The sequence below is a fragment of the Anthonomus grandis genome, chromosome 4, assembly GCF_022605725.1.
Source record: "Anthonomus grandis grandis chromosome 4, icAntGran1.3, whole genome shotgun sequence".
NCBI classification, from domain to species: Eukaryota; Metazoa; Arthropoda; class Insecta; order Coleoptera; family Curculionidae; genus Anthonomus; species Anthonomus grandis.
In genome coordinates this window covers 35,894,060-36,182,417 of record NC_065549.1, presented here as the reverse complement: position 1 = coordinate 36,182,417, position 288,358 = coordinate 35,894,060, and the positions used below count along the sequence as shown (strand labels likewise).

General features: G+C 32.0%; 1 protein-coding gene across 1 annotated transcript; it reads left to right on the top strand.

Annotated features, from left to right (window-relative positions):
• Nucleotides 1–53,201: 53,201 nt before the first annotated feature.
• On the top strand, nt 53,202–232,679 carry LOC126735610 (runt-related transcription factor 3-like). The gene is made up of 5 exons (XM_050439672.1): nt 53,202–53,355; nt 83,180–84,388; nt 147,190–147,390; nt 225,022–225,204; nt 231,933–232,679. The coding sequence occupies exons 2-5, from the start codon at nt 84,022–84,024 to the stop codon at nt 232,595–232,597; spliced, it is 1,416 nt and encodes a 471-aa protein (XP_050295629.1). The 5' UTR covers nt 53,202–53,355; nt 83,180–84,021; the 3' UTR covers nt 232,598–232,679.
• The last annotated feature ends 55,679 nt before the right edge of the window (nt 232,680–288,358 follow it).

Genomic DNA, 288,358 nt, shown 5'->3' with positions numbered 1-288,358 from the left:
AAGTTTTGTGAATGGTTACTTGTTTACAGGATATATGGAACGACGCGACGTGCTTTAAAGATATTGGGTAAGATACCAAAATTGCGATTATGATTAGCTAAAAGTTTGTGGGTGAAATTGCATAAGTGATATTTTTATCTATTTTCCATATGAAGGTATCTCAAATAGGTAATTTGTTGATATATATAATTATGGTTTTTCAGGTCCAAAATCAAATGAGTATAAGCATTCTCTATAACTTGTACGATATTTTTATAAAGCATGTTAAGGCAAGAATATAAAAAGTTATAGTTAAAGCGTTAAAGAACAACTGAATTTATTAATATTTTCCTAAATATAAAATTTAAAAAAAGCCTATTTATAGAAAGAATTTTTAACCTAGGAAATTAATGCCCTTCACTTTGATTCGCTCTACGTACTCGATAAATCATATTTGAGAACCAACACAAACATTCATATTGCGAGACAGATCGACAAAATGCAGCTTTGTATTATGTATGTAGATGTTCATGTTTGATTTTACCAGCTCAATAGCATTTTTATTTCCAAATGCTATTAAGTTCGATTTTTTTAATTTAGATTAAAATAATGTTCACGAGATAACTCGCATATTAGCTGAAACTCAGGGCATTTCGGTTAACGTTCGAATCTTTTTGTTTGACTTGATTTTCTTAATAATTTTTGATATAAGTAGGCAATTATGTTGTATTATTAGGCATAAAAGGAACTTATTCGAAAATATGCAAACAATATACTTTACCTGTGCGAGAGAGATGCAAAGGCAGAGTAAGAAAAAACACCGCCAAAAATGTGTGCGAACAGTACGACTACAGATGAGAAGCAAATTAGCAGTGCAACTAAACGCACGTGTATATCATAAAGCTGCAAAACCTCTCTTACTTTCCTTTTGTGCCTTACTGGGTAAGTCGAGTACATATACATTTACAATTTATTAATTTAATATACATTCTATATTTACGATTTAAAATAATTTACTATTGCAATTTTACGTAATCTTTCTATAGACGAACGGTTTGGATCAGGGGATGACGGGGTAAGCGGGCTTGGCCTATAAAATTACGTCCATCATGAAACAATGCCTTTTTTCTACTCCCTAAGGTAACTTAGGATCTTATATTGATCTGAATTTCTTTAATTTAGTTCGGGTTCTATAAAACAAAGTTTTAAAAATGTTCTTTAATGTTCAAAGATTAAGTGGCATCAGAGAAATTATACAATAATCCAAAAGAATTATCGTTATCTTAAGCAAATAACATGTATAAATATCTTATAAAGAAAATGAGTGAATTGGAGATCAAATGTTTGACCTAAAGGCATCGTCTAATAGGAAACTCGGAGTACAATACGAGACCCAGCTATCAACTGAAACAGCAACGCAGTACCCCATCTATTTTGACACTCAAAAATGTAGGCTTCGGCTCTAAATATTATAAGCTATATTCTTCAGTAAAAATATAATTTTATTTGTTGTTCCCTTATTAAAAAGTATTTTGTCCAGGCATAAACCAATTTTCAAGGTACTCTGCACTGAGAACCTTAGAGACCATAGTGTCATTACCGAACAAAGTGATTTGCGTTAGGCTCCACAAGAGCTAATCCATTAATATAAATTATAAAGAAAATAAGAGCTAAGACTAACCCCTGAGAGCAACCGATGTTGAGTTTACACCCCCAGCAAACTTGACAACCTGTGTGCACTCTCAAGGTACAACTTTAAGAATAAGATACTAATATCTGAAAAGTTGTTTTCTTTAAGATTTGTTAATGTTATTAACTGTTATGGCAGGTAATAGGCAGTAGTTTTGACTGATACCCAAAGTATACTAGGTTTGTCCTACTATCAAGGGATGCAATCCAAAAGCATCCCTAATCTGTAGAGATTAATTTTAACATTAACCCATACCTGAAGCATTTATACTGTACAGATTATAATCTATGTTAGAGAATAGTATATGATTGATCTTAGGCTCATAGCTCAACCCTACAATACAAATTATTAATATACATAACATACAGTCTCACTAGTAGTTTCAATATATTATAAGCTCTATCAATCATGCTCTGATAGTGGTCGGTAAAGATCAACTAGTTATCCAAGTAGATACCCAGATCTTTCACCACCAATTTTTACATTATTTCTGTAAGTAAAAATTACTTATGAACATTCATTCCAAGTATACTGCTTGCATAACTTCCTAAGGTATCTACATTATTCGGCAGAAGCTTACGTCCTTTTGTTATGTCATTGAATATTAAAAACAGTACAACAACAACTTTTGTGAAGTTCTCGAGAAGTTTGACTAGTTTGACTAGAGGCAATTGATTATCTAAGAATGATTTTAAATATTAAACGATAAAAAAGAACCACTAAAATTAAGTTATTCAAGTTTTAATATTAATACATTTTGACTTATCAGTTCGCATATAGTAAGAAAAGATTCGTAGCACTCGATATTTATAAAGCCACTCTGAAAATCAACAATAACAATTTTAAAGCTAAATCTAGGGATGATAACTATTTTTTCCATGTTGTACTCAACATTCAGATTAACCGACATTATCTATAATTTTGCAAAATATAACAGATATTTCCAATTTTAAAGATGAAAGAAACATACAGATATTTCCACTTTTTGTAAATATACCCTGTTTAAGAGATTAAATATATTAAACACAAATATTTATGTCCTTTTAATACTATTTGGGTAGAAAAGCTATAAATTCTAATAGATGTTCTTAATTTATTAAATTTAAATCTGTGATTTTAACCTGTATTCCCTTTAAAAAATAATGACTTTCATTTCACACACTCCGCGCAGTATAAAAACTTCCTAATGGAAGATTAAATAATTCAAACGTGATTTTTCTTGAGTTTTTTAAAAGGGCCTCCACTTTTAATAGACGTTGATGGGGGTTGAGAGGGTTGAGAGCAGTGGTGTGAGGGAAAAGGGAATTTGAATTAAGTCTTCCACTAAAAAGCTATATGTGTTCGGGAGTAGCGAAAATTTTTGCCGATTTATTATTTATAGTGTCATTATTAAGGTGAATAAGTCAAAAGCAAATTTTGTAAAGGCTTTGAAATTTGTAATTTAAATTACAAACGAATTATTTAGTTTACTATTCTATAATACAGGGACCATTCATTGATAATATTTCACAAGGCATAACTTCCAGAGTTTTTTTTTCGATAAAAGTAATTGTTTTCTCAAAAAAATGAACTTCAATGTTTTATTTTACTTGCATAACCAAAATGGATATGATACACTTGTTTAAATACATTTTGTTATTTATTTCTAAATCTTTTATTGCATTAGGAAAGAATTTTTAATTTTTAATTGCTGGAAAAAACTTGTTTGTATAGGGAATTTGCTTCTTGTTTGTTTTGTACAATCAAAGGTTCTAATGAATGGATTTGCTTTAAAAAATGTAAGCTATCATTTTTTGCCAGCTTACAGCTTCACCCTTTAAGATCTCTTAAGACCCATCATGTTACTATCCACATAAAATTTCCAATTTATGAATTTATCATGCGACATCCCGTGGGTAATATAGGGCTTTTTCTTCTTGTGCTACGAGTCCGTTGGCCAATTAACTTTTCTCACTTGTTGCCGCTCTGTTTTTATGGCTAGATACATAGAATCACATTCCATTTCACTATGAGTGATAACCATAAACTTTAAATCTATGGTTTGCCAATTAGGTAAATCTTGTATTGCAGTCAAGCACATTCTTGTTGTACATTTATTTAGGGTTTTGACTGTCACAACTGTCGCTAAGGCACGAAATATGCTTGATTTTAGTAAAAAGGTACTGTAAATATCTGTATAAACATATTGCTATTTCACAACTTGCTCTTGCCGTCAATTTCAGTCCAGACACACGCAACAATTACCTTGATGTGAAGCCACACAAGCCCAGAAATGAGGTTTATAAAATAGGACATTATTTATTGAATCAGTTGTTACTAGCAAAACTTGCTGAGATCAAAATTAAAAAGTTTTGGCCGGCTACTGCGTTCTGGATATGTTCCTTATCGTTTCTTTTCTCTTGTCATGCTTGATGTTTTGCTAACTGATGACTGGTATTTTTCTTCCAATTTATCTATTTTTACACTGGTTTTTGAAGTAAAACAAGTATGATCTTTTTTGGGATGGTGAAATCCTAAACTATATTCTTTGTTAAAAATCTTTTGATATATAGGTGGCTCAGCCATAACTTCAATCTTACATTTCGTATATTAAATTTATATTAAAGGAAGGATCCAGATCTACTTTGTTTTTAGTTTTTTTAAAAGGGCCTTCACTTTAAATGAGCGTTGATGGGGGTTGAGACCAATGGTGTGAGGGAAAAGGGAATTTGAATTAAATCTTCCACTAAAAAGCTATATGTGTTCGGGAGTAGCAAAAATGTTTGCTGATTTATTATTTATAGTGGCATTATTAAGGTGAAGTTAAAAGCAAATTTTGTAAAGGCTTTGAAATTTGTAATTTAAATTACAAATAAATTATTTAGTGTACTATTCTATTATACGGGGGCCATCGATAATATTTCACAAAGCATAATTTCTTTAATAACTTAAAATGTTTTATTCTACTTGCATAACCAAAATGGATGTGATACACAGTTTAAATAATTATAATAAAAAATTTTAATTGTAATTAAACAAATTCAAAATGATTTTATTTGCTAAAGATAAATGTCTATTTGACGAAGCAAATATCCTTAGCAAATTTCTACCAGAAATCGGTAATAATATTCAAGAAAACAGACACAATTACATAATGCAAAAAAGCACACACAAAGAGTAAATTTTTAGAACAAAGTTTAAAAATAAAAAATGGATCCATAATAAGCGGTAAAATTAATTAATAAAGAATAATCAAAAGAACAAAAGTATACATAAATAAACAATATATAAACAGCATTAAATGAAAAATATTGAAAAAAAATTATTACAGTAAAATTTATTTAAAATATACAAAGCTGCTATAACAAGAAAACTGCAAACACTATCAATAATAATTTTTTCATATATGATTGTTGTTTTAATCAAGGTAGAGTGCAGTACTGTATATATACTATATGGTAGTACAAGTTACATTCGATAGATTTTGTGAAGAATATTTCGGTTTATTTTCAAAATTGGAAAAATTTATGGCATTAAAAATATCAAAACTAAACAATAACACCGTCACAATAAAAAACAAAATTAAAATTTGATAAAATGTACGGATTATACTGACTGAATAAAGACTGACATGGCCTTAGTTGAAAATCAGAGAAAACATCAATACTTGCTCGGAGATTGGAATTAGGCATAGTAAATTTGTTTAAGGGTATTTAGGGAAAGCTTTTTTCGTCGTAACAATGCGCAAAAAATATTTACACCAAGGAATTTTCAGCAAGCTACTTTTTGGAGAGACATTTTGTTATATTTTACAAGTAGAGAATCTTAAGGCATAGTTTAAAAAATGTTACTGGCTTAGTTATAATAGCATTCAGCTTTAGAGCATGATTTCACATTACTCCTGGATTTTTTCTACTACCTAAGAACTCCGCTAAGATTATCGAAGTATCATCAGTTTATTGGCTGACAAATATCCTGAAAAACAAACATTCAATAAATAAGCAATACAAAATCAAAATCTTCTGTCTTCTAAACAAAATTTTTACAGTGAACTTTGCTTTTTGCTTCACAAATGTATCTAATAACACGCTTCTGAAAAATAAAAAGGGGTTATATAACCTTTTTTATCTTAGTCTCGACTCAATTAGGGCAAAATATACAGTTTTTGCCAATGAGTATCAAAGTTCAAAAACTGATATTTTCTGCAAAGCAAGCAGAAGCAATATCTTTAAAAATCGGATCTCGTCAACTAGAGCTTGAAGATTTAGTACCAATACGTGTAAAATAAGATACGTCTTTATCACTACCGTTGCTTTGGAAAATTATGTTATAGCGATCACTGAATTATTGTTATCTAAAAATGCAGAGCTAGTTTATGGTTACAGTATACCAACTATAAACTAGACAGAACATACTGTGCAAAAAACTACTGGTTTATACAGGGTGTTCCCTTTCAAATGATACAGTATATACAGAAGCCATAAAGAAGTAGTTTGAGATAGAAAGCTGATGGTCGGAACAGCGCCGTTTCCAAAATACAGGGTATTGAAATTTTTCAAATAAATCGCCTTTTTTCCTCTGTATTAAAAACCCTTATAGCGATGTGAATGAAATTTTTAGGTTTTCAATAATAGATGGTGAGGCAACTTTTTGAGGAATTTCAGGGGATTTAACCTGTCCAGGGACGGAATTGCAGCACATGTATGTTATTTTTTTTATAAAAAAAAGATACGCTACTGTTTTGAAAAAAAAAACAGTGGATCTTTTTCGCAATATTTTATTATATATAGCAATATTTTATTATATATGCAAAGGATTTGTTTCATATATATATATGAAACAAATCCTTTGCATTTTTGCGCTCCGATGCACCGTTTTCGTGCAAAAAAATAAAATCCATACAAGGATCCTTGAAAACTTTTTTGTCAGAACGAAAATTTTAATATCATTACAATAAAAAATAAATAATTCAACTAGACAATAAACAATTTAAATTTAAAAAAAAACAACCTAAAAAGAACAATTTAAACAATAAACAATAAAAAATAATTTGAACATTTTCTGCACCTGTTGACCCAAGATACAGGGTGTCTCACGACGAATAGACGCGATCGATATCTCGGAAACTAATTTTTCAAAAATTGTGAAAATTTGGCAACATGGCAAAGTCAATGGGGGCTACACAACTAAAATATTTTGACAGTTGTGACATTTCCGGTTATACCGGAAGTAGGTGTCAACTTCGTTATTTTAAATGGAACACCCTGTATATTTTTACATTTTTTGCTTTTATGTGAAATTCTAAGTATATTTTGTGTATAATGTCCTATACCTAAGTGTAACCGTTTTTGACATATTTTTAATTTCATCTGAAAAACTATGTTTATAAGCCCTAACATAATTACCGATTACTCCCTTTTAGTAGCCTTTATTTATTGCTTAGTTTTGGTTTTATTTTAGAGGAAGGACCACTTTAAAAGACTATTTTAATATTTGGCTAAAAAAAAGATACAGGGTGGTCAAAAACTAGCATTAAAAATTAAAATGAAAAAATCATTAAAAGTCAATTTTTTTAAATGGAAACCCCCTATTTTTATAATTTTTTCATAAAGATAATTAAAAATAAGGATAACTTTGTATAAGGTTATCTAGTCCAAAAATTGATAGTTTCCGAAGTATTTGCAGTTTAAATTTGGCCTAATATTAAAAGCCGTATAGTAACCCGACTCAAGGATTGTTGATTAGTTGGGCATAACGGTTGTCATAGTAACCGCTAGAAGCGGCAGTAAGACAATGGATTATATGCATTAAATTTATAAGTTACTTGCTATTTAAGTTTTCTTCGTAAAAGTGTAATTTAATTAAAAAGTGTACATTTCTGTTATAATCCATTATCTTACTGCCGCTTCTAGCGGTTACTATGATAACCGTCATGCCCAACTAATCAACAATCCTTGAGTCGTGTTACTATACGGCTTTTAATATTAGGCCAAATTTAAACTGCCAATACTTCGGAAACTATCAATTTTTGGACTAGATAACCTTATACAAAGTTATCCTTATTTTTAATTATCTTTATGAAAAAATTATAAAAATAGGGGGTTTCCATTTAAAAAAATTGACTTTTAATGATTTTTTCATTTTAATTTTTAATGCTAGTTTTTGACCACCCTGTATCTTTTTTTTAGCCAAATATTAAAATAGTCTTTTAAAGTGGTCCTTCCTCTAAAATAAAACCAAAACTAAGCAATAAATAAAGGCTACTAAAAGGGAGTAATCGGTAATTATGTTAGGGCTTATAAACATAGTTTTTCACATGAAATTAAAAATATGTCAAAAACGGTTACACTTAGGTATAGGACATTATACACAAAATATACTTAGAATTTCACGTAAAAGCAAAAAATGTAAAAATATACAAGGTGTTCCATTTAAAATAACGAAGTTGACACCTACTTCCGGTATAACCGGAAATGTCACAACTGTCAAAATATTTTAGTTGTGTAGCCCCCATCGACTGTGCCATGCTGCCAAATTTTCAAAATTTTTGAAAAACTAGTTTCCGAGATATCGATCGCGTCTATTCGTCGTGAGACACCCTGTATATGCGATGAAAGACCCCTTGATCATTCAGAATGTCCTCAGTTACCACAACTAGGTCTTCTCTGTTGGTTACAGGTGTTGCGTAGATAAGCGGCGCCCTAGACAAAAACTCTAGAGGTGTCAGATCAGGTGACCTTGCTGGCCAAAGGACTGGACCACCTCTACCAATCGAATCGTACGGGCGAAATGCGCTGGACAGCCACCGTGCTGGAACCAGAGTTCTCTCTGATCTCTAATATTGTGTCTGAGAACATTATACCATACCCAATTGATTATTTGTAATTAGGTATGGTATCTCGACCTTCTGCAAAAATTGCTATATACCGTAAAAATATGATAGTAGATATGCACCGACATAACAAAAACATGTACATTGTACATATACTTTGTTATTATTATTATTATTATTATTATTATTATTATTATTATTATTATTTATTTTATGGAGATTTCCATAAAAACTGCCTAAAATTTTCGGGAAATAAAAAAAAGTAACAAAATAAAAATAATAAAATAAAGAACTCTGGTATGGATTTTATTTTTTTGCACCAAAACGGTGTGTCAGAACCGCAAAAATGTAAGGGCTGTGTTTTGTTAGAAATAAAAGAATAATTTTGTTTTTCAAAAAAACAGTTGCGTATTTGTTTTCTTATAAAAAATTTAACGTGCATGTGCTGCAAGTCCGTCCCTGGACAAGTCAAGTTACTTGCAATTCCTCGAAAAATTGGTTCACCACCTATCATTTAAAACCTAAAAAATTCATTTAAATCGCTTAAAGCGTTTTTAATACAGCGGGGAAAAAACTAATTTTCTGAAAAATTTCAACACCCTGAATTTTGGAAATGAGGCACTTCCGACCATCGATGTCTTATCTCAAACTACTTTTTTATGGTTTTTGTATATACTGTAGAATTTTTGACTACTCGAAAGGGGACACCCTGTATACATATTTTGCGTGATTTAGGGTGTTGTGTCAAAATTAATAAATAGAAGTTTAGTACAAGTACCCCACCCTAAAAATGAGCTTGTCGATCGATATTTCTGGCGTAGTTGTTATGGAATTAAATTGCATGCAAAAGGTCTTGGGTTCAAATCAGCTCAATGTAATTTTTTTATGTTGGGTCAGAAGGGAAATTTGGTTTTATACTTGTAAAACTTAATATGTCTTATATTAAAATATTTAAATTAATAAATTTATTCCACATTAAATAATTATGTATATAGGCCTATATTTAGAATATTTTTATTACTTTAATGTAAAACATTAAAATAATTAAATAGTTATTTGTGGCTTTTTTAAACGATAAATGATAGTACTAGATAATAATCTAGTAAATTATCAAAGGCCTCTAAATAATAATAAGATTGTAAACTCAAAAAATAAATCAAAAACAGCTTGAAATATCTTTAATAGAGTGTCCAATAAATTAAAATCTCAAACTAATATAACAATTAAGTCTGATATTACAACAATAAGTAACCCCTCCGAAATTGTACATATTTTCAGTTAACAGTTTAGTTTTGTTATTTTTTAGTTTGTCTACAAAAAACAGCCTAAACTCTACAAGCACAAACCAACTTTTCCACAATATTTCTAAATCCAACAAATGACTCTGCCTAACAATATCTCATGTGGTGTTGATGAGATTCCTATAAAGATTCTTAAATATGTTGCTGGTTTTATCTGTATACCATTAAGCCACATCATAAATGAAATTTTCTATACTGGTGTTTTCCCGAATAAACTTAAAAAAGGGAAAATTATCCCAGTTTATAAAAAGGGTGACCCCAATAATGCAGAAAACTATAGACCTGTATCTTTATTATCATCCTTTTCCAAAATAATTGAGAGGGCCTTATACAATAGAATTTTCAATTTTTTTAAATTTCATAATATTTTATCAGAAAGTCAGTATGGTTTTGTGCCACTTAAATCAACGGACTTAGCAACTTATGGGGCAATAGACCATATCATTAAACTTATAGATAACAACTATAAAGTTATAAATAAGAAAATCTCATCCATTTTTCACAAAGAGACCGACGTATACAACAGACGAAAAACAATGAAAAACACAAAGTCACGGTCTCACAACATTTACTTAAAGCTACACGTGTTTCGCTCTATTCAGAGCATCATCAGGCCTTAAAAAGCCACTAACGTTGGCAAAACAGTGACAACTATAAAGTTGTCTTTATTTTGATCTGTCAAAAGCATTTGATATGATAAATCATGGGCTGTTGCTGGATAGGCTTAGTTCGGTTGGTTTGAGAGGTACCTGCCTATCCCTGTTAGACAGTTACCTGAGAGAAAGAAAGCAGATGGTAAGTATCACCCAGAATGGGAATAGCAGAGAGCAGGGTGTTCCTCAGGGATCTATTTTGGAAAACCCAATATTTAGGGATGCACACAAGGATGTAGCTAACTGTTACCAAATGGCTATAGTATTTAGGTATATTTTACCAGATGGAAGACCGGTTGAAAGTTTTTGAAACTTTGTCAACCCACCTGACTATAATGCAGTTAATCTCTCAGAATGTATCAAAACTCATTTAGTACAAGTGTTAGATAAACCAGAGAAACTTATATAGCGTAAAGTTATGATGGCGCCAGGGTAATGAGTGGTCGTGTTGGAGGTGTTCAAGCCTTTATTCAACGTGATTATATTTATGTTTTTTTTTCACTGCTATGCGCACTAGCCTAACTTACTAGCCAAAATCAAGAAGTGCGCGTATTTTTTTTTATTTTCTTTAAATTTAAGTGATATTTCAAATTTTTTCGCTCATTCTCCATAACGAGTTGTAGTTTTAGATGAAATTGTCGGTACAAGAATTCCTAGATCGTCTGCTACAAGATGGAATTTTAAAAGCAGATCGATAAATACTGTATACGAATATCGCGAAATGTTAATAGAGTGTATGGAAAAAATAGATGCCACTTCAAAACAGACTCGTACTATAAATCAAGCTGCTGGTATTGGCCGTATGTTAAAGGACTCTAAGTTTGTGTTCTGGCTGACTGTATTTCATAGAATACTGCCACATGCTGATATTTTATATAATCAGTTACCAAAAACGGCGACTGACCCAGTGCAAATTCACACAGCCATAAAGTGTTTTGAAACCTGCATGCAAAAAGAGAGAAACAGTTGAAAACGAGATTTCTGATGATACAACTACTACTATGACTCAAACTAAAAAGCGACGTACAAAGGAAGACCCTTATATTAGCAGAACCGTAGCAGCCAAGGACATGTGTGATAATTACAATAATTATTAGTTATAATAATTACACACGTAAGAGATAGATCTTTTACAAATAATTTAAATGCAGCTGTTCTTTATTTCCTATGACAAATTTCCACAATTTGAGATGCATTTTCCTTTGCAATGTTTGGAAAATGTAGTAGAAGCATATTCGTTTTTAGATAAAGTTCGCCTATAAACTGAATTGGCATTAATTTACCGAAGAACTGATTTCAGAAGTATAAAGAGTGCTATTAGTTTGCTGCTGTTTTTTATAGAAAATAATCTTCAAAACATATTTTCTGCTACCTTTACACTTGTGCAAATAATAATTACCATACCAATGACTACAGCCTAAGGTGAACGATGCTTTTCAACACTGAAGAGAATAAAAACTTTTTTTGCGAAGTTCTATGAATGAAGAGAGATTGCCAGCCCTAGCAATGCTATCTATTAAAAAAAAGTTTATAGAGAATATTTCAAACCTTAATGAGGCTGTTATTGATAAATTTTCTGAAAGTAAAAATAGAAGAATGGACTTTAATGGAATGGAAGCGTTTAAGCACTGTACTCATTATTGTGTTTTTTTAAAAATGTATATTTTCCTGTAAAGTTAAAAAATAAAAAAATCCTTACTTGATGATTTTCTTAGTTTTTTTTTCTTTTACGATGCCTAAAAGATTTTTTTATTGTAGAAAAAATATATATAATTTATACCTTTTTGTCAACCCCCTTTAGCATAACCCACGAGCCGCCACTGTTTGGGACCACTTCTATTTATATATATGTGAATGGACTCTCGGGGGATCTGTCGGAGGGACATGTCTGCCAGTATGCAGATGACACATCAGTTATACTGTCAAGTGGGCTCCGTGGCTGGTCTATCGGATCAGGAATGGTGAATAAATTGGTGTATGGGTAACTTACTGAAACTTAATACGGATAAAACTGCAATCATACACTTTAATAAATGCCGATAGTGAAATCCTTTAAATTTCTCAGGATGCATGTTGATCCATTGCTCAATTGGAGTCAGCATTGCAAGACAGTAATTTCCAGACTAAACAGTAACTGTGCTCTGATCCGCAGCCTCAAATACAATTTATTCACTGATTCCATTAAATTGTACTTTGTGTCTTGCATTCAGTCAATATTGAATTATGGAATTTTATTTTGAGGGTCGTCTGTTGAGGCTATGGGTGTCTTTAGGGTACGGAAACGTATCATTAGACATGTTTTTAGTGTTTCAGCAAGAACTAGCTGTAGGCCATATTTTAAAAAACTGGGGGTTTTAGCTGCTCCATCTTTGTGTATTTTTTGGCATTGGTCATGTTTGTCAAAAAGCAGCCAGATCTTTTTCAGAGAAATGATCAACACTATTCAGAGACAATTATTATTAGCAATGATTACGAGGGGTCGTAGTGACTTACGCATTCCTCTACATCATTGTTACTCAAGCTTTTTTCGTGACGGAATCCTTTTAAAAAACTAAATTTTTAAAGGAACCCTAAACTCTAAACTAAAAGCAAAAGCAGTTATATGTGAATTGTTTATTAATAATCATACAAAAAAAAGATAGTTACAGTAAGTGGTGAGTTAGTAGGCAAATGATAACACTAAGTTCATTTAATGCGAGGCACTTTTATTCCTCATCAACTGGGTAATGTCTGATAGAAGAAAGTTGAATTCTCGTGTCTGGTTCGGCATACAGTCTATTGCGGTATTTTGTTTTTGTAGCTGTATATGCTGAAAATCCCGTTTTACACAAATACGTTGTTGGGAACGGCAGAAGAACATTTAAAGCTTCTGTGGCAAGTTGTGGATATTCATCACGAACCCTGCACCAAAAATCATTTAGTAAAATTGTTTTGAACAATGATTCCATGCTTGTATCCGATGTCATCTCTAGAAGTGATTTATAGATCATATTTGACATATTTTCAGGCTTCTGCAATTTAGATGAAAAAGGGTTTTGAATTCATGAGTTTATTTTCAGTTTTGTATTCTGTTTTTCAGGAAAGTAAGATTCAAAAGTCCCATATCATCGAGATATTGCACCAATTCAACAAATATTTCATTTTGAAATATTTCTGTATCACTAAGACTATGATAGCCAAAGAACTCACTTAGCAATAAAAAGCTTTCGATTTCTCTCTTACCAAAACAAGTAATCCAAAAATGTAATTTTCTTTTAAAGGCAGTTATTTTGTTGTTAGCATTGAAAACTATTATCTGTTTTCCTTGTAGTGACAGGTTTAATTCGTTAAGTTTTCCAAACATCTCTGCTAAAAATGCTAGTCTAAATAACCAGCTTTTATCGGACAAACGGTCTTTTAAATAAAAAGGAAAATCTGTAAGAAAAGCTTCTAATTCTGTTCTTAGTTCAAAAAGCCTTGTCAAAGTTTTATCCCGAGACAACCATCTCACTTCAGTATAGGGCAATAGTATTTTCTGAGCGCTACCATTATCTTCACATAATATTGAGAACAATCGGGATTGTAGTGGACGTTAATTGGCAAAATTAATTATTTTTACTGACTCATCAAGAACCAATTTTAGATTTGGTGGCATTTTCTTAACCGCGAGTGATTGTCTATGCAGGATGCAGTGGCTGGAACTACAATTTGGCGCTTTCATTTTTATTCGTGATATTGCTCCTGCTATTCTACCTGTCATTGCCTTGGCTCCATCGGTACAAATATCAATGCAATCATTCCAATCGAGTTGGTTTTCTTCAAAAAATATGTTAAAATCGTGTTAAAAATTTCTCCTCCGGTTGTGTTAGTTGGCAGCGATGAGCACATAAGCAAGTCTCCTTCGAGTGAATGTTTATATGGATATCGCACAATTACTAGCAAGATGGCCAGTCCAGCAACATCAGTCGACTCATCCATTTGCATGACGAATTTATTATTTTGAAGCCGTGAAACCAGTTCTTGTTTTATGTTTGCTGCGATATCCCCAATTCGACGCGTAACTGTTTCGTTCGAAAGTGGCACTGTAGAAAGATGCTTTACAGATTTTTCGTCGAGCATACATTTTATTATGTCTTCCACACATGGTTTTATTAGCTTAGCAGCGATAGTGTGCGCTTCTCCTGCTTGGGCAATGCGGTAACTAACCAAATACGATGCCTCCGCCTTTTCATTCACAGTCCGAGTCGCATACGTCATAGTTTTTTGGCTTCTTAATAATTGTTATTTTTTACGTAGAAAAAATTCTTTACTTTTGTTTTTGAAGTCGGGATGTACAGTTTCTAAATGTCGGCGCATCTTAACAGGTATCCACCATCGAAATATTAGGAAGGAGTTTGCTGCACAACATACAAAGAGGTGAGCCGTTGGAATCAACAAATCCGAGATTAATGTATGATTCGTCATACTTTCGGTTTTTCACCTTCAGTGTGTCATTAGATGTTTTACTACTTGAATTTGAAACCATAAAACTAGAACTTGACGCCGTCATACCACCTTGATTTGAATTTGACGCATCATCCAAGCGAACCACATTTTTTGCAAAACCTTTAAGCCAGCGCTCCATTCTTCTTTAACACTAATTTGATTTGGTCAATTTTATGACAAATAGTATCTCTTGATGCATGAAATACAAGATTTTACAACCACTATGAACAACAACAAGACAAGCGAACATAAAATACTGAGCGCGGTGTGAGTAAATTTTGCGTTACGTTGCTTGATTAATAAATTCTCCGCGCCAAACAATCCTCCTTTATATTATACCAGCATCGAATCATCTCGAATTCCTTAGAAACTTCGGAGAGCCAGACGATTTTCTCCGAAGTACGCGTCGACGCACGAGTACGAGAAACAGCGCGACGAACAGAGGTCATTCGATTGCTTATAGTCCGGGGACGAATGGTGGCGTACGATTAACGCTGTAACATTTCGATGTAATAGGTCGTGCGTTTACTTAATAATACATATATTAAATTTTCGTATATGTACCAGTAAGACCTATAAGTAAGCGTTTCGTTTTGGTTGTTTATTTTTATCTTAGGTAACTTTATTCTTATAGGGTCCACCTTAATACATGCATTCATTTATTATGACTGCTGGCGGAGCCCTACGGGAGCTTCTGCGGAGCCCCGGTGCTCTGCGAAGCACACTTTGAGTGACGCTGCTTTACATCATTCAGCTTTTTTTGAAAGAGGGCGTAAGTTTAGTGCGATAAAAGCCTACTGCTCTTTGGCATGGTGCATTAGAGAAATAAACAGTGTCAAAATGTTTGGGGAGGAAACAATGAAATTTCTTCAAGAAAAATGTCTCTACAGTTTTAATATATCTTAGATATTACGGTAAGGGAATGCATTGGTATTAGTACCATTAGTTGTATTTTTTCTTTTATTTCTATTGATAAATAAATCTTTTTCTTTAACTATTAAGTATTTGGTTGATGAATCTGAACTGTGTGTTTGTATTTTAATTTTTTTAGCATATTTTAAATTTTATTACTCAATTTTAATTATGTTAAGTGTGAAAGTAAGCATTATATATTTTTTTAAATCTTCTTTATGATTTAAAATTATATCACACTTTGTGATTAGAGATCATTTTGTTGGCAATAAAGGATATTATTATTATTATTATTATTATTATTATTATTATTATTAATATTATTATTAATATAAACCTTTATTACATGAACAACAAATTTAGTACTTATATAAATCAATTAAGCAGGTTTACTATTTTTAGTTTCATAAAGTATAACTTATCTAACTCTCGGCTAGATATTTAAGTATTAAAAATATTTCAATGTTTAATCTATATATTTTAATTCTTTAAACCCTATTCACTGTGTCAAATGTAGTTTTTTCACGCTTTAATTGGTCCACAACTCTAGCCGTATCAAAAATTGAATGGCGTTCGTTAATCGCACTTTAACTTTTAATTTCGCCCAAACGTGATCTCTCATATACAAGGAAAACGTATCTAAACATATGAAACCAAACTGTTTCCCAATAGACAGATAGAAAAAGTCGACAAATCAATTCCCAGGCTGGCGACATCACACCGCGCAGTACTTCTTTTTTATTGTTTTGTTAGCTGGATCGCACAGCGGAGTCGAGCTGGTATTGACAGGACGACAAGCAGGAAAACCTAAAACATATTAATAGCGCTCAAACGAAAAAAGAAACAAGGGTTATAGGCCAATTCGTAAAAAGCTTGGCGATAGTTATGTTATTAATAAATAGTAAATATGCGAGTTATAAAACAATTGTAATAAATACTGATAAATATTCATGCTTAGAACTTGTACTTATTTGTCACTGTTATTTTCTATTAAAACTAAATTGCGTGGATTAAATTCGATTAGATTAAATATTTTATTTCCAATAAAGTAAAGAATATACAATATTTGTACGAGCTTAACAACTAAATGAAGTATTGACACACATTTTTTGTTTTAAGTTAGAAAATTCATTTATACTATAGGCTTCTTAATTTATTAATATTATTTTTATTTATTTTTGAAACTGTTTTAAATGTTTAAGATTTTAATTTTTTATAGTAACTTACCACAAATTTTAAGACACATGTGTGATAAATGATTGTCAATGTTAACCTATGTCTAGGATAATCAGGTTCTATAGTTTTAGTTGAATGTGATTAAATAATATAATTTTTTTTCTTTGTTTTTTAAACAAAATCTGTAACAGTCGTGTAAATTTAAACTATATTTTCTTAGAAATCCTTTTTTTTTAAACAGTACTACGACTTGACACAAATTCAGTTTACCGGGTCCATTTAAAAGTTTGATTAATGTATATACCTAAAAATTTCGTTTAATCGGAGATTGATATAATTTTATGTTTGCTGGCCATTCTAGTCTACTTCTATTTATGCCAAAAATTAAAATGTTAGTTTTTTTCTTATTTAAGATTAATTTATTTTGTTTAAGCCAAGTTTGAATTACTGTAAAAAAGTTTGAAATTTTTCTCTCATTTCATGGAATGTAGACCCAAGCACGAACTTAATAAATATACCTAGACTGCCAATTAAATGAAAAGTAAATGACCACTACTAGGGAGACGCCATTTTGCGTGATTGTGTCCTTTCGATGTTGGTTACTCTGACAAATTTCAGTTGTGCCAATTGTAGGGAAATAAAACAATTAAAGTTATTGAGAGGTTATGTTTAGAAATACAAAATAGATACATACATTCAGTTATATACATTTAGTTAAGAATAGATATTTGTGTTAGATTTGTGAATTTTTTGTACTTTAAGAATTTTGTTAAAATTTATGAAAGAAGGTAATCCTAAAATGAGACAAAGTTTCAATTAACTTGGGATAGATGCATGCACTTTAAAATATTTGTTTGATTATTCTGATAATCTTATATCTTATAAATCTAAACTTTAATTTGAATCTTATAATTCCCAATACCGTGAAAATGATGATCTTAATTACATTTTTGATTGTATTTACTTAACAAATTTAGTTAAAAACACTTTTATTTTCTTTCTATTACTATTACGACTTTTACTTTCCTTATAGGTACAGTGTTTCGACATTAATAGGTACAACCATCTATAAGAATCAAAATATAGATGATTTTATGAGGGTTTGTAATTAGCAAGGCTTTATATAGTAAAAATAAATAAAGGGTTTATATAGTAAAATATATTATTCTATCATAAACACAAACAGACAATTCACCATAATTGGGGTTTTGATAAACAGTGAACCAAATCCGTTCAAGGATGGTGATACATTATCCATGTAATAAATAAGGAGGAATCTATATCACCTGTGCAGACGATAAACCCAAGTGTCGTCTATAAATCGCCAAAAACTAGGCAATCCGCTATACTCACATGTCAAACGTCAGCGTCGTTAAACGTTAACTTCATTACCGTTATTTAATATATTTTTTGTTGGCAACACTAAAAATATTCAGAGTGACCAACATCAAAAGGACACAACCACTATAAAAATGGTGATAATTTTTGGGTATCGTGGCCATATGCATTAGCAGTCCAGGTATATTTATTAAGTTCGTGGACCCAAGTAACAATTTGTAATCACTTAAGTTGAGATTACACTTATTTTCACTAGTTGCAACGTTGTTTTCAGTGCAAAATTTAGTCGGTTTTGCAACGACGTTTATTTTCGACCAAACTTCGATGTATTTACTGCACCTGTGTCGCAACTATTGTAGAACTCTGCTGTTTTTACAACGTTGTAGCGTTTGTATTTTTTTGTTTGCTCTTATAATGTAATAATTTAATATTGTATGAATAGTCCTCCTAAATGGCGCTACATGTTCTTCGCCTTGTATGTTAAACAATTTACTGGAATCGGATTGTTGTTCTCTCTCTCTCTGACTAACGTGATTTTTCAATCTGTCTGTCTTTGAAAACTTCTTGTCGAACTTGCATTGTCTTATTCATTTAATGTAACACAACGTTTCGGTTGGTAAGTATCTCCAACCATTATCAAGTGTAAACTGACAGCAAACTACTATTCTATATGCTTATATACTAGATGTGTGCAGCGATGTGGAAGGGAAAGTCATCCGTGAAAAGAGTTGGGGGGGGAGGACACGCCTCTCTCTAGATCCTACACTGTCCTGAGAGTAGAGGCTTCCAGATGTTGGGTATATCGACGCTTGGCTGGCTGAAGATCCTCTGATTCTGTGAAATGAAAGCTGCCTCTACGAACTTCCTCTTCCGCCAGTGCTGTTCCTTGTGCAGAATCTTGGCTTCTGACCAATAGATATTATGTCCATTATGCCACGCGTGCTCTGCTATTCCGGATTTGGAAACCTCTCCTCTTTGGGTCCTAATATTCCAGTTCTAATATTGTACTTGCTGGCAATGCGTCGGATTTGTTCCGATGTACCCCTAATGTAAGGTATGGGTAGAAGTCTGGTTGTCGTGGTGGCCTCGTCTCTGATTTGATTTGGACGCATCCTTTGGATGGTCCTACTTATTAGCTTCTTTAGATATCCATTCTGTTGTAGGTCTTTGTAGATGGTATCCACTTCAGTCTTGAGATCCTCGTCGCTTCTACAGATGGTTCGAGCTCTATTGTAGAGTGATCTTATGATGCCTACTTTGGTGGTTGCAGGATGGTTGGACTCATAGTGAAGATACTGGCCCGTGTGTGTTGGTTTTCTATAAACTGAAGTTCGTAGATTTCCGCCGACCTTTTTAATAAGGACATCTAGGAAAGGTAGAGCTCCGAGTCCTTCTCTGTCTCCATCGTGAACTTGATTGTTGGTCTGAAGCTGTTGAGGTAAAGCAGAAACTCCTGAAGTGCTTTTTTCTCTTTGTCCCAGATGATGAAGGTGTCGTCCACATATCGAAGCCAGAGCTTGGGTTTGCAATGGGAGGCATCTATTGCATGTTCCTCGAACCATTCCATGAAGATGTTTGCTATTACTGGGGAAAGAGATGAACCCATCGAAAGTCCTTCGTCTTGGGCGTAGAATCTATCCTTGACCTAAAAGTAAGAATTACGAAGACAGATCTCCAAAAGTTCCATCACCCCGTCCAGAGGCAGTGTGGTCTGAGTTGAGAAAGCTGCATCCTTGCTTAGTTTGTCTCGGATGATGTTAAGAGACTCTCCTATGGGTACATTGGTGTAGAGACTTTTGACATCAAAACTCACCAATCTGTCATTGGTCTCGACTTCGATCCCTCCAAGAAGGTCTACAAAGTGGGCAGAGTTTCGCACGAAAGACGCTGCATTTCCCTGGATCGGTCTAATGATCTCCAAAAGGAATTTCGAGAGTTCTGATGTCGGCGAATTGTTAGAGCTCGTGATGGGCCGCAGAGGCATTTGCTCCTTATGAATCTTGGGTAGTCCATATAGGTGTGGAGGTTTGCTATAATGTGGTGTCAGCCTAAAGCGTACCGCATCCGACAATGTTGAGGAGTACTTTTTAAATGCTCTGTAAATTCGACCTTCTATGGTTGTTGAACAGCACTGGCGGAACAGGAAGTTCGTAGAGGCTGCTTTCATTTCACAGAATCAGAGGATCTTCAGCCACCGAAGCGTCGATATACCCAACATCTGGAAGCCTCTACTCTCAGGACAGTGTAGGATCTAGAGAGAGGCGTGTCCCCCCCCAACTCTTTTCACGGATGACTTTCCCTTCCTCATCGCTGCACGCATCTAGTATATAAGCCTATAGAATAGTAGTTTGCTGTCAGTTTACACTTGATAACGGTTGGAGATACTTACCAACCGAAACGTCGTGTTACATTAAATAAGTAAGACAATAAAGTTCGACAAGATGTTTTCACTGTACCATTGTCTACCACCTTCAAAAACAGACTGTCTGTCTTTGTTATTGGTCACGTACGCTTTGCTTAAGGATCAACTTTTACGTAGTGGCATTTTCGATACCGGGAACCGGGCTGTTGTTGCCATTGTTCTTCCTGTAATTTGAATACTTTATCTTTTGAGATTAGATTGATTTTAGTACTCAGTGCAACTTAAAGCTATTGTATTGTCAATTCTTGTGAAACTGGGCCTGCGTGGGATTATCCATCGAAGAGCTACCCAGAAATTGCGTTTCCGCTTCCTTTCCAAATGATGTGGGTCTTCGGCTTAACAAGTTCAATTGCTCGAGGTTGGGATTCGACCTCATAGTTAACTCACGAGCCACGTAATGTGAAAGATTACTTTATTACACTTTATAAAAGACCCTCCAACATCTTGAGGGTTTTATGCCGGGTCATAAACCAAGTCTTAATTGAGATCTTAGTTTTAAGGGCCATCCCAAGACCATCCCGAGTCATCTCAGGTGCTGTTCCCTTTTGCCATCATGAATTAAAGCTTTATCAGGATTCCTTGCCTCTTCATAACGTTACTGATTGGACCTTAGTCAGTTGCTGTCCTTAAATCTGCACAGTGGGTTACCAGGTCAAACCAGATAAAAGGAATGTATAAGCAATGTTACGATTTCTGATTTGTATTGTTTATACTTATTTGTTATAATTTATACTGTTTGATGGCTCTCTAATTTATTAATTTTTGTCTAGTGCCTAAAGCTCTTTCTTGGAAATTTGCACTTTGATGTATATTGCATATCTACTGAAATAATATTTTAATTTCACTATCCTGATCTTCATACCAGATTATACATATGTAAGCAACCGCACTGAAATATTTTTTATTTTTATTTCATTAAGTACATGTTGTACAGTATACTATGAGGTAGGTTACTGACTTTGGCCAAAGGGTAGTTACATACTAGCATGTTATTGATTTTTTTTATGTTTATAACTTTGGTGAATAGAATTTGATTTCAGGGGTTGTACTTTTAACAAAAAACTGTCTTATAATTTTTGCAACAATGATTTATTTAAGTGAAAAGTTACACAACATTGAAGAACATTGACCAGTAATTGCTTATTTTTATAATATAGTAGTATTATAAATTAAGGCTTGTTTTGTGTTTTACTATGTGTTGTATTTCTTAACATCCTTTTTGTTTATGTGAGAACCAATTTGCCAGTTAAAGGTTCTTATAACTGCTCTTTAAATAACCCCATTAAATTGGATGGCGCTCACAATTTAAAAGGTAAGCATCTCTAAAATAATTTATGCCAACCCACAACCAATTAATGTTCTCCAGACTGATAAGCTGCCGTTAGCATATGTGCCACTTTATTAAAGAATTTCAACATAGGTCAAATTTTATAAAATATCGAAATTCAAATAAAAAAAGAGGCTACAACGTATTTTTTTATTATAAATGGTAGCAGTAGTAATTTACACGTTAAACAACGACGTGCAGACGTGTACAATTTTTCGAATCAAAAACCCAGTAAGAACAACGTTACCTGATCATTAGCGAATGGGTACATTGCCTGATCGTCTGTGTTGGGTATTTCTCGCTGAAAAGACTCCCTCGTCTTTTGACACGTTAAGAATTTTAGGAGGAAAATGAAAAACGAAGGTAGATAAGATAAGAGGAAGAAAAAATATTAAATTCAACATTACCTACTTGGAGGAGTAGGGTTTTCCTGAATCCCGAACATCCAAGGGGAGTGCAACACTTAATGTTACACCACGTAGAACCGCGTAATTGATTCTACTCTTGACTTAAAAGGACCACAACCATAGGTTGATTTTTATCCCAGGAAGGGCAAAAGTTACATTAAAACAGACATAAGAGTTACTTCTATACATCCATTTAACAATGTAAAAAAGAATTCGTTTTTTTCACATCACTACTTCAAATGCATAATACTTCAAACCTATTTACTCAACACTAAGGGTACAGCAAACTTCTAATACTAAAATTACTACCACTTTTAACAACACTTGGAGTACAGAGAAAAACTGCTAGTAAAAAAGCCAATATTTAACTTTTACCATTTTTAGGAATTCCGGGAAATATTTTTTATACAGAGATCGAGCGCATCGACAGTGTGAGAGATGAACAGCTACTAAAGACTTCCTTCGCGCCTGGAGCTGCTTACGTAATCGTTAAGCACGATTCGTACTCATTAGTGAATAGCGTATTTGGTGCAAATATTTCATTGTGATTTTGACAGTGTTGTGGTTTTCACAACACTACTGAATCTAGGCTTTTATTTTTATAATTAATTTTTTGCTTGGAATTATTGGGATTTATTATTTTCATTTTGCTTTAAAAAATTAAACGATAAAAATAAGGGTTTTTCTATGTCGAAAATAAATATATAGGGTGACTCCAAAAAAAAGATATGACGTCATCGATATTTTTTTTTAAATGGGAGCCATCATTTTTTTAATGCAGAATCAGAAACAACGCATTTTTTTACAAAGGATATGGTACAAATGAATAGTAGTTACAAAAGCAATTTTCAACGAAAAATTATGATAAAATGTAAAATTAAAGAAAAACCTATTTAAATTAAATATTCGAATTGAGCACCGTTAACAACCTGACAATAATCAAGGCGATTTAAAAATTCTTTTTGAACGTTGTCAATGGCATTTGGAGTAATATTTCCAATTTTCATGCGTATTTGTTCTTTTATTAATTCTTCGAAACTCGCTCGCTTAGTGATAGAGATACACTTTACTTTTTAAGTATCCCCATAAAAAGTAATCGAGGGGAGTTAAATCTGGCGATCTGGGTGGCCATTTAATGAGCCATCGTCCAACGATTTGGAAAAACTTCATCTAGATAATTGCGAACGGTGCTCCATCTTGTTGAAAAAAATATCACGTTGGTGCATGTCGGGCTCTTCCAAAACCAAATACAAAGTTATCAGAGCGGGGATAAGATCATTTTGAAGGAAGTCCAAATACCTCTCATTAGTAAGAGTGTCATCAAAAAAATAAGATCCTAAAACTCTTCCTTCCGCTATACCGCACCACACATTGACCTTTTGAAGGTATTGTGTGTGTCACATTCTGTGAACCAATGAGGGTTTTCGTTCGCCGAGTATCGACAATTCTGTCTGTTCACATGGCCATTTAGAGTAAACGTTGCTTCGTCAGAAAATATTATCTGTTTTACATAATTATTGTTATCATTACATAATTGCTGTATTTGCTGACAAAATTAATTTCCAGTAAAGTGAGAATATTTTATAAGCATAGAACTTTTCTTTTTTCAATACTCCACAGTAGATCGGGATAAATTAACATTAGAAGCCGTGCCTGTGATTGTGGCTTTGGAATTATCTTGGACCGTTAACAGAACGTTAGGCTCATCTTCTTCAGTTATTGAACCCTGACCAGCTTTTTGAGTATGCCCGAATTCACAAAATTTTGCTTCATCTCTGCCTACCATGCTTTGGGTAATAGGCGACCGATCAGGATGAGCTGCATTAAACAACTGAACCACCTCCTTTTGAGTACGCGATGTATCTCCGAAACCAATCATGCACAAGATTTTGATTCTTTCACGTTCGGTTAATTTTATCATATTTTATACAATAACAGTAGGTAATATAGTGTAGTTACTAATAAAACGCAGGATCACACTTTTTTCGCCTCTCAAAAAGAATAAACACCACTTGCCAATGTAAAAATACTCCAAATAGTTAGCACCAAAACACATTCACTTTTTCCTATGTACGGGTAAGTGGGAAGCAAATCCGAGAACCATGCTTATTCTCTATAAAATTATTCTACAGAATAAAAGTATATATATTGTATATATTCTGGATAGATATTTAGCTAAATCTAAAGAAACTAGACAGGGTGCAAATATAGGCATCAGACTTGCATTGGGATTATGACTATGACATCCACCTCAACAAACATTTTACTAAGTGATTCATGAGAGCGGGCATCTCTCATGACAATAATATAGTTAAATTAACTCAGAAGAATATGGTTCATATAAGAACCCAGGAGCAAAATCTATCATTAATTATTACGAAGTCTTTTCTGGAAAAAATCTCCAACCATAAAAAAAGCCTTTTACCTCATATCAACAAAATAAGACCGAGCCGAACAATACCTTATTTTCTCCAGCGCAGACGTCCAAATGAAGGAGGTAACACCGGAGGAAAAGAAGCCAACAAAACAGGAAGTTTATAAACACTGCAAAAACCAAATGAGGTCAATACCCACTTTTCCTGTACACATACGGATCAGTTGGATAAGACCGAGTTCATTGTGGTGTGCAGGGTAGTAATAAAGAAAGAATACCAAACAGGCACCTAATTTGCTTAGTTGAACGATAAGCTATCTACAGAGCCATAGAGATATTCGAAAATTCAGGATACCAAGCAGTTATAATATTTTCTCTCTTCAGAAATGCTCTCCACAAAATTGGCCGAAGAGAAATAGTGGCGGATAGTGAGGACTTGACCCTAAACCCTGACAGTCAGAAGAAGAATAGTAAAAAATCAACAGATCACACATGAATTCCCAATCACACCGGCATTTATCGTAACGAAAAGACAAATCAGCTGGCCAACAAGGCAAGACAAATGGAAGTTAATCGCCTTCTCCTTTAACACAACTGAAAAATTCCCTTCCATCAGCATGGAAAAAGATCTAACGAAATTGGAAAAGAACAGTTTCAAGACCGAGGTAAGGGAGATTACGCAAAAGATCTCAGTAGTCTGTGAATGTGTACCACTGTACGGACCCTGACAACAACAACTAAAAAACCAAAATACCAACATTTAATTTAGATAGGTATTTCTTTAATTTTACATTTTATCATAATTTTTCGTTCAAAATTGCTTTTGTAACCACTATTCATTTGTAGCATATTCTTTGTAAAAAAATGCGTTGTTTCTGATCCTGCATTAAAAAATGATGGCTCCCATTTAAAAAATATATCGATGACTCATTTTTTTTTGAGTCACCCTGTATATTTAATTTCCACGTAGAAAACCCCTAAACCCAAGATTAAAATCGACTGGTTCGAGCATCTTTTTCAGAAATGGTCCATTTCATTTTTGTTGAATTTATCAGCTATTTTACGGATATACTATATAAAGAGAAGTGTAGTGTAGTTAATGAAATATTGAGAATAATTTAGCGTTTATTATCTGAGCATGGGCTAACTTTGAATCCAGCAAGATCTAATATTATGTTATTTATAAGTAAAGAGAGAACTCATTATAAGAAATAATAATACTATTATAAAATAATTAAAGTCATACTAAATCCCTTTCTCACATCAGTCATCATTACAAACTATCTAGTCCTGCTTTTATAACAATAACTATCGTAGATATATAAGAAGCTTGATTGAAAAGCTTAAAGTTTAAATTCTCTACACCTTATAGATAATAATTCTTCTGTTAATAATAATATAGTTTTATTTAAATTTATGTCCATGGTTTATCTTTACAGCTCCAGATACCTTATTTCATGTCTTAAGGCGCCAGTGTTAAATGGTGCCACAGGTAACCATTCCGAAACAAAAGCGAGAAAAATTACGAAAGGAAGGTACGAGTCCTATCAAAACTATATCAAAATACATAAATATATTTCGTTATAGTCACAAGAGAAAAAATGTTACACAAGTGCTGCCATCTAGCGATCGATGTATTAAGTACAGCATATACCAGAAATCGGTTCTAATATAGTTATTATATTATACGAGAACGTTTTTGGTCGAACGCACATGTTGGTGTTTGGTTATAATTTTGGCTGTATATGATTTTAGAAGGTAAGTTGTCTGTTTATTCCTAATACATTTTTAGCATGTGTGGTCATACTTAGTAAACGTTTAGGCATCTTCTAATGTAAATTAAATTATGATGGACTGATTCTTTGTTTTTGTTATGACAAGTTCTTGCAAATGACGCACTGCGGGGGAATTGTGCGCGGTACTGCGCACTGACTTAGATAAACTTTAATTTTGGTTAAATGTTAATAAACAGATGTAATAATTGATTTGTCATTTTTTATTATCAAAGAATATTTGAAATTATGCGCACAATTCCCCACCCTCTGCGTACAATTACTCCATAGGGTAGGGAATTGTGCGCTTTGCACTTTTTTGTTTTTTTGTTGTGGTACTTGATACGACAAAACATAAACAAATATTTCTTTTTACATAATAAAAGTATAATATATGCTCTTAATTTTCTATAAGTATCAGTATAATCAGATCAATGGTCTAATCATGAAAGCACATCTTGCTTAGGTGCGCACAATTCCCCCACTCTCCCTTATTCTGAATAGGCTTTACCAAAAAAAAGTTTAACTTTAATTTTAGGATTGAAATATCTTATGTGTGTAAAATCAATTGTCCCTTATTTTTCGTACAAGTGTGTTATATCCCTAAAAAAACATGTTCACAACCCAACTCCTTTATTACATGTTTACCCACTGTTTGTCAAGGTGGGATGCAATCAAGTTTGCGAAAATATTTACCGACTTCGCACAGTTGACTTTAACTCTCGATAGATTCGACGTTTTCGTTGCACGCTACGCCATAACGCCCTTGATTGTTGTTTTTCTTTCTTTTTAGAATTGCATGTGGCACGACCATTCCGTACATGATCGGTCGCTGTTTGCTGTGCATTGACGATGTCTACAAGGGGGGAAGCATTGTTATTCTGTTTTGAAATTGGATTATTTATCAGTTCATACCTATATATTGGATGTCACTTCACCAAAAAATTGTTTTGATTTGTGCAAGTTGACAATCGTGAAATGGGTGTTTTTAGAACGTATAGTATGACGTCTGAGGCAATTAGAGTGAGGCAAGTGCGAAGGTACTACCTCTATTTATAATGGTATGCCACAGCCCCATAAAACTTGATTAGCCAAAATGGAATTTTGGACGACGGTCATCTTAGGGTGACTTAAAATTAGAAAAATTTGACGGTAGTGATGTTAGTGACACTTTTGACAGTTTTGACGTTAACTTTTTTATTTAATAAGGGCTGTCTATTTACCGGAATTCAAATGAAGGTCAACTTCACTTTTTTGCATAGAAACCTCTATTTTTTTTAATAGTTTTTTAATAGTATCTGATTTAGCGTTAAAAAATATGTAACTTTCATCTGACACTTTTTTACATACGACCTCTCCTTTTCAAGATATTAATTTTTGATTCTTTTACGAATTTTTTCCTTGACAATGACATTTGCCCTTGTAGGTAGTATCTGATGATCTATCAAAAGGAGTGAAAGTATCTTATGATAGAATTTTATTGTCAACAGATTCGAAAACTTGAAAATAAAACGTACACAGTTCAAATAAAAGAAATTGAAACAAAAAAAGTCAGAAAATTATTTCAATAAATGTTTAAAGTGTTGACCTTCCACTTGTATACATTTATCGACTCGCTTTCTAAACGATGGATGAACAGAGTGCTGCATCTGTGGAGTTATCTGCCTGCAAACCTCCGTGATTCGCAGCTTCATATTTTCGAGAGTCGTTGATGGATCGCGATATACGATCTCCTTCAAATAACCTCAAAGAAAAAAATCTAAGGGCATCAAATCAGATGACCATGGCCAGTGGACTGCTCTACCGCGACCTATCCATCGTCCATTGAAGTTACGATCCAACACTTGGCGCGCAACGCGTGAATAATGTGCAGGACAACCATCATGCTGGTACCACATATTTAGTCTCACTTCAAAACACATATCTTCCAAAAATACTGGTAGAATCTCCAGCAAAAAATTACGGTATTTTTGGCCTGTAAGAACACCATCAATAAAATAAGGTCCTATGACTCTATCATTAATGATGCCACACCAGACATTCACAGACCATGGCGGCTGATGTTCTATCGCTGGAAACTACCTGGGATTTTCAACTGCCCAATAATGCATGTGATGTGACGATTAACTACACCATAGTTTGTAAATGAAGCTTCATCGGTGAATAAGACGCGCAGAAAGAAATTGTTATTTTCATGCAACTGTTTTTGGAGCCCATTCATAAAACAACACTCGATTTTAGAAATCATTCCCGTAAAGCTCTTGATGTAACGACAAGTGATACGGATGAAACTTGTGGCGTTTCAAAATTCTCAGGACACTTATTTTGGAGATTCAAGAAGCAGAAGAAATTGATTGTGAGCTGACTCCAGGATTATGGGCAACTGCATCTAAGACGGCAATTTCATTATTTTGACTGGTAATGCTTCTCTTTCGTGATCAATTTATCGTTCTCACACTTCCATCTTCTATAAAGTGGTTCACTACACGATCAAATGATGCTCGCGATGGAAGTCGCCATTGAGGATGTCGCATGGTATACAGTTCAATGGCTCTATTAATATTCCGTTCAGATTCACCATAGATAAGGACTATTTCAATTTTTTTATTTATTGTTAGGCATTCCATAGTCACTCAACAAAATAGTTAAATACTTGATAACTAAACGATTACTGTGAACCAAAATAATTTCTCATTTACTTTATTCATAAGTATTTGTTTACAATTGCCTGAAATACCTGGGATAAACACGTGAGATCTGTTTTGAGTGAGAAAATTTTCACATCATAATAACTTGCATTGATCATTGATCAACAATGACTTGTCACAACAATATTGAAGAATTGCTGAACCAAAGCTATTCCTGTTTCTCATGTCATTGTCAATAAAAAAATTCGTAAAAGAATTAAGAATTAATATCTTGAAAAGGAGAGGTCGCATGTAAAAAAGTGTTAGATGAATGTTACTTATTTTTTAACGCTAAATCAGAAATTATTCAAAAAATAGAGGTTTTTATGCAAAAAAGTGAAGTTGACCTTCATTTGACCTTGAATACGTCCACTCCAGGTCAAACCGATGACGTTATTTTATGGCCCCCTGGAAACCATTCAAACTTCATATGAAACATTTTCTGAATACATGTTTAGTTTTCGAGATATTGCGATGTCTCAACTTAAATGGAACACCCTGTATACGTATTCATTAATTATTCCTTAGTTTACCATCAATACTTTTGGATTTGCTCCAATATTTAAATAAATTTTCTGGATAAATATTCTTTTCTCTTAGAGAATAGAAAAGGCATTCTTACTAATGTTGGTCTTTCAAAAGATAGCTTAACTCATGAACAGGAAATTGTTGTTTTACAAACGCAGTGTATAATGTCCATCAATTCACCATGAGCAAGTTATCCAAATTGAGGTTACTTCTGAAAAATGAAAGAGCTTCTCTAATGTCTCTTTTTAATGATGGAAAGTATCAGTTTATAGAAGAAAATCTTAATGAAGTAACTAAAGAATTCATTAGCTCTTAATTGCTATAAAAAATCCAGTCAAAGAATTTAAGGGTTTAAAAGCTTTAGGCGGAGGTTGTAAAATATCTTATAATTAACTGCATTAAAGATTTGCATTTAATTAGGATAAAGGTCTGTGCAACTCTTTGTGATCTAGGTAGTACTAAAATAGCCACTATAAAAGAGTTAACTGTTGAGTACACCGAAAACAAGCCAACTCTAAATCACATTGTTGTTAATGGGCAATTGATTATTATAAAATTTAATGTTGTGTAACAACTAGCTTAACATTACATATTCCATTAACATAGTGTCTTTTATTGTTCTGTTTTTTATTATTTCATGAACAACTTGCCAGCTTTTACATCTTCCATTTTGACCCGAACCAATGCAGACTATACGAGCAATTAATTAGTGTACATGGTCTATTTATAGGATATTTATATTAATTATTGTTGATTTTTAGAGTATATATTGTATATACTTTAAAGTATATATAGTATATAAATGCCCCAAAAATATTTATGTTTAAGAAAAGGCTCAGAATTTTCCTGGTCAAGAAAAGCTGGTACTTACTCTCTCCATGAATTTTTTACTAAAATTTCCAGCAACAAATGTTTGTATTTGTAGGCAATTTTCTGGAACTAGATAATTAGTTGTATTTGTAAATTGGAACTTTAAATAATTTATATGTATATAAGACATAGGTATATTGATGTAAGATTTTTTAATAATATTTGTATTTTTTCTTTCTTGCACTGTGAATATGACTTTTCTTCAGTTAGAGAACATTATGTATGTATATGTGCTTTGTACTGAGGTCATATAAATACTCTACTTTTTATATAAATTTATTTTTATAGTGATTGTTGAGATATATTGAAATATCCTTTGTTTTTCTGCATTAGTATAATAATTATATTTTTTGTTATTTGCTATTTTATATGTTAATTTTTAGAAAAATTTAGGTTTTATTTAATATATTAATATTTTATTTTATATTATTAAACTAGATTTCACTTAATACTTGTTTTATGTTTAACTAAAGAAACTTTTTTTTATATTTTTAAATATCATATAATTAGCTTTCCAATTGCAGTTCTTATCATATTGATATGTAGGATATTATAATTTAAATAGAATTTTGGATTATTCATACTCTTTGTTCTATTTAGACGTTTAGACAAATTTACTATTTTCAACCTTTTTTTTATTATTGAACTAATTATTTATTTATTACAGTTTTTTGTACACAAACAGAACTTGTCCCAGACTGTTATTATTATATTCCAATTTGTATTATAAATTAACAATGTTAATTTATAATACAAATTGTACTAGAATACTTAAAATTTTGTATTTTTATTTTCCAGATTATTAGAAATAATATTTTTTGTGTACACAAAATCTTACAGTGGTGTTTTATTTTTATACCTGTAATTTAAACAGACATTATTACTGAAGAAATATTATTTTTTGTATATGACATAGTACATCAATATTTTTAATAGTACGAAGGTTTTTTAATTCCTTTGGTTTCAAAAGTTAAATTTGCAGGTATATAATACATATTTGCCCAATTTAGAAAACTACATTCAATTGCACAGTGGTGTTCTTTTAGTTAAAATAGATTTGTATATAGGAAATTTATTTCTTTTTATGCAAATTCTTGTTATATTTTTTGAAGCATAAGAAATATAAAAAGGAAATGTGAAAGAACAAGTATTGATGATAATCTGTTTTAATCGAGTGGAGTACCTGCAGGTTGTGATATTTAGTCGTTTTCTTAAGTTGGGCCCGTCTTAGAATTCAAATTTCCCGCGCTATATCAAATTTGGTACCGGATTTTTCGACGCCTTTTTTCAAATCTGATTGGTTAGAAGGGTTATCAACAGTTATGGCTTACAAATGTCAAAATTAGTTTGAATTACTGCATCTTCAGTAGAGGGCCAAAATTTCTTCGCATTAACACGGCAACCCACACTTCTCTATATATGTTCTGTGGTGTGCCATTTCAGTAAAGATGAAGCAGTGAACCGTAGAACAGCGCATATTTACAGACGATTCGCATATCCGAAATGAAGAATAAGAAATCACTACGCAGCGGCTTTTTCGTACTCACTTTATTATTGGTAGCACAACTTAAGATGGATAAAGAATTTAAGAACAACAGACATTGTCATGAAAAAAAAGCGTCCCAGAAAAACAGTAAAAACTCCTCTAAAAACGTAGAGCGACTGAGAAAAGCGGTTAGAAAATTTTTGCTTAAGGACCTAAAATTTTACCCTTACAAATTATAGAATGTCCAGTAATCAAAGGAAAGATATTTTGAGAATCTTGAGGATTTCGCTACAAGAATGCAAATTATTTTGGAGGATAATTTCGGTCAGTGTCTTTTAATGAGCGACAAAGCTCATTTTCACTTAGATGGAGCAGTTTTTAAACAGAATTATAGGTAGTAGACTTCTGAAAACCCACGAAATATCCATGAATGTCCTCTACATACTGAAAAAGTTACATGGTGTGCTATTGGTTCAACTGGCAATATTGATCCATAATTCTTCGAAGATGCCCTACCATTACCCATCATTCTAATCACTACGTTCATATGATCCTAAATTTTTTAGTTCCAGAATTACGCAGACAAGAAATAAACTCAAGGAATATGTGGTTTCAGTAAGATGGTAGAATATACTGCCAACGATTCAATAAATATTTCATTGTCTTGCCATGGCGTGGCCTACAATCCCCTGACTTAAGTCCTATCGAGTTCGTTTGGGATATGTTTAAGAGGCATGTTTTAAATCAAGGAATAATATTCCAGATAGAGAAAGAGGTGCTGAATGAAATATAGACAATTAAATTAGGAGGATGATAAACAGTTATCGAGCTGTTATTAACAACAGGGATAATTGTTTTGTTGCTGCTCCGCTGCTGGATCACCAAATTCTGTAGTGTCTCTGCTGCTGGGAACAGCAAGGGTTAATTGTGGACTGTATTTTTTTTATAGTTGAATTAAACAAACAAGTCCATCGTGAACCACTTCTTTATTTAAGAAATGCACTTAATGTGTAAAGAAAGTGGAGGGCTTATTTTACGACGTTAGTTAGTCGCTGACAACAACGTGACTTTTTTTTCTGTCTGTCAAAAACAATTCAGGTGTTTTAATTAACGTAAACCTTAACATGCCCCTCACCTTGAAAGAATAAAAATACTTTCAATGAAAACTAGAGAAATACAAATCACTAAACATAAAAAACATGACTTAACCTAAGTAAAAAATGAAATACGCAGGTTAGTTGAAATAAATAAAGTAAAAATGAAAATGAACTTAATAATTATTAATAACAGACTTACTAAATTAGAACTATTCTAAACAATGTCAACTTTGCTAAATGTCAATTGTCACTAATTGGAAGCGGACACAGTTTGGTAACAGTGCATCTAATGTTACCCGATATAGTTTTCACGGATACAATGCGCACACCATCATTCCCTGGATAGAGGGTATTAACGCGACCTAATTTCCACTTAAACGGTGGCAAGTGATTGTCTTTGATAAGAACCATAGTCCCTAATTGAATGTTCGGTTGGTTCTTCTTCCATTTAAGTCTAGTTTGCAAATTACAAATATATTCTTTGGTCCAGCGCGACCAGAATTGTTGTCTTAGAAGTTCTAATTGCTCAAAATTAGATAATCTATTGATAGCAGTATTCTGTAAATCAGGGTGAATAACAGATTGAAGTGATCGCCCAATTAAAAAATGTGCTGGGGTGAGCACTTGCAAATCATTTGGATCTGTCGAGAGTGGCGTTAAAGGTCGTGAATTTAGAATAGCTTCTATCTGGGTAATTACTGTGTAAAGACCTTCGAAAGTCAATATTGTATTAAATAAAATCCTTTTTAAGTGATGTTTTGCCGCTTTAACACCGTCTTCCCACAAACCACCATGATGAGGAGAATATGCTGCAATAAAATGCCATGAAACTTCAAAAGATGATTCTAGATTTTCCTTAAGTGTGGGTGAATTGCTTTTTAGGAAGGTACCTAGTTCCTTCAAATAATTGCATGCACCTACAAAATTAGTACCATTGTCAGAATAAACATTCAATGGTTTACCACGTCTTGCAATAAATCTCTGAAAAGCTTCAAGAAAGGCCCACGTGCTTAACTCAGTAACCAGCTCCAAATGGATCGCTTTTGTTGTTAAACAAATGAAGAGTGCTAAATAACATTTGCTGATCTTGCAACCACGTCCCTTTCGATCCTTTATTTGAAAAGGTCCAGCATAGTCAATGCCAACATCAGAGAACGGAATTCGAGGACTGACTCGGGAACTTGGAAGATTACCCATGATAGGGTTAGGTGAAGTGGGATTGAAACGAAAACAAATGAGGCACTCTTTGATAATTCGCTTTGCTAAATTCTTACCAGATATAGGCCAGTAATTATCTCTGATGTGTTCAAGCAATAATTGAGAGCCGCAATGTATAAGCACTTTGTGTTCATGCTGAAGAATCAACTTGGTTAGGTGATGCTTGGGACATAACACTGCTGGATGTTTCTTATGAAATGAGTACGATGAGTTCTTTAGTCTTCCACCAACTCGGATAATTCCTTCTTTAATAAAAGGAGTGAGACTGAGTAGCCTACTTTTATTTGACACTACCCCAAATTTTAACAGTTGTTGATAGTCTTTAAAAAATGACTCACGCTGTGATAGTTTGACTAACATGTCTTTAGCATTGCGAAGTTCAGATATTGTCAAATGGCTAAAATGCCTATTGAATTTTTTAATTCGGCAATTAAAAATGAACCTAAGGCAAAATGCCATAATTCGAGTAATACGAGTGAAAGTTGAAAATTTGTGGAAAGGAAATAAATTTTGATTTTCGATTTCCACAAATGTTTGGGTTGTTTTGCGAAGATCTGGCAATTCTGTAACAGCTATTGGTTTGTGCATGTGAATATCTAAGGGCCAATTGATAGATGGCTCACGAAGCCACAATGGACCATGAAACCACATATCTGAATTAATAATATCGTTGGGTAGCATTCCTCTTGTTAGAATGTCTGCAGGGTTCTGATCCGTAGAGACATATCTCCATGAGTCAATTGGAGTAATTTGTTGTATAGTGGAAACGCGATTTCCCACAAAAACCTGTAGAGTGTTGGGTGAACATCTTAACCACGCAAGGGCTACAGTTGAGTCACACCAAAAATAGACTTCACTGAATTGTAAAGTTAAAGAAGATTTGACCTTAATATAGAGTTGTGCCAAAAGTAAAGTGCCACATAATTCCAATCTTGGAATGCTTAAAGATTTGAGTGGCGCTACCCTAGTTTTGGATGTAAGAAGTTCGACATGAACTTTATTATATTCGTCCACAGTTCGAATATAGATACATGCTCCATATGCACTATTTGATGCATCCGAAAATCCATGGAGTTGAACAGTAACTGGATTTTTTACTGAAATACATCTTGAAATTTGTAATTTATTTAAATTAAACAGTTGCGATCTGAAATGTAACCACTTCTTGGCTATGTCAACCGGAACTGGTTCGTCCCATGGAAGTTTTAGTGTCCATAAAATCTGTAGAAGTATTTTCGCTTTAATGACAACTGGACTTAAGAGACCAAGGGGATCAAAAATCTTTGCCACTTCGGACAAAATAAGTCGTTTTGAGAATTGCCCAACTTTTGAGGGGATATCGATATGAAATGAAAGGTTATCTGTTTCACAAGACCAAAACATGCCCAAGGTTTTGTTTGTTTCTGAAGACCCGAAGAAATGATCAGGAGTACAACTTCCATGTGCAAGGTTTGATAAAAGATCTTTGCTGTTGGACTTCCATTTTCGTAAGTCAAAACATGCTGACTTTAAAATTGAGGAAATTTCGAGGCATAATCGAGTTGCATCTTCCACTGAGTCTGCTCCTGCGAGCAAATCATCAACGTAGAAATTCTTACTTATGATTTTTGATGCCTGAGGGTATGATGAGATGTGATCTAATGCTAACTGCTTAAGACACCGTGTGGCTAAGAAAGGGGCACTAGCCGTACCATATGTAACAGTGTTTAAAGCGAAAACCTTTAGATCATCCTTTGGATCACTTCGCCATAAAATTAATTGTAAAGGGCGAAACTCTTGCTTTACCTGTATTTGCCTATACATCTTGCAAACATCTGCTGAAAAAACGATTTGATGCTGTCGAAATCTTAAGATTATAGAAACTAAATCGTCCTGAACTACTGGCCCAACCATTTGAATTGAATTGTAAGATAAACCAGTAGTGCTTGGAAACGAACTATTGAAGACGACTCTGAGCTTGGTAGTTTGACTTTTCTCACGTAGCACACCGTGATGGGGAGAAAAATAACAAATTTGATCATTAGAAGGTATAAATGGTGACATATGATTTAAACTTTGATACTCGGACATAAATTCCTGATACATTTGCTTCAACTTCGGATTTTTATGTAATTTTCTCTCTAAGGATAAAAATTGTTGTGTTGCTTGAACCTTTGTATCACCCAAGACTTCTAAAGACTTCTTTAGTGGTATCCCTACAATGAATCTGCTATCTGAATCTCTCTCAACATTTTCGATAAAATGTTTCTCTGCTAAGAGTTCTTCTTCTGAAAGGATTGGCGATGAGGTTGAAACCTCTTCAATTTCCCAAAACTTTTGCAACTGATTTTGAATATCTAAGGTTTTTGAGAAATGACAAAGGGTATTCTTTGATGAGTTAGGAATGCCTATGGGACCTGACACCAATCAACCCAATTTGCTATTCTACAGAATAGGCTTATTGGGGCCTAAAGTAATGCGTTCCGCAGAAATAATATCCCAAAATACTTGAGCTCCAATAAGTAAGTCAACGTGATTGGGCTCAAAGAATGCTGGATCAGCTAAATGATAGTTAGTTGGAATATCTAGACATTCTGGATTGAAATATGTGTTAGGTAAATCACCTGTGATTTCTGGAATGACTAAACAATCTAATGAAACATTGAAGTTGTTATAACAAGACTTGAATTTGACTCGACATGATTTGTTAATATTAGACACTGAATGCCCAATTCCTAGGATTGAGGAATTAATTTTGTATTGTGTTATGCCTAATTTATTCACAAAATCTTGGGATACAAAATTAGACATTGAAGCATTGTCTAGGAGGGCTCTGCATGAATGCCCTTTACCATGAATATCGAAAACTTCCACCACTGCTGTAGCTAGTAAGATTTGACTCATAGTTGAATTATATAAGGCAACTTGACCTTGAGTAGTTTCTTCACTTGAAACAAGGTGGCCATCTTCAACTGGAATTAAAGGTTGCTGTTTATGAAGTAATGAATTATGCCGTTGTTTACAATGTCTACAATGACCATACCGACATTTATCTAGTTTGTGGCCACTGCGCAAACAATTAACACATAATTTTTGTGATTTAATTGTAGACCATCTCTGATCTACTGAAAGAGCAGTAAATTTAGGACAATGATAGATTGCATGCTGTTGTTTACAATAAAAACAACATAAGTTAGAACTCTGATGAGTTGACGGTTGATTGACAATGAAGGTTTTGCGTGGTTTACCCTTATGCATTGCTACCTTATCTAAGAAATCTGCACGAGATGACAGGAAATCATATAATTCTGCCAAAGAGGGCAGTTCTTCAGCGAAGCCTGATTGTTCCCATTCCCGAATTGACTCAACATCTAGCTTACTGGTTACTAAATATATGATTAATGGATCCCAAGAGTTCGTTATAACACCTAAATTGTTAAGAGAGCGCATATTTTTCGAAATAATGTCTAGTCCATTGCGAAATGAATTGGCAGAATCCGGTCTTATATCATAAATATTGAATAAGGCTTTAATGTGATTATGCACTATTAATCTTTTGTTTTCAAATCTTTGACAAAGAATGTCCCATGCTAAATCATAGTTTTCATTTGTGATGTTAATAGCCTGAATTGATTGTGCTGCCGCACCCTCTAGTGTAGCCTTTAAATATTGAAATTTCTCGATTGGCTCAAGGCAATTATTTTTGTGAACTAGAGAAGTGTATAAATCCCTGAATTCTAGCCACTTATCATATTGGCCAGAAAACTTAGGCAATTCAATGACAGGCAATTTTGTGTTTTGCCTTTTAACAGAGACCTGACGTTGTAAGGATGTAATATAGGGTGATAAAGAATGAATGGATTCATCGTGTATAACTTGCTGATCACTTGAAGTTGTTTTAATTGAAAGAAATTGTTTAATATCAGCAATTGTTTTAAAATATAAAGTTTCAAAATCATTTAGGTCCTGTTCAGTGAAATTATCAGGATCTAAACCTTCGAGTTCAAAATGAATCTCTGAAAACTCTGTGAGCAATTTTGTTTCTATTTCTTTCAACCTCAATTCAATTTCAAGAATTGTTGATGGATTAGCACTTTCCTTTGAAGAATTAAAATAGTTTAATAAACGTGATAATTTTGAATTAATCATACCCTTCTTTCTTACTAGATTTTGAATTCGGGGTAGTGTTTCATCTTCATCTAACTCGTTTCCACCCTTTGCTCCTTTTCTTGGTGCCATTATGAAAAACTCGACAAGGTTTGTTTTAGTTTAAAAAATGTGCTCAATTTCCCAAAGAAATATAAGAGGTGTGAAAAATGAGCAGCCCTTGAGGATCCAAATGAATTACAAAGATCTGTATTTTGTACTCTGACACAAATTTGCTAATATGACAGAATTGCATTATTAGAACTTCTTTACAAATTCTAATTGTATATGCTAAGATTTAGCCTATATGCGATAAGATAAATATAATGTAAATATGAATGTAGCTGATTGAAACTATGTACATTAAATTCTAAAATAACACTTCATTATGAATAAATGTGAATTCTGGAATGCAGTAGTGGGTATGAACGACGACGATGATTATGACGACACTTGATTACGTAATATATGAATTGAAATGCGAAGTATTAATGCCTCTTTTAACACTAATTACTGACTATTGTTCAATACATTAATGCGGGCGAAGCCACTCAGCTTGAACTGCAATCCGATATTACAGGAGCACTTCTTTTCCCGTGATTGACCAAGTGATGAATAAAGGCTTACCTCCAATCCCTGGTTTTGTTTAAAAAAGATACTTATAGGTAAATTGTCCCTTTGTCTTGCAAATTGTTGGTTGACGTTGTAGAGGCGGCCTTAGTATTTGTCTTCACCTGTTGTGGCTACTGACCTCCCAAATTGTACTTGTATCGCCGGAAAATCTTGAAATCCGCTCGATGCGACCAAAAAAATGTTTTGTTGCTGCTCCGCTGCTGGATCACCAAATTGTGTAGTGTCTCTGCTGCTGGGAACAGCAAGGGTTAATTGTGGACTGTATTTTTTTTATAGTTGAATTAAACAAACAAGTCCATCGTGAACCACTTCTTTATTTAAGAAATGCACTTAATGTGTAAAGAAAGTGGAGGGCTTATTTTACGACGTTAGTTAGTCGTTGACAACAACGTGACTTTTTTTTCTGTCTGTAATAAAACAATTCAGGTGTTTTAATTAACGTAAACCTTAACAATAATCATACATTTGATTAACAAGGACTTTTTGTTTTCTATTACCTTTCTTTTATTTTGAATTTTATTTTTTAAATTAGGATGTTTCCATTCTCTTATTTTTTTCTAATATATAGTTCTAAAAATGTAAAATATATGTTTTTCATTTTTTAAATTAGGTTAAAAAATAAATAAATCACTGCCTTTCAAAATTTGAGATGCTCCGATGGCTCGATGGCGTCACAATACACAACTCCTTTGACCTCGAGAAAGGCATCCAAGAAATTGAATAAATTTGTCAGTTTTGAACAAAAATATATTTTTTTTAATTTAAAATATTTAGTTAAAAATTATTAAATAATGTCGAAATTACACGTATTTTCTGATATAAGAAATTTCTAATAATCGTACTTTTAGTTTCGCGGCATACTTCGATAAATGTTTGTGTTTTTAGTAAATCCATGTTCAAGAATATCCTTAAAATACATTTGCACGTGTTGATTAATATTTTTCAGTCTTTGTCCTCAAGACCATTTTGATGTCTATGTATCAAATTCTTAAAAACAGATCTATCCACAAATCTAGAAGTTTTTTCAAATGGGATAGTCTAGGGCTAAAGAAAGGTAAACATGCTCATCAAACTCTGTACGATGGCCTTAAAGGAGTTATTCTGGCCGTATAATCTTTCGATTCTACTTTAACAACATACAATTAGAAACTTAGAAACTATATTAATCTAATGTACTTCATCCTGAACATTGAATATTTGATCCATAGAAGTCTGTTAGAATTGTGGACAAAACCGGATCACTTGGTGACAAAAAAACGTAAAAGAGTAAGTATGAAATAAAAATGTTGAAGTTGCAGACTATAGAGAAAAACAGAGAATAAAGTTTCAGGTGTATCCCGACGCCAGCGTTCACCGAATTTTAACATCACATAAGCTTTGACCCTACAAATATCAGTTGATTCAGGAAATGAACGAAGATGACTTTGATCGCAAAGTAGAGTTTTGTAAAAATATGAATGGAAAAATTTAACAATTATGACTTGTCATTATGTAATATTTGCTTTTCTGACAAAGCCTCGTTTTTCCTAAATGGACAAACTGTCACAACTGCAGGTAATAAAGCGACAGGAATTTCATTTTACAGGACCCTAATTTAATCCGTATAACACATATCCAGCGTTCTTTAAAACTAAACGTGTGGGCGAAAATTCTAGGCGATCATATTGTTGAATCTTTTTTCATACAAGGTAGTTTAAATGGGAAAATGTATTTAATTTTAATTGAGAACGCCATCAATTCCCAGATCACAGAGATTTTAGAAAATAACTCGGATGAAGTCAATGACCAGCTAGTCTTTCAACAAAATAGAGTCCTCACTACGCTCGTCCTGTAAGAGATTTTCTAGATATTAATTTCCCTGGTCGATGGATTGGAAGGAGAGGCCCAATAGACTGGCCAGCACGATCGCCTGATTTAACACCGTTTGACTTCTTTCTTTGGGAACACCTAAAATCAGTTGATACAATACAGCCTGAATTACTTGAGGACTTAAGACGACGAATCGTAGTGGAATGCCGTCAGGTAACACCTTCAAAGGGTTATATCACTGCATGGAAGTAAACGGAGAGGATTTCGAACAATTTATAAAATAAATTATTCTTTGTACAAAACATTATTAACTACATTCAGTACTATTAGAAATTACGAAAAGTTTCTTGCTTTTATCTCAACTTATCATTAGACTCAAAGTTTAAAGCGACTAATTTTTGTGAATAGTTATTTTAATTAAAAAAAAAAAGCTAATCTATTTGACAAGCTATCAATTCAATAGGAATAACAGTTCAGGAATCAAAACTTGACAGTTGCACTCAAGGTCAAAAGACCGTTAAGACAGGGTATCAGTCGACGTCCATTTCCATTTAACATTTTGGGGGTGATTCTTACCCCCGCTCAGGAAAACAAAAATCGACGGATCCAAGTATTTTTTTTTTGGAGGGGACAGTTATCACCAAGAATCACTAAATATTACTACATACTGAACTTTTTGGTGTTTCATTTCATCTAATCCATAGGCTATAAAAAAGCCTTTAAATACATGTTATAGTGTTAGTCTAAAGAAATCATTGAATTTCACAGAAAAGACCCAATTAACACTCGTATCCTAAAATATTCAAAAGTATATACAACACTGAATAGCTTTAAGGATTTCTGAAACTTATCACAGCAATGTGTATTTTATACTTTTAAAAAAGAAATTACTAAGAAACACAAAACACCCAGTTCTTTAATGATGTATTCTTTCTCCTTTGGCAATTGTATTGACCTATAACTACCTTGGTATGCAATTAGCTGTAGGCAATATACTAGGCATTGTATTTTTTAGGATAAAAAGTATTAGAGATTATGAAATTTTACAATGAATTTAATTTAAGGTTTTCCCGGCAATCAATTTTAAATATTAAAACAATTTCAGAAATATCAAAGACTTTAATCTTTTCGTATTTCTAAACCCGTAAGCGGAATGAAGCGGAAAAGAAGCTAATAACCGCCAAACAAAATACGTCGCCGGGCAGATTTGATTTTGGCGATAATACCCAGAAGGGAGTCGCGCGCTATCATAAAAGACGTCACTTTTCAATTTATTTACCCTTAAATTTGCTTTTGGACTCCCCTACATCTCTCTCGGTGTGAGATTCGTGTTGTGAACAGCTCCCTGAAGACTTGTCAGGATTAAATGTCGTATGTAAAATATGTGTGGCAGGATTTTGGTATTTTTTGTGACTTAAAACATATATCAATAAAAAAATATCATATACAATATATATTAAAGGTGATATATAAACTATTATACTTAATAATCTCTTATCTGATTCAATTCTGTTGTCCTCATATAATTTCTTACATTACACACATTATTAAATTCTGCATTAAAATAGGCTATTTTCCGCTATATTGGAGATACCTATGTAATTCCTTATACCAAAAATTGATGAACCAACTAACTTTAATCATTTATGCTTTATAAGTATTCTCGCAGCAATGTTGAAAATTAAAAAAAAGATCCTGAAAAGCAAATAAGAACATATACATATATAGGTTTAAAATAATCCCCTCTAAACGATCCGGTTTTCGGATCCTAGTTACAGCTGCTTCTCCGCAATGCCAATTGTTAATAATGATTTGATTAGGTCGATTGATAATGAAAAAACAAGTGTTCTAATTCTTTTGGACTATAAAAAGCTTTTGACATGATTAATCACTCTATTCTTGTAATAATTTTGCATTACATTAGTTTTGTCATGAGATCTGCACAACTTATTAAAACGTGCCTTACAAATGAAACACAGAAGGTTATGTATGGGATAAGGCTTTCTGACCGTCTTGAGGCTATCACTGGCATACCACAGTGAAGTATACTAGCTTTACTGCTTTACATAATTTATACCTTATTTGAAGAATGTTTTTTTAATTTCAATTTTACCTTATTGAAGCTTTATTAAAAGTCTTCAATTTTACAATTATCATTTGAACGTTGATAATATCCAGCTGTATTATTCTTTTAATATTAATAAAGTCGATATTGCTAACGAGGATATAAATCTTGTCCTTCAAACAACATTGAGTCATCATTTGAAGATTAACCTTTCAAAATTAAACTTTGGTGGCAATGTGCAAATACCTTGTGTAACACATACCAAAGGTTTGAGATTTGAAATTAATAATGACTTGCAGTTTCGGAAACATATTACTTCAAAGCTAAAGAAGGCTTTCATGCCTTCGACTCATATATTCCAGTAATGATTTTCTGCAGCAGGATATTAAATTATTAATTTGCGATTCTTTAGTTCTAACTCATTTAAGTCATTGTCTGCATAGTCTTAAATCTAAAATAATTCAAAAAGTACAAAATTCATGTTTACGTTTAATTTATATCATCTGTAGACAGGAACACATTTTACCTTTATAAAATAAATCTCATTGGCCTAGCATGTACAACCCAAGAAAACTTCACATAAATGCATTTGGGTTCTAAAAACAAAAATTACAAAAGATATTAAAAAAAAATAGAATTCAGAATAGATGCCCGCAGTTACCCTCTGTGTTTAAATAATAAAGTGTCCATACCCAGACATGAAAACAAATATTCAAAAGGTCTTTTTCTGATATTACCAAAAAAAACTATAAAGTCGTTTTCACGAAAATTTTTGAGTACTTCACTGGCTAATTTTAAGAAAGAACATAATATTAGCGGCAAAATCAGGTTGTTACAAACTCTTGCCTTCATTTATTGTTTGTTCAAGAAAATATATTATTTTTTAAAAACTTTGTCAAAAATCTGAAACTTATAATCTAAATAAACCCCAAATACCAGATTTAACCAAATAAATCGAATAGCAAAAATGTTATAAAACTTAATAATTGTCAAAATAATTTATTTGTATCCTAAATTTAAGAATTACAAATATTCAATATCATAAAACTGACTTAATATCCAAATACATATTTTAAATTAAATAGATGAATATGATCCATCGTGTATCTATTTGACTGTAGTTTACCGAACAGAAAATAAAAATTTGAGGCACAGGGTGAACTTTGACATTTAATTGAAATGTTAAATAAAAGGTATTTTTTAAGTCTTCAAAACTTGCGTAATTCTCCTGGCTATAAAAGACCACATCTTTTATAGCCAAGAAGAAAATTTTAATTGTACATACATAAGCAGCTTATTATATATAGTCTTTATTAACCTAATTGAAAATATAGATCCTCCAAGTATAACTCTTAAAAAGATATAGAATTTAAAAAAATTGGAACTGACCTTCTTGGGAAAAGTTCATTATTATTCGCTCTATACGGCTTGATTATATGGCATTTAAAAAATCAATAATATTAAGATAAAGGAGTGAAGTTCAGACGATTGCGCTTTTCTAAGAAATTCACAAAATTCAATCCAAATATATTTAAGAGTTCACAACCCTGGTATAGAACTATATTTACTGATCACAAACTCTTTTATCTTTTTCTTAAAACCTGACAAACTACAATTCTGAAGTTTATTATGCAGCAAACTGTTATATAGTTTTGAAGCAAGAAACGAAAAGCTACGTCGAAACATAGCTGTACGATGCTTTGGTATATTTAAAAGGGTATTTTGACGTGTGATACGTTCATGAGTGGAGAATCTAAAAGTTAAACGATTTCTACGATTCTCAGGCGCTCTACTAGAGATGATTCTATGAAGAAAGCATGCGAAATGTACCATCTCTCGATCCTGCATTGACCACTTCAGTGCAGGTAACTTGTATCTGACGTGATCACGGGTCCTTAAATTGTAAATAAAACGTATACATGAACTCAGCAAGCGTTGTAATCTTTTTTTTTTTGATGTTACATCCAGGGCTGGGCCATACACAAAATTACAATAAGCAGTATGAGAGAGAACCAATGTTTCACACAAAACCTTTCTCAACGACAGTTCGAGTATATCTTTACTTTTGTACAGATTCCACGATGACATATACGACCTTTGAAAGACCCTTGTTAATTGGCTGCGAAATTGTAACTTATAATCAATTATAATGCCGAGATTCTTACATTTTCTCACGATCGGGATTGGAGTTTGGGATACATGAAGAGCCAAATTATTTCTTGCATGATCAGGACCAATGTATATTACGACCGCCTTCGGCGGATTCAGTCGCAACCCAATATTTTTAGAATATTGAGCTACTGACTCTAAACACTCATTCAATCGAAAAATAGCTTCGTTCGCATTTGCTTAAGAAAAACTGGTATATGTTTGGGTGTCATCCGCGTATCGTTGAATTATACAATTATTAAAAATAGAATCCATATCACACGTATAAATAACAAACAGCAAGGGTCCCAAAATCCATCTGTGTGGCACGCCTTTAGTCAAAGGCTTCAAAGATGGTTCCCCATCCTCAAAACGCACTGACTGAGTTCTACCTAATAGGTAGCTCTCAAAAAAACAAATGGACAAAAGAAAAAATCCCAAAGAACTCAATTTAGCGCACATAAGTTTGTGATCTATCGTGTCAAAAGCCTTGCTGTAATTAATGCATTCTTCGTTCCCAATAAATGCGACATTTGTTATTCTCCACTACAGTTTCACTGTCACCGGGAGCACAATGGAGCATTGATCTGTCGTCTATACCATAGAAATGTCACAGATGATAATAAAGCACCCGAAGTGCCGCATTGTGCCGGTGTATGAATTTAGATACGGCATGCCCTGGATAAGCTGACAGTAGATGCCTAATCGTTTCAGGATGCTGACGACACGATCGGCAACTAGTGTTGGCAACGTCAGAAAATTGACTACGGTAGATTAAGATGTTAATTACTCAATCCTGGCGGGTAAGTAAAAAGCCCTTAGTCTCTCTTACTTTTAGACCGGCAGATTTTAAAAAAGCAAATATGAGTCTTCTGGATAAATCCAGATTTTAAAGGTTTCTGTAAAACATTCTGTGCTGCAGCTTTTTGAGATGCTCCTCAAAGAGTCTGTAACAGTTTAAAATTACTGTTACAAAGTTTCGCACTTTCATTAATCAAAAACGTGTCGTCTATTAGGTTTTGTCTGAATAAACATAGATTATTTAAACAACTTGAAATAGACACTAGAGTTCTAAGCTTTTATAGTTTATTCAACTCTTTCTGCCCTGATTGTTGAATCTGAGGCTTCTTGAAATATTCCATTGGTTCATGGTTATTGTTTTTCCTATTTCTTGCAGTGTCCGATTGCTAAAAGTGTATTATGCTACTCTGTGTATTATGAGTTTTCTTGTCAGTTTACCATACCACAGGATAGTTCCTAGAGGCATTTTTAAGAATATTTTCATTATTTATTCACTTGATTGCGGTGTCTTGTTTGTTATTATCTTTCAAAATGTTTGTGAGGCTAAGGCAAGAGGTTTCTTTATCTCTTCTTCTCTTCGTACTGCGCTGGGTTCTGGATACTGAATCCAGAAGTCTAGAGAGCTCTTTTTTTTGCCTGCTCTGCTCCCTTTCAAGTCGCCACGTGGAGATATTTCCAGGAGACTTTCTATTTAGTGATAGTATGTGTTCCAAACCCTTGCTATGTAGGGTGGGGTGAGGCTGTTATATTTTGCGGCACAGTCATATTGAAGTTACTTCTCCAGAAAGCTACTCGTTTTATGAATAACCGGTCTCTTTATGCTCCAAAGTTTCAAGATTTCAGACAAACTTCACTATTAAATATGGTGGTTATATACCATTCCCCTCGTGTTTTCCGTCAACTCAAGAACTCTGGATTAATAGGAATCTTCGCTTACAGCGTCTAGTTGCAGCAATGATTTTTCCCACTGGCTAGTGGAATTCGATTTCCACATCACGCTTTTTCCCGCCATTAAAGAGCTAACCAAGCCGCGAGACGAACATCACGATTGTTAAAACCAAATCCGACAAGGGTTAATGTTTGACAACCGTGGCGCATATTTTGGGTTCATTTACCCATTAGCCTAGTTGCAATACGGCGAATTTTATAAAAATCCTTTGGGTATTTTACATACGCGCTTGACGGCGACAATTACTTGATTGTTAGCTATAATTTTATTGATTTAAGGGTGAGTCTTACTAAATTATATTATTATTCTTAGAATCTAATCAGTACACTTGTTAGACTGCCGTTTCCAAATATATCATTAGTTTTATTCCGCATTATTTCGCTAGGCGCACAATAATGTAGAGGCCTTTAGAATTTCGGTCTTAAGCGCATGCTTATTGCCTTGAACTTAGAATTTGTCTTTTTAACCGAGGTTTCTTGCACTCACGTGTTGGAAAATTTCTTTTCCTCCAAATTCTCACCAATAAAAGATGCTCTAGAAATTCAAGACCAAGTGTTGTGACTCTCCTTAAGGACCACGCGTGTTCTCTACAAGAGTTTTACAATAAGGAGTAACGTTGTTTTAGGGCGTGCCGAAATTTAGTATGCAGATTTCATTTGATTTTATAAGCAGCTTTCTTAGTTTTCCTCTAAATCCTTCATTGGGATAGTTATTAAGTCACCATGTGTAATTTTATTTTAAAGTTCACCTCCTTACACTTTTTCAACCTATTTGGATTTTCTTATGCCTAGTCAAACAACGCTAAGCCTAGTCAAGATTGCAAAAATCAACAAAGCTGTGTAAATTTGTGCCGCACGTGCAACATTTTTTTTTGTTTGCATGATATATAATGGGATTATATTATATATACAGGGTGTCCCGAAATTACATCGCAATATTTTACCAGCCGCTTCTTTGTCTAAAAATAAGACAAAAACTTCATATACAGGAATCTTGACAATTGAATCGTTTTCATGTTACAGGGTGTTTTATAATTCCTATTGAAGATGGGTTTTTGTTAATGTTTTCGAAACGCCTGGTCGTTATTTTTCGAAATTTTTATCGTATACTACTGTTATTGTTACTATCTGATTTTATAACATTTTATACTAAAATGTATAAGGGTCGTTTAAAATTAGTAATAAAACTTTTCTTCTTATTACTTTTGAGTTATTTTAATAGTAAAATTAAAAAGAACCAACATTTTTACATAAAAGGGTGCTCTTGTCTTATTTCGTTAAACGCCTCCGGTTTCAAGAAAAATAATTATTAACTTTTAAGTAAATCATGGCTTGGTATTGAAAAGGTAACTATGTATAAAATAAAAAATAGTAATTGGCAGTGCTTGTAACTTATGTAAAAATGAAAGTTTTCGAAGAGCTCGTGGATAGAGGCCACAAGTAAATCATAATTTGGAAAACGTCTTAAACTATTTCGAAGAAAATCATGGAACAAGCATCAGAACAGTATCACGAGCCACACTTATCCCCCATTCAATAGTAATTAAAAAAAAATACTACCGACATAGGTAATAATAAAAATTTAAAAATATTTTTTTTGATAGCAAGAATGGTAAGAATCAAAGGCTTACATCCCTATCATTACCAGAAAGTTCAAGAGTTAGTACCAGACGATTTTGCACTAAGGGTCCAATTTTGTAAATGGATAATTAACAACCAAAACTTCTTGACTGACTTTACTAGGAATGGTCCGTTTAATATGCATAATATGCATGTTTGGGCAGATGATAATCCAGGAGCGATACGGCGTATCAACTTTCAGAGGATGTTTTCAATAAATTTGTGGGCGGGATTAATCAGGGACCAACTTATTGGCCCGATAGAGTAACCCAACCGTCTTACCTCTGAAAGCTATTTAAATAATCTAGAAGATAATCTTGGGCAGCTTTTAGACGACGTTCCTCTTAACATACAGAATTTAATATTTCAGCACGACGGAGCGCCTGCTCATTTTGGACGTAATGTTCATCAGTGGATGGATTTCCATTCTGCTGAAAGTTGAATTGGTCGAGGTGGTCCTATAAATCTCCAGATCTAACTTCAGTAGATTACTATTTATGGGGTGAAAAATACCCGTGAAGAATTAATTCAGAGGATTAATTTGGCGGTTAATGAGATAAATGGAAATTCATTTTCTATTTTAAAGGCTACTCGCGCAATAAGGCATAGGGTAAGTGTATGTCTCCAATAAAATGACAATCACTGCGAAGATTTGCTATAAATTTGTTTGGTATTTTCATTTTTTTTTTCTTAGCTAATAAGTTAATTCTTTTAATTTTTCTCAATTACTTACACATTATTTACAATTTTGAAATAAAATTTTAAACAAAGAAAACAGTTTTTGATCTTAAAATTAAGTATTTGTACTAGTCTTATGTCATGTTTTTACCTGATGATTTGTAACATACCTTTTAATTTTATTAAACGTAATCAAAAATACGAAAGTAGCTAGAAAAAAAGTTTAGACATTTTTAACCTTGCTGAATATTAATTTTAATCGACCCGGTATATATTTTAACATAAAATGTTATAAAATCAGTTAGTAACAATAACACTAATATATGATAAAAATTTCAAAAAATAACAACTAGGCGTTTCGAAAATTATAACAAAAAACCACCTTCAATAGGAATTATAAAACACCCTGTAACATGAAAACGAGTCCCATATATAAAGTTTTTGTCTTATGTTTAGACAAAGATGCGCCTGGTAAAATATTGCGATGTAATTTCGGGACACCTTGTATATTGCCATGAATTAGAGGAACACACACATGCTCAAGCTCCAGTCACCACAACCATGAGTGAACCATCAGTACTCAGTAGCAACAGTCCGTAGCCACCGATAGCTCCCATCAATGAACCTCTAGCAGCAAATCGTCAATAGACCTATAGCAAGTTTTTAGCAACGCAATATCATTTGTACGACCCAGTCACATGGTAACGGTTAACTCCGTTGAAGAACATCTGACCAAGTAAGATCTAACCTTTATGATTTAAACTCCAAGGAGCCCATTGAAACTCATTTTCTGGTTATCAGTTAATGTAAGTTAATGTTTCTTTTGCCGTAATTCTAAGAACTTTGAAATTTTTTGTAGATCCGACATTCTTCTAAACTTCAATTTCACATTTTAGACTTTTATTATTAAACTGCTATTATTTCTCAATAAGTGCCTTTTACTGATGACCCTACTTGACTAACTACGAATGAAGATGAAGGTATTAACAACTTGCCTCGAGTTTCATGCAGCGGCTTAGAACCTAATCTGACTATTGAGCTAGCGTTAAAACCATTTCTATCTAAGTCGTGTTGCAGTAACTCTAATTTTGTATTGCTTATCTCTAAAAAGTATGTCGACCTATACAAAACTGCAAAATTTCAATTTTTTATGACCTGTAGTTTCCATGACATGTAATTATTTTATATTAGAACATTTTAAATCACTTGGGTTGACTGAACAATACCGTAAAATTGTACATTATTGTGAATAGGTTATAGAACTACATAATTTTAAAAGTATTGTTTTATGTAAACATTTTTTTTCGTAAGGAATTTCATAAAGTTGTAAAAAATGTGGCATTTCATATTCGTTTAAACAGTCGAAGTAGTAAATTTTAACATTGGTAAAAAATTTGTCTTAAATGTACATTTTTATATTTTAATTGATCATTATAAGTCAAATAATCAGATTTAAGTACTTTATTTAAATTTAAACGCAATGCCCTATTTAACTGAAAAGCACAAGATTGAAATCTTAATGATGATTGAATAAGGAGATAGAACAAGAACCCTAAAGGGGACTATGGACTTATTCAAAAACATGTATCCTCATTTATTACCGATATCGCGAGTTACAGTTAGCAAAATTGAAAATCAGTTTCAGGAAAATGGCCATGTTAGAAGAACAAATTTTTTATCGTCAGTCTGCGCTGAATAAAATTTTAAAATTTATAATTCTGTTCAAGAAAATCCTAACATTTCCACTAGACAAGTAGAGGGCGAATTGGAAGTGAGCTAGTCTTCAGTAGTAAGGGTTCTAAACGCACAGCAATTTCATCCCTTTAAGCTGACAATTCTCCAGGACCTCAATAAAGAGGATGCAGATAGAAGGAGCGAGTTTTGCTATTGCAGAATAATACTGTACAGAACAGAGAATATTCTTTTTATGCTGAATGGAGAAGTAAATCGACAACACTGCCGTTATTGGGCACAGGAATGAATTTCCTGGATGAGACAAGGCAACATTTAGAGAAAGTAAATGTTTAAGCAAAAATTGTAGGCCAGCAAGTTATAGTCCCAATTTTCTTTGAAGAAAATCTAAATGGAGCAAAATATTTACAGTTTTTACAAAAAGAACTAATTCAAAGTTTAGCTGCTCTTATTTCAACAATATTCGAAACTATCTATATATTATATTTCCAGAGAGATGGATTGGGAGAAGAGGACCTTTTGAATGGCCACCAAGATCTCCTAATCTAACTCCTTTAGATTTTTTCCTATGGGGATATTTGAAATCCAAAGTTTATGTGTCCAAGCCCGCTATCCAAGAACACTAAGGGGTTGAAAACCAGAATAAGGTATACATGTAGATTAATTTCTTCAGAAGCTATAAGAAACGTTCAAAATGAATTTCAAGTACGGCTTGGGCATTGCCAAATAGTAAATGGGCTACATTTTGAACATTTATAAAAGGAAAAGATTATGAGTAAATTTTTGTTTTTCTTGAAAACAAGGTGTTTTAATTATCTTGAAAAACGTAAGTCATCAAAAATCTGAAATTTTTCAGTTTTGTATAATCGATATGGTTTTTAGAAATAAGCAAGTAAAGCCATTTAAAAAAAAATCATCGATAACATTATAATATGTATTTCAATCTTGGCACACACTGTATATTATTAATTTCTACATAAATCGTTAAATATGTTTAAAACATTTAACATTTTACAATTACAAAGATTTGTTAAGCAACTTTTTAAGTAAAACAGACTTTATAATTTACCTTAAATAAAAACGTTTTATTTTCATTATCTGAAAAACGGTTAACCACATAAACTTGAAATTTTGCGGTTATGTGTAACTTGATACGCTCTTTAAAAATACGCAATAAAAAATAAGGGTTACTATTTAAGAAAATCGTCGATGATATTATATCTTATTTTTGGAACACACTGTATAAATCTATTTTTAACATAAAAAGAGCGTAACTAAATACTAATTGACAGATTCGAGGATTTTTTTTGAGGAAAAAAAGTATATGAATTACTGAATTTTTAAAGTTATAGATTCACATTGTATACACGCTGATACAAATTTTGTATTTTTTCTTTTTGAGCTGATACGGTGTATATAACTAACTTCCATCTGAACCACTCATGTCTCTATAATATTTTAAATAGACGTGACATAAAAAGAAAATTCAAAATAAGATTTTTGCTACTTTCATAAAAAAAAACAAATAATGTCCTAAGTAGTCTATATTTTTAAAGCAATTAGAAAAATAACTACAAAATATTTTAACTTATTTTTAATATAAACAATCCATTTATTAATATTAATTAAATATACACAAACATCCTAAAAACAAAACACCTTTCTCAGAAAATTTATTATAAGCCGTCCCTGTACAAACGCGCATCTCCCAGCCCGGAATTGTCCGTAAATATATCATCAAAACACCTTTACATTACCCAAGTATGCGAGGAATTAGAGCGGGACCAAGAAAGACCAAGAAAACCAAGGAAAAAGGATGCAGCTAGAAAGATTCTTTTAAGAAAGTCGTAACAGAGACGGGCTATACTTTCTTACACATGCCAAAGCGAGACAGTAAGCCGTAAAAAAGACGAAAAGACGTTTATAAGTGTTGCGCGCTTGCGTCCCCCGGCTCGGTAAACCTCTAAGAAACGACCTCGGTTTGGGGCTAAAAATCCGCCGTCTTTCCTGGTTGGCGGCGGCGATGGCGGCGGTGGCGGTAGACCTCAACATGCCCCGCCTACCGACCCCCTTTTTCACCCACTCTACGACCCCCCCGGACTACTTTTATACTCTTTCTTAAGGTCGGAAAATTTTCCTTCAGAAAAGAACGCGTATCGGCCGTGAGAAGAGTTTTTCTTGTTGCGATTTCAGTGAAACTCTGTTATAGGCGACAAACCATTAAATGATCGTTTTTTCTTTTTAATTGATATTATTTCAGTTAGAGTGTTTTAAAGTTACTAGTCCGTTGGGTGTTTTGTGGTATTGAAAGGGTTGGATGAAAAGTAGGTATTTGTGGTTCAAAGTGCCAGTTGCATTTAAGTAGAATATTCATATGTGTTTTAAGTAAAATGCTTAAAGTGATTTTAAGACTTTGTCTTAAAACTACATTTACTAAAAGTTAATATTATTATCTTATTAAAAAAAATAGAAACAAAATATTACATTAAGTTTGCATACATAAAAACTAAAATATTGTTGTGATAAAATGAGAGGTAAGGAGTAAATTTAACTCGAGCGTACATTATATAAATGATAACTGATTTTGAAATTATTTTTATTTTCAACAAAAATTGTTATAATGTAACTTGATGTAGTTTTTTACTGGAATATTTATCTAGTATTATGGTCTTTTTAAATTAGACTAAACTTTTTTAGTTTTTAGACTCTAAAAGTTCTTTTACCATTTCGCATAGATTATATAGACCACATCTTATACCTATATAATGACTCCAATAGAACTTATTCAGATGAAAAAGTCATGGGTATCTTTCAAGATGCCGAGAATATAGGGCTGTTCTTTTAATAATTCATATTAATCCCTTTTGAGTTTTAATCTTCTCCCGAAGATGCAAACATCGTTAGCAAAATACGTGTCGAGAGCAAAAAAAAAACTTTGGTTAGTGGTAAAACTGTTTTGTGATTTTAATTATTCAGTCATCAAGTAAATATTAAGCAATAAATTATTTATATTTCAAAATACTTTTGGTAATTTATTGATAAAGCCAGAAATCAAAAATGAAACATCATGAAAGGTGTTCCATTCATAGGCTGATCTAAAATATGACTGTCCTGAGAGTGTGGCAAATGCTTTTGTAGAATACTCTTCATCAGCTTACCCAATTTCGTTACAGGGTCCAAATCTTAATTTAAAGAAATGTGGAAAATTTCATGTACAAACATAACTGATGTCGCAGGAATTAAAACTTTAAAATCAAAAAACCTAACTAACAAAGTAACAAAGTTGCGTCAAAGTGGAAAGAACCAATCTACCTAAAGAAATATAAAAAATAATATTATATTTTTAAAAAGTCAACCTAGTTGACCTACCTATTATCATTTTGTCAAAACTAACTACAGGCGCAATAAGGATCAGCTTGATGTCATTTATTACTACGGGTTTTCATACATTAGATGATTAATTCCCGCTGAATAAAGTTATATGATTGGGATTCTACTTTGAAGCTATTCTTTTTTCACAATTTAGACACGAGTAGTGAACTTGCTTTAAGGAATTTACCACTACATCAGGTGTATCTTAACGCAGCAAAGTCCACATGCCTATTTTAAGAGAATTTTATGCTTTGATGGTTGTGTGAAGCTTCAGTTTGATTTGGTCAAAGTACTGGAGAGGTTTAAGTATTTATTTTGAATCACTTTGGATGTATTTAATAAAAAATGATTATTCTGTCTTATACTAAAGCCTCATATGCCAAATAAGTACATATCTAACGAAAAGTAAGAATTTGGATGAGTGTTATTTCGGCCTCACATAAAACGTAATAAACGTTTGTACCTGGAAATAGTAAAAGAAAATAATATTCAAAAGTTTTTGTAGAATATTCTTCAGAAGCTTATCAAATTTCAATACAAAGTTCAAATTTAAAGTTGAATAAATGTGGAAAAATTCAAATATTCTTTGATGACATAAGAACGTATCTGACAATTTCAAAATTTCACAGGAGCGAAAAAACAAAATAACCAAAAATCAAGTTGTTATAGCGTTACTACAAAAATTTCAATAGACTTAAAATTTTGGCACAATAATTAAAAGTGTTTAGGGATTCAAATAACATAAATGGATTTTTGAAATAGTTTTCTAGTTTTGAATTATTTGAAAAAAATATCAGATATGTCGTACATCATAAGCACAGACATTGATTACGAAGGTGATTTTTAAAACAAAATTTGCACTATCTTTGGAAAAATAGTTTATTGCTACATTAAGTTGCAAAATTAAACAAAAAAACGTAAACGTAAAACTACAACAGTAAATTAAGTATTGTTAAATAGGCAAAAAATAGGTAGCTCATTTATCAGAGTTCTGGTGAAGTAAGTTCTTATAATATTCTTGAAATTCTATGACTGGTGTAGTTCCACTACATAACGACACAAGATCGTTGTAATTTTAAAGACTAATTTCATTAGATTCTTTGTTTAATTTGTCAAGTTTATATCTGTTTATAATATACGCTCAAGGCAAATCGAATCAAAGTCCAACTAATGATGACTGTTAAAAAAAAATTAATAGGGATGATTTTTTAACCATGATTTCCATTACATTAGTCTATTTTATTTTATTGCCATTTTCGATGTCTCTTAGAGTCAAGACGCGTAGATCTTTAGATAAAGCCTTAAAGTCGTAGAAGTCTACACATTTCATACTAATTACCTTGTATGGCTGTTTTGTAGGTGCTAAACGTATCACTGGTTGTAACTGTGATGGTATAAAAATATCTCCAGCACTAGATAAAGCTGATGGAATTGCACTCTGTGCAGAATCACCCTCGCTTTGACCTTGGTTGATCTCAATCTTGAATTTGTATTTTGTGTATAACAACCATCAGCGAATAAATCAATGACTGTTACATTCTGGTTTTGTCTGTATTCTTCTAGAAACTTAAAAAAACAAAACACAATTTCTGGGAAATCGCGCTGACTGATTAATTCCACATAAAACAGTGCTTTTTGTTAGCTAAATTAGAGATTGTCAATTTAAAATTGGAAAGTCGACTCTTATAGAATATTGAGCAAATAAATTGAATGGTAGCTTAAATAAATCGGAGTTTTCTACTTAAAAACTCAAAGTAAACACCTTAACGAAACGTGTTGCCAATATTTTAAGGTTATGTAATATGCCGACTCGTTTAATGATACGCCGCGCCGCTCCGTCTATTAGGAACTATTAATTTAGCGTATATGACAAAGCGACGCGACGTATCTGTTCTTACGTCTGTATATAATATATCAAAAATAAATTTGTCAGATAAGTCAAAACTTACCATAAATAGAGATACGCCTGTTTGTCAAGTGAAAAGTACACTAAAATTATATAACATAAAGGCTTAACTCAATTTTTCGCTTTTTAACACTTACGTCGCGTCGGTATGTGGTAAAGGGGATGAGTTGACGTCTCCGAAAGATTCAAAAATTTAAAACCAAAACTAAAAGTATATTAGCTGGAATTTCAGCTTTTATAAAGGTTGGCTGCATATCAAGCTAGATCCCTGGCTTACTCGTTCAACTTAACAAAGTTTGAACGAGTATTGTACGAACAATTGAATATCTATTAATTCATCGAATCGAATAATTCAACTGTACGAACAGTTGAATATCTCCCATATTCAACTGCATCAACCTATACTATACCAACTAATATGCAGTCATCAAATATATTATCATTAGGTCAAAATTTATGTCAGGAAATAAGGATCAGCCTAATGATATACCGACAAGACTACGGTTTTTGTTAAATTTCGTATTCTCTTCAACGATGAAGCTGGTTTTGGACATGATAGTTTAATAAACCTTCATAATACTCCACATAATTGGTGTGACGAAAACCCTCATGTAGTTATAGAACTACATTTTCAGAATAGTATTTCCCTTAATGTGTGGGCCGGTCGGTGGTACTGTCGACGATCATTTAATAGGGTCACATTTTTTCATGCAAAGGCTAAATGATGACGTCTACTTAAACTTTCTAAGCTCTTCAAATAAGGCATAAAATGTGGCTGCTACAAGACGGCGCTTCACCCCATTTTAATGGAGCAGTGAGAGAACCTTTATATCAAAATTTACCTGAAAGATGGATTGGACGCGGCGGGTTTGTGCAATGGCCTCCCAGATCGCCAGATCTAAACGCTATGAATTTTTTCTTTTGGGGTTATTTAAAATCTCTCATTTACAAGGTTCCTATAAATAATCGTGAAGAGCTAAGACAACGGATTACTCTAGGATTCATTGGAGCTTCCAAAGAAGAATTAATTTGTGTATTGATATTTAAAGGGTAACATTTCGAATATTTTTTATGAAAGTATTACTTTAAAATTAAATTAGATGTGTTGTCGTAAATAGTTATATTATTAAACAATGACGCCACAAGAGCACCTTTTTAAAAGATATTTTGATGCTCTTTACTAGTTTGACGTCGAAGTAATTTTCCTGAGGTGAAGGATACCTTAAGCCTTTTATCATTGACGACTAGCATCAAGTTATAAAAAAGTTATTAAAAAATAAGGTAAAAAAATTAACACCCTGTATCTTCCTTAATTTTGAGTTTTCAAAAAAAAAATTATAGTTTATTATAACTAGTTAATTAGTCAAACTTAACTATATATTAAATATAGTTAAGTTTGTTGCATTATTTTTTCATGTAGAATCGCTCACCAAAATCGTGACGCGTAATTTCCGAACACTCTGTATATAACACTAATTGTTAATACTTCTCTAAAATCATGCAAATTCTCTAATTCTTTTAAATTGGCTGACATGATTGCTATTCCTAAGGGTAATAATCCAACTGAACCTTGCAATTATTGGCCAGTGAGTATTCTTCCATCCTTATCTAAGATTCTTGATAAATTATATCCCATTAAAAAAAAAATCGCATATTGAGCAAACAGGTTTAATACTGGTTATTCAGCCAGGTTTCCAAACTGGCCATAGCACCACTCCTGCTTTGTTGCATATAATGAAATTCTTTGAGCTACGGATAAAGGTCATTTAGCGTTGATAATTTTAGACCATATTAAAGCATTCGATACTCTAGATAGAATTATTCTTTGTCTAGCTTAAATATTTTAGATTCATAATGTTGTCCAACTTATGTAAAATTACCTAACGGGGAGATGCCAAAGAGCTGTATTGGATCGTGTGTCTATGTATTGGATAAAAAGTTGTGTCTATTTATTTGTAATGTCTATTTATTTGCATGTCCAGAAAGGTGTTTCTTAGAGGTCAATCTTGGATCTTTATATACACGTGACTTTTATAGATACTGAGAAAATTATAATGCTCATTAATATCCGGATGACACTCAAAGTTATTTTTTATTTTCTAACTAAGTTGTAATCTTTTAATCATTTCGGAATTATCCAGAGTTCACAAGCTTGTTCATAATAATCCTATATCTTAGCTACTGTCATTTGTATCTCAGCCCCCTGATAATATCGAAATTAAAGTTAAAGACATAATTTTGGCTATTTTTGTAATATGATGTAATATAATTGTTACTTAAAAACTCATTATTATTTCTGTTTAAAGTTTCCTAATAATACTATGGCATCAATTCTTTTAGCTGCTTTTTAGTATTTTCCTTTTAAATTTGTTTTTTTTTATAATTAAGGTGGTATACAAAACTTATATGAAATTACTGTAAAATTTGTATTAACTTCTATTTTTAGAAGGTTGAATTAATAGAAAATTCAAAAATTATAAATCCTAATAATTCATGTTGCTTCCTTCAGTCCTTATGAAAACTTCAAAATATTATATTAGTATTAAAGTTTGATTAGAGGCATCTTACTCAACTTTAGTTATATTTTTCATTTTTCCAATATGGCTTAAATAATTGTGAAATCTGTCTCGGATTTTCCTGAGAAAACTATTCCCCTTTATTTGAGTTGTCTTTATCTAAGTAAATAAAAAATCATCAAATGGAGTTGAAACCCAAATACAAATTGTGTCTCCTTTATATTTTGCTATAGATTTAAAATCTATCTCATCTGCGTCGACCTCTAAGAACCCAAGTTATGTAGTCATTCTGGTCTCATCTGATTTTTTTAATTATTTTATTAATAAATATGGAATGATTCCATATATGTATGGTAAAATGTACGGTATGTAAAATAATTAAACTACTTTACATACACCAATATAGGTCTGTAAATTTTATCATTTTAAAAATACACAAGAATACAAAATTAAACCTTAAGGTGTTAGTTCTTAAGGTTTAATTTTGTCTAATAATTATCTAATTTTGTTTAATAAACTCCCTCGTGAAGGAAATATAAATTTTAAAACTTTTTTTTATATATTTTTTTGTTTGAAGTTAAGTAGAAATATTAAATTTTGTATAAAAACGTGGCTAAAAATATTTAAGATACAGGTTTTCTTCAAATTCAAAACAATTTAATTTATTTACATTATCGTTTATTTATTTCACATTTTATTTAAGTTAGGTTAACAAGGTAAACATACATTTAATAAATTAAATTTTTTCATAAATTCTTATAATAATAATTAAAAAGCATCACATTTTCCTATTAAATAAATTATAAAATATATTAAAGTACTTTTCTAAAACCTTTTTTAGAAAAGAATATAAATTCGGAAAAATGCCAGAAATTTATTGCATTAATAATAATTAATGACTCGACTTATGAGACAAAATTATTAATCATATAAGTAATGTATATAAAAAATCAGACTAGGACTTCAAATTAAATAAGAAGAATAGAAACATATCTGCATCCATAAATATTATATTTCAGTCATAAAATAAAAAAGTATGATTAACGTGTAGGTTGCAAATTTTAAAAAGATGTCCATACTATATTTAGCATTTTTCATTTTAATGAGATAAAGCAGTATATTCAGTAGCAATGTTTAATAAAAGATCAGTCCTAAACAAATAGAAAAAGAAATGAATCATAAATCAGCTGATTTTTAGCCTCCCCTCGTTTAACACAGCTAACTGGGGCAAAACGTGCAACGATTGTCAAATAATGTTTTAAGTCACCCTCGCTTTTGGTTTTCATGTACGCGAGCTGTTGGGTATAGGGGTGTCATTTTAAAGGGGTATAAGAGAAATCATATGTAGCAACTTCTTGATAATTTGTCTTTTTAATAAAGAAGTTTTAATATTAAATGATATGGAGGCAAACAAAGTTACTAATTAGAGAAGTGATGATGATCGTAAAATTGACGTGAAAAAGTAATAGTTTCAGATTTCAGAAAGTAAAAGTTATTTTTGAATTTTGATTGTCGAGGAACTGGCGATTTATACTGAATTCTTTAAAATAAAAAAGGGTATTTATCTTTTACTTTATTCTAACCAGGCACAATCATTCAACCATATTCCAAAAAAAAATATTTTTTTTAAACTGAATTCACCACAACTGACTGACTCCAAACTTACAAAATTGCTAAAAAAATAATTATTTTAATGACTTTCGCGTTCTCTTACTTTGTCCTCTTTAGTTAAATAGCTTCACTTTTGGAACATAAATTATAAAAAATTTAATTACCTTTTTTTTAGTTCTATATATTTTTCTGTACGACGGTTTAGCCAACAAATCAAATTAAAAAAAATTTGTATTTCCCAAAAAACGTTAAGTATCCCCCAAAGTTTCCTTTCCAACCTTTCCCAGTAGATCAATAACACTTGATTTTTTAAGCTTACAGGCCTCTTCCGATTCCCAAATTAACTTTAATATAAATGCTATTTTAACTTTACCAACTCGCAATAAAAAGAAATTTTGAACCCATATTTCAGATGCATTAAGATATGGAATTTACAAAATAAAATATAAAAAAACTATTCTCTGAGACCGTTCAAAATATTATTTTTTATCTTAAAATAAACAATAGCAAAAATATATAATAAATTTTAAACACAATCCGTTTATTCTAGCGAAAGAATGTTGCTCTAGGGACTTACCTCTCCTTTTAAGATCACCTGCAGAATTTGTAATGCACAGTATTGGGTGGAATGCATAAAAAGTAGTAGATGCTAATGCTTCGCTAAAAAGTATTTACTTTGTAGCATTTGTTTTTACATAAAAGTATTTACTTCGCCTATGAACTTATCTACTACTTAACCTACTACTTAAGAGAAAAGTATCTACTAGTGTCGCAGTAAGCGCGTGTCAAAGTTATCAAAATTGACAAGACACTTGTCAAAACTCGTTTTTCTATTAGTGCGTCTATTAGTATTAAGTGTGTTCGTATAATTCGGTTCGGATTCAAACTTTTTAAAAGTTCAGTGATTATAATACTGGTTTAACTATGAGTGATTCTTCAGATTCCGATGCAGCAAAAGAGCTAGGACAAAATAAAAATGAACACGTATTATTTGTTACTCTATTTGGAAGTTATCAAATTTTATTTGATAAAAAGATGACACCAAAAATTAACAACTGGTTTTAATAAAATCTAGAATCTAGGAAAGAAACCTAGACACAAAACAAATTTTGAAAATGTTTAATAACATGAAAACAAAAGTTAAGAAAATAGTTGACTTGAAAAAAACTGGAAATAAAAAATTGTACTGACGGAATTGCAAAAAAAATTCTACGACTTATGGAATGTAGGAGAAAACCCAGTTCTACACAGAGTACCAGGTGCATGTCAGGCCGGTGTAAGCAATGAGATTGACGTTTCCTTCCAAAACAGTGAAGATGACTTCCTCAGTTCTAAATCTGGCTCCAAACCAGTTAAAGTCATGACACCTAAAGGTTCTAAAGCAGCTGATAAGGAGGAGACATTTATTCAACTACAAAAGACCTGTCTACGAAAATAAATTGAAACAGCCGAAGCCCAAATTTCTGCTTCTCGAGCTCAACAGTCTTTAGCCGAAGCTCAGGAACGGGCCGCGTTTGCATTGGTAAATTTTGCCAAAGCTGGTGGGCAGTTAGTTGACCATTTAATTAGGCGGGACATGTTGGATTATTAACAGGAATATAAAATCTACGTATGAACAAATAATTTAAATATAATATGAGGTGTAGTATCCATTAATTTCTTTTATAGTTTGATATTTTGTCACAAACTTAAAATTAAAATAATTAGTTTATTTAGTTGTTACTTTTTTATACTTAGTTTATTATTGAACATTTCACAAGTTACCTATTTAGTATATAATTATCATAATAATAATAATAACTTAAATTATTAGGTATGTTAGTTATCATTACGAAATAAAAACTCAGCGACTTCATTTATGCGCTGTGTACCTTGATTTCGAATTTGTGCTTAATTACCCTCTGGCATTAGTTCATTGGGATGCTGAACTTCCATCTCAATTCGATCAAAATCATGGTATGGATCTTGTAGATATTTAGCTATATTGTGAAGTACAAATGCACTCACAATATGTTCCGGAATGTTTTCAGTTTTTAGGCGAAAAGTATACTGGAGCATTGGAAAACGCCGTTTTAACTGACCAAAGTTCCTTTGCATGGATTAAATTATAATTTTCTTGCATTGGTGTAGTTGGATTTTTATATGGTGTTAATAACCACGGGGCAACACCATATCCTTCATTACCTAATAAAGCTGCTTCGTGCACATTATTATACATAATTCCATGTACTATAGAGTTTCGCCAAATTCGTCTATCGTGTACGGAGCCTGGCAAAGATGCATCCACACTTGTAAAAATTTCTCGGGCATTACAAGTAGCTTGAACATTTATTGAGCATATCCCTTTTCTGTTCACGTATTCGTCACCGTGAATAGATGGTTTTGTTATTTTGACATGGGTCAATAACACCTATAACCCTGGGCATTCGCTCACCACGTGCTCTCTCATTAATAGCAACTCTAAGCAATTCGTTAGTGTTGGGGAATTTTATCCAATTGTTTCTTTTTGAATAAATTGTTTTAGATACCGTGGCTAAGATTCTGGAAACAGTGCTTTGATTGATGTCTAGATCAACACCAACTCTTCCTCTGCTTCATTAGTGTAGTATAAACTTTAGAAATGTAGTACATACTTGAAGCATTAACATATACTACTTTTTATGCATTCCACCCATTGACTAATAATTCATAGGTTACTATTATAACAAATACTAAAAATAAACTTTTTCTTTTATATCATTCATTGTGAACTAGAGTTCTATTTTATAAACGAATGTCTTTAATTAATCTTGTAAAAAATATTAAAGGTCTCTGATAAAATGTCTCCTCAAAAATGTTCTATGACACAAAACACTAATGGTTATTTAAATACAGTACTATATATGACATGGTGCCCCAACACTAATTAAATTAATTATTTGTCCCAGATTCCTAAAATTCTAAAACTAAAAAATTCACGTTTAAAGCATATGTAAATACTTAATAAAAATTCTGTATATAACAGTAACTCTCATTATACGATAATAATAAATCACCTTAGATCTGGACGTAACGGAGTCCAGACTTTCCACGATTTTCAAGGAAACGTACATATTTTATTTGCTAAATAAGGTCAACTTTTGTTGGTCATAAGAAATTCATTTGCAATCAACCATTACCATCACTTAATCCTATCATTCAGCGTATTTGCCAATTTATATTTATCGGTAAACTATAAGCAAACCAAAGCAAATCTCGTTCAATTAACAAATTTATAAGTCTTCCTTAGTCCGCCGATCTTATTCGTATCGAAACGGGATGATCTCCCAATAAGGTGAATTATTTGCCTAAAATCTGCTCACACAAATTAAGCAGTTAGTTTAACTTTATTGCTAGAATTTTGCAATTAGACTAATGATATACCATGTATTCTCATGCATAATATTCCTTATATACATTTAACTTTTATTCTTCCTTTCTAGTTATTTAAGAATTCTCTTTCAAATCAGTCTAAGTATACACTGTACAGATCACTGATTGATTCTATTTTATTCCGATGTCAAAATTTCAAAGCGACTCTTCCACGACGGTCGCGTTTGTTAGCGATTCTTAATCATCTTGAATTTAGTTACATCTAAGGATATTCAGTCGATAACGTTGGCGTCGCATATATATTATATTGGCTAGGCTTTTTCATTTGTCGTTTATGGCGCATATTCGACATATTTTTAAATGGAACTGCTGTTTAAATTGTCTCTTGCTCAATAAGAATGGGTTTTGCGTATATCGGAGCATTTTTTAAATAAGTCGTTGTGCACGTCTATTCTCTTTAACGTCTAATTCCCACGAATGAAGTAAATTTGCATAGAGTAATGCCATTATTTGCAACTAAGTTTAATAAGTACTTACAAGACACTGTAAAATAAGAAATATTAATTTATAACACAATACCTGATTTATGAATAACACAAGAAAGGAATACAAAACTAAAATTTAGGGTTACCTCTAAATATACCTAAAAAAATTCACTTTTACCCACAAAACACAAACAATAATAATAGACATCTGATTAATTTCATTCCATAAATGTCCATAGTTTAGCCGAAATCCGCAAGATTCGCAAAATCACATTTCGAAATCGCCATATTTATTTCAACCTGTTTTCGCTCGAAATATCAATTAGAATCAGGTCCCAGGTCTGGCTAACTCAGGCCACCGAACATAAACTAGAATAGAAGGATCACTCTAAGCGCCGCCCAAAATGTTGCCTTTCTCACTCGCTTTCTGATGCTACTCTTTTTTGCTGCCCGGTGGCGACTGCGTTATACAGGGGCGTCTTCAATATTAGAACTATAATAGCGTTGTGCGGAAATTTTGTACTTTAAAAATGCCGGCGATATGTTGCGTAGATAGCTGCAGGAGTAAAAGGGGATATACATTTTTTTAAAAATAAAAATGGATTAGTTTACCGAAAAAAATACACGCTTTTCTTTAGTATTTCTTAAATATCTCGGAAAATTGAGATCCTACAAAAAAATTCAAAAAGTGTCAGCGATTTAGAGTACATATTTTTTTTAAATCGTGATTTTAATCTAAAAAAATGCAAAATTTTTGGTAATATTCTGTTATTAGTGGTGGTTTTTAATAGTGAAAGCTATTCGATTTATTATTAGTTGCATTGCAATCATTTGAATGATATAAATTTTAGCCACTTATACCGTCTAACCATACTTAAAACTGCATTTTTTTCGTCATTAAGGGTGGTTTTTAAGGGTTTAAGTTTCAAAATTTTGATGTGTACTATAATCCCCAATGTAAAACTATATTTATTTTACATATTTGATGAATTCTAGGTTGTAAAACACCTATTTTCGTTTTATTTGAATTTTAGTGCTTTGTTCTTTCATCCCCTATTTAAAAAGCAAATAATTAGGCATTTAATAAGTTTTTTTTATTTAACTGCCTTTTTATATTTCACTGTTACCGAGTTCCATATGCTGAGTGTTGTTATCACATTATTATGTAAATTTTATTAAATATTCAAAAAAAATGGGTATATTAACGAAGTTATTATTAATTAAGTGTATGTAATATTAGGTAGGTAGTTTCTTGGTCAGTTAAGAAAAGAGCATGAAAGGAACGTAAAGCTAAGATTTAATTGTGTACATTCTAATAAACTTAATTTTAAAGCTATCTACCAAGTGTTTTTTTTATTACAGTTATTTGTTCAAAAGAGATACTTAATAATATTCTTTCAATTTCATTTTAACAATAATACAAAGTGCCTTTAATTTCAAAAAAATCCATATATTACACGCTGCCCGCCGCGATGTACGAAAATATTCCTTATTAAAAATGTTTCAAACACCCCCCGTATCGTAAAGGATTGCCGTCGAAAATAATAATGATTTACGACCGCGTAAAAAAAGTCGGCACTGTTTAGAAGTCCCTACTTCAAACGGCCGCAAGAGAGTGAACCTATTGTCTTGTTCTTTATACTGTGCTCAGGCCTAGGGTTCATCAATCTATTAACTTGTAATAAAGTATTAAGGTCACAAGTTAAGGCAAGGTTTAAACGTAGAAAAGATAAAGTGTCGAGGATGTACGATTGCAGCTTCAGATCCATGCCGAGCTACGTAGCATCCAGTGTTTATTATGCAAAAATTTTATTCACCTCTTAGCGCAAGTGAGAAATCTAGTCGTCTTATAAACCAATGTCTTTAATTAATCTTGTAAAAAATATTATAGGTTTCTTATAAAATGTCTCCTCAAAAATATTCTATGACACAAAACACTAATGGTTATTTAAATGCAGTACTATATATGACATGGTGCCCCAACACTAATTAATTTAATTTTTTGACCCAGATTCCTGAAATTCAAAAACTAAAAAACTCACCTTTAAGGCATATGCAAATACTTAATAAATATTCTATATATAACAGTAACTTTCATTATACGATAATGATATATCATCTTAGATCTGGACGTAATGGAGTCCAGACTTTCCATGACTTTCAAGGAAACGTACATATTAGTCATAAGAAACTTATTTGCAATCTATTAACCTAATCCTATTATTCAGCGCATTTGTTAATTTATATTTGTCGGTAAACTATAAGCAAACCAAAGCAAATATCGTTCAATCAACAAATTTATAAGTCTTCCTTTCGTTCGTTGATCTTATTCGTATCGAAACGAAATCAACTCACGATAAGGTGAATTATTTGGCTAAACTCTGCTCACACAAATTAAACAGGTATTTTAACTTTATTGCTAGAATTTTGCAATTAGACTAATGATATACCATGTTTTCTCATGCATAATATTCCTTACATACATTTAACTTTTATTCTTTCTTTCTAGTTATTTAAGAATTCTCGTTCAAATCAGTCTAAGTATACACTGTACAGAGCACTGATTCTATTTCATTCCGATGTCAAAATTTCAAAGCGACTCTTCCGCGACGGTCGCGTTTGTTAGCGATTCTTAATCATTTTGAATTTAGTTACATCAGATAATGTTGGCATCGCATATATATTATATTGGCTACGCTTTTTCATTTGTCGTTTATGGCTTATATTCGACATATTTTTAAATGGAACTGCTGTTTAAATTGTCTCTTGTTCAATAAGAATGGGTTTTGCGTATATCGGAGCATTTTTTTAATAAGTCGTTGTGCACGTCTATTCTCTTCAACCTCTAATTCCCACGAATGAAGTATATTTGCATAAAGTAATGCCATTATTTGCAACTAAGTTTAATAAGTACTTACAAGACACTGTAAAATAAGAAATATTAATTTATAACACAATACCTGATTTATGAATAACACAAGAAAGGAATACAAGACTAAAATTTATGGTTACCTCTAAATATACTTAAAAAAATTCACTTTTACCCACAAAACACAAACAATAATGATAGACAACTGACTATAGTTTAGCCGAAATCCGCAAGGTTCGCAAAGTCACATTTCGAAATCGTCATATTTATTTCGACCTGTTTTCGCTCGCAATATCAATTCGAATCAGGCCTCAGGTCAGGCTAACTCAAGCCTAGGGTTTATCAATGCAGTGTCCTGTATTTATTACGCAAAAATTTTATTCTCCTCTCAATGCAGGTCAGAAATCGGTGAAGCAATATCGTTTTTTCTTTAATATGACTTATGCAATAGAAAGTCATTACTTTGTCAATGATTTTCTGTTACATGTTAATGCACACGTCATATAATTTATTTTTTTTAGCCGATACATCAGTTGAAGGAACTGGTAATGACTTCAAGCCATAATTGCCTTACAAACAGCCGATCTTCTTCTTATTTTTTTATATTTTCACTAATTTTTCTGCAGCTTAAATACGTATATTTTTACAAGAACTACCATTCAAAGAAACACGATAGTTAAATAAATGTTTGTTTTTGGTTTACACCAGGTGTAAGTATGGTATATTGTTTATAATTTAATAAAGTTTATAAAACACGTTTTATAAACAAATGTTCTCACCATCAACAAAACGTTGAATATGTAGTTATAGAAAACCAGTATAAAACCTTTATTTTAATAGTTAAATATTTGTTTATATATAATTTATAATGAAGGTATCTATTTAAGCTTAAATTATTATGTATTATACCGGGTGTTCAGGAACTCTAGCGACAAACTTTATAGAGTGATTCTTCAACAAAAATTAAGAAATATTATTTATATAAATGTGGTCTAAACGTTTTACTTCGGATCTATAAGATGTTAACATTTTAAAAAAAGGTTTTTTTTTAAATAACTTTACTGCCAATGTAGATATTTTTTTCATTGTAGTTTTAAGCATCAGAGTGGCGCCCATAAGATATTTATCGTAAATATTTTTAAATAAAAAAAGTACGCTAGTGCATTTTTCTAAAATAAGTTTTATTTTTTAAATCCTTGTTTAGTGTTGAGCAAAATTGTATTTTTCAGTTTTTTTTATTTGGTAATATTTTTGTGTTTCATATATGTTAAATGCATTTCCTACTTTTTTTCTAGATTTCCCTGTGTGAATAATGATATTCCATTATTACACTATAATATATATATGTGTATAAAAACTATATCGTATGCTACACAGTGGCACATATATCGCGGTCATTTCGTCAAATATTTGAGATGTAGTAATTAAGTTTAAAAACTAGATATGTGAATCCCTTGTCAATTTTTTTAAATGTTGAAATTTTCTCCCTTTGGTAAAGATAAAAGTATATGATATACATATATTTTATAGTTTAATAAATATACCTTGATCACATACGGTTGATAAATATACCAATAGCTTTAATTTAAAAACAATATTTTTAAATCTAGATAATGAAATTTTGTCTAGAACAAAAAAAATTCAATTCGTTCAACACTTATTAACTTGTCTTAAAAAACTAAATTTCCACTTATTTGCGATAAAAAATGGCACAGCTACTGCAACTTTCATAGCAATACACCTTGTTTTTGAGAAATCAATAGGGTTTTTTGACGTTTAACTCGAAAACCTTAAGGTTATGTGAGAAAAGTATAGGCATACAAACTATATATTTTTTATTACCTATAGTTTTCTTAAAAAGTATTTTTCTCTTAGACAATTATTTTCTGCTAAAAAAACATGTTTTTCATTAATTTAACCATTTTCTCCTCCCTCACCCGCCCCACACAACTTACCAGTAAGAAACGGCTGGTTTTGTCGTTAATATCTGATCTATTATATTTATGTATATTAATAAATATTTAATACAAAAACAGTGCTATTAGATTGAATATTATGAGCGAAAAACAGTGATTTTTCAAAAGAATTTTTTACGGGGGGGTGGGGAGATAAGAGTTGTATTGGAAAAAAAGTTTTTGCAGGAAATATATATGCAATATTTAATTTAATAACAGTATTTATTTAAATTTGATATTATTTTATATATAAATATTTAGTATAAAAAGATCGTCGTTTAAAATAGCAAAACTAGATATGTAAATTCCGTGTCAATATTTTTAAATACCGAAATTTTCTCCCTTTTGTAAACAGAATAGTAGATGATATACGTATATCTCACAGTTTAATAAATATATCTTGATCATATAGGGTTGATAAATAAAATCAAAAATTTACTAAAAAATCATTAAATCAATATATATTTAATAACAATAATGTATGAAGTATTGCTTTAGATTGCGCAATAAAATAAAACCAAGCTAAATTTAACAAAATCGCATATTGTAACTCTTTTTTTATAGTTTCTATCTGTATAATATTCTTTTCACTATATAAATACCCATGCGTCTAACATCCAAACTTAGTTCTAGTTTCACGAAATACAACGTTTCTTACCCTTCGGATTTTAACAGTAAGGGGGACGCCTATACTGGGGATAAAGGCGACATAAAAAAGCTAATTACGCATTAGAGAAACACTTGGTGCGACACTTGTCTTAGACACGAGAAGGGGAAGTGTGCCTTTGATGTGATTAATGTAGGAGTTCTTCATGATATCGTAATATGGAAAAGGTTTAATATATCATTTTGGATAGTTTGTAAATAATAAAAGGCACTTAAGTTTATTAAGGATTAAATCCATTCGTCTGTAAGGAATATCTCTTTTATACTACCTTGTTCAATTGATAATTACCGGTAGAGAATTTTTAAATCGTTGATACTTTGATTGAACGATGTACCACAAAAAAATTGAAGCAAGTTTTAAAGTATGTCCTATTGGGGCCAAAGGAAAATGCCACTATGGAAACAAGTCACAACTTTTCAGAATTACATCGATGCCAAAAATACTCCAAAATGTACGAAAGACCCGTCTAGGCTGAAGCTGTTGATCGAGGCATTCGGTATGTAAAGGGCCTGCTTGGCCAACTATGGTGACTGGAAATTTATGCAATTTCACTCCTGTTATCAATGCAACAATCCCTTGGTTTCTGGTTGAAAGATTCTTATGCCATTTTATATGAATAGCATCCTTAATACATAAAATGTATTTTATTTTAATCCGTAGACATATACGTAGACGTATACGTAAACGTATAATGTAATAACTTCTATTCTTCTTCGTATTGAAACTAAGGCTTTTGATGTAGATAACCTTAATATATCTCTAATTTATTTGTATTGTTCTTTCATTAATCTGTATCTTTCACATATTATTAATAAATGTATATTAAATAAATATTCTCACAAGTTTTAGAAGAATGCTAATGTTTTTCCGCTTTTTAGGGTAATACTTCGCACCGATTTTGAATATTTACGAAGTATAAGTATTTTATCAACATTCAAAAATATTATAAAGAATTATTGTCTCTCAAATACGCAATATCTTGGATTCTAATGGCATTTTACCACCAAAGTATCCTATATTTTGAAAGAACTATAGCTGTGACGACATTATTAAATTAAATTATTACTCTAGCTTTACTACATTATATAAACCTTTTCGATTTTTTTAAACCATAAAATACTAAAATCTGTCTTATACTATATCGGTTCTTCTAACAATGCCCTTGAACTAATAAATTCTTTTCTAAGCGATCGATTATAACGAGTTAAAATAGAGAATATTATTTTCTTAAGCCTTTAGAAGTAAAGAGTGAAGTGCCATAAGGTAGCACATTGGATTCACTGCTTTTTACAATATTCACATCGAGATATTACTTATAACTAAAATATTGTTCTTATTACTTATACTCAGATAATACCCAGGTATATCTATTTTTTAATCTAGAAAATTATAAAGTAGCTAAAACTCTAATGAACGAGGACTTGGAACATATATGAAAAATATATTCCAGTCACTCTCTAAACCTTAATACTTGCAAGTCAACTATCATCTTTATTCGAAATAAAATTAAATTTTTAGTTTTAAACAATAATATCACTGTCAATACTGAAGCGATACTAACTGCCATTTATATATAGACACACAGACGCAGCGACTTCAAAAACTTACTGTTGAAGGGTTGATATCCTGGAAGCTCATATTGATGGACCTTTTTTTATTAATACAAAAAGTTTTTAATACTAAAAATTACTTGGATTTTCTGCAAATCGCCATCAACTATAGAATAACGGAGGTATTTAAATAAAATAATAATCTGAACTGATGTTTGAATAAGACGGGATACCACCACATTATGCTGCTGTCGCTCGTCATTTTTTGAACGACGTATTTCCTGGACGATGAATTGGTCGTAGAGGTACCGCAGAATGACCTGCTAGATGTTCTGATCTTACCGCTTTAGATTTTTTTACAAGTCATCTAAAAACCAAAGTCTTTGCCACAAAGTCTGACCTCTTGAGGATTTTCGAAATAATTTATTTTTCAAGATTTTCAGGGTGGACTGTTTTGTCTCGGATACCCTGTATCACACATTTAGTACTTTGTGTGCCGTTCGATACGAGCGATAATATATTTTAATGTATGTATATTGAAGCGATAGCTTGGGTTGGGTTTGTAATTTGGGTTTTTAATTTTTTTTTGAGGCAAAGTATTATATCTTTTATCAGCGAGTTGAAGAAAACTTATTATTATTTATTAACACACTTTTAAATTTTATATTTGGTTTGGTTATTTTTTAAATATCAAATTTAGCAAACTTATAGTTGAAACATCATTGGTCAACACATTTCTGCTCGAATTACATTGAGAATTCATTATGACTCACTTTGAACATTGTTGTTGGAATAACACATACATTTCGTCAGAAATTTTGGATATTTTAGGAATGACTAAATACGACTTGAAACTGCTCTCAATACTATCATAATAAGCTGAAGTAATAATTAATTTCTCATATTCTTTTAAAAAAATAAGTAAAATCCCGCCACATAAATAGTAAGATGTAAAAATGATTACGTTCCCATTTCATTAGAGGTTGATCATGCGAATGAAGATAATTAATCAATGTTAATCAATACGTGCCTACAATTTATAAGGAGTTGAGTACTTTTCAATAGTCCGATTGTTTATTTCAAATTAGCCTTCATTTCTTTTAAAGAGATTAATCAGTTCTTTAGCTTAGACAGTATAAGCTTATAAGCGTCACTAAACTAAATAAATAATCCCATATGAAACAGGCGTTTGATAGAGTATAGCTGTCTAACATTTTATATATATTAAAAAAAAATTGTAATCAGTTAGAAATCTCTATGCTGGTATAACGATAAGACTAAAAACCAACTATTGAATAATAAATTAAATACTGATATTAAAAGAAAAGTTAAAGGGTGTTAACCTTGCGCTTATTCCTTTGAACTTAAAACAGTTTTATGGACTAAATTAAATTTGATCTGATGACTGTGAACTGATAATGGAATAAATAATAAAAGAATTAATATCGTATCATACATAGGTAATTCAACAATTCTGGAAGGAAGGAAAGTGGTAATATATAAGAAATTATAACCATATGCATAGTGATAGCAAAATTCGAATATATCAAGTATCTGTTGGACTGGCGCTAACCTGTGTCAAGCGTTGTAGAAACAGCCTTAGGAACATTGAAAGAAAGACCCGTGGACATAGAACTTAGCGACATTAAAGCAGTAAGTTATATGTCGAGAATTGACATACTGATTGATTCACAAGGCCCAAGGCCAAAAATTATGAAAATTGAAAGTAGTCGTTTATTTCTTTTTTATTGAGACTTTTTATTACAAGAAAACTTTAAGTTTGATCGAAAGTCTCGAACATCTATTTAAATTAAAAATAGTATCAAAACTAATGAACTTACAAAGTAAGCTAGCTGAACATAGTATTCTTTAAGAAAAGCACCATATTTCACATCATCGAGCTGAACAAAACTTACCACTATTAAATCTTACACTTGGTTCGCTTATTTGTTTTTTAACATTGGAACACATTTCTGCTCAAAAGTTCATTGAAAATTCATTATCAATTTACGTTGAACATAGGTGTTGAAATAGATAAAAACTTCTATTTTCACCAGCCATTTCATCATATATTTTGGATTTTTTAGAAATGACTGAATATGATTTCAAAATCCCTTCAATACTATCATATTAAGCTAACGTAATAAATGATTTCTCATAATATTTTGAAAATTTAAGTAAAATCCCACCACATGAACAGCAACGTGTATAAATGATTACGTTCCTAATCATTAGAGGTTGTTCATAAGAAGAGACATAATTATTTAATATTCATCACATCATTTGCGCTTATAATTATTGAGGATTATGACAAAGAATAACGTAAGTTTTGAGTGGAGGACTTTTCAATAGTCCGATTGTTTATTTCAAGTTAGTCTTCATTTCTTTTATAGAGATTAATCAGTAACAGGCGTTTGATAGAGTATAGCTCTCTTACATTTTATATATATTAAAAAAAAACAAATGTTGTAATCAGTTAGAAATCTCAATACAGGTACAACTGTAAAATAAAAGTCCCATGTTACTTGGTTTAATGACTTTGTAATAATAATAATTCTATTCTTACATTCGGTTTGATTGAAATATAATTTTTAACAGTTCAGCCATAAACTGGTGTCATCGTATTCAATATCCTGAGAATGTTATTACTACATTTATTATAATGCTTACTAAACTATTTTACGGTGAATGTACTTAATAAAATAGAATAATTGCTAATAAATATGTTGAAGTTTAATGATGAATGATGATAAAATAACTTTAGTTTGTTTAATAGTCTTTTTTGTCCACAATGACCTAGTAAGGGATCAGTATAAAATTTCTCAATTAATTTAGCTTGCTCATCTTTTTCACTTATTGTTTTGGGTGGAGAAAAAAGTATTATTGTCAAATTTTTAAGAAAGTTTTGCCCTTTATTCTTAAATTCATTAATGGTGCACCTTGCACCATTATCCACTATTTAATCATTTAAACTAAGTTTCATATTTTTAAAATTGCAGTCATAAGCCACTTTTTCTAGCTTAGACATCAATTGCGCTAACGCAAAATTATTATTAATGACTGGAATATTAATATTTTCTATAATTTTATTTCTCTAATAAATCAACATTCTTATATTTCTATTTTCGAGCTCAAATTTTAACAAGGGGATTTTTAGGACATCAAGATTATTTAACGTTTCATAAATGTTTGGTTCTGGTGCTAAATTTGAGTTGGTAGTCTTATCACATTTTTTTTTATTTTTAATTTTAATTAGAAGTTTAGGATTTTTATGAAATTTATTTTAACAATTTCATTATTTTTAAAGTTATTTTTGCGATTAGACTGTTTTTAAAGTATGCCTTTATTATAGTGTTTTAATATGTTTAAATGCAACATGAAGAATTAAATTTAAAATTGCCAGTAATTAAAACTCAAGTTGCAAAAGAATCGAAACGAGTGCTAAAGTCAAAGTCAAAGTCAAAGTCAAAAAAGTTTATTACCAAAAAATAGTTATAAATATAATTAGCTACATGAGAAAATAAAATTGACAATTTTTGGTAAAAGGAACTGCTTCGCGATTATATAAAACCGATAGCGCAATTTGCGTGAAACAGGCCTTGAAAACATTATAAATAAACACAAAAAAAAATTCCTAATTAACCTAAAAAAGAACAAAACTAAAACTAAAAAAGGGTAGAAACAAAAAACGGCAGAGCAATTCGGCTGGCATGCGACGGAAGGTAACAAGAATTGACAAAAAAGAACCACAAAAGAAAGATTGGACAGGCCAGCTTTTCTTTGGTCTTAGTTGATTTTGCAGTTTATACTACTATGTATCTACTACTAGTCATACTATTAGGCATCTCGTTGGGAGTCGAGAAGAATTTGCTTAACCTTGGTGTAAAATTTATTAAATGACAAATCTTTAATATTATTTGGCAAGTTATTCCACATTGTAACTCCGACAACCGAGAATGACTTGTGGAAGTTACTTGTTCTATGTTGAGGTATCCTAAAATTTCCAACATTACGAGTATTATGTAAATGCGGGAGAGTAGTAAATAACTTATTTAAATAAGGGGGTTGACCCGACTTTATTATTTTATATATAAAGGCATATATGTGTAATTTTCTTCTCCTTTCCATATTTAAAATAGAATTTATGTTTAAATAAGGTGTGATATGCTCCCGATAGGCAGCGCTATAAGAAAATCTTATACAGCTATTTTGCAATTTTTGTATAGATCTAGAAAGCTCAGATGTTATAGAATTAGAATATACGATATCACCGTAGTCGAGTAAGAAGAGAATGAGGCTATTGCAGAGATAATATTTGGTTTTATTCTTTAAGACATTTTTAAATCTGTACAAATTTCTAAGACACATATAGCCTATATTTAATTTGTTCTTAATGTGTGTCTCAAAAGAAAGGTTAGAATCTAAAGTCAATCCTAATATTTTCACTTCATTGACAACTGGAATTTTTTCTCCATTAATCTCAATATTTATACTTTCATATAAGTGTCTCAGAATTCCTGACTTACAGCCATATAAAATGATATTAGATTTAGCAGGGTTAATTTTTAAGTTATGCTCATTTGAAAAATTAACTATGTTTAGTATATCCGATTTAATTTTTTGCTCAGAAATATTAAAATTTAAAAAATTTAATGGCATGTATATTTGAGAATCATCAGCATATTGTTTTAATTTACAATGTTCAATACAGTTAGGCATATCCGCAACATAAATCGAAAATAAAAGAGGTCCCAATATGGAGCCCTGAGGAACACCAACTTCAAAGTCAAGATACCTTGATTGCTCCAAACTTCCATTGTTGGTTTTTAACAATACCGAATGTGATCTATTTTTAAGATAGGAATCCAAAAAAAGAAACTGTAGATTCGGAACAACCAAAATATCCCAACTTTGCAAGGAGCATTGAGTGATTTATAGTATCAAATGCTTTGCTAAAATCAAGCACCGCCATGCAAGTACTTTGTTTATGTTCTTCGTTAAGTCTTATATTATCTAACATTCCCACCAGACTAGTAGTTGTACTATAATTCCTCCTAAATCCCGATTGCGTATCTGGAAGTATACCAAATAAGTTAACAAAATTATAAAGTTGTTGGTGAATATGATTTCTAGAATTTTAAAAACTACTGATAAAATACTTATAGGCCTTATGTCTTTTAGTTCTTTTGGATTAGAGATTTTTGAAATAGGTCTTATAAGTGCTTTTTTCCAGATATCAGGATATACATTTGTAAGAATGCAAGTATTTAAAATGTTTAGAAGTGGTTTTTTACAAAAAGGTAGGCAAAGCTTGATATCATTTATACAAAGTCCGTCAGCTCCTATAGCATTTGATTTTATGGTCTTAATTATACCGTTAACCCTTTCTTCATCAAGAAGACTTAAATTTAATTCTTGAATACTATTATTCCATTTATTTTCATTGTAAAAATTTAATTTGGTTTGTGATATATTATTGTTAATTTGGTTAACGCATTAAGAAAAATAATTATTTAGGGCTTCTGGATTACTAAAATTACAAGGCAGATCGGTATTCTTTGATTTAGTTAGATGTAGTTTATTAGCATTTATCCAAAAATCACGATTTTTTTTTGTAGAAAGTGTGTTAAAATATGATATTTTTTCCCGCTGAATAGCATGTTTTGTATAGTTTCGTAATTGCCTATAATAGTTTAAATTTAACTCAGTTTTATTTTTTTTATATTTTCGCAGTGCTTTATCTCGGAGCTTCATAAGCAATTTAATATTGTCTGTTATCCAAGGAGTAAATGGTTTATTTTTAATATTTTTAGTCTTAATTGGCGCATGTTTATCAACTAAACAAAGTATATTGTTGTTAAAAGCCACAAGTTTATCGTTAACGGAATTTAGGTAATATATACTATCCCAATTAAGTCTTAAAGCGTCATGCTCAAATAAATCCGTATTAATAACATACTATAGTTCCTACATTTCATTTTAAAATATCCCTCTTTACTTTTAGGAAACTCAAGACAACAGAATACTAAGTTGTGATCACTAATGGTTTGTGGTAAAGAAAAATGTTCCTAGCAGTGAAAAGGTTAGAGCTGAAGTCAGGGGCCAATTAATCACCCTGTATAATCTATTTACAAGCACAGTTATGCAGTCGTGGAATTCCTTAGATCGATTAGAAACAGACATTTGTACACAATATTTTTCTTACATCAGAGATAAATTAGTAAAATCATTTCAATCATTAGAACTTAAAATCATAATTCCACAGCCCATTTTTTCGAACCTAAATCCTACCATTGTAAAAAGTGAGAACGGAAGCAACGACGAAGTTGAAATTATTAATATTAGAATAATGGCAACCGCAGCCAATTTTTTAAATCTTGCTAGTAAGTTAGTTCCGACCCAATTTGATGGTACATTTGAATAGTTTCAATCATTTTTGGATTGCTTAGAACTACTGCAAGCAAATGCAACAGGTCATGCAAATAATGCTTTAGCTTTTATTAAAACTCGTTTAACGGGAAAATTCTGGCAGGGTTGCCATGTAAAATAGAAGTCCCATGTTACTTGGTTTAATGACTTTTTATTAATAACCATTCTATTCTTACATTCGGTTTGATTTGAATATACTTTTTAACAGTTCAGCAATAAACTGGTGTCATCGTACTCAGTATCCTGGGAATATTATTACTCCATTTATTATAATGCTTACTAAACTATTTTAAGGTGAATGTACTTATGGTAACCTAAACCTAACCTTGCAATAATTTCTTATTGGAATAAAATAGAATAATTGCTAATAAATATGTTGGAATTTTATGATCCTTTACACAACGATAAAACTCAAATCATTAAATAATAAATGACACTGATATTAAAAGAAAAATAACTTTAAACTTAAAATAGTTGTATGGACTAAATTAAATTTAATCTGATAGCTGTAAACAAAGGTTATGAAATAAATAATAAAAAAATTAGTATCGTATCATACGTAATAATTCAACAATTCTGTAAGAAACGAAATGGGAATATATAAGGAAATACAACCATATGCATAGTGATAGCAAAGATCGAATATATCAAGTATCTGTGGGACTGGCGCTAACCTGTGTTAAGCGTTGTAGAAACAACCTTAGGAACATTGACAAAAAGACCTGTAGATATAGACCTAAGCGACATTAAAGCAGTAAGTTATATGTCGAGAAGAAAAGCGAGACGATGTTGGCCTGATCACGTAGATAAACAGATTGATTTACATCGCCAAAGGCAAAAAATTATCAAAATTGAAAGTAGTCGTTTATTTTTTTTGTTGAGAGTCTTTATTACAAGAAAACTTTATGTTTGATCGAAAGTCTCGAACATCTATTTAAATTAAAAATAGGTTAAACGTGTTTTCTTTCTAATGGAATTATCAAACCTAATCAATGGCTCCTGAAAATCACACCTTTAAAAAAATAGTAATTTTAAGTCATGGACACTATCTACTGCATCTAGGTGTTTCTTCACTCAAGAAACAAAAATACATTTCGAAGACTCAAGTTATTTTGACAAAAATGTCAAAATAGGCACTAAATATTTGTATATTTTGACGCTTCTGTTGGTTTAGTTATTTTTATATTAGTATCGGTGTTTCATTGAAGTGAGCAATAACAACAGTAGCACGAAGTATTTATTTAATCTAATTCTGGGGTCATTGATAGTATTGATAACAATGGTTTATACGCTCAAGAAAGAATTGAGTTGATGGGTCTTTATTATCAACAAAATAAGTCTGCTAGAGCAGAAGCACGTGCTTGTAATAGTAGTCATCCGCATAAAAGGGAAAATTATCCTTATGTTATGGATTTGGTGAAAAAGTTTTAAGAAACAGGTGCAATACAAAACAAAAAAAATTAAGTTCATTATCCAGTGACAAACTAGGTGGTGGAAATTGCAGTGTTGGGTCATGTTGGGATGTAACCTAATACATCTGCTTGAAAAATTGCTACCGCATCCAGATGTCTAAAAGTACCGTTCAGAAAATTTAGAAATTACACAAATATTATGCCTTCAAAATTAAAGTGTATGTGAGCTAAATGAAGATGATTTCAATTGTCGTATAATAATTTGTGAGTACTTTAGTGATTAAGTCATGAGTGAAGTTTTTTGTACAATGTCTGTTTCTCGGACGAATGCTCCTTTTATTTACATGGTAAAGTCAATAGACACAATTCTCGATACTGGAGCGACACTAATCCTCATTTATTTATAGACACACAGACGCAACGATTTCAAAAACTCAATGTAAGGGCTGGCTATTCTAGGAGCTCATATTGATGGATCTTTTTTTTAATACAAAGAGTTTTTAATTCTGAAAAAAACTTCTGGAAATCACCATCAATTACAGAATAACTGAGGTACTTAAACAAGATAATAATCTGAACTGATGTTTGAATAAGATGGGACACCACCACATTATGCTGCTGTCGCTCGTCATTTTTTGAACGACGTATTTCCTGGACCATGAATTGGTCGTAGAGGTACCGCAGAATGGCCTGCTAGATCTCCCGATCTCACCGCTTTGGATTTCTTTTACGGGTCATCTAAAAACCAAAGTCTTTGGCACAAAGTCTGACCTCTCGAGGATTTTCGAAACAATTTGTTTTTAAAGATTTTCAGGGTGGACTGTTGTGTCTCAGATACCCTGTATCACACATTTAGTACTTTGTGTGCCGTTTGATATAAGCGATAATATATTTTAATGTTTGTATATTTAGGCGATAGTTTGGGTTTTCTTTCAATTTTTTTAAGGCAACTGTGGAAGATTAGATTTTGTTCTTATGAGGAAATCTGAATCTGTTGACCTTTTATTCACCAAAGTATTTTTTTTTTGGCAAATAAAAGAGTTAAAAAAAATTTATTAAGTCTTACATTTGGTTCGCCTATTTGTTTTTTGACATTGAAACACATTTCTGCTCAAAAGTTCATTGAGAATTCATTATCACTTTACTTTGAACATATGTTGGAATAGACGAAAACTTCTATTTTCACCAGCCATTTCATTATATATTTTGGATTTTTTACGAATGACAATCATTTCAATACTATCATATTAAGCTAACGTAATAAATAACTTTTCATAATATTTTGAAAATTGAAGTAAAAACCCACCACATGAACAGCAACATGTATAAATTATTACATTCTTAATTTATTAGAGGTTTCTCATAAAAAGAGAGATAATTATTTAATATTTATCAATACGCGCTTATAATTAATGAGGATTATGACAAAGAACAATATAACTTTTGAGTTGAGTACTTTTCAGTAGTCCGACTGTTTATTTGAAGAAACTCTTTTATCATTCATCATAAATTATATATCATTAACTCATTTCTTTTATAGAGATTCTTCCTTTGATTAGCTTAGACAGTATAACCTTATAACCGTCACTAAACTAAATAAAGAATCCTATATGAAACTGGCGTTTGATTGAGTATAGTTGTCTAACATTTTCGATATATGCAGAAAAACAAAACAAATTTCGTAATCAGTTAGATATCTGAATACAGGTACAACGACAAGGATAAAGGCAAACCATTAAATAATAAATGACATGCTGATATTAAAAGAAAAATAAAAGGATGCTAACCTTGGGTCCGTTCTTTAAACTTAAAAAAATAAAATTTAATTTAATCTGATAGCTGTGAACAAGAGTTATGAAATAAATAATAAAAGAATTAGTAACGTCATTATCATATGCAGATAATTTAACAATTCTGGAAAGAGCGAAAGTGGTAATATATAAAGAAATATATCAGGTATCTGTGGGACCGGTGCTAAACTTGTATCAAGCGTTGAAAGCTTAATCAGATTTAAAGAGCATCTTAAGAACAGCAGAAATGAAAACCTCACGAACCTTGACAGAAAGACACTTAGACATCGACCTAAGTGACATAAAAGCATTAAATTATAAGTTGAGAATAAAATAGAGGTGATATTGACATGACTAAATAGATCAAATTGACCAAACAGACTAGTTTACATCGCCAAAAGCAGAGAATTATCAAAATTGAAAGTAGTCGTTTATTTTGTCTTATTGAGACTTTTTATTACAAAAAAACCTTAGGCTTGAACAAAAGTCTCAAACATATATTTAAATTGAAAATAGGTTAAACATGTTTCTTCTCTAACGGAATATCATCAGATCTGACCAAGAGCTCCTAAAAATCACACTTTTAAAAACAGCAACTTTAAGATATGCTCACTACCAACTATATCCGCCTTTAGGAACAAAATACGTGTAATCTATTTTCAATTTACTTTAGATCTATCAGACTATCTAACGACCGCTGGAAAGACCACCGAAAAGGTGTCAGGAAGATAAATGAAATTAGCAGAAGAAGAAAACGTCAATGTCCTGATGTTGATTTGCTATTCTCATTGCACTAGTGAGGAAGTTATTAAGATCATAGTTAGTACAGTGGATTGGGCAATGAAAGCTCTAGTTGTTCTTAGTGGAGCATGAATATTTTTTTTTCAAAGTAGCTCTGAAGCTCCAGATTTTCCATGTAGGGTATTATAAAAAGTGATAAGATCTCTCCTCTTATGGCGGATTGTGATATGCCCATCACTATCCGCCATCATACCATATGTAGCATATCAAGTATATCTGCATCATTGTCATCATCCAAGATATTCAATTTGTTTTAAAAATTTGTGTTCAACTAGTTGAAGAGCACCAATATGTACCCCATAGAAAGGAGACCACACACACAGGAAGCATACTCCAGATTAGGACGGACCAGGGCACTGTAGAGTGTTTTCAAATCGGCAATACTTGTGAAGTTTTGAGTACGTCGCCTAATAAAACCAAGCATCCGAAAAGCTTTATTGATAGCACTATCTAAGTGATGAGATGATGAAATTGTAAGCTTGTATCGAAAGTGACACCCAAATCTTTAAAAAGAGGAGCTCCTTTGAAGGTATAGCAATCTATCTTGTAGTCAAAATTAATAGTATTTCTAGAACGACAAAAGTTCGTTGTTTTACATTTAGCTGGATTAAGTTCCATTTCCATACCATGTCCTCCTTCACACTAAACTACCAAATTATTTAGATCATATTATAAATTGTCAAAATCATCAGGGGACTCGATTATACCACTTAATTTCAGATCATTGGCAGACGATGAAACTCCAGATAGAACCTGAATAGTTTTAGAAAGAAAATTACCAATTTTAGTAATCAGTCTACGATCAGATAAATAGCTCTTGAACCAGAACAATAAAGGTTCATCAATACCAATAATTTTCAGTTTATGCAACAAAATATTGCGAGGTACCTTGTCGAATGCCTTGGAGAAATCTGTGTATATTGTATCCAACAAAAAGTCTACCTAAGTAAGAAGGTTCAGCTCCGTAGATTTGCGTGGTCTAAATCCAAACTGCGGATCAGTTAGTAGAGGTTCAAAAAGGGGGGTGATGATGTCATATACTAAACTTTCAAATACTAAATATAGGTTTAGTAAAGTCATTAAAAGTTATCATATGCAACTACTTCTTTTTAGTTTTCACATTATGAGCTTTTACACAAAATATCTACTTTAGTTTTAATCATCTCTCATAAACACTGTAAGCTCATTCTCTTTGTAATATTTTAAATGTTAGTTTTATATTCCATTCTTGGTATAATTAAGGGCCTGATCTTTTCAGTTAAGACATAGGCCTCTCTCTGGGGAGTTTTAGTATAATTGACTAATTACCTTGATAATAATTTTTTTATTCCGACCTAAAGCTATTATTTAAATGCAATAAAAAAATGCACCCTAATTAAAAAGTAACTTGTCCTTCGCCAAGCAAAGTAACTAATCTAATTATTTCTTTTTTAGCGCTTCGAAAAAACACCTCTATCCCTAGTGCGAGAAAAGCATACTTCACTTCGCTCCTTTTACCGGAAAATTGACTTTTAATCTCCGAACGAAACAAATAATCATCTGCTTCCCAAACGACAAAGTAGCAACACGTAGAATCGCTGCTGGTCGGGGCTAATTAAAAACAATTGACGAAAGAGAAAGACCTGTAAAGAGAGGGTCGTAGGGCGAAGCAAATCGGAGCAACAGAGAAAGAAATAGTCGGACACATTATTAGAAAAACATAGGGCTGAAGAGAAAGAATGTAAAGGATGGCAATATAGCGCGCACTTTTCCAAAGGCTTACCACAGTAACGCGTGATTTTTCATCACATTTTCAACGCGTCCGGTCGAGCTCGGTGGTCATTTGTTTCCTCCCAACTTACAACTCCATCTCTCTCGGCGCTTTTAAAAATCGCGCTATAATCATCCGGTTTTAAAGTTTTTTCCATGCGAAACGCGGAGTGATAACAGAACAGTAACGGTAAATATCAGCTGTGTTTTGACTAGTAATATTTAACAAGCGGGCTCTATTAAAGAATGTGTTTGAAAAATTAGTTAATATTTAAAATTAAGCTAAACATAACCTATTCCAATAAATTAGATTTACAGTTAAAAGAATCAGTTATTATGTACAGGCAATTAAAACCATTCTTTAATATGTAATTTCATGTAGAACTTAGAAGTGATCCTAAGACTTTAAAGTTAGTAAAAAAAATGCTTAAATTTCAATCATATCAGTGAAAGACCATAAGCTAACCATATCAATTTAATTAATACAAAATAATGATAATTAAATTCTGAACAAACCAAAAGTGAAAATGCACTTGGCAAGTGAGGTAAGCTCCACAACAGGTCATTACGACCGAGGATATGGTGCGCTCACCGCTGATATGTTAGCCGAAAGGACCATAGATGGACTACTAGCTGAGCATCCTGGTGAATTAGTAAGAACAGGAAGTCCCCATGTAGTTTGTACGGTGTTGCCTCCTCACTGGAGGTCCAATAAGACATTACCGGTGGCTTTTAAGGTGGTCGCCTTAGGCGAAGTTGGGGACGGGACAGTGGTTTCTGTGCGAGCTGGAAATGATGAAAATTACTGCGCAGAGTTAAGAAACGCTACTGCGATTATGAAAAATCAAGTGGCGAAGTTTAATGACCTGCGGTTTGTTGGAAGAAGTGGCAGAGGTAAGTTTAAGATATTATTATTATTTTTTTACTTGATGACACAATGTGTACGGAAGGTAGGTGGAATTCCTTAAGGGGATAATAGCTTACCTCATTTTTAGTATTTTATGCCAAAATAGGAACAGGGGTCGAGTAATACTTTCAATTAAAGGTATTTTTATTCTCTTCATAGCTCTTTTTTGGTTTTATAAATTCGTTCTCAAGAAATCTGGATAAATGTGGATTAAAAAAATAAACCTTATTTTAAATGAGAAAAATAAAAAGGATCTAACACCTTTTTTATTAAATGTTATAAATCGTCTCCTAAGAGCAGAAGTATTCTATGTTATATATTTACAATTTTACAGGACACTTTTTTTGTTTTTTAAAAGTTCTAGTTTATTGAAATATCTGAAAATTTGTATATTTATATATTTTTTTATTCTTTTAATATCTACATAATTCTTTATGCTACCTTTCTAGGAATTTTCGAAATAGAGGGCATATACTACTTTTGTAAATACTTTACGATTCTATGTTACCAGATAGAATATTGTTAGTATTTAAATGGGACATTATTCTGCAGAGCATTCTTAGAATATTAAATTTAGTTGTTAACAGTCTATCTCCACATTATAAAACTTTTAATATGGATTTTGTGTATAGATATTAGTAATAAAGGGTATTTTAAGATAAATACAAAAAATTGTCATACTTTTATTCTTATACAGGGTGTCCCAAAAGTAGACGTTCAAACGAGAGGAGGTGATAGAGGAGATCATTTGCAATCAAAAAAACCCTAGATACTATTATCCGGTTGTTGATGGTTTAAAAGTTATTTCCATTTTTCTCATTTTTGTAAAAATCGCTTCATGCATCATACACAAAATTTATTACAAAAATATCATAATTTTTTTACTTAGTATTTAGTGCGAGTGTGACCCTAAGGAGTGCACCCTTTCATAAATATGATTCGGATGCATAATTGTTTCTTTCACTAGTAAGAAAAAAATAATTTCTCAATATGTTTAATTTGTATTTAAAAATTATTTGCCTTTTAAATGAACCTGGCAGAAACAAATTTACTACCAAAAGTTAAAAATTATCAGGAAAAGTTACTTATTTAATGAACATTCTCATATGGTAAAATACTTTCACATAAGTGAAACGAGTCTTTTTTGATTGACATTTTTATTAAACTAATCGTTTTTGGACAAAAATCAAAATATCGTAATACTAAATAATCTAATTCTAAATAATGAAAAAAAAAAGAATTTATTGCTATTAAACATCACAATAAATGTTCAAAATGCGAACCACCTGCCCCAATACATATTCGGCAACGGCGGATGAAATTACTTTTTATGCGCCGAAAGGCTCTGTCATTGTTGGTAATAACGTTGGCCACTTGTCTTATTTTCCTTTGCAGTTCTATTTCAGTCTGGCTTTCATTGATAAAAACAAGTTCTTTGAAATATCCCCATAAAAAAAAGTCTAAGGGGTTCAGGTCAGGCGAACGCGGCGGCCATTGGATGGTTCCTCTCCTTCCAATCCATCGATTATTAAAAGTAGTATCAAGATGTTGCTTTACGATTCGGGCAGAGTGAGCAGGAGCTCCGTCGTGTTGCAGCCACATGTCTCGTCGTGTTGCTACAGATACGTCTTCAAGTAAATCGTTCAAGTTATGTTGCAAAAAATGTAAATAATTTTCGCCGTTAAGTCTTCCTGGTAGCTCGAATGGTCCAATTAATTTGCATTCAATGATCCCTGCCCATAGATTGACTGAAAACTGATGCTGAAAACGATCATTTCTCACTATATTAGGATTAACATAGTCCCAATAATGCAAATTGTGTATATTAAATATCCCTGTTCTTTTAAAACTGCTTTTGTCACTCCACAAAATGTTAAAAAAAAAATAGAGTCTTCTCTATTACGCTGCAGCATTTCCCGACAAAACTGAATCCTTTTTTCATAATCAGTGGGCAGAAGTGCTTGAACACGTTGCACATGATAAGGATATAACAGATTTCTTTGTAAGACTCGATGAACTGTGGATTTGGGAAGTCACGAACGTCTTGCTATGCGACGAACACTTGTTGTTGGATTCTCTGTTGCAAATTCCACAATATCATCTTCATCGTTATCATTTCTAGGTCTTCCTACTCTCCGTGGCTGACCAGGAATGATGCCTTCCAAGTAACTCTGATGCACATTTATGAAAACTCTATGGTCAGGATAGCGATTTCGACCGGGAAAGCGTCTTTCATATTCTCGAGCAGCAGCTCGAGCATTTCCATCACAAAGCCCATAAACATAGTACATATCTGCATATTCGTGGGAACTATAAGCCATTTCTGAAGGTTTACTTGTAATAGTAGCAAAGGAGTTAAAACACGAAAAACTCTGAAAATAGAAACAGCAAACAGTCTAAGTATAAGAAATAAAGCCTAATTTGTTGAAAAATCAGAAAGAAACTAACTACATTCGCGACAGGGAAACGGTATGTTGATCTTAAAAATTATTTGAAAAAGAATGTAGTTTTCTTATCATAAATATTTAACCGTAAAGAATTTGCATAAATAGAGCAACTTTTTCTGATAACTGTTTATTTTTGGTTGAACACGTGCTTTGTAGCAGCATCAATTCAAACGCAAAAATGTGTATGTAAAACTTAAACACATTGGGAAATTATCATTTTCTAAGTAGTCACAGAAGCAATTGTTTTGCATGCAATTATTACTTATGAAAAAGTACACTACTTAAGGCAACATTCATAACAAATACCACACAAATACGTAAGGATATTCTTTCTATGAGTTCTTTACAGAATTCATGACACTATTTTAATAAAAAACAGAAAAACGGTAATAACTTTTAAACCATCAACAATCGAATAATAGTATATGAAGTTTTTTTGATTGCTACTGACCTCCTCTATCGCCTCCTTTCGTTTGGACGTCTACTTTTGGGACACCCTGCATAACACATTGTTTATAAGTAATAAATAAAAAAAAAAATAAGATAGATAAAGGTCATGAAACAGCAAAAGTAAATCAATCGTCTTCACATTCAGAATCTATAGTTTCCTTATTATTTACATTTGTGTATGGAAGGCTTCGAAATAATTCATGGTATTGACTTAAAATTGCTTTCTTTTCACACAGGTATTGCAGATGATCATATTTTTTCTTGTTAGTGGTATGGCAGCTCTGTAAAGCTGTTTAAGGTTAACCTGCCCAACATTCACATCTAGCGATTTTATCCCTTTTTTTAAAAGACCTATTTTATTAAACGGATCATCGTCTTGAAGTGAGTATTTAAAAATTAATTTGGATTATCTGGAATGACTTCAACACTTTTAATCTGAATCCAATTAATTTTTTGATTATTCTGATCTTTATCCCAATTGAGTGTTGATTTGTGTTGCAAGTCTTTTAGATCAAATATATCATTTTGATTAAGCTTAGTTACTGTATACGGCTGTTTTTGGTTAGAAGCTCTAACAACTACATACCATAGCTCAGGCGAATAAATTGGTATATTGCGACTGGCTTTTTCTACTAAGCTATGGACCGAGTCACCTTCGCTTTGTGTATGTCCTCGCTCTAAATATGTATGTCTTATCGTTATTCTGTATTTTTGAGATGAGAAATTGTATAAAGAAAATAAAAATCTGTTTTTGTTTTGACCAGGACAGTTATCCGAAAAGAAGTAAATCTCTTTGACGCCTTTCTGGATATCAGCCTCAACATGTATTTTTAGGAAGCTACCAATTTCAGAATACCCTTTTTTGGCAACACATTCATACCACATGTAACAATTGATGCTAAATTAAAAATTGTGAAGTTAAAAGTAGATAGTTTAAGTTTATAATATGCAATTCTTACTTCCGTTTTCGGCACAGGCAAAACCTGTTGTAGATCGAAAACTGCGGCGCAAATCATTTTATTTTCTTTTGCTTCTCTCTATCTTTTAAATTTCTGGCTAAAACTTTATTTTCCTAATGCATTTTTTTGTTAGAAAAAAGACAAATTAAATTCTGAATTAAGAACGAGCCTATACATACTTTCAGTACCTCTTTTTTCTATATTATTTTCTGCGCAGTATTCGTTATATAAATTAAATATTTTCGATATATTTAGAGTAGGTGGTAAATAACGTCTATTCGATTTTTTTCTGCAATAATGATGTTCTATAGTCTAGAACATACAGCGTGTTCATTTGAAAACTTCCCACCACGGATTTATCGAAAACCACAAAAACGCTGAAATACGTCAAAAGGTTTGTCAAGGGGGACAACTTTCTAACCTAAAATTACGCCACCTCCTTTCACCCTCTGTCCCCCAGGGTCATCCCCTTAATAATTTTAAATGGCAAGGGGTATCGAGTAATAGCTTGTTTAAAAGGTCTTTCGAAGTCTTGTATTTTGACGTTTGATTTTTTTAAACGGTCGATTGGTTTTCGAGAAAATTAGAAAAATCTTTGTTTATCTTAATTTGTTCAGGTAGAAAACAAAAACATGAAAATATCAGTTTTTATTTCAATAAGTTTTTTCAAAATGTTGCCCGTTTTTGGCCAAACAATGATATAGGCGATGTTCAAATTCCTGACGGACATTTTCAAAAACATGATGTGGGATATCATGGCAGCTGTCGATGATGCGTTGACGAAGTTCATCCAAACTTTCAGGTTGGGGAGTAAACACAATAGATTTCAAATGACCCCATAGAAAAAAGTCTAACAGCGTTATATCAGGAGATCTAGCAGGCCATTCTATAGGCCCCCATCGCCTTAACCATTTATCTGGAAACTCGTCGTCTGAAATATATTTCCAGGCGCTCCTCCTCACTATGTTCTTCCCGTTCGGCAATGGATAGACGGGAAGCTAACTAGTAAATCCTGATAAAATATCGGCAAATTTGTCAATGTTGATATTCCAGATGTGAACCTATATCGCTTACCCATCAGTAGCTCCTTACAATGAAAATGCAACTGATCCAAAAGCTTTTGGATTGCCGATTGTATACTCACACTTCTATAATTTGTTGCTTCACTATTATCACCAGCTTTAAATATTGGTACCACAAAGCTGTATATCCATAGAATTGGTAAAATCTTTTCAATATAATAAAAAGAGAGTAAGAAATAGTACAAACGCATTTTGACAAAAATATAACTAGGAACACCACTGGACCTGAACTTAGCTTTGACTTTTTTTGACTTTAGCTTAAAATTTTTATCTAATACTAATTTAAGTGACAAATTTACATTGAAAAAGATTGTGTTATTTACCTTAGTCTGATTGCAAGCACTAAAATTATTTGGGTTATTCTGTTTATATACAGTGGAAAAACTTCAGAACAACCCGGTATTTTTTTCCACATCTGGTGTACCTACTTATGATGGCCCACTTGATATTAGATCTATAAAATAGGAAACTACTAGTCAGGCTTTGCTAAAATTTTCAGGATGAAATAATACCTTGAGCACTCAACCTGTTTAATTAAAATGTTATTCTACTTGCTAATGAAATACTACATTTTCTAATCAATAATTGTCTTCATATGATTTTGATAAAAAACTTTTAGATTTCAGATATTTTCAACATATCTTGAAAACATCTCATATTTCGTTTCTATTTTCGATTAAGTAGCTTTTGGAATTAAAGCAGCTGATTTGAATGTCTTTTGTTTTAATTTGCACAAATATCAAAACTTTTTTATTGTTTGACGTTCTTTTTCATCAAGGCCAAGGCAGTATATTGATAGTGTTTTTGTGTAAGGATTCTGTAATGGCAGTACTCGTGCTGCAAAAGTGGAATATGAAACATTTCCTAACAAAAGATCTTAAAATGTTTTTAAGAGTGTTTGAAAACATTAATGAAAACGGTACATTTCATATAGTAATACTAAACTAACATCAAAAAAGGTGATGTTTACAGAGACATAGACTTTATCCATATTACATCCAGGAAGTTTAAAGGTTAAAAGTTGTTCAAGAAATTAAAAAAAAGAATTTTTTAAGTCGGATCACTTCAAGTCAAAATTTGAGGCTCAGTTTATAAGAGATTGTATGTACAATTTAAGAAATAAGTATATTTTAATAGCCACAAATCCAGGAACTATACCAAGAGCATTTTTTTTCTATGAATAAATGGTACCTATGGCTCCTTTGGACTCTATAGGTACTTATTTTAATTTTATTCAAAATATTTTAGCAATTTTGATGCAAGAATAAATATTGCAGCAATATATAACATAGTAGTGCTGCTCTATACTTAAAAAAAACTGTAACAGACTTCTCGAACGACAATTTTCCAAATATAGGGATCGGCAGAGGCAGTCCAAATCAATTGCCTTCTCGGTCGCCTGATTTTAATCCTATTGAGTATTATATTTGGGAACATTTAAATTCTATAAAGTTTATAACGTAGATATTATGCATCAGAAGTAGCTTTTTCATCGAATAAGGAACCTAGAGGTTTTACAAAAGTCGGTAAAGAAAATTATTTTTAGAGCCAGGAAGTGCTTGGTGGTGAATGGACAGTTTGAAAAGTTGTATTCTACATTTTGTTTAGTATTTTTCGAAGATTTCTCTCTCAAAATCTTTACTTGTGTGGTCTGGTGGGCAGTCAATTCCCTTAGCCAATAGTATTAATTTCTTAGGAATACACATTGACATACATATTATAAACCTTTATTCCAGATTAGCTGGCTTGTGCGAATTGATTAGAAAATTACGGGATGTAGTGTCTGAGGTATCTCTTTGCCTATTTTATTTTGGACAGGTACAGTCAATCTTACAATATGGTATCTGTTTGTGGGGATCAGCAAGAGGAGCTCTAGATATATTTAGAATGCAAAAGCGTATCATTCGTTGTTTATTGGGCCTGACCTACAGAATTTACTGTAGGCTGTAGTTTAGCAGACTAAAAATACTCACCCTTCCCTGTTGAAAAAATAAGAATAATTTGATGTAAAGAATAAGGCAATGTACGCTGAGGATGTCACTATGATGACACGACATAAAAATGATTATAGAATGCTAGGAGCATTGAATCTACAGTCTAATTTAAAAAAGCTATTTACCATTGGTTGCAGATTACTCATGTTAGATGTTTAGAATATTCATTTTAAATGTTATTATTTTGTTTATATATGGCTATTGCCTCTATGCATTCTAGATCAGAATAATCAATGTATCCTATAGGAGCTAGATCCTCCTTTGTATGCTCTTGCTTTCGTCCTGTATACTATTTTGTTGGCAAATAAAGGATATTATTAATATTATTATTATTATTGTTATTATTATTATTATTATTATTATTATAGATTTTTGCCTTGCGGCAATCACACTCCCGTTCGGTATCTCCCATTGCCGTCTGATTTGCCCTTCAAGATCTCGATATTTTATGATCCTTTCGTTGTATTTTCCTTGGAGGTTATTGTTATTAGGTATAGCAATGTCAATCAGCGTGGTTCTCCTTAGTCGCTTATCCACCAGGATAAGATCTGGTCTATTGTTGACAGTTCTTTGGTCGGTGAGAACAGTTCGGTTATTATTATTATTATTATTATTATTATTATTATTATTATTATTTAATTAAAAAATATTGTATGGCTATCGAATCTATGGCTACAAAAGTAATTCGGACAATATTTGTCGTTAACGTTGCAAAAGAGAAATTGAGGTAAGCGTTATTGTAATGGCGTACAAATCTAAAAAATATAGAAAAGAAACTTGAGAACTGTAACATAATAACTTAAAGTTAACATTTTGCCAAAGATCTTTTCCGTATCGGTCAAACTGGCAAAATCACGCCAAAGGAAATGCAATTAAATCGCATTAATTAATTGGTTCCTATGCTCGTTGCTATAAAGAAATTCGACTCGCGATTAGACATAGATCTTGTCGCAAAAAATTATTTTTCAAAATATAGTCCATAATATAATAAATATTAGGTTAAATGAACTTGAGCAAAACACATTGCAATTTTTTCCCATCCCAAGAATTAATTTTCATTGTAGTTCATTAAATTAGAGACTCCATTTACCTTTCCATTTTTATTTAAATTAATCAATTCATTTAACACATGTATTATGCATTCTCTCTGCTTGAGGGTTAAATCAATTTTAATTTTGTATATGTGACTATTGGCGGACCTATTAACTACCTATAGTAATTTTTTGGCAGTTTTAGAATCAGTAAAAATTACCTTAAATGGTCTTGATCCATTTTCTCTCCTTCATAATGATACCGGAAGAGGATAATAACATAAAGGAGGCAACGAACAATATAATTAAAAAATACATAGATTTAGCATATCAACTAAAAGTCATCGATCGGCTTAAAGCAGTAAACATTCACCCTTCTATCATATCTGAAAGTATACTGGTCGAAAAAAATCTTTTGACAGAACTAAAAAATAAGCCTTATATATGTACTATATCTTATAATCAAATTTTTAAGACAATTATGGTCTAAAGATTCTTAAGGAATAGCAAAATTAATACATTCTTCCAAAAAGAGACACACAAAACAAATATGTTAGTATGTTAGTATTGTAAAAATAAAACAATAAACAACAAAACCCTTTGACCTAAATTTTGAAGTAATGAGTGTAATAAACTTAATATAATGAACTAGTGGACGTGCACGATACGTAAATACTAAAAAGATCATTTTAATTGAAAATATGGAATATTAAAATCATAAAATTGTTACTTTATTAGTAAACACTTTACTGCTTTTATTTTAAAACGTAATTCTCGTTATTTCCCTTTATCTTTTTCTGCATTACATGCACATAAAATTCACCAAAAATAAAATAAAATTCTACATTAAATACCCGGTTTTTAAACAAGAAAAATAAATGTACGCATAAAAAGTTTTCCGTTGTAGTAGCTAAAGGCTGAATTTGCAAAAACTTTTAGTTTTTTATACTTTTTTAGTATCTCCTACTTTTATTTTTATAATCCTACTTGATTATTACAATAAAGACATAAAAATATCGCATATAAGGAAACACATCTTTAGTGAATTTTTTCTATTGCATTCTTTAAATTAAATAATACGCTAGTTAAATTCAGATATCGACGAACGGTCTTTTAAAAAACATTTAACACAAAAGGGCCTTAAACTAGGTGAACAAAAATATGAACAGCAACGGTATTAGCCAAAGCTTTGGACACAATATTCAAGTTAACGATATATTACCAGCAATTCCTTAAATTTAAAAATAGTCCTAAGCTATATTATAATGTAATATAAACAATTAATCGTGGTTTGAGGATATATCTCCTCCACCCTCAGTTCTGTTAAGGTCCTCGTTGAAAAACCTCTGCAGGATTCTTAAAGGGATTGCCTTCTTTCTTCCTTGTTTTTGCCATGATTAATGCTAAACAGCATAAAAGGATTACTGATATTATGGTAAGAACATAATTGTACGTTGAAGCATGTTGGTTGTACTAGGTCATGAAAATGTATTGGATTGATGATATTTTTTAGGATTTTCATAGGATCTTGAAGATGTCTAATTTCTAAATTGATTGAAATATTGGTGTTTGGAACTTTTATAATTTTTGGAATTAGGACTAAAATATTATTGATCGCTAATGAGTATTTGTGTTGATTAAATATTACGTCACACTGACTTTAAATAAGGTTGCAGTCTTGAAGTATAATCTTCTGAAACTGGAAGTAATCTTCATAACTTGTTTCAGAGCTTTTTGTACAAAATAGAAGTGCATTCCCGTAAAATAAGGTATGCAACTTAAAGTTGGTTAGAACAGTGGCATACTAACAATTTTTGGGTAAAATACATCCATTGGCAATTGGTCCAGAGCAGATCCATTGTGAGTTGACGTCTTCGCATTAGCTATACCATAGTTCGTTGCAATAGTATTTACTAGGACTTATAATTAATTTTGATTCATTATTTGGCACAGGATAAACTAATTCTAAATTACATACATTTTGTTCAAACATATTTCATTAATTTGTTTTAAGGTTAAAATTTGGAGATCTTTTTGGAAATTTCTAAGTGTTAAAATGATGAAATACGTAATCTTTTTTTCTAAAAATTAATTTAAGTTGGTAATCTGAATATATTGAGTTTGCTGATTTATCATTAAATTAGACTGGGTATTTGATTTAGAAATTTTATTACGTATATTTTTCGAGTTCTCGTTAATCGCTAAATAATAAAACATAATTTGTCAGATAAATTTCTCCTGCAAGGCTAATCATGTAACATAATAGTCCTAGGAAGTAGTGTTAGGAGTTTAACCTTCTACTACCACCTAAATCTGCTAGGCTTAATTTTCTCAGTTAAAATAAGTAAATTGCAAAAACGGCTTCTTGGAATAGTTGGTTTGCCTATTACTGCAGACTTACCTCCACCAGCTAGTGGCTTAGATGGCCCAATGGAGATTACAGGCTAATCCACAGGAGATTAAAGCATATATACTTGGAGGTGCAAGGGGTACAAGAAACACACAGGAAAGACTGAAGTGAAAACATTAGTATGTCTTATTGTATGTCTGCATGAGATGTATGTCTCCTTCAAGTTACGCTTGACATGGGCACGGCTGATACACTTACAAGGAGCGAAGGCAAAGGTATGCCCTTCTTTACACTCACAGCCTATTTTGGCTGAGAAGTTGCCTCAAGAACTACAGAAAGTAGTTTCAGGATAAATATCTACTTAATCTTAGAACATTGAAAGGCTAGAATTAGTAAACAACAACTTTGTTTGAGGTCAACATATGCACAGAGGCATGGGAGGTGGTTTGTTTACAAACATATTCACCGGGTCTCTGTTGTCAAGTTTACACGCATTTTTAAAAAAGGAAATTTTCAGCTATATGTCAACACATATAATAACTTTAATTTACTTTCAAATAAAAAAAAAATATTAACATTCTTATTCCTAAAACCGTTTTTAAAAAATTTAAAATTAAAAAGTCATTTTGTGAAATGTCATTTTGATAAACGGCTTTGTGTTTACTTCGACATCTGTGAAGTTCTGTGTTTTTTCTTTAATTTTTGGTTAAAAAAGAAAAAAGGTTGAGTCATTTCAGTGTTTTTGTGGACTGTTACGATAGTAAAAATTTGTGCCGTTTGTGCCGCTTCATGGGAAAAGGGCGATTTAGGACGATCTTTTTAGAAGTAAATATCGATATTGTCATAACATCATATCAAGGAACAACCGTCGTCATAAACGTAGAATAATAAAAGCTTATTAGGAAATATATAATAATTATAAAATATTTTATTTCCATAAAAATGCATTTTATTAGATAAGTACCATTACTTTAATGAAGTATGTTAAAAAAACGCATAAAAAGTACATAAACGGTAATGTTGTTTCTAATTTAAAGCATAATCAATTAATAATAATTTTTTTTTATAAATATTTTGTCACGACGTCACTGGTGAAGATTACTTGTGTCGGTGGAATCAATAAAGCGATTAAGCGGCGTTGCGATGTTGTTCTACATTCATTTAACTTTGAATGTTGACTTGATTATAAAGTATCTTATCATATTTTATTTTAAAAAAATGTCTCATACTTTATTAAAGAGGAACAATTTATTTGTGCGCATGTCAAAATAAGTGACAAATTTTTATGATATTATAAAGTGTGTTTTTTCCATTTCTACATAAGCATTTGGCATCATTGCACCACAGATGTTGCAAGCAAACAAACGACTCATAGTTCCACGACAATGCTAATTGTAGCCTTTCAATGTTGTAAGTACTTAATGCTATCGAAAACTGAGCATCTTGCATGATCACAGAAGCATCCTGGTTACGAGTCTTACTTAGTATATGGACCTGATTGACAGTATAAGCCGGTACAACATGACATTTCTTTCATCCAAGTTTCAAACAAGAGAAAAACCTAGACAGGGTGACCCAAAAACTACTTGAAGTAAGAGTGAAGATTCCCGGCCGCAGGTATAGAATAGTTTTATAAATGAAAGATTTCCAAAAATACAACGTTACTTTCTCTTTTCTTATTTAATTTATTATAGCATAATATCGGATTTGAGACTTCTTAACATTGCTAGGATAGAAGCAAACACGCAAACAAAGTAACAGTAACATAACTAGTTTGTACTGATTTACATAATTAGTTACATTACTAGGAGTTACTATGTAATTATATAACTTTTGCTTTGTGTGCATTTTTGTTTTTATCCTATCTGAAGAAGTTAAGAATCCGAGACGAAACGTCCTCCTATAACTGATAAAATAGTAAAAAGAAAGTGAGGCTATACTTTTGGAAACCTTTCATTTACAAAGACTACTTGGTGGAGCTTATTTGCAAGATACCCTATTCTACGTCTATGAAGACGATTTCTCCACGATATGACGTTATGCAAGTATCCGTATTTACTTGAGAAAAGATCTTAAAAAAAATTTAAAAGATCTTAAAGATTTAATTGCCTTTTTGCGGCAGAATCGGCACACAAGTTTTTACCATCATAACGGTTCGCAAAAACATCAAATAGGATATTTTTTAGCATTAAGCATTGAAACTATGGGTTTGTTTGCTTGCAACGTCTCTGATATAATGATGCCAAATGCTTGTGTCGTAATGGCAAAAAAACACATTTTAATATCATAAAAGTTTGTCACTTATGTTGATAGGCACAAAACAATACTACTATTTCTCTTTATTAAAGTATGAAGCATTTTTTTTTAATAAAATATAAGATACTCTATACAGAAGTCAATATTCAAATTTAAATATATGCAGATAACGTATTAGAGAAAAAGGCAACAACATCGCAACGTTGCTCGATCGCATTGTTGATTCCACCGACACAAGGAATCTTTTCCATTGACGTCGTCAGAAAACATCTACATAATAAATATTCATTAATAATAGATTATGCTTTAAAGTATAATCAATATTACCGTTTATGAACTCTTAATGCATTTTTTAACGTGCTTTATGTAAAGCTAGGTACCTATCTAATAAAAAGCATTTTTGTGGAAAATCAATATTTTATAATTATTATAGATTTCTTAATAAGTTTTTATTTAGGTTTATTTCTATGATCACATATTCTATGTTTATAAGGACGGTTTTACCTTAAGATGATATTATGACTGTATCCGTATTTACTCGTAAAAAGATCGGCTTGAATCGCTTTTTTTCGGTGTTTTTACCATCGTAACAGTTCACAAAAACACTGAAATGATGCCTTCTTCATTGTTTAACCAAAAACTAAAAAAAAAGCACAGAACAAATGCCAAATGTAAATACAAAGCCGTTGACAAGATGACATTTCGCATGTTGACATCAGCTTTAGCTTGCGTTATTGCCATTCTAAATTTTTTAAAAGCGGTTTTAGGAATACAAATTTTAATAATTTTTTTTTCGTTGAAGATGTTATTTTTGAGCCTAGAATGAAGTTTATTTACTTCATATATCCACATACATAAATATAATGCATAGACATACAAAATACGAATTATGCACCTAGATAACCGAATATCTGCATGTGCTTCTAACTGTTTTTTCGAATAAAAAAATTTATAAAGTATACCATAACCATTATAAAAAAAAAGAACCACAATAACAAAACATACAAATGAATACACATCATGCTACCCCCAGCCCTAATTCACTTTCACAACAATCTAACCTAGATGAAGAGTTCTTTATGTTTCGTTCTATTTTTGAAAATTAAGTTTTTCTTAATTTTTTAATTGTTTCAGACCTATAAACACTCTTGATGTTGTTAGGGATTAAATTAAAAATTTTTGGTGCAAGATAGTTTTTGATTTTCAAAAAATTTTTGCATTTGCCTAAAATGTTCGTAATAGCTTTCCAATATTGTTAGTTAGATTTAAAATATTTTCGCTCCACTTTAAATGCTTATTCCCTGTAACACCCAAATATTTAGTAAAAGAGACCTTTTTAATTACATTTTAATGTTGAGTATCGTAACCTACATCTAAAGAATGGAATGTACCCAGTGCGGTTCCTTGAGAAATCCCAATCTCCAGTTTCAGGGGATCACTCAAAATTTGTTATTTGTCAAATAGTTTCTCAATAACTTTAAGAGCGTGCCCCTCATGCCGGACCTGGACAACATATCAAGAAGCCCGTCATAGGGCACGGTATCAAAGGCCTTTGCCAGATATAAGAATACCCAATACACTTTTTATTATTGTCGAGTGAATTTGTAATTTGTAAACTGATAGAGAGCATCTGTGGCACTAGATCCACTAAGAAAACCATATTGGTGTTTGGATATTAAGTTTTTTTTCCTTCAAATATGTTAATAATCTGTCTTTAAGGCACTTTCAAAGATTTTTGAAAAATGATTTATTGCGCTTACAGGTCGATAATTGCTGCTATCTGCCTTGTCTTCGGATTTAAAAATAAGCGAAACAACTGAAACTTTAAATTGTTCAGGGACTTTACCCGCGTCAAAAGTTAGGTTAATAATATGAACCAGGAAACGAGTTAAATATTGATGTGCCTTTTTAATAAATCTAAATGTAAAATTATTAATTCCAGGAGAACTATCTTTCTTAAGACTATTTATTTGTATAACTACTTCGTTTTTATTAACTGGATTTAAAAATAATGAATCAACTAATTGAACATGATCCTCTCATAACATATTTTGAGTTGGCTCAATTTTTCTGTACATATCTAACGCTACGTTAATGAGATATTTATTGCAATAATTTGCTAGTTCTCTGGGCTCATTAAAAAAGGCATTTCCGATCTTGTTTAAAAATGGTAAAGAATTTTTTTGCTTTTGATTGACCTAGTTGTTTCAGTTATAAATTTATAAATTTGTTTCAGATTGCTGCCAGAATTTTCAATTTTACTTTTTTTAATAGGTATGTTTAGCTTTATTGATCAGTTTATTTAAGAAATTTCTATATGTTTTATATATTAAATCACGTTCGTTATAATTTTGCAAAAGCTGTTGTTTCATTTTGTCTCTCTTTTTTATACTTACTATTATACCAGTTGTTATCCAAGGTTTTTGTTTATCGAATTCTTTTACGTTAAATGATTTAGATAAAATATATCTATTTCTACTTTTAATTTTTATTTATTTTAACACCAATAAGTGAAAATAACATTACAACTATTGAAAATATGTGTAAATTTGACAACAGAGAATTGGTGAATATGTTTGTAAACAAAACATGCCCCTTACCCCCTAAGCACATGTTGAACTCAAGCAAAGTTATTGTTTACTGATTCTAGTCTTTTAATGTTCTGACTGGCTTGCCTTTTCAGGTCCACTTAATTTTTCAAACATGACTTTTAGATAGTTTCACAAGTATTTTTTTCGAAATAAGAGCGATAAATGATATTAATTATATAACAGAATGCAGTTCTTCATTTCTTGGAAACTATATTACAATCCATATATGTCATAATAGTCATATAAAAATTATATTCTTTCATAGTGGTTACGCCCCTTAGCCGTCAAATCACTTTCTTTATCTTCTACGATTTCGTTAGTAAATATTTTTGTTCCTTGTTGATGATATGCTACAACCGCTCTCCTTCCTAATCCAATCATACTGTATATTATTTTATGACATTAAACCTTTTTTAAAATACATAAACAATATTCCTTTAAATCCTTTTTACTTTAATGAACAATAGCATTTTCGGTATCCATAAATCTCGATTTTCCATTTTAAATAACGACTTTTTAATTTTCGAAGTGCCAAATCGATCACGACAGGGCAGACACAGCTTTCACAGATATTCTTTAAATGACATCCCAATTTTTAAAATGGCCACATCTATGGTCACATATCCACTATTTTTTAATATTATACTTTTCGACGAGAAATTCGTTGAATTTAATGATTTTGACGTTCGAGGCATTCGGACTTTTGCTGCAGGGATTTTTCGCGAAAATAATTAAAATTGTTTTATTGGGATAGAAAATGTGACTTTGGATTTTTTTTGTTAAAAGACTTTGGGAATGAATATTCTGTTAAATTCGTTTCTTTTTAATACGACTATATACTATATGACCCAGTTTTATTTCATCGATTCTTTGCCAACATATATTTTTAGATATTTATATGTAAAAAATATAGTATAGCCCATACCAACTAAATCTTAATACACGTCACGTGTGACGCAATTTAGTTGCCAACGGTGCAGATTTTCGGCGCGGCTAACTGACTATATAAATTTTAATTTTCTTCTCCTGATTTTGTTGGAAACAACTGACCTATGACATATTGCATTGTGTTTTCCAAGTTTAATTCGTTTCTTTGTGCTTTGTCGGATATAATTTTGTGATTTTTAAACTCTTAAGTTGTAAATGAAAACTTCTTCTTCTTCTTCTGAAGATAAGTATAGTCCGGTAATGTGTACGCACATAATCAAACTTATATATCAGTTATGTATATAGAATCATCCAGTTTTAGTTTATTTAAGTATTCGTTTATTTCTTTTTTGTTATATAAAATGAAAAACCACATGTGTTTACTAACAAGAATAAGTAGATAAACAAAATAATTGATAATATTTGTCCTAGCAGTGTCGATTTAACTGTTTCGCTTGCAAGTCGCATTGAGTTTATAATTTCTTTATTTTCGCACATTTATCGGAAATCCAGAGGGAAAAATTATTGCTCTTCGACACAAAGGCAAGTCGCAATAATAGTGGGGGTTACATAGGAGGTTGCTTCAAAAACCTATTTAAGGTTTTTGGAAGTGGGAAAACTAAAGAATAGACCGAGGATCAGTCGTGGAAGAGTCACTACAGAAAGGCAGGATCGCTTTGTCGCTTAAATAGCAAGAACAAATCTTACAACATCTATTAGAGCTTTTAAAGCAACTTTTAAAAGCTACAGGTATTAGTGTTTTTGTCAAAACTATCAGAAGAACCGACTCTGTGCTCGGAAATTATTTATCAAAATATAGTTTAGAGCTTTAGAACTTTTAAGTAAAACTAAGCGCTAAAATTGGCGTTTAAATTATAAAAATTATACTATTAAAAATTAGACAAATATTGTATTTTTGCATGAAACCAAAATGGGTCTACGATCCAATTTCGAACGGTGAATTCGCATTTTAAGAGGTAGGTAGAGTAGGTAGAGGTAGATAGAGTCAAGCTAGAGCCTGTGCTGCCAAACCTATTTTAAAATACAAAGGAGGTACTCTAATATTTTGGAGTGGAATTATGATTGGTGAAAGAACTCCTTTAATTCCTAATCGAACTAATTCAACAATAATTGTTGATTTAGTTCTTAATCTGTAGCCAGGCTCTGGAGGGCTGGTTTTGGTCATTTATTTATTTATGTAAGATAATGTACCTCCACATACCAGCAGAGTTGCACAACATTTTTCAGAAGGTGAAGGTGTTGCAGTTTTGGACTTAGTTGGTATTGACTATATCTAATTTATTATAAAGCTTAGGTAAATGTTTTCATAAATGTATTATTTTTTTAATTAGATATCGGTTTGTAAGGTAAATAACAATAAATGATTAGATTTCCATTGAAAAATCCGCATTCTTTCTTATCCAAAATATGTTGCCGTGCGATTTAACTAAATAGGTTACACGGTGTATTACTAAGAAAAGTTGGACCTCAGCTAGTATCTTTCAATAAATTTTAATAATTATCATGAGATTTTAATCTTAAGACCAAAAAATGTTAATCTTACACTCATATATTATTGAACAATCAAAACATTTCAAGTTTAGAGTAAGATTTAAGATGTTTTAAATTAAATGATGTTGATTAAACTGCATTTTTGTTTCCGGGTTAGCATGAAAATATATTTAACATAAATTGACAGTGTTTCCTTCTAGGTAATTGCGCTTCTGCTTTTACTAAACTGCTGTGTATACTTTTCAATTTGTTGAAATGAATTTATTTGTTACGCACAAGCATATTTGCCAACGTCTAGAAACAAGCAAAGATTTGCCCTGTGTTTAAGTCACGAAAAAGAAATATGGTAGAGAACTATGGCTCAATCTCCATTTTGTCCAACTATTCTTCAAGGCCTTTGAGACCTGCATTTAGCTGATTTTTTAGTGCAGAACAACAGTAACTAATTCAACATAATTTCTCCGAAAATCATACAGGTTATAAATTCCAAATGTCGACTTGAGTAGATGATTACTTGACAGATTTTACGAATGCCTTTAATAGGTTGGACCATGGAATTTAAAAAAAAAAACTTTATCAATTGAGCTTTCATAAATATCTAGTAGAGTTTTTCATCTCCTACTTATTAGATAGATCGCAATTTGTGGAGTTTAATGAGTTCAGATCATCTACTCAGATTACCTCAAGTGGTGCCCCTCAGAGGAGCAATCTTGCTCTATTTTTCTATTTTTATTTTTGATTTTTATCAATGACATTAGCGTTTTTTGTCCTGTTAAGAATCGTCGATCTTATAAATAGTATGTTAGAAGTTAACAGACTCTCACTTTAACTTCATAAATAAGAAATATATCAATTTCAGTAAAGATAAAAAATGAGATTGTCTTTGGTTATATAATAAATAATACCACATTTCCAAATTATGACTCTGTTCTTAATCTGGGGGTTTTGTTTTAATAAAGAGCTTACCTTAATTACTCATAAGGATACTAAAATAAGATTAAGAAAACCGTTTTCTTATACTTAAAGCAAAACTATTTTGTTAAACTCTTCAGTAAAATCACGCCTTCTGTATGCAAGTTATTATGGTTTCCTAATTATATAGTGCATATCAAAAGCCTCAGATCAGTTCAACAAATCTTTTACAAATATATTAGTTTAGGATGGATCGTGTATACCCTAAGAGGCGACTCAGTGAGCAGTTATTCCTTTCAAGGTTTAATCCACTGTATCTTCCTGAATTTGCTGTTTGCGGTCGTTCAGTACTTTTATTTTAAATATGCAACAATCAAATTGATGCTACAGATCTCTTATCAGCTTTAAATTTTCCTGTTTCCTGCATCCATACAAGAACACAATATATTTTATCGTATTAGTTTTGTCGCCAATTTGATCAGGAAAGAGCCCATATATTATAGAGCATGCAACTGGTTCAATGATGCTCAGTTACGGTTTGATCTGTTTGACGCGACTTTAAATAATTTCAATATTGTTCTTTCAGATAGAATTAGATTGCTAGTTGTTTAGGAATTTAATATACTACCCACTATTGGTTTTATATTGTGCTAGTTAGTGAGTTTGATTTTGTTTTTTGTTAAAATATTTAATTTATTTTTGTCAATATTTCAATGAATGACCCTGAGTTTATGTAATACCCAAATTAGCTTTAGAGGAAATATTATGGGATTATAGATTGGTTCTTCCCTAAACATCCCTGGTAGAGCTATTTCACTCAACTGTAAATTCCGAAAAAGCATATTTTACTTTCTCGTTCCCTATTTCGATTTATACGTGTAACATCACTAAAGTGTAATTCATATGTAACTCATATAAGTGTAAATTAGGTCAATATGCCGATGACACTCAAACCAGATATTAATTTTTTACTCAAGATTGGATACATTCAAAACAAACTATTGAAGATGATCTGGAGCGCTTAGTAGAGATTTCTAAAAAACATAATTTAAGTGTAAATCTGAAAAAAATAAGCAGTGCTCTATTTCGGTAAAAATAAGTCGGAGCATAACAATTCATTGTAAAGTTGTGTCGGTTTGGGTTTGTTCTAAGAACTTGGGTCTTATGCTCGATACGGAACCAAGATATAGCCAGCATGTTGATCTTTCCATTAAAAGAGCTTATTTTTCGTTAAAACTTCTCTATCCACATCGACATATACTAACAGTGAAACCAAAAATTGAATGTTTGGAACAGACATTTTGGTTCTTGACTTCTTCAATTACTGTGATGTAGTATATGGCTCGTGTATGCTCTAGTATATGGCTCGTACAACGATGAGGATTGAAAAAAGTTTAAAAGTCATGCTTAAAATTTATTTATGGAGTAGAAAAACACCAACCTATCTCGCATAGACTGTTGGATGCAAAATGATTGAATATGAAGAAACGTAGAGATTTAAATTTATCAAGTTTTTGTCATAAAATTATAAAGACTAAAGCTCCTCCATATTTAACAAACATAATCCAATATCAAACGGACGTACATAATCCAAACCTAAAATATCGTCACCGTCATATGAAAACTGTGTAAGTCCACTTTTTTCAGAAATCGAAATATTAGCGCCATCTTTTTAAAAGTCTACCGGTTTCTGCGTTAATATAAATATTGCGTAAGTCCGCGCTTCGTTGTTTATATCCAAAAGTTTGCTTCAATTATTTGTAATTTTTTAAGCAAAAAAATTTTGACCACTCTTAATACAAATAACAAACCTAATATAATTCTTTATAATACACTAAAAGATTTTTCTAAACTTATTTTTTTTTTAATAAACTTCGCTATGGATATAAATAAAGAGCGATCCCGAGATTCGGGACATAAGAACCTTAAAATATAATCCTGAAGGAAGTGTCGTTTGTTAGAATAAACCAAAACTTAAAATTTGCATCAATAGCAAAATATTCGAAGACTGTACCAAAATAAAATTGAAATAAAACGAGAAAAATTTGATCATCTTTATTTTCTAAAATGTACCTTGGTACACGATTTTCTTGCATTTTATGAATGCCTTAAACATGAATAGATTAGAGTATACCTGTCCTTTGAAAATAGAGTTTTTACTTGTTACAATAAATATTATAATAGTATTTTTTTATATTTCTCTTATTTTTAACTTTTTTTAAATAAAAAAGAAAATAGTTTTTTTAGAAATTCGTCGTAGGAAATGGATTTTTAAGTCATTTTTTGTATCTCGATAATTTTTTATGCTTCTTTTTGTAATATTTATATTAATTTTTTTACTTTAGTATGTATTTTTTTATATTAATTAGATATGATTAAGTTAAACAAAAAATATAGTGAACATCAAATTAAAAATTTAATTGCCTGTCTAAAGAACGTGACGAAATAACGAGTGAAATTTGGTAGTCTATAGGTCTAAGTCTATTGGTTTCATTAGAGCATATTTGTCAGCATCTTGTTGACTAAACAATTTCTAAATAATCTATGTATATAAATATGAATGTCTGTGGATAAGTTAGCTTATAACTTAAGAACCACAATACAGAATCGCCTAAAAATTTGTAGTTATTAGTTTTTATCCTTCGATCCTATCCCGATATTAGAGGCATGGTTTTATTCACAAACTTGCTATATTAATTTTGCAATGACAATTAAATAAATAAATAAGATCTTTATTTAGCAAAAGCTACATTCAATAAAAACATAAATGAAAAATAAAGTAAAAGTATAAGTTGGCCATAACTGTATCAGGACTCTCCGGTTTGTCCATGGATGGTCTCAGTAATCCAGAAACAGCATCCCGGTTCCAGAAATATCCTGTCAGAGGTAGACCATAAATTAAAAGTAGACTTAACCTAAACATTATTTTCTTGCCCCACTTATTAAAAGCACAGTTAATTGTTGTTTTATAATAATAAAAATAATTTCGACTCAGGTTGATCGAGTCGGTTCGGTTGCAAGCAGCCGATGACACACATTTGGAACTTAGTTGACTTTGCTGACCAGACATATTGGTCCTCCCGTTTAACACTTAGAAATGCTTCGGTAGTTCCAAGAAGCTGTAATCAGTATCCCGGTTGGTCCAAAAATACCCAGTCAAGAGATAAACCCACAATCAAGATGATGATTGGAGCGGAAACAATGCATACTATAGTAAAAGTTAATAAACTACATAATTAAATTAACATAATAAAATACCGAACACACTATTACTTATTTATGATAAATTCTCTCAAGAGCCCTCTGAATTGATTCAAAGTAATGCAATTTTTGATGTTAGCAGGCGAGTTGGTAAATAGAATTAAACCTTTGTGCAGAACTGATGAATTATGCATTTGGGTTGTGTTACATCTATCGACCAGTATGAAGTCTATACGATTTCTCGTATTATAGTTAAAAAACTCTTAATTTATTACAAATATAATCGGGGAGCATCTGATGTTTTAATTTAAAAATAAACAAATAGACGTTATATAAAATTCTTTGATATACATACTTTAATTGACTGTTTAAAAATACAGAACAGCTGATCTTCCTCACGAGGCATCCTCACTGCCACGTGTGAACTAGGCAAATAAAAGTAGGTGAAGTGGAAAGCCTTTAATACTAGATGGCGTCCTAACCACCATATCACCATCACAATATTGACAAGTCGATGTGTTTGAAGTAAAGGCTGTAAGTTTGTTCACCCTGGACTCTCTTAAAACAAATAAATCTTTCGCCTTTTATTAAAGGTGTTAGATTCCCGCCATTTTCTGCTATGTAAGCGGAGCCGTGGGTTTAAGTTAGTAATTGATAAATTAAAAAAATTACAATATGAAAGACTAATAGCATAATATCAGATATGTCACAAGAAAACTTGCTGGAAAGTTAAATGATACAAAGCCATGTTGATCGGGATGTTTTGTCAGCGAAGAAGCAGAATAGATAAGCCTGGTACGATTTTCAGCACTAAACACTAGCAGTTAAATAAAACAGAAAATAACATAAATTATTGCTCTAATTTTTTTTTCATTATATTAAGTATTTAATATCTTTCAACGTATGTCATTATTTAACGATATTTTATGCATGTGATTCTTAATATTACATATAATAATAAGATAACATTTTCAATAGCCTTATTTTTAGTTTAATGACTCACTAAACGACATCGTAGACCCGGATGGTACTAATCCCTATAAATAATCAAACCGTCACCGCCACCGAGTAAAATAGGTCCGTGAAGGTCCGGCTTTAATGAAACTCCAACAAGGGCTAAGTAAACATCAGCGGCGTTTAAGTTGTTTGCTTTTCCTGCGCGCTGATTCTCTCTAATCTATGAATTATACCTGAAAGTTAACAAATCCGTGATTTATCGACAGACCAGTCGTATTTTCAGGGCTTAACTCACGTTGTATATATGTGATGAAAACTTTAAAACATATTTTAAACTCTTTTAAAACTAGATATATTGAAGATCATTCATAATTTCAATCTATCACTTTTAATACAATGGATCTATCATTTTATGAAACCTAGATAAAGCACTAAATGAATATGATTTGTATTATCAAATATATAAGTTTATTCCGTTTTATTATTACCAGGATTATTTTTATCGTTATGGTTAGAGCACATAAAAAATTTAAAAACACGTCAAGTTGGTGCCTGACAAATAACTTTTGGAATAAAACCTTTGTCACAAAAAGCAGCCAAACATTGAAATCCGTAATCTTATTTCAACTGTATTATTTCTCATTACTGGTAATCACACTTTTTTGTACCTGATTTTGGAAAAAATGTAGATAAAAGACCCATAACAGTCATGTCATACTTTTCTAACATCTGTGGACTTGTAGTAAGTAAAAAACTCCCAAATCTATTTCAAAATATTTTAATAACTTTGTAGCATTTTATTTTTCCATTAAATTGATTTTTATTAAAATAAGCTAAATGCTTCATTCGTTATACTTAAATAAATCACAATATGAATTGTTTTTAATTATCAAGTAAATAAGGCAACAATTTCTCAAGATAAATATAACTGAAATACATTTTTATTGCTCGTCTTAAAGTGGAACACCTGTTCGGTATACTGGTGGTGCTAGTATCGTTACGCCGCGGATTTCTTGATTTATTGGGTTCTGCTCCTTCTCTTGGTTCTTCATAGATCTGTAACTTGTCAAGATGGATATCGATTACCACTTACTTACCACCCATATTTCCGCTGACTTATAGTGATGTGCAACGGTTACTTTTATAAGTATCGGGTAGATGCTGATACTTTATATCTAAGTATCAGGTACTTTGTATTCATTACAAAGTAGTCATTACTTGTATACTTGTTAGTTGTTGAAAGGCCCATTGTCCCGATGGAAGAGCCGAGAAGGACCACGCCAAAACAAAACATGCCAAGTTCAATCAAATATCAAGGCTGACTGTTTTCTTCGACCATCGTTGTGTAGTACTTCAAAAGTTCTTATCACAAAGTCGTCCGGTCAATAAGAAATATTACCTTGTAGTAATGCGCAACTTACGAAATACGAACAAATTTCTGAAAATACAATTTATGGTTTTTGCTTCAGGATAATGCACCTGCTGACTAATTGTTATCTGTGAGAGAATTTTTGGCCATAAACAACACTACAAAAATGCCTCAGCGACCATATGCCCCAAACTTGGCCTCTTGCAACTTTTTCCAACTTCAAAACGGGCAACATTTTGAACACTTATTGAAATAAAAACTGATATTTTCATATTTTTGTTTTCTATCTGAACAAATTAAGATAAACAAAGATTTTTTTAATTTTCTCGAAAACGAATCGACCGATTAAAAAAAATCAAACGTCAAACTAAAAGACTTCGAAAGACCTTTTAAACAAGCTATTACTCGATACCCCTTGCCATTTAAAATTTTTAAGGGGATGACCCTGGTGGGAAGAGAGTGAAAGGGATTGAAGTAATTTTAGGTTAGAAAGTTGTCCCCCTTGACAAACCTTTTGACGTATTTCGGCGATTTTTTTAACAGTGGTTTTCGATAAATCTGTGGTGGAAAATTTTCAAATAAACACCCTGTATAACTCGGCCGGAACCAGAGTGTACAGGATGGAAACGAATACAGGGAAATCCTCTCCGCTAGGGAAACACACCACAGTTTTCCAAGCGGAGGTGTTTGCTATATTTTAAGTAGCAAACAAACGAGAGGGTTTGCATCTACTCTAATAGTCAAGCTGCCCTCAAGGTGATTCAGAAACCCAGGGCCAGCTCAGCGCTAGTCCAGGAATGCAGAGACGCATTGGAAAAGCTTGCAGCATACAGAGAAGTGAGACTGAGGTGGGTCCCACGACACCAGGGTGTTGAGGGCAATAAACAGGCCGACAAACTGGCAAGACAAGGTTCCGTTAACCCCTTCGTAGCCCCAAACCTTGTCCCCGTCTAAGCAAAAAACAAATCTCTCAGGCACTTAATAATTGGGCCTGGGAAAAAACAAGGAAGAATTGGAGAAGGACAGAAGGATGTAGACAGGCCAAAGCAATGATACCAGACCATGATGGCTCTAAAGCAAGGCGACTTCTAACAAAGACCCGACAAAGTATTAACATAGACTTGGTGGGAATCCTGACTGGGCATAACAGTCTAAACAGGCATCTACACCTTCTTGGTATAAGAGAAAGCCCACTCTGTCCGAATTGCGGTACAGGGGAAGAAACTTCATACCAAATATTAGGTATCTGTGATAGGTGGAGCCGCCTGAGAAGGAAAACTTTCAGTAGTGAATATACCGGCAAAAATTAAGATTTTATATGAATAAATATTAAATTTAGGACTTGCTTTAGCTTTTGTTACATTTTTTAAATACTTTTACCTAGAACAAAGTATCGAGTATCGAAGTATCAAGCAAGTGCGTCGCGAATGGCAAAATGCCGGGTACATATAAAAAAGTATTATTGATTCATGATTGTTGGGCCGATCTGCGGTGGTTTATATCATTTTATTAACAATATAGCGATATTTTACTTATAAAATAAATTTAGTACGCATAAGCAGCAACCCGTGACATGGAAATTTGGGATTTAAAAAAGTATTCGAGAAACGAGTTGTTGGGGTCGAAAGATTTGATTACTTCAAATCTTCGCATGTATTAGATATTAAAGTATCAAGTAAGTACTATCCGCACAACTCTACTGACTTGGTTCTTGACGTTCCCGTGTGTTCGTAGGACCGCACGTAAAACTTTACGGCCCAACCAAAGAAGTGAGGATGCAAGTTATATAAAATATTCCTTACTTTTGATTCATCGGAATCTCTTTTACCATATCAAGACAAGATTTGTGAATTTATTGGCAGGATGCCTAAGATTTAATTGGAAAGTTAGCGAGGTTATTAGGTTAGCGAGCTAACAGGTTTTCTTTTCATTTCCTTTCCGTTCTTATCTTCGATTGCTGATTTGATTGGTTTGGAGTTCTGTGATGTGCCACCACTGACACCAGAACAGTCTGGTTTTTAAGCCACCCACGGTGAGGAAACCTAACCTAACTATGAGCCGCATTTCATACAGATGGGACTCGGACAGACTGCCCAGCTTATATTGGCAAATGTAATGTATAAGCGTCATGTGTTGCTGACTGGAGACTAGGAGAATTCAGGCCAGTTTTATTATATTTATTTATTAATCTTTTAAACCTTTTTCTATTTCTAAATAATTTATTATTCTTAACTTGTTATCGCCTCACTCAATAACTTTATATAATATGTACTATTTTCCATACAATTAACTCTTAAATAGCTTGTCAAACTAAACAAAGTTCATGAACTTTTCCTGTAGCATTCGTTTAATTTTCTTCATTTAAATTCAATTTTATTGAAGTAAAGCATTGAATACCCATAAGCTATAATCCAACCTAAAGTGTAAGATAATATTTCAAATTGTTATTCTATAAAGAGTGATCATTGATTATATTTTATAAATATTGTATAAAGTATAGAAAGGGGCTTATGTGAATAAAATGGGTTGTTGTTGGGAACAACCCATTTTATTCACATAAACAGCCTCTGATTGCCATAGCATAATCCAAATTGCTTTTACTGAAATTTAAATAATCAGGTAATAAGTTTTCTTAATTCTAGTAAAACTAAGTTGCGCCTATTTGGTTCTCTTTATTATTATTTTAATAATTTGCAAACTGTGTTCTATTGAATCCTTTACCTTCGAACGTTCAACCTCCGTCCGGCATACTTGTGTACAATTTAACATTGTGCGACAACTCAAAAATCTCAATTCTTTAGTGGTCATTCGGTTAAAATGAATTTGATATTATATGAGTAGGTTGCATTTTGTGGAGACATAGACATTATCTATACAGACTTCTCCATAGCTTTTTATACTGGGAGCCATGAACTGGTGATAGATAAGTTTTCCGGATATGGTTATAGCAGGTGCAGTCGAGCATCAGCCGATACATAAGATTAAAAGATACAAATTTATATAGTTTAACTTAAGAAGGATTCTCCTACTACATGCTTGCTACCTGAAAAAAATCCTACTGATCAATGTGATTATTATGTAGGCACCAAATGCTGTTTTTTTAAAAGAAATACTAGACATTTTATAAATGTAACCATTCTGAGCCTATCGATGTTTTATTAGTGAGAGCGCACCTAATTAAAATTCAGTGTTTGATTTATGATTTTATATTATGCAGTATGTCCCCAGGTCAATGAAAGTCTTGGGTAAAGAAATCAAAGTATTACCTTACAATAACAAGTCTAAGTCATAAGTTAAAAAGACAAAAAGTACCTGCTACTAACCACAGTCCTAACAAGTTTAGATCAAATAGACCATAAGCACATTTCAGCCTTACACATCTGCCGGCCGTGATGGCATAATTTTAGCAATGATGCAAGAAGGACCATATACTGTAATAAATAGGCTGACAGAGATGCTGAAATTTAAAAACAGCATAGCTTATAATTACATTCCGGTGAGGTGTCCAGTCAGTCAGTAATGCGCTTATACGGAAGTATATAATCAGCCTTTTGTCGTTTGCTCTGAAGATAGCCAAGAAACTGCTAGACAAATTAGGAGTGAAGTGAATCACACTTAGTTGATCGTCCTATTCTTCAAGACCAATATGCTTATACAATAAGAAGTTTAACAGAGACATAAACTAGTATGTATGTAGAAAAAACTTATGTAGAAAAAAAAGCTAAAATAAAGAAAGGTTACTGGCTCCCTCACTGGACAAAGAGAGCACGTTTGACACTACGTGTTTGATAAATATTTGAATTTATAACAAGCTGTATGAGAAGACTTGAACATAAGTTAAAGACAGATTAGTAAACAGCTATTTGCTTAACTAAAAAATCGAATTGCGACTTTCCCCGGCTAACTGACAGGCGGAAATTAGAGGACTGAGGATCTCTAATATGGCAAGATAGAGAAATGTCTCATACTAGCATTCGGATACCATCATTATGATAGCTAGATGAATGCATAGACTGAAAAGGAGCAAAATATAGGATACTAGATCTATGTGAGGGTAGTGCTACCAGGCAGTATCCAAACACATCAAGTTAAAATACATAGTTTAAAAAAAAACACCAAGGCAGAAGCTAGGATAAATACAAATACTAGCTTGTCTAGGTGGAACTGGGTAGTATGTGTAGGTAATGAACACTATGATCACACGATCCGAACAACTAAATAAAGTAGGGACCGCCATCCCTACTTTATTTAGTTGTTGAAAGAAAAGCCAGATTAGTACAGTGCATATGACGACAGCGACTATCCGATTCGTGGATATTTGATTTGTTCCACACATTAACGACCGATAAAGTCGCATGAGCAGGAATTTTTGGAGAACAACTATAACAAAACATATTTTATCCATTAGAAAAACTTACATCGGCCTTTTGTGCGTGAAAAAATATCTTCCAATAACAAACAAGTTCTAATATTTGATAGCAACTCAGCTCTGAGAATACTTTTAAGCCGAAATTTACATTGAAGCTGGTATGGAATTTTCTACTCGAACTGAAGAAGCTGGGCACCCGTAACAAAGTACAATTTGTATGGATACGAGGATTCAGATTTACCGGGAAATAAGAAAGCAAATGAGTTTTTTAGAAGAGAATTTGATAGTCCCTTTATTGAATCAAAACCTACATTGGGAGTGCCAAAAAGTATCACATGCAATTAACAGATACATTAACAGAACCTGGATTAACAGATACATTAAATTCACTAGACAGAAATGCGATAGTAAAACAGAGCCAACGTTACTATGAAATTTTCTATTAATTTAAAAATCGCCAGAGACCTTCTAACGTTAAAAAGGGATAAACTGTGAATAATTAAAGGACTTTGAGTGGGACTCATGGCAATTAAGGGACACCTTAATAGAATTGGTGTGGAGATCTGACCTATCGTCTCTGCAAAAATGGACCAGAAACTCCATCACATAGTCTGCGTTTATGAGGCATTGTATTACACAAAGCCATAATTATTTGGGAAAAACACACTAAAAGAAGAGTAGAAGAAGAAGTAAATACGATAGAGGAGTATTAGGAAGCATAGCATATATATATAATGGAAGCAGCACAATACAGCACACCCATTTAGGCTGAAGACTCCTTGGGAGTGAAACGTGGCATTAGAATGGCCAAAAACCCACATACCGACTCAAAATAAACTTAGAGATGGCCAAGACATGCGGCATATTATATTTTCTTTTCAGTGGCAAGGGCAAGTAGGGTATTGGTAAAGTAATGTTTTTTGTTTAACCAAATGCTTTGGCTGTATAATAGGTTGACATCCAAGATAAAAATGTGTGTGTATAAATTCTGTAGAATGAGAGCAGTATAAGTGCTCACTCCACATTGGTTACAAGCTTAGTATTTCTATTGACAAACTTGATTATAATGATATTATGAAAGAGATTTAAAAATTTGTAATACTTTTATGATAGAGTTTTATAGAACAATGTAAGGTCAGCATAATTCTGTAAATAGAGCAATGATTGCTGCCAACTATTGGATTGGTTATCTTTATAAGTATTAAGTAGAGAAACTCTCTAAGCAATATTGAAAGTATTGAAAAAAAACTTGTATAATTATGTGTATACGTACTCTATAATATAGGTTGTAATACAGGGTATGAATTCTTAAATGATTTTAAGAAGAAAAATTAATATGAACATATTTTCTAAGCCTCTTAATTTTTGCATAAATGTTTTTATTTATTTTTGATAAAATTCAGTACCGTTAATTTTGATCTAAAGTATACTAAAATTTGGCTTCTCTTAATTTATGTTTAAATTTACTTTTTTATGATAAGAAGCCCTCCTGTCTGATCTACTAGAGGAAATATTAATAATCTATTTTATTTAATATTATTTATTATTTATATACGAATCTATTTATAATCCACATTTTAAAATCATATGGAGACAGTAAGTAAAATATTTAACAAAAATATCTTAAAATACAAAATAATATATTTTTGAATAAATTTTAAAGGAAAAATCAACTAACCGCGTTTCACTAAAAATACCGTTTTTCATTTTAAAGAACGAGTGAACCATACAACATTAATCGCAGAAATATGACTTCGAGAATCCAGAAAACCCGAAATATCATGAATATTTCTTTTTGCAATCTTGGCCGTTTTTAGTACAGGTTTTCAGATGCGACCTGGGAACCGTATATTTTCGGGGAGCCACAACATTATATCAGAAGCATTAAAAATTTTATCGGGTTAGTCGGAATATTGCGAGTTAGAAGATTTAGCGAGAATGCCTGGTTAGGGATTTGAATTTTTGAAAGATTGGCATTGTAACGCAAGATACTAGCATACCAGTGGCTCAAAAAATATTAAGCTCTAAGTATTCTAAAAAATTACAAAAGACATATCAAAAAAGAAATAGACATAAAATTTTAAATTAAATTTAGTCCTCATGACACTAAATAAATCAATTAATGATTCGTTATTAACATCCATTAGTAATATTTTTAACTAAAACAATTGAGATTTCATTATAATTAAAGACAATGATCAAGCAAATAAGGTAAGTTTATTACTTTACTCTCCAGATATAATGATTTGTCTATGAGTAGACATTATATAGTCACTCTCTCCACTATATCAACTGGAGAAGGCCATCCTCGAACTACAGATACTCTAAACTCATGCTCAACAAATCCAGAAGAAAATGATGAAGCAAATAAATACATATATCAAAGGAAAAAGAAGTTTACCTGTATCTCATTTTTTATCCATTTTTTTTAACTTAAGTATCTAAATCAAGAGAACAGTAATAAGATTGGGTAACTTTGGTTACGATAATAGATCAGGAATTTAGCCAGATTCTATTAAAAAAATGCTAATATAAAACAATCTTGTAACAGTAATTTACTAATAATAAGAAATAAGAGTCGACTTTTAAAAGATTTCTTATTTATAATCTCGATGATATCTTAAGCTTTATATTAACCGCAATGCTACAAAATAAGAAGAAGCTGCAGAGATTTAAAGAATAAGACGATGTCAGAATGCATCACCTCATAAAGCATCAACCTACTACGTATCTAACCCACCTCATAATCAAAGAAAACAAAAGAAGTTAGAGATCTTAAATAAATTAAATAAAGTATTTATAGTTACTGTCTTCAAGTATTATGAGTGACATTACGTAAATATAACATTTGATTTTTGTTTAGATTCTGGCTAGTTTTCACTATTCTTCTTTGAGTTTCTTTCGTTTAGTAAATGAAAAGTGGGATTTCTTAAAAGTGTTTTCATATCAAGTTAAAGTGTCTATGCTAATTTATGAATCTATACTATTTTGAAGATGTTGCCTGCTAGCTCACTTTGAAGTCGCATCATATATGTAACTTGTTATCTCGAGTTGTCAAGCAGTTTCTCTAACTACTTTTTTTAGAAATGACTCAGAATTCGTTGAGAATTTTTAATCATTTAAGGCCTTCAAACTGAGTCAAGTCTTCTATTTTTTTCATTTTTAGGGAAATAAGATGAATATTAATATTCTTTTCTGTAGCTTCTGTAGTCTTTTATTTTCTTTCTCTTAAACAAATTTAGTAAAAAATATTATGAAATATCGTAAAAAAAATATCTCCAAGTGGTAATAAATCTCATGTTTTTATTTTTCTGCAAATTTTCCAGACATCTTTCCAGGCATTGGCCTTCGATTCGTCAATAAACCCGGTCAAGATTTACTATTGCTCTAATATTCCACTGTTAGAACTTTAAATGACATAAGTAAATCTAGATGTCATATAATTTGACATCAACAGCGCCAACTAAAATTACGAACATTCTTGATATCATTGAAAGGACCTTAATTATTATTATTACGTAGGCCTAGATTTTACCAAGCCTATTATAACCATAGATTCTAGTCTTTATATTATATCTAACTTTTGCCTTGCAGCCTTTACAGTTCTATTCAAATTGAACGTAGAGAAGATTAAGACATGCAGGTCCTATGCGGCATATCGTGAATATCTATTTCGACCTTAAGAAAAGAAATTTACCAAAATTTACTTTCATACAGTAGGTCTGGTTAAATTCAGTAATTATACCAGAAATTAGTCACTCAAAATATTTTATTACCAAAACTAATTTAGTCAAAATTTAAATACATACACGGTCTAGAAACCTTTGATGTGTTCTGGGATACGCTTTATTTTAAAAAAGTGCTTGCAATTGGACTTAAGGACTACCTAGCATATTTAAACTTTCTTCTTCCGCGGGTGCTATTAAATTCTCAATGAGAAATTTTGTTACGAAGAAAATTCTAAATTCCATTAAAATTCTAAAGTTGTATTCTATCTAAAACTCCATTTTTGCTGAGCACTTAATTAGCTTAGTTATTATTTTATTGTGACTGTGGATGTGTGACTTAGGAATGCAAATTCTTTTCCTCATCAAGCTGTATAATATTGTGAAACATTTTAATAATTTATTTTGTATACAGATCGTGTTATCGTGAGCTACGTATTACCCAAAATAATGGCAACACCGCTTGGTTGCGGCTTGCAAGCGGCGGAATTTTTTGTTTTTATTTTTTGAACCGGGAGTCAGCAGACCTCACTTTGCTGTGTTGCTGCACGTTGCATTAATAATTTTTGAGCGTTATTTTCGTGTTCTTTTCACTATGGCTGTTTATACCCCTTCCGAAAGAGTTCAACTAATCAAATGGTTTTATGGAGGCAATTCGGCAGTACAATGTAGAGATTTGTTTTCAGTGACATTTGAGAATAGACCGATTCCTTGGGCAAAAACGGTTTTAAATGTAGTTACAAATTTTGAGACATCTTTTTGTCTTTAAGATTGTAAAAAATGCCACACAAAACGTCAAGAACCATCTGTTGAATTGGTCCAGGATATAGAACGTCGGAAAGAAATGGTTTGCAGTACCCTAGAACTTGATTCGACACGGTCCACTAGAAGTGTTGGAGAGGAACTGGGAATGAGCAATAAAACTGTTGCTCGTATCTGGAAAAAATATGGGTACAAATGTTTTAAGTATTCAAAACTCAGGAAATATTTCCTGAAGACCAGTGGCGAAGAATGGAAATTTGTAAAACCATGATGGAAAAGGCAAATGAAAACGAATATTTTTTTAAAAATATTTTGTTTTCTGATGAATCTTCTTTTCCATTACATGGCAAACACAATCCTTCCATTGTTCGTTATTGGTCTCAGGAAAACGAGCACAGAAGTTTTCAGTTTCGTACCCAGTATCCTCAGAAATTGAATGTTTGGGCAGGTATTTTGGGCGACAATGTTATAGGGCCATTTTTTATTGATGGCACTTTAAACGCCCAAAAAAACCTTGAGTTGCTGCAAAACCAAGTTCTTCCTGCCATTCAAATCCTACCTGATGTAGACCTGGGATCGGTTTATTTTCAGCAAGATGGCTGTCCTGATCATAACGCGGCTAGGGTAAAAGAATTTTTAACAAATTCTTTGCCTAACCGCCTTATTAGTGGGACTGGTGATATTAAATGGCCTCTTAGATCTCCAGATTTGTCTCCAAATGACTTTTATCTGTGGGGTTACCTTAAGTAGACCATTTACAAGCATGAATTTAGAAGCCAACAAATTTAGAGGAGCTGCGAAATAAAATTGTCGAAGGTGCCAATTCCATTTTACCTGAAACTCTTTTGGAGGTGCGAAATAGCTTTTACGATAGGTTAAGTTTTTGTTTAGCGAAAGGAGGCGGTTTATTTGAGCCATTTATTTAAAAAATGATATGTTGTTAAGTTTGTTTATTAGAGTTTTATTTCTGATTTTTTATTATATTTCTATCAGAGTTAATATTTTATTTTTTATTAGAATAACGCATTAATTTTCATAATGCAAAACACAACATAATAAACATTTTAAGATTACAATTCTATGGGGGTTTTACACATTGTCATGTCTGTAGAACCCGCATTAGAATAAATATTTAAAAAATGCCTGGATTTTCGCGTAATATTTTGGGACATTTTCTCGCCAAATGACGCAGCTCCCACGAAAGTCAGATGTTTACTACTCCCGTCCTCGGGCCGGCCGGGGCGGTGCTCTGTCGTACACGCGCGACGTTGCAGAATTTCGCCTCTATGCGGTTTCCTATAAGTAACGAACGAAAACACGGTCTGTATATGGGAATATATATCTTTTATCTTATTTTTAAAGGTTTTTCTTTTTTTACTACCAATAATTTTTACCTATGCTGGTCTGAATTAGTTTTCTTGTGATTCTTATTCCTGTCCAATATTCCTATTTCGGAGTCATGATATTCTCTGTCTAGCTAAACCGCTTCTATTTTTTTCCTCTATTAAAAGTGGAAGCAAATTGTACCGTTCGTTGAGTATCATGTCTTAGGTACCCTATTTTCCTGAGTTCTATTGTAACCAGCAAGCAATTCGCGTTCTCCTCTTATGGTCTTCAAAATTTCGTCGTTGGTTTTTCTTGCTACCCATACGGACTTTCAAGATTCTTTGATAGATCCACATCTTTAATTCTTTCAGCCGATTTGTGGTAATCTTATTAATACCAAGGTAAAATCAGAGTTTGTAAAGACGAACAAAAAATATATTTTTTTAAAGCGACATTTTGGTGAAAGGTATTTTGTTGCTTAAAAGTAGGCATGTACAATTTTAAATATACTAAGTGCCTGATAAATGCCTTCTGGCTGAAAAGAAATGTCAACTAAACAAAAAACACAATTGTCCCTGTCATAGATATTCTTCTAGTTTTCTACTAATTATGTCAATTACTGTAATATAAAGAGTGGGAATTATAGTACTGGCATGCAGTTCTTGCATTTCAATTTAAATCTGAAAAAAGCTAAGCGAAATATAATTATGTCCTACTATAAAAAAAATAGCTTGAAAACGATAGAACGTTATACTCCTATATGCATTTTGTTACAAAAATTTAAATGTTATTTAAACATCAATAAATATGATCTGCCATATAAGCGTATTTAATATGATCCGAATTGCTATTGCTCCAAAATCCCTTAAACTTCTTAAAATGGTCACAAACATTGGCTAAAATCTTAGTATATCCACCCATGTACTTGATTATATTGATATATCAGAAGAGATTTAAGAATTAATATTACTTTATGTAAGAATTTAATAAAATACTGTAAGGTCAGCATAATTCTGTAAATAGAGTAATGGTGACTGATTACTATTATGCTTAAATTTAGTCTTTTTTGATAATGGACTCTTTTGTTCATCCTTTTAAAGAAAATAATCTAATTCATCAGCTACATGCAGCTACAAATACAAAATGAATATTTAAAAAAAATCTATTTAATATATGATTCAATGATATGATCATAGTTTGATCCTCATTGGGCTTATACTGCTAACATATTAAAATTATATAGAAAATCGATAAAAATAATAAAATGCTAAATAATATATTTGTGAATAAATTTTGAAGGAAACATTAACTAACCGTGTTTTACTTGAAATATATTTCTTCCTTTTAAAAAACGAGTAAACCATAAAGAGTGTATTTTATCTAAAATTTAATTTGTGCTAAGCACTTAATATTTGAAAATTGACGTGTTTAAATTTTTAATATATACTCAAAAAGTTAAATAAGCGCATCTTATTTTTAGACACTTTTAGGAATTAGTTTAGTTTATCTACTTATTGTGACCGTGGGCCTTAAACTGCAGTTTGAAAATTCTTTATCTTATCAATCTATATAAAAGTGTGCAAAAACATTTAATAAATTATTTTATAAAGTTTAACGGAATGTACTTTTTATTAATTTTTATTGGAAACCTATATCTATTTTTATTACTTTTTCTTCCTCCTTCTTCCATTTGAGCAAATGGTATCTTTTGTGGCATAATACATGTCCCAGGTACGCTGTTTTTTGCGTTTTATCGTGCCCAGCAATTTACATTTTCCTCATATTGTTCTGCAAATTTCCTCGTTGTATGTTGTTGCTGTCTATGGCACTTTCTTTAATAGAATAGAATTTTTAATTCTTTAATAGATTCACATTTCTAATGCTTCCAGCCGATTCATTGTTATATCTTTCAATATAATTTTATTTTAAGATTGAGTTTAAAGTCAGAGTTCATAAAGATTAATACCAGATAATGTTACTTTTAATATTACTTTTTAATTATTACGTTAATTTATGTTACATGAAAAGTGGGAATTATAGTACTGGCATACGGTTTTCCCATTTCAAATCAAATCTGAAACATGTCTAGTGAAATATAGTGATATACTTATATGAGAGAGATAACTTGAAAACGAATAACTTGATTTTCTCTTATGTCTTCCAACTGAAAATATTAAGAATTTTATTTTAGCACCAATTTGTATGATCTGCCATATAAAATAAGAGCGTGGCCGAAATTGCTTTACTCCAAAATTCTGTTAATGAAATATTAAATAATTTAATTTAGATTAAGATGAGGTTTCAAGTTTCTAGTAGAAAAATATTTTTTTCATTTTCTACCCAATAAAAACTATAGTCTAAATAGCCTTTAATTGGTCTAGAGGGAAACTTTTTTTAAAATTTCAACATCGTAAAATTAAAGGATATTTTTTAATTTTTAAGTTCTTTTAAAGTAGATTTATTGAACTTATTTTTTCTTCTGATTTTTAAATTTGGATGCGTTCCTTCAAAAAATATATATTTTTTGCCATAGTTAATTCACTACAACAAAAAAATTGCATTTTAGACTTTTAAATATATATTTAATAAAATCTGTAAAAACAGATAAAACCCATTTTGCAAACACTGTAAAATCGAAATTCTTTGCATTTAGATTTTACACTGTTAGACAGTTTAAAAAAATCTGGTTTGTCCATTATGGTGATTAAAATTTTACTTTTAAAATTTCGAATATTCGTATTTTATTTGTGAATCTATTAAATATTTATTACAATTTTCTTACCTGTTGATTTATGTATATCAATGTTCCACTGCTCTAACAGCAAATAGCTACTAGTAATAAAATGGCAAAAATCTAGGCCAGTTTGCTTAAATATTTTAGTTTCGTGAAAGTATTTTTTTTTTAAATTACTGTCATTTTTAATAAACACAGTAATTCCTAATAAACAGTAATTCCTAATAAACACAGTAATTCCTTATAAATTCCATAACCTATAGAGACTTAAACTGATAAAGAGTTCCTGCATTTATTTACTTCGCATTATCCATCATTTAGTTTATTTATAATATTAAATTTGTTAATTTACCTGAACCTGTTTAGCGACTTTTACAATAGATATAATTATCAAACAAATAATTTGCCTTAAATTTTGTATTGCATGTAAAATTTTATATTCGGAAGTACTGAAAATATTGCATAATACGTTTAATCTTTGACTTCATGAATTATAAGTGCGTATGAGTGTTATAGTGTATCTAAAAACGGTTTAGATATCATGGAGAATTTGTCTCACCCTGGTCGGCCATAATTAGGTAGGTAGGAAAAATAATTAGGTATTAAAGTAAATTGCACATGGAATAATAATAGACATATATAAAGATGACACAGTCCTAATGCAAGATAATATGAACGACCTTCAAGAAAATGAGCCGATCAAAAGTAAGTGATTTTAACAGTTTTTTTCATTATTGCGGTATTTTAATAATAATAATATTCTTTAATTAGCACTTGGCTAATACATTCAGTAGTATAAAAATTAAGCAAAAACCTATATTAATACATAAACTGTATATCACATAACGTATTTCAAAATAAAAGATTTTTAACATTCCTATTAAATAACCTTAGATTACTTGCGTTTTTGATTTCTAATGGAAGAGAGTTAAAAACTTTCAACCCTTCAAAAAATAATGATTTCTGCAATAAAGTTGATCTAACTCTTGAAGTATGATAATCATTTCTTGACCTTATATTATATTGTTGAAGTTTGGATCTTTTCTCTAAAAAATATTGCAGATATGATGGCATAAATCCGTGTTCTTTTTTATAAAATAAAATTAAATTTGCCATAAGAATATTTTGCTTCATAGGAGCATCTGATTAATAGGTGTATATTTAGTAGAGTTAAGAACAATTCGCATTACTTTATCTTGTCGAAGTTCTAATTGATTTATATGTTTCTGAGAGCAAGATATAAGTAACAAGGAACAGTAATTAAAGTGCGGCAAAATAATTGTATTGTATAGTAATATTTTAGTCCATTGAGATAAGCAGTTAGAAATTCCCCTAAAAAACCCAACTTTCTTGACAATCTTTTTACAAATATAAATTAAATGACCATGAAAATTTAATTGTTGATCTAAGAGTACTCTTAAATATTTTATTTCACTGACAAATTTAATTTTTTAATTTAATAATTTCAATATGTAAACCTTGATCTAAAAATTTTTTACAATTTGTTTTGGTACCTATTAGCATACACTATGTCTTTAATTCGTTTAGTTTTAATTTATTTTTACAAAGCCATTGATACAAAATATTTAATTCCGAATTTAAAATACTTGTAGCTTCTCAGTAATTTTTACCTGACACACAAAGTACTGTATCGTCTACAAATAAGTTTACGAAAGAGTTTTGTAAAACAGTATAGATATCGTTTATATATTTAACGAACAACAGCGATCCAAGAACACTACCTTGTGGTACTATAATACTTTCTATTTTATTTAAAAACTTTTGTCTTATACATCTCTTATGCAGGTAATTTTTAATCTAGTTCAAAGCTCTATTACACGTACCATAAGATAATAGTTTTTAAGGAGAATATTACGATCTATTATCTCAAAAGCACGTTGAAGATCCAAAAATATACTAACAACTAATATGTCTTTATTAATGTCTTTCCGCCATGTCCCACATACATACTAAAAAGCAGATTCACAAGAGTGATTATTCCTAAACCCTGACTGTCCCATATACAGGGTGGCCCATCGAAAACGTACCGCAAGGCATTACAGGATGAAAAAAAACTTTTCGACAAAATCCAAAAACACGTCAAGTATGTTTGTTAAGGGGACAACTTTTGATATAAAACCATTTCAAAAAACTCAGCTCCCTAAGCGAGGGTGACATACTCTAATTTTTTTCTTATGGGACGGGGTCAAGTAATACCTTCTTAAAAAGGTCTTGCCATTCCCCAAGCAATGCTGCTTAGTTTTTAGAAATCGAGTCACTTATTCAAGAAATAATGGGCCCTCGAAAGTTGAACAATAATGTGTGACGATACCATTAAAATTTATTGAGCGATTGAGACTGAACATAAAACACATCTTTAAGTAGAAACGCTAATTTAATAATTTCAAGTAAACAAACTATAAGAATGCGAGAAACAATTTATTGCCTTTTAAATGAACTTATCGTTTTTGCGGCAAATTTTTTAGGCACATTTATTGAATAAAAATATCTGGTTTCTTTTTTCAGGTTTAAATTAGGTCAAGTAGTTTTGCTAAATATCTGTTTTGTGGGTAAAGTGTTTAAAAATTATTGAACCTTTAAATTTATTATCAATTATGGTGTACTCAATTGCAGAAAAAGTAGAGAGTATTGAGTTTTTTTTAAAAAACAACAAGTGTAGAAATTGGGTCGCGGAATTATTTAATCAATAGCATTCTGAGAAACATCCCTCTGGGAAAATTGCTTGGGAAATGGTTGCAAAGTTTCGCGAAATATGTTCAGTTCATAACAAAAAGAGGAATATTGAAAATGTAAGGTTTCATGAAGCTATGGAGATTGCAATATTGGGAGAAGTTGCAATGGATAGTACGCTAAGTACAAGACAATTGGTCATTACAACGGGTCTGTCTCGAATAAGTGTTTAAAGGGTATTGAAGAAATACAAATTCCATCCCTATAAAATTCTTTGATGATTTGATTTGATTCTATGAAATTCTCTGAAAGGCGACTTTGATCATTGCTTACAGTTTTGCGAAGTTATAAGTGAGCACGCGTTAAACAATGATAATTTCATATTTATGTGTGTTTTTAGATGAGTGTTCTTTCTTCCTAAATGGTTTAGTGAATCGCCACAATTGCCATTATTAGGCTGACATCAATTCAAGGATTTTTAACGAAACACACAAACAACACCCCCAGAAGTTAAATGTATGGGCTGGTATTTTTGGAAATTGTATTGTGGGCCCTTCTTTCCTCCCTGGAAATTTAATAGGTGATATGTACTTAGATTTGTTATAAAATACCATCGACTTAGCTCTAACAAATATCATAGAAGAGGACCGCGCATACAATAAATAGGAATTGGTTTTCCAACAAGACGGAGCTCCTTCACATTTCTCATTTAATGTACGCAACTGTTTAAATGACAGATTTCCAGGACGCTGGATAGGACACAGGGGCGCAATTAAGTGGCCACCTCGATCACCCGACTTAAGTACTTTAGATTATTTTCTTTTGGGGACACATAAGTCCGTAGTTTACAAAACTCCACCTGCTATATTGGAAGAGTTGCGAAGAAGAATTAATAACGTATGTCGCGAAGTGACTGCGCAAATGCTTTTATACGTTCGGCAACGGTTTGAAGATAATTTGTGGCAATGGTTTGAAGGTAATTTGTATCACTCTATAAACGGCAGCATTTACTTGATTAACATTAAATCGCTTTTTGCATTTTTGGTCACACATAATTGTTTAACTTTCAAGGGCCCATATTTCTTGAATAAGTGACTCGTTTTTAAACAAATTATCCAGCGTTATATAGGGAATGACAAGGCCTTTTTAAAGAAGTACCACTTGATCCCCTGTCTTATTTGAAAAAAAATAGGGGATGTCACCACCGCTTAGGAGGTTGAGTTTTTTAAAATGGTTTTTATGTTAAAAGTTGTCCCCCTAACAAACATACTTGACGTATTTTTGAATTTTGCCGAAAAGTTTTTTCCCACCCTGTAATGCCTTGCAGTACATTTTCGATGGGCTACCCTATATAACAGTTTATGTAGTTCAAAGTATTGTCTCAACTGCTGGTATACAGTTGTCTCTATAATTTTATCAATGACAGGCAATAAATTTATTGGTTGAAAATTTACAGGAATCTTTGGAGTCAAATAGACACGAATTAAATATTTTCACACTAAGCACATTATCACTATTTTTTAATCCAAAAACTGTCTTTTTCAATTGTGACAGATTGGCATTTTTAAAATGTGAAATTTGTATATTCGTCGAATTAGTTGTATTACAAGTCCATTCTATTATTTCAATACTTGTAGAAATATCTTGTAAGCTACCTGAATAAAATTGATTAAAGTTTTCCTCTATACTACTTGTGCATGTTCCAAAATCAACGTCTATAAAATCAACAGATTGTTTGTTATTTCCCAGTAAACCTTTTAAGATCCTCCATATGTTGCGACTATCACTTTTAGATTGATTAACTTTATTATCATAATATTTAATTTTTTCAGTACGCATTACTGAGATTATTTTATTTCTGAGTATAGCTTTTCCAGTCAAAATCGATTTTTGTAAAGCAAAATCTCATACCATTATCCAAGTTTCTTTCTCTTTAACCCATTGTTTAACCCATGGATTTTTTTACAGAATACCTGTTTTCAGGCGGAAACTTATCTAAAGCTGTTTGTATTTTGCTTATAAAATCATTATATACAATATTCACATCTGTCGAGGTGTAATTCCAATTCGCGATTACCAGTTCCTTATTTATTTGTTATATTTAATAGTCTCACGATTTATAGTACTTTTCGAAGTATACAGTTTATTAAGGCTAAAAGAATCAATACAAACCCGTACTTCAATAACTTCATGGTCAGTCATTACAGGAAAATTTATCTGTATTTCTATGGCTATAAACTCATTTGTATGATCAATAAGCGTAGATGATGTATTTTTGATTTTTGTAGGGGCTTTAACAATCTGCTTAAGGCCACTAGTTTCTGCAGTTTCTACCTTTCAAAGGCTTTGCTTCATTGTTTTTTTTCTATGGAGTTATGGACTCAAAATTCTTGCCAAAAGATAAGGCAGTATTTAAAGAATATTATCTAAGTTTTATATGATATTTGAAACAGAAAATTCATTAAAAAAGCAAACGTACTATCTCACGAGGCTATTATTGCGAACGAATTTCTGGCCAATAATTCAACAAATCGTATCGAACCGTCGACGTATGCACCTGATTATAATTCTGGCCAATTTTAGTAATAAATTTTCGCAAGTAAAGATTCGCGCTCAGTGCTAAAGTCGAATTAAAAAAAATGGTTTAAAAATACTTTGATGATTAAGTTGTTCGTTGGCGTGAATTTATTATTTCATAAGAAAGCCGTTTCTTTCACCAATTCTCCGTACTTTTTTAAGATAGTATTAAAAAGTTGGATCCTAAAATATTTGTTAGAATCATACCATGAGCCCGCTTAACGTGAGAGCCTAAAACTAAATCCTATTCTTATTTTTACCCTCTGGCGCGGTATCAAAGGAATGCTGAGCGGCCGTCCTTGCGTTATTTTTGCTAACATTCGGCCATCCTGAGTTCTTGTTCTGGCCTCAGAACTCCAAAACTTAATTATTCTGAAAATAACATGTTAGCCATTATTCTAACCGTCAACGTCCGTTAATGGTCGTATACCAATCATACTCTATCAACTATTTAATATGTTAACCATTTGCTAACCGTTCTTTATCTTATATGTTAGTCGTTTACTAACCGTTTCACTTTCGTTAGTCTTTTACTAACCATTTTGCCGTGTTGTTAGCCGTATACTAACCTTTTAGTACAATCCAGAGTTTCATGCTATCGACTGTCACCACAGTCCGTTTCTTTTTGTGAGCATTGGCCTCGAGTGTGACCTACTTTATGACAGAGCTCGCACTCAATACGCTTTTTATTATAATCTCTTACTTTATGGTTTTCGCCGCAATTAAAACAAGATATGCGTTTTGACACTTTTCGGGGATCGAAAGTTTGGTAGGCTCTTTGTTCGCGCTTCCATTGTGCGTCACTTCCCATAGTGGATGTTAATGCGATTGGAAACTGGGTTACCTGGGCAGTTGATACACGTTAAAAATCAACTTTGGTTGGTTTTAAAGCACCGACGCTACAATAGTTCGCCAATTCGCCAATACAAATTTGCAGCGCGAGCTGATATTGCAATCGTATTATCACCCAGTCCCTCTATTACACTATCTATTAAACATGCGTCCGGGATATTTAAATGCAATTTATTGAGCTTAGCAACCTTTTCGAAACAGTAATCGCCCAAATTTTGCTTAGATTGCGGCGTGTGCATTGCAGCATCTACTAATAATTTTCCAAATCTTATTGTGCTTGGAAAGTTTAAGATTAAAAGGCCCTTTAATAGTTCCCAAGAATTTAACGTTATTTGAGAACCGTCGTACCATTTACGCGCGTTTCCAGGTAACCTAATGGTCGCTAATTTTACGGTAGTTAAATCGTCCCATTTATGACAAAATTTTAGTTCTTCAACCCGCCGTATCCAGTCTTCCGCGGTTATAATGTTCGCATTCGGATCGAATATAGGTATAACAGTTTCAGTAATCGACGCACTCACAGTTGGAAAAGGAATAACAGAATTTGTACTCACTTGAGCCTGCAGTCTACTTATCTGCTTTTCAACTTTTTTATTTGCTCCTGTGCTTCGCCATCAGAGTCGTTGGACGAAGAAGAGCTTGGAAAACGAAGCCGTCTTTTTTGCTTCGGCGACAAGGGCGGTGTATAGGAGCGGGTCCTCTCTACCTTTTTACCTTCCATAATAGCACATACACTCGCACACAATCACGAGCACTAAAATTCACAATTCGCAATCACCAAAAAGGTTAAAATATGGTCCCTTTTGTAAAAGACACGAACTTGGGGTCTTATCCCACTTCTGACTTTGTTAGAATCATACCATGAGCCCGCTTAACGTGATAGCCTAAAACTAAATCTCATTCTTGTTTTTACCCTCTGGCGCGGTATCGTAGGAATGAGCAGCCGTCCTTGCGTTCTTCTTGCTAACATTAAGATACATTATCCTGAGAATTTGGTAAGTAATAAAGCCATTTTATCTAACAAAGAATAGTCTTTCGGTAAAAACTCAGCTTCTATCACGAGGATGTCAATAATTTTTTAAATATTGTTCAAACGGTTTTTAAGGAATTCATGAGGCAAATATAAGTTAATTTTGCGCAGTAGAAGCTAAGATACTCACCGAATTGTAGAAGGAGAATAATTCTGTTCATTCCGGGAGCTGCTTTATTAAAAACCTTAAAATTCTTGCAAGAATTCCAATAATTTTCAATCATTACAAATCATTTTCTTAAAATGCGGCACAAATTCCCCTAAAACCTACAATGTCCAATAATAATAAAATATTGTGCTTACACAATCAAAAGCCTTAGAGATATCACAGAATACTATAGACGCACCAACAGAATTACACAGTAACTCATGTTTAGGTCTAGCTATATTTTTTTCAGAACCTCAGATATGGTGTCGTTTATAGCTAAGAACATATTAAAACGTACTCTTCTAGGTAGCTTAAATACCTCCGAATTAACATTTGTGTCGAAATGCGATCATAAATTACAATTTAAAACAAGAACGATCACTAATACTCACCAAAATGGATCATAATAAATCTGCTGTGACTAAGAAAATAGTTAAATAATACCTTAAAGAAGAAACTTATAACCAGAAATACTGTATTTACTTTTTATAGTATAGTTTTACTTTTTCTGCTTACCGACATTGGAAATATGATATTCCAAAAGATTTATCATTGTGTTATATTAATAATATGTATAACCACTTCCATGATATTGAAATATATTATTTTACCAGTCTAAGTGATTTCAATTAATTCAAAATTAGGTTCCAGGAAATGCTATTTAGTTTATATCGAAACTCTATGTTTCTTTACCCGCTATATTTCTCTGTGGTATTTTAAGTTTACGTAAGTCTGCTAGATTGGGTTTCACTTAAGGAGCTTAGGAAAGCCTTTATATCTTAAAGGCTTTCTAATAAAATTATACAGTGCGGCTCTTAATTGTCACCCCACCTCCCTTCTTATTTTTTGAATGCGTTTATATAAAAATTTAAAATTTGGCATACATCATTAGCAATCTAAATACTACTTTTTGGTCCCTAGCTTATTTTGCAAAACCTCAAACTGTAACAAAACTGATAGATATGAAAAAAAAACATATATCTTTATATTTCAAGAAGTAGTCCATTCTTGCAGTGCAGTTAATAGATCAACGGGTAACTAAAAATACTTCGGTCATTCGACACTAAATTTATTTAAAAATTAATAATCCGACTTATTGCGAATATATAACATATCCATTATCAGGGATAACAAATTAAGGGGTTCCGTCAATACATCTTATAGATAAAGTGCCTCAGACAAGGTTAAAAGATTGATACATGAGAATGGAACTGAACCTGGATTTACAAAAATCCTTAAAATTACATCATTACGACAATTCCAAGGGTATTGTTCAAAGTACTAATAGTTATTGTCGTAATGATGTAATTTCAATGTCTTTTACAATTTTAAGTAATGGGAAACTAGCTCTGAAACTGTGATGGTTCTAAACCTAAACTTCATTAGAAGAATTATTTCTCTTATTAAAAATAAACTTATTTATCATTTCATAAGGTGGATAATCCCTGAAGAAGCAGGTGACTATTATGGAATATTATTTGGAATGTTAATTATGAGTATTACATATTGCTTACTACCTATCTAACTTTGTGCTTAAGCTTCAGATCCAATTTAGTCAAAAATTGCCTTACTTAAAATCACAAATGGTATATTAACGTTTGAGTGAAATGTAATATTATGAAAAACATGGGTATGGTTTGCGATAAACCTTTAGCAGCATCTCTGCTGGATCTCCGCTTTCTTTCACTGATCATATGTATTCTTTTATCTTTTCAATAGGTTTAAACAACGTTATTTTTTAAAACTATATTGACTCAAGTTATATTACACTTGTGGTTCCTTTATTTATGTGGTGGTTTCATTCCTTAGTGTAGATGCTGTAATTTTTATTCAAAATCGGAGTTACTAAAACTAGTTACACAAATTGATTATTTGCTACCACTCATGATGTATTTTTTCCTCTTTTCATTTGGATGCCTTGCCCTGAAGAAGTCAATAAGGAGAATCACGTGTCGGCAAATACTATTTTTTTCTGTTTCCTGACCTGGGAATATGCCGTAATTTCCACATACCCATTGATTTAATATTTCACTTTACATACTAACTTTCTTTGTTAGTTTTTATGTTGTGGAGATTTTTTCCTATTTATTTAGTTACAGTAAGGATAAAATATGTATAGAAATACTATTTTATTTGCTGACTCTTAGTGTGGGGAAGTTCTAGATCATATCCTACTATATTCATTGGACTAAATGGTGTTTTTGATATGCTTTCCTCAGCCAGATGCTTGGGGTGCAAATTCTGCGTACACGTTCTGTAGGTGTTTTTATAAATAGTTGCGTTTATCTAAAAGGCTGCTTTGATAAAAAAATTACCATTAAAGCGATTATGCTTAAAGGGTTGCTTTTCGCTAAAGTTTGTCTGGGTATCTGATTGCCGGTAGGTCCAAAATACACAATCGGCAAAGCGACATAAGCAGCTGCTAAATAAAAACACTTCTCGCAGATTACAGAAAACATAAGAGAAGCTAAGAAATATATAAAGGGTTTTCCAATAGGAGGAGTTATTTTGATATTTAAAGAAAAATGCAATTTTTTAATATAAATGGTCACATATTTATTCCAATATAAAGAGAAAGAAATACCGGAAAATACCATTAGCCAAATGACCGCTACGACCACGCCTACAGATAATTTTTCATAACCAAATTGCAAAGTGGATGCTCTTTCTCCTCGATAGCCTCCAATTCCATCTTTGAAGTTTTGAATCGACGCTGGGCTATTGGGGTAGTTGGGTTTATATCACCGATAATAAATCAAGATCTCGGTAGCTTATTGTGATCATCTCTTTGAAAGATAACGCTGTCCGGAAACTTTTCCTGTAAAACATCAATGGTTTCGCTGCTTGTGTGGTAAGTAAGTCTTGTTGAAAGTAAACTTTGTCCAGATCAGTATCATCCAATTCCCGCCATAAAAAATATTAATCGTCTTTCGATAGTGTAATCCATTCATCGTTACTGTTGCTTCAGCCTAATTTTCGGAAAGTAAGTAAAATGGCCCCGCCGGGCCATAAAACAGTCACACGTATGAGGACAGAGAGGCGATTGAACAATAACTCTTGGGTTTTCCGAGCCCTAGATGAGACAATTTTGTTTATTGATGAAGCCACTGAGGTGAAAATGGGTCTTATCACTCAAAATGATTTTTCAATGGAATTTCCGACAATTTTAATGCATTTCAAGGACCCAATCAGTAAAGACACGACGTTGTTGATGATCGACTGGCTTGACTTCTTGTGCTAACTGAATTTTATAAGCCTTAAGACTGAAATCTGTATGCAAAATATGGTGTAGTGACGTTTGTGAAAAGGCTAATTCGAAAAACCGTTTGATGGAATGGACAAACCTGGGGTTTCTTCAACACTTTCGGCTATAGCTGCAATATTCTCGGCTGTTCTTGAGTGATATGCACGGGTTTTTATTCTTCATATCACTAAGTTGTTCCAACAAATCACATTTTCTTACCAATTTCTGTATCCTTACAATAGGTTTACGACGACCCAAAAATTTACGCGTTTTACGAACTATCTCTGCCAAATTTTCACCATTTTTATAGTGAATTTTAACAATTTTAATGCATTGCTAAAGCGTGTATCGTTCCATTTTTATTAATGTAGTAGTTTCTACTTATCAGATGTCGAAGATAAAGCTTCAAAAGTGACATCTATCGAAATAGTGGGCTATTTTGAAAATAACACCACTTATTGGAAAACCCTTTAGTTTGACTCTCAGCATCATTAGATACGTTCTGCCCCTAAACAGATGTGAAATCCTTCTAAAGTCTAATGTTCTAATAGGAGACTAGCACTTAAATGGTATCTTAAGTGCCTTAGCTAGTAGCTCCATACCTTAAATATTGCAGACAATTCAGTTTAGCATTGATTTAAATTTATTAGTTCAAAAATGCGCGAAGATATCGATGGGTTTTTGACAAAACATCGTAAGCGACTTTCCTCGAATTTTACAAGAAATGTTTTTTTCTTCTATTTTTTTATTTTTGAATAAAATTTGTTGTTTTTTTTTCTGAACTCCTAAACTAATTTAGATAACTTTAAAAATTAATTTTTTGTAAAATTTTACAATTTGTCGGGTATATTTGTCGCTTACAATATTTTGTCAATACCTTTTTTAAATTATCAATTATTTATTAATGGGTTACGATAGAGTTATGACGGAGCTTACGATGTTTTTTGGGATTAAAATTTTTAAAACGGGTAATATCAAATTCTTTATTAAACATAAATTATGTATTCAAAAAACGTATTAATGTAATAACTGTCTGAAAAAAAATATTAAAGATCGTCGTTTTGCTCTTCATCGTCTGTTTCAGCTGAAATATCTAGAACTTCGGCCTTGGCTTTAAATTTTTTATACTCGTCCGCAAATTTTTTTGGTATAATGTGCTTATTGCACAGTTCCATTAGGTTTTGAAACTTTGAAAGGGAAATTTCTAATGGATTTTTGTAAACCGGTTCCAGTTTTTTCTGTAACACTTTTGATCTTCTACCTATGAAATGAGAAAAAATAATATTTAAAATAATAGTATGTGTTCGTAGGTATGAATTATTTTAACAAACGTTTGGGAACTCCACTTGAAATAGGCAAAACACAAATTTCGGCGGTACCGAAATAAGAATGCTTAACTTTTAGTGTGTCTTCTCCTTTGTTCATAAATACGATTCTTACTTGACTGATTTGAAATTTTTTTCCATTGATAAATTTACTATTACTTTGTAAATAATTTTCACTTACTGATTTCCATGACAGAAAATCAGAATGTTTCATGCTTATAACTTTAAAAGGTTCAGGGTGAATTCTCGAATTTGCAATTATGGTTGGCCATTCTAGGGGTGCCCAGATAACTCTCCTGCGAGGAAATCTTTCTATTGTGGCATGGACTGTATCTACTGACATATAAGTATGTCCAGGTAAAAGGAAGGTTATTTCAATATGACGGATGTTTTTAAAAATGTATGCAGCATTATAAGCATGGCCTTATTTTTATTCTGATCAGTGCAGCTATCGCAATATAGTGCAATTGTTTTTATGTTTTTGAGATCATTATCAATTTTTAGTAAATATTTATAAAGAACGGTGCAAATTTCGTTAGTGCCTCGGTTTCCATCTACTTCACCCCATAAATAGCAATAAGCTTTTTTTGTTCCGCTTTCATAAACCGTTTCGTTGTAAAATGAATACTTTCATGAATAGTATAGAAGCATGTTATCGCTATGAGGTGTATTTAAAACTTTTTGAAGGTCGAAACTTGCACACAGAAAACTATCATCCTTTTTTGCGATCTATTGGTCTGCTAAAAAATTTGTTTGCACTCATCTTTTTCTTTGATATGAAATTGGTACTTCACTTCATCTGCTTTACTGAATTTATCATCTTTGTCTTTTCTAGATATTCGCAAAGAACACATTTATCCTTTTTGGAAAGGTAAAACCCAATATTAAAGTCATTATTGAAAATTTTCCTGAATACTCTTAGTGATACATTAGTTTTTACTTTGCGAAACTGTAATTGTTTTTTTGCAAAAGCCGATATAAATAAAATACATTTCTTAGTTCGCTGGGTAAGTATTTCTTAATTGTGCTTGATTTGCAATAATGTGATGCAACTGCGGGTAACTTTTTAATAAAGTCATGAACTTTATTTTTATCTTCAATTGAAGTTTTATAAGGTGGGTTGTGTCTGCCTCTTTGATCGAGTTTGCGAAATATTCCAGTTACTGCATTTTCCTTAGTATAGCGTAAAGTCATGTGTGAGATACAAGGGGTTTTTAGAATAAATTGTTGGCAAACCTTAATTTCCTTTTCGTTCCATTTTATTGTATAAATGAAGGTTTTATTTCTTCTACTAAGGTTAACGTCATTCTTTTATGCATGATAGAAGCCAAACCCTTTATTTGGAACGAATGCCTAAGCCCCAATAATATTCGAATATCTCATGTCGCTCTTGTTCCATTAGTTTTGCTGCACATCCATTTTGACACCTTTTATTTTCGCAAGGATTTTCTTGGACCATTTTTCCAGCCCCTAATGCTCTTTCTGTTTGTTTTACTATTTTTTTTTATATCTTTTTAGTTTTCTTTATGCCTGCGCTTCCTACAATATCTGGGGTGATATCATGTCTGCGATCTAATATTTCTGAATCAGAAAAGCTCATATCGGAATCTTTTTCTTCATAAAAAAATATTCGTCAGAGTCGCGTCTATTTTTTTTGGCAGTTTTATTTTCATCGTTTTCTGATTCTGAACTGGATAAATAGTCTACCAATTTATTTGGTATGATTCGTTTTTAACATTACGAATAAAAGAAGCATTATTAGCAGTTTCCCCCCGATCATTTAAATTTACAGGCTTAAGTGGAACGTAGTTTCCTATGTCGTTGTCCGTTGCGATGTCAACTGCTGCAGAAAAATTATCCACCATTATTATCGGAATATTATCAATATCAAAAAAAGATTTATTTGCCTGATCTTGTTCAAAACTAGGATCTAGATCTTCTGCTTCAATGCTATTACTGCATTGTACTGGACTTAAAAGAGCATATTCATTTTGCAAATTATTCTCTGATTCTGCATGATTTGTAGGATTATTTTGAGTTGCCGCGTCGACATCTGTTAAAGCCTCTTAGTAGCCTCTTAGTAGCCTCTTGAATAGGCCATCTAAATTTAAAAAAAAAAATTATAATAGAAAAAAAATGTAAAACAAACTTTTTAATCTTAAACACGAATTTTTGATACAAAGACACTGCAAAATATTAAACATCTTGTAATTTAAGAAAAAATGGCCTTAAAATTGACACTATTTACATCTTTTACTCAAATGCAGAAAAAGTAAGTATAGGAATGGATTACCAGAGCAAATTGGGTAAATAAACTGATAATAATTTGCTGATAAGTATTGCGTAAATGGACGGTAATGCATTTTGCAATACCATGAAAACTAGTGGAATGACAAAATAAACGTGTTTTTACAAGATTGTATCGAGTGGCAGTAAAAAAATTATCGACGAGTGGGGGTAAATAAATTATCGTAAGCGACAATAACAAAATCGTAACCATCGCGATTTTACGGCGCATACGATCTTTTATCAGAAACAGGTTGGCGCATATGATAAAAATAGTGACATTTTAAAAAGCGCCTGGAAATAATTGGTGGATACCATCAAGTAAATATTCATTTTAGGCCGTTAATATTAAAGACATGGAAAGTACTACTAATGTATATTTTATCGTAAGCAACAGTTTGTCCAAAAAAAGCAATTTATGGACTTTTTGTCGCTTACGATGTTTTGTCAAAAACCTGTCGATATCTGTTTGTAAAGATAGGTTTGTCAGATCAGGGAGAAAAATTCTTCTTCTTCTTCTTCCTCAAATACGGACAAAATGGACTCGCGTCGTATTTCGACGGCCGCCCAATATTGTTGTTTATGGACCTTGTAGCCAATTTTTCTTCCTAAGTAGATTATAAACTACACATAAGAACAGCAGCTATTCGTCAGGTGAGCAGGGTAGTGGGTGGGTGATCCCCTGGTCCTTACACTTACTGGTTTCCGCCTTGGACGCCACTTGATTTATTAAAAGTTTAATTTACAAAGCATTGGTGTTATTTATAATCAGGAAAATCAAGAAAACTTAATTATTTCATAAACAAATTTCTTTTTAGTCAGGTGTCGTTCCCAAGTAAAACAAGCCGGGTTTCCCAAAGCCATACCATGTATTTACCACAGTAAAGTTTTAATAAATAGTAAATTCTATTGCATTACTATAGAGTAACAATGAAATTAAACAATAAAACACTTCAAAACTTTTTCCATCAAAGTTACAGTTCTATGTGCGCTAAGTAATTAATAAATAGTTAGAAATAATTATTCTTTTAGAACCTGGGAAAATTCATGAACTTTCGGCGCAGGGGAACAAGTATCAAGTATTTATATACCACTAATTATTATGATAAAATAAACCGTAAACAGGACTATATTTACATAAGTGAGAATATAATATTATTATTCTGTTTAACCTGGATACATTTACACTTGAATTAAACTATAAAACTCTTATAAAAGTGAAAAGTTTTTAACTGTTTAGAAAACTGGTAAATTGTTATACTATTAAACCAATAGACAATATTTTGGAGTTTTCCTTATTTAATTTCCTTTTTAGAATGTGAAAATAGCAATAAATATAACTATAATAAAATTAGAATGGACTTGCCAGTATTATTCCTCGTTCGGTCATAAATCTCTCGACATAATTGGGAATCGACGGCGAGGTGTTGAGGATGCTATCAGTTGAGGGTTGAGGTGTTGATATATAGCAGCTTTCTTCACCAGGTTACTTATAGCCTAGCTTGGTCAATCAGCTAAGAAGGACATGAAGAAACTGAGGAAAATCCATAGAACTTAGGAGACACTTAGGGGACATTTAGAGAACTGTAGAGAACATTTGAAGAACCCTAATTAAGAAACAAAGTGGTAAGGATTAAAAAGGAAACAACGGCAAATGAATAACTTACCCCTAAAAATTGGTTTTCTAACTAAATTTAATTCTGTGGCAAAATATCAGTATGGACAAGGCAGAACATAATAGGGCAGCAATAAATAAATGGATAATCTTAAAATAAAGGAGAAATTGAACTTTAAATCAGATTCTATGAAAATGAACCATGTGCTACTTACATGATGTCAAAATTCCAGAGGAACTCCCAAAGAATTCACGTTACCGTAAAATAATTCCAGCAAATAAAACAGACTTAAGTAAGCTACAAGTAAGTTTAATCATTCACAAATCCCGAAAGGAAAACTTTATTACTTGGTTTGAAAGTTTTTTAAAATTTTACTTTCCCCTTTTTAAGAGGTAGATCAAAAGGGACGACTATCAGATCCTCCAGTCGAGGCGTAAAAATACCGGTCTTTCGAGAAATTACGGCAAAGAAGACTTTGGTCACCAATGTTGTCAATACAGATATTGAATTGCACAAAAATTCGGAAGAAGGATCAAATCAAATAGTAATCCGGAAAGCACAGGGATTTGATAAAAAATACAAAATCCAACACCAATTCCATAATAGGAGCTCTTAGTGGAATCAGTACCGATTCATGATTTAATAATTAGTAGGTAATATTAATATTTTGTCAATAATTTAAAACAATAACCGGGTACTAATTTGTTATTTTCAGCAGTACCCCGGTACCTAGCATAGATCAAGGTTGACCTTCCTGATGCAAAATTTGCGAGAGTGTCTAACGTCTATAAAGTGACTATTACCAAATATTAAACCGGTTTTATTCATACTTATTTTTATAAATTAGACCAATAAAACTAAACACACTTTTAGTATGATTACTGTAAACAAAATATATTTAAATAAAGAGAGTAACCAGATTAAATCATTTAATGTATACTACTTAAATTAATTAAAAGTGATTGAATTTATGCAACCCACTAGACATGAATTTGAAACTCAACATTTCAAAGTGGCATGGTGCGAATGCCCTGTTGCCGATATTTGAAAATAAAGTCTAAACCTCATACAGTAATATTAAATTGATAATTTGCATAAATTTATACAAACCAAAACTTGTAGTATTTTTAAGAATATCCTTTAAGAACAAAAAAATGCTACAACCTACAGTTTAACGTGGGTTCCGAACCACAATGTTTTTATTTTTATAAGACAAACACAAACAACCATGCCCATGCCGGGATTCGAACTCGAGACCACACGATTGCATCGTGAACGCTTTGCTCACGGTGCTACCGGGGTCGACAGGGAGAAAAATTGTGACTATAGAAAGTTTGAGAATTGATCCAGCTTGTTTTTTCCATACTTCCAGGAGGAACTTCCATACTTCCAGGAGGAACCAGCGGGCTACGCACTACACCATAAGTCTAATAGAAATTGCCATTATACAGGATGTCCCGAACCTACATCGCAATATTTTAGCAAAAGACAAAAACTTCTTATACAGGAATATTGAAAAGTGAATCGTTTTTATGTTACAGGGTATTTTATAATTCCAATTGAAGTTGGTTTTCTGTTAATATTTTCGAAACGCCTGGTCGTTAATTTTCGAAATTTTTATCGATACTACTGTTATTGTTACTAACTAATTTTATAATATTTTATGGTAAAATGTATACAGGGTCGCCTAAAATTAGTGGTCAGCAAAGATAAAAATGTCATAACTTTTTTTCTGGTTACTTTTTAAATATTTGGATAGTAAAATTAAAAAGAACCAACATTTTTACATAAAAAAGGTACTTTTGTCTTATTTCGTTAGAAACCTCTGGTTTCAAGAAATTTTTTATTTGTTTATTTTGTTTGGTAATTTCAGTTTTTTTCTTAGTTAATAAGTAAATTGTTTTAATTTTTCTTAATTATTTACAATTTTGAAATAAAATTTTAAATAAACAAAGCAGTATTTGATCTTAAAATTAAGACATTTTTATCTTTGCTGACCATAAATTTTAATCGACCCTGTATACATTTTAGCATAAAATGTTATAAAAGCAGTTAGTAACAATAACTGTAGTATACGATAAAAATTTCGAAAAATAACGATCAGGCGTTTCGAAAATATTAACAAAAAACCATCGTCATTAGGAATTATAAAACACCCTGAAACATGAAAACGATTTACTTTTTAAAATATATATATATATATATATTTATATATATATATATATATATATATATATATATATATATATATATATATATATATATATATATATATATATATATATATATATATATATATATATATATATATATATATATATATATATATATGAAGTTTTTGTTTTATTTTTAGACAAAGATGCAGCTGGTATTGAGTTATACTTTCGGGACACCTTGTATAAGATATAATGGCATATGTGGTATATAAGTACATTTTTGTTAGATATGCTTGAGAAACAAACAAAATGGATCATGGAAATAAATATAAACATGGAAATCACTAAATGCATTTTTATACTAGGTGAAATTGTAAATAGTTACTTAATTCAAACTAATAAATAAATTTGGCTGTATGAAATTGGCTAACCATACCTCTACGGTTAGCTGATGTTAGGTTCGATAAACATTCAGCTCAATCCAAGGACAAGACATCAATAGGGTCAACTGTAGCTGCTAAAATTACTCATTAAATATAATTTTAGCCATGACTTTTTGTGAATAAACATTTTTACAACGTTGCCATATAGTAGAAGTATTGGTTTAAGATTTTGAAATATTAAAATACCGTCGTGTTGTATATTATGCAGTCATTTTAAGCTGTTTTGTAGATTAGGCTGCTGATGTGAGTATAATCCCACCATAATATCCTGGCTCATTTAAAACATTTGTTGCTATTATGAGTTTCAACAAATTTTTTAGTTTTGAATAGTGATTACAATCAAAAATTTAATTTCACATGAAGTTACTAGTGAAATAAAATATTTTTTTCTATTGCTTAAAAAGCTAAATTTGGCGTACAAAATTAAGATTTTAGATAAGTTAAACTATTTTTATAATATGGAATTAGTAAACATTTTTGTAAATCGAAAATAGGATCTAAAACCCTTTGGTCTACAAAGCTTTTCATCCGAACGTATACTTTATCATTCTATCATATTATAGGGGTTTTATTTGATTGATTCCGCGCTTTGGTCCGATAGATCCAGTTGTTTATATTTTCGGTTATTTTTTTCGCGCCCATACATGGCCCTGTCAGCCGTTCGAAATTTGTTTGTCGGATTTAGTTTTTATTTATCGCTATCGGGGCTTGTTTCGCTGATTTTTATAATTTATGATTGCATTTTGTTTATACACTTGCATAAATTGAATTAAATAATACTTTAAACTATTTTATCAGTTTAAAAAAAGTTTCAAACGACGAGCAATGTAAACTCTAATTTAAAATTAAAAAGAAAGATTTATTTATATTGAACACTATCAACTAATTGTAATTATATACAACATTTTTAATAATAACTGCAACGGTAAAATAGCCATACAAACCAAATTAATAAGATACTTTTAACAACTACTTTAAATGTCTTCCTAAGAAAAACTTAGCATTTTATTACTTGTCAAACTTATTTGTTATAATGAGCCAGGCTAGTGAGTATGGTATGGCTTAGCTATAAGAAATCCTCATAAATCATGTAAGTCAATCATAAAAATATCATGTAGTCATAAATCAATAAAAATGACATATCGTCAGATAAATTCCAAAGGTATATATTTAAGTACGAGGTACATCTAGAAAGTAATTTCCGTTTGGTAATAAAAATAAATTGTCGACAGATACAGGAAACATATTTATTGCACAACTCTTAAACTATTTTTCCACATAACTACCGAAATTTTGCAGGCATTTGTCATAACGTGACACAAGTTTTTCTTTGTCTTCTTCATAGAAGGTTGCCGCCTGTATCTTCAACCAGATGCAAACATTTTCTTTCAGCTCTTCATTACTGTTAAAGTGTTGACTTCCTAGAAAAGACTTAAGATATAAGAACAGATGAAAATCGCTAGGAGCATGGTCAGGGCTGAACGGAGGATGGTGCAACACGTCCTAGCCAAATCCCTGTAGGAGGTTTCTCGTCACATTTGCAGTGTGTGGTCGTGCATTATCGTAAAGAAAAACAGCATCTTTTGACAAAAATCCTCGGCGTTTATTCTGTATTGCGCGGCGCAATATGCTAAGTGTCTCGCAGTAAATATCTGCATTAATTGTTTGACCTCGCGGTAAGAAATCAATCAGTAAGATGCCTTTCCTATCCCAAAACACTGTGCACATGATTTTTCGAAGTGTAAATATTTGTTTCAGCAAGGGTTAACATTGCTGGGCATGAAGTGTGCCTTCATTCCATTGATTGCCTTTAGTTTTAGGAGTATCATTAGAAACTTAAGTTTTATCTTATGTGACTATCTGCGACAGAAAATCTTCGCCGCCTTCATCACAACGGATTAAAAACTGAAGTGCACTACCCATCCGTTTTGTTGTGTGTTCCTCAGTAAGAATTTTTGGTACATAACGTGAGCAAAGTTCACGAAATTTCAGTTTTTCGGTAACAATTTCATGAATTAGTGATCGTGATATTTAGGAAAATTCCATAGCGAGAGCACTAAGTGTACACTTACGGTTTTCCTTAACCCGCGATCACTAGCGCTGTTAGATTTTTTCTAACATTTTAACATTTTCCATCAGTAAAAGACCAAGAATAGTAGTGCGGCAACGTCGGTCCAGTGAATTCCTAGTTCATCTATCGCAGTACTCCCCCCCATATTGCGTTTTGTCTACCGCCATCCACGAAATTTGCTTTAGTAGCTTTTAGGCGAGCATGACGAAGCTGTTAGACGGAATCTAACGCTCGAGTTATTAGGTTCACGTTTTTTTACAAAGTTATTAGAAAATATCTAGCTACGCGAGTGATCCTGTTGGAAATATTTAAAGTTGCACTTTTACAAAATATCATATGAAAAGGAACAGCAAAGGTTATTAGCACTTTGGGAAGCTTCTGAAGAAACAGATTTTTTAACTGCAGTAGAGTGTGATGTTTCAGATGAAGATGCACCATCTGAACACAGCGACCATGACACGGACACCGAGCAATCTGATGTCGACGACCTTGAACCTCAAAGGGAAAAAACGGTGACTCCCAATGAACTATATTACATTAGGAAAGATGATGTAACAAAGTGGTTAAAGCATAAAGACATTATTCGAAGTAAAACGCGTTCTAAAAACATTGTAACAAAATTACCGGGAGTAAAAAATGCTGCCAAGAATGCTAAAACATATATGGAATGCTGGAAAATATTTTTTCCAGATGAAATTATTGGGTATATCGTGGAATGTACAAATCTACAACTTGACCTGATGAGACCTAAATATCAACGTGAGAGAGATTGTTTGCCGACTAACTTTGAAGAAATGCACACTCTTTTGGGAGTTCTGTACTTAGCTGGGGTAAAAAAATCTCAACATTTAAATACAAATGAGCCATGGCTGACAGATGGAACAACTCCGGAGCTTTTTTCGGCAGTTATGTCTAAGAGCCGATTTCACTTGCTAGTACAAGGTATTCGATTCGACCATAAGGCAACTAGGCAGGAAAGAGCAAAAGGAAATAATCTGGCTCCACTGCGCTATATTTTTGATCATTTTGTGCAAAAATGTGTTCAGTACTATTTCCTTGGGGAATACATTACCATAGACGAAATGCTAGAGGCGTTTAGGGAACGTTGCCGTTTCAGACAATATATTGCCAGTAAACCAGCAAAGTATGGTATCAAACTATATGCAGCAGCCGATGCAAGAACATTTTATACCCACAATTTGGAGATATATGCTGGAAAGCAACCCAATGGCCAGTTTCAATTACCTAATGATGCAAGTGTGGTAAAACGTCTTCTTACGCATTGCAGTGAAAGTAGTAGGAATGTAACCGTTGACAATTACTTTACTTCGGTACCGCTAGCGAATGATCTATATCAAAATCACAGACTGACCTTAGTAGGAACGCTAAGGAAAAACAAAAATTCGTAAACCTAAAAGTAGTATGTTTACATATGGGAAAGACCCCAATCAATGCATGCTTACATCTTACATACCAAGGCCTAGCAAAAATGTTCTTATGTTATCCACATTCCACGATACCGATGAAATTGATGTCGAATCTGGTGACGATCATAAGCCTTCGGTTATTACATTTTATAACATTACAAAGGGAGCAGTGGACGTTGTACACAGGATGAAAACGGAGTACTCCGTTACAAGGATAAGCAATAGGTGGCCACTCACTATCTTTTGTTCAATGCTTAACATTGGAGGAATAAATTCCAGGATTATTTATACCTCCAATACCGCAAATAACGTTCCTCAAAGATAATTACTTAGTGAGCTTGCAAAACAACTTGCTAAACCTCATTTACTAAAGCGTGCTAGATTTCAACATTTTTCAATCCCCTTGAAGCAAAAAATTCGAAATGTCCTTCGTTCTGAAGCACCTCTAGCAGAACGAGCCAGAGAAGAATGAATTGGTACCCAGCGAAAACCTAGATGCTCTTTTTGTCCAATCAGAAAAAATAGATTTACAAATTACCAGTGTGATGTATGCTCCAAACCTATTTGTAAGGAACATACGATAAAAACTACAGTTTTATGCCAGGACTGTGTTATGCAAGAAGACGAATAGACTGATTGCACTATTTTAATAATTTTCTTTTTGACAGAGATTCTGTTCATTTAATTTCTAATACATTTTTGTCTGTTTAATGTTTCCTTTTAATGGCCAAAGTGCGAATTTCTATTTATTTTACGAATGTACTTTATGTTTTAGGTTTCTTGAATAAATGTTAAAACAAAATAATACCACACTGTATTTTATTTTTATATAAAATTGTCTGAAATTCATATGTTAGATTAAATCTAACATGCGAGTGACAACGTAATAATTAACCGCGCGAGTGATCGCAGGATTCCTTAAGCTTTTCATCAATCGCTCGAACCAATTCTTCTAAAATCAAAGATGGACACCTATTTCGTTCTTCATCGTGCACTTCACTACGTCATTCATTGATTGAACTGTTGGACCCATCTTCTCGCCATTAAATCACTCATCACGTTTTGTCTGTAAACTTCACAAATTTGTTGATAAATTTCAGTTGATTTCACTTTCTTGGCATTCAGAAAACGAATCACAGATCTAATTTCACAAACGGCGGGATTTTTGATTATTGAAATTTGAACATTGTAAATAAGCACAACAAAGCATACGTGGCTGACAGCGATCTCAAACTGGAGCACGGTTCTTCTCCTTGATATATGTCTGTGGCGCATGCGCAAATTTGCGATCGCAGTGCTACAGCGGATATTAATAGAAACGGAACTTACTTTCTGGACGTGCCTCTTATATTAGTAATAAAACTGATTTCTTTAAGGATACTCCAATTTTTAGTTTACAATCAGTTTCTCCTAGTGGCATATTTGAAGAGTTTTCTCATCGAAATATTAGGATTATTTAGATCCAAAATCCGACTAAAATTAAAGAAAAAAATTCTTAAGAATAAGGTCAAACATTTTTGTGAACAAGGCAGATTTCTACTTCTGTTTTTTTTTTTATTTTATCGATAGATGCTGAATTCTCAGTCTCAGGTACACGCTTAAAAAGTATTGTATATGTGGATAGAAAAAAAATTGCTAAAGCGCTCTAACAAATGTAAGTAATGAAATAAAATTACCGCTATAAAAACCAACATTCATAGCTAGCTTTACTAGTCTTTAGCAAAGCCTTTAACATGATATATCATGCGGTTTAGAATTTTAAAAACTTTTTGCAAGCTTAATTTTTTTTGCCTTTTAAGATAAAGCTTTAGGCCCAATGTTAAATTATCTGAGTAACAGGATGCATAGTTTCTCTATTGTTAAAACGGGCAGCACAGAAAAATCGACTTATTTGAATATTACAAATGTAGTACCACAAGGTTCCATTTTAGGACCACTTTTCTTTTACATACAGTGTGGCCCAAATTGGGCGTACATGTATGGGTATCTGGAAACTGTAAAAGAAAATTGGTTAAATGGGGAAAGTTCTAGGGCATTTAGTTACGAATTCAGTTGCACTTTTATAACGACTTTATCTTTTTCCGATTTTGAAATATTTGGAAAAAATCAAAAAGTTGCATTTTTGAAAAACGGCTGTATTTTTAAAATCTATAACAAGATTATTAGGACAACTTTTTAAGGACAACGCATACCTGAATTCAGTTTTTGTTTTCGACGTTTCGGTTCTGAGATTCTATTCTCAACTTCTTTTTTTCTTATGGCTGCTATTTTGTTTTTTTGCTAAATTAAAAGATGTTTTTTTCCCTTTAAAATGACGTATAACTATAAAAATATTTTATGTTTACGTCAAAAAATTAAATAGTTTATTTTTCGCTGAGTTGGCCAGAGAGAGGCTTTTATTGGCTTTTTGTCGTACACACAATTATTTTCAACTTACTAACTTGCTAACTTATTAACTCAACCTTCCATAACAATCCAAATTAAAAATAGCGTTGCCTATTAATACAGAACTAAAAAAAATTAAATGATTTTTTAGCGTTTGAATAATATATCACCTATCATTTATTTATGCGATTAAAGAGTTTATAAAAATTTAAATTTCTTTATCATCTTTAAAAGTAAAATATAGCTCATCTGAGAGCCTTATGCTATTATTGCTTGATAACAAAACTATTGTTTATGGAGTATCATTAATAGAAATTTTGTTGCTTAAAATTCAAAAATTACAAAATTCTTATTAAATAAAATATTTGTAAAAAACTGTTGATCTTTTTAACACAGACGAAAAAAAATTAATATTTCTATATTATAAATTATAATGTAATAATAGGCATGTTATAACATATTTTATTTAAATGTTAATATTGCCGAAACGAAACAAAAAATATATAAAAAACTCAGCCTAAAAATTTACTTTAGTCATTTAGTTTCAATCTTTTTAGCATTATTTGGCATAACTATTAATTTTATTTAAATTCTAAGCATTACTAAAAATCAATTTAGTTCTTTTACTCATTTTTTATTTTAAATAAAACCGAAAAACACGAATAACAACGCGAACAATGTAGTGCAAAAAAGAGCTCTAGAATATAAAAGGAACCAAGCGACACTGAATATTTTCTGCCACCAGAACTGGGGTTGGTTTATAATAGGAAGCTTCCATTTTCTCGAGAGCGTTTTACACATTAAAAATGAATGTCTTATGATCCTACTATCTAGATTTTAAAGATTTGGTGCTTGGTTATTTGATTATCATCATCCAGTGGTCCTAAAGTTACTCTGAACTTAGAAGTGATTATTAATTTAAGATAATGAAAATATTTGATAAATTGTTCATGGAATATTACTTTCTGATTGCAGTTACCACACACTTTTGGTCTTTAGCGAGAAGTCCAATGTTCGTTTGGAAAACTCTCGACCGATATTCAATTGCCAATTAATCGGAAACAAACAATCAATATACGATATATTGATTTTTGGAAATCCTACAGACTGCGCCAATTTAAATTCTATATTACCAATTTATATTTAAAAAAAAACATTTATTTCATTATTAGTTACAATGCGAGCAAAATAATAATAATAATACGTATATAATATGGTATGTTTAAAACAATGGCTTAGCTCTGACTGAAATGGTAAACTAAAAGTGAAAGCATAAAATAAAGATGCAAACTTAAATGAAATCGCTTATAGAACTAAAATGAGCTTAACAATAATGATATTATAGAGTGAAAGGGGTATGTAACTCGTGCATCATTGTTTATGAGCTTTTTTACTTCAAACTTTTGGTTAACAAAAAAATAATTTTATTAGTTTATATTTAAGAGCTGAGAGTTTGAATGTTACGTGTCACTGTATTAAATAAACTACAAGAAATTAAGACATCTAAACATTTTTAATTGTATAATTATATTTGCTAAATACGCCAATAAGATTACTAATAATAAGAAAATTTATCTTTTCAGGAAAAAGCTTTACGCTTACAATAATCGTATCTACCTCGCCTCCTCAAGTTGCCACCTATAACAAAGCCATTAAAGTTACTGTAGATGGGCCCAGAGAGCCAAGATCGAAAACCAGGCAGGCCGGATTTCATCACTTTCCATTTGGACCAAGACCTTTCCATCCTGATCCTTTAACAGGCAGTTTACCTTTTAAATTAAGCGGTAAGTCTCAAGTTTATTAATAAATCTTAAGAGTTTTATTTAATTAAACGACTAATCAATACATTATGTAAAAATATAAGAGATTTCGTTAAAAAAGTTTTAGTCTTAGTAGCAAGTAGTTTATATTTTACATATAAAATTAATCTAACTTTCAATTTAGATGAAGTAATTTTTGTAACAATTGTACCTTTTTTAATTTTTATTTTTAAAATTAAAAGTCTCAATAAGCATAAAATAAATAATTGATTGAAGGATCTTAGAATTAAAGAGATACCTTGAATATGATTAAGACCAGAATCAGATATACTCAGTAATAATGATCTTAATTAATATTATAAGGTTGCAAGGGGATGAAAGTGGCAAATTTACTTGTAGGGCTCTACAAAGAACCTTAATTAATATGAAACGGAAATGTCTTTTCCTTAAGAGAAGCACTTACTTGGATTTAGAAAGTTTTAGGTATAAATGGTGAACTTATGAAAAAGAATTAATAAAACATACCTAATTTTTTATCGTTAATTGTCTGATTAGAGCTTAAAAGTTAATTTTTATTTTAATAAAAAATATCGCGCAATATAATACTTTAATTCTGCTATTGAACTATATTTTTCAACTTCGTATATATTAAACGAATTAGAATTAAAAATATGAAAAACTATAATAAAATGTTGACTGGTAAACATTTAAAATATGCTGTAAATTCAAATTAATAAAGGCCGAATGCTTGTTGAATAAAAGGTTTTTAATGTATAAATATTGAAAACGATGTACATAAACGGATTTTATGTAGTTCTGATATACTCATCATTTCCCACTACAATAGAAAGAAGTTATTTAGGACATATAATAATCAAATATTTAAATAACTGATATTTTGCTCTTATTTACCCATACCCAAATTAATTCGTAATACTATTGTCTATCCAGAGTTTTTACCAACATTATATTTTGTGGTAGTTGTTCTTAGTAATAGGCACCATATTTTATTTAAGGTTTAAGTAATTTCAAGTGCCATAGTACTTAAGAATTTACCACTTTACAATATTTGTAATTTTTGTAATAATGAGAGGAAGTTTAATACTTTTAATATTCCACAAACTGTCACATATCAGCACCTGAAGCACAAATAATTTTTTTAAATTTTGATTAATAGTTTTGTCAGAAATATATTAAATTATATATTACAGTTCAGGTGCCGCGACTATACATCTAATTTCTACTTGGCTCTAAATATCTTAAAAGCCTAGAGAATAAAGACAGTTGAATTTAGACATGCATCGATGTATCATTTATTAAATAAAAACCATAGCATTGCGCTTATTATCATTATTAGCTTAAGTATTAAAGTATCATCTTGTAATATCTTACTAAAACTTGATAACGTCTATTATACTCAAAAAATATAACAAACGCCAAAGCAAGCCCTAAATTTAATATAGGTATTCATATCAAATCTTAATATTCGCCTGTATGTTCACTAATAACTAACAAGTAGACAAGTAATGATTACTTCGTAACGAATACAAAGTATCTGATACTTTGATATAAAGTATCAGTATCTACTCGATACTTATAAAAGTAATCGTTGCGCATCACTACTGCCGACTGCCGGTCAGTGCGTTGCGTTATACAGGGTGTGCCAACAAAGTGTACACCCTGTTGTGTTGTATCTTAGCCGTACAAAGTGTACGGCTAAGATAGCGCCTTAAATATACGAGGTAGAGCAAAAAGTTATACAGCAAAGTTGTAGGGTTGTCAAAAACCTACGAATTAAAAATGTTTATATGTATACTGGGTGTGTCACAAAAAAGTTACTATAAAATATGATTTTTTTTAAATGGTATGCCCTATATATTATGGTACTAAAATGTGAGGCAAAAAGAGTACTTTACTTTGGTATAACGTTTTTAAAATTTCCGTGCGGCGTTGCAACGTAATTAATTTTTTTATGTTATTTTTTGCCTTTTGGAGGGTTCGTTTAAAAAATCATAATTAACTTAAAATTTATTCTGCGCCTATGAAACTTGTACCATAGTTAGTCTAGGGTACCTCCTCTAGGCTGACTATGATAATTTGTAATTTTTTATTACAGGGTGTTTTTAAAGAACTTTCAAACTTGCTGAAATTAAATACGCCATATCTCAAAATTTTCAAATGGAACACCCTGTATATTTTTATCTAATTAAGTTTGTCCCTCAAATACGTTCATTTTTTATTGAATATGTCCTATAGCTAAACCAAGTACTTTTTGCGATATTTTAACTTTTCTGTAAAATACTATGCATAAAACGGGTATTCTTTAAGTTTTGATCAAGATTGATTAGAAAAAATTATTGAAGAATTAAAATTGTTACTTTCCCTACAATTATTATTATTATTATTACATACTTGAAAAATTAATCAACACAATTATTCACCTAAACAAACAGCAAAATTAAATTACATACTAGGTAGATACTTACGTATTTTTGCATAAATGTACATCGTTACACTAATTTTAAATTTTAAAGATCAATTACAATTATTATAAATTGTGTTCAATATGACCTTCTAAATTTTGTACGCAAGCGTTTACTCTTTTTGAGAATAAGTCATTAACCTTTTCCAACATAATTGGCTTGACTGTTTGAAAAATCTCCACATTTTATTTTTTATACTTTCACTTGTGGTAAGAGTTGTTCGATAGACTTTTTCCTTCACATATCCCCACAAGAAAAAATCCAGTTTGGTCAAATCTGGGGATCTTGCGGGCCAAGGGACCGGCACACCTCTCCCTATCCACCGGTCATCAAAATGCTCATTTAAAAAATTTCCAACAGCATGGCTATAATGAGCTGGAGCGCCGTCATTCTGAAACCAAATCCTATCTCGAACATGGTCAGGCAACGTTTGTATAAGGACATTAAAATCGTTTTGTAAAAAGTTTAAATACATTTCAACTGTAATATGTCCATTAAAAAAGTGCGATAACATAATGTCCAATTATTCCTGTCCAAACATTAAGCGACTATCTATGTTAATGATGAATTTCTTGGGTGAAGAATGGATTGCTGGTGTCGTAATAATGAAAATTATATTTTTTAACACTGCCATTATTATGGAATGTAGCTTCATCCGAAAAATGCACAAAATTAAAAAATTCAGGCTGACGAATCTTATTTTGCGCCCACTGACACAAAGCCATTATTCTTTCATAATCCTGCGGAAGTAATTCCTGCAACAATTAAATATGGTAAGGATGAAATTTTTCGCTTCGAAGCATGCGAAATATTGATGTTGCACTAAAGGGTAATTCTTTAGCAAGCTGCCTAACGCTTTCATGAGGATATTCAACGACACTTAAAGCTACTGTCATCCTATTTTCCTCATTTGTAACTAGCTTCACTCGTTCATGTTTTTCATAAATTACACTTCCTGTTCCTGATCTTTCTTTTAGTTTTTGAAACACTTGTGCTTGGGGATGTCTCCTTTCAGGATAAAGTTGCGCATAAATTCTAGATGCCAAAAGGCTATTTCTTTTAGCAGCTCCGAAGGCATATAACATATCAACAAATTCCTCACGAGGAAAATTCATATTGATTACAAAATGAACAATAAAAATTAACAATCGATTAACTAACTCACTGGTAATAATTTCTAAAATGGTTTTTGAAGAAAAAACATTGATCTTGTCTACTGCTGTCATAAAACTAATAATCTGACAATTTTTATTTGACGTTTAAACCAATGTTTCGCAATCCAATGTTATTCGTAATCCAATGTTAAACCAATGTTAAGCAATCTTGATCAAAACTTAAATAATACCCGTTTTATGCATAGTATTTTACAGAAAAATTAAAATATCTCAAAAAGTACTTGGTTTAGCTATAGGACATATTAAATAAAAAATTAAGGTATTTGAGAGACACTTAATTAGATAAAAATATACAGGGTGTTCTATTTGAAAAATTTGAAATATTTAATTTTAGCAAGTTTAAAAATTCTTTAAAAACATCCTGTAATAAAAAATTACAAATTATCATAGTCAGCCTAGAGGAGGTACCCTAGACTAACTATGGTACAAGTTTCATAGGCGCAGAATAAATTCTAAGTTAATTATGATTTTTTAAACGAACCCTCTAAAAGGCAAAAAATAACATAAAAAAAAATAATTACGTTGCAACGCCGCACGAAAATTTTAAAAACGTTATACCAAAGTAAAGTACTCTTTTTGCCTCACATTTTAGTACCATAATATACAGAGCGTACTATTTAAAAAAAAATCATATTTTATAGTAACTTTTTTGTGACACACCCAGTATACATAAAAATATTTTTGGTTCGTAGGTTTTTGTCAACCCTACAACTTTGCTCTAGAACTTTTTGCTCTACCTCGTATAGTTAAGGCGCTATCTTAGCGGTACACCTTGTTGGCACACCCTGTATAGAGCACGGACATGCGCGGTACTTAGTAAACGCGGTAACAGTGGTGGTGGTACGGACACAAACGGTGCTGAGGTATTAACGCGGTGATAAATTAATAATTAACGCGGTCGCGCGTTTATTAACAAAATAGAAACTTTCCTAACTTTACTGGGCAAAGCTTAGTTGTCAATATGAATCTTGAAAATTATTAATTTAAGTTGGAAAAAGAACCGAGTAATTTTATAGATAAATAAGAGAATTACAGAAAATTTAGTAACTTCGTTACAATACTAAGTCTATACTTTTGTTACTTAGGGTAGCAAAGACCTGACTTAAATCAATAAGAACTAAAACTGTTAACCTTTTATTATCTACAATATTATTTTTGGATAAATAGCGCAATAATATTAACAGGTGCTGACCGTGTAAATTAACGATACCTCAAAATAATTAAATCGATAGTGCTCGGGAGTAATTGTACCTCACATTTAGGTATACATTAGTGTACCAATAGTGCATATTCTTAAAGTTGTGCCGCCACTCAAGATGGCTACCGGAATTTCACCTCTATCACCAATGGAATGGACAGGCGCAATAGATAAAAATTGGCGCTTTTTTAAGCAAAAGTTTGAATTGTATCTAAAGTTTACTGAAACAGTTAAAAAGTCGTCAGAATGTAAGGCTTCAATTTTGTTGATTACCATAGGGTGACAGGGCCCTTCGCGTGTACAACAATTTCAAATTCAAAGAAGATGAAATAACAAGATGTCAATTAATATTTCAAGCCAGAAAAAAATATCACATATAAGCAACACATGTTTTTCCTCAGAAATCAATTAGATGGAGAGACCATTGAGGAATATGTTGCTCATTTGCGACAGCTAAGTTCAACGTGCGAGTTTAAAGACCTCCGTGATAGTTTATTAAGAGACAGAGTAATCTTGGGAATAAGAGATATGACTGTCAAAGATAGACAGTTGCTAATCAAAAATTTGAATCTAGATAAAGCAATCTCTATCTGTAAAATTGCAGAAAGAACAAAAAGGCAACTTGAAAATATCACCTCCGATATAAATTCTATGGCAATATACGAAATCGCAAACCAGGACATGGCAGCTGGATGCAGCCAACCAGAGATGATTCAAAAGGGAAGTATGGACATTATTCATCAAAACGACATCTACACAATCAACGCCATAGTCACCAGTCATCAAAGAAGTTCAGGTAAAAGCCTCACTTAAAATAAGGTATTTTTATGCCGTAATTGTGCTACGAAACATGGACTTAATCAATGTCCTGCGTTTGGGCGCACATGTCGTAACTGCGGTAAATCAAATCACTTTGCTAAATGCTAAAAATTAAATATAAATCAAGTAAATGTACACTACCAAATTTTCCATAGCTCCAACATATGCCGCCAGGAATTTATTTACAAAAACAATCAAAAATCGCCCATTACTGAAAACATTTCACTCCCATGAATCTTTTTCAGTAAATCCCTATACCAAATCAACTTTCAGCACCCTTCCCTTGAATACTGAACTTCAACCTAGTAACTCAATTATTCTCACAATAGACTCTTTTAAGGGCTTACCCTGAGATTAAGAGTCCTCAAAAGCCATCAATTGATCCAATAAACCCAGTTATCGGCTAACCATAACCGCAATTTTTAAAGATTTTCTCCCCGATTTTCTAATTAAAATCGCAAAAATCCCATAAATTTAAAAATTTTTCCTGTTATCAAAAAATATGTTTTACCATAAAACTGGGGGATAAAAAAAATGTCAAAAAAATTTTCAAAAATTTTACAAAAAAAAGTGAATTTACCGCCATTTTGGTGGGTTAAGATAACTTGCAAAAATAGGCATAAGAAAAAGGTAAAAATACCTCCTTTGAAATACCTTTTGTGATAACATTGCTTAAAGGGGTTTTCCCGCCGTTTTTGCCGTTAATAATTTTCATTTTTTTTTAAATTAGACTGAATTTTAAACATTAAGAAATCGACTTAAAATGTAATTTTAATCATGTAAAATTTTGTCTGTTTAGTAAATAAGGTAGGTTTTTTTTTAAACCTTCATTTGGTATATAAATTAATTATTTTCATGTATTTAATAGAAATCATCACTGTATATTCATAATTAAATATATATATATATATATATATATGTGAATAACGGAATCAGAATCGATATGTTCTGAAGACTATGAACAATTTTACATCGATTATATAAGGTCTATAAATCAAGGTAAAATTTTTAATTGGAATGTGACCCTAAAGGTACAAAATAACATAAATATTAACTTTAAACTAGACACTGGTGCAGAAATAAATGCATTACCTTCTAAATTTTTGGCCAATTTTGGGTTACATTGCAATAAGTTACTACCGTCAAATTCAAAAATCACAACTTATACACGGTCTTAAATCGACATTTTGGGAAAATGTTCTTTGCTATGTACATATAAGAACTTCACTGATAACATAACATTTTATATTATCAATAATAACTCCTCCCTTTCAATCCTAGGAAAAGCCGAATGTGAAAGTTAAATCTGGTAAAGTTTGTGGGTAGCATGCAGAGCGAAAAAGAAATTTCAAATTGCAACAAATATAATATTGATTATCATAGTATGTTGAAAAAACACAAGTCTATTTTTCAAGGCATAGGCACAATAAAATGCAAATATTATCACATAAGTATAAACCCTTGTGTAACACCCATAATTCACCCGTCTCAAAAGGTTCCTTTTGCACTAAAAAAAAAATTAAAATTATTACTTAATGATTTAGAGTAAAAAAATATAATTGCCAAGATAAGTGAACTTACTAAATGGGTTAATAGCCTAGTTATAGTACACAAACCCAACGGTGACTTAAGAATCTGTATGGACCCACAACATCTAAATAAAGCAATAATTAGAGAGTTTTTTCCTTTACCCACTCTTGACGAGATAACCACAAAATTGAATAATGCTAAATACTTTTCTAAACTTGATGCTAGTCAAGCCTTTTGGCAGATAAAACTAGATTACGAAAGCTCATTAAAATGTACTTTTATTACACCATTTGGAGTAAAATATAGATTTCTAAGGATGCCTTATGAAATAACGGAAGCCTCAGAAGTTTTTCAAAAAATCATCAAAATTAAATTTGACGATATAGAAGGGGTAGTTTCATATATCGGTGATTTTTTAATCTGGGGAAATAATAAAGAGGAACATGACCTAAGATTATGTAAAGTATTACAAAGGGCAAAATTTATAAATTTAAAACTTGTGAGTTTGGGGTAGGAAAAATTAAATTTATGGGTCATATTTTTTCTAAAAAGGGTATAGAGCCGGAAAAAATAGCGCCAATTAAGCACTTTAAGAAGCCAAAAAATAAAAAAGACAGAAAGATTTTTGGGCATTGTAACTTATGTATCAAAATTTATACCTAACATGTCTGTAGAAACAGAACATTTACGTTCCTTATTAAAAAAAAAGTTCCATGGCCCTCGGGGTAGGGAGAAGTAAATAATTTTAAAAATTTTAAAAATATATTAATAAAAAAACCAATTTTACAATACTTTGATCCAAATAAAAAAATTACTTTGTCAGTAGATTCTTTCTCAGTAGCCATAGAAGCAGTTTTGGTCCAGAATAACTTACCGGTATACCATATATCGAAAGCTCTAACAGATACACATAAAAATTGGGCACAAATAGAAAAAGAGATGTACGCTATTACATTCTCGAGTTTAAGATTTCATCAGTACATTTATGGTAGCAAAATTACGGTTGAAACCGACCATAAACCCTTAATTTTAATAATTAACAAACTCTTAAACTATCCCATGAGATTACAGCGTATTTTATTACAAATTCAACATCAAAATACTGATATAACTATCAAAACACTGAAAATACAGATAAACTTGATCAAAATATTGAGGCATAAGTATTATTAATAGAATCTAGCCTTCCAATTGTAGATAGAAGAATCCAAGATTTAAAAAGTGAAATCCAAAAAGACCCAATACTTATGCAACTTATAAGCTGCATTAAAAAGGGTTGGCCAAATAATTCATCTAAAATAAATCAAGACTTAAACCAATTTAATCAAACAGATTTGAGATAACATTTTGCAATTGACTTGTTGTATAAAAATAAAAAACTAATAATTCCTAAATCAATGCAACCCTCAATTCTAACTAATCTACATAAAAGCCATTTAGGAAAAAAAAACAAATGCTAGAGCAAGATCTCTATTTTATTGTCCCACCGTGTATATTTTGTATGTATTTCATTTTACTTGGAAGAACTTTGTGAAATTTACGACCTTGAATGAGACCTCGAGCGGAATTTTTAAAATATGTTTTATTTATTCTTTTTATTAAAAAAGATATTTCCTTTTCCAAAAACATTCTAGTTTAAATTACCAACTACGCCAAACCGATTTTAACAAAATTCAAGCAATGAAATGTTTTTATGGGTTTTTTCGATAAATGTTTTTCTTAAAATGAACTAGTTTTCCCGTATTTACAATGTAAACCTTATTGGCTGCAAGAGCCTCAATTGCGGGCGAAATGTTCGAAAAGTCTATTAAAAGTTCATATACCAAATTTCCTGTAATTTCAACTTTTCTACCGTTTTTGTGTGCAGACGGATGTGTGCCGAGTATGTATGTACTGATGATAAAATAAAATGACCATTTAAGTTTGATCGAGGTATAGAGTTTTAAAACTGTAAATGTTTTATAATCAAGTGAAACTTAAGTGTAGGAATAAGAAAAATAATTAACTAAAAATCAAAACTAGCAAAAATATAGATAAAGTTTTGCTCAGTATATAGGATAACAATTTGAAAACTTACAGTGGCTACATTTAAGGATCAAAGAAAAAGTTGGTGAAAACGGAGATGGGGAAGCAAAATAATGTAATAGGTAATTTAATTTTACTTGCACCTTCACCCCCAGCCACTTCAACCTCATAATCTTAAATAGCAACCCCGTGCTTATAATACCTTATCTTAAAAAAAGCTTTTGAATTGAACCCTACACAACTATCTTCGATATAGATGTATTTTTTATTAGCTTGTACAAAATGTGAAGTAGGGAGTTAGTACTGCACTATCTGATTTCCGTTGTCATATTGCTAATTCTTTAGATAAAAAATTTAATATAGTGGAGCTTTTTGCAGATTTTTCATGATTTTGATTTCACTCAGTAGCATTCCTATTCATCGATAAGCTTGAAAGTCTTAGACGGAATCTGATATGATTTCACTGCGGAAAATTTGTCAACATCAAAAAGCAGTCATTCAAGAAAGATGTAAAGATTTTTTAATTACTCTTAATTAGTCTTCAAATTGTCTTCAAAAATGCCTTTATAACCCCAGAAAATACCACGTCACAATTAGAAAACACGACATAACAACTTTAGTCAGTCATTTTAAAAATCTAATCTGCGATGATATTGATTCCACTGTTAGCGAGTGGAATGCTCTTCACGAAATAGAGCGGACACCTTCCGAAGATCCTGAGACTTTTTGGATTGAAGTCGCCCAAAATATCGTCGGCCAAATGAGAAAACCGCGTAACTCCACTTTTTGTCGAAATTGAGATTTTATCACCATCTATCAAAAGAGTACGAAACCCGCCTATTGTGAAAACCACTTATTAATCAAAACTAAATTCCCACCAAAAAAAGAAAATTAGCAAAGGGCATAACTCCAACTGTCAAAAATATAGCAGAAAAAACGCGTATCTCCCAGTTTGTTATGCACTGTCAATAGTGTACGTACGTGCTTACTCTTGCAGTTAGAAAAAAGTGCTAAATCAAACGTTAAATTGAATTATATAAGGTAAGATCATTACATTGAATAAGTACATTTACAAAGACATTGTTAGTTTATTAGTAATTATAAAAATACCTCTTTTAAATTAGCTTTGGAGTTACATGGTTTTCTTTTTTTAGTTTAAGAGGCACATGCAGTACTTACGTGGATTTGTGGTTTTTCATAAAATTTTAAAATTAAAATTAAAACTATTATTTTTAATTAAGTGCAGTTTCAATTTATAAATAAATAAAAATCTGTTTTAAGATGTCATCGCGAACAAAAACTATTATGACGATGGCAAAGCAGCAAGCGCGTATAGATTCTTTCGAGTATATAGTTGGAGAACATGGGTTTTAAGTTCCTGATGAGTTTGAAGACATACGAGAGTTGGTGAGAAACCCAAACAACGAACCGCTTTATGCCGTAAACCTAAGTGAACAAGAACTCGAAAATAGTCAGATCGAAGATGCGCGCTTATCTGCTATCGACTCGCCAGCACCCGAAATTCCACTTGGTGTTATAATTTCAATTGAAGACACATCAGACTTTGTGAAAAGCCTAAACAATGAAGCGTCTTATACCAAAAGTCTAAGTGACCAGGAACTTTAAAATAGTCAAATTGAAGATAGGCTTTTATCTACCTTCGACTCACCAGCACCTGAAATTCCACTTGGTGTTGAAGTTCCAATTAAAGACATATTAGATTTGATGGAAAGCGAAATCAATAATGCTTCATCTTCAAGGATTACTTGCTTTGCAAATTCCCAAGATGAGAGGGATGATAGTGATAACTCGGACGATGCTTATGTTCCCGAAGAAAATAATTCGGATAGTTCGGATGAATCTAATACTGACAATACTGCCATGAACCAAGAATAGCAAGCCATACTCGATTCGATGGAAGTGCAACACCAGCAGCCACCAGTACCAGAAACTGTTCTTAAAACTCAAATTAGACGAAAAAGATCAACATTTATTTTATTTTTATTTTTAGGAAAATTTTTGCAAAATCCTTCTGGGTGTACACTTGGCAAAAAAAAACCTACTATTCAATGTGACACATTAACAGAAGAAGAACGAATTCTCATATTTAGAACATTTTGGAACAAACTAAATTGGGCGGAATGAAAGATGCACGCAAAGACATTAGTCGAAATTCTCGGTGTCAAAAGAAGAAGAGGAGAGAAAGAAATAGTATGCAAAAGAAAATTTTCTATGAAATACTTTCTAAAATTTGACACTAAGAAAGTTAGAGTTTGCAAAAAATTTATCAGAGACAGATTATAACTTGCACCAGACTTTAAAAGAAGAAGCACGTCAAGAAAAAGAAAATTACAAAACAAAGACTGAAGCTACAGTAAATGTCTATACAATGGACTTGGAGTGCGTATTATTGTCCCCGAAATCAACAGTTTCTTCTATGTACTATAAGACAAAGTTGATAGTGCATAATTTCACCATTTTCAACTAACGGCGAATGAATTTTCGTCAATTCTTTCCTATTTCGTGGAACAAGAAGTAAAAAATAAAAATCCAAACAAAATGATTTTTTACAGCGATGGGTGTACAGGCCAAAATCGAAACTCCATACTGGCCAATGCATTCCTAAATGCAGCAATTCAAAATAATATTAATATAACCCAGAAATATTTGCTTAAAGGACACACACAGATGGAGGTGGATGCAATGCATTCTGCCATCGAACGTCAAATTCGCGACCGTAAAATAAATCTCCCTGCAGATTACGAGGGATCGCTTCCTCGGTCAAAGGGCTAGATCGGTTCCTTTTCCATATTCAACAAAATACATTGATCACACCTTTTTTAAGAAGTTTGAATGTTTAAAATTTTATTCATCCATACGCCCTGGAAGAACCGTTGGCGATCCCGTTGTTACGGACCTAAAAGCCCTAAGATATTTGCCCACCTGTGAAATAATGTTTAAATTAAGATACACAGATCCATGGAATGTCCCGAACCAAAGACTTAACAAGAAAATTATTTCATGTAAATTTGTGGATTTGCCAGTCCTGTACACTGAACGTCGAAAAAGAAAAATACGACCACTTACAAGCTTTAAAATCGAGTATATTACCTGATTATCATAAATTTTACGATGACTTGTTATACGAGTGAATTTTTTAGTTTAAAGATCTATTAATGTAAATTTTACCTTCTAAGTATTGTAAATTCGTTGGGTTTTTTTTTGCAACTTATTTTGTTCGTTATTGTTAGGTAAGTGTTTTCAAAGAAAATTAATACTTTTTTATAGCTAGCTACCTTAAAAATGATCTAGGATTAAGGTCATTTTAATTTTTTAAATAAATATTTAGCTTTTCTTTCAACTTTTTGATTTTTCTAGTAGTTTTTTTTATAACTGGAAAAGCACCTATATCCACAATTATATATATTTTTTAGACGGAAAATCGCGTAACTCCATTTAATACTAGAAAACAATATTTTTCAAAGTTTTCCCTTTACATGGTAAAAACAAAGTATTTCTGCTCATATTTAAGGTTTTAACAATTGTTTGATATTAAAAAAGGAAGATAGGAAACAGTTTTTCTTGTCTCCTGAAAAATTCCTCAAAATGGAGTTACGCGGTTTTCTCATTTGGCCGACGATATGTCGTAGGAGAAAATCGGTTTCAGGATATTTCAAAACTAGCTTTATAACTTCTTTCTTTACCATTTTTTAGTGCTACAGTAGAACGGGTGTTTTCAATAATGTCTATAATTAAAGATAAATTACGAAACCTACTTTTAGTTTCGAGTGCGGATGCCACAATGAGAGTAAGATTTGATCTTGATTGTAGCAGTTGTGTAGCTTTTTTACCATCAAAAGCCATGCTAAACAAATTTAGTTCTGACATGTATATTAATAAAAAGGAAAACAAAAACATTTTGAAAATGATTTGTGATATTAATGATAATCAGATGCATACATATAGAAGTATGAACTATACCAAGACATTTTCCTATTACTTGTATTTTCTTATGTATTTTTGTGTTTATATAGGTATGTACTTGGATATCAGTTTTATGTGATTTGTGTCTTAGTTTTAGACCAACAGACCAAAGATATTTTGTGTAAACTTTTGTTGATTTAGGTACTATTATGTTTATTTTAAGTCGTATTAATATAATGTATTATTAACATTGCATAGATACATTAAAATTTATTTTTCTACTTTTGGGGATTTATTCATTAAGCATCCTATTTTTGGGGATTTTATGGGTATGTAGAACACATTTTATTTTCAAAAAAATTGATTGAATATACATAGGTACTATTATTATTATTTAAAAAAAATTGGGCATTTTTGCTTTTAAATCTTAAATATGGGGGATTTTTAAATATCAATAGGGTAAATTCCGCTGACTGCTGGCAACCCTGACCCGAACTTACTCCATTTAAAGAGTTACGTTGTATTGTTTTTAAGCAACTAAAAATTATGACAAGAGCTAGTACATATGTTATTAAATAGTGCGTATGCGTTATTAAAAATATAATAGAATGTTGCTTTAATATAATATTTTATCGCTACGAAACGCAAAATTTTGCACTCTTCCTTGTTTGCATAATACTGCTATAGTTCTATAGTTAAAATGTTATGTATATGGTTTGATGTGAGACTCAAATTCAAAACACATTTACCAATAATTAAAACCTTTTATTTTACTCTCGATACATGTTTCGCTAACGATGTTCGAATATTCGAAAGAAGATAACTGCTAAATTAGCTAAAAATGTAACCGTTCTATTGGTTATTGGATATTGGAAAAATGCAATGAAGCCTGGCCAAACAAATCTTAAACACTAACTGAACTATACAGTTGTCTGTAAGGGATTGGACCTTTATAAACTTTCATATGCATCTTATTTTCTATTTTTATTAACTGGTTTAAATAATTTTTAAAATGTCTATCTCTACGAAGTGATCAGTATTTAAAACATGTTCAGCCAAACTTGACTATTCAACTCTTCCATATTTCACATGAGTTACATGTTCTTTATATGGTTTATTAATATCAGATTTAAAAAATATGACAAATTACATAAAAATGCTGTGAGTTTAATACGGTGATTCGTCAACTTTTTATCGACTTTAGACAAGGTTACGTAATAACGGCTCCAGAAGTACAGTAAAACTGGGTAAGATAATGTCAGATTCGTTTGAGGTATCGGATGGTCTGAAGAATGGTGATTCCTCTCCCCGATATTGTTCAATATTGCCTTGGAAAAAGTTTTAAGTGCGGCGGAATTAATCATGGAGGTCTTTGGTATTAATTGCCCAAAGGTACTCCTAGCTTTTGTTAATTGCACCAACGTGGTTGAAAACACAGTAATAGTAGTAAATGAGTTATTAAATAAAGTTGAAAGACCGGCGGTCTTAAAATTAAGAAGAATAAAACGGAATACATATGTTGGTAGAAGAAAAAGAAAATATGATAGAGCAGGAAGTTACAATGGGGGAGTACCATTCGAGAATGTAAGAAGTTTAAGGTACTTAGAGGCAACAATGAATAAGAAAAACATTATATCGGACGAAGTCAAAATAAGAATCCAAGATTTTTGAATTATGCAAAGACCCAAGAACAGAACAACCAACTGACTCAGCTCTATGACGAACCAAACATTATCAAAATAATTGAAGATGAATGGTTGTACAGATACCTACAACCAGACTCTAGAATGATTAAAATGGTCTGGGAACAAAATCTGGAAGGGCAAAAATTTAGGGAAAGACCGCGTATAAGATCAACAGCTTTTCAGATCTGAGATGAATGGGAATAGAGTACGATCCTGAATTAATGCAAAATGAAAAATGATCATGTAGACAAACAAGACCTAAGACCAAGGGTTGTAGAGCTAGAAATGATAGTGATGAAATGGTCAATCATATTTAAGGCACATTTAACAATTTCTTTGTAGCGGATTTAATAACATCAAACCAAAGATTCACTGCCTAGACATCAGCACCTATTGTAGTCCACAGAGAATTCATATTGGGACCACGCCAGAGTGGTATCGTCTACGAGTAAAGTCAATTTTCCCAAACCATCAAGATTGATCCGATCATTATGTATGAGAACAGACTGAGATCTGGTGTGGTAATATTCCTAGTTTTTTAGCTAGTGATTATATTGGCATCTTGAATGATCTCCTACCCCATTTTTTTAACATAGTCTACAGAGCAAATTCTGGATGATTCAAAGATTGCAAGTAGATCACTTATATTGATAGCCGGGGACTTTGATCGGGTAAACAATTACAGGCCAATCTTAATACTAAATTTTTTTCATCAGTCTCCATTACCACGTCTCTATAACTAAGTCAAAGTATCATCTCCATTAATTAACATTAATTATTTATTGAACAGTATTGTGTTAGAAATTTGTACTCTCTGTCTGGTCATATATATGTCGCAGCCTTCTACTGTAATCGGTCATTACATGAAAAGTCTGGCATTTTCATGAAACGCTGCCAAACACTGAAACAGACATCTGTTACGCCAAAAGACTATAAATTTTAGACGTTACGTGTAACGTCAGCGTGCTTCGGCGGCTTGATGAAAACGAGCAAAATTACATTAGGTGTCCGACTGTATTGAACGTTTCATGTAACGCTTTGAATCTACTTTGCACTTGCTAAATCAACATCAACGAAATAACACACGTACTAACCTCAAAATAAATTTTATTACAAAAATAAATCAATAGAGGCTAGTTACAGTTCGAGAGCAAAAATATAAAAGAAAGTAAGACACGCATATATTAATCAAAATAAACAAATGATAAGTTACTTATTAAAATACGGCAAGCTATTATGGCACCAACTGTTACAAAGTCCGCTATTTTTTTTACAGATACACTAATTTAAAAATTAAAAACTAACTGATTATTTTTAGTTGCTTGCTGAGTTTCCACGAACATTTGAGAAAGCCTTGACCACCTGATCCTAATGACACAGCCTCTCTTAAGCTCAGTGATTTTTCCAAGGGGGTTTCCACTTTATTAAGAAATGCTGAACCCGCAACAGTGAGACTTTCAGCACCAAACCATCCCTTTATAATACCGTGTTTACCTGCAACCTGATTTACACCATTTTTCTGATCTATTATTAAACAAATCATATTCCTGGAATCTCCTGGACCTCTGTCGACTTTAGGAACATTTAACAACACACAATCACCTACATTGAAAGTCGGCATATTTTTTGCCGAATTGCTCAACATTTTTTTGGCTGCTTCTTCAGTTTTATTTCTAGCTTCGTCGCGTTCCTCAGAGATGTTTTTGCTAGCGGAACTTAAATTGCACAGTACTGAAGATCCTTGTTAAAAAACTTCAGTAATATTAACAACACGTAAATAATTTTCGCAAATTGCTTCTTAAAATCTTTTTTCCTCCGAGCAAGACAGAATATTGGTAATGTCGGTATCTTCATCAGCCAGACTTTCATGTGCATCCGATATTTCGACAACTGAATCTTCTTCGTTATTTATAATTTTCATAAGTTCTTCTTCGGAAGTTAATGTTTTTGCAAGCGCTAAGGGGATGTTACTAGAAGATAGACCAACTTTAGGTTCACAGCCTAAGTGCTTTATACGGAGACCGTCCTATTGTTCTGTGAAATGAGATATTCTTTCGCCATTGCACAAACTGAAGCCCTACCGACCATCTTTTGTTATTCGTGTCAGACATTTAAGCTTGTGTCATGTTTTCAACGTCTTGGTTTGAGCGTTCAATGCTGCCTTGACTCTGGGGGTGTCTAGGACGACCGTGTACTATAATGCATTCAGGCCACAACTCTTTCAAGTATAACCTTATTTACAAACTCGCGACTGTTGTCGCTCTGGAAAATTTTCGGGGCTCCTATTAACAGAAAAATATTTAAGTTGGAAGCAACTTCCTCGGCACGTTTGGTTTCCATTGGTCGTAAGAATACGAAATTTGGGGCATGATCTTGATAATTCATTATCCATTTGAATTGCTTGTCAGGAAGCGATTGGAAATCTATCAGGTCCACCTGCCCTCTTTCATTAAAATCTTTGCTTACAATGAGACGTACTACCATTTTTTGTCTGCCATGTTTCTTTTTATTGCAGGTTTTTCAGCATTGAACAAAACATTCTATGATCGGACGTGAGATACTCAGTTTATTTTTGAGAGCTAGTTCCATTTTAACGCGACCACCGTGCCCTGTTTTGTTGATATGTATAATCACATAATTTCTCAAATAAATCTTCGTACGCCACTAACTCGATTTCTCGTTTCTTTATTAAATGTGATTGGTCAGAAATGATCATAACATCATATGTCTGCAGCAAAAAGTATTCGCGCCTTTCTTTTCTTCCTCTAAAACAGAAACCTATTTTAGAAAATATAAAGAAACAAATATCAAATAATTAAAATTTTCTTGTGCCTCGCTATTATAGAACGTCCTGTGTAACTAAGAATAATTTCCTGCGAAAGTACAATGCTTCCCATAAAACTTTTCTAGGAAGCATTTTTTCTAAAAAGCTAACTTTGCCACACTATTGGGCCATCCTGTATACCTAACATTATACAGGTTTCCCCAATAATCCGTGGACATAGAACTGCCACGTATTTTTGGAATTAAAATAAGTCGATTTATAATCGATCGATAAGTTGACACAATTTAACTCTATACAAAAGTGTTTCGTTTGTCCGTTAGAAGGCATCAAAGTTTAACAATAAAAACACAGTTTGATATTTTTATTATATAAAACAAAATCTAATTGCATAGGAAGTAGCCTCTTATTACTGCTATCAACTGTACCAAGTTTCATCAAAATCGGAGAAACTGTTTTTGACTAATCAACAAAAAAAATTTTTTTTATAAAAATTTTAACACCCTGTATCTCGAAAACTAAGCTCTAACAGATAAATGAAGCACTTTTGTATAGAGGTAAATTGTCTCCAATCGACTTATTTTAATTTCAAAAATACGTGTTAGTTCGATGCCTACGAAATATTAGGACACCCTGTATATCTAAATATTGCTATCTAAACTACACAAGTTGTAAAATTTCAAAATGATGACCTAACCTAACAATCTATAAGAATGAGGTATGTACTTACGCTTTCTGCTTAGCTGCTACAATTTCCTGTATAACTGTTGCAATTTTGTGCTTTGTGTAAGGCTTTCGTAGAGGTTTCTGGGAATAAAACTCTTCTAATTTCTTGTAGAATTGCGTTTGTTGTGTCACAATAACACTCTCGGCCGTCGTCATTTTGAGGTTAGTATGTGTGTTATTTCGCTGATGTTGATTTAGCAAGTGAAAAGTAGATTCGAAGCGGTACATGAAACGCCCAATACAGTAGGACACCTAACGTAATTTTGCTCGTTTTCATCAAGTGGTCGAAGCACGCTGACGTTACACGTAACGTCTAAAATTTATAGTCTTTCGGCGTAACAGTTATTTGTTTCAGTGTTTGGCAATGTTTCCTGAAAAGGACAGACTTTTCATGTAATGACCGATTACTGTAGAAGGCTGCGACATATATAAGTCAACTGTCATTTATACTGACTTTGAAAAAGTCTTTAGTAGAAGAGACGAATAAATACTGTTAAATGAATTAAGTTAGTATAGCCTTTATTGGATTTTTTTTCGTTTATATTTGCCTAATAGATCCTACTTCGTCTAGTATGAGGGCATTAAATCGCAATATTTTGTTTCTACTTCAGGTGTACCATAGGGTTTTAACCTAGGCCCCTAATTATTTATTCTATTTATTAATGACTTAGTTTTCTCACATAAATGTTAAACAGCTTGTATTTGGTAATTACTTAAAGCTAAATTATAGTTAATTAGTATTAAGCATAGTTTAATTCTCCAGAGCTGTCTGAACTTCTTGGAGTTCTAATAATAGACTGGGACCAAATGCTGCACTTAGCAGTGTAGTTGGCTATGTCAGATCAAGGATCCCCATTACCTACAATTATTCCAATAATGATACCATATTGCGCAGGCTTGATCAGATTACTGATCTTTAACTGGCATAATCTTTCACCCTGAATTTACTTTGTTGTATTAGCTTTAAAGAGGTTCATAGCTAGAAACCCTTAAAGTTTTACTCTGAAATATACGTTAACTGCTGTTTTGTTGCCTTATTAGATGGAACTTGGAATATCAAAATAGTCTTAAGGATAGGAAATTTGATCATAGCTCTACAACTACTCGTTTCAATCTATATCCATTGCACCTCAGAAGAAATATCTTGATTAATTTGATACCTTGATTAATTTGTACTTTCAGGATTTAGCATGTAAGTTTTATTATTTTAAAAATATATCGTTATTAACAATTTTTATATGCTAAATTATTCTTTATAATATTATGTTTTAGAAAACATCGGAATTTAATTTAAATATCATGATTTTTGTAGACTCTGAAATTGCCTGAATATACTGCAGAGCTCTATTTAATGTAGAGTTAAAACATAATAATTTCAATTTTGTGCCCCGAAACATGGATGTATTGTTAAACAAACAGAGCGGTAGCAGCAGCGCAACAAAATAATGCAACGTTAAGTACAAAAACCCCTAATTTGAAAAACCAGTGGTGCGTAAGCATATATACATAAAAACACCCCGATTTTATAATTCTGTTTTTGGAGCTTCAAAAGATACAGCAATTTTTATGGTCATTTGAATTTAGTTATTTTGAAGCAAATTATATTATTGAATTTATTTATAAATGCGTTGAAAGCCTAGTCTTAATTTTTATTAATGCTATTGACACGTAAATTTTTTAGTAAGTACGTTTATCATCTCAAAAATAATATTTCACTACAATATAGTTCTCTTAATACATGGTGTTGCATATTTAACTTAAAAAAATTAGAATGTTCGATTTTTTAAAATTTTAATGTTTTTTTTGTTGGGAAAAATTAAACAAATAATAAGCCAACAACCAAACTACCAGAGCTAATTTTTGAAATAACTTGCAATAATAGTCTAAATATAATATGAATAAATATGTTAATATAAAAACAAGAAGTAAAAATGTGTTTGATTAATCCAAATGGGATTTTAAGTTGTTAAAAAAAAGTTAATATTAAAAGTAAGATAAAATGAAAACTAGTAAGATTACTAAATGTTGTGTATTGACACTACAATAAAAGCCTCTTCTTAGTAGAGAATTTATTAATTTTACTTCAATTACATACGAATAGAAAATTAATTATTAACTTATACGGCATGATCAACATACCGACACAAGACTCAAAAATCAGTGATGCCTGTTAATGATTCAATTGACAAGTATCACTGATTAAGGCCACGTTCATAATATTACGCTTATATTACATTCCTTCCCTCTCGGTTTTTTTGTTTTTAGAAGATTTAACTTATCGGAAGCTTTAATAACGCTTTGAAAACTATGCATATGTTAATATAAGAGTAAAATGACTATTAGGAATTTGAGGTTCTACTTCTACCTGGAAGGGAACATTATCATCTTTCGAATTTTCTTTTTAAGAAGTTTTAACTTTTTTAACCTCTTGAATAAATACTTATTGTTATTTGTCGCTCTACCTGGCTTTTGGAAATCATCTATTGCTGATTTACGAACATAATTTGGTTTACTTATATCAATTACAGAAAATTTAAAAGCGGATGGTTTCAGATGGATTAAATGAATAAGGTACTATTTTTTTTACCGTCATTACTAAATAAAAACTAATTTCAACTTCCTTTAAAACTTTTGCTAAAACTCATTCCTTAAGCTGTGATAAATATAGTAACTCATTGGTTAATTAGGTACATTTTAATTTCTCGTCTTCATTCAAATATGACCTAAAATTAATTAAAAAGTTATCCAATTTCTAGAATCATATTTCTTTTACATTTAAAACATTATTACATTTTAAAAATAAATGATTCTTACGCCACATATATCGAGGCAAATATTTAAAAGAATACTAAAGAAAAAAACTGTATTATTTGGCCTTGGTAAATCAAAATTCAGAGTTTGTTGGGTCTGTTTTTGTATAGTTAAATATATAAATCAAACATTGGGAATATAAGAAGTCTTCTTACAGAGAACGAAAAAAATAGGCCTATATTTCAGGCAGTTATGTTTTAGACACGATTTTTAACTAAAGCGGCTAATTTAAGAGTTGAAGATACTTCTAGTAGCCCATAAAACTAATAATTCAGCTGCTGCCTAGTTTTTTGATAAATCTGTTCGGAATGCAAAAGAACCTTTAAAGTTGAAGCCAATAGATGCGTAGACGAAATGTTGGTAGACTTAAGAGATATAGACTTATCATTTTAAAATGTACAATTCTCAACAAGCCTTTCCAAAACGGTATAAAAATTCTTTGAATGACCGAGAACTGGTTATTTTCACAATGGTTACATTTATGCTGAAGAAGGTATAAGCGGAGCAAAGTAAGAAAAATTAATGTACCTGCTGAAGCTGTTCTAGTTAACATGTTTAAAGACATTTTTATCACTAGATAAACATAAAAAAAACATACAGTGTGGCCCAAATTGGGTGTACATGTATGGGTATCTTGGAAACTATAAGAGATAGAAAATTGGTTAAATGGGGAAAGTTGTAGGGCATTTAGTTACCAATTAAGTGCCGCTTTCAGAACGATTTTATCTTTTTCCGATTTTGAAATATTTGGAAAAAATCAAAGTTGCATTTTTGAAAAAGGGCTGTATTTTTTTTATTTCAATGTATTTTTAAAATCTGTAAAAACATTATTAGGACAACTTTTTAAGGACAACGCATACCTGAATTCAGTTTTTGTTTTCGACGTTTCGGTTCTGAGATTCCACCCTCAACTTTTTTTTTTCTTATGGCGGTCATTTTGTTTTTTTGCTAAATTAAAAAGATCTTTTTTGTCCCTTTAAAATGATGTATAATACTTTATGAAAATATTTTATGTTTAGGTCAAAAAATTAAATAGTTTATTTTTGGCTGAGTTGGCCATAGTTTTTATTAGTATTTTGTCCTACACATAATTATTATTAACTTACTAACTTGCTAACTTATACTTTTACGTAATTTCTAAATAAAATAAATAACTGCTTGTAACAATAATATTAAATAAAACTATTCAAAATGACGGCCATTTTTGTTAAAACATTTTTCACATTTCTTTAAAACACTTCTAGTTACCTTGTGCAGGGTGTTTTCATTTATATTATTTAAGACAGTCTGAACTCTGTTCTCTAGTTGTTCGAGAGTCGCAGGTGGTTTAAACTCGTAAACTTCATTTGTAACATATCCCCAAAGATAAAAATCCAAGGGTGTAATATCTGGAGACCTAGCTGGCCAATTTACAGCACCGCGGTTCGCGATAAGTTTATTGTTAAATGCTTGCGTTAACAAGTTTTGAACGTCCCGAGTATTATGTGTGGGACATCCGTCTTGTTAAAACCACACTTCACTCCGTATTTGTTCTTCAGGTATTATAGCTTTCACGGTAGGTAATATCTGCGCTTCCAAAAGATTTAAATATCTTTGACCTCAATATTTGGTGATAAATAAAGGGCCCAATAAGGTGATTATCTAAAAACAATTATAGCATTTTACTTGAAAATAATTTTGTGGAGTGGGTAATTAACTTACCATACATACCACACCATACATTAAATCCAAATGTTACTTGTAGCCTACGTTCAGCGATGAGAGTTTTCACTTCATGAGGATTTTCACTAGCCCAAAAATGACGATTATGCCTGTTGAATACTCCGCAGCTGCTAAAAAACGTCTCGTCGGTCTAAATAATTTTCCTGCTGAAATTAGGTATTTCTTGACATTGCCTTACAAACCAGTTTGAAAGATCTAATCATCTTGGGTAGTCTGTATCCCTTAAACCTTGAACAATAGTAGGCTTTTATGGACGATATTTTTTTTAAGGACTCTTTGAATGGTAGTCCTTTATATATTCATATCAGTTGCAGCTTTTCGAGTCAATGTTTTTGGGTTCGCATTAAAATGGTCTAAAATGTTTTCATTGCGAGCTTTATTGTCCCTTTGATAATTTTCTGGCGCTGGTATTTCAAAACTTTCATGAGTTTTAAGGTTCATGAGAAGCATAGCGAATAGTCTTGGACCTGGCAGTTGTCTCTCAGGATACAGTTCCAAATATCTGGCGATTGCAAGATTTGCATTCCTATTACATGTAATATAACATTCCCATATGTCAAATTTTTCTTCACTGGTATATCGCATGGCGATTTTTGGAAATTACAAATTTAGACAAAACTCACTAAAAACCAACGAAAAGAACTAGATACGAAAAAACTATTTAACACTAACAAGAACAAGAAACATGAAATGAACAAGATAAAAAGTTAAATCAAAAAAATAATATTTTGCAGAATTTTCAGTAAATGACGCTAAATTATTAAACAATAATAATTGTTTATACGACAAATTGCCTCCGTAGTCATGGCCTCCGCATTCGTGGTCAACTCCGCGAAAAATAAACTATTTAATGTTATGACGTAAACATAAAATATTTTCATAAAGTGTTATACATCATTTTAAAGGAAAAAAAAGATCTTTTTAATTTAGAAAAAAAAAACAAAATGGCCGCCATAAGAAAAAAAGAAGTTGAGGATGGAATCTCAGAACCGAACGTCGAAAACAAAAACTGAATTCAGATATGCGTTGTCCTTAAAAAGTTGTCTTAATAATGTTTTTACAGATTTTAAAAATACGTTGAAATAAAAAAAATACAGCCCTTTTTCAAAAATGCAACTTTTTGATTTTTTCCAAATATTTCAAAATCGGAAAAAGATAAAATCGTTCTGAAAGCGGCACTTAATTGGTAACTAAATGGCCTACAACTTTCCCTATTTAACCAATTTTCTATCTCTTATAGTTTCCAAGATACCCATACATGTACACCCAATTTGGGCCACACTGTATACATCACTATCAAACTATTTATGGTTCAAATAGAAATATGGCCGGGGACAACAGGCTTAGTGCAGTTGAAATAGTTAAATATGTACAGAAAAACACATTAACATAAGTTGGAGCAATAAAAAACAAAAGGAATTACGTGGCGTTTTTTTACAAATTATAGAATTTTTTTTGGTGCAAATTATTTATTATTTTACTTATCCGAAAATAATTGGAGCTGGTTTCAGTTTACTGTAACTTTAGTAGAGTAATTAGTTTTTTCACATTTACATCGCTGATTTAAATTGCCAATGCCACGAAAGCAACTAAAAAATCAAATAGGTAGTATTTTTGATCTATCCAAAGAAAAACTCGAAATACGAAAATATTGTTATACAGTGACCGCCTAAAGTTCCACATAAATTCGATAAAAATTAGAGACATGATTTTTTGAGAAAACGCTCGGACCCGTCGATTTTTATTTTAAGTTGCGCATTATTTTACATAAATTTTTGTATACAGGGTGGCACAAAAAAAAAAGATATGACGTCATCGGTCATTTTTTTAAATGGAATGCTATATTTTTTATTGCATTTATGAAATATAGGCGAAATTCCAAGCAAGTTTCGTATAATACACCTTATCTCAAAACTCAACTGTTTCAGAAATATTTACATTTAACCAACAAGAAAGCAAGTAAGTACGTCTATTTACAAATTAAGATAAAATAGAGGATAAAATGTTATAAACTGTGAAAACTCTTATTAATGTATCAAGTGTTCAAACTGATCCCCATTTACTTCTTAGCAGAAAGCTAGACGGTTTACAAACTTATGTAAAACACTATCAATTATTTCGGGTGATATACGTCTAATTTCATATCTAATTCTATTTTTCAAATCTTCTACGTTGTTTGGCTTCTTAATATAAACTTTACTTTTCAGGTACCTCTATAGAAAATAGTTGCAGGGATTTAGGTCTGGTGACCTGGCCGGCCACTCTATTGGCCCTCTTCGTCCTATCCATCTTCCTGGGAACACTGTCAAATAGCGTTAAATAGCGCAACAAATTCAAATAGCGTTGTCCTGTTAAGTTTTCTTTGAAAAAGTATGGCCCTATTAATTTATTTTCCACGATACCAGATTTACGGTACTGTGTATGAGCCTCAGTTGCAAATGTTCATCATTTGCTCGCAAAATTGGTTTCTTCAATCAGGATCATCCTCATTTAATTCGTTTATTAGTCTAATTTTTTAAGGGTGGTATTCGTTTGCTTTTAAGATGCGTCTTACTGATGTTCCGGCTATATTATTATCAACTGAAATTTGTGAAGTTGCATTGTTTGGATTTTCTTCGGCGGAGAGCAGAGCATTTAATTTTGTTTCTTCATACATTTTTGGACGACCTGATCTTGGCAAATCCCTAACATGACCTGAAGTTATGAATTTGTGCTCTATTCTATTAACTGTCGACTAAAAAATAGGATGGATTGTGTATTTGGCATTAAACAGTTCACTTATTTTTTTTTGCATGCGCACTCGATCCCCGTACCCTAGCATCATCAAAATTTCAATTCGTTGGGTTTCCGTTAAATTAGCTATAATTTATTCTGATAAAAACTATTAATTTTCGAACTGACAGTGACATTCGAAAATTGGAGATTCTTTAGAAGGGCAACCATGAAAATAGAAACAATTGGCAGTGTTTATAACATTATTTTTATCATCGAGTTTACCTTAATTTGTAAACAGACGTTATTATTTGTATTCTTGTTATTTGAATGTAAATATTTCGGAAACAGTTGAGTTTTGAGATAAGGTGTGTTATACGAAACTTGCTTGGAACTTCGCCTATATTTCATAAATGCAATAAAAAATATAGCATTCCATTTAAAAAAATGACCGATGAAAATTTATGTGAATTTTTGTATACAGGTTGTGAAACAGATACATTATTAAACCCAGTTAAATTACTAATATTGGACAAACGCATGGCTGTGACTGCTTTAATTTTTATTTCCGTGCAGTTGATATGATGTCAAATGACTTGTTTTATATCCATAGGTGTCGTACGATGCTTCCCCCTATTTTCTTCACTAATCATCTAATCAGTAAAGAACGTTAATTGATATCCAGCCAAATTTGCCTTGAAAAATAATTTACGTTTTTATCTCCTAATCATTGATCGAATAATATAAGGCTTTATTTGGTTGCCGACTACCATTCACATTGATATAACGATCTTTCGCACTAACAGCTTTTATGCTACTTTTGATAAATTCCCGCTGCCTTTGAATATTTCCAAGAGTCCAGTGGTCTGTAACTATTTTTTGTCTTTGCTCTTATTTTGGTAGTATACTTCAATTAAAAGTGTATAATTGCAGTACTCTTATATAATTTATACTTTTCATACGCTTGACCAGTGTTCCTCAATTACTTGTTTACATTCTTGATCCAATTACACTCCTTTTCTATTTTTCCCTTTTTTAATTAGGCATGCTGCCTTCTTTCCTTCATACTCGTCATTGATAATTTTATAAGGATTAATTTTAAGTAGATCATCAGAACAATTAAAAAAATTCTTCATCGAAAATTTTTTAAATTGTCTGATTTAGCATGATCAGGATTTTTCGCTGTAGTCTGAATTATAATCATAGGAGATACTATCATTTTTAGGTTCGCTAACCAGTAAGAGAAAAAAGAAACAGCTCCAATAAATATCCTAAACCTAGGTATCTAATTTTTGAAAGAAAGGTGTCACAACAACAACAAAATACAACTTAAACTTCCATGTGGAAATAGAAATTTACGTGATTAGATTTACGTGGCGGTTCTTTACAAATTATTAAAATTTTTTCTGGTGCAAATTATTTATTATTTTACTTATCCAAAAATAATTGGAACCGGTTTTAGTTTTGTTGGAAAAAATCCAACAACCTTTTATTTGTATGTATTTTTGAATTGTGTTAGTATTTGTAAGTAACGTACACGCTTATGACGTGACGCTACGCCAGTGATTTGATTTTAGTGACAAGTGATTGATGTGACATTGACTTTGGACGCGTAAGCCGCGTTGTTCGTCAGTGCATCATAGAGAAATGAATATTAAAAGAGTGTTCAAAAGGTAGCCTAACCTGATCATCAAGTTCTAAAACTTAACCTAACAAATTTAGTTCGGTTAGACCGCATCGAGGGCCAACTTCTGTCATAATTGTCATTAGATTATCGATTTTCTTTCGTTCCTTGCCACCACCCACCTTCGCATCATCGATCGTCGCCATTGCTTTATTGCTTATTTCTTTTTATTTTGGCGTCCATTGGGTGTGTCTTTTTGTTTTTTTTCTCAACAAAAAATAGTTCAAAATGTAGCTTAAAGTGATTAAAGTGTAATTTCATCATATAGAAGCTTTTTTGTCGTTTTATTGTGTGGATTCAGATCCCTAGGATGGGGTAAGTGCAAATTTTTTTATCAAATAGTTTTCACCATGTTATAGGTCACCTAAAATTGTTGTTTACCATTTTAAAACTGCCCTAATAATGTTATCACCAGGAAAATTCATTTTTAAATGCAAGGCACCTACTTGTTCTAATACATACTATTGGCCTATTAAGGATTCATATAATAATAAAATTTTCTTTAAATTTCCTGAAAGTGACATTATTAGGAGGTCCGAATGGTTTAAAATACTTGGTTTAAGCTCAACCTCAACAAGGTGTTATTTGTGTCATTTTGATGATATTTCATTTACTAGTACTATACATACTCATTTAAGAAAGTATGCTTTCCCAATTGCTGGCCCAAGTATTATTCAAAATGCCCCAGTACTGGTTGAGGCACAAGTACCTTGGGAAGATACATTGACTTTATTACCTGCTATCATAATCCAGCAATCTCAATATAATGTTCAGAATGAACATAATTATGCTAGACCACTTTTTACTAGGTCTGACAAAAGCACAATAAGTAAAACAACTTCCATTCTACCAGGTCACTACTCAAAGAGGTACCTCACCTCGAGAAGGTGGGAGTAAGATTCAGGGATTCTCCTTGAATATTTAAGAAAAAGGAACGATGACATCTAGAATTTAGGGTATACATCAGTGTTAACTAATTTTTAATATCATACTCTCCATAAAGAATATTTTAATTACAGGGTTAGTTTTTATATATTATCACTCCCCTAACATTTTTGGGTACCCTCTGTACAAAAAAGTAGGTAGCAAACGTTAAATTTTTAGGGCATATTTTTGAGAAATATAGTTCTTATGTCTAAAAATAATTAATTTATAAATTTAATAAATTGTAATTTTTGTATCATATCCTCAAAATGTAGAAAAAGCGAAATACATACCATGGACAGTGTTGTGCTAAAGCAGCACTAAAACAAATTGTATCAGAATCCCTTTTAAGACAATAAATTATAAACTTACTTTACAATTGACTTTAATTCTACCCCTACCCTTGTTAATTTGTTGATAACAGTGAAATTAACATTGTTAGTATCAAGCATTTAATTCTCAAAATAGGACTTAATATATTATACTTAAATCTCTAAAATATTGTCTTACATAATTGACCCATTAAATCTTTTTTTGATAGCGTATTGGGCTGTAAAATCTCTTTCACATTCGCTAAAAATCAATGAAAAAGTGCATTATTAACAATTTATTTTTTTGAAGGGCGTTAATGCATTAACTTAACAGCTTAAAAGCAAATTTCATGAATTTAATGTCAAAAAACTAACGACTTCAATTATAAAATTTTAAAAATAAACTTAAATTACATACATTATCACTTTTAGCCTCTTCAAAAATTAAATTAATACACTTGCACACTATTTTTTAGAGTTTGTGATGGAGATTTACAGCCTTTACGCTGTTAAAAATTGATTTAATGGGTCAATAATTTTAAATTTCGCGCCATTCTAAAATTTTGAATAGCACGCGTTTCATTTCTATGACGGATCGGTATTACAGTAGACTATTTTACCGACTGTGACAAATGTCAATTATTTTAGTTCGGTTAGACCGCAACCGTACGCTGCAATCGAGTTTAGGGTAAAGATGGTTCCTACTTGTCACTATAGCATTGAGCCCTCTCATACTTTTAATTACTCTATGCAGTGCATTCTAAAAGTCCGCAAGAAGCACGCTGAAATCTTTTTTAGTTTTCTATTTTATATTTTAAGGCAGCAAAATGCTGAATCGTATACATAAAGCGTGTAAATTGCTGTAAATAGTGTATTATAGGAATTTTCTCATCGGCAGTATCTTTTTTCCCGACTCCAGCGCTTACTGAAAATACAGTTCACATTTTTTTTATATTGAAGCAGTTACATCGCCGAATATGTGTACCAGTAAAAAGGACATGCACAAGTTCATTATTTCTTTAGTAGATTAATCAGTTTCTTCACATATACATTAATGATTTAAAGAGCGAATGTCGCGAAAGGAACCTAAAAATAAAATAGGTAGTATTCTTGATCTATCTAAAGAAAAACGTATTGAAAAAAAAAAATTGTTGTATAGGGTGTTATTACAAATATTTAAAGTTAAAATAAGATTTCTTTTTCTAAAAACATGTATTCTAAAATTTACCCTATAAATGAAACACGGTAAATATCGAACAAAACCATTCAGTTAGCCATAAAAACTAAACTTTGACTTTTGCATTTTTTCGATACAATTAATTGTTTTCGAGAAAATCGCTAGTAAACGAAAAGAGAGCATTATTAAACCCAGTTAAACTATATTAAAAAAAAACTGAATGGCTCCAACTGCTTTAATTTTTATTTTAGTGCAGTTGATATCAGGTCAAATAACTTGTTTTATATCCATAGATGTCGTACGATGATGTCGATCGTAATCAATAAAGAACGTTCATTGATATCCAGCCAAATTCGCCTTGAAAATAATTTACACGTTTTTATCTCCTGACCATTGATCGAATAATATAAAGCTTTATTTGGTTGACGACTACCAACCACATTGATATATCGATCTTTTAAACTAGCAGCATTTATACTACTTTTAATAAATTTCCGCTGCCTTTAAATATTTTCAAGAGACCAGTGGTCAGTAACTATCTTTTGTCTTTGCTATTATTTTAGTAGTTTACTTTAATTTACACTTTTAATTGCAGTACTTCTATACAATTAATACTTTTCATACGCTTGACCAGTGTTCCTCAATGACTTGTTTACATTTTTGATCCAAGTAAACTCGTGATTTTTCTATTTTTTTCTTTCTTAATTAGGCATGCTGGCTTATTTTCTTGATACTCATCATTGATAATTTTATAAGAATAAATTTTAAGTAGATCATATAAAAAATTCTTTATCAGAAATTTTTAAATCGTCTGAATTAGTATGATCAGGATTTTTCACTTCATAGTCAAATAGCTCCAATAAATATCCTAAGTCTATTTAATTTTTGGGAAGAAGGGTGTCACAACAACAACAAAATACAACTTGAACTTCCATACGAAAATAGCAATTTTTTGAAAGAGAGCAGCCATTATGTAACTATTTTTGCATAATTATAGTGACGAGTTAAAATAATTAAGCAATTTGCACAAGCTGTAGGTCTGAGGAGGTGCATTCTAAAATTTAGGTTTAGAGAAAGAAAAATGTCTTATTTTGACTCCAACAATACGCTCTTAAAATATTTGATCCGAATTTTGTGACACTCTGTATTATATTATGCGTCAAAAATAAGAGAAAACCGTCATATCTATATAATTATTATCATAAACTTATTTGTTTAAAATATTTCCGAAAATGATATGTAAACTCAACTAGGAAAAGCAAGATTTTTCTACAATTTTTTTGAATTTGCCGATTTTTTGTGAAATTAGTATTTTGTTGTTTTTTTGTATAAAATAGACTTAGTTTTAAGTACACAATATGTTATTTTGCATTACTTAAGGATTTTTTCGTTATATAAGTGATTTTATGCTAAATTTTCATATAAAAAATGTTAAAAATTTACATGTTAAAAACTCTTATATCTTTTAACATGTCAATGTTCAGTTAGAGCCTCACAACCAGTTCTCCTTTTTAAATAAACAGTCCTTGCAAATTAGAAATGTTTTTTACTAAAAACATTGTTATTATAGAATATTTTTAGAAAATCAACTTTTGAGAGCAACGAGCTTATCAGACTCACAGATAACATAACTGAAAATTAAATATAAGGTCACTATTTAACGACTAAAGCTAGAAATATTATAAAGCAAAATCTTTTACGTTCCTTATTTATTTGATTTATTGTTTGTTTGGGGTACTATTTTAATCTTTAATCTGCAATTTCTTTAAAAAAAGTATATGTATGAATACTTAATTCCAAATCCTAAAGTTCTCCCCTAGCATTATATCTCTTATTACAAAAGACCCGAAGTCTTCTCCCTTTTCTTAAATGATCCCTTAAAAGGGCCTTAAAAGGGGCTTCAACTAATTAAACTCCTGTCTATAAATACGTATAATACACCTATAGAATTCAATTTACTTTTACAGCTCGTATGGCTTAAGAGTCATAAACTATTACGTACGTGTAGACCATTACAAGGGCTTTGGAGAAGAAATCTAGACGAATTAGAGTACTTATTAGTGTTTTAGTTAGACAAAAGCCGATAAAGGATGAGATATTGCCAATATTTTAGGTGGTATTAAGTTAATTGGGGACTTTATTGCAAATAATGAGTTACATGAGATTATTAGGGTGTGTTCGGCACTAACGTTTTAGATATAGGATATAGAAAATTGTCTACATTCACTTATATTGCATCAAGTTAACAATGTAATTTGAAATAAATAACTTATCAAGTATTTGTATTTATCTTACCGTTTTAAAGGAAATTTAATGGTTTTTTAAAAGATGTGAAGATCGTCTACGCTAAAGGATTGAAGCTATCGTGATTGAATTCATATGTAAATATGTCCCCTTGGATACAAAAATTGGATCCGAGTTTTTTTAAATTTTCACACAAAATACATTTTTCGATTTTTACAAAATTTGGGATGGAGAATAACTACATCAATTGTTGTATCTTGTCATTAATTAATTTAAAAATGATGTATTGTTTATAAATAAATGGTTGTAATTTTATTATACCCTGTAAAAATGACATAATTTTTTTCTCAAATATTGGGTGTCTTCACTTTGAAGCTTTTATATCAATTTTAAATTTTTTTCAATTTCGTGTTTGTGACCCAATATCTTCAATATTGCGGAGGGTTGTTGGGTGGGGTCAGAAATAAAACAGAAACCTGTTTACCTAAATATTGACGTTTCGACTTATATTAAGTCATCCTCAGGACACTGAAATGGATCCAAGTAATTACAGAGATAAAACAAAGTAATTTCAAGTACATAAAAAACACTATTAAAATAAATGTTCTTTAAGTTACAAAAATTAAAACAACAAAAAACAAAAACCACGACGCAGTTAAAATTACATTCAGGTATAATCCGTTAAAACAATTTTTTATAAAAAAAAAAACAGTATAAAATTAATTTTTTTTTTGTTTACATATATACATTACACCTCTTACCTAAGTCTAGGTTTCTTAAGTTATAATTAAAACACATTTATAATAGGAGCGTAGAATTATTTTTAACATGGGTTAAATTGTAGGTGTTATTGTGGGCAAACTAGAATCAACAATAAGCCAAGAAACAAATGTTTTTATTCTTCCGAGCGTTTATTTATTTAATTTTTATGATTCAATGTTATGTTGATAAGTTAAGGATTAATAGATAAGGAAGATGTATGTATCTATACGTTCAAAAACCAGAAACTTAATTTGTTAATACACTGTGTGATCTAAATATGAGACATACACTCTTTGACAAAAAAAAATTTTTATGTTTTAGTTTTATCCTTTTGGTAGTAAGTTAATTAAATTATAGTAACTTGCATTTAGATCATCGGTGTCTTGTTTTTTATTAATGCTTTCTTTATACTTTTTTATATTAACCATTTCTCTGCCAATGATCCGAGTGCTGTTAAAATCAAATTGGTGTTGTTGATTGAAGGAGTGTTCTGCTAGAGCAGTCTTCCCAGATGCTGCGTAGTTCATTGGTTTTACGCTTCTTTCGTGTTCGCTAATTCTGGTTTTTAAGTACCTGCCCGTTTGACCCACATATAGACCTTGACAATCAGAACAGGGCGTTTTATAAACCACGCCACTTTGTAACTCATTTGGTGTTTTATCTTTGAGTTTTGAGAAGTATTTGTTGATGGTATTTTCATTTTTGAACGCAGAAAACGCAAAAAAAGCATTAAACAGGTTTTTGTTTTATTTCTGACCCCACCCAACAACCCTCCGCAATATTTAAAATTTTTATTCGATGCACAGCATAGTGGTAACAATGAAATTTAAATAAATTAATTAATAAAAAAAATTAATTAAATTAAATGAAATAATAATTGATTATTGCTAAACCTAATAAATATTAAAGGTCACCAAAAATATTTACTGTCTAAATACAAGTTCAGCTTTTTGAGCGTATTTTGAAATTATTCAGTTCAGTTCATTCATTATTATTATTTTTTTAATATGAAGGAATATTCTTTTGCTGAAAATGTTGACATGCTCTTAGCCTATGGATTGTGTAGAAAAAACGGGTGGATGAGTGTCAGAATATATCGCAACAAATAGCCAAACCGCAGGGTTTCAAACCATTAAACTTTTGCAAAAATTGAAAGACAAATTCGTGAAGCTGGTAGCTTAACACGTTGAGTGCCATGAGAAGCAACATATGTTTCACACTAAATTTTTTTTCTGGGGCCACGTGAAACGTATGTGTTGCACACGTCGAATTATCTGTCGAGCCTTGTGCAACAGCTCTTGCTTCTCATCTCCATAAGAAATACATGGGCAATGAATCTATATGGCCTATGGGTACAGCAAATGACTTTGGCCTGTTATTATGTACGTATTTTAATTGAATTTTTGACGGTAAATAATTTAACATATTTTTTTACGTTTTTTTATTACAAATACAAAATCAACAAAAAAAAGTGAGTTTGAAATTCTACAAACCGTTAAACTAAATAACAAATTAAAATTAAATTAAAACAAAATACATTCTGAAATAAAACAAAATAAACAAAAATATGTTTTCCTACAGAGTAAGCCAGACTACAACTAATTTTACACAAAAGAAATCAATACTTACTCAAAATCAACAATACTCGAATCAATGTTTTTTACAAATTTCACAGAAAATTTTTGTATTTTTGGCTTTCATTTGGGCCTGTTTTCTACCGAACTCTTCGAATAATTTACGATAGCATTCAATGCATCGTCTTCAGCACTCTTTTTCCGTTAGCACATGTTTCTGTTCATTCCTGTTTAGCGCTGGTTTATTGTCAACACAATTTATGTCTCGAAGTTCTTCACACAAAATCTCTTTGAAAGTAGTAATACTAATTTTATTTTGTGTAACAGAACAGTACAAAATGTGTGCATTTATAATAGTAGTTCCTAATATCATTTCTATCGTAAGTTTACGGTACCAATTGATACCTCTCCTAAGTGAAGAATTAAAGGCTATTAGTTGGTCCAACAAATCGATGAATCCCTTTGAATTGTTATAATCCATCACATCTAAGGGCTTTACAACTTCTTTATTTCGCCGTTTTACTGTAACAACTTCGTCGGTATGTTAGGAGGACATCTCTTTTATCCTTCCATTTAGATATTACCACCCTCGTGTTACTTTCCCTGCCTATAATATCACCCTGATTTATTTTTTCATCAATGACCACTTTTGGATTCAGTTTTCGGTTTTGTGTTCCGACTAAATGAGTATTTTGCGCAAGAAGTTTGTGCGCCAGGCTGATGCTAGGGTAAATGAGGAGAATGGTCAGCCAACATGTATGGCCTTATTGGACTTTAGTAGGGCTTTTGACACGATTAACCATGAAATGTTATTGGCAAAATTAAAATATATTGGTATTTCAGAGAGCGGTGTAAATTTTTTCAAGGATTATTTGCGTAATAGAGACAGTTGTGTTATGGTGGTTCGGCAGTCTGAAAAGCATTACTCAGAATTTACACCTTTTAACCAGGGAGTACCTCAAGGCTCTATAGTATCGCCGTTACTTTTCTCTATTTACGTGGCTGATATGTACAAAGTAATAAAACACGCCACTTTGCAACAATATGCCGATGATTCCCAAGTTTATATTCCAATTCTCCTTAATAATATAAATCTATTTTATCAAAATTTTAATACTGATTTAATTAGTCTACATAAATACGCAGAAAATCATAATCTTAAGCTTAATGCCACAAAATCTAAAATTCTTATTATGTGCTCCAACTTTAATATAAGGCAAAGGCTCGAACACAACTTATCCTTAAATCCTATATCTATTGATAATACTTCAATTCCTGTTGTTTCCGAGGCAAAAAATTTAGGCGTTATATTTGACAGCTCTCTCTCTTTTGAATTACACATAAAAAATAAAACGAAAACTGCTTATTTACGTTTAAAAAAACTTTTTAAGTTTAAGCGAAATTTATCGGCAAAACAAAAGTACTTATTGTGCGATAGTCTTATTTTGTCATTGTTTGATTATGGTGACGTAGTCTATGGAAATTCTTTATCTTCACAAAATAAAAAAATTATACAAAAAGTCCAAAATTCCTGTATGAGATTCTCTTATAGTATCCCCTACAGAAACCATTATCGCCTTATCTCAATAATAATAAAATATTAAATATGAACAATAGAAGAAAGCTACATATGTATAATTTTGTATATCGCATAGTAAATAATAATCAACCATTTAATTTAAGAAGTCAGTTTCAAGAATTCGAACATGCGCATGCCACACGAAATAACGTTTTTATCGTACCATTGCATAGAAGCGCAGCATTTCAACGTTCTTTTAAGTATGTAGCTGTTCAAATGTGGAATGGCTTAAACAATGACATAAAGCAAATGCCCTTGGGAGCTTTCTCTGGTCAAATAAAATCTAAACTACTTATGGAACAAATAATTGGCAATTAATTCAAGTAGGGTGATATATAAAATGTGATAATGCGTATAATAACATAATACAAGAAATAGTAACATGTAACAGAAGATATACATGTGTATATAATATGCTAATTTTCAGTGGAATGTTCGGAGATTATATTTTAAAATCCCATTTTTAGTTTTATTCTTTCTTTTTCCGTAACATACATACGTATATTTTTTAATAGCCTAGGCCGATGCACGCATCTTGGGGTTATTTTTTTGGGGTCTTTTTTCGCCTCGTCTTTCCTCTCTCCTTCCGCTCGTCCGTTGTCACACTGCCGCTGCCTGTCTTAAAATCTTAGGTTAATTAATTCTATATCTTACTTTGCATTCCTATATAAAAACGTTATTTTTATTTTTGTAAAATTGTTTCTGTAAATTGTAAAGGGCTTTTTCATCCCTTCTTTGCTTGTGTTAACTAGGGAAAACGGTTTTATAATCGAGAGAATAGTCCTATTTGTCAATGTAATTTTTTTTTCTTTGTAATTTTTATTGACCTATAAAACTGTACATTTTGACAAATAAACCATTTTTGATTTGATTTGATTTGATGCTAGTATAATAGTTATCGGTATATAGTGTATACCCTTTGCCTAATAGGTCAGCAAGTAAATTGTTTACTACACGAGTCGGTACAGGTTCATTATTATTATTCTCCTTGCCACAATAAACACTTAGATTGTATGTGTAGCCACCTTTAGTATACAATTTAAATAATTTTACACCAAATTTGTGCCGCTTGTTCTTAATGTACTCGCGGAACGATAAACGTCCCCTAAATGGTACCAATATCTCATCGATATATATGTTTTTTTCTGGAACAACTACTGATTGGTATTTCGATTTTAATAAATTTAACAATGGAGTTAGTTTACTCGTATCAGAAAAATCCTTATTATCATGACAGTGCCACATTGCAAGTAAAAGTTGAAATCCGTTGCGGGACATTATGTTTTTAATTTTATTATAGTAAATGTTTTAAGTCGATCAATAAGAATATAAGTGAGATATTCGCACTAGACCCATCCAATAAAACTATCCATAAAATTACTATAAATTTTTAGCGTTTACTTCAAGCTGTGGATCTGTTAGTTTTTGAGCGGCATACCTATTTGTTTCTGTAGCCATTAACTGAAAAATTTCATCATCCAAAATTATACTGAAAATTGTAAAGGAGAACTATTAAGAAAGCTTTCATAAATATCAGATCTGATTCCTAGATTCTGTACAGTAAAATCAAACTTTTTTATATTGGTACCTGTCACAGGAGACCAGGTCATATTCAAATTCGCAGAATCATCGTCTTCGTTATCAACATGTACTAGATAATTTTTTATAACTTCCTCTATTGTCTCCGAGACATTAGAGTTGGTCAATTGGTCATAGGATGTTGAGGGTTGATCCGTCACACCTGAACTTGGTAATAATTGGTCATGTGATGTTGAGGGTTGATCTGTGACATTCGGATTTGGCAAAAACTGTTCACGTGATGTTGAGGGTTGTTATTTCTTGATGCTAGGCCTAATAGAAAATATAGGTATAAATTATGTATTAAAATTTTCAAATAACTATATACCTTTCATATATCCTAGTTTTAATTTTTTTATTTGATGGCTCAGAATCAGTTGAATCATAATCGCTTGATGATGGCATGTAGTTATCAGAGGAACCATCACTGAAATCTTGACAATCATCAGAGAGATACTCATCCATGAGTTGTTGCAACAGTGCTTGATCCTTCTCGTAGCTCATTTTTTATACTCGCAATAAACGCGCCCACTCAAGCAACGACCCGAAACCAACTAATTCAAATTATTCGAATGGTAACAGACAGGCTCAAACAATCCCGGTACGCGCGTCAGTCACGCACTCATTGCACCCCTGCCCTGGCACACTATTTTGCCAATTGGACTGGCGCTACTACACATGATCTTGTTGCGTAAAACGCGGATGTCTCACGTGGCCAAAACTGACAACTTTTTACTCATAGGCCGCGTGAAACACATGTTGACTCACACTAAAAAATATGTTTTTTTTTAACAATTTTTTTTTAAACTCGAAATGTGTACCTAATTATTAATAATATAAACTATTTTGAACTAAATATCGCAAAATTAAAAAGTGGCCAGATGGGTTAGACTTTTTAGCAACATTGCGGCACTCAACGTGTTAAAGCCAAAGTCGGGAGACATTGACACAATTTATATAAATAATGAGAATGGGAAATGGTAGATTTCACAAGAAACTTGCTACAATTATTGAAGAACCTTGTTGTGCAAATTTTGGCTGAAATGTGGTTTATGCATGATGAAGCCTTACCCCACTTTACCACTAATATTAGAAGATTTTGAGCAGTACGGATTCCAATAAGTAAATCAGAAGAGGCATTGATGCATCCACAGAATAGCCCACAAGATTATCCGATTTAACGCCTCTTGACTTTTTTGGTGGGACGCTCTTAAATCGAGAGTTTATGCTTCTTTCATAACTACTGAGGCCGAATTGTTACGAAAAGTTTTAAATACTATAGACTATTTTAGAAACAAATTAGATGTAAGTGAAGAAAACTGAAAATTTGCGCATAAAATCATTTTATACGTGCAAAGTAATTTAAAAATACTTTTTATTATATTTTAAAATTTATCGTTTATAAAAAATAATATGAACTTGCATATTTTGTCGCTTATCGAAAATGCATCATTTTAGTTCAACACACCTTAAAAACTATAAGACACAAAACTAAAAACTTAACGGCATTTATTTGTAAATACACTTGCCTAAAACTTTTTCAATTCAGTAGCTTTTCTGTCTCTGACAGTATCTTGGCATCGCACTACAGGCATCACCAATTTTGGACACTTTGATAGGTTTGATAAGCTGGCTAAATTGTCTGGGTACCATTGAATGCAATTATTCTCTGTTATATTTTATAACAATTTTCTAGCTGAATTTTATTGCATTTCATTAATAAATTAGTCATATTAGGCCAGCCTTTTAGTAGGGATAATATATCACAGATATAAAAGGACATGTATTCTTTTAGTAAAGTTCAAATTTCGACCTTCCATTAATTTTAGTTTACTTGGAAAGTATCTTTAACCGTCACAAAGTACAAAATATCAACAACTATTCTATAGGCTTATACATACTAGAGGTGTGTGACGTCTGATCATAAGTGAAGTGCATTAGATCTTCTAGTCCTCAACAGTAGGGTCCTTCAGATGTTGGAAATATTAACATTGGACCATCTGAAGATTCTTTGATTTTGCGCGTTATAAGTGGCTTCCAGAAATCCTATTTTCTTACGAAAATCTTCGGTTCTGTCCAATGAATGTTGTGGCTATTGGATCAAATGTGTTTTGCTATTCCTGACTTGGAAACCTCTCCTGTCCGGGTCTACTTTCAAAGTCTTTTTATTCGGACTTTCAATGAACGCTTACATGTGACCCCACAATTACAAAAAATTCGGTATATATAGTTCTTGGAGTCCAGTTGACATTCTGGCTTGGTCTTCGATATTATATCTCGTATGATTGTTTTTTCGAATTGAAGGCAGTCGTAATGTTTAATTTTCTGGAAATTCTCCGAATTTTCTCCTTCTTCTGTTTCCATGAAAATCCTGTAGGATCCTCCAACTGCTGTAGCTCTTTCCTTGTTATTTCTGCTACTTATCTTATAGTTTTTTGCTTGGATAGCTGTTCTGCTGTGAGACTTTGGTGATGTTTTCGATTTCCCTATTGAGGTTAATATTATTGTTGCATATTTTGGCTGCTCTCATACATAGGGGCTTAGTAATTTCCATGTTTGTTGAACCAGGATGATTAAAATTGAAGTGTAGGTATTGTCCTGTGTATATTGGTGTGCCATTTACTGATGTACTTATAAGATATAATATATTACTTGCCGATGAACCATCAAATAGCACACGTGACGTCGTTAAAAATATGCATACGAGTAACGCTTCTGTCTGGCGTCTACTACACGAGCAACAACTCCATCCTTACCACTTCCAGAAAGTTCAAGGTATGACTGCAGCCGATTTTCATCCTAGAGTTCAATTTTGTCGATAGCTTCTGGATCATATCATTGCACAACCAAATTGTTTACGAGGGTTGTCTTTTAAGTTTTGCATATGCAGCTGGAATAAAACAAAAAATAACTTTTAACGACTTTATTGTTTTTCAAAGTATTCTCCACGAAATTTAATGCACTTTTGCATGCGCTCAAACCAGTTGTCAAAGTTATTCCACTCGTTTGTGGGTACTGTCAAAATTGCATTTTTGAAGGCGTTAACTGCTTCCTCTGGCGTCTGAAACCTCTGACCACACAGTGGTCAGAGGTTTCACTCAGAGGTTGATGACATTTTTGGAAAAGTATAGAAATCGTTGGGACTTAGGTCGGGACTGTACGGAGGATGATCCAATAATTCGACGTTTTGATAAGTTAAAAATTCAATAGTTTTCCGGGCTGTGTGCGAACTTGCATTGTCTTGGTGGAGGATGATTCGTCGTTGTGGGTTCGCTTTTCGAAGCTCAGCGATGACTTTCGGCAAACAAATGGTAATGTACCAATCGGCAGTAACAGTTCGTTGATTCTCCAGAGGAATTGTTGCAACATGACCTGCTTTTGAGACAAATGTTGCAACCATCTTTTTGGATACACTTCAAGAACGAATGACTTTTGTTGGCTTTTCTTCATCTTGAAATACCCATACAGATGACTGACGTTTATTTTCAGGTTCATATGAGTAAATCCATGATTCATCACCACTGACAATGCTGTACACATTTTTAGAGTTTCCTGCCTCAAAGCGGTCTAGAGTTGTTTGACACCACATCACCCTAGCTTCTTTCTGTTCTTCAGTTAACAGATGCGGTATCCAGCGGGAAACTAATTTTCTTACCCGTAATTCTTCATGAAAAATTTTTTGAATTGAGGTCTTTGAAATCGCCAATGAAGCCTCAATCTCACGATATGTCACATGTCAATCTTCCGTGATAAGCATACGCACAGCACCGATGTTTTCTTGGGTGACAGCCGTTTTTGGTGCACCTGACCTTGGATCGTCGCTAAGACTAACCCGTCCACGCTTGAATTCTGCATACCAACGAGAAACTGTCGACTGATGTGGTGCTTCATTACCGAAAACAGAAATCAACTCAGCACAGCATTCTTGTTGAGATAATTGCCTTCGAAAATTGTAAAAAATGATGGCCCGAAAATGTTCTCTGTTTAATTCCATGGTATGCGCAATTTGCTACCTTTAAAAATTCACTGTAGCTGTAAAACTATATGTATCGCACTGACGTTTTGAATTTAAGAAAAGTAAAGTTTGAGGTTAAGTTTGACTAATGACATTTGATTAGTGACGCCCTCTATGTTTCTATATGCAAAACTTAAAAGACATCCCTCGTACGATATGTTTTGTGGACCGATGAAGCCTCTTTTACAAGAGACAGTATTTTTAATAGTAGGAATAGCCATGTTTGGGACGAAGAAAATCCTTATGCAATTTTTCCAAGAAAACATCAGAATCCTTGGTCTGTCAACGTATGGGCAGGCATTGTTGATGATTATTTAATTGGGCCATACCTTCTACCGGAACGGTTAACAGGACCTATTTATCTGCGTTTCTCGGAGGAAGTTTTCGCAGAACTCCTTGAAAATGTTCCACTAAACGTTAGACAGCAAATGTGGTTTCAGCATGATGGAGCGCCGGCTCACTTTGCTGTACAAGTACGCGAGTATTTGGCTCAGCGGTTTGGGCACCGTTGGATTGCCAGAGGTGGAGCAGTTTCTTGGCCTCCTAGGTCACCCGATTTAACATCGCTTGATTTTTTCTTGTGGGGGACATGTGAAGTCTTTAGTCTACGAAACTCCAGTAGAATCAGAGCTAGACTTAATTGGACGAATAACAGAAGCATTTGAAATCATTTAAAACGAGGATCAAATTTTTAGTGTAGTCCTCCGAAATCATGTGCGGCTTTTAAATCAGGGTATTGAGGTTGGAGGAAGACATTTTGAACAATTGTTGTGATGGTATCATATACAAAAGGTAAAAATAAATGCATCAGATCCTATTTAGGTAATTAATATTTTTTCTAAATTTAAACGCGTCTTAGGGCCGTAGTGGCGTAGTGACACATTTCCGGACATGGGTTCCTATACTCAAATGGATTATATTGTTGCACCGAACAACCCCTAGAAGTTTGATCCCACAGTTCTGAAACACCCTGTATATTTAAGAGGTATAAATCAATTGGTTTTAGCAGGAAACAAAGTCTTTTTCTCGGTTTAAGTAGTCATATCTATCGATCTTTGAACATCCACCTTAGCTAAAATCGCAGATCCATCACGCCTGAAATTAGCTCTGGCATAACAAGAGATTACACTATATACTATATTATAAATACAATATTTTCTCAGGGGTGAGGGGATGCTCTGTTAAACATATAATGTCAGGAAAATTTAAACAATCACTGACAAATATAGAGAATTCTGTAATTTCATTTCTTATGCTACAAATATTAAATGATAAAATGATTAAGACACACTTTACATCATCACTTAAGGAATAATAATATTTGGTTTAATAGTATTTCAACTAACATATAGCTTTCAGAAACCCTGAAGATGAAGATTCATAAATATTAAAAAAGAAATCTTTCATTACAAATTTATTAAGAAACTTAAGGTCAGTTTTAGTTAACTCTGGTATCAATACTACCAGATTATTTAGGAGTTTATTTAGTTAAGTCTTTAATATAAGAATAAACTTTGTAACTGATAGCATGAATGTTGCTTTTAAAGAGAAATGTGAATGATACACGACCATTTATTTAGAAGAGTGCTTGAAATAATACGGAAAATGAATCATTTAATGACAATGCAAGCTTTCATATATTGGCTAAAAGAACTGCTTATTTAATTTGACAAAATATTGGATAGATTGGTTATCGCCCATAAAATCCCAATTTGGCACGACATCATTTTATCGTAATTTATCAAGAACAAAAATTATTGTTAACTGCTTCTTCTGCTTTCTAGCTACATCTCGACCATTCCACTTTTTTATAAGAAGTAAAATGTTATTATATAGTAAATGTAAATCTCTGACTATATTTACTTTTTTTTTCAAAGTAATGCAAAAAATTAAACGCTATTTCTAAATTAATTAATGTTATACAAAATAGCAAATGACCCTTATAAATTTAGTCGTTTCCCTAAAAAAAGGTATCGTAAATAACATATTTTTCGAAATACTCCTAACAAACATAATAAAATAAATAACGTAAAATGATTTAATATTAACAAATCCCCGGAAAACGGGTTGACCGGAAATATATAAAATATGAAACTAATAATAAAATTCCATTTTTAGGGGCAAGTATTTATTAAAAAACCCTAAAAGTAATTTCAGCTTGGAAATTTCAAAATCAACGGGAGAAATTTTGTTAATAATTACAATTATCCGTCGATAATAAATTTTAAAGCGCGTTATTTTTGATGCACTTTTGCTCGGTAATAATTATTAAATTTATTTTCCAACTTTAATTTTGTTACCGGTTGTAACATAAATCCACTTATGTGCTAAAAAAAATAACTGACTGGCAAATTTAAATATCGTTTTATAATTTTATTAAAATGCGTGCCAAAAAAAAACAGGCCAGACTTTTTGTTGTCCATTTAAATTGGAATTTTTAAATAGCCTTTTTTTGTGGAAATTTGTCATAACCTGACAGAGCAAATATAATAAAGGGGGTTGAAGGTGATGCGATAAAATATTCATAGGTTTATTTGTCAAAATAGTCTAGAAAAATAGCGGGCACTTGCAGGATTGGAAAGCATCAGTGGCATTTTTTTTTAATTGAAAATTTAGATATGTTGTCAGTTTATATATTTAATGGTAACAAATTGATATACAGGTTGTCAAGTTTAAAATGTTGAGGATATTGGAAACCATTAAAGATATAAGACCACATAATGTGTCTTTATAAAAGCTTTTATACAAAAATTTTTTAATAACAAAATTTTCAGGGTAAGGTTAAAAAATAAACGAAAATTTAAAAACAAAGTAATAAATAATTAAAGGCCTATTAAGTTAAATGATGCCAAAGTCAACTTTTGTTTTTCTTATAGGCGCCAAATTAAATTTTTACATTTTAAAATTTACCTTTAGCAATGCTTTTCAACCATTTTTATATTCGGTTAAGATAAATAATTAAAATTACCAAAATTAAGATTCCATGGTAGTAAACTTTGATATTTCTATTAAAGTAGGAGTTCAAATAAGCGATTTTTTTTCTCGCATAAACAACATATATCCTCTCATTATTGCTTTACAGGATTTTCTGATAATTTTTGGAGTAAAACAGCTTCTATAACAGCGAATCTCAGTTTTTCTTCGGTTTCGTATCACATTTTTAAAAAAACACTATGTAAAAAAATCAAGCGGTGTTATGCCAGGGAATTTCGCAGACCAACTTACTGGTCCTACGTTGCCATTTGTTGGGAAATTTGTTTTTTAAAAATTCTGTGATAATACGTCCATTATGTGGCAGAGCGCCATCTTGTTAGAAATAAAAGTTTTTCAGGGTAGCTATTAATAAGTCCTATAACTACTTCTGCTAGGTTAGTTCTTAAGAGGTTCAAATATCCAAAGAAGTTCTCATAAAAAAATCCCAATTACGTGGTATCCACAGTACCTAAACACACATTAAATCCAAAACCAATATGGTGCCTAACTTGACAAACTAGCCGTGAATTTTTATCTGAGTAATAAACAAAATTTTAAGGATTAAATATTTTACAGTCAGTAAATTCGCTCTCATCTGACCAAAGACCTTTTAATAAAAAGTTTAATATCTTTTTACTTTTTTGAATAAACCATCTAATCCATAAAACTAGAAAAATTTGTCTGTAAAAGAGGATCTTATATTTCTTCAGCTTTGGCTTTATTTCGACGAAAGAGAATAAAACACTCCAACGTATCGTATTTTCCTATTTTATTTATAGGCACTTGATTGCGTAACTTCTGCCCCACGTGGTCCCCTCCTCTTTATCAGCCCGTATCTTTAACTGTTTTCAATAGGTCCTTTATCTTAGACACCCTGTATATGCACCTAAATTACTTCAAAATTTCTCTCAATCATCGACCACATACAGGGTTATTTAAAATTATAGGACGAAACTTCTTAAAGGGTTATTTATTATCTAAAGGAAGATATTTGGCTATAGGAACCTATATCCAGAAATATTGACAAAGATGCTAGGGCCCAATGAAAATAAGCATATTTAGCATATTTTATTTTTAATCTTTAATGTAATAAAATGTCTAAAAAGTTTACATAATTACTTACGTATATTAATGCTAAAAGTATTATTTTCTGTCTTTTATATCATAAAATGGTTACCTAAAATACTTTAACAGTTATAAATTATGATTCTGTATTCTGTAAAAAATTAAAATAGCAAATACTTATCAAATCTCTGGGGGCGGCCGCTCAACGATAAGAGGAAGCGGTGTTGATATTATTTTGGATGCGTAGTCTTCAATTCGCCAACCTGTATACAAAAGTAAGCTATTATTAATCGAAAACCGCCGCATTATCTGGAAATATTTGAGAATTATTGCTGCAGTCGTTTAATCATCGAATTGTTATGAATCAAATATTTCAGTTGATTTTGGTATTTATTGGTAATCATATTATAATAATAATAGGGCTGATGCTCAGATATCTTTCCTGTATGCTATCGTGATATAAATTTGTATCATCATGCTGTTCATCTGTTAAATGGGCTAAACAATAGGGAGCCATAAACGAAAATGCAATAGGTGCAGTTCCGCCATTGTTAAAAGAGTTTCCATGGATCCAAACCGCATTCCATCATCTGTTAATCATTTCTTATATACACTTACTTAGATTACCTCAAAATGAGTCACTTTTATAAAAGCCAACAACCCTACTGGGGACAAGTTTCTTTCGTCAAGTAGTTCCATGAAAAGACCTCACTGTATTGCAACTGTCAATATTCAATTTGCTAGTTTGCTTAGAAAACCTCATGCGACAAGCAAATAATTTAATAGTTTTGTATTGCGAATGTTTAACCCATTAGTGCGTAGAGTCCCTTAAAAGGGACGCCACTGGTTTCAAGTACATGCGCACTTCTACTGTTTTCATAACCTCGTGCATTTGTCTAGACGTTCGCTATTTGTTGTAAAATCAGTTCATGTGCAGAAATCGGAGATAGCGTTTTGATTTTGTATTTTTATATGACCATGGATCCGGAACTTTACTCTACTGGAAATGGAGGGTAAGTTTTAATTTTTTATATCGATAGGTTTTGAAACCAGGGTAAAGAAATTCAGTAAATATGTTGTGTCTGAGGTTAGAATCATCATACAATTTTGTCTGCAAAACAAAAATGTGTTATTGTTTTCTTAGACATAAATATTTGTTCTGTCCTTTATAAGGGACTCAAGCAAAAAAGACAATCCTCAGTATAATTCGTATTTTGCAGATTATCTCTGCATGAATTGCAGACATTATTTGAAGAAAATGACGGTGAAGTTCAACAAAATCTTGATGTTTACATTGGAATTCCTGATGACCTAGGTGAAGACACAGAAGAAGACAGCGATAGCTCTGATGATGAGCATATCGGAGATATAAATCGCTTATGCCGTGGAATACTTCAGCAGAATTGTGAAGTAAAAGCCAGAAAACAAAAATGATTTTTACGAAGAAGATCTAGTTACTCTAGCCCAACTATTTCCAAAGTTTGAGGGTTTATCTCGTCAAACCTATAAAGCCCCACCTAACGAACAAGATGATTTTGATGAAGAAGATCTAATACCTTTAGCAGATCTGCTTTCTAAACCTGGGTCAAGTATAAGTCAAGGCAATATTTTTCCAACTCCTAAGCGTAGAAAACTATACGAATGGAACGCAGATCGCTCCTTTTTTTCTACGAATACAAACTGTGTGCCACGAGAGCCATCTCAAAAGGCAAAAGAAGCCCAGAATCTGTTATATTTTTTAAAACTGTTTTTCGATGAAGCTCTTACATCGAAAATTGTTGAGCAAACCAATTAATACGGCCAACAAAAAAATAAGGAGCTAAATTTTAAAAAAGAAGAGTTATATATACTACTTGGAGGAATGCTTCTTTCAGGTTATGCAAAATATCCGAACAGAGGCTGTTTTGGAATCCAACAAAAAATATACCAAACATTTAAAAAAATAGTTTGCGACTAAATAGATTTAAAGTGTTTTTTCGACACATCCATTTCAACGATAATGCTAATATTGATCGCAATGACCGGCTTTACAAAATTCGCCCTCTACTGAACTTACCGATTGAGAATTTCACAAAACACGGAGGTTTGGATGAACATATTTCAGTTGATGAAAGCATGATACCCTACTATGACAAACACTATGTCAAACAGTACATCAAGGGCAAGCCGATAAGATTCGGCTTCAAAAACTGGGCTCTATGCAGTAGTAATGGGTACATGATTTCTTTTGAGATTTACACTGGCAAATCAGATGCAGAAAAGTTTTTGGTCTTGGTGGAGACGTGGTTATGTTCTTACTACATAAATCGGAAGTGCCTTCTAACCAGGGATATAAAATTTTTTTTGATAATTATTTTACAAGCCTGAGTTTACTGAACCATCTCTCGGAAAATAAAATTTGTGCAACGGCAACAGTAAGAGAGATTCGAACGGAAAAGTGTCCATTTCCTGAAAGTACTTCATGGAAATCAAAACCAAGGGGAAGCCATAGTTTTGTGTCTTGTGATAACGTTACTTTTATATAATGGAAGGACAACAAGGTTGTGACATTGGGTACTAACTTCGAAAGTAATGACATTGTTACCACATCTAGATGGTGTAAGGAAACTAAAACTAAAAAACAAATTTCACAACCAAAAATTATAGCTAGATACAATAAACACATGGGAGGAGTTGATAAAATACATGGGCTGATTGCTTTATATAGGACAAGAATGCGATAGCGAAAATGGTATTGGGCAATAGCTTTATATTTATTAGATGCAAGTACTCAAATGGCTGGGTACTTATGAAAAAGCTAAGACCAAATAATGCAAATTGTGCCTCCTTACTAGAACTTCGGAGGTATATCGCCCTAAGTTTTTTACAGTCCTATGGTAAAAAACCAAGTAGAGGAAAAACTACGCTTCAAGTTCATAAAGCCTCTAGATTTGATAATATAGAACATTTAATTCGTTTGGTTCGAGAGCTTTCTTATAAGAAGAACACAGGCTGCAAGAATCAATAATAAAGAGTTCAATTAATTTTCTGTAATATCTAAAGTTCTTGTTGGTTCCCACTGTGCTGTCCTTTTAGTTATTTCAGCAGGTCGATGACTGCAAGATTATCAAATGCATCAGGAATTATAATGACGCGTTATGATTTTAAGCTATACCGTATTCTGTCATTTATCAAAAAATTCTTTATCTTTGAATGTTAAAAAGTAGTGTTTAATCCATTTTTATCGCAGTTAAGCCAGAATACCGACTCAGTACACTTTAAAGGAAACTTACCTGACTTATTATTCCTTTGTAAAGTGCCTTGTTCTTTAGTTTAATGAAGGATTGCTTTCTGGTAGTATGTTGCAATAATTTGTCTTAAGGGTATGAAAATGTTAGGTTTTGTGATCCGAATTTGCGTCTATTTTTCTTCTAAAATAATAAAGTCCCTATATACGTCCCTGGTAAGATCTGGATTGGATTAGGCTTTTGTTATTTGTTCAGCATATTTCGAATTTGGAATAATTGCCAAGATTATCGTTAAGATTTTTAGTGTAAATTAACAAAAATATAATCGTCAGTCAGACCTTGAATAGCTAACAATCACTTGATTAAATGACGAATATAAGAACCTTTAGGATTAATTTGGAGCAAAAACTTTTATTTGCATAACATATCACACAAATAATTTATATATCTGTTACTATTATGAACTATGTAACTGTTTTCTTAAATGTATTTGTTCTGTATAGTTTCCATTCTCTAGTGTGTATATATCAAGGCTTGACACTTTTGAACATAAGTTCCTAAAAATATGTGGCATTTAAATGAAATCACCTGTTGAAACGAATTATCATTGAAATTATATCAAGTGAGGACCTTTTTTTAAAAAATCGTAGATAAGTGAAAGATCCATTCATTAATTAGTTTGTAGTTGCATTCACCACTTAGTACGTAAAAGTCGCCTAAATCAATCATTTTTTGTTCCTGCACAAAATGGATTTTTGCCAAGAATATTAGGATGGGCAAAAAATTACATGGATGTCGACTGTTAATAAAAAAAAAATATTAAATATGTAAATAAATAAATGAATATTGTATAAAATTTTAGTTAGCTAAAATTAATTGAAAAGTATTAGGTTAATATTGACAGACATGGTTAGACATGTCAGATAAGGGTATGTCAGTAGAAAACAAGCTGAGAGTAATGGAACAACAAAGACAGGAATTGCTTGTCACAGTCGAGACTCTAAACGCTGAAAATGACTATTATGCCAAAAAATTGTCTGGCTTAAACAATTTACACAGCTCGCCAGTGCAGGTTTTCCAAGAACAAACTCCTGATGACAGAAATATTACAGCATCCCCTACGCCCGCCACAAATGCGACTGAGAATAAAAAGGAGAGAATGGAAAACCTTAATGTACAGAAAAAGGTCATCCTGATAGGAGATGAAACTGCAAAGCAATGTTCTAAATATCTTTTTCCCCAGCTCAATACAGCATGTTCTTTATACTCAGGAATCATTAAGCCATATGCCCCACAGGAAGAAGATTTATCAAATCTGTTTATAGAAACAATGAAATTTAGTAGTAAGGACAATGTCATTGTGTGTATACGTATTAATAAGTTTAAAACTTCCCTGCCATACAAAATATTTTCTCTTGGAAAATACACAAATTTAATTCTGTATTTAACGTATGACTCTCTCGACTTATTTAGAAAAGTGCATCTCATATGAATAAAAGTCAAAATGTCTCGATTAGGATAATTGATAATTTCCCGCAGAAACCTAAACGAAATGTCTTAAATATATGTCAATTGTTTTTATTATATATAAGGGTGTCCAGGTCCATAACTACAAATATTGTAAATATAAGCTCAAACATTAAAATGGGATCTTCATCACCTCAGCTGACAGATATTTCTAAAAATATTAATACCAATAATACTAAACTACTGACGATAATAAATGATCCCTTAATACTTAACTCAAATAATGACAATGACATTTTTTTAGGGAAAAGCACCCTCAACTTACAAATTACTCCCTAGTTTTTCTCAATGTCCAATCTCTAAAAAATAAGATCTATGAACTTTTTATATTTTTGGACGGCCTGGGCTATCCGGGCTTTGTTTTACTTTGTGAGCACTGGTTAAATAAACATGAAGTAGTGTATTAAGAAAATTATGTTGAAATGGATAGGTATTGCCGTGTAAATATGCTACATGGGGGTTCTATAATTTATATGCACTCAAGGCTAAGAGATAGAATGCATTTTGTAGAATTAACTAAATTTGACTATTTAAATGAAGACACGGTGTTTGAATTGTCTATTATACATAGTAAGACTCAAAACTTGTACATTATATGTTTATAAAGAACTCCTGGCGCTAGTGTGGGTAATTTCTTGTTTAAGTTAGAGTTTTATTGAGTAGCTTAAATGTTAGTTCTAGGATAATTTTATGTGGTGATTTTAACGTTGACTTGCTATACCTTTCAAATAACAACACCAATTTACTGTCTTGTCTATTAAAGACTTATGATTTAAATGTAATGTTTGAGGGTCCTACCCGGATCACTGCCCATTCCGCCACTCAAATTAATTATGTTTGTTCTAATATTAACGAAAAAAATTTTTTTATGTAAAATCGTAAATTCTGAGCTCTCAGATCATGAAGCCGTGTCAGGCAACTTTAACATATGTCATAAAACTGAAATAAAAGGTAAGAAAAAGGGCAGAATATATAGTAAGGGCAATTATGGTAGATTCTTGCAACTAAGTATTTATTGTGACTGGCAGCAAATTTTAACCACTGATGATCCATTAACATTTTTTCATAAAATTTTGTGTAAACATATTAATAAAGCCTTTCCGATTAGATTATTAAAGAAAAAATCAAGAAAGAAATGGATTACCAAAGGTATTCAAAGCTATATTCGTACATTTTTAATTAATAATAATGCATCTTTAAATTATTTTAAAGCCTATAGGGCAATATATAGAGCAATTATTAAAAAAGCTAAAGAAGTTATCATAAAAAAAAGTAATTCAAGCAATATTCAAAGAGAAGCTTGGAAGATGGTTAATGAGTTGAGGGGGAAGCAGGGGGATTCATCATGTTTGGGAACAAATATTAGGCCTGACAAACTAAATGACTTCTACTGTACTATTGGTAAATACTTGGCAAATAAAATCCAGGGCGACTATAATTATCAGCAGTACCTTGATCGTCCTGCTGAGCCTGATTCATTCTTTTTCTTGCCTGTTGATATAGCGGAAATTAAATCTACCCTTAGGGAAAAAAAGTCTTTTGGCTATGATGATCTAACTGTGCAGCATTTCCATAACTTGCCTGATTGCGCATTGGTGCCATAAATAACTCTTTTACCACAGGTACATTTCCGGATTGCCCTAAGATAGCTAAAGTAATTCCATTATTTAAAGGAGGTGATCCAAAGTCTCCCTCTAATTATAGACCCATAGCACTGCTGTCAAAACTTTCCAAAATTATTGAAAGACTAGTAAAGAGCCGTATGATGTCCAATGTCTCCCTCTAATTATAGACCCATAGCACTGCTGTCAAAACTTTCCAAAATTATTGAAAGACTAGTAAAGAGCCGTATGATGTCCTATTTGACCCAAAAAATTTAATTGGAAGCGAACAGCTTGGATTCCAGGAAGGTAAGGGAACGTCTGACGCTATTTTCTCATTCCTAGAGTCCCTCTTTTTGGGACTGAACAGTGGCGGGTTGGCCGCGGCAGTGTTCTGTGATCTGACCAAGGCTTTTGATTGTGTTGATCACGGAATACTGGTGTGGAAGCTTGAGCCTTATGGTTTTCGGGGACCAGCTCTGCAATGGTTCGCATCGTATTTGAAGGATAGGTATCAAACTGTTTCCTCAGGTGGTTTCTCCTCAAAACAGCAGCCTGTTTCACATGGTGTCCCACAGGGATCCATTTTGGGTCCCATTTTGTTTCTGATATATATAAATGATATGGCAAACCTTGATATACAAGATATATTTATTCAATTTGGAGATGATGCTACGGTACTTTGGCATGATGTTAGTGTTGAAAACCTAAATAATACAGTACATAGGGATTTAGCCAAAATTAAAAAATGGTGTGATTGCAACAAGTTTAAATGTTCTTAAAACAAATGTCATGAACTTTAAATGCAGTTTGAGCAGAGTTTGCTTTGGAAACATTGATTTAAATCATTTAAATGAGAATTAGTTCTTGGGAATAAGTCTTGACAACAAATTGAAGTTTGAAAGTCATATCAGAATATTGTGCAACAAGTTGGCGTCTAATTGTTATGCCCTTAAAATCATAAGAAGAGAAGTAGAGTTTGGTATGGCCAGGAATGCCTATTTTGCACTGATTGAGTCATATCTGAGGTATGGTTTGTGTTTTTGGGGTGGGTACTCTTTATTTATACTGGAAACGGTGTGCTTAATTCACAAAAAGTACAGAGATCTTAATGTTGGAGATAGGCACCATTATAGCAGCAGAAGGGCTAATGATGTGATTTTGCCTGTACCCTCAAACTCACTAATGAAAAGGTCATTTATATTTGATGGTTAAAAAAAGGGTTTAATCATCTTCCAGCGGATATTAAGGAAGTGCAAAGTGATAGAGTCTTTAGAAAAAGGGTTAAAAAATTGTTAGTTGCAAGAGGCTACTATGAAATTGACGAAAAACAAATAAAAACACAAAGTCACGGTCTCTACTATGAAGTAAATGACTTCTTTTTAGATCGATTTTAACATATGACATTATATATTTTATATTTTCTGACAAATATTTGTCTGTGCCCTGTCAGAAATGTGTATGTAGTACTTGAGTTTTGCTGCAAGAGATCTTCTTTTTTGAGCATTATTTTAGTTGCTATTTTATACTTATGTATGGTTTGTGTATTGTAAGTATGTTATTTTTGTTTGTTTGTATCTATGTATGATAATGCCATTCTTCCCATACAGCTTTGTCGACAAGATTAACTCTTATGACAATAAAGCATATTTTGATTTGATTTATTATTTTTCTAAGGACAAAACGCAATTTATATTTTATAAAAGTCATACAGAGGAAAAAAGTTAAGGATGGAAAATAGTAAATTACAGAACGTGGGGAGAAAAGCGGCATCACACCTTTCGACATGAGATGACACATGTTGCATAAAAAATGGAGGATTCTTTTTGTCAGTTGAATATAAATCACCTGAAGGGTAAAATTCAGTAACGCCCCAGTAGGAAACTTCATTGAGTTCCGATTTTTAGACTTAAATAAAAACTGTAAAACAAAATTTTCATCCTGTATGAGCTTGCGAAGAAAAATAAATTGAAAAGCGACACTTTTTGCCTGTATGATATGAACGTTTTAAAAAAATAAACAAAAAATAAAAAATTTTTATAAAAATTTGTTTTTTATTTTCCAAATAAAATACAATATTTCTACTTATTTAACTAGTTTTTTATTTATTTAATCGAAAGCCCTGTATCTTATCACAAACATCAATAAATAAAATACAAAATTTTTATGACATTTAGGTATTCTCAAATTTCTATGCTATGATATTACTATTGAAGCCTAATATAAATAACTTTTTTGCCAAATAGCAAGAAACTGATGACAAATGATAAATGCCAATATATTTTTCTCTAATATGTCTGCATAAAACATGCACTTTTATTCACCATTCCTCTTACCTTGCCTCCCTGATTCACTTAACACCCAGTTAAGGTTCCTATAACAGTTAGGAATTAAATAAATGAAAAGATCCAGTTACAGGGCATATAATTTTACCGTTAGTGAACAAACTTACACTCCATCGCCTCGTACACACTCAAACGAACATTCCCTTTAGTATTGATTTTTCATGAAGTTATCTCGTTTTCAACCCTTTTGCACATACGGGTAATAATTGTTCTCTTTTAATTTTGAACGTATGCAGTTTTAGCAAGCTGAACCTAGATGGCGCTGGTATATTATTTTAACATTTTAATTGGTTTCTTAATGGCATAAGGAAGATGCTAATCAATTTATTGGGGTTACAGTCTTTTTTAATTTTTGTACATTTTTGGAAAATTAGCAACGTAATATTAATTTTTCTTTTAAATAAAGGGCCTGTTATTAATTAATTGTGGTTTAAGATATAAATCTCATTAATTATCAACATATGCAATAAATTTTTTTTAAATGTAGGAAATTAAGAAGTAGAAGCTAATTCTCAGACTGGCATTGTCTTGAAAATTTTTGAAAAAAGGATTACTTTTATTAGGAACTTTGCTCACTTTATAAATCTGCTTTGGTCCGTCAACTTAAAAGCCAATTAATTTAAAAAGTGTATAGACCAATGTATTTATAAAGAAATCTCAATATATCAGTTAAGGCAGACTTAGAAAAGTTACAGCTTTCTTGACTCGGAATATACTAGGGATGTGACGGAGCTATTAGGATGTGTCTTCCAAACTCTTATTTTTAAGTCAAAGATAGGCGAGTGTGGAGACTCTTGTATAAATGAAATAATGTATAGATTAAATGTCCCTTGGAATTGAGAAAGATAGGGAAATGAGTTACTATGGGCAAAGTCACTAAATGAAGTATAGCAGAATATGGTTAGTTAAAAGCTCATAATATCCATAAGCCAAGATCCTCTACAAAGTGCAATACTGCAGAAAGAGAACACTCTTATAGAAAACTTACTTCTTGTAGAATCAAAGAGCTTTAAAAAACTCCTGCATATATGGCGACCATAATAAGTAGTTTTTTTTTGACTTCCATTTATATATCATGCTTAGAGCATAGATGGAGGCAGTAGAAAAGAGTCCTCTAGAATAGAGTTAGCCTTTGTGTTTAATAATAAGACATCGCACTAAACCCTTTTAACTTGAGGCAAATCATAAATTTCGACAAATAGATAAATGTAATTTTTTTTACGTTATGTATCAAGGGAATAGTACTTACGATATTATTATCAGCATGACAATGCAGGTAATAAATACCAACGAATAGATTTATTGAAAGATTGATTGATAAATAGTCATCAAACAAACAACTTAAGGTTAACCAATATAGTGTTCAGACAGTACTGGTGGGTAATAAATGTATTCATATAATGAATGCTGTTTCTATATTTAATAAGAAGCTAATGAACGTGTGCTATCAAAAATCAGTCACGGTCATTTTGAAAGAATATGAAGGGAGTTAACCAATATTAGTGAGGTAGCAGTTATTGCAGCGAATGCATTATATATTTTATATTTTATCAAACGTGCCCTAATATATTATAATATTTTTGATTGAAATAGAAATAAAATATGCAGTCGCGGATGATTTGGCAAATGCTCCTATCTACTGAAACAGTAACTTTACAGGAGGGAAAAAAGTGTATTTTAAAAAAATTAAATGACTTAGAAGGTTGAGCTATTAAAAGTACATTAAAATTTATGTTTTCTACTCAATAATATTTATTTGGAAGCAATTAAACTATGAATTCGTTTATTAAATCAAATAGGATTTTTTGCTTTTAATAAAATGGCACATAGGATTTTTTATATTTTGAATTATAAAGGATAGGAGGTTTTGCTTGTGGTAAAAGTAAGATAAGATAATTTGTTTTCATAGTTTTATTAGCAAGAAAATATTAGAATTAATAATAAAACGTAAAAATTGTAGAACACTTATTAAATTAATGCAAAAGGTTATCATAAAAGTAGTGTGTATCTTTAGGAATGACGGATTTCAGGTCTTGAAGATGTTGCCACTTTTCAGGTTTTATTTTACATTGTGCAAGAAAAAGCGGTGGGTAAACTAAAATAGGATCTAACTTCTTTGGACGATTAGGTAAAAAATAATGTATTCATCGTGAAAATTAAGCTTTACTTGGATTTGTCCAGTGGGTACCGAATATCATTGATTACAGGGTCTTTTGCCATTTTTCCAGGTCTGATGGAGTGATACCGTAAATCTTTGGGCAATGAATAGTTTAAAAAAAAAAATCAAACTCCAGAAGTTTTACCCTATATGGAAAAGGTATTACCCTAGCCTCTTTGGATACGCTGACACAATCACGAGGCAAGTGAATTTCCCTATTTCTTAGTTTCCTTTCGATGATGCTATGAACCGAGTCACACTCCATCTGAGTATGACCCGGTTCAAGATACTTCTGAAATACTTCTACTTGGTTTAAAATGGCAAAATTTAATAGGGCGTTTGAAAGAACATTATTTCTATTCTGACTCGGGCAACCATCTGATCAGATTATTTTATACAGGACGTGAAAGTCGATGCAACAAGTTGGTTGTTTTGACCTTCGGACCATCAATAACAGATCATCTTTGGTTGCTGAATTGAAAATTGTAAAATTGTGGCAACATAATTTAGTTTAAAAATAGGATTTTTCCTCTCGGGCTTCTTGCTTTCTCTTTCGTTGTTGCGCGTAAATTTCTTCTGAAATATTTCCACATTTAAATGAGACACATGTGTTACGTTGATACTTTTTAGGAGTGTAGACTGATATGTTTTTGGCATGGAAAACTTTACTAAAGGATTTTCTAGCTAAAGGTGGAACCCCTATTTTTTCAGTACGAGTCAAATACAGTTTGTAAATGTCACTTATAGACCGGAAATGGGGTTCTAGGTAGACTTTTAAATAATCTTTTCTACAGTAGTGTGTCGGTAGTTTTTGCAGTTGTTCGAAAAATTGTTCTAGGATCTCATATTGCCTTTTATGTTGTTCCTTAACTCTTTGTTTTCGATCAACTCTACTGTTTTTTCAGAATGTATTCCACAGAAACTCTGATCGACCCATGCATGAACGGTTTTGTAACCAAGACATTATGTATTCAAAAACATTTGACGGCAAACTTGTAGGTTATTTAAGGTATACTTATAACTACCTTGTCTTCTGGATGGTCCATCTGTTGTCTTACGTTTTGTGACATCCTTTTCTATATTCGAGCCTTTTTCACAAGCCTTTGATGAACAACATGGTTTTGATTTTCTTTCTGTTTTAAATATATTCTGTTGCCTTTTTCCAGTTTCATCCATTTTTATACCAAGGTATTGTCCTCCTTGCATACAAAGCCTTTTTTCCTTATTTTTCGACCATTCTATTTCTTTTGCCTTGATCCGTCTTTTCCTTCCTTCATTCACATCCACCTCTACCTCACTTACTTCTACACGAGCGACAGTTGGTTCGGTTATATCTTCATGCCCACTTTCTGAACTTTCTGACGATAATATAGTCTTCATCATTAGGCTCATAATCACTTCCTTTGTCATTTTCTAATTGTTCTTGAAGTTTACTTGATGAAGGACAAGCTCTCTGTGGTGGATTCTTGGTGTCTACCGGAGTCTCTTCGTGTTCTTAGATAGTATCCATTGTGCCTAAAAAAGCGATAATCCTTTAAAAATTTGCTCCTTTTTTTTTTCGTGCCAAGTTGATTTTAACAATCAGATGGGTATAGGATTACGCATAATAGGAAATTACCCTAATTTTCTGCTGTAATATAGAAAGAAGTGCTTCCGTCTTGGTGCAAGGCTTCCAAAGTTTGATCTTCTATAATCACGTTTTGTGCAATGATAAATTGTTGAACGCCTGAAACAATATTATTTACAAATTAGGTACCTAAAAAGTAGGCCTTGCACGAATGATGCTTTTTAACGTTTTACGTAAAATCGCACCAAATAGGCATCTGCATACAAGTGCTGATAGAGGGTCAAAGGACCCCGTGTAAAGCGCTTGTTTATCTTATAATTTAGTAGTATTAATATTAAATAAAAACTTACCTGCTGTCTCTTGTAAATCCAAATTTTCTGGCATAATAATCGGAATAACGTCCAATTCGGAAGAAGCAGTAGGAAAAGATTCCTCTAGCTCATTTTGAGGTTTGGTTTTAGGGCTTCGTTGTTCGATTTTGCGATCTTTTTTAATTTCTGTTAAATTTTCTAATACAACAGTGTTATCTATAATATCTAAAAAATTTAACTTATTAAGTTTACCCTAGTTTAAGAATTATTAGAAGTTTACATACATACGTGTAATTACATACATACATACCTTGTACATTTTCTGGTCCACATAAATCTAAATTTTGGTCTGGGAATACCGGTATTTCATTATTTAATTCAGATGTAAACATTGCATTAGCTATGCTAACTAGTCTTTTAGATTTTAGACAACTCATGATTCTCACACTTTTTATTAACACATTTAAATAAACGGGAAAAAACTGTAGAAATAATTTAAATTATAATAATATTATTCTAATTTAAAAACACAGCAAGCACAAAAAGCACGTCACGACTCGCTGGTTTTCAACGCAAACTGATGAAGATAGCGAGAAATTGCTTCTTAATGTCGCCTAATTACAGATAGGAGCTTTTGTTTTGGAATCAAAATATGTAGATAGGAGTTTAATGTGACCAAATAGTAGCTGGTTTTAGATAGGAGGTTTTGTTTTCTTTTTCTTTCTAATTTATGCCTTAAAATTTTTATTGTTAGATATTACCTTTTGTCAGTACATGCGTATGACCCTATAGAACGTGATGCCATGAAATTCTCAATTTTGAAAAAAAATTCAGATAGGAGCATTTGCCAGATCACCCGCGCAGTGTTTTATAATTTATTTCATAGTTTTTCAAGAATTTTTATATATTTCCTCTAAAAAGACAAAGCTCAATTTTTGACATGTCCCCAAATAATTTCCGTATGATATTCTAGAAGGTATACACGTACTAAGCTGATAATGCAACCTTGGAAGACAAATTTGAATTAAGATGCATAGAGTCTATATGCCAGATGTTATCCTGGACCATGTTTATTATATACAAGTTTGAAATAAATGTTAGTTTCAAAAAATCTTCTTGGGTAAAATCAGGTACTAAGGCATCATTGAATAATTTCACTTCACTATGAGCCCGAACTGAGTAAAATATAAAAGAACTTCTACTTTTCCCTTCTTAATGGACGTTTTCAATTCTTCAAAGCATTTTTTCCAATATTTTATTTTTCTATTTTTGTTTTTGATATTTTTAACCATTTCTAACAGCTTTCAAGTAGTTTTCTGTATACTTAACTTTACGTCAGATAAACTTTTGCCTATTTTTATCAACTTTATTTTTAATAGTTACTTTATATTTAATAGTTAACTTCTATTAGCCGTAATTAGTATTGATGGTATAAGAAATTTCTGCACATACTGCTATAAGAGAAATTCTATCCATTCCCAAAACTTCACTTCATCCACAGAAAGGTGACGGATTAATTATGCTATTCCTTAAAATCTCACTCAAATAGTTTGGTGTGAACTTACAACGCTCAGATCCTTTCACGTATAGAAAATACAACTTATATGGTATTAAAACGGTTAACTGATGACAATAAAATGCAAAAGACATACTTTTGTGTAGTTTTTTGTTTCTGTCCTGCGTAAGAGCCAACAGATGCCAAACAGCATCATACGTCCTGCGTACGTAATTTTTATATCATATTTATGTCCATACGTCGATTGTTATAAAAATAACGTATTTAGTACGTACTTTTAAATACGTAGTTCGTACGTACATTAATTACGTGTCTCGAACGTACATACATGTAGATTTCAATACTAGAAAGTATTTTAGCTCCTATGGATTACCCAAAAATAATAAAAAAAACATATAAATTTTTGTTAATACAGAAAACTACATGCCAGCAAAGACTTTTTTGAAATATACGTATTTTTAAATACTTCTAAGTTTTATTTTCAATATTTCTAATTTCGGTAGGGTAAACAGAAAAAGATCATTTACATGCTTCTTCGCTTTGATAGAAAAAGTCAAAGAATTCGGTATATATTAGACAACATTTGTTAAATCGAGATACCTCTTTCCAAACGACTAACATACCCTATAAATTTAGTTAATTTACTTGTTGATCTGGTCGAAAAGTAATTAGGTATAGAATTTTAAAAACATCTAAAAATTATAGATAATGGAGTATTTGTCATAATAATATACCAAAATAATCAAGTTCGGCCGTAAAAGCAACCTAGTGTTTTTTTTGCCCCCCACTGACTGTCAAGTAAGTAATTGGCAACATGAGGGAGTTGACACTGTTGACAGTGTTTATGACAAGTGACAGATGCGAGAACGAACGCTTTTCTTTCAGCCGGCTTGGCACTATTAGCGTCATGGCATGGGTTGTCCCTTTGTAATAATACTGTACACTCCTGTAAATTTAGAATTTATCAGAATTCGACTTATAATTAAATTATTACATTTGAATTTAGTTTTACTGTTCACTCAGTGATAGGAAGGATCTACTATGATCTAGCCCAATTCATGGTAAGTAAGAGCATATTTATTCATTTTAGTAGGAATGAAGTACTTATTTAACAATTTGCTTATTTTAAAATATAGTTTTAAGGTTCAGCACTACAAGGAGGGATTGGAAGCACAAAGAATTAAAGACTGTATTCTACAATATACAAATTCCAATTCAAATTCCAAAATACGAATTCCAGGCTATAATTTAGTTACGCAAGATCGCTCTACTGGTCGAGGAGGGGAAGTAATGTTTTATGTAAAGAGTTTTATTAATTTTCAAATAATTAATTGTTTAACTGGGAATTATGCAGAACAATTATGGTTAAAAATCAAAATTGAAAACAAGATATTTATAGTAGGATGTTATTATAGGCCGCCCAATAGTAATATTAATAATTTTTATGATGAATTTGAGGTAAATGTTTCCACTTTACTAACAGAATGTGACCTTTTCTTGTGTATGGGCGACTTTAATGTAAATATGTCTAATCTGCAATCTAATGTTGTTGAACTCTTCTCATCCATTCTAGAGTCTTTAAGTTTAAAGCAGATGATGGATGAACCTACTCATCAAGGACTCTCAGGTGAAACACTTTTGGATTTATTTATTTGCTCGCATGAAGAATTTATTAGTTCGGTAAATATAGATTTAAATTCTAACTTTTCAGATCACTATTTTCTAACATGTGACTTAAGCTTAAAAGTGGCAAAGCCGGAGGCTTTTTTTCATACTTATAGAGATTTTAAAAATTTTAACAAGAAGGATTTCACTAGGCAACTAGAGACCATTCCATTTGATGTAATTTTTTATTTGACAAATTTAAACGCTAAGATCGATGCATTTACCAACTGTTTAATAGAACTTTTTGATATTTACGCTCCAAAAAGAACTGTACGCATTACTAAGAAAATAATTCCTTGGATAACACCTAATTTAAAATATTTCATGTCACTTAGAAATAAAGCTCTAACTAAGTATAAAAGGGAGTAAGTTGCGTGATGACTGGGAATCTTATAAAGAGTTAAGAAATTATGTAATAATAAGTATTATTATGTAGTAATAAGTGCAACTTTTAAGAGGGAACAGAGGGGGTATTTTGAAAATCAAATCAGAATTAACGGATCTAGAGAAAATTGGAAATTGATGCGTGACTTAGATATTTATGGGTCATCAAAAAATAGTGCGATTCCGGGGCGTTGGTCTGCAGAGGATATTTACAACTATTTTGTTAATATACCACAAGTTAATCCTAATGCGGATTTGTTAAATTTTTACCTTAATAATACATTATCAAAGGCCAATGTTTTTCATTTCAGATTAGCTACGGATCAAGAAGTTAAAGATGTTTTTTTTCAAATTAAATCAAAAGCCATTGGAGATGATGATATTGGTATTGATATGTTGCTACTTTGCTGTCCTATAATTCTCCCTGTAATAACACATTTAGTAAGGTATAGTATAGAAAAATCATCTTTTCCTGATAAATGGAAATGCTCTTTGGTAACACCTCTTCCTAAAGTAAATAATCCTGTAGAATTGAAGGACTTACGCCCGGTTAGTATACTTCCTACTCTTTCTAAGGTCTTAGAAAGAATTCTTAATATCCAGATAAGGGAATATGTATAAAAATATAATTTACTACCGGAAGTACAGTCTGGATTTCGACCAGGATACAGTTGCTCGACGGCGCTTTTGAAGGTCACAGATGATATTATTCAAGCTATCGAAAATGACGAACTAACTGTCTTTATTCTTCTAGACTATTCAAAAGCGTTTGACAGGATAAATCACACTCTTCTTTTGGCAATTTTAAAATATCTGGGTTTTAATATACATTCATGCACCTTAATTGCTAGTTATTTACAAGGTAGAAGTCAAAGGGTAAAATTAAATGGTAAATTGTCCAATGCAAAACAGCTTTTATTTGGTGTTCCACAGGGATCCATTTTGGGACCTCTTCTGTTTACATTGTATACACAGATGGCCAAATACATAAGATTTGCACTTCTTCATTTTTACGCAGATGATACACAAATGTATAAATCCTGTAAGTTACACCAATTGCTACAAACCATAAATCAATTAAATGAAGATTTAAGTACGCTTCTTTCAATCTCACAGAAACATTGTTTAGAGCTTAATCCTTCTAAATCTCAAGTCTTACTTTTTGGTAGAAACAGGGCACAAAATTCACAATTACCTAATATTAAAGTAACGTTAAATGACAAAAGTCTTATTTTGTCACCGATTTTGCTAAGAATTTGGGCCTAATTTTAGATAGCAGTTTAAGGTTCACTCAACACATGTGTATAAAGAAAGCCTTTATCAATTTAAAACTTATATTTAAGCAAAGACACTTATTAACAACTTCAATGAAAAGGATGCTCTGTGACTCTTTAGTGCTTTCCCATTTTAATTTTGCAGATGTAGTATATGGACCATGTTTGCTAGAAAGAGATAAATACCGTATCCAACTAATACAGAATCATTGCGTACGGTTAATTGGGGGTCTGCGGGGCAGGGAACAGGGAGTATCGGCTAAATTAAGAGAGCTGAACTGGCTTAGAATGGATGAGAGGCGTATTTATCACTCAATAGTCTTAGTTTATAAAATAATAGCAAGGAAATGTCCAGAATATTTATACAAAAAAAATAAGTTTCGCACTGAAATACATAACTTAGATCTTCGCGACAAAGGCTCTATAACCATACCACGTCACTCCACGTCTAACTTTGAGAGATCTTTTATTTATAATATAGCGAAGCTTTACAACAGGATTCCAAATAATTTGAAACATTTGCCGGAAGTGTCTTTTAAAAGCAAAATTACGTCTTACATTAAATATTTGATGTAGTATAGTATGATGTTTTATAGTGGCTAATCTGATTGCAATAATGTTTAGGGTGTAGTACTTATTGATATGAAATACTAAACTCACGAATTTACATATAATTTGCTTTTTTTTATATAAATTATAGTACCTATGTAAATTGTTATGTAGTTAGTTTTAGCTTAAGGTATAGGGTTCAGTAGAGTAGCTATAAGCTAGACTGCGCCGTAATAGACCTTAGCAATAAGTTTATATCTTTGTATTATATGGGAAAATAAAAGTCATTATTATTATTATTATTATTATATTTGCGAAGAACAAATGATATTTATTTTATGTACTTTCTTAAACGTTCACTTTTTGTTTTATCTTTTAAACATATACATGTTTCGTTTTATATTTTTATAATATATATATTTTTTTATAATCAATATATTTTCAGTTTTTATAAATGAGTTATTTTTTCTCCCAAATACATTTTACCACACAAAAAAGGAGTCGCGTAAACTTCCTAGATACGCCATATTATATGTCCAATACATGACGTAAAATTTCCTAGAAGTACGTACATATAACGTAGAATCTTGCGGAAAGTGGACGTCCTATATACGTCCATAGTATGTAATACGTCTTTTGGGTACGTTCCGTGTACGTACATTATGTCGTGGAGTATGTACAAAATACGTCTTTAGTACGTATCTGTGCTGTTTGTGAATAATTAAATCGCAGACTTACATTAAACACAGAGCTTTACATTGAACAAACATCATGCGCTCCTTTTCGTTCTAAGTTCTTACCATTCGTATAGAATATATAGGCCTTAGTCTTACAAAACATCTGAAGTTATGGTATTTAAAGTTGCGATTATTTCCAGTTTTTCCACTTCTGATTTAAACATTTTTCTAAACATTTTTACTTTTCGCATTGTATATATTATTGTTTATATTATATTCATTACTTTGGATATTTCACTCTTTATAATGTTACCGGTATTTTTCGAAAAACCAAAAGATATATTGAACTTTGCCTCAAAAATTTCCCGAAAAATAATATTACTTACTTGGTTCTCCTTAATCATTCATTATACAATCGATTGATCAGTTTTTTATATTGAACTCCTCATGTAATTACAGTTTTGAAGTATCCCTAATGGAATAATATGATTTTTTACATTTAACTAATTTAATGAATTCCACAGATTACAATTTGGGTACTTCAGCTAATACGTTAGTGATTTTGGTATTTTCGGTTACCAAGCTCGTAAAGACTGTTCTTTAATTTTTAGAAATATATAACAAACATTATCAACTACTGGTCGGGTATAGTCCGCTCGTTAACCCTAACACATTACGTATTATCTCGGGGTATAAATGGACCGCTTAAACAATGAATTCCATATCGCCGTATTATTCATTATTTATATTGAGTACCGGTTTGGACGACTGTTACCAGCGGTTTAAAAACATTTTTGGTTTTTAATGTAATATTGGCTATTATTTCAAAGAGTGCTGATATTTTTTTGAAAGGAAATGCTATTTTATACTTAAATAATTTGTTTATTATTAATTATAATATTATAATTAATAATAAACAAATATAAAATAATAAAATAATTATAATATTATAATTTATTAGTGTAACCTAATATTTATTATGATTTAATAAGGTAAAAAAGAGGTAGAATTGTGTTAAAAAAGGATTATAAATTCTGGGAAATGTACAAAACCCAAATATAGTTCCGAAAAAATAGGTTATGAGGATTATGTACATAAAAAGTGATAAGTTGCCTGATTGGACAAATAAATACTTTGGTGGTCTATACTTCATTCTATTCCTTTTGGTAATTTGAAGTGATATCATCAGGCTATTAATTAAATTTACTTTGTGATTTTTTAATTTTTGAATTATGGATTCGCAAAAAGACAACATATTGCTAAATATTGGTTTCTATCTTCGAATGAACATCGCTTAGTTTTAAAAGTACAAAATTATTTTAAACAAGAAAAAAATAACATGGAACCATTGCCACCTCTGTTTTGGCAGTAAAGAAGCGGACATGTGAATCATGCCAGATCTCAGAAGCACTTTACATAAGATTTAAAATATGGACGAAGAAGAACTGGATAAACCAAATAAAAGAATCCGTCGGCATCCAAAAAGTCTGCACCTAACCCCAAACAATTAAGAGCGAAGGACAGAGAACTTTGCGACATTAGTTTAACTAGTTTGGCAAAAATTTTAAAGAACTTGGGATTTCGTTACAAAAAGACGAATAACCTGACAGTACTGTGTGAACTTTCACATGTAGTGACAAAAAGATGGAATTTTCTGAAAGAATATCTAAAAAATAAAAACTTGGAGGATCCCAAACAATTTGTGTTTCTAGACGAAACTAAGCCAAGGGGAACTCATCAAATTCATTATGGCAAGATGGTAGCATGCAATGCTATCCCAGCAGCAGTTCTAGTTGTGGAAAAAGGTACATTGTGCTACATGCAGGAAATGATGATACCACAGAAATATGGATGCCGATATTTTTTAACATTGGTTTGAAGAGGAAGTCCTCAAACGGTTAGAAAATCCTTCTATTATTATCTTGGACAACGCCTCCTACCATTCCAAAGTAGAAGATAAATTTCTCACTAACAGTGGGCAATTTGGGAAAGTTGGAAGAAAGAGGAAATAAAAACGTAGCTAGAGCAAAAAAATATTGCTTATGACGATATATTTTTAAAGGCTGATTTGCTGCAGAGATGTAAAACGTACAGGTATAATAAGAAGTACGTGATCTATGAGATGGCTCTTAAACATGGGCATAAAGTCCTGCGATTACCGCCTTACCACTGCCAATATAATCTAATGATAAGCACGCTTCCAAAACAACCGCTGAAGCCAGTGTCCTAAATTTATGGAAAGAATCCTTACATCAAATAAAGGAAGAAACAAAGTCTATAAATCACCCAGAAAAAATTGTAGCTAAAAACTATTAAATCGAGCAAGTAATACACGAGGTACGACCCCTAATTATACGCCCAGACGACTATTCAAGTAGTAATGAATCTAATTATTCCAACACTGACATATCTTCAAAATCCGACTAAACTTACTTTATTGTTATTTATTTATTTATTTATTTATTTATTTATTTATTTATTTATTTATTTACAGTCAAGGCTTTCTAACAGACAGGCACAGCTGTCCAATAATAAGAAAGCACGTTATATCACAAATACAAATTAGTAAACAAGTTCTATATAATAATAATTACAACTACAGAGAATTAATTCTTAAAATTACATCACAATCTAGAAAGAATTACTTATGTAGTTTAATCAGGAAGCCGTCTTAGGTGTCGTTTAAAGGCATCAAAGCTCAAAAAAAATAAGTCAATATTAGGATGGTTTAACTCCAAACTATTATACATACGGGTACATCTAATAATTGGAGAATTCGATAAGTAATTGCAAAAATACCTGGACACTACAAAAGTTTGTCTATTACGAAGGATGTAAGGATTGATGTTAAAATTGAGTTTTTCAAAATCAGATGAAGAATCAATAAAGTTGTTTACGGCCTTGTATATAAATATTAAATCAAAATTTCTTCTTCGGACCTCCAACGATTGCATATTATAAAATTTTAAATTATCATCATAACTAAAGAAATGCCGTCGTCTGTTAAACCTATAATTTAAAGTGTTAACAAATTTGCGCTGCACACTCTCTAGTCGGCCAATATAATTGGCGTACATTGGATTCCAAACTGTTGTTGCGTATTCCAGTACAGGTCTTACTATACTATTGAATAAAATTGTTAAGGAATTTATGTTGCTAAATCCTTTTATTGCTCGAAAAACAAATCCAAGATTTTTAAGAGCCTTTTGTACAATATTTTCAAGGTGCTTTTCAAACAAAAGCCTAGGATCCAATGTCACCCCAAGATCCTTAATATAATCCAAATATTTAAGCTTAACATTATTTAGGTAAAGATCACATTTAACTTGCAGAGGAACAGGCCTTTTAGAGAACAAAATACAATTACATTTATCCAAATTGACAAAAAGTCTATTCAAAGTACAGTAATTCATAAAATTAGATAAATCGTACTGTAAAGTAAAGTAATCAGCAGCCGAATTAATAGTTTTTGAGATTTTAAGATCATCTGCATATAAAGCATAGCTACTATGTGAAAAACATTGCTCTATATCATATAGGAAAATGATAAACAGCAGAGGACCCAAGTGTGACTCCTGAGGCACACCTGAAGTCACTGCTGTACTCTTTGATTTTTGGCCATTTACAACAACATACTGAGATCTTTCACTTAAGTAACTTTTAAAAATTTCAAACAAAGCCCCATGTACCCCGAAATTCTCAAGCCTTATTAAAAGAGTTGGGTGGTGGACCTTATCGAAAGCTTTAGAGAAATCGGTGTACACTGTACAAGTCTCAGAACCTCGCTCCATATTCTCAGATATGAGTTGAACGTAAGGCACAAGGTTAGTCAGTGCCGATCTTTTTTTAAAAAAGCCGTGTTGGTTTAAGTCAATCGATCCCCTAGCAATAAAAAATAATTGATCCAAAATAAGAGACTCAAACAGTTTCCCAAAATGGCTCAAGAGAGAAATCGGTCTATAGTTATTGATAGCGCTTTTATCTCCTGATTTAAAAATAGGCACAATTTGGGCCACTTTCCGAAGCTTAGGGTATTTACCAGTTGAAATACATTGATTATACAATAAATATAGATGCTCACAAAGATTAGGACATGATTCAGAAATATTGAGGGAAATCCGTCTGGCCCAGGACCCTTTTTAGGATTCATAGAGCATAATGCTTCTCTAATATGGTCTTCTCGAACATGATCAACAGTAAAACATTTTTTTGATTGGACAACATCAATTAATGATGGAGTATTAGATGGTTCAAAAACACTGCTAAAAAACTTTGAGAAAAGTTCACAAATGTCAGAGTTATTCGTAGCATATTGATCATTAAAGGTCATTTTTAACGGCAAATTTTTTGTATTCCTTTTATTATTAATAAACGACCAAAAGTACTTTGTGTCATGCTTAATATTTTACTCTATTTTAGTAATGTAAACTTTATAGTCTTTACTAATATTTAGTTTTACAGTTTTACGTAAATTTGAGAAAATATCGTAGTCAGACTGTAGCTTGTATTTTTTCCAGTCTCTGTGCACCTGCACTTTATTCTTTACTTAATTAATAGTGTGCTTAGAAAACCATAAAGGATATTGGCGCTTTTTAATTTTTATTTTTGATATTTCAGAATTCACAATATTACTCAGTTCTGCGTAGAAACATTCGATGTTGTTATCTACATCACGAGATAAAAATAAATCCTTCCACTGAAGAGAACGAATTTTCTCATTAATAACTGCATAATTTGCCCTAATGAAATTTACCTTTTGATAAGAATTACACACGACTTTTTTTTCATAATTTAACTTAATATTTACCTCCAAAGACATATGATGACTGTCCTCAGGCACTAATGGGTAATTACATTTAAGTACCTCGGTTATTAAAGAATTAGTACCTACAACTAAATCTAAAATTCTATTCCTTGAATTCAAAATATAATTAAATTGTTTTAAACCATTAAGGAAGTAAAAATCAGTAAAGCATTTGCTACATGGGTCAGTGGCGTTATCAGAAGTTAGTTTGTTATTACGCGACCAGGATAAATTAGGCAAGTTAAAATCACCTAGCAATAAAACTTTTCCATTAATTTTGTTACTTAGTACAGACTCTACTTTTGACATGAAATGTTTATAGTTATTTGAAGATGCGTGAGGGGGGACATAGACAGTACAAATTAACAATTTATTACCTCCATTAGAGACGACACTGACCCATATATCTTCAATTATATTATTGGTGTTACATAATCTTGGTATGAGTTCGGCACAATGAATATCGCGCACAGCTAGCATTACTCCGCCACCATCACTTTTTCCACTCACTAGAGCACTACGGTCCAATCTAAAAACATTGTAGCCAGGAGGAAATAACTCCGAGCTCAGCACATTAGGCTTCAGCCAGGATTCAGTTATTGATACACAGTCAAATTGAGCAGCACACATAGATTGGTAAAAATCTGTTGATTTTTGTTCTAAGTTCTCTGGTATTTTGGTAATAAATTAAAAATTCAGTGCATATAGACATTTAAATAGAGATTATACATAGGAGATAGACTAAAGTATTTAAACATAAGAAGAAAAGGGATTAAGTACTCAAAGACGACAAAACTTGTTCATTGGAGATATGAAAAGCCCTACTATTGTCCTCTTTTTTAATGAAGATCTTCAAATCCTTAATCCAGCAATATGTATAGTTTGACATTTTGCAAAACTCCCGAGCCCTTCTGTGCAGCTGCTTGAAGTATGGAGAGAGATGTTCGTTGACAAACAACCTAGTTATCTGCTCAAATCCCAAGTCAGAAGCCTTCAAACCACGGTTTCGACCTAACTTAACTGCACTTAAAAATTCGTTTCTCTTCGACACGGAGAAAAACTTTACTATGACGTTTTTAGGATAATTATTGCTGGTATCCGACCCCTTGTTAAAACGAGCAACTCTATGAGAAGCGGCTATATCATCATCATGAATTATGGTTCCAACAATGGAGCCTATTTACCATTGATACTATATTCTCATTCCTTTTTTCTGGGACGCCGCAGAGTTCAATATTATTTTTACGACTCTCTTGTTGTAGCACTTCGATTTCCGTTCTTAAGTGCAAAGACTCTTTACGAATTTCGGAAATTTCCTGCTGCATTTTATTTAACGTTTTAGATAATTTTTTTACGTTCTTCATTTGGCTGGTAAAGTCATCGATCTTTGCTTCAAAAAAAGTAAGCGATTCAGTAAATCCCGACTGAACGGATCTGAAGGCAGCCAAATCAGACATTACCGTATTAACCTTTTCAACAAGCTCCCGCAAAACTTTTGAGGTGTCCTGAGGTGTTTGTGTTATAGTTTTTATTGTTATAATTTTTTTATATTTATACTTTTGCTCCTCTTTTTATATTTTTTAACGTTTTTTTTTAATATAATAAAACTTTTTAGCTTATTTAGATCTTTTGTTTACTATTTTAGTAGAAAATAAAATATTAATACTTACACCCATAGAAATTAATACTAATACCCATCAAAATAAAAAAAAAATCTTATAACATTATAAATTAAAAAATTGTTTGAGAGCCGCTGGTTTCTTAAGCGGGAAACTTTTATTACTTATGTGTTAGGGTAAAGCGTGCCGACTATAGCTTGTTTTTAACATGTGCTTGAGCTCTCTAACAATAAAAAGTACGCAAATACGTCGCTGCTAAACAGATAAACAAAGTAATTGTAATTTAAAAGAAAAGCATATATGGTTAGGGCCAATCCTAAGCCTGAATAAAGTTTAAAGAGCATAAAAATAATAAAAAAATAATCACGACTGTGAAGTGGAATATAAAATAAAAAACTATTTCTATCCTGATAAATTATTTTTACTTACAAAAAAAATTAGTTATTCTTAGCCTAATTCCGGGACTTTGCTAAACTTCTAACGATAACATCAATAGTAGCCGTCAACATTACTACAGACATTTTGTACACTTCAGTACCTTTACTCTATTCAGGAAATGAGCCGCCAAAACATAACGAACCCCCACAGTCTTAACATTTCAAAGATATCGCCTTTAATACCCTGTTGGCATTATACGGTTCCGTTTTAAAGGGTTTAAATAATCGCCCTCGGACGCCGGCAAGGGCTTATCCTGCCCTTCGAAGATAAATGTCGTCCCGCGCCCTAATTAAATCTATAAAAGCCCAAAAAATCTTTTACGGCCTTGTTAACAAAAGAATAACGATTTTTCTGGGGTGATTAAGATGGTCTTAAAGTCTAAGATCCGTGAAAGCTTCAGTAATTCTTTTAAGATTTTTAATTTTATTTATTTTGATAAGATAAATTAAACAATTAATTAGGCAAAGAAGTTAATAAAACTAATTTTATTGATTGTGTTTATTTCTTGTTTATTGGTAAAATTTTGCCAGTAGTTCATTAAAGTCGCACATTATTCTAAACAATATCAGTTTCGCAGCTTCTTAAAGATAAAAGAATAACTTCATTCGGTAATAATAGGGATAATATTTACTCATCTTCTCTTGAAATGAGTACTCGTGGCGACATCTAAGAGTTGTGGTTAGAAACATAAATTACGGCTACTGGATCTGAAAAGGTAAACCTTTCAAACGAATAATAATGTGTCCCGTTTTCGCTTTGCTTTCATACCGTGGCGCTATCTAACAATTATGCTTCAAAATATGAATTAAGGTACCTGCGGCGGCAAAGGTAAATTATTCATACATATATGCTAACAAAACTAAACTAATGGTGCAACACATGCGTACAAGAAGTATAGTCTATAAAGTTTTTAAAATTTTATATTCGTATTCTTCGCCGAGTATATTTAATTAACTTTTCAAAGAGCTCTAAGACAATGTTTATTAATAATATGAATATCTCCTCACTTTTCTGTACCGCATAGAAAATCTTACACAAGCATCCTTACTATAAAAACCCCTGACCCGCCAGGCTCGCCACCGTTTTGCCCCAAGTCGGCCGCCAATACCGTTGCGGCTCTCCCCACTCCTAACCAAAGTGAGGCATCTTAGGGAAACCGTCGGACAACGTAGTGCAACCGGACTTTCGAGCGAGCGAAGAAAAAAGGGTCAATATGAGCAGACTAGCCGGGTTAAAGCTTTAGGAAATTTAATTATTTTTCGCTGCGTATCTGTTTTCGTAGAAAGTATTTTTATGTTCGTCGTAATTAAATAATGGACATATTTCAAATAGGGTTTAATTAAATAGGTTGGTATTTTTTAAAAAGAAGAGATTTCGCCTTCTCTTTCGAACATAATCTGATTAGGATTGTTTAGGTGTCTTAGACAGATTTTTGATGAAGCGGTCTAGGGAATCCTAAGATATATTTTTGAAAGTATATTTTATATATATAATTTTGGAAAGTTTTATTAACGTTGTTTGCCTACTGTATCCTTAGTAACATTATACCAAACAGCCAATGTGGATTTAGACAAAAATTTAGCACCGCAGTTGCTTTTGTAGATACTGTAATGGTATTACTGGCGCTTACTAATTTTATTTAATCCCCTCTCAATCTTCTGGGTTATTCATAAAGTTTGTAGTTGGTTACTCAACCATTATCTCGGGCGCTACCCTCAAGTTTAATGTGAATGAGGGACCACGGTTGATGGAGTAGCCTTTAAACAGTGAAAAAAGTAATCCAGGTCTTCTGTGTGAGTGAAACAATAGGCAACATTGTCACAAAATCACATTTATTCATCCCCAAACCTATCATGTCATCTCCTTGCTAACACTTCTCAATAAACCTTACATACGGCCCAATGCAATGCGGTATGGTGCGGGAAGAGGAGGGATGTAATGAAGAGAACCCATATCGGTAAGCAATATCTAAAAGCGGTACAGTTAATTATGGCAGTGAGCAAACGGTCAGATACAGCCCAGAGAAAATAACGCATAAAACGGCCGGTATTAATTGGAATGGTAAGCGGTAAGTCACCCACAGGATATGTAAGCGGTCTAATATATGAAAAATGTATGCGGTCGCTCGTAAACTTGGCCAGCTTTGTTTTAAATGTCGGTAGACGCGGTCTTAATTATGTAGGTAGAAGATAGCAATGTTGTCAGTCACTATTAATTAGGGATAATGAGCTTTCATAATAATGACCTCGGTCGGTTATTGCTCGCGCTTCGGTCGGTCTTCTCGGTCGGACTGTTCTCAGCGGACTGCCTACTGCGGTACTATGAAACTGACATTTATTTAAAAAATATTTTTACAGGTTAATTTAAAAGATTTATGCCTATTTGCCTAACTAGAGTATTTCTTAAAATTAAGAAAATGGCTACTTTATGCAAAGTGCAGGTGGCCTTTGCGTGGAGTGTGGTGGATTTTTTCAGGCTCCCACGGGGTGTAAGCTCTGCAGCAGTATTTGAAACTGCTGCTACATTGAGGTGAAGAATGCTTGTAGCATGGCTTTCGGGTCTGTACCTAGTGGAGGGGAGATGGCAGCTGCGGCTGGTTTTGGTGGTGTGGCGAGGCGACTGTTGTCCTGCGTGCCCCAGGTAAACGGGCGATCCCGTCTGGTGGCATTTGCCTTCAGGATCTGTTTCGGATTTCTGGGGCATCCCAGGTAGTTGGCAGTATGAGCGCCTTCACAGTTGGCACATGTGGCCGGCTGGTCGCGTAGTTTGGTGCACTGCCTACTGCGGGTCAGTGCATCGCGTTATATAGAGAACGGACATGCGCGGTACTCAGTAAACGCGGTAACAGTAGTGGTGGTACGGACACAAACGGTGCTGAGGTATTAAATGCGATGATAAATTAGTAATTTAGTAAAGTTTTATAAATTAATAATTTAGTAAAGTAATTAATTAATAATTAACGCGGTCGCGCGTTTATTAACAAAATAGAAACTTTCTTTACTTTACTGAGCAAAGCTTAATTGTCAATAAGAATCTTGAAAATAATAATTTAAGTTGGGAAACGAACCAATTAATTCTATAGATAAATAAGAGAATTACAGAAAATTCAGTAACTTCGTCAGAATAGTTTTAGATTTCTCTAAAAGCATTTGATAAAAATAGTCATCAGCTTCTTTTACCTATCTTAAAGTTTTATGGTTTTGGTTTAAATTCATGTGCTCCTATTGAATCTTATCTAGTTGATAGGTTTCAGTTGGTCAGCTCTGATAACAAATGCTTTAAACTGGTCAGGATTTTTCGGATTCTGCTGGGCCTAGTATCGGCAATTCTATTTATTAATATGTCCGTTAATGTAAAATGCAAATCTTTGCGAATAATGCGATGAATATTGACTTATGCAAAGTTAGAAATGCTCCACACAGTCTTAATGATTGCCAGGAATCTTCATTAACGGATTGGCTCAGATGTTTAATATTTTCGTTAGATATTGCTGACCTTAGACGTCCAGGTGGTTTACTAATAGTCATATTTCCAGTGCTCTCGAACTTTTTTTATCAATATTTAAATAAATTTTTGCGTGGGATCTTTCATTCTTGCTATGTTATAATGATTTCTGTACAAACGACGTACACAAGAATCATTTTTTTTTTTAAACTTACGAATACAAAGAACACGTTGCAATCCGGTAAAACGCTCCAATGCAACTAAATTTTAACAATATTGTCAAACGCTTGTGAACTGTCTCATTTCTTCGGAACATGCGTTTTCCGCCAGATCACTGATCTAAAAACGAAAATATTTCTGAGAAAACCTATGCAATATATATTTAATTTGTTACTTCATATGCAACTTGAACAGGGTTGAGAATTGTAAAACTAAATTTGTATTTAGAATTATTCGATTGCTACAACTATTTATAAACTATCCTAGCATTTTCGTTAAAAATGTCTATATTTACCTAATGACTTGGTAGATAAAATACAGAGTAAGAACACAAAAAATATGTAATTGTGTGGATTACCATGTTTTTCGCTCTCTACCAGGGTATTTTTTTATTTTTCTTATTAAGTTAACAAGTGATGTAACGAAGGTTTTTACGTAAATAAAACTAAATTGTTTCACTAACCGTTTGCTTGTACAACAATTTATTACCTGAAAGTCACTTTAGGTACTTTCAACTGAAGCTTCTTGTTCTTCTTTCTTTTTTGGAAGCATTCTTCAGTCCACTTTATAAGCTTTATTCTATTCTGTTTGAGCTTTCCTGCTTCTAATGTAGTCTTGCTGTTAGTTTAATAGCATATATTTACCGCATTGGTGGTATGTTCTAGGCCTCTTGAAAGCATAAAGTCGCCAGGTTAAAATTCTTTTACGCCATTTATTAGCGCTATCTCTTACCACATGTCCAGCACTACTTTCACTTCAATAGAATACATATAACATATGATTTTCTTTTGTTCTTTAACATTATTTTTTTGTTTTTCAGTAAATAACTCAGTTTGCCGATCGCCGCTCAGGATTGCTTTATTCTTCTTTGTGTCCTTACTATTTGATTTTCTCTTCCAAGTACAATTTTTTGACCTAGATATTTCTGGCTTCCCGCCTGAGTTATGCGTTTTTCGATAAGCATTATTTTCATTTTACTGATGTTCATCCTGAGACCAATTTTTAAATACTCTTTATTTAATTTATTTACCATGTTTTCAAGTGCTGTAAGATATTTACCATTATGATTATATCATCTGGATAACGTAGGTGGCTTAAGTTTTGACCACTCATTATAATGCCGTATTCTAAACAATCCAGTTTCTTAAATACGTCTTCCAAACCCAATGTGAACAGTTTGGCTGTTAGAGAGCCTCTCTATCTAACTTCTTTTGTCCGTGGGACCTGACTGGTTCTCCTTCTTAAGTAGTATGTTGCTTTGTTGGTAGTCTTTTCTATTAGTTGTTCTCTGTGAACGGCTCAATGTTCAACCATGTCAAAATGCTTTTTTATAGTCTATCAAGGCCAAATTTAAAGGTAAGTGGTTCATCGCACTTCTCACTTAAGATTTGTATAATAAGCAAGTGATCCGCAGCTGCGTAACCCTTCCTAAAATCTGCCTATTCTATTGACTGATACTCATCCAATTTTAGCCGTGTAGTAATTAATCTTGTTAGTAATTTGAACAGGTGCAATTGTAGAGTTATAGGACTGTAGTTCATTAGTTAAGTCAATTTTTTATTCTCGTTTATCGTTAATCACTCTATTTATGAAGACGTATAATTTTAGCATTCCGCCAGGTATGCGGTATTTTAGCTTGTTGGAGACATTCAGTCATTAAGATTGTTATTAGTTTTATTAGATTATCTGTGCAACTGAAGCTAAGTATAGGGTAATTTTTTAATCATTTTTCGACTTTAAACACGCATTTGCCTAAATTGTTTGAGAGCCGCCTTATTTTTTGAATAAACATATACATACTATGAAATTCATATGATATAAAACAAGAATAAAAGAACACCAATGTGAGCTTTAAATTCACGTAAATGCTACATTTTTAATCATAACCTTAATGATTTAGTTTTTAATTTTGATAAATTTTCTTCCAACCAAATAAATCTTATCTAATCCGCGACGCAAAATGCAATCAAACCTAAGATTATCTGCAATAATTAGTTCAGTTATTCCTGTTCCTAAAAACTTATTATTAATTAAATAATTAATATATAAAGAGGGTAATAATAATTAGCACAACCTTAATAATGTATCACTGTCTAATATATTTTTTGCTACTCTGTTAGCTTAGGAAACCTATAAACTACAAATACCTTATTACACCCTATACCAAGATCCCCGTATTTTAATATTTTTAGGCTGAAGAAATTACTGGGTTCCCTATTTTGTATCTAACTAAATTGATAGATCCTATTACTTGATTCTTTGGATTCCGATGAATACATAACATGGAATATCATCTTCAATTTTCTAAGACATCTTTACAGTTATCTTATTATTGGCCGGTTGTAATGGAACCGCTTTGCATTTGCTTGGTTTTTACCAAGTTAAATTTAATGACGCTACCTCTATGGATATTAACATTTATGTAGATGTGGCTTAACGAACTGTACTTGGTCGCCTGCTTTACGTAAATTATGTATAAATTCCGATAGCAGGCAAATTTACATTGCTAGTAGACGTCAGAATATCTATTTTGATAATTCATATATTGCTAAAATTAAAGACTGATGTAATGCAATTTTGACAGTTGCTGCTTTAAGCTTCAGGACAATGCCTTTAACTTATAGGGTACTACTAGATATTCATTTGGGAAGTGAAATTGTGACTACTCGTATATTATTTGCTACTTCGCTACCTATAATAAGTTACTGGGTCTATAAACAGACAGATTAATGTACGTAAAATACGTTTTTTCCAGAAAACAATATCTTTAAAGAGCTCTTATTTTTAAATAAATTATATAGGTGTTGCCTAAGAAAGATTTATTTACTATATATTTTTTTTTTTATTTTTAGGGATAGCCCACCACTTAGCGGGTCTACCAGGTCACCCACATGAGTGGCCCTTTTTAGGCGGAAGGCATGGATATCCTCACGGACCACTTATATCTCATCACCACCATCCACAGTCTCACTTTTCTCCTCACATGTTTGCTGCACTGGACCGTCCCCTCGATACATCTCCTAGAATAGAAAGAGGTAAGCAAATAGCATAAAACATAACAGCCTTTCTAATCATGTTTTTGTTCAACAATTCGTTTATTTAAATTAAATTAAAGTTTTTTTTGTGTTACCGATATTCTTTTTATACTTAGTGAAGCTAAGTTGCAGAAATATAATGGCGCTAAACCCCAATCATATGCATTTTTTTTCTCAATTTTAGATAGAAATAAATAATACTTTAACACATACAAACACTAACATGATTTCCAAATAAGGTAAATAAACTTTTGTAGTTGTACTGATCAATCAATCAGTTAAAAGTTTTTTTTTACTAATTTCTATTATCCTATTTCTCATCTGTATCTATATCAATCTATAGGTGTCTATCAGTATCTACGACAAAAAATATGACTACAAGTAATATTGTGATTTATAAGAGAAACCTAAAATTATTCTAGTTTGTTTTTAGAAGGAAAAAATAGAATTATACTTAAAAATCAAAATTAAACTCAATTTTTCTGTATTCCTTTACGCTTTTGATAGTATTGATAAGTATAATTTTTTATTTTCTTTCTACTAAACAAGTCCTAAATATATCCAATAGGTTAACTTTAATATACTTCAACTTTATTGTAATTTTACAGTGAATAAATAAATCTTGGCACCAAAGGATAAGTGCATATTGGGCGTCTAGCTCTATGATTTAAGTATGTAATATCCCATAGAAGAAATCTTTTATTAGTTACAGCTCCAGCCTTTATGAATTTCTATAAGCTTTGCATCACCTTATATAATCATTTTATGAACATCAGGTGATTTTCATTGTGTTTTATTGCTAGTTTCTTTGTTGTAATTGCAAATTTTTTCCCTCAATAGACTAGTGCAGATAAATGCTTCGGTCTAAAACTGTGAATTTTAAGGACGTTTTTAATTTATTGCTGATTTTTTGATAACTTTATTCATTTTTGCTTGAGACTTCTCTATGTAATATTTGCTCAATTCAATTTTTTGCCCTGCTTTTATCTCATTTTGGTGATTTTAATAAATTTGCAGTTATTATAAATTTTTTGATCTCATATTTGCTTAAGACTAGTTTAGATGTGTTTAATTCTATTCCAATAAACAGGATTTAAAGGATTTTATAAGACGCACTTTTTTCCTTTTCTCATTATATATCTATAGTCATTCCGAGTTCAAAGAAATAGCAAACAGATTATTTAAAGGCCCTTAATTATGCAACTTTTTTCCCACTTTGTCTTCCCTGTATGTTTATCGTCTTCCAATATCCCCATGTACATAATTTTAAACTAGACACCCTGTTTAGTATTACACTTCTTGTCCGCTTTTAATTTGGTCTGGCATCGTATTTAAGTAATTTTCAATCAAAATTTAAAGCTCCACAAAGAGATAAAATTTACTTGAAAATAAATCGTAAGATAAAACGTAAATAAACAAACAAAACTAGGCAAACACACAGTAGTATTTCCAACAGAATTGATATAACGGGTCTTATAAATTACTGTCCCCAAACTTTAACAATAAATTGTGCATTAGAATAAGTGCCTTAATTTTCTTTATAAATATATATTTTCCAATGCTTCGTTTTTGAAATAGAGGGTGTAAGTGTTTTAAGAAAAAATTTTTTTTCGTCATAACTTTTTTATTACTTAAGGTACTGTAATGAAATTTGGTACACGGCTTTGGAGTAACAAAAGGATTTTTTTCTTAAATTTGATGGTGTACGTACGGGATTTTAAATTGAATATTCTTGAACAAAAATTCTATGGCACTGCTTTTTCTAGAAACAAAAATTTTATTTAAGGTCGCTATTCAGTTTGGGGTACATTTAATATTTTTGCTTTCTTTTAACGATTAAAAAATCAAAAACTTTCTATTATTGTTAATTTCAGTAGTAATTCTCTACTGTCGAATCTTAGCAAGCCATTATTGCATTTTGTGACAACTGAACGGTTGGTAGGTTCATTCATACCTTTAGAGTATGGCAGATAAGCTTTTAATGTTAATAGACTTTAGGTACATTTACAATTTAAGGTGAGTTACTTATTTTATTGAGTATTACGTTACTTATAGCAAAAATCAATTTATAAATTACTATCTTACAGGCTCAAAAATTGAAATGAAGAAGAAAATAGACTTATTCAGGTATTTATATATTCAAAAAACTTTACAAACACTATATATTCAAAAAACTTTACAAACACTATATATCGGGTAATAGAAATTACATGTAAAGCCTATAATAGGAGAAAAAAAAACAAACAAAAAACATATTAAAATAATTTCACAACAATAACACTAAACCTCAGAGAAAAAAAAAGATAAGATGAAAAAAGTAAAACATGAGTCCTAAACTATGTCCCGATGCTCAAGCAACCTTCTAATTTCCTTAACCCTGATGTTAAATATATTTACATCTTCAAAGACATTTAAGACATTGTTACAAATCCTTAACATATTATTGATTGGAGATGTAGTATTAAAATCTTTATTAGTTATTTTTAATCTAGTCTTTGGTATCTTAAAAGAAATGTATTCAATTAGATCACAGCTCAATTATTTACAATGAAATATATAAAATAAAAATGACTGCCTGATTCTGCCTTCTGGTACAGAGCATCTGGAAGTCAAACGTTTTTAACATTGCCCTGTATGACACTATATATGGGTATTCTTTGTTTTTTCTGACTAGAAATATTAAAAATTTTTTCTGTACCTTCTCAATCATGTCTGAATGTGATGATGCTTCAGGTGACCACATAGTAGAGGCATACTCCATTATGTGGCCTAACAAGGGCATTATAAAGTCTAATGATAGGGCTGACTTTAAAATTTATACTTTTTCTTGTTACAAAACCCAAAGAACGGTAAGCCTTATTAATTATTTCACTATATTCATAATTAAATTTCATATTGGCCTGAAAAGTTACTCCCAAATCTCTAATAAAGTTTTTTCCAAGAATTTTGGTACTATCAATATAGTAGTCTTCAAGAAAATAGTTAACTTTACGAGTGAAATTGACCACAGCACATTTTTGAACAATAAGGGACATCTTATTAATCTTGAACCAACCAACCACAGAACATAGGTTATTTTTTAATTGTACAGCATCTTCCTTGACAGTAATAGTTTTGAATAGTTTAAAATCATCACCATACATCAGACTTACAGATGAGGAACAAAAAGGATGACCAAGGTACGGACCAAGCTTGCTACCCTGGGGAACATCTGAGGTTGACATATATTGATCTGATAGACAATTACCAATCTTAACCACGTTATTTCTCCTACATAAATAAGATTTCATGAAATTACAAGCTTTTTTAGAAAAACGAAAGCCAAACTAATTTATTTAAAGGCACACAGTGATTTACCTTGTCGAATGCCTTATCGCAGTCGGTGTATAGCACATCTTACTGCTCCTTAGACTCAATTGCCTTAGAGATTTGTTCTGAGAGGGTACACAGATTTGTCACCGTGGATTTATCATTAACAAAACCATGCTGACACTTGTAAATTTTATGTTTAACATGTTCATATAAATTATCATAGAGAATATTTTCAAAAATTTTAGATAAACAATTTAAGAGATGAATAGGCCTATAATTTGATATATCATTTTTCTTGTCTTTTTTACGAATTGGTGAGATCATTGATAAATTTAAAATATCTGGAAAGGATTCCTGTTCAATTGACATGTTGAAAAGATACACTAGGGGTTTTGTTAAAAGCTCAGCACAACCTTTATAGATATAAGAAGAAATTTTATCTGGACCAGTAGATTTTTTAGGTTTAAGTTTCTTAATAGCATTTATTGCATCACTCTCATAAATTTTTTTGAAAACAAAAGTGTCCCATTCTTTATTAATTAATATGTGATGATCGGAACAGCCAGCTGTGCTATACACAGACTCAAAATATTGGGCAAAAGCATTTGCAATATCAGGGGGTTTATTGAAATTGACATTATTTAAGGTCATGGCCACTGGTATACCTGCACTCCTAGCTTTAGATTTAGAGAAAGCCCAAAATGCGCTTGGATCAGCAGCTAAATTTTTTTCAATTGAAGTTTTGTACAAATTATATTCATATTTTGTTTGATTTTTTATTTCAGCTCTAAGGTGCTGATATTCAACGCATTCTGGGCTGACTTTAATTTTATGTTTTAAATGTTTTAAATCAAGAGAGAACCATATTGGAAATTTCCCTGCAGTGTTGGATTTTATATTTGTTTTTGGAATTGAAATGCTCAGAAATTGGTAAATTAGTCTATAAAATGTATCAAACCCCATATAAACATCATAGCATTTAAACACCATAGACCAGTCGCAATCAGAAAGTGATCTATAAAGGGTAAAGAAGTTACCTTTTGCATAGTTGTATGTATAAGTCTTCTTATTAGTTGTTTTATTTTGTACAATCCTCAGATTAAATTGTAAGTTAAGAGAAGGGTGGTAAGCATCTTCGTGCTAATAAAGGGTCACTTGTTCTCGATACTGTGCATTTTTCCATATTAGTTAGTGAAAGATTTAAAGATCTGTTCATACAATTAGGAATATTATTTACTTGGCATAGATTATACATATTATTAAATTGCTGCATCAGGACATTTTTATCACAATCTGTATACAATTTTTACTTTTCTGTATACAATTACAACAATACAATTACAATTATTAAAATAAGGCAAACTAAAATCTCCTAGCAATATCACATTTATGTTTTCTAAGAGTAAAATTTCCTCCAAAAGGTTAAAATTTTTTTCATACATTAAAACGGTGGAATTTGGTATAAAATAAACAACAGATATATTTTTAACACTTACTTTAAGTATTAGACAGTCACTATAACAGTCGGCATTTACAATTTCCTAAGGCAGTTCCTTCTTGACTGCAATAAGGACTCCTCCTCCCCTTTGGCCAATTCTGTCCTTACGGAGCACTGTATATCTCTCATCTAGGAGCTCTGAGTTAAATATGTTCTCATTTAACCATGTCTCGCTAAATGCAATTACATCATAACATTCCGATAAAGTTGCTGTATATAATGCATTTGTTTTGGTTCTTAATCCGCGTACATTCTGATAGTAGATTATCAACTGCCTTGATGTAGTTAGGTTACTTAGAGAGGGTCCTCCTATTGTTCTGGTGGCACCCTCCTCTTGGTGAAAAACCGAGATATGACAGCTCCGTTGGGCCAAACTTCTTTGTTCTAGGCTTTCCAAATGGTCTCTTGATTGATAGTCACCTTAAAAGAGGCATTGATTCACAAGATACTTCAGGAAAGTTGGGTAATAGGTCCTTCTTCAGGTCTTCTGGCTTGCTATGTGGTGCTAGTCTAGTTACATTGAGAGATGTGAATTTGGTGATCGCTTGAACATTTGCTGCTTCCGTCCCTCGCCCTACAACAAATCCTCTACGACGGTTATTTCTGGGCCCTGCAGTAAACCAATTACTTTTTTTGGGCGTCTCTGCAAGCTGCTGAATGTTCTGCATATATTTTTCCTGCTGGACCTGCATCACAGCTGCATTGACTTCCTGGGCTGAAATAACTATATTACCACGAGAAGTATTTTCCAATAATGGGTTATTTTTTTGTTTAATTATCCCAGCAGACTGATTTGGGACATTTTTAGAAGGTTTTGTTTTTGTTGACGTCGGTGGAAATTTAGGGTTAGGAGTAGCTGCATTTTGCTGCTGCGCTCTCTCCGCGTATGTTAGAACAGATGATACCGAACTGTTGCCGATTTTTGGTGGGCTACTTTTGTTCCTTGATAAAATTTTAATCTTTTCTTCAAGCAATTGAATATTTTTGTAAAGAAGATCTTATTATTTAAAAGAAATATAAACTCAAATCTATAATGATATCGTCCGATATACTTAATTTAATTTAAGTTCAATGAGTTTTAAATACAATGATTTACTTGGGGTAAAATAGATTTTTTATATACCTAGGAGCTGAGGTTTAATCTATTAATCTCTGGGCTCGTTTCTTCTTTTTAATGTCCTACCTAACTTTGTTAAGAATGTTAAAATTAAAAAACGATAAAAACAACGAGAAGACCTACTTTAAAAAAAAAATAATTTGAACCAACGTTTCGGTAGTTATATCTACTACCGTTATCAAGGTTATTAAAGTTAAATTAAATTAAATTAAAAATATCAACAAAATATACTTATCTTTCAAATTTCCTGCTATATAATATTTTCTTCAAAATTCCTTCCTTATTCGACAATACTTTAAATACTTTTTAATATAATATCACGATTTATTCATAGTTTGACAAACTGTTTTGTTCATTATAAATTCGTCACAACAATACAGATTTTACTTACAATTTAAGGTGCCTGGACAATTTAGAACCCAACAATTTTCCAAAAAAAAATGTTTGTAGAGGTACGGTCTATAGAATATTTTAAAAGAATAAAATGTTTTACATAGGGTCAATTTGAAAATATTTCAATGCGAAAACTCTCCAGTATGTCAATTGTCAGAAGGATATTCGACAGTGTTGTTATAATTGACAAAAGTCGAAAAGGTTTGCTATACTTGATAAATTTTAGATTAAAGTTAACAAATATTTAAACAATTACTCTATTTTATAACGCAATAATTGCTTATATCAAAGATTATTTAGTAACAAATATGCCTTAACTCCATTTTTTCCATATTAAGAAAAAGTGTTATATCAAAAACTTTTTTTTATAAAATTCAAATTTTAATAAAATAAATTTTGATATTCCAGAGGCATCATCTGCATCACTAGGACCTATATCAATCAACTGTAACTCTGCACATAGCACCACATCACCGAAAACTTCTCCAACACCTGTCGGACTGCTAACGACGGCAGACAGCTCTAAATCGGCCAATGAAGATGACATATCAGTTACCGCATCACCAACCCCTAGTCCACGACCTCCGGCAGCATTTACGGGAATACTTTCCACCACTGGTTCATCTCAGAATAGCCAGCAGCAGATGTTTAATAGCGCTTTGGCAGCAAGTTTGTTTTTAAATGCTCCCTTACTACCACCTCCCAGTCAATGGTTATACGGGCAATTCTACCAAAATGAGTGGAATTGGATGAACAGCCTTAGGCATCCTGGGTTGGTGTCTTCAATATTGTCCCCACCTGATGATAGTATGTCTCAAAACCCTGATAGTTCCAGTGATAAAGTTGATGTAACTGAGTTAGACGAGGATAGGGATAAGGATGAAGAGTCTAGTATAGTTGATAAGGACTCAACAAAGTCTGTTGAAGGTGTGAATCTAAGTGTTAAAGTAAGAAAGGCAGCGGTAACTTTAATAAGGCAACGAGACGAAGTAGGCGTGAGCAATAATAAAGACTTAAGTAAGAGTGGACGAAGTGAAGTAGTTAGAAATTCAGATGTATGGCGACCATATTAAAACATTCCTAAATAAATATCCTAATACTTTGAAAATATCACACAATTTTCTATGTTTTTTGTTGGTATATTTATAAGTTAAATAATAATATTTTATTATTAATGTCTATATACTGAAACTTGGTTTCGTTTTGTAAATATATAAATAGATTGATTAGAGGTTTTACGTGTTTTATTTAATCCTTTACTATTATCTTTTTAGCGTTTTTTGTCTACTTTAAGATTTTTAAAAATATCCGGATAGACTTCAGGAGACAATAAAACCTTAAAAAAAAATAAAACCTTCCTGTAAACACATGTCCAAAATTCTTTGTTTCTCAAAAATAGGCTGTTAAAATCTGCAATATTGTAATTGCCTGATCAAGGCTCATCTCTTACGATAATGTCTTGAATTTTCAAAATTAATGGAAATTAATTTCATTGTTGGGCGGACAGGCCATGGGCCTTGATTAAGAAATGAAAAATTAACAACATGTTGTAGCTAATACGCGGAAATACGATGATATGTTGATACCGAATGTTAAGCAAAACATCTTTTAAAACTGATCTTATTCATTTTAACAATAAAAATTCTCGTAAATCTGCCTAGATAATGACTTCTCTATAAAAAATAACGGATTAAAATCTTCGCCGAATATTCCCATACATTAACATTAAATGTTCGTTAGGGTCGTAAACACTATTGTTGATTCTAGTTTGCTCACAATAACACCTACAATTTAACCCATGTTAAAAATAATTCTACGCTCCTATTATAAATGTGTTTTAATTATAGCTAAAGAAACCTAGACTTAGTGTCTTGAGGATGACTTAATATAAGTCGAAACGTCGACATTAAGGTAAACAGGTTTCTGTTGTATTTCTGACCCCACCCAACAACCCTCCTGACGTTAAAATAAGATATGCAATTTGTGGTTCAGGTGGCGCTGACCCCACCATTGCTACCGACCAACGACCGGCATTACTGGAAATCCGATTTTGTAATTGTTTGGTGTTGTACTTCCTTTTGTGTTCGGTGTTTGTTTTACGTTTTGGGTATTTAACATGCTTACCATCTTAGTAAATGGCCAAATTGGATTAAATCAGGTACATCTATATACAGGGTGTCCCCTAATTAATGGTACATGGAAAAACCACAGACTCCTGATGTAAAAATATTACGATTTAACTATATTTACCTATATTTAAAAGTTGATATTAACTGAGATACAGGGTGTTAAACTTAAAACTTTTTTTTTGTTTTTCCCCAATAACTTTAACAAAAGTTAACTTTTTTTCACAAAAATTTGTAGTTAGGGGTTTTTTAGGTCGAGAAATTCAATTTTTTAACAAATTGAGTGTACAATGTAGCGGGCGCTGTCATAACTTTCATAACGGGTCATAACTTTTTTGTGCTTAACTGTATTTAAGTTTTTATTGAAAATAATACTTTTTTCATATTTTTTACGTTAAGTTGAAGTCGCTCAGATTTACCGTTTTGGAGATATTTGTATTTAAATTATTTAGTGCATCATGCACTCGACCCCGGCTGAATAATTAATATAATCGGGAAATAATTCACTTTTTTAAAGTAAGCTATGAGAAAGCAAATGAATTTTAGATACGCAGTTGTTAGGAAACCGCCATGTTGTTGTTGTTTGTTGATTAGTTTAAAGTTGTCAGAAAATATTTAATTAGTGTTTTCTGTGATTTTGCATCCAGTTTATTGTTTTGTTGAATTTTTAAATTTTTCGTAAGTTGAGAAACAATGCCGAGGCACAATCTTTTTTCAAATGCCGAAATGAGGGATATGTTGTGTGTATATGCGCAGGCAAATTTTAATAGACGCAAAGCCTATAGACGATATTCAGAACTCTACCCAAATCGAAGACAACCTGATTTCAAGATCTTCAAAAATCTTTACGATCGATTAGGAGAAACAGGTACATTTCGTCCTAAACGGAATTCCGCAGGGCACCCGAAGGTTATAACTCCAGAACAAGAAGAAGAAATTCTGGTCCGCGTGGCTGAAAATCCGGAAATAAGTGCAAGACATGCTGCTGCGGCAACTGGAGTAGGCAAGTCATCCATTTGTAAAATATTTCACGAAGAGGGTCTTTATCGGTATCATTTCACTTCTGTGCAAAATTTATTAGAAAATGATTTTACGCCCAGGATAGAATTTGCCCGTTTTTGCCGTGCCCAAATAAATACTGACCCCATGTTTCTGATTAAGATACTATTTAGTGATGAAGCAACGTTTACACGTAGAGGCATTTTCAATTTTAGAAATAAACACACATGGGCATTACAAAATCCACATTCAGTACACGAACGTCATTTCCAACATGAATTCAAAATTAATGTATGGTGTGGTATAATCGATAATCATTTATTGGGCCCTTTCGAACTACCGCCCAATTTAAACGGGGAACTCTACCTTGAGTTTCTAGAAACACATTTACCAGATTTTCTCGATGACATTCCGCTGGACATAAGGCAACATATGTATTTCATGCAAGACGGAGCACCAGCACACTTCTCTAGAGCTGTCAGAGAGTACCTGAACAACCGTTTTCCTAATCGCTGGCTAGGTCGTGGGAGCCAGAGGCCATGGCCGGCGTGAAGTCCCGATTTTAACCCGCTGGATTTTTGTGTATGGGGCTATATGAAGTCGCTCATTTACAAAGAAATAGTGAATTCCAGAGAAGAACTATGGCAGAGAATTTTACATGCTGCACAAAAGCTACAAAACGAACAATTATTTTTTTAAATTAGGAGATCCTTCAGCAAAAGGAAGGAGATCTTTCATTTTCTCGCGACGAGTGAACAAGTACACACGTATTAATTTTGCTCCGTCTTTTCGTGAGTTTTCGGGTATTAATTTGGCGTTTTTGAACACTTTTTCTTCAAACATTGTAACCGGTAAAATACCCCTTTTTATTTATTGTGGAAAAAAAAACCGTAAAAGTTTCCCAGTTTAACCAGAAGCTTATTTTTATTTGTTTCGAATATGCCTGCAGCCCAGTGTTCCATATGTGCTGGTAACGTCAGTCGGACAAACCCAGGCATCTCCTGCCAAGGTCAATGCGATCGACAATATCACCTTAAATGCGTGAAATTACCATCGGCTATCGGAGATTTACAACCAGACTCCGGCATCGTTTGGCGATGTAAAGACTGCACTACCAAAACTGACCGCTCTACGGGGGACACCTCAAAAGTTTTGCGGGAGCTTGTTGAAAAGGTTAATACGGTAATGTCTGATTTGGCTGCCTTCAGATCCGTTCAGTCGGGATTTACTGAATCGCTTACTTTTTTTGGAGCAAAAATCGATGACTTTACCAGCCAAATTGAGAACGTAAAAAAATTATCTAAAACGATAAATGAAATGCAGCAGGAAATTTCTGAAATTCGTAAAGAGTCTTTGCACTTAAGAACGGAAATCGAAGTGCTACAACAAGAGAGTCGTAAAAATAATATTGAACTCTGCGGCGTCCCAGAAAAAAGGAATGAGAATATAGTATCAATGGTAAAAAAAATAGGCTCCATTGTTGGAACCATAATTCATGATGATGATATAGCCGCTTCTCATAGAGTTGCTCGTTTTAACAAGGGGTCGGATACCAGCAATAATTATCCTAAAAACGTCATAGTAAAGTTTTTCTCCGTGTCGAAGAGAAACGAATTTTTAAGTGCAGTTAAGTTAGGTCGAAACCGTGGTTTGAAGGCTTCTGACTTGTGATTTGAGCAGGAAACTAGGTTGTTTGTCAACGAACATCTCTCTCCATACTTCAAGCAGCTGCACAGAAGAGCTCGGGAGTTTTGCCAAATTGCAAACTATACATATTGCTGGATTAAGGATTCGAAGTTCTTCATTAAAAAAGAGGATAATAGTAGGGCTTTTCATGTCTCCAATGAACAAGTTTTGTCGTCTTTGAGTACTTAATCCCTTTTCTTCTTATGTTTAAATACTTTAGTCTATCTCCTATGTATAATCTCTATTTAAATGTCTGTATGCACTGAATTTTCAATTTATTACCAAAATACCAGAGGACTTAGAACAAAAACTGTTGATTTTTACCAATCTATGTGTGCTGCTCAATTTGACTGTGTATCAATAACTGAATCCTGGCTAAAGCCTGATGTGCTGAGCTCGGAGTTATTTCCTCCTGGCTACAATGTTTTTCGATTGGACCGTAGTGCTCTAGTGAGTGGAAAAAGTGATGGTGGCGGAGTAATGCTAGGCTGTGCGCGATATCCATTGTGCCGAACTCATACCAAGATTATGTAACACCAATAATATAATTGATATATGGTTGAAAGATATATGGGTCAGTGTCGTCTTAAATGGAGGTAATAAATTGTTAATTTGTACTGTCTATGTCCCCCCTCACGCATCTTCGAATAACTATAAACATTTCATGTCAAAAGTAGAGTCTGTACTAAGTAACAAAATTAATGGGAAAGTTTTATTGCTAGGTGATTTTAACTTGCCTAATTTATCCTGGTCGCGTAATAACAAACTAAATTCTGATAACGCCACTGACCCATGTAGCAAATGCTTTACTGATTTTTACTTCCTTAATGGTTTAAAACAATTTAATTATATTTTGAATTCAAGGAATAGAATTTTAGATTTAGTTGTAACTAAACTATGGTACTAATTCTTTAATAACCGAGGTACTTAAATGTAATTACCCATTAGTGCCTGAGGACAGTCATCATATGTCGTTGGAGGTGAATATTAAGTTAAATTATGAAAAAAAAGTCGTGTGTAATTCTTATCAAAAGGTAAATTTCATTAGGGCAAATTATGCAGTTATTAATGAGAAAATTCATTCTCTTCAGTGGAAGGATTAATTTTTATCTCGTGATGTAGATAACAACATCGAATGTTTTTACGCAGAACTGAGTAATATTGTGAGTTCTGAAATATCAAAAATAAAAATTAAAAAGCGCCAATATCCTTTATGGTTTTCTAAGCACACTATTAATTTAATAAAGAATAAAGTGCAGGTGCATAGAGACTGGAAAAATACAAGCTACAGTCTGACTACGATATTTTCTCATATTTACGTAAAACTGTAAAACTAAATATTACTAAACACTATAAAGTTTACATTACTAAAACAGAGGAAAATATTAAGTATGACATAAAGTACTTTTGGTCGTTTATTAATAATAAAAGGAATACAAAAAATTTGCCGTTAAAAATGACCTTTAATGATCAATATGCTACGAATAACTCTGACATTTGTGAACTTTTCTCAAAGTTTTTTAGCAGTGTTTTTGAACCATCTAATACTCCATCATTAATTGATGTTGTCCAATCAAAAGAATGTTTTACTGTTGATCATGTTCGAGAAGACGATATTAGAGAAGCATTATGCTCTATGAATCCCAAAAAGGGTCCTGGGCCAGACGGATTTCCCTCAATATTTCTGAAATCATGTCCTAATCTTTGTAAGCCTCTATATTTATTGTATAATCAATGTATTTCAACTGGTAAATACCCTAAGCTTTGGAAAGTGGCCCAAATTGTGCCTATTTTTAAATCAGGAGATAAAAGCGCTATCAATAACTATAGACCGATTTCTCTCTTGAGCCATTTTGGGAAACTGTTTGAGTCTCTTATTTTGGATCAATTATTTTTTATTGTTAGGGGATCGATTGACTTAAACCAACACGGCTTTTTTAAAAAAAGATGGCCACTGACTAACCTTGTGCCTTACGTTCAACTCATATCTGAGAATATGGAGCGAGGTTCTGAGACTTGTACAGTGTACACCGATTTCTATAAAGCTTTCGATAAGGTCCACCACCCAACTCTTTTAATAAAGCTTGAGAATTTCGGGGTACATGGGGCTTTGTTTGAAATTTTTAAAAGTTACTTAAGTGAAAGATCTCAGTATGTTGTTGTAAATGGCCAAAAATCGAAGAGCACAGCTGTGACTTCAGGTGTGCCTCAGGGGTCACACTTGGGTCCTCTGCTGTTTATCATTTTCCTATATGATATAGAGAAATGTTTTTCATATAGTAGCTATGCTTTATATGCAGATGATCTTAAAATCTCAAAAACTATTTCGGCTGCTGATTACTTTACTTTACAGTACGATTTATCTAATTTTATGAATTACTGTACTTTGAATAGACTTTTTGTCAATTTGGATAAATGTAATTGTATTTTGTTCTCTAAAAGGCCTGTTCCTCTGCAAGTTAAATGTGATCTTTACCTAAATAATGTTAAGCTTAAATATTTGGATTCTATTGAGGATCTTGGGGTGACATTGGATTCTAGGCTTTTGTTTGAAAAGCATCTTGAAAATATTGTACAAAAGGCTCTTAAAAATCTTGGATTTGTTTTTCGAGCAACAAAAGGATTTAGCAACATAAATTCCTTAACAATTTTATTCAATAGTATAGTAAAACCTGTACTGGAATACGCAACAACAGTTTGGAATCCAATGTACGCCAATTATATTGGCCGACTAGAGAGTGTGCAGCGCAAATTTGTTAACACTTTAAATTATAGGTTTAACAGACGACGGCATTTCTTTAGTTATGATAATAATTTAAAATTTTATAATATGCAATCGTTGGAGGTCCGAAGAAGAAATTTTGATTTAATATTTATATACAAGGCCGTAAACAACTTTATTGATTCTTCATCTGTTTTAGAAAAACTCAATTTTAACATCAATCCTTACATCCTTCGTAATAGACAAACTTTTGTAGTATTCAGGTATTTTTCCAATTACTTATCGAATTCTGCAATTATTAGATGTACCCGTATGTATAATAGTTTGGAGTTAAACCATCCTAATATTGACTTATTTTTTTGAGCTTTGATGGCTTTAAACGACACCTAAGACGGCTTCCTGATTAAACTACATAAGTAATTCTTTCTAGATTGTGATGTAATTTTAAGAATTAATTCTCTGTAGTTGTAATTATTATTATATAGAACTTGTTTACTAATTTGTATTTGTGATATAACGTGCTTTCTTATTATTGGACAGCTGTGCCTGTCTGTTAGAAAGCCTTGACTGTAAATAAATAAATAAATAAATAAATAAAAAGAACTCTTAAATGTATTGAAGTAAATGGTAGATATTTCGAACAGTTTTTGTCAAAAGCAGATCTATTTTTTTACTAAATCTCGTCACAGTTTCAAAATGGAAAAGTTATCAGTCGCATAGTTAAGTTTGTTTTCGTTAATGTTATTTTCTTTCAATAGATTTTCTAGTATCATAGTAATTTTAAATAAAGTTAATTAAATGATAATCCAATTTTTGTCTGCATTATTCTCAATGACTTATACTAAAACATTATTTATGATGTAAAAAATGATTGGTAAAGAGTAACAAGACATTATTGCTTGCTTGAGCTGCTGTACTAAATAATTTGAAGGCAGATATCTCGAAGTCGCCGACTCTGAGCGACCCGAAAGTAGTATACATTTTTTACATAAAAAATATGAAAAAAGTATTATTTTCAATAAAAACTTAAATACAGTTAAGCACAAAAAAGTTATGACCTTATGAAGGAGAAAAAGATGTCGCAGACAGCGCCCCTCTATATTGTACACTCAATTTGTTAAAAAAATTAATTTCTCGACCTAAAAACCCCTAACTACAAACTGCTAAACCCCTAACTTTTGTTAAAGTTATTGGGGAAAAACAAAAAAAAAAGTTTTAAGTTTAACACCCTGTATCTCAGTTAATATCAACTTTTGGATATAGGTAAATATAGTTAAATCGTAATATTTTTACATCAGGAGTCTGTGGTTTTTCTATGTACCATTAATTAGTGGACACCCTGTATATAAAAGAGTTTGTCTTGACTGACTGACTCATCATCGCAGAGTTCAAACTACAGTAGCAAGAAACGTGAAATTTTTGCCAGCGAGTTCCTTTTATAATGTAGGCACCGGATAAAAACGGATTTTTCGAAATTCCACCGATAAGGGGTAAAAAATGGGAAAATTGTTACCCGTGACCTCGAGAACTAAGGGGGCGTGGCTTCGGAGTTTGAACGGAGACTGCCCGCACCAACGAGTCGCAGGCATCAACTTAAGAAAAAAAAAATTAACTGCAACATGGTTTTTTATAATGTAGGCCCCGGATACGAACGAACTTTTTGAAATTCACCAATGTCTTATTATATTTATGTTACGTATGATTTTTTATATATATGTAAAAACTATATTATTTATAAAAAGATGTGATATTTACTACTAGCACTCAGGAGATAATGCCCGCTCTAAATATATAAAGATTCAAAGTTTTTAGTATTTTTGTACCGAATATTTCCTCAAGAAAAGTAACTAAAGAATGTTGGTTTTATTTTGGTATACTTACAAATGAATAAATAGATATATATTTGGAATTTAAGTAAGAATGTTTTTTTTATATTCAAGTCCTCAAAGGTCATTTTGAATGACCTAAAATAACCTTTAAATATTTGACGTTCTCCATCGGTCATTTTCAAGTCCATTTAGGACGTCTTTTAGCCCATATTTATTAAGTGTTATCGACGTCATCTAGCCTTTATTTAGGACGTTTAAGCGACGTCTCTTAAGACGCCAGTTTGGATGTGATATTTGTACGTCACTTTAAGGTCGTAAAGACGTAAAAATGACTTATCATGTAGACCAAAAAGTACGAAAAACGACATCTTCACGACATCGTTTTGCTACCTGGGTAGTTCCTCAGTATAACTGGAAATGATATCGAAAAGTAGAGTAAAATGTGAATTTTTATATGAATATGATTTCTTAAAAATGCTTTCTTGTTTTGTTTTTATTTTAAAATGGTACTTTAAAAACACACCTCGTTCATTTGATCTATTACATAATTGTTCACAATATATCAGGTATACCGTACTATAATATATACGTACACTATATAATTTGTAAGATCTATAAAAAATTAGGTTTAGAAATTATTTAAATCGTGCTGGAATAATGGCTATATTAAAATATAACTGCAGTTAAAACTGATTTATTACTGTCATCGTAAAATAATATAAAAGCCTAAAAACGAAACCCTTAAACGAAAACCACTTTAGGTATTTTTAGTAATTCCATTTGACTTCGAAAATACAAAACAAAGAACCATTATAAAAGCAAAATATCCCATTTCCAAAACTTCCGCTATCCTTTTTAATATTTTAGGGTCGTATTTTTTCTTGGTCGGTTTCTCCCAATAATAAAAACAAACGACAATCTGCATGTCTCCCCTTGGCTCCTCGAAAGAAAAACGCGGAGATGCCGCGATGTCACGCAGTAAAATTTAAATGTAGCTGATTTTAAAATTCTTTAATGGTGCGTGTCTTTTTAAGCCCCTTTTAAGTCATTGGTCAGGGTATTTAAATTGGAATTTAGAGGTCTTGTATTTTGGAAAACAATTTGTATAATTAGTAAAGTAAGGCACCTTCTTTATATGGTCGATCATCGTTTGCAATTTTGCCAAATTATGACTAAACAAGCGATTGATGATAATTTCTTATTTTATGTGTATGTTTTAGATAAGTATAGTTTCTTTTTGAATGGTTTAGTGAATAGCCACAATTGTAATGACTGGATTGATGCTAATCTAAGAATTTTTACGAACCATACACAACACCCCTAGAACGATCCTGCATATAATGAGCAAGAACCGATTTTCCAACAAGGCGAAGCGCTTCCACATTATTCGCTAAAATCGACTTGTTGCCTTTTTTCGTCAACGCATTGTTGGTATTTTAAAGCTCCACATTTAAAAAAAAAATGGATCAATTTTTATTTATTCATGCCAAAAAGTACAAACTCTTACACAAGCCAAAATACAGAAAAAAAAGCATTACAACTAACATTTCAATAATAATAAAACCCAAGCAGTAACTATATAATACGATAAGATAATCCATCACTAAAGTAAAAATACATCAAGGATTAAGCAATAACTTTTTTAATAAACGCTATTTTAAGCTCATATTTTATCCCTACATTTGGCGTATAAATAGGAACTGAAAAACGATATTGTTTTTTGGCGAAAACCAAAGGTAACATCTCAAAAAAATTAAAACTAAAAAATACCAGATGTCTCACTGTACCTATCCATGTTGGAACACTGAGACGCAACACTTATTGTTATTTTAGGTTAAGACTATCAAAGTTTATCTCAAATTTCAAAAGCGACTTCTGGCGCTTGGTTGACCCTTGCGTTAAAGGAGCCGGCAAAATGATTTTAATATCTTTTTTTAATACATGTGAGATATCTGGGACCATTGGAAATAAGAATCTGTTTCCACATTTAATGCTTTTCCTTAAAAACGATATTTCAAAATCAATTTCTTTTATTTGAGATAGGACTTTGCCCACATAGTATGTTTTTTGCTTACAGTAAAATTCAACAGCACATATTCTCCGATATGCGGACAGCGATCAAGATATTTGAAACTAATTGGGGACTCGGGATCTTCACCAATATAATCTTCTCCTCCGCTAGAATCCTGTAATTCCATTTTATTTTCATCTTGTTCATCAGAATCACTATCTTATACGCGCTTTTTTACTTTTTTTTCTTTTGGTGTTTTTTCTCTAGATTTAATAAGTTCCATTTTCTCCGGGGTATCGGTAGCAATCATTGTCTTTTTTTTTGCGTTTTTTGTTGCTTTCGCCTGATTTTCTTGGCGGAGCTTTAGGATAACCTTTGAAAACACTTGGGCTAATAAAAGTTTTCATGGCGGTATCACTTTTACTTGGAGCTGCATTTTCTACAACTGGAGGTTTATCTGTATTTTCAGGAGTAGCTTCATCTGCAATAAGCGGCCTATCCGTCACAGAACTCGACAAAAATCTTCTTCCGTAAAAATATGCCGATCGAATGGAAATATTCCGGTTTTCCGAAAAGCACTTGTGATGTTAATGGGCGTCATTGCTCGTGGATATGATATGCCTACAGACGTAGCTACGTTATAAATTGTAAATGTCTGACCGAGATGGTTCATCATTCATGCATCTACTGCCGCATTATAGCCTACGTCCAATGCCTGTAACTTATTAGTGCAGTGCGGCGGTATAGTAAGGATTGTGACACCATTACTTTTACACAAATCGATTGCTTCAGTCGATAAATGACTTTGGTTATTATCCATTAGCAACAAAAAAAGGTTTTCCTTGATGCTACCAGTGTGCTTAATGAAATGTTTAACAACCTGCACAAAGCACTCCATATTCATCCAACCTGTTTTCGAAGCCAGACATAAAGTTCCGTTGGGCGCCTCATTTATCATAAAGTCTTTAAAGTGCACCCTCGGGAATACCATAGCAGGAGGAATAGCTGCTCCCGATGTTCCAACAATGCAACGGGATGTAACGAACATTCCACGTTCGGCACTTGTGGTCTTACTAACCTGTCGTATACCCCTTTGTGCAAACACTTTTTGGACTTTTGAACGGTAACGGTTCCTGTCTCATCTAAATTATAGAAACGACTATCATCCATAAACACCGGGAAACGCTTTAAAACAATTTCAAGTTTTGTGAAAAAAATGTCAACGTTAAATCTATTGAAACTGGTTGCCCTTGAAAGACTACAACCTTCTGGGGTCCGAAGAGACAAGTCGGAATGACGCTTCTGAAATCCTTTTATCCAGGCAAGTCAAGCACTTTTTGATACATGCCAGTTTGTTGAAATGACTATATTATTATAAACTGCAGCTTCATATGACAATCTTCGGGTATCGTCTCTTGACAGACGATAAAACATTTTGGAACAGTTGATTATATATTCGCTCAAGGCGTTCTCCAAATAAAACAGTAAATAATGATTAGACTTACGCAAACAGTAGGTGTACCCATACTCTGGTATATACATGTTCTTCTAGGATCTCCTACCAGCACGGAATCTTGATCGCACTCAAATGTTACTTTGGTACCTGGTGTGAACAAGAAAGTACTTCTTCTACCGAATCTTGGAGTCGGTAATATACCGCAAGAAACCACCTAGGCAAAGGAATGTTTTATAGTAAGCATACACGAAATTTGTTTTCGAATTGTTCGACAGTAAAAATTTGTTCCACCTTGTAATTAGGACATAAACGAATATTTTCATCTTGGTGAATTTTTTTTACATATCTATGGACCGTATGGAAAGATAGTCCTTTCATTCGTGCAGCTTGACGTATAAAAGTGTCTCCTTGAACTAATTCCTAAGCTGCCTTATCTGGTCTTCGGAGAATCGGCCTATTTGGCGATTGGTTTTGTTTTTTCATGGCATTTTCTATCTGTAAGAGAAGATATTTTGCAAAGGACTTGTTTTATAAAATCCGTAAAGGAACAGTGAGACATTAAATTTAAATTTTGAGTAGGTATTTGTATTTTTTTTATTTTAATTTTACCATCATCTATCAATTCTTATGGTTTTGAGACACTATGTGTACAGACTGTATTGGAATAAATTGTTGGTACAGTTAATAATTTTAGTTTACAAAAATAATTTTTTAAAGATTTTTTCTACCTTTTAATAGAGATAAAATACTGTGTAATTTTCTATATAGAAGGCTACTGTGTAGCCAAAATTAAGTGAAAGTTTATGAGTTTTGTATATACTCAAAATTTAAATTTAATGATTTTATCATAACTTTCATCAAACAAATATCTAATATACTTAGTACGAACAGTGAGACGGTAAAGGAACGGTGATGGAACAGTGAGACGTATCTCACTGTTCCATCTGTTGTGCTGTCTCACTGTTCCATAATATTTATTTAATAAAAGGCGACTAAAAAACTAATAACACTTTTGCAATAAGTTTACATAAAATAATTTACTTTTACATAAAATATTTTACCTTGTTTAAAAAAGTTTCGTTTCCGCGAAAACACCGGCCACGTGGATTCGGTAAAATTACTCCGACGCGCTTTCTTCGACTGATCAGCGATAACTAAAAATGTTCTTGTTGAATCTTAACCGTTTCTTGTTTGCTTTGATTTAAGGTGTTCTTTTAGTTTGACCGGAAAATACCGAACGTACGAAGCTCTACCGAGTTTGTCTCAATGTTCCGACCGTTTCACTGTACCTATCTCTCCCCTACTCCTAAAAAGCCACAGTTGAATGAAGAAATTAGTAGAAATAAGTAAGTAGTAGAAGTAAAATAAGAAGTTTCAATTTCCTGAAGTGGGATTTACAACACTCTCTGTAGCACAAAAAAGGAATCACGATCACACATCTTCTTTGCAAGGCAAATATCTTAGATATGTGCACCAGCTGATAAGACAGTATGTCATTATAGAATGAAAATAGCTGAAATAAGCAATCCTGAGTGTGTCCATTGAGACAAGACCAAATAAATTACGGATAAGAAATATGCATCTTGATCATTTGGATGACAACTCTGCAACGTGACTCAGCCAGGTTAAACCACTATGAAGAGTGACACCAAGGAAATTTACTTTTACATTCGAAAGATGCGGGAAAGAACCAAAATTTCGAAAAGAAAAAAATGATCTACTAAGTTTTGGTTTCGATCAAGCATGACTTTTGAGATATGCGAGAAATATTCGCTTCACCAGCATCAGCAATTCAAGAAGTTGTGTCATCCGCGTAGAGATAAAATACAGAGCCACTATCGCAAATAGGGAGATCGTTGACGTAAACCAAGAACAAAATAGGCCCCAGAACGCAGCCTTGTGGAACTCCATGTTTCAGTGGTAAACTCTGCGATTCACACCCTCCGAACAATACATACTGACTTCTATCATACAGATAGGACTGAAGTAAATAAAGACTACTGGCGTCAAATTTGTAGTAATTCAATTTTTGTAGAAGAATATCATGCTCAATACAATCAAAGGCTCTCGATCAATCATAAAATGTGGCATGAGAGAGTAAGCTACCCTCAAAGCCATCAAGCATCTTCTCACACAAATCCATAACTGCCAAACTGGTTGAATGCAATTTCCTAAAGCCGTGCTGTTTTTCAAAGAATAATGGATTGAGTTCAAAATAAATTTCAATCTGTGTCTGAAGCAGAGATTCAAAGATCTTTCCAAATTTAGTAATTAGCAAAATAGGGCGATAATTTTTAAGAATAAACTTAGGCCTCTTTTTATAAATGGGAATTACCTTGGCAAATTTAGGGCAATTAGGAAAAACTCCTGATGAAATTGACAAATTCATTAACTTGGTTAGTGGTACAATATCATTAAGTTTTTATACAACATAATCAAGTTTTTTTATGGTTTTTATAAGTCTAGTGTTTACATCAAAAGGATCCCTACTTTTACTATTTTTCAGACCATCAATCACCTGACGAACTCACCTAAGTTAAGCGATTTTATCGCTTTCTTCATAGCTTGGGACCGATCACTTGCCTGATTGATAAACTTATCGATCGAATCAATCTTTTTAACTTGGATTTCCCTACAATATCAACTTTGGTAAGTGCAAATAATTTTAGAGGTAACTATGTTTGTGCGAAGTGTGTTAACCTGTCTCAAGAAACAAAGCATGTCCCACATCTCTCTGAGAGAATCGTCAAATCATTTTGATGTCGCTGAGCGTTAAGCAATACTAACTGACTTAGATTTTAATGGCAAACAGTTCATGTATGCAACAATAACGGAGTCGACAAAGCAATTAAAAGATTAGTTCACATTGTCGTCAATGACTATATTTTCTCAGGGAAAATCCTCAACCATACGGTAAAAATTAAATAAGCTTCAATCCGTGATGGATCTAGAATAGATACGAGTAGCATTACCCAGCCCGAATTAAAAACTAATTCCTAAATGATCTGACAAAGAGACGCTATTTTTTTTTGTTTTTGAAGGTGGTAGACAATGGTACAGTGAAAACATCTTGTCGGACTTGCATTGTCTTATTTATTTAATGTAACACGACGTTTCGGTTGGTAAGTATCTCCAACCATTATCGATGTTGGATTATTAACGGTTGGAGATACTTACCAACCGAAACGTCGTGTTACATTAAATAAATAAGACAATGCAAGTCCGACAAGATGTTTTCAAAGAGACGCTACATATTTTCACATTATAATTCTGGATAGAAATATTTGTGAAGACATTGTCCAGACAATTAACACCCCTTGTAGCACCATTTACTGCAGGATGTTATCCAAAACTAGAAAAGAGGTCTACAAACTTCTGAGACTGACTGCAGTCAAAATTAAACCTAACATTAAAGTCATCAGTGATGACACATTTTTCATTAATGGTCAAGCTTTTACGAAAACCCTCAAATAAACCTAAAAAACTGTTAAAATTTCCAGATAGAGATCTGTAGATTGTATATACAGGGTGTTTCAGAACTATAGGATCAAACTTCTGGGGGCTATTCAGTGCAACAGTAGAATCCATTTGAGTATAGGAACCCATATCCGTAAATGTGTCACTACGCCACTACGGCCTTAAGACGCGTTTAAATTTAGAAAAAATATTAATTACCTAAATAGGATCTGATGCATTTATTTTTACCTTTTGTATATGATACCATCACAACAATTGTTCAAAATGTCTTCCTCCAACTTCAATACACCGATTTAAATGCCGCACATGATTTCGGCGGACTACACTAAAAATTTGATCCTCGTTTTGAATGATTTCAAATGCTGAAATCGTCAATTCGTCAATTTTAACAAAAAAAGTGTCTCTAATACTTAATTTCTTGTAAGCTTACCTTGATTTTCTGATCGATCACGAAACAGATTTGAAATACAACCATATCCTCCGATATAACCCCTGCCATCAGATATAACCCCGGTTGACGGTACATCAGCATATTTCAAATATCTTTAATACTTTTTATAAAATTTAATGTTGAGTCAAAGTTCTTAGCTTAATTTGCTTTATTATGATATACATATAATTCATCAATTAAGTTGTAAGTTTGTATTATATTACAGCTATACTATTTTCAACTCCGCTCGTCTATTTGTTGGCTGGGAAAGCCTCTGAGAATGTTCCTTGTTTGGAAGCTGCGGGCCCGTAGGTCAGCCGCACCGTGACCGGTTCGGGTCACATTCTGGGCGCGGATCGGTTCGCCAACAAACATGAAGAGAAGCGGGCGAGGACATTTGTTACTTGCAAATTTGATTTGCCGCCTTATCGACCGCTACTATGGCTTAGCTAACTGCTGATTACTTCTAAATTTATGACTTTGCGCCACTTTGGTTGTTTTTGTGTCTGGTTATTTCCTTAATGGAATGAAAACCGAAGACAACTAGTTATGGCTGTTTGTTTGAGTATTTTGATTAAACCTCGCTTTTATCTAAATTTTTACCTTAAGTTTAAGAAATTAAGATTCTTACTTAAAAAATAATTCTTCTAAAGTTTTTTAATTGAAACAGTAATTTACTGACTCTTAGCGTGCGTTTATAAAAGCAAAATCAATATTAACCAATCTTTTTTGCTTTACACAGTTTGCGACAAATAATTTAAATCAAGATTTTTATTGGATACAGTGTAATGGTCTTGTTTATTTAGAATGTCATATTTAAAATTTATCATCGAACTAAATCACGGCAGATTTAAAATTTAAAATAATTTCTTACAGTTTAATATATTCATTAAACTCTTGGTGATTTTATAATTGTTTTCATCGGTAAATTGTTTATTAGTAATCAGAAATAGACCAGAATGACTACATCCCGCTCCGGTGATTTTTTTGCATATATTTTATGTACCTTGTCCTTCGTTTTCTTTAGTTCTTTAAGTCTGATTATTATTATTGTTGATTGTTGGTTGATTTTCTCATCTTGCTCGTTAAACATTTCGGTGATTGAGCAACTTATGACCAACGATTTGTGACCACTTCGTTACCACTTTTTTATTTAACTCGACTGATGTTGAAAGCCTTAAATAGAGTGGCACATATGCTAACGGCAGCTTATCAATTTGGAGAGCATTAATTGGTGGTGGGTTTGCATGAATTATTTAAGAGATGCTTACCTTTTAAATTGTGGGCGCCAGTCTGGTGTATTTATTTAAAGTGCCATTGTAAGAAACTTGAACTGACAAATAGGTTCTCACGTAAACACAAGGATGCAAAGAAGTTTAATACCTAGTAAAACACAAAATAGGCTTCAGTTATTAACAACACTATATTATAAAAATATGCAAATACTGATCAATATTCGTTGTTTAACATTTCCCTGAAACCCTGAAATTAAAACTCTAGGAATGTTATGTGACATTAAAAATCTAATAAAACATTAAAAAAATCAAGAACTCGTTACCTAACCCTTTGGCCAAAGTCAGTAACCTAGCACACAGTGCACTGCCCAAGTAACATTTTCTCAAGCAGTTGGTTTTTAAAGTTGCCTTTTAGCCGCACCAAGGTTCTGCAATAGTCATTGGCTTGCTTGATGGAACTATTTAGGTTAAATTTTGTGCTAATAGGAACTAGGAACCTTAGGTAAATTAAAAATCTAATTAGTTCTAGTCAAGTGTCAACAATAACGTTGTTATGGCCATAAACGAGGGCTTGATGGTTTTGAGATAATAAGGTTTTTCGAGAGGTTATATTTCAGCATTAATTTGGCAATCAAAATTCCAATATAGAACGATTTTAGCATTAAAATTACCTATTCAGAACCATATGGTCTTAAATCAATTGCCTAACTATTTGGCACTTTATACGGCCTATTCCAGAAAATATAGCATTTTTTAACACCTAAAGGACTTGCTAAAAGTCATATGGATAATAAGATAACTTTATGGGATAAGTTATCAGGTTTATTAAGGTTTAACCAAATAGTCAGAATAAAACACAGTTTGCGGACGGTCGCGACTATTAAATCCTACGTCATTTATTCTTAGAATACAGGGATGTCTTGGCACAAAATTGTAAGAAGTGGTAATTTTAAAAGAAAAGTGAAGCGAAATTTCCAACGAATTACAACTGGTCAGGCAAATATGACAAATAAAATATTGACAATTTTGGTAGATTATAACGTAAAAAAAAATTTAGTTTGCAATAGATACACCGGAAGAAGATAATTCTCGTAATTTAACTGATGGCGGTCTTGGCATTGAACCTGATCCTCTAGAATCAGGTATTCACGAAGCCAGTACCAGTGGCTTAACACAAAACTGGCTTCAGAACAACCAAGTTCATCGATGGATTGGAATGAAGATGATGAAATTGATGACTTTAAGAAATTTGATTTTAGTCAAGATTTAAAAGATTGGGCACTGAAATTTAACATTAGACACGTTGCCATTAAAGATCTTTTAATAAAAATACAGAGGTCAAGTTTCCGAAGGACCCTAGAACTTTTTTGGCTACTCCATGTAAAATAAATGTACGGGATATTGCGGGAGGTTAATATTGACAAATCGACTGCTGATATACATATCGTTCCCCGTTCTATAGTTTGGACCATTTTAAATGGCATTTTCTAAAAAAAAATATTGCTTAGGTTAAAGTTTGATCCAATAGGTTTTCCAGTACCTAATCAACTTAATTCAATCTAAAATACTATTACAAAGACAAAAATGTAGTGTTAATACAAGGACTAAAGTAGGTATGATTGCTCACAGTAACCAAAAACATACCAAAATATGAAGTCCAATACTATACAATTTTTAAGTTTTAAATATTTAAAAATCTGCTTTTTATATGTATTATATTTTTGTATTTATTAAATTTACTAATAAAAAAAATCCAAAATTTATAAAGAATATAAATCTAAACATAAACTACCTTTATTGTTGAATCTTTTTTTTTAACTTTAAAAAGTCAAAACCTATTAAAAAAGAGTAAAATTAAATAAAAAATGTAATTTGTTATGACTAGTGTTGTGAACGTTCACGACTTATTCGTGACGTTTATCCTCAACAGCACGAATAAGCATGAACCCGAACGTTACTCAAAAATGTAAACGATCCCATAGCGTTAGCGTTAATATATAAACGGTCATATACGTTAATATATAGGCGGCAAATCAAATTTGCAAGTAACAAAGTATAAACGGTCCTTTAGCAACAAGTCATGGCAACACCGGATCGCCTCGCATTAGGTTGGTTGTCGTCGATTGTTGGCAGCAAATAACATCTGACAGTGTTGATTTTCGGGGATTCACATCGTATTAATTTATTGGAAATACATACAATCTTACAATCATTATACTTCTTCAATTTTTTTGTGGTGCTAATATACTTTGAATTGAAATATTGCATGGGTGTGTTAAGAGAAAAATGATTTGGTACTCATAACCTCTAAACTTGCAACGATCTGTATTTATCTTTATCAAAATCGCTTTGCCTATCTTTATTATATGAACTAATATGAACTTACCTTTTTATGTACCTAAATACAGCCCTGTATGCAATTTGAACGATAAAAAAACACAATTTTATTTTCACAGTAACTGGAACCACCAAAACCAAAAGCAAACTGAATTGCAATAAAGAAGACTCAAGAAATCCCGCGTAGTAATAAATAATGCCAATATATCCTACTAAATGTCTAAAAGCCATTTTTTGAACTTCGCCCAGACTTTGCCAGCTAATTGGTTATTAGAAGTGGCCTATAAGTCCTGGAAGATGCTAGTTAGTCCTGTTTTAGCTTTTTTTAAAACCCACTGGCATTTTTTTAAACCTTTTGTCCTACGACATAGCTTTTGATACTTACTTAAGTTATTATAGCAGTTTAAAAGCATAACCTGCTAGGCGTCCATTTTGAAGAAAAAATGTAATTCTTCCATTTTTATAAGCTATTCAAATACAGGCAAAAATAATGTAATATGTAAACAATTTAGATAATATATAAAGACACTGGAGCATTTAAGTACATATTATCACTAAAGCATTTCAGAAATTAGTCTTATGATTGGAACCTTTGGTCTGATGCTCAAATTACGAGACAGTTTTACCACTAACCAAAACTCTTTATTTTTAATCTCTACACGTGTTTCGCTAACGATGTTCGATTTAACAGGGATGAAGGTTCAATCCCTTGTAGTCAATTATATGGTTTAGATAGTGTTTTAGATTTGTTTGGGCATGCTTCATTGCTTTATCCGCTTCATTACTTTTTTTGCTCTATTAGTTACATTGTTAGAATATAAGTTATTTGTAAGTAGTTTAAGTTAAGTTTTAATCTTTTCCCGAAGATGCTAGTGATGCTTGTCATTATTAGCGAAACACGTGTCGAGATTAAAAATAAAGAGTTTTTGTTAGTGGTAAAACTGTCGTAATTTAAGGTCCAATTAATAACGTCATGAAGAATAAATCTTGATAAAGCTCTAATTCATGATGGGAAATGGAAACAGCATCTGAGATGGCTCGGGATAACCGTTAAAACTTACTTACGATCTGACATAAGATCCTTCATAAAACCCTTTATATATATATAAATTAACAGGTGAAACTTTAAAAAAATGGCGGCCTTAGAAACCATGAGAGAACATTTTACAAAGAATAGGATTCAAGATTACCTTAAGATGTTGGAGGGTCTTTTATAAAGTTTATTAAAGTAATTTTTCACATTAAATAGCTAGTGTTGCCATGAGGTAACCATGAGGTTGAGTCCTAACATCGAGAAATCAAATTTGTTTACCTAAAGACTACACCATTTGAAAGGAAAGCCAAAATTCAATTTCTGGGTACCTCTTCGATGGATAATCTCACGGAGGTCCAGTTTTACAAGCATTACGAATATAACGTTGCTCCATTTATATTTAAGTTGTAGTATGTACGAACATCAATCTAATCCCAAAAGGCAAAGTATTCAAATAATAAGGAAAAACAATGGCAACAACAGCCCAGTATCAAAAATGCCAATACCTAAAAAATTGATCCTTGAGCATGGCGTACGTGACCAATGACAAATGACAGACAACCTGATTCCAATAAATTGCTTAAAATTCAAAATGAAGAACAGCTAACGCCATCTAGGAGTTCTTATTTTTTACAAGGTCAATAATCCACTTTACACTAGATGTCGCGATCAGTACTATTTTCATAAAATATTAAATTATTACATTATAAAAGCAACCAAAATCCATATATTAAAATACCTTAAATTCATTATATTAAAACAAAAAAAAAATTTTTTTGGTTAAAAAAGGAAAAAGTTTGAGTCGTTTTAGTGTCACAAGTCAATCTTTTCACAAGTAAATACCGATAGTGTCATAACCCATATCAAGGGACAACCGTCGTCATAAACGTAGAATAATAAAAACCTATTAAGAAATCTATAATAATTATCAAATATTTAATTTCCATAAGAATCCTTTTTATTAGATAAGTACCTTTACTCTAATGAACGTTACGTACGTTAAAAAATGCATAAAGAGTTAATAAAAGGTAATATTGCTTATGATTTAAAGCATAATCTATTAATAATAAATATTTATATTGGAAATATTTTTTGACGACGTCACTGGTAAAGATTACTTATGTCGGTGGAAACAATAATGCGGCGTCGTTGCAATGTTGTTGCCTTTTTGTCTAATATACGTTATATACATTCATTTAACTTTGAATGTTGATTTCTTTCTAGAGTATCTTATCATGGCTTATGAAAAAAAATGCTTCATGTTTTATTAAAGGGTAACAGTATTGTTTTGCGCCTTTCAAAATAAATATAACAGTAAAACTTTTATGACATTATAAAACGTGTTTTTTTTTGTTATTTCTACATAAGCATTTGGCATCATTGCATCAAAGATGTTGCAAGCAAACAAACTGCCCATTGTTCCACGGCAATGCTAATTTTAGCCTTTCAATGTTCTAAGTGATATTCAAACATCTATGTCAGAAAAACTTCGCACTAAGAAACAGTGTCAGTTCATTCAACATAGTTATACTAGAGGCACATGAGGTAGAGATTATGGCTTCTGATTTTTGGTTAAGACATTTTTAAATCTAAAGCGATAGTCAATAGCCTAGCAGTTTGTGTCAGCGAGCAGTGGAAAACGAAAAAAGAGTTACCGGCTTAAAATCTAATGTGTTACACACCAGCCTCTTCTTTCTGCAGAGCTGGAGATTAGGGAAGCACAGTAATCTACTTGAAAAATAGGGTGGAATATAGGATAAGGGAAGATTTAATGGGCTTTTCTAAGAAAGGTACTTTTGAATAGTCTGCTCTAAAAATAAATTTAAATTTAACAGTACATTTTAATGTACAGTAGTAACTCCAATATGCAGTTTTTGATGGAAGCTTGCATTTGTTTTAAATATTTCATTTAATGATAATTGTCCTTGTTTTATTGCAGGCAATTTTAATTTGGATATTCTTAACATCGGAGGCCATCACAGCAAAGATTTCATAATCCTACCTAAGACGTTCTATTTTAAGCCGTTTATTTTGAACTATACATTTTAAGAGGTCCCTAATAGTGTTCATCACCTAAAATTTTTATTAAATTCTACCGGGTAGTTTAAAAATAATTTATGAAAAACCAATTTCCAGCAGCGTTCTTTAGGAGGCTGTATCTTCGTAAAGAAGGCCTGTAGGAATTTTTTTTATAGGAACGTTCGGTATTATTTTTCGATGTTCTACCTGGATCCGAAAGATTTCCCACATGAACCGGGATACCCTGTATAAAAGAAGATAAGAAATTTAAAAGTAGCATTAATAACATATATACCAATCATTTGTCTTTTGAGGCGGAACTGGTAAGCATTCATCTGTCAAATTACCTGTCACAAAAATATCTTTCGATATGGCCCATACCCCTTAAAAGTAGCAAACTAAAATCGAAATTATACCCATTTGTAATGACGTCATTTTTGTTTATCTTTGTTTAGCATATTCCAAACAGCGGCGACAAAAAACTTTTGAAAAAAATTTGTGTCTGATGATTATTCATCTTTTATATACTAGGTTATGTGAAATATCCGTTACTGTCAATCAAAAATATTGGTTTGTCAACTTATTCTTGAAAGTTATTTCAAAAAGTGTTAGATAATGCCTAAAAAAAGATATAATAGGTATAATGAACAATCGCAGCTGATGATTTTAATATATTGGCTTTTTTTCAACTAGAAAAGGAACAAGTCCGAAACGGAATTGCACTTCAAATTGAGAATATGATACAGCGAGCCGCAGATGCAACAAAAACGATGATTTGTTGAGTGTGAGCACAACAACGATCGCAAATATAAAGAAGAATGGGATAAAATCAGGTCAGGATTACGCAGCCCGTATATCTTCCAAGCAAAAGACAGCAAAAACCAAAATTACAACATATTTGAAACATAGAATTCGGGACACAATTTATTCTATGTACGCCAGAAAAGAATATGTAATATTGGCAACAATAAGAGGAAAGTTCAGGGAAGAAATTCAATATTTTGAGTTTTCCATTGACTCCTTAAAAAGATGGATCAATAGTATAGGCTTCAAGTGAAGAAAATTAAATAAATAACAGAAAATATTTGATGGACTTGCCAAATATTGTTCATAAAAGAATCATTTTTTTAAGGGACTATATCAAAAATAGAAATGTAGCTCAGGAAGGTTTTACTCCAGTTTTCATTGACGAGACGTGGATTTTTAGCAAGGGATCATTTCGTAGTAGCTGGCAAGATGACACCAAGCACACGGATTCAAGAAAAAAAAAGTGAAGGTAAAAATTATCTGGTTATCTTTTTAGAGTTTTTTTTTTAATAAAAACTATTGCCCTTGTAAGGGCCCTCTAACTTCATAATTTCATCTGTTTCATAGTTTCATATAAATTCTCTCTAAGACAATATGAGGGAATTTAACTCTATACACTACTCGTATGTGCATTGAACATTACTTATTAATTATATTAAATTTATGTTCTGGAAGAATGATTTCTAAAAGAAGAGAACTGAATTATCTTTTATTTTTAAGGTCATCGTTATATCGTGGTCCACGCCGGAACCAAAGATGGCTTCATCAAGGGTGCAAATTTAATATTCAAGAGTGGATTAAAGACGGGAGATTATCATGACAATATGAACAGGAAAACCTTCGAAAACTGGTTTAAAACTCTAAAAGCTGGTTCTAAATCTTCCCCCAAAGTCATTTATAATCATGGACAATGCAAGTTACCATTCTGGTTTATTAGAAGAAATCCCGAGAAAATCTTGGACAAAGCAGAGACTGACCGAATGGTTGAAGAAAAAGAATATTGGCTTTCCAGAAAAAGCCATGAAAGATAAAATATGGAGTATTGTACGCAGAAACTGCCCTAGTGAAAAAAAGTACTTCCTTGATGAATATGTTAAACCTTAAGGACACAAAATTTTGCGACTGCCATCATATCATTGCCAGTTTAATGCAATTGAAATGGTATGGTCGGAATGTAAACGAAAATATGATCAATATATTTCCAATTTTAACGGGTCACCTTCAGAAGTTGAACTTTGACTACATGGGAAAGGGTAATAAACGAAATTTCTATAAATCATTGGCAAAAATATGTTTTTCATACAGAAAAGGTAATTGAAAAGGCTTGGGAGGCAATACAAGTATGTGATGCCTATGCCATTCTGCCACTTGTGATTACGACTGTCGAAGACGACGATGACGAAGACAATATCTCTGATTTCAGTTCTGACTCTGACAATACTGACGAGATTGATTAAGCTTTTTTTGTTCTAGCAAATTTTATTTTATGATCGTCGTTTAAGTATTCAGTCATATCGTTGCAATTTTATTAACTTGATAATGCAATATGGCGTGTTTTTTTTGAGTTTGTATGTTTTATTTTTTGAAATGGTATTTTCATTTTAATGTGTTAACATATTCCTTCAAGCAGCATTTTTTTTATAAACAAGTAAATTAAATCGTCAGTATTTACATTTTTCCCAGTGATTTAAAATAGTTTTATACCATTATTCACAATTTTTGTAAGCTCGGTTTTGTTACGTCTACTGCTCATGCCGAATTCTACTTTTCAAATATGTTGTAGATTTGGTTTTTGCGGTCTTTTGCTTGGAAAATATATGAGCAGCGTAATCCTGATCTGATTTTATCCCATTCTTCTTTATATTTGCGATCGTTGTTGTGCTCAATTTTGTTGCATCTGCGGCTCACTCTATCACATTCTTAATTTGAAGTGCAATTCCGTTTCGGACTTGTTGTTTATGTCCCATTATGTATGATTAAATATAATAATATTTGTTAATTGTTAAGTTTGTTAATAATACAATAAATACTACAAGATTTTTTAAAATTTTTTGGGAATGAAAGTATATACACGAATATAAAAATATAATAATATGCTGCTAACATAAATCATTTGTTGATTTCTGAACGTATAAAAATACATAGCAGACTATTAATTTCTGAAGGCGATGGTAAAGTTTCTAACCTAATATTGATTGGCAAAAATATCTACGCCATACGTTTTTTCTCACCTGGATGACGTAACGATAAATGGGTATAATTTCGACTTTAACAGAGTTAATTAATTGATTTTTTCAAAAACAAATAAACATAGATTTAGACATTTAGTATCCACTCAGGATTTAAACGAAATATTCTCTATCCCTGAGATATGACTGTTAGTGCAAAAGTTTCATTATAAAATCACTCTTAAACAAAAGCTTTTCATTAAAGTCAGACCACCAAGGCCGCAGATCGGTGAGGAGGTTTTGTAGTCCGGGAGTTGTCGCATGTAAGAAGGAACTTTATATCTTCTTGGGTATTGCCGAAGTGAGTTTAAATATAAGGAAAATTATAGGGCAAAAAACGTGAATACAATTATCTTCTTGAGGAGGCATGGGGAGATAATAATATAGAACTTATTAATAACAGTGAAAATAAGTCAAGTTGTGTTTGACAAATTATTAGAGAACTTGAGGGTAGAAATACGAGTCACGTTGGTCATACCTCAAAGATTCGTGGGAGTCCAGAAACAGCTTGTTCTAGTTTCAGCAGATTCATACTAGATGCAGACTTAAACTTATTAGACAATTACGTGAAGATACTTTGTTCATGTGACATGATTAGTAAATTTCAAAATTAAAAAATAAGAAGGATATCGGCTGTGATGAAATTTATGCAAATTTACTAAAATACTATGCAAACGAGACTGCAAGTTCTATAGGCAAGTTTTATATTATTATAGTTAAGCCATGTAATCAATATTTTTTTTAAATATGACATTTTTTCAGATATGTTAAAGTTAGCTCTGGTAAAGGTGATAAATATTTAATTGAAGATTAGCGATGAATTAGTTTTTTATCAACATTTTCTAAGATGTTTGAATATGCCATGTGTATAAGTTATTCACGGCGTAGTGGCAGATCTGTTGAAACTGCAGCAGAAACTGAGTTGTCTTTAATTTTTTCTGATGAGCTTCAGCCAAGGTTCAGCTTTTTAATCGTCATGAACCAACAAGAACCATCAAAGGTAAAAAGAAACCCTATGTACCGTGGATAACTAAGAATATTCGGTTAATGATTAAACTACGAAATAAAGCTTTGAATAGGTTTCGACGGATAAAAAATAATGATCACTGGTCGTATTACAAACATCTTAGAAATGATATTACTTTTGCTATTCATGCTGAAGAAAAGGCTTTTCTTAACCATGAGCTAAAACATAGTAATACTAAGGAAAAGTGGAACTTAATAAAAAAAATAGGAATTTGTAAGTCCAAAAACTCTACATTACCTGAGAATTTATCAAAAAACTTGAATGACGCAAATTCACATTTTTCCAATCTATCTGTCAAGCCAGCTTATATTGCTCTGTTATTCATTTATAAAACCACATATTACTCATTTGCTAAATTCATGCATAATATCAAATACATTTACGATCAGTTGGAAACTAGCTAATATACTTCCAGTGCCCAAAGTAAAAAATCCAAAAAGAATTTAGCGACTTACGTTCAATTTCAATTCTGCCTATATTATCGAAGGTTCTAAAGAAATGTCTTGAGCAACAATTTACCTTGTTTTTAAACAGCAATTCTATTTCTCCTTTGAAGCAGTCTGGATTCCGTTCCAATCAGAGCTGTACGACCGCTCTATGCGATGTGATTGTTAATGTTATTCGATCTTTAGATGAAAACGAATCCGTTGTACTAGTGATGCTAGATTATAGCAAAGCTTCCGATATACTTAACCACGATACTTGGTTTTGTAGGATTTTGTAATGCTGCAATAAAACTCGTGGAAAGCTTTATCATACATCGAAAGCAAAAAGAATGTTTAAATAACAATTTTTCGGAAGGCATGGCTGTAGTTATGGGAGTTCTTGAGGGCAGTGTTCTTGGTCTTCTCTTTTGGTCTCTTTTTTCATTTATACGTGTATTTTGTTTAAATGTTTAAAGTATACTAAATATCATAGTTATGCTGATGATACTCAGTTGATGTTGTCTTTTGATTCGTCAAATCCGGGCAATGCTGGTGACTGTTTAAATGAAGACTTGTCAAGTCTATATAATTTATCTGTAAAACATAGCTTACAGTTAAACCCTAAAAAATCTGTTGCTATGTTGTTTACCAAACAAAATTTAAGGCAGCACCTATTGGAAAATTCAAAGATAAAAATTAATAACGAGCCTATCGCATTTCAAGATATTTGCAAAAATCTCGGTTTGTACATTGATGTAGGATTAAGATTCTCATATCATGTGACATTAAAATTGCAGAAAGCCTATTCAATGTTGAAAACTTTATATCCATAGCGCCATGAGTTAAATGAAGATACTAAGCGAAAGCTGTGCGACTCTCTCATTCTTTCTCATTTTAACTTTTGTGATACTGTGTCTGGCCCTTGTTTAGACAACAGAGATAAAAAGCGTATACAAAAGTTGCAAAATGCACGTATAAGGTTTATTTTTGGTATTCGCAGGCCATATGGAGTGTCGCACAAGTTAAAAGATCTTGAGTGGCCTAATTTGTCACCGAGAAGCGAGTTACATTATGTGGTATTTTACTACAATATTCTTAAGATGAGATTCTAGAAATAGACGGCGTTTAGATATTCTACGACATCGAATAGATATTTTCAAACGATAATTTTCTCATAATATTGCATCTGTAGTAAATAAATATATTACTGATCTTTTGCTAATGACGAACGGCTTCCGAAAATGCATGAAATCTAAGCTCCAGAATATTTTTTAAAAACAGAGCAATGCATTTAAAAATATGAATTTTGGATTTGTTATAGGTTTTTATTTTTGTATATTTTTTTTTTCATTTTATTTATGTAAAAATGTTTTAAATATTTTTCCTCGATTTTTGTGCACTATTTATTTATTTTTCTTTGGGTACTTACTATTATATACTTTTTTTGGATAAACTATTCTACTCTATAAGCTACAACAGCCCTCAACTGCGTTAAGAAGCAGAAATTATGCCTTTTAGTCCGCTTTTTGTCTGTCATTTTTTGTTACAAATGTTTTTTTTACAGCTTTGTAAACATATGTATATGTGGATTAATAAACTTTATTATTATTATTATTATTATTAATTATTTGTTTTAGTAATTTTTAATTTTAGTGTTTTTCTTTTTTAAATTAAAAAGTGTAGTTTTGTAGAAAGTAAAAGATATATTTTTTATGCACCATTTGTTTTAATAAAATAGGTATTAAGTTTTAATTAATTTTACAAGAATCTCTTGTCAAAATACTTTCAGTAGGATCGAATTTGACCACTTTATTATTTTCTTGCAGTTAGATAGTGGAACAATCAAGAATATCCCTATTTGGCAAATGCGAGCCAGTTAAATCGCCATCACGATTACATGACTTAAACCATTTAGATTACATAAGCATTTGCTGAAACCATTTAGTAAACATTTTGGTCTGGGCATTATAAAACAGTTTTTAATTATAGGCTATGTAGAGCTCGACGAGTAACTGAAAATGCTTTTGGGTTAATGTGTCAAGTTTTTAGAGTATTTTATACGCCCATAGCCGTCGACATGTGATAAACTAGTAATGGCAACTTGTGCTTTGCATAATTTATTACGAGATGCTTATCTAGAAAATAATAGACAGCCCTATTATGAATATGATCCAATAGAAACTTTACCTAAAAACCTTCATAATTTGACTGGATTTGGTGGTTATGCGAATGCGGAAGGTTTTGATGTTGGAGACCAGTTCAAAAATTATTTTATGAAGCAAGGAGCACTTGAATAGCAAAATGCTAGAGTTTTGCAAACAAGTAGTTAAGCAGTTAACTTGAATTAATTTTTTTTTGTTAGTTAATTATAAACGGTGCCATTTTATTTTTGTCAAAGAATAATAAATTATTAAACAAGCTTATTTATTTTAAGTGTTTTAGTGTTTAAGTTCAAGACTATGCAGGATATAAATAAGTAGTTATTATATTATTATTGATGTGTACTTACGATCTTTTCTTATAGCATCACTAATGTTCTTCCAAATATTTTCTCGAATATCTATATTCCTAAAATCCTTATTTCCGTGGTCATATAGTTGTAGATATTTACTAACCTATTTAATCAACATTTCGTCTTCTTTATTGGATAATGTTTTACTCATTTTGTATTAAAAGCAACAACTTATTATTATTTATTATTTATTAAAAATCAAAATACAAAAAACACGAAGTAATCCTTGGCGGACGCGTCTAGACTGGTATCAAAGAAGTCGTGACTATTGCCCAATATCGAGACGCAACGGCCTCAACTAAAAACTCTTGCATTGGTTTTCATTAAATGTGTGCATAACTGCCAGACGCGATGGCCAGCAGTCCTACCGAAAACGTACCTATACAAGGGTAGAAATATTAAGGGTAAAATGTTTTTTTATATTGACACCCTATATATGTGCTGATCTAGGCAGTATAAAAGCTTTGCTAAAACAATAGAACATTTGTGCTTCCCAGATTTTAAATTAAAAATTGGAGTGTCAATAAAAGCGATCATTAATTTAGAATTTGGGGTCGGTATGAAAACGACGTTACTTTAACGCAGTCGGTCACAAAAGTGTTTCGTTTTCTTTCTGTAACAAATGAAGGTCTGCCCTTCGCTTGGCCCACTGGGACCAAAATGGTCGTCTCTCGTAATTTGAACAAATGAACGTCGGCACCCTAAGCAAATTGGTTTCGCACATGGGTGTCCGCTTAGGCGTCTCAAATAGAGGAAGTAAGAGGATCCCTTGCTGTTTTATGAATAATAAAAATAGGTAATTCCACTGAAAGACAATTCTAATAAAATAGGTTTAATAAGCTTAGAATGCATTTAAGGTTATTATTAATCATTATTGTTTCTTCTAAGAAGCCTACGGAGTAAGTCTTTATCGTTAAAAAACTTACTTTACATAGGCAAATTAAAATATAAATTAACAAGAATTTTGTAATAAATTCATTATTGGTTTTTTTATGTAATCGAAGAATAGCTTTAAAAAAACATAAAATAACAATAATCAAAAACAAACTACAGTAAATTATTCTAGCCAGAGTTTCAAGTATATAAAATCTTATTTTATTTTTAAGATAAGATTTTATTTATAAGATAAAAAAATCAGCTTTTTATTATGATAATGAGTAAAAGTAGTTAAAATAGCAGACATAAAATACAGATTAAGAAGTTAATATTAGTTAGAGAGAGTAATAAAATTATAATATATTGCTATGCTGAAGGCCAAGTAGAAAATGTGATTCTTTTGTTAGATGGTGAATGCCTACAATGATTACTATAAAGAATTTGAAATTCCATAAAAAAATTTAACATGGTCATATCTATCATGAAGAAAAAATCTAAAATAATCCTAAAGCAAGATATATATAAATAAGAATCATATACCTCAAAAATTGCAAATGTCAAAAAAATGCAGTACATATGTGTATGAAAGTTGGACAATGCTGTCGCTGGATATCATCAGAGATTAAAAAAATATATGGATAAAATAAAACGCCCGGTATCTTCAACTTTTGCACAAAGGCAAGTTTAGTGTAACTGACTCATTTTGAGGCACTTTATTAAATATAAAGCATTGCAAAGACTTTTTAAAAATACAGTATATACATCCACATGTAATATTGCAAGATATATTTTGGTACGAGGAATATCCTAATAGGTTTAATTATGAAAGATGCTCTGCATTTTATTATTAAAAAATAATTATGCTTTGATGAGTTTTGCCATAGGTTCCCTAACTTGGCGGTTGACAGTTGCAGTTACTATTCTATGCATGAAGTATGATCAATGGTAGTAGCTCATTCATAGCCTAAAGTATTCAACGAATAGAAGAAAAATAGATTCCCTAGCTGAAATGTCGAAAAAGGAGTTGCTATTATTAAGTTTGACGTCAATGCGCAGTCCGCATACGACTATAAAAGACCGGCATGAAGATAATGGAGCGACATCGATGTGGGTAAAGCAATTGTATTTCCTGCAGAGGTATTGATTGAAATCTAAGCAGCAACAAGGAGCAAAGTGAGGAAGAGATGGAAAAAGGAAATAATTATATACTCTGTCATCCAACCGAATTCAAAACCCATCCATGTGTCATGAACCTGTCCACAAGCATCTAAGGCTAACATCTCATTCTTCTACTTTAATGTAATATCAAAATCTAAGAAAGTAGACATTGCTTGCACTGTAAAAGTGGACAAATCATGAGGTGGTATGTTGTACATTTTTGACAAATAAAAAAGGAGAAGAAGCATTAAACAATTTGGCAGATTGTTTACTGAAACAAATTATGGTAGGTTTTTACAACGAGCCACTGCAGCAAAGTGGATTGTTGTTCTAGCAGCAGAGAAGTCACTTACAGAATTTCATGCCATTTTATGCAATATTTTTATTGAAGCTTTTCCCATTATGCCATTGAAGCAAAAAACTAGCCCAGCCTGGGTAACCACAGGTTTAAAAGCCTCAAAAAACGATCTCTTCATTTTATAGGAAAATTCCGTATTCATACTGTTTTTTTCTCCATTATTTTAATAATTACAGATCTGTTTATTGTTAACTTATAAAAGCAGCTAAGCAACACTGCAGGGTGTCCCAGTCAAAATATAGTAAGAAATATAGTTTCGGTTAAATAGAAAAAAACTTGTGCTATTCTAAGCTCAATCAGATGCGATATTAAGATCCACAATATCTATAGGGGTTTTTAAAATATCGGGCTAAATCTAAAAATTAGGTTTTCAGAAAACCTGTAATATCGTCGCTATTTTGAATCCGATTTTAATAATTATCTACTATGACCAATCGATTGACGTTAACGACATAAATCAATTTTTTAACCCTTCTAAGTAAAACCTAATAAAAAGTTGCAAAAAGTAGTAAAAATTTTAAAGTCATTAGAAACTTGAAGGGTTTATGGAAAACGAGGTGTTCATTAGCTGGATAATTAAGACTTAGGTTATTACCCCGCAGAGGCGCTACTTTGACTTCCATTAAATAAACCTATCCGGCACTTCCGGCGGCGCCTTTCGATTGCCTCCCTTACCTTATGGCGCAATTTTCATAAAGTTAAGCTGGCTTTTTGAAGAGCATTTGCCAATTTAAATTGTGGTAAGTATAAAGTAAAAAGGGTACATACTTAAACTACCTTTTTATTAATAAAATAGTTTAATTCTAATTAACAGCTATTTTTGGTATATATCATGGCATATATAAAATAACTTTTAGAAATGATGTACACCATTTAAATTTAAGAAGAAATACTATTCTCATTCCGAGACATAAAACACAGTTATTTAAACGATCATTTTCTTACAATTTTGCTTATCAAATAAATTCTTTAAATTTGGATCCGGACCAATTATTAATTTCTTGTAATACTTTTCGTAGGAGGATGATTGTAAATATCTAATGAATCAGCAGGGTATATAATTTAAGTTCTTTTTTTTTAACTTTTTGAATGGTTGTTTTCTTAAGTAATTTATTACAATTTTTGGTATTGGGATCATTTTATTTATTTATTTATTGACTGCAATAATTTTTCTATTTTTTGTTATTTAACAAAAAATGTAATCTGTTTTTTGGGTATTTGCAGTGTGTATTGTTTTGCTTGATGTTAAACTGTAAAATTTAGAATTTAGAACTCTTATGTAGTATTATGTAGGTTTATTAGGTATATGATTAAAGAAAAAGCTGTATTTAATCAGTTATTAGTTAAGCGTTACTGTTAATGAGCGTTACTGAAATTACCATTTTTTTTTAATGAAGTGTGGGGCCACAATGTTAAAGACCAGAATCTGCCATGGCAGAATTCTGAATTTGTAGGCCTTTTATTTGCGTAAATTTATTGCTAGATTTTGTAAACTTGTATTTTTTTTGTTTCTTCTATGCAAATAAAAAATATTTATTATTATTATTATTATTATATATACAGGGTGTCTCACGACGAATAGACGCGATCGATATCTCGGAAACTAATTTTTCAAAAATTGTGAAAATTTGGCAACATGGCAAAGTCAATGGGGGCTACACAACTAAAATATTTTGACAGTTGTGACATTTCCGGTTATACCGGAAGTAGGTGTCAACTTCGTTATTTTAAATGGAACACCCTGTATATTTTTACATTTTTTGCTTTTACGTGAAATTCTAAGTATATTTTGTGTATAATGTCCTATACCTAAGTGTAACCGTTTTTGACATATTTTTAATTTCATGTGAAAAACTATGTTTATAAGCCCTAACATAATTACCGATTACTCCCTTTTAGTAGCCTTTATTTATTGCTTAGTTTTGGTTTTATTTTAGAGGAAGGACCACTTTAAAAGACTATTTTAATATTTGGCTAAAAAAAAGATACAGGGTGGTCAAAAACTAGCATTAAAAATTAAAATGAAAAAATCATTAAATGTCAATTTTTTTAAATAAAAAACCCCTATTTTTATAATTTTTTCATAAAGATAATTAAAAATAAGGATAACTTTGTATAAGGTTATCTAGTCCAAAAATTGATAGTTTCCGAAGTATTGGCAGTTTAAATTTGGCCTAATATTAAAATTGAAAGAACTCGTCCATTATCTCAAAGAGACTTACGTAACTAGAGAAAAAAAAAATGAAAACTCCAAGTTTCAGTCTCAAAATGTCTTTTTTATTATTCAGGTGACATGTTTCGCTAATGAAGCATCATCAGACCTTATAGCTAGGTGACCTGCTAAGTACTGACTTTTTTTTTTTTTTTTTTTTTTTTTTTTTTATCTAATATTAAAAGCCGTATAGTAACACGACTCAAGGATTGTTGATTAGTTGGGCATAACGGTTGTCATAGTAACCGCTAGAAGCGGCAGTAAGACAATGGATTATATGCTTTAAATTTATAAGTTACTTGCTATTTAAGTTTTCTATGTAAAAGTGTAATTTAATTAAAAAGTGTACATTTCTGTTATAATTCATTGTATCTTTTTTTCCCCTGTATCTTTTTTTTAGCCAAATATTAAAATAGTTTTTTAAAGTGGTCCTTTCTCTAAAATAAAACCAAAAGTAACTAATAAATAAAGGCTACTAAAAGGGAGTAATCGGTTATTATGTTAGGGCTTATAAACATAATTTTTCACATGAAATTAAAAATATATCAAAAACGGTTACACTTAGGTATAGGACATTATACACAAAATATACTTAGAATTTCACGTAAAAGCCAAAAATGTAAAAATATACAAGGTGTTCCATTTAAAATACCGAAGTTGACACCTACTTCCGGTATAACCGGAAATGTCACAACTGTCAAAATATTTTAGTTGTGTAGCCCCCATCGACTGTGCCATGCTGCCAAATTTTCAAAATTTTTGAAAAACTAGTTTCCGAGATATCGATCGCGTCTATTCGTCGTGAGACACCCTGTATATCCTAAATAAAGTAAAATTTTAAATTTCAGGGATGCACCCAAAAAAATAAAATAAACCTAATTTCACGCACCGTGGGTCTGCGTTATTACAGGTGGGATAAGACATGCAGTGAGTTTTGAGTTTCTCTCATCGTTATTGTTTTGTCATTTACTATCTCGTATACATTTCTTTATATTTGCAAAACTAGCAGCTTTGTAGTACCTTTGACACCTGTCGTCGTTTAAACATTAACCTCAAAAAAATGCGCGGGATTTACTACCTTCGTTATTTTGATTATTATACAATATAGTAAATTTGGTTGTTTGTTCACGAACTTCAATTTACATTAATGTAAGATTGTGTTAGTCCATTTAAAAAAATTACTCCAATATTAGTGTTAGTGCTAATACTAGTTTTATTCTGTAAACCCACTTTGGTGAGTTACTTCTTTATTGTTTTAAGACCTAAAGTCTGAAATTGTTTTTTTTCTCTTCTCATGTTCAATTGCAGTGATACCTGATGAAATGTGCAATGATACTCATAAGCAATGCAATAAAGAGTTCTACACAACCTAGGCCTATTTATTTTCTTACTTTGACTGCAACCTCAAAATTTAAAATTTTACTTTTTAACTAGTCAGGCTACCCTTTCTTCTACATATATATAAAAAAAAAAGTTATATAATATGTATATATATAACTTTCTCAAATATAAAATTAAACGTCCGCCTCTATACCTAGATTGACGTGTTCTTTTTTAAGAAGTTATTAAGACTGGTTCGTTTTGTAACGAAACTCCGAATACTACACTCGGAAACCAATATAGGTAATGTTTATGAAAAATATAGCAATTTAAGTTATCTAGAACAAAGTAGTTGGCACAACATCGTAATTGGCACGAAATTGCTTTACTTCTTCGGAGTAATGTAATGATCTAGAGAGGAACTGTGAGATTTCATTAGTACCCGCAAAAAACAAAACCTGATTCCAAACTATATCGAAAATAAATTTAAGAAGAACATAGAAGTACTCTGAATAAATTAATTCAAAAGGAATAGAACGATATATGTGGTATGCGAAAAAAGAAAATAATATTGTAGCGTTTTTCCCATTCGTTAGGTGTAAATTAAAATCGAAAATAGTCAACTAATTTATTTACACATTTTACTACGAAAATACCATCACTCACGACTACTAGAAATATTTATTTTTACTATATTTAATTACAGCTATTTAAATCTCATACCAATATTCCGAACTTTACTTCACTAAACTGGCAACTGACTTGATCGACGATGCGGCTCCTTATATACTCGGTAGAACTCCCAGTTCTCGCTGTGGTACCTGTAAATAATAGGACACCCTATAATGTTTTAACCTAGTTAGGCATATTACTTGTTTTGTATTTACATATCAATACCACACGTGTTACTTTACATCGAGACCATCACCTACTAAAATGTTTATTGGTACCACGCTTTGTCAGCACATTATGATATTGGTCTATTTGTTTAATTTGTTGGAGTATTAATTATACCGAAGATAAAAACCAGTTCTAATAAAGCAATGATGTAGAACATTTTGGCATTTTCATTGAATTGGATTAATAAGTAAAACGAACCATTTACATCGCTAACCTTTGCGATGTCGTGCGGTGTATCACATCATTCCGGAATGATGGAGAACCAGTTGGTTTCTCGGTGTTTACAATATCGTTACAAAATGACTTTGATTAACTCTTTATTTGTGTGGCTTTCCACTAAGCTAATTAACACCGAGAAAAATGATCTGAAAAAAATCATAGCGAAGCAAAAACAGTATATATTGAAATAACACTTTTAGATAGATCTAGTGATTAAAGAAAAATATTAGGAGTTAGACATATTCTTAAGAATCTTAAAGGAAACCAAAATTATTCTAATAATTCTATGGGAACAGCTGACAAAGGAAATTGCTTGGTTATTAACAAAAAAGAAAACTAAATTGGAAACGAAAAGTTAAACAAATTTTTATTAATAATTTTCTTAAAATTTAATAAAAATCTTTCAAAGACTTACCTTGGAGTTTAAGGAAAAGTTCTAAATAATTTAGATACATCATCGACGTCACTTTCATTATTTGAAGTGAGCCTCTATATTAAATTTACCAAGGCAGTAGAATCTACTTATAAATTAAATTTCTAAAGACGATTATTAGATTAGCTTATAAGTACTAAAACCATCACATTATTCATAAACTTGCCACATTTCATTTACTAATTCATTCAATTGACTTTCATATTTCACCATTACTATTAGAATTCAATAAGAAACCAAATATAATCAATTAAATTGCGATAAGTAATGGCTATAGAGGATTCTAGCCAAAAGTCAGAAGTCTGTCGGTCAGTCTATCTTGCCTTAAGATCCCTCAACATTTATAAGGCTAAAGTTTTTGAACACACTTAGTTAAAGTGTGTGTTAAGTGTGTTAATAAGTAGGAAACCTTAAACAAACATGGTATGCATAAGCTTAGCTATTAGACCATCGATTTTTGTTTAAAAGTGACTTTCAATAAAAGAAGTTTAACTTTGGTTTTGTAGTTTTAATATTTTCAGTTCCATTTGTTTCCAATCCATTTGTTTCTTTTGGTTTTTTTTACACTGCTTTATATTAAAAAGTTAACTTTTAAGCCACCGATTGTGTGAGTGCATAACGGATCATCATCACTAGCTACACTAAAAAGATTTTAATGAATATCAGTTGATATTTATTAAAATATGCAGATTGGGCTACGGTTTGGACTTCCCACATTGTCATGCCTTTCCTTCTTCACCCATATTGCCTTCCCCACTTCTATTTAACATTTACTCTAAAAATATATTTCAAGAAGCTCTCGAAGGTCAAGAATAAGGCATTCAAGTAAATCACGCATGGCTAAAAAATATACGGTATGCAGATGACACAGTCTTAATAGAAAATATAAATTACCTCTAAAGGCTCCCTGATATAGCTGAAATGCACGGTCGACTTACGACAATTAACATTCACATAAAAAATACAAAATTCCTGGTTATCATCCGCAAATTAGATATAGAGTTCCAAAATGCGAAACTCTTGATACGATAATGAAGACATAGAACGAGTAAAAAAAATGAACTATGCAGGGACTTGGATATGTGATACTGATCTTTAGAAGTACAAATTAAATGCCGGATAGGAAAAGAGAGTAGTTAGTTCTTGAAATTTAAAAACGACTTTATGATCTCTGACTCTGACCTGAATCTTAGAATAAAATTCACACAAATGTTATTATATGGTGCATACTATTGTTTCTGTAGGAAGGCTGGACATTAAAGGTTGACACAAACTAGGCTGAAACCATTCGAAATGTGGATCTATTAAAGAATATTGAAAGTCCCATGGACAGAAAAAAAAACCATCAAGACAATTTTATGGATTTAAGAGAATGCAAATTGCTGGGCATAATCAAACGCAGAAAAACAGCGTAGCTCCGATATGATTTACGGAATAAAAAGTACCATTCATTTTAACAATTTAACAGGAAAAATAGGAAAGAAGGCATATAGGTAAAAGGAGGTTGTCGTGACTCCAAAATATTAGACGTTGTACAGGAATAGGAACCACAGGAGAACTAATTCACACCACCAAAGACAGGGAACATTGCCAAAAGTGATCGCAAACATCCATTAAATATGACACAAATTTCAAAAATTCTTTCTTTTTTCTTGGTCTATAATCTCTTAAACGATATTTATTAGTATATCTTTAACAGAATGAAATAAATGTACACTCTAATTATCATTAAGTGCTATTAGATTTAATACAAATTTAGCAACCACTAGACCCTTAATGTCTTAGATACAAATATGAAATTTGGGGAAACAAGTAGTCATCGTCTAAAATGCCAAGAATCACACACAAAAGGGGATGTCGAAAACCGGAAGTAGTTACCAAAGTGGCCTTGCAGACTTGACCATTGGAATTTAAGTTTGGTCAAAGTTCGGCGAACGTCTTAACAGGAGATTTGATTTATCTCGGGTTTAATCTAAGCCTGGAACATAAAAAAATAGCTTTGAATGATATAATCGATTTTCTAAATTTATTGGGGTGTTTAGTAAAGAAAAGCATATTTGCCGGTATACTGTTATTATAAGGGAAAATCATATAAAGAAAAATTACATTTTTAAGAACAAATTTTTTTTAAAGCAAGAACTTAATTTTAGGTGTAGGTATCGAATTTTATGCCAAAAAAATCTTCGTTCTACTAGACATAAGGCAGCATTTACCTGACTGTTATTTGATCAGGGTAACGGGATTTTTCCATAATTATATTTGTTGGTATTAATCTAACGCACGACTAATCAGGTTGTTTTGTTTTAGCTTCACTGTTAGAAAAGATCTATCCACGAGATTAATCGCTTTTTTCTAGTATTTGTTTCAGCAGTCTTTTATAAAATGACAATGTATTCATGACACAGATCCAAAGGAGTCTTCTGGTGAAGAAGAAATAGCTGAGCCGATCCCGCAACCTCTAAAGGTATTAAAAGTACCTTCATTTTTTGAAATGGCTAAAACATAAATCTTATAAGTCTTCAAATAAAACAAGAAGAAACAATATTATTACTTAACTGCCAGGGGTATCCAGAGGAGCGAGTGAAATTATGGAATGCTGGAAAAAAGTTTTCTAGTGGAAGGTATTAACCAAATTGTGACACGCACTTACCAAAAACTTAACAAAATAAGAGCATCAAATGGACGCCCTTGAGATTTTTATCCACCGATTTAAAGAAGCTTACTTTATTTATCTGCCGAAAAAAAGGAGTCATTATTTATGTACATACAAGTGGAAGCATAGATAGTAATGGAACATTATTGGATTATTTTCCGGCCCCAATGTTCCAGGAACATATTCTTCCATATCCTTCATAAAAATCTACGGTTTGATGACAGTATTATTACAGAGGAACGGTTAGTTTCAACATTAGTATAATAATAATATTAATAGTAATAATAATAATAATAATAATAATACGTTTATTTCCAAAATTACAAAATTTAAATACAAAATACTTATTCTACTTTACGTACAAGTACAAGGAAGAAATAAACGATTTGTACCGAAGCTGCTCTATTTAGAAGCTTGTTGGTTTGTATATTTGTATCTGTCCATATTCAATTCAATTATTCTTATTGCCGGTTTTAAAACAACATTAAAAATAAGGACAACCACATCTTGCATAACACATACAATAAGAAAAGACAACATTATTTAAATTCAAATACTCACAGTAGCACATAGGAATCAATAAAAGAACATGGGAATTATCAAAAGCTTAATAAAAGTTATGGCTCTTTTATTACAAAAATAATAAGAACAAGCTACAAGTTATTTACCAAATGATGAAATATAGCCGCATCTGTCTGTTCAATTAATTGCCTTACATAAAATTTAAACATTGCTGTAGACATTTTTTCCTGTACGGGTCTTGGTATAATATTATAAAGTTTCGGTACTAAATATTTGAAATGACGCTGACCAATACTTTTTTTGTTCCTACCAACACGCGCATTTTGATTAAGCCTATTTCTTGTGGGATATGTGTGCGATAAAGTTTCAAGAATAATTTTTTTCCTATATACAATATTCATTCATTCACTTAAATTGAAATAATCGATTTTTTTTAAATATAATTTTTAGTATCAATTTTTGAATGATGCTTCATAATCGCTTTAAGTGCCAATCCCGGACACCACCTCACCTGATCAATCCATATGTCAAATGAGATTTAACCAACGAATAGTATATTATGGTAAGGTTCTTGATACTTAGGTATGGTTTTAAATATTTAAAAGTTGAAACTAAACCTCTAATTTTATTGGTCAACTGCTTTAATTGTAAATCCCATTTAAGATGTTGTTCTACAATAATACCCAAATATTTTATGGACGGTAATGCAGAACGATGCACGACAGTAACAATAGACGAAATATAAGAAGCTTTTTAGGGACAGATGCCGATTTCGTCATTTTATAAAAAGTAAATCTACAAAATACTACCTGAAGATATTTGCCCTTGTTGACTCAACGACATTTTATATCTACAATATGAAAACGTATTGTGGAAAATAGCGGTTTGGACTAATCAAGTATCAAATGATGCAGCTAGTATACTCAAAAGAAATATAACTGCCAATAACTACTTTTTAATAATTTAAAAAATATTAATTAATAATAAATATTTCGCATGGAAAATAAAGTTCCTTATTTTTTAGATAATTTCCGGAATGTTCTATTTAATAGAAAGTTCTAATAATATTCTAATATGTAGCAACTGACGCAACTTTGCCTCTATTTTTCTGACCTTGTATCTTTTACGGTTCCACATATCTTAATGGTCGTTCTCTAATTTGGAACGCCTAATATATAATGACTGATGATAAACGTATACAGGGTGATTTTTAAGTTGAAAATTTTTTTTAACTGTGTATAGAACTTGGTAAAATAAATATTTTTTTCAAATAACTTTATTCAAAGAATCGAAAAATAAAAAAATTGCATTGCCAAAATGTTATAAAATGAGTCCAATACGGTCCTCTCTAATTTAAATAAGTTGTTCAAAGTTGTCATCATTAACTTCAACATAACGATTTGCTCGACGTAACCACTGTTCCGTAACAGCACGCAATAGAGAAATCGGTTTTTGTCTAACTGTTGCCGCAGGCTGCTCAATACGTGCTATTAGTTCTTCTTGTGTGTCGATAGGCGCCTTAAAAACTAAACTTTTCATATACCCCACAAAAAAAGTCACATGGATTTAGGTCTGGCGACCTTGGTGGCCATGCAACTGGTCCATTCCGGCCAATCCACCGATTTGGGTAACTTATATCCAAAAATTCGCTCACTTCTCATCTAAAATGGGCAGATGCTCCATCCTGCAGGAGTCACATAGCTTGCCTGATATTCAGAGGTACGTCTTCTAACAGAACTGGCAGATTATTTTGCAAAAAGTCCAAATAAACATCGCCCGTCAAACGGTCTGGTAAGATAAATGGTCCAACAAGTATCCCATTCACAATTGGTGCTCACACATTAGCAGAAAAGCGGTATTATACATTGTTTCTGCGAATTGCATGGGGGTTATCAACAGACCAAACATGCGTATTTCGAAAATTGTTAATTCCGTTTCGGGTGAATGCTGCCTCGTCCATGGCTAAAATTTTGTTCGAAAAATATTGATAATTTTCATGTTGTTGTAGGAACCATTCACAAAAATAAACTCTGCGGGAGAAGTCTTCAGGCAGTAGCGCTTGGACATGTTGAACGTGAAAGGGTTTAAATTGATTCTCGCGCAATGTTGTCCATACTTTTGTTTGACTTAATCCGACCTGCCCTGCAACAACTCGAGTACTTGTGGTTGGATCTTCTTCGATGAGATTTAAAATTTGTTCTTCCCTATGAACATTTTCAGGTCTCCTTCCTCTTCCTGCATGCCCTCCAAGATGTTCTCGTAAATCGCCAGTATCCCTAGCCCGTAAGATTTATGAAACTTCTGGGTGTAGGATGATTCCGCAAAGGAAAGAGGTCTGCGTATAATACCGAAGCAGCAGCAGCACTTTGAAGACACTCTCCATAAATAAGCAACATATCCACAAGTTCATTGTTTTCATAATGATGTGCCATTTTTAGGATTTGCAAATTTAAAATTAACAACAATAAACCAAAAGTGTCTAGGACTAACTGATCGATACAATGCGTGATCGATAATACAAAAATTCGAGCAAAAACTAAACATAAACAGACGATGAAAAACAAACCCATATTCTTTTTATATAACTTTTTTTTTATTCTGTATGTCCCTTGTTTTTAAGTATATCGAAAAAAGTTATTTAAAAAAAATTCATATTTTACCGAGTTCTATACACAGTTAAAAAAAAGTATCATCTTAAAAATCACCCTGTAAAAAAATAGACTCTAGTTTTTTTTTGTAAAATTTGAATTAGTTTCGTCGCAGTCTTTCTATCAATTTTCCATTTCCAGCTTTGCAACGTTGCAATTTATATCAAAATCATTATTTCTTTAAATTGCTTTGATTACATATTGCATTATATTGTCTTAAATTGTCCTATAAAAAGAGAATAAGAAGCGTTAAATTAGGAGACTTGTATCATAACATATCGTAAATGGAATCGCTATTTAGAATCGACCGATCAGAAAAATTGCATTGCATTTGTTGTAGTACTTGGATCTTGCAAGTACTAAACAAAATCTTCAAAAGCTAAAAATGGCTTAAAAGCTCTCGATATTTTGGTGTATCTAATGTTTCTTATTTATTTATTAACCTAAAAACCATTTAACTTGTTTTCAATACCTCAATTTTATTTATTATATATTTAATGACCGGGTGCATTGTTGCTCTAAATATGTTAGCCACCGATTAATTGATCTACCCGTGGTTAGTAAAACTAGGTTTACCAAATAACATGACATTTTCTTAAAACTCTTTTATTACATGATGAAAAGGACCTCGAGATATAGCATTTCTCTCTCAGTTATTAGTTATTTTTACATAAGTTTGTTATATTTCCTATTTTTTCTAGGTGCTGGACACGAACAGTTTTAAATTGCTTTAATGCTAACTTTTGCATTAGGTATCTACATCTATTCTATAATATCTGTATCTATATATGATTTTGATATTGATGCAACTGAAATTTATTAATGTTATTAATAATCATTGTTAACGCTTGTGTTACGAGCTTCTTTTTAAGTAACACCTAGGGTACGTTCAACAAACTAGCTATCGGACGCATGTTCCATATTTTCTGTATTTCTATTTGTAGGTCTCGTACTTGTTTTGTAAGTTGTTTTTCTGCTTATTTTTGCATTATGTTGTAATCGGATAGAACTGTTATATCAATAAGGAGGCATTGTTTCTTTTTCTCGTAACTAGGTTTGGTTTTTTTACCATTATTGTTCTGTCCATGTGAATCTGCGTATTTCAAATGATGGTTATTTAGGTTGTGTTAACTACAGAAGTCGGGTTGTGCTGGTACCATTTCTCACTTACATTTATGTTGTAATGTTTTCAGATGTTCCAGTGCAGGTATTTTGCTGCTGTGTTATGTTGGTTCAAGTTTTTTTTGGCTAGGATGGAGCAGTCTGAAATGATGTGATGGACGGTTTCACTGAAGGCATGACAAATTCTCGATTTTTGTTCACAGCTAGTTTTCATTGTATTTGCCTTTATATAGGTTGTCGTGATAGCTTGATCCTAACGCATTGTTATAAGTGTCTTGGTTTCTGTCTTTCTAGATTTGAATATGATTAGGTTTTATTTATTCTCTCTTTCCCAAGCTGTCCATGTAGAGGTTTGAACTTGCATTTCTCAATTCGACCATCTTTTATTTGCTGATTCAAATGCCAAATCTTCTTAATGTGCTTTGTTTCAGACTTGTATGGCTTACGGTCTTCTGTTTCTTCATTTTTGCTGCTACAGTCCAGATCATTATTGATGTGGTTCTGCAGATGCCTGTACACTAGAATTAAGTACTTATCTAATTCTTTTAACTTTAGAAAGTTACGTTTTTTTTCGCAGCTTTGTATGTGGATTCTATAATAATCAATTTTCTACTTCCTTTTTTCATTATTATGTCTACGCTATTATGATCATTGCTATAGTTATTATTATTATTAATATTATCTACTTATATACTATCTCACCAAATGCTGAATAAAATTTACCTTTCCCAGATACAAGTATCAAATGGAATCGGCTTCATAATGAAACTGAAAGAATTTTTCTAACTGTGCTTTTAAGAGAAAAGATGCGTTTTGGATTTCGATAAAGATGTTCTTGTGTAATCCGGGCTTAGATATGTTTTCATCGAGAGCTTTTAAAACTAGACCTATGGCTGAATAATTATTGGTATTACTTCAACCTTATTCACAGGCCACATTTGTTTGATTACTTTATTTCGTCTACTGTTTATCCAATAAGTTGTTATTACTTGGACAAGCAAAGTTAAATAGAAATACTTTATTATTCATTTTATTAAGTACCACAATATCAGACCGGTTATTGGACACTTATAGAATCAGTGACATTGGACCGATTATAATACATCCTAAAATAATAATTTTAAAAATCAGGCCATACTTTATATTTATAATATGGCGTATAGATTTTGAACAGACTATATCTGCTTACAAGTTTCTCATAATCAATGTTGCAGATTTGGTTGTATCTATAAAGGTAGTCAGAGTTTCCCAAGTAGAAGTAACCAGATGTTATATGTTGAATAATTGCGAGTTTCTCATGGTATTTTCTGCATTTTTTCCATTGTGGCATTTGTATCCTTCATTATAAATTTTTCTTAATTATTCATTTGTACTAATGGCTTGGTCCTAAAAAGCCAGCAAGGAACTCTGAAAACATCTTGTCGAACCTGCATTGTCTTATTTATTTAATGTAACACGACGTTTCGGTTGGCAAGTATCTCCAACCGTTATCAAGTGTAAACTGACAGCAAACTACTATTCTATATGCTTATATACTAGATGTGTGCAGCGATGTGGAAAGGAAAGTCTTCCGTGAAAAGAGTTAAGGGGAGAACACGTCTCTCTCTAGATCCTACACTGTCCTGAAAGTAGAGGCTTCCAGATGTTGGGTATATCGACGCTTGGCTGGCTGAAGATCCCCTGATTCTGTGAAATGAAAGCTACCTCTACGAACTTCCTCTTCCGCCAGTGCTGTTCCTTGTGCAGAATCTTGGCTTCTGACCAATGGATATTGTGTCCATTATGCCACGCGTGCTCTGCTATTCCGGATTTGGAAACCTCTCCTCTTTGGCTCCAGCTGCGATGTTCCTTCGCTTTAACTTCTAGGAGGTGCTTCGTTTCACTTATGTATGAGTCACCGCACTCACATGGGATCCGGTAGACGCAATTTTTGGTATCCAACAGGCCATCTGGTTTGGTCTTTGATACCACGCTTCTGATAGTGGTGCTAGATCTAAAGGCAGTTCTAATATTGTACTTGCTGGCAATGCATCGGATTTGTTCCGATGTACCCCTAATGTAAGGTATGGGTAGAAGTCTGGTTGTCGTGGTGGCCTCGTCTCTGATTTGATTTGGACGCGTCCTTTGGATGGTCCTACTTATTAGCTTCTATGGATATCCATTCTGTTGTAGGTCTTTGTAGATGGTATCCACTTCAGTCTTGAGATCCTCGTCGCTTCTACAGATGGTTCGAGCTCTATTGTAGAGGGATCTTATGATGCCTACTTTGGTGGTTGCAGGATGGTTGGACCCATAGTGAAGATACTGGCCCGTGTGTGTTGGTTTTCTAAAAACTGAAGTTCGTAGATTTCCACCGACCTTTTTAACGAGGACACCTAGGAAAGGTAGAGCTGAGTCCTTCTCTGTCTCCATCGTGAACTTCTCTGTCGTCCTTCGTCTTGGGCGTAGAATCTATCCTTGACCTGAAAGTAAGAATTACGAAGACAGATCTCCAAAAGTTCCATCACCCCGTCCAGAGGCAGTGTGGTCCGAGTTGAGAAAGCTGCATCCTTGCTTAGTTTGTCTCGGATGATGTTAAGAGACTCTCCTATGGGTATATTGAAACGTCGTGTTACATTAAATAAATAAGACAATGCAAGTTTGACAAGATGTTTTCACTGGACCATTGTCTACCACCTTCAAAAACAGAATGAACTCTGAGTTTCAGAAAAATATTTTCTGTTATATATTAAATTAAATATTTATTAGACCCTCAAGGTAAGAAGTAAGTGTGGTATTCACGAATCCAGGAATAATCTGACGATATAAGTTGTACTGCAAGAGCTGATAAGAATTTGGTGAAATGTTAATTCTTAATAGATATTCCTTTAAGCTTTTAGATTTCATTTACACGGTATTGCTAATAAGCGCCACATACTAAACGTTCTCCAAATTATACAACCCTTTTATTTCTTGACACAGAGGTAAGTATTTATTTACTTTTTCTGTAGCTTTCATGCCTTAACTGGTATTATTAGATACTGCTATATCCAGTAAGTAAACTGTTTTGTCTTTCTTGTTAACAGTTGTAATATCTGGTCTATTATGTTATATGGTCTATTGTTTGTTGGAAATGTTTTGTCTTTTTTTAAGTTTTTTTTAAGTTCATTTTTAAATTTTATTAATATACATATTTAATTTTTTAGCTATTTTTCTAGTCATTATTTTAACTCAAAATAAAAAAGCAGCAAAATTATTTAAAAAATCACACTGGAAGTCAAGTAGACCACACTATCCAATACTTCAAATTTTATTCCTTTACAACTCTTACGATCTTTTTGACCAATAGTTTCATATGTTTGACTTAAATTAGAACGTATATTTGTAACTTTACAGATAACCATTTATTTCCAAATTACAAATTTATACTCCATAATTTTCCATTTAATCTAATTTAGTTAAAACCTATAAGGGACCTTTCATAAAAATAAATAGAAGGAAATACTCTAAAATATCTCGACAAACGTCTATGGTATGTAAGTTTACTAAAACATCATTAAGAATTTTGCTAAAAAGATTTATCATGTTACCAACAATGAAAACTGAAGATTCATCCATCAACAAGTTCCTTTGTGAGCTTAGATTGGAGAAGTGTTGGTAACGTCACTTCCCGTTGTTATCAATCTGATTGATGAACCGGATCCGATCGATCTTGCTTCCGTTCTCCCTTGCGTGGTCCTCCTTCATTTGTTTTCTTACGATATGACTTTTGATTTACCAGTATTAGATACGGACTAGCCCATATTATATTATAAATTTTGATTTAAAAAAATACTTTAGTTTTATACAGGACATTTAAATAAACAAATATAATGCACAAATTATTTGTTGTTAAAGTTTTTAAAGATATCTATAAAAATATCTGTAACTGCACACAATTTGTATCTGATGTAATATTCTAAGCAATACATTATTTGGCTGTTCATTTGTTTTTAATTTTATTGTATTAATTCTTTGATGAAACTGATTATTACAAAATTGTTATTACGTATAATATTTATAAGATAATAGAAAAGTTCAGTTGATAAAATTAAAACAATTCTTCGATATAGACGTAACATATAAAGAAGATACAGATTCGGTTATAAATATCATTTGCTTTGATCCATATAGAAAGTCTAAGCGTGTGTAGTCTGAAGATTATGCGGGCCATTTAATTGACGAACAATCCAATTATAAGAAAAAAATTTATCTTAATAATTTCGAGTCTAGAGAATAATCGCTAGACCCGATTTCCTTTTTTTTATGAACAGTTTAGCAGGTATTTCATAGCCTTAAATCATACTTTTATTATTTGCTTTATTATGTAACTTTTTTTTTAATTAAATGAAGAATCTAACGGTTGACATCTTATATAAAAATATTTTATAGCCTCGCAGGTTTGAGGCAAAAGACGACCAAGTCGCTCCGTATGTAACGCCACTGACAATTTTTATAAAAATTGGTTTCAGTAATCAGTAATTGACAATTCACTACAATAACCTACATGCGAAATGTAATTAAAATTAAGCTGGTAGTTTAAAAAATATGATAAACAAATAAATAGTTATTCTTAACTTGAACACCCTGCATCTTTGTTATTAAACATTTCTGAGAAAAACTTTGAAATGAGAGTCTATTTCTTTTTAAATTCTCTATCATGTGTTAAAATTAATGACGCTTAAACTGGACCACCCTGTATATATAGATTTATCTTTATAAAAAAATGGTTATTTTAAGTATCTATTTTTTTTGTTTTTTCTAAAATTCTATTTCATTTATAAATCTTATTATTGCCTTTTTTCAAGCCCATTTAAGTTAATGTTTTTACACGTTTAATAATAACCTCTTACTTATTTATTGTTCTTTACATTCGAACACTAGTAATCTACTTGATCAATATTTGACGCATCGAATTGATTTTCCGATACTTTTATTACCAATAAAAGCGACACTATCGTACCTAACTAGCGGTAAAATAAATATAATTATGTTATATTCTATATGGCAAGTTTTGTAGTTGATGGAGACTGGTTTCTCTTAAAAAAACAACTTTATTATACAGGACGACTATTTAATGTACAAAGGTCGATACAAAAAAGAGAAGTGTTTTTAAAATTAGCTTAAGGCTTATTTATAATATTAAAAAGGCGTTGGCTACATAAGCATAAAAGTTACTAGCTAAGGTCTGATTAACATGCTTGGTAAGGGCTACTGGTCACGTAACTAGCAAATCAAATAAAAATTCAAAAGCTGCTAAAAATTTCAACAAATGTCAATTTTAATCCAATAATCAAATATTCCGGTCCATTACCCCATAATCACTAAAAAGTCTTCCGATATTCGGTTCTCTTTGCAGGCTGTAATACTACCCCATCTTTCTTTAAGAAAATTTAAAATGTAACCCTAAGGAAAAAACACTTTAGATAATCATTATCTCATTGCAATCCTGAGTAGATTAAAAAAGGGTTAAGACTTTTTTTGGCTTTGATTCCAGGCCATTAGTCCCTTGAATTAAAAGAATTCTTACATTTTCTTTTGTTAGTTCTTTTATTATTTATTAGTTTTTCGTAATACGTTATGTAAAAATCTGTAAAAAAAATAATGACTTATGTATAAATAAAAGTAAGGCTTCGCGAGATTAAAAATTTAGTCCTGATTTTACTTTAGTATTAACACAGAGAAGTATACAGGGTGTTTCAGAACTATGGGATCAAACTTCTAGAGGTTGTTCAGTGCAACAGTAGAATCTATTTGGGTATAGGAACCGATGTCTGGAAATGTGTCACTACGCGACTACGGCCCTAAGACGCGTTTAAATTTAGAAAAAATATTGATTACCTAAATAGGATCTGATGCATTTATTTTTACCTTTTGTATATGATACCATCACAACAATTGTTCAAAATGTCTTTCTCCAACCTCAATACACCGATTTAATCACGGCACATGATTTCGTCGGAATACACTAAAAATTGAATAAGTCTAGCTCTGATTCTACTGGAGCTTCGTAGACTAAAGACTTTACATGTCCCCACAAGAAAAAATCGAGCGACGTTAAATCGGGTGACCTAGGAGGCCAAGAACCTGCTCCACCTCTGGCAATTCAACGGTGCCCAAACCGCTGAGCCAAATACTCGCGTACTTCTACAGCAAAGTGAGCCGGCGCTCCATCATGCTGAAACCACATTTGCTGTCTAACGTTTGGTAGTTACTAACATTTTCAAGGAGTTCTGGGAGAACTTCCTTCAAGAAACGCAAATAAATAGGTCCTGTTAACCGTTCCGGTAGAAGGTATGGCCCAATTAAATAATCATCAACAATGCCTGCCCTTACGTTGACAGATCAACGATTCTGATGTTTTCTTGGAAAAATTGCATAAGAATTTTCTTTGTCCTAAACATCGTCCCAATTCCTACTATTAAAAATACCGTCTCTCTCTCCGTGAAACATATCGTAAAAAATTTGGTTGTGCATTGATGTGATCCAGAAGCCATCGACAAAATTGAACTCTAGCATGATAATCGGCTGCAGTCATACCTTGAACTTTCTGGAAGTGGTCAGGATGGAGTTGTTGCTCGTGTAGTACCCGCCAGACAGAAGCGTTACTTGCATTCATATTCTTAGCGACGTCACGTGTGCTATTTGATGGTTCATCGGCAACTCGCTGAAGCACCTCTTCTTCAAATTCGACCGTTCTTACGGTTCGAGCAACATCAGTATCACGCATGGTCTTAAACATGCCTGCCTCAGCGAGCCGCCGATGAACCGCAATAAAATTTGTATCTAGGATGCTGTCGTTCGGGATAACGTTCATGATCCAACCGCGATGCTGCTCGTGCATTGCAGTTTGTTGCTCCGTATGCCAAATGCATATTTGCCAATTCTTAAAGTTTTTATTAGCCATACATGTTTAAAAATTATAAGCTATAAAATGTTTAAACATAACATTGAGAATTAACATTGATAAGCATTGATGTTAAACAATTGTTGTTATGGTATCATGTACAAAAGGAAAAAATAAATGCAGCAGATCCTATTTAGGTAATTAATGTTTTTTATAAATTTTAACGCGTCTTAGGGCAGTAGTGGCGCAGTGACGCATTTCCGGACATGGGCTCCTATACTAAAATGGATTCTTCTGTTGCACTGAAGAAGAAGAAGACTCAGAAGTTTGATCACATAGTTCTGAAACACCCTGTATACTCAAAAATATACCTTACAGAACTGTGCTCTTATATCTATGATTTAGTAACAAGATCAAGACAACAATGAATAATAAAACCAATACGAAGCCATAAAATTAATTTACAGAAATGTTTTCTTTATTTGTGTGTTTATTACTTAAAAGACACAAAATTATTTTATTTTGAGTAATAGTGTAAATATGTTATTTTTCTAATGAATTTCGACATTTTTTTATTTTTATTTCCTTTATATTTTTTAAAACCAACCAATAAAAAAGCTAAGACAACATCATTTAGCAACATCTGTATTGACTTTAGGATTATCTGTATTGACAACATCTATATGACTGAGGTTGAATTTGTTTCATATTTATGATATTCGAAAGATGATATTTTCACGACGTATTTTATCCAATTATATAAAATATAATTTTATGAGCATTTTTTATAATATCTAAGGCTGAGATAACGATATAATAAAAATTGAAAATTTCCAACTTCTTTCTGTTAGTCTGGAAGAACAAACCCGCTACTAAGGCTATTACGACCAAAAGTAAACTTGTAAGCTCCAAGCTTGAACTAGAGCTTAAGAAAACCCTTTTAATGAAAAAGCAGACTCCCTTTCTAGACTGGAATCAGCAAAACTGTTGGTACGATCTTAACCTATAAATAAGGTAAAATAGGATTTATTTCACGAAACAAACAACAATGTCTTTCTAATCGTTAAAAAAACACATAAAGCTATGATACTAAAATATCTCATATTTTAAAAACGTTACAATTTAAAAATTCTTTATTGGCAAGTTCTTTATGTTTAGTGGCATTTTATTGAAGAAAATAGGTACAAAGTGCTAAGCAGCATTCCAGGGATAATCCCAATCTCAAAAAGGCAACTCTGAGATCCTCCCGTCTTGTTGTTTTACACATCGTAATATAAAGTGTCACCCACAAACCACATATTGCGGGACATTTTGCGTAATAGCCTTATAGCCTCCTCTACAAGCTAAATACTTCTGTTGCATAAGGAGAATGCCTTAACACAAATAGGCTATGAGTGGCTACAGAATGGAGAAATGCATAATAAGCATAATTATAGAAATTTACAAAAAAACTGGTGTCAACTGCATAGAAAATAGGTCTTGAATTCTGGACTGATGATGTTAGATCATTTACAAGGATGAGAAACAGCAAGGGCATAATATGAAGCCTCATATTTCATAATCTTTCTCCAATCACTCTTTCGTTTAAAAATGTAGACTAATGACTGTCTACTAGATAGCTGTATTAAATTGCAGCTTGAGAAACTTTGTAAACTGCTAGATTAGAAATTAGGATGCTGTAAGAAAAATAGTTCAAAGCCATAGAGAGGTCACAAGGTTGCTACGAATTAACTTCTCTCCAGGCCCTTCACTTCACCCTCACACACCCTGCTCAATGCCATTATAGTAGATCTCCCCTGCCTGAAATCAAATTGTTTTTTAATTAGTAGACTGTGTGACATAAAATAAGTACACAGTTGATCTTTTAAAAGTACTTAAAAATTCCTGGATAAAACAGAAGTTAGAGAGGACTTACGCATTAGGTGAATTTATGTACCGTTTTAAAAAAATTGATATTGTATTGCACTATTTCTCGCACAATACCTAAATGTGGGTTCCAGGTTAATTATTAGTCTTTATTAGGGCACGAAAAGAAAACACAGCTTTAAATCGGTAAACCCAGCTTTAGTATCAAAGGATAAATCAATATCATAATTGATAACTGATTTAACCTATAAACTCAATTAAAAAAAAAAACAGTAATACTGAAATTAAAATCATGAAATTTAAGACTATGAGAGAAAATAAAGTAAAATTAGCACTTAATATTTATTCAAATGTACCTCTGATAATAAATACCTCGCATATACGTATATACTCAATTCCCAATTTCAAATCAAATCAATGATGGTGGCTATATAAACCATTTTGCTTAATTTTGATGAGGCTGAAATATATTTCCAGCAAGACAGCGCTCCTCCTCACTATGTTCTTCCCGTTCGGCAATGGCTAGACGACGAGTTTCCAGATAAATGGATAGGGCGAAGGGGGCATATAGAATCGCCTGCTAGATCTCCTGATATAACGCCGTTAGACTTTTTTCTATGGGGTCATTTGAAATCTATTGTGTTTACTCCCCAACCTGAAAGTTTAGATAAACTTCGTCAACGCATCGTCGACAGCTGCCATGATATCCCACAACATGTTTTTGAAAATGTCCTTCAGAAATTTACTTCATTCTGGCAAAAAAAATTAATCAGTTAATTGTTGAATATTTCTGTGTTTGAATTTAAAGAGAATTAGTTAGGAAAAACAATTTATATCTGTTAACGATTCAACCTGTAACAATTGTTTTTAACTATGTTTAAAAATCCAGTATATACCAGTATACCCAGTATATACCTCTTCTGAAATACAAGAGTTGAATACAAGAGTCTAAAGTCAAAAGAGCTATCAACATGAGGAACCCCTCTATGAAAAGTGCTCCGGAGACATCTGCAAAAAATTATTTAAAGTGTCAGGATCGATATTAGTGTTTTCCTGCGCTCTCACAGTCTTTCTTTATTTATTTATTTACTTTTATGTTGAAGGAAAGATTTCTAAATTCATCTCAATGATCTTAGTTCGGGGCTCAGTAGAGGACAGTCTGACTCACGAACTTAGTTTTTGAGAACCCTAAATTTATTTCGCAGTACTTTCTGGTCATGACCAAACCAGTTTATGGTCGATGCCACTTGAGGTCTCTTCCCTGGCTTAATCATTGGAAATGCTGCACTAAACATAGTTTTTGTAAAATTCCTTTACATTTGACTTCTGCTATGCTTCCAATAGTTATTAAGAAAATGCCAATATTCACCTTCCAATAAACTAGGTACACAATTTACTTATTCCCTTATGTGTAATCGGTTGATAAAATAATCTTGGGTAATTCCTCTACATGCAAATCATTAAAATTTAAAATTAGGTCAATGGTAAGATAGTCAGGTAACAAAGAACTAATAAAATATTAATGGTAAAATTACTAAATAAATCTGTGTTAAAACACTTTAACCTTATTAGAATTTTATTTATTAAAATATATATTAAAGTCACCATTTATATTATTATTTAGCGAGGTTAAAAATATAAGATGTCACAGTTACAAATTTATTAAAATTCCCTTTTGGCGTACACTAGACAGTAATTATTACAATATTAAAACTTTTACCATTTCTATGGCACAAGCTTTATAAAGGGTTTCTCTGGAGAGGCTCTCATTTCTATCTATAGCCATATGTGTAGCTATTATTTCACTAAAGAGTCTGCTCCTGGTATGAGCCAGGCTACGGCACACATAACTGGGTACTCTGGCTGTCTTAAAACAAACTAAATAAGTACCCAGTATTCATGCGCAGTAGGTTCAAATATCTAGGCAAGATTTACAGTTTCACTAGCATCATAAAATCTATTAGACCAGAGGACCTAATTTTTTTGAGGAAATTGGCCAGTGGTAATCCATGACGGGTGCATCAGGAAATCAATAAATACCTGACTGACTGTTTACTTTTTCTAAAAATTGTGTATCTAAAAATGGAAACTGCATGTGTCTACGTAAACGAAAGATTATGCACAATTTGGAAAATTATCAAAAGTGATTCTAAAATTCGCGTTCTTGATCAGTGTTTATAAAGGCTAACAAATACACACAACCGCAATGTCTAGGGATAATTTAGAATTTTCTTAATTTTTTTTTTATTTGTTAAAATTTTATTTACTTGCTATAAATATAAAAATATCTAGACTTTATCCTTATTTTAGACTGCTTAAACCACACTGTACATTTTTCTACTTAATTTATTTATCTCAAATAAATAAACAAATACACATATCGTTATTTATTGTCTTGAATTCTTTTACCAAAAAAAAGTGTTTGCGTTTTTTTGGAAAAAAGTTTGTTCATAGAGCTCAGTATAGTTCTTGCTAACCATGCAGCGCAGACATTTAACGAGAGAAGAAATGATACGAGCGGTGGGCCTTTTAGATGGTGGTATGACGCAAGCACAGGTTGCAGTGAACATGGGCACTACTCAAAGCGTAATTTCACGCTTATATGCACGGTATCGAGAAGAAGGCGATGTGGCGGAAAGGCATAGAGGTCGCTTACGTATTACAACCCCTCTACAGGACCGCTTTTTACACTTAAATGCTCGAAGACGCCCCACTGTAACAGCACCAGAATTGCAAATCATGCTACAGCAAGTGCATAACGTTGAGGTTTCAGCCAATACTGTACGCCGACGTTTGCATGAAAACAACCTACGTAGTCGTCGGCCTTTAAGGGTGCAACCGTTGTCCTGGGGTAATCGAGGAGTACGACTTTTGTGGGCGGAAGAACATTTGTTGTGGCAAAATGAAAGTTGGGCAAATGTGCTGTTCACTGATGAGTCTCGGTTTGGAATTTACCCCGACTCAAGAAGAGTTCGCATGTGGAGAGAGCCTGGAAACGCAAACCGCCTGTGCAATGTCCAGGAAGTGCATTCTTTTCGTGGCGGAACCATCATGGTTTGGGGAGGCATTAGTATTGGAGGAAGAACAGACCTCATTTTATTAGAAAACTTTTTAACTGGCAGATTATACGTGGATCAGATACTGGCACCTGTTGTTATTCCGTATGCAGCAGCAATTGGTCAAACCTTTGTTTACATGCACGACAATGCCAGACCACACACTTCAAGGGTTGCTAGAGAGTTTCTAGAAATGAATAATATCGATGTCTTACCATGGCCACCTCAATCCCCGGACCTAAACCCCATTGAACACATGTGGGATAT

Coding starts and splice junctions, on each gene's coding strand:
- LOC126735610 (XM_050439672.1), top strand. CDS start 84,022: ATGCACTTGGCAAGTGAGGTAAGCTCCACAACAGGTCATTACGACCGA. Junction 147,391..225,021: donor TTTACCTTTTAAATTAAGCG/GTAAGTCTCAAG, acceptor TTTTATTTTTAG/GGATAGCCCACCACTTAGCG. Junction 225,205..231,932: donor ATCTCCTAGAATAGAAAGAG/GTAAGCAAATAG, acceptor TTGATATTCCAG/AGGCATCATCTGCATCACTA.